Genomic DNA, 288,358 nt, shown 5'->3' on the forward strand with positions numbered 1-288,358 from the left:
AAAACAGTTCCTGTCTTGCTACCCATAATCTGTATGTTCCATCAGTGATTAAGGGACAGCAGTAGAGAAACCACAGAAACCATAAACATGGCTGTTTTCAGGAGCGACCAGTGCACACCACTTTATTCCTATCTTATCTCAGAAATCCCAAGCTATCTCTCTTAAAAGCACGAGGCACTTTTAAACATGGTACTCTTTGGAAATACCAAATACCATACTCTTATTTGGGAAAGCAATATAAACTTCAGCATTTCAAAACCACCAATGTCAACTTACCCATCATCCTATCCCTAGTCTCCACCACAGGAACTGGGATGCCCTTTGAAGTGTGCCCATGATGAACACAGAGCCTGACAAACATCAACATAGGCATGCGGAGAGGTTCCAGGAGCACAGGAGGGGGATGCAATCTGACCAGCCCAGGGATGTGACAGAGGTGGTTTCTCAAAGGAAAACGCCAGTTAAGGCGGGGAGGGAGATGGCAGATCTGGTCGCTGCTGGTTTCTCCCACACAAATCCTCCAATGGAACCTGGCCTAGGAAGTTCCCAGGGAGTGCTACTTGAGGAGAGAATAAAGAGATGGAATGAAAATACTGAACTGTAATATATAAGATGGGGATGGGGTGATGACTGTAACCTAGTCTTTCCATAGGACGATGGTAGAAATACTCATTTGAGAACGTCAGGCATTCATCTTAAAAACATTGAGAAAGCCACTGAAAATTCAGAACTAGAATGTAGAACATCTAAACCAGACAAGGAAAGAAAAAAATTAAAAGATTTCAATCAACCCATCAGCAGGAAGGGAGGGAAAAAAAATCAGCACGAAAAATGTGACCACTTAATAGGCATTAGTTTTCAGATTGGATGTTAACGACAAAACCACTACCACCAAACAGAACTTAACAGACTGGGTTTAATTGTAAATCTCTATTTACAGGACAGACAACTAAAACATCACATAGACTGAAAATAAAAAGACAAGATACACTGGGGCTTTGGATCCTATTAAGACAGTGAACTAGCGTATGCTACAGGTTCCCTTCCCCAAAAATCAACCCTAGAAAAACAACATCATCAACTGAGGCACCACTACCACAAATCAAATCAAACTGAAAACTCCCCACAAATCCTGTAAGAATCCCCAAAGATGCAGGTTATAAAGTGGGAGGGGAGGTAGGGCATCAGGGAGATGTCTGCTCTTGCTGGACATGGGACCGCCAGTCAAGTCACTGATGTCAGTGGGACACTATCAGGGCAGCCCAAAACTCTGCTGAGGAGAAAGAGGGGTGGGCTGGGCAGCTGCTCTTAGGTTTGAAATTCCAAGCCCTTATTCCCTCCAAAGCCTCAAGAGCTGGCAGAGGATGACTGGCAATTGTGCCTCCTCGCAGTGCTGCTTCCTACAGGTCTGAAGGTGAATCTTGGAACACTCCTGGTGGAGTGGTCAACAGCAATTGTGAGGGACCTGGAGGTCATGAACTTCCCTTCTTCAACTCACTGGGAGGGACAGGGTAGAGCCTGGCTTTGGCCTTTCACCAACAAATACTACAGAGAAGCTGGTGCTGTGAAGGAACATGAGCTCACAGGCTAAAATAACCAGATGCCACCTGAGGAGCCCAAGCCCCTGCCCCCAAAGACAGCAAACTGAACCAGAATTCAAAACAAACTGGGAAATGTTGGCAATCTGAAACAGGAACAAGGACCAAGCAGATTTTTTTTTTTTTTTTTTTAAGAGACGGAGTCTCACTCTGACACCCAGGCTGGAGTGCAATGGTGTGATCTCAGCTCACCACAACCTCTGCCTCCCAGGCTGGAGTGCAATGGTGTGATCTCAGCTCACCACAACCTCTGCCTCCCAGGTTCAAGAGATACTCCTGCCTCAGCCTCCTGAGTAGCTGGGATTACAGGTGCCCACCACCACACCTAGCTAATTTTTGTATTTTTAGTAGAGACGGGGTTTCACCATGTTGGCCATTCTGGTCTCAAACTCCTGACCTCAGGTGATCCACCCACTTCGGCCTCCCACAGTGCTGGGATTACAGGTGTCAGCCACCGCACCCGGCTCCAGATAGAAATATTAAGGGTAAAAAAACAAATAGGATAGGACAGATATATCTCACAACAAATCCATGAGGTGGGGCATCATACTGAGGGCCTCTGCCAAAACGAAGCAGGAAAATAAAAACGTGGGAACACCCCCCCAACACACATACAGAGCAGTCCAGGGACAGAGCAGAAGTGCCAAATCTGAATAATGGGAGTCGCAGAAGGAAAGAGAAAAAAAAATGGAGAAAATATTTGGAAAAATAATGAGAATACATTTCCCAGAATTAAAGAAAGATCAAAGGACTCATAGAATGATTAGTAAGAAAACTGTACAAACAGAAACATTGTAGTGAAAGACATTTAAGACCAATAAGAAAAGCAGAAATTCTGAAAGCTCTCAGAGAAATAGATCAAATCAGATGGACATCAGGCTTTTTGACAGTATCAGATGAAAAAAGAAAAGAAGTGCTAAAGGAGAAAACTTTGACCTCAAAATCTATAGTAAGACAAACTCACTAACTTGAGTGTAATAAAAAAATATTCTCAGGCGGCCGGGCAAGGTGTGTGACGCCTGTAATCACAGCACTTTGGGAGGCCGAGGCAAGAGGATTGCTTGAGGCCAGGAGTTCGAAACCAACCTGGTCAATATAGCGAGACCCCCCCATCTCTACAAAATAAACATTTTGAAAATTAACTCCATATGGTAGCACACGCCTGTAGTCCCAGCTACTCCGGAGGCTGAGGCAGGAGGACTGCTTGAGCCCAGGAGTTATAGAGGCTGCAGTGAGCCATGATTATGCCACTGAGCTCCAGCCTAGGTGACAGAGCAACACCTTGTCTCAAAAAAAAAAAATTCTCAGGGACACAAGGCTTCAGTAACTTTTTCACAAAAGGGCCCATTTAGAACATATTCTTGGAAGAAGTGGTCAAATATAGAAAAATTAATCTAGACATGGGAAGAGAGATGGGAAGTGATGGTGAGCAAATACCCTGGCAAAGTTTGTAGTCTGAAACAGGACTAACAAAAAGGAAAAAAAACCTGTAAGTATATAATAAAATAATTTACATAGTAAGTAAGAGTGGGCAAGACCAAAGGAACATAAAAGTCTAACAAAGTCTTACTAGGAGAAGATTTAGATGGTAAGTGAAAGAAACCAACAGGGGTAAACAAACATGATTAGTATTAAGAGTAATATGTTGGCCTGAGTGTTGTGGGTTATTGTTAAGCTGATTTACCATTGTCTCCCCCCACAACCACGCTCGACTAGCTTTGCATTTTGGCCTGGCGCAGTGGCTCAGGCTTGTAATCCCAGCACTTTGAAAGGATGAGGCAGGTGGATCACGATGTCAGGAGTTTGAGACCAGTGTGACCAATATGGTGAAACCCCGTCTCTACTAAAAATACAAAAATTATCCAGGCATGGTGGCATGCACCTGTAGTCCCAGCTACTTGGCAGGCTGAGGCAAGAGAATCTTTTGAACCCGGGAGGCGGAGGTTGCAGTGAGCTGAGACCGCACCATTGCACTCCAGCCTGGTGGACAGAGCGAGACTCTGTCTCAAATTAAAAAAAAAAAAAAAAAGTAATATCAATAAAAGTAGAAAGTATTACCTTTTTAAACAAGTAGAAGAAAATTTGTTACTCAGTGGGAAGCAAGGGGATAAACCGAAAAGTTCAGTAAACAGAAATTGTGAAAAAAAAAAAAAAAAAACCCACAAAACTAAACAGCAGAAATAAGTTCTATTAGCCGTAATTAAGTTTAAGGTGTTTACATATGAACTTAACACCAGACTCTGGCCTCTTCCTTCCAGTCGCCACTGCCCTCCCTGCATGGAGACAGTGGCCTGTGAGGAGGTGAAGGCCTCCTCAAACCATGGACACGTGCACGTGGTGAGGGGTCTCCTGGTAAGGCAGCCACCACCTAGCAGCAGGGTAAGAGGGGCAGTGGGTGGCTGGAATGGTTGGGAGGTTAATTACACTGTGCAAACAAGTTCCTCATTGAGAAAATAAGTACATATACTGAGGATAATGGGAGCCAGGTTTCACACTTTTTGAGAAAGGATTATGAATGTGGAAAGGGAGAGAAGGCTGCAAAGAATCCTGAGGTGTTGAACTGAAATTGGAAAAACTGGAATCAACTCACAGGTTTAAAGAAACAAACTACATACATACACACACGGATGTAGATGTATATAGTTATATGAATATGTGTTTATTGATTGGTTGCTCTACCCACTGAGAGGGCATAGAAGCAATTTTACCTTAGTAGCAGTGAGCACGCCAAGTGCTAAGGCATTATGGCTCTATAGAGAGATGACTGATTCCAAAAAAGTACCACAAAATCCTGGAATATCTTAAGTGAAAAAATGCTGAAAAACGGACAGGAACATGTCAGAAGGACATAAAAGCCAGCTAGAAGGGGCTTCCATTGGTCAAATATACGACAATTTGAGTATCAAAATAAATGAGCATCAGAATACAACCTACTGAATAAGATAGGAACCTAAGAGTCTATAATGACATATATAAATGAATAAAAAATAACAAAGACTCTCAATGTAAACATTTTTAAACAATCTAACAATTATAGGACAAAAAAGATGGGGGAAAAAACAGGCAAATATTAACCAAGAGAAACTGGGGGAGCAATATTTACAGTATCTGATAAAACAATTCAATGCAAAAAGGAAAAAAGGTGGGATATACAGATAAGAAAGAACAATGAAACCAAAAATGTAAATAGGATGAGTATTAGTATACCTCAAACACAGCCTGAAAACTGACAAGGCTGCTAGCAGGCAAAGGAGGATGGACAAACACTTGGGTTAAAAAAGGAAATGGGAAAACACTTTTAGACCGATGATCATATCATTATGTCTGAATCGGGAAACACACCTAAAGCAGTACTGAGATGAAAAAGTTGTAGATTTTAAATCATTTTCAGGAAACAAGAAAGAAAGATTAACAATGAATGAAGCAATCATTCAATCATTTAAAGAATGAACAACTGGAAAAGAAAAAACAAGAAAAGAGAAGGAAAGTATTAATAAAATTAGAAATACATGAAATAAGACTTAGCCAAATGCTGGTTCTTTGAAAAGGTTAAGAATGACCAGGAAAATGAGAAGATGCAAACACAATACAAAATTTAAAAAGGAAATAATTATGAACTATATGTTATAAACCTGAACATATAGATGAAAATGAGGAAGTTAAAATGCAAATTGGCAAGACATTAAAAACTTGAGTAGACCACTGGGCATTAAGTAAATAAAAATGGCAAAGACCTCCCCTTAGGGGACAAAACAAAACACCAGAATCAAGAGATAAATAAAATTAAGATTTGTGTGAAACACACACACACACACACACACACGAATTAGGTTGGCTAGCTAATAGTTTTTTTTTTTTTTTCTTTGAGACAGAGTCTCGCTCTGTCTCCCAGGCTGGAGTGCAGTGGCATAATCACGCCTCACTGCAAGCTCCGCCTCCTGGGTTCACGCCATTCTCCTGCCTCAGCCTCCTCGAGTAGCTGGGACTACAGGCGCCTGCCACCACGCCCGGCTAATTTTTGTATTTTTAGTTAAGATGGAGTTTCACCATGTTGGTCAGGCTGGTCTCCAACTCTTGACCTCGTGATCCGCCTGCCTCGGTCTCCCAATGTGCTGGGATTACAGGTGTGAGCCACCGTGGCCGGCCAAACTTATTTAAGAGTTTGTTGGCGGGGTGTGGTGGCTCCCGCCTGTAATCCCAGCACTTTGGGAGGCTGAGGCAGGAGGATTACCTGAGGTCAGGAGTTTGAGACCAGCCTGGCCGACATGGTTAAACCCGTCTGTACTAAACATACAAAATTAGCCAGGCATGGTGGCACATGCCTGTAGTCCCAGCTACTTGAAAGGCTGAGGCAGGAGCATCGCTTGAACCCGAGAGATGGAGGTTGCAGTGAGCAGAGATCGCGCCACTGCACTCCAGCCTGGGCAACAAGAGCGAAACTCCATCTCAAAACAAAACAAAAACAAAAACAAAACACAACAACAACAACAGTGTTTTCTCACCTTGCAATATTGATAACCTTTTTTGTTGTGATGAGAAGTTCCAGTTCCGTTTAGTGGTAATGTGACAGTGGCCATTACCGGTGTATTCGTTAGGATACTGGTTTGGCTACTTTAATGAAGAGGAAAAAAAAAGGCTTTAAATAAGATGAAAGTTCCTCTCTTATGTGAAGGTCTGAGCTAGTAGGCAGACCAGGAGAGACAGGTGGCTCTGTCCATGAGGTTAATATGCTTCTGGTATGCTGCCCTTTCCCACATGGACAAAACTGGTTTGCCATGACCACGTTCATGCTCCAGATCAGAGGAAAAAGGGAAAACAAGAGAGGAGCATGCATTTTCCTTTTAGGAGTGTAGCCTGGGAGATGTAAACTCACATCTGCTTCCATGCCACTGGTCAAAACTTCGTCCCATGGTCACTCCTAACTACAAGTTAGCCTGGAAAATACACTTTTTTACCAAGGGAGCCACTGCCTAGCTAAAACTTTTGGGGAAGGAGCAGTTCTGTTAATGAAGTGAAGCGTGGGGAGATTGCTGTTGTACCGTTGTCTTGTTCCTAAACTGATGACATATATAACCTACCAAGTAAAAGAAGTTTCATAGATTTAAGGTTTTTCTCCCAATTAAAAAATAAATTTATGACCTGGCATTCATATGCAAAGAAATATAAATAGGCCAGGTGCGGTGGCTCATGCCTGTAATCCCAGCACTTTGGGAGGCCGAGGCAGGCAGATCACCTGAGGTCAGGAGTTCGAGACCAGCCTGCCCAACATAGTGAAACCCCATCAAATACAAAAATTAGCCGGGCATGGTGGCGTGCACCTGTAGTCCCAGCTACTCAGGAGGCTGAGGCAGGAGAATCACTTGAACCCAGGAGGCAGAGGTTGCAGTGAGCCAAGATCGAGCCACTGCACTCCAGCCTAGGCAACAGAGCAAGACTCCATCTCAAAGAAAAAAAGAAATATTAGCCAGGCGTGGTGGTTCACACCTGTAATCCCAACACTTGGGAGGCTGAGGTGGGCAGATCACTTGAGGTCAGGAGTTTGAGAACAGCCTGGCCAACATGGCAAAACCCCGTCTCTACTAAAAATACAAAAATTAGCCAGGTGTGGTGGCATACACCTGTAATCCCAGCTACTTAGGAGGCTGAGGCAGAAGAATCGCTAGAACCCAGGAGGCGGAAGTTGTAGTGAGCCAAGATCGCACCGCTGCACTCCAGCCTGAGCAACAGTGAGACTGTGTCTCAAAACAAACAAAAAGAAATATAAAGAAAAAAACTAATAAACTCTATCATATGCTGTTCCTATATATACTGATATACATGCCCATTTCTTTCTTTTTTCTTTTTTTTTGAGACAGTCTCACTCTGTTGCCCTGGCTGGACAGTGTAGTGGCCTGATCTCGGCTCACTGCAACCTCCGCCTCCCAGGTTCAGGTGATTTTCCTGCATCAGCCTCTGGAGCAGCTGGGATTATAGGCACCTGCCACCACGCCCAGCTAATTTTTGTACTTTTAGTAGAGATGGGGTTTCACCATGTTGGCCAGGCTGGTCTCGAGCTCCTGACCTCAAGTGATCTGTCCATCTTGGCCTCCCGAAGTGCTGGGATCACAGGCATGAGCCATCGTGCCCAGCCCCATTTTTCAATATAGTGAAAATATCAATGGATTCTTGTGATGTTGATTACTATTGATATGCACATAAGCGCTAGTGAAGAATTTGTAATTTTGTTTGATTCAAATATGTAGAATTGGTTATATAAATAGAGTATTATGTTTTGCAGAAGCCAAAGTGCTGTACTTAGTAAAGATTCAGACTGTAGTGTGGGAATTAACATTTATTTAATGTGTTAGTACAGGCCAGGAAATTTGCATATAATAAAAAATATCTGACATTTGAAAGCCTACCATGTGCCAGGCACAACTTAATAAGGGAGTTATACCCACTTTATAGATAAGAAAACTGAGGCACAGAGAGGTTAATTTTTATTTACTTATTTTTTTATTTTTTTGAGACGGAGTCTCGCTCTGTCGCCCAGGCTGGAGTGCAGTGGCACAATCTCGGCTCACTGTAAGCTCCGCCTCCTGGGTTCACGCCATTCTCCTGCCTCAGCCTCCCGAGTAGCTGGGACTACAGGCGCCCGCCACCACGCCCGGCTAACTTTTGTATTTTTAGTAGAGACAGGGTTTCACCATGTTAGCCAGGATGGTCTCGATCTCCTGACCTCATGATCCTCCTGCCTCGACCTCCCAAAGTGCTGGGATTACAAGTGTGAGCCACCGTGCCCGGCCCAAGGTTAAGTAATTTACCTAAAGTTATACAACCAGTAAGTAGAAACACTAGGCTTCAACGCCTATGATCTCTCCACTACATAGCATTGCCTCTCAATCACTATTCTCTTCAATGATGATAGCACAGTATAATAACAGACAAGTGCGAGTCTAGAGGAGTTCAGGGTATGATTGCTTCTTTCCTAAAACTTCAACTCAGTACCCTAGGAGACTTCTTTGGAAAATTAAATTCTGAATTCATTGATAGAAATTCATTTTACATTAGATCTTTTGGGAAAACCTGTTTTATAAATTTAGGATTGCCACAAGGCAGGTAGGTAGAAAGTCGATACGGAATTTGAAAGTACAGCTGCATAATACCAAGACAACTCTGAAGTCGAAGGAAAATGCTATTTAGTCTTACATTCCTGTTTTAAACATGTATTTATACTTAAGAATGAACATATCCTTTATTCTAGTCTTACAATTTCATTAAAGTTGAACTGATGTAGGCTTTGTAAATCTCAAAAAAGTTTGCCTGAAATGATATGTATAAATGATCTCTGATATTTCTACCTGTTGGGACTTTGAATATAGTCAGTAAATTAGCTAAAAATGGGAACAAGTCTTTTGATGGAAAAAAGGAAATAAAAGAACTTGCAATGAAAGAATATGTTGACTGGACTACATAAAAAAAAATTTCGTTCTCGGAAACTGCTCTCTTTCTTTGTAATTTTACTAACTGCTGGGTCATACCAATAAGGTCAATCAGAAAAAGAGATTTCAAATTCTTTTAAGACGTAAAGAAGAAGAACTCACCCATCAAATACAAATATACTATTTTATTCTAAGGGAATATTTCTGTGGTTTCTGCAAGGGGAAAACCTAAAAGTGGTTAAAAACTGAAAAAGAACAAAAAGGATGATTTAGATGTTTTTGTTTGATGTTTTTTTCTCCCCTGGAAAAAAAAATGTAATTTTACACAATTTTCATAAAATTAAAAAAGCAATAATCAGACGCACATATCAACAGCTACACTTATGAGGAATGACCAATAATTAATATTTTCTCTTATGAATAAATTTAGGGTTCTGGGCAACTCTGTGGACTAACATGCAAATGAAATCCTGATACAGTCATTTATCTGGGTATTGGGTGTTCTCAGTAAAAGATACAGATTTTTTTTTTCTGGTATTTCATAACAATTTATCTACTATGCTAACAATATTTGCTTTTTCATACAACTACAGAAGGGGAAAATGTTAGTGTTTATACAAACCATAAAATTCGTATAGTGGGGACTATTACACTTGCTATTTCTGGATAGTTTATTGGCAGACTTATCAGACAATCCAATTATTTGTCCTCCATATCGAACAAGGTATGGAGTAAGAAGTTTTCCAGTCAGAAATGACAAACACAGATGGAATTAATCATACAGAATCGGGGTGGATTTACTTCTTTCATACAGTTCTTGGTAACAAAAATGAGATTTGTTACAGGCAGAGGGACAGAACCACCAAGTACACAATGTCAGAAGGCCTACTTTTTTCATTTTAGTTTTACTTAAATGCCTTTTATTTGTTAAAAAAGAAATACAACTGCCACCCCCACCTAAAAAAATGAGATACCCTGAAAAGTCTTTCAAGATTAAAATTTCTAAGAGGCTTTTTGACATCTCTCAGTTTTATCATAGCATCAAATTAACCTTAGCTAAAGAAGTTCTGCAATTGGCAAACGTCATAAAAGCTTTGATTCCAAATTTTGTGGGGAAGAAACTGAGAATGGAGATGAGGGAGATGGACTGATAGGCCACACACACCTATGACTTGCAATCCTCATAGAACTACTGAAACAGCTAGAGTTTGGAATAATGCTCTAAGACCTGCTTATGGATATGCAAGACAATGTCTTTGTATCCTCACCCCAGAATCCCTATTTTCAAGTTTCAAGGGCAACAAGGTCATCTTCCAAATGCTTTATATAGGAACCTAACTAGGACCTTTTCTATCATAATTCAGATAGCTAAGTAATACTGTATCTTTGTGGAATCACTCACAGGTTTGCCAGAGTAAGAAAAGAGACTATCCTTTTTGAAATGACAAGGGCCTCCAGAAACTGGTGCAAAAGACAAAATAAGAGGAACTGTTTGGGAAATAGGAAGGTAAAACAACGGGAGAAAAGCTGCCATTGGGGAAAAAAAATGAAAATAAAAGGAGAACCCCCATTTCTCTGTACCACAGCTCAGGCTGTGAGACAGCAGCAATAAGGGCCCACACCCAGAGAAGGGGCATTTTAGTGGGTTTCTACAAACATTTCAAGACACTTGGGGTCTGATAGGCTCCACAGATTTTCTGTGTGCATAATTAGTTTGTGGAATATCATCCCCTTTACCTTAGTTTACCCACATCCAGACCCACCGCTGAGAAGGCTTGATCCAGAAAATGAAAGGGACACATTACTGTTAACAGCAGTGAAGGTCATTTTCCCTGATGTGAGGGGCCCAAGGCAAAAGCTTCTGTCCTTCACATGATTGGCTTGGCAGTGAAAATCAAAATCAATCAAGACCACTTCACTATCTTTTTTAAAAAGTTGAGTATTTTTATTGGGTCTTCAAATCTGGGTCCCACAGTCCTCATTTGATGTCACTCTTAACTCTGTACTGATCTCTCCTCTGACTTTTACGGAGGGCTTGCCAAAGTAGCCTATTGCAGCCAAAGTTTCACTCCAAAGCTACCTCTCTAAGGTCTAAGGTTACTATGGTAAAGTTTTATACAACAGTTTTCCTTAAAAATATTCCATGATTTGTTACTCCCAAACAAAATAAGATTATGCACCACTCGGAGAAATTAGTCATTCTGAAGATGTCTAAGAACTATATCACTGCCAAAGAACATTTCTCGGTTCATATTCTTTCCTTCAATTTTCATTTGCACATCCACACTGTGGGGTTCACAAGTCATCTGTTTTCCATGATCTTATGGTCAAGTCAAGAGGACTTAGACTTATACATCATTTTCCAACAGCTGGATGCATTCACAGTTTGGTGCATACCAATATGTATGAAAATAAGAACCTCACTTCCGTTTTAATCTGATAATTCAACATCAGAGTCTTCAGATTTGGCTTTGGCAAGTTCTTCATGTACCTCCCTCACCATGAGAATACGTGTTAACATGGTGTCCAGGGTTCCAGGGTCTATCGGGAATGTGGAGTACCACATGGGGCTATTCGGGACACAGGAGCGCTCAGGTTGAAGGTAAAACACATCATTCCTTTGCTTCACACTTTCAGAACTATCCACAGGGGGAAAAAAAAAAGAGAAAAAAGAAAATTAGAAATCAGAGAGTATAGGAAATATGTACTATTCTTAAGTAAACTGAGGTTTTTGCCATTAAAAGTAAGGGCAAAAACTGCAATTATTTTTGCACCAACCTAATATGGCTGTCAACCTTTCTCCACTGTGACTCACAATGGGGAAAGCAATGTACCCACAGAGATAAATAGTTTACAGGGATATTTCCTCCCAGGAATCAACTGAAATCACAATGGATCGGAAGTGAGTATAAAGTTAATATAAGACAAAGTGTAAATCATAAACTTTAGTACTTCAAACATTATTAAGAGCAACAAAAAAGTCAACTCACATGTGACACTATGGCCAAGCACCACATATTGGAAGTGCCCAATATCCTGGAATGAACTCCAAGGGCACTCGATACACATTATCAAAGGGCAAATGCAGCTATTACATTTCTTTCAGGAAAAAAACGTGTTACAACTCTAAAATCATAAAGTTCCTCTAAGAAAAGGACTACTTAGAAAATTTCAATTCCTTAAAAATTGTTTTTCTATTATAGCTTTAGCAAAACAAAATTTCTTTTCTATACAAATAACAGAATAACTACAGATTAGATATCACATAAAGGTTGTACAACAGTTGTAAAGATCAAACAATAGCAGCGATTCTTGCTTTTGAAGACATTTTCATAAAATAATTATGAAGACAAGGTAATTTGTTTTGTGGTTCAAAATCCACATAGATAACGACAATGGGGAAAAATTCATGGTAAATCCTTGTCTAAAGCCACGGGCAAGCTACTTTTCTGATGTTCAAGCATCTGAAATCCAAAATATGTTAACTGCCTTCTGAGTGCACTACATTCAGTTCAGAGAAAGATTACCATTTTGACAGGTAAAACTCATAAAGTCGGACTGGGCATCTTAGTGGATTGTCAGTATTCTCTGCCATCTCCACCCCCACTGGAACCTCATCATCTTCATTTCGTTTCCTCTTGCCAACAGTCAGTTTATCTTGAGACAGGAAATAATAATCAAAGGATTATATTAGAAAAGTCTATTCTTTGAGTCTCAAGACGCCAATGAGCTTTGCTTCGCAGCCAGAACTTTGTCATTTCCTCCCTTTCACTCACTCACACTCATTCAACAAATACTGAGTGCCTATGAAGGTGCCAGACATTATTTTAAGTGCTGGATTCTATGGCATTAAACAAAGTCCCTATCCCATGAATTTTATGCTCCCCTGCTCACCAAAGTGGGGGCACCATGACAAAAAGTACGGCACTGGCACTGGAAAACGTCTCTATTCTGAGCCTGACTTTATTAATAAACTTCATTAGGCACAGGGTTCCTGAGACATATCAAGATAAAGCAGAAAGAAGGGTTCCACATGTTTTTCTCCTACAGTAGAGATCAAGACAGAAGTTGCCATCTCTTTTTTTTTTTTTTTGAGACGGAACTTTGCTCTTCTTGCCCAGGACGGAGTGCAATGGCGCAATCTCCGCTCACTGCAGCCTCCACCCAGGTTCAAGGATTCTCCTGCCTCAGCCTCCCAAGTAGCTGGGATTACAGGCGCCTGCCACCATGCCTAGCTAATTTTTTTGTATTTTTAGTAGAGACAGGTTTTCACCATGTTGGCCAGTCTGGTCTCAAACTCCTGACCTCAGGTGATCAGCCCACCTCGGCCTCCCAAAGTGCTGGGATTACAGGCATGAACCACCGTGCCCGGTCGCCATCTCTCTTTTAAGAGACAGGGTCTCACTCTGTTGCCCAGCCTGGAGCATGATGGTATGATCACAGCAGCCTTGAATCTCCACAGCCTTGAACTCCTGGGTTCAAGTGATCCTCTCGCCACAGCCTTTGGAGTAGCTGGGACTACAGGTACAAGCCACCGAACTCAGCAGAAGCTGTCATCTCTATGAGAATATTTCTACTGTGGGGCACTAGTACTGGGCATCTGCTCAAGTTTATTTGTTCGAATATTGTGAGAAATGGCATCTTTGTTGGGAAGAGAAATTATCAGCAGAGTTACTATTTGGTAAGAAAAGAACAAACCATTTTTCCCCAACAGTATTTTGCAGAGGCCAAGCATTATATAAGGAAGTCAGGGTGAAGATATGAAAAGTGGGCTATTTCTTTCCCACTTTTTCCATTCACTCCTCGAGAACACTAGATGGACCTAAGGAAAAAAGGTTTTCTTTCTTTTTTTTTTTTTTTTTGGGAGACAGGGTCTCACTCTGTTGCCCAGGCTAGAGTGCAGTGACTCCATCACAGCTCACTACAGCCTCAAACTCCTGGGGTCAAGCAATCCTCCCGCATGAGCCTCCCAAAATATTGGGATTACAAGCATGAGCCATTGCACTCAGCCTATATCTGCTCTTAACAACTGGTATAGGACTTTCCCCAGCTTCCTGCATTATTACTTTAACAAAACTCACCCATTTTCCATTTAGCAGCTAGCTAAATAGAAAGACTTTGCTAGTTACTCACTTAGAAAGCAAGCTGAATTCATTACTAATCATATCAAGCACCCAATCAGCAAACAGGGAAACATTATCCACCTGCCTTTCCCTCCCCCAGTTAATACCAACTGAGGCCAGGCATGGTGGTTCACGCCTGTAATCCCAGCACTTTGAGAGGCCGAGGCGGGTGGATCACCTGAGGTCAGGAGTTCGAGACCAGCTTGCCCAATATGGTGAAACCCCGTCTCTATTAAAAATACAAAAATTAGCCAGGCGTGGTAGCACATGCCTGTAGTCCCAGCTACTCGGGAGGCTGAGGCAGAAGAATTGCTTGAACCTGGGAGGCGAAGTCTGCAGTGAGCTGAGATCACACCACTGCACTCCAGCCTGGGTGACAGAGTGAGACTTCATCTCAAAATAAATAAATAAAAAAAAATCAATTGAGAGCACAAAGTGGGTTACATATATATAAAACTAAGCAAGCAGGACATAGACATTAGGTGAAAAAGATAATCTTAGTAAATGAACAATTCAGAAAAAAGTTTATACAAAGTTGAACATCACAAATACAGATTTTAGTTTCAGTGATTTAAATTCTCACGTTCAAAAAATGTATTTCACTCTTAGAAACTGATTTTGGGAAGTTCAGGACTTATGATTCTGTTCAAAAATAATAAATTTAATTTCTAATCCTATAATACCAAGATTAAGTTTTTGAACATTAAAAACAAACTTATTTAATAGGCTGTTTTTGAAATGCAAGACAATAAACCTTCTAATAAAATTGTCACTGCTATTATTCTATTGTGTACAAAAGCAGTATATTGTAGGTCAGCTTTTAAGTTCCTTCAGAATTTCACAATGTTAACTAAAAAGAGGGGCTCTGGTCAAAAAAAGATTTAGAAACAATGGACTAAAAGTTCTGCAGGTTTCGTTTAACTAGTGATTGACTCATCTGGTGCTAGTAAATCAGTGATTCTCAACCCTGTTTGTATTTTTTAGTTTCCTGAGAAGTTTTAAAATGCAGGCTATTTGAGCTCTTCCCAATTAAATCAAAATTTCTAATTTAAAAGCCAATGAAAGTATATTGAAGCACGTGATTCCTCTCACTTTGAGGCCAGCCTTTGACCACTCTCTGACAACAGAGAAAAATACTCGAATGTTAAAGGTGTACACTCTTCCACGTCTAGCATTTATAATTACCTTTCTGCAGTAACTCTCTATTTTAGTACTACTACTAAGACTTCAAAGAGAAATCTGATAAACAGTATCCCATACCTGGTTCTGACTCCTGCTTCTGTAAAGGTGGGAAGAACCTCAGATATGTCATCTTGGTACTGTACTTCAGAGTCCTGGTCCGTCTCATCACGTGGGCAAAGGAAAGCTTCAAGTGCTCAGTAACATTCTTTAGTTGGAAGTATTTGGTATTGAAGAAAAGGAGGGTGTTTAAAAGGACGATTGGTGAGTAAGCGCCCAGCTGTTTGCACTCCCACAAATGCTCTTCCTCAATGCGAGAGAACATGTAACCTAGACAGAAGAAGGGGTACAAGAAACAGTACTGAGCTCCTGCTAAAGTAGACTAAGTAATCTCTCAAATTCTAGGACAGGGAGATATAAAGAGAAAAACTGACTATTCCTCTTTCCCCTCTTCCTTATGCAGAAAACCAGAAAACGCACCACAAAGAAAAAGGCAGATGATTCCACTCAAGTAGACACCGTTCGTGGAGTCTCCTGAAACCGTTTTAATCTATTGATATTTTAGATTAGGGGTTAAGCTGTCTTTATAAAGGGCCAGAAAGTAAATATTTTGGGATGTGTAGGCCATATAGGCTCTGAACAACGCTGTTGCTGTAGAAACTAAGGAGCTGTAGAGAACACATAAACAGGCAGAGCTATATGCCAGTAAAATTTATTTATAGTCATATAATTTTCTTTTCTTTTCTTTTTTTTTTTTTTTTGAGACAGGGTCTTACTCTGTCGCCCAGGCTGGAGTGCAGTGGCACGATCAGGGCTCACTGCAGCCTCAAACTCCTGGGCTCAGGTGCTTCTCCCACCTCATCCTCCTGAGTAGCTGGGACTACAGGCACCACCGCCATGCCCAGCTAATTTTTTGTGTTTTTTGTAGAGACAGAGTTTCACCTTGTTGCCCAGGCTGATCTTGAACCCCTGGGCTCAAGTGATCCTCCTGCCTCAGCCTTCCAAAGTCACACCTGGGACTACAGGTGTGAGCCACCACACCCAGCCATGAATTTAATATAATTTTCACATGATGAAATAGGAATTCTTAAAAAAATTTCCCCAACTATTTAAAAATGTAAAAACAATTTTTAGCTCACAGACTGCAAAACAGGGAACAGGCCAGATTTGGCCCATGGACCATAGTTTGCAAACTCCTGTTGGAGATCATTAAGCTTACTGTTAAAGGTGCTCTGCAGCCCAACAGAAAGGTGCATATATTACTAAGCATAACATTGAACCTCTTCATTCACCTCAGCCTGAGACCTGGAGTGAATTATGGACTTGTCTGATGACATCTGGTCAAAGATAATTCAAGGACGAGGACTTAACTCTCTTAACAACAGTTCAGTATACATACAAACTACCAAAAAAGGTCCACTGTTAGCAGATATGATATGTGAAAGCTACACCAATGCTACCAGATCAAAAATGGTTTCTAAAAAGGTAAATGTAACTTCAAATTAGTTTATATTTTCTGCAATCAGTATCTATACATGTGCTATATGACTTGTACAGTTTTCCTAAAACAATCAACAATAAACCAAAGACCGTCTCCTCAGAAGTCCAAATATGGTATAAATCTGGACAGAAATAAAAATGAACAATTTTTTTAAAGATAACCAAAAAACTTAAGCAATTTAAGAAAGCACATCATGAAAACAATTAAAAAAAAAAATCACCCTACCATTAGGAAGTATTGTAGGTTCCCATATTTTCAAGAGTTTGGTAAGTTCAATCATAAATCTGGAATAGGGCTCAGTAAAAATGTTATCTATTCTACCATTTTCAAACAGGTACTACAAGAAAAAAAAGAAAATATACATGTTGATAAAAAGAAAACATGACTTCTTAAAAAATTATTGTAAGAAATACAGTTTACCCTTAATTTTTGCCCTTACAATTTTATAAACCATGTTCAACCTCTCAGTACTTTAGAGATAGTTGTTAAAACACTAGAATTCAAGCTAAAGCTCCTTTTCGTGTTAACACATTATCTTCAGCACTGACCTTGCAAGGTAAAGTTTTTGTACTTCGTTTTCAAACACGGATGGTACAGAAGAAGTATTATGAAGAACCCTTTACTTAGTTCCTAAAACTGACATACTAAAACTTGGTTCCAATGCACACATTCCAAATCATGTTTTTCCTGATTCATAATGTGTATCTGCAGATGTGCTCTTTTGTTTTTTACCCTAGATACAAGATCATTTCTTGCAATCACACAGTTAGCTAATGTCAGTTGGCCTGAGGAAACCCAAATTTAAAAACTATTTATTTGGAGCCTTCTAACTACAGCTCTCAACTCTGCCCCACAACCTAGCCCTCAAAAAAGTTCAAGTCTAATTATAGGACATTGAACTATGTTAATTATAACCATTAACAACCATATCATAGGCTAGAACAAAAAGAATACCTACAGTTTAAAAATGTATTGAGCCAGGAATGGTAATCCCAGTGCTTTGGGAGGCCAAGGTGAGAGGATCACTTGAGGTCAATAGTGCAAGACTAACCTGGGCAACACAGTGAGACCCATCTCTACAAAAAATTTAAAAACAAATAGCCAGGGGTGGTGGTGCATGCCTGTAGTTCTAACTGCTTGGGAGTCTGAGGCAGGAGGGTTGTTTGAACCTGGAAGTTTGAGACTGCAGCGAGCTATGATCATATCACTGCACTTCAGCCTGGGTAACAGAGCAAGACCCTGTCTCTTTTAAAAAGTACTGACGGCGCAGGTCAGATAAAATCAATTGAGACAGGGACACACCATGAGTAGTAACGGAATCCAAGGCAGCATGTAATTACGTGATAAAAGTATTTTGGTGTTTTTAAGGTTTAGTATTTTTAATTTATATTTCTGTGGCTATCTTGGTTTCTTGCATTTCTATGTATGATTTGGAGAAAATTATTTCCGTTTAAATTCATTCTGGCTAACAAAAATTACCACTTCAATAGGCATTTTTATGAGGCCTCCTCAAATGCAATTTATGAACTTATTGGCAGATTACAGTTTGTTGTTCAACAGTATTCTTCTTTTTCTTCTTTTAATATAGTCACTTTCAAGCTTAAAAATATATCTTCGTTATTGAAAAAGTTCAAAATAAAGAAAAAGTAGACTATTCAAACTCATTCAAACTCATCACACAAAGTCAACTACTATTCATATGCAAAAATATTTCCAATCTTTAAGAAATTCCATTATGCAGAAGTGAGTTTTGTACAGTTACAGAAATATATCAGTACTTATAACGCAACATACATGTTTTAAAAAAGTCTCTTCCCCCTTAACCAGGAACAAGACAAGAATGCCTATCCTTGCCATTCTTCGTCAACACTGTACCGCGAATCCTAGCAGAGCAGCCAGGCAAGAAAAATAAAGATAACGCATTCAAATAGGAAAGGAAGAAGTAAAATTATCTCTAGTTGCAGGTGACAGAATCCTATATATAGAAAATCCTAGAGAATACACAGAAAAATGAATTATTAGAGCTAATAAGTGAATCCAGCCAAGTTGCAGCATATAAGCAATACACAAAAATCAGTTGTATTTCAAGCTAGCAATGAACAATCCAAACAGGAAATTAAGAAAGTCCCGCCGGGTGCGGTGGCTCACGCCTGTAATCCCAGCACTTTGGGAGGCCGAGGCAGGCGGATCACAAGGTCATGAGATCGAGACCATCCTGGCTAACACAGTGTAACCCTATCTCTACTAAAAATACAAAAAAAATTAGCCGGGCATAGTGGCGGGCACCTGTAGTCCCAGCTACTCGGGAGGCTGAGGCAGGAGAACGGTGTGAACCTGGGAGGCGGAGCTTGCAGTGAGCCAAGATCAAGACTCCATCTCAAAAAAAAAAAAAAAAAAGAAAAAAGAAAAATGGATTAGAACTGAGAGTCCAAATTAAACCCATCTATATTTGGTCAAAAGATTTTCTACAACGGTATCAAGCCCATACAATGGGTAAAGAACAGTCTCTTCAACAAATGGTGCTGAGAGAACTGGATAACCACATACAAAAGAATGAAGGTAGACCTAGCTCATACCAGATACAAAAATTAACTCAAAATAAATGAACGACCTAAATATAAGAGCTAAAATCATAAAACTCTCTGAAGAAAAGAGGATTAAATCTTCATGCCCTTGAATGTGGCAGTAGATTCCTAGATGTAACACCAGGAGCACAGGCAATAAAAAGAAAAGAGACAGGAAAAGAAAAGGAAGAACAAAAAAGAAACTGAACTTCATTAAAATAAAAAAAATTTGGCCGGGCACAGTGGCTCATGCCAGTAAAGCCAGCACATTGGGAGGCCGAGGTGGGCGGATCACGAGGTCAGGAGATCCAAACCGTCCTGGCTAATATGGTGAAACCCCGTCTCTACTGGAAAAAAAAAAAAAAAAATGAGCCAGGCGTGGTGGCAGGCGCCTGTAGTCCCAGCTACTCGGGAGGCTGAGGCAGGAAAATGGCGTGAACCTGGGATGCGGAGCTTGCAGCGAGCCCAGATGGCGTCACTGCACTCCAGCCTGGGCGACAGAGCGAGACTCCATCTCAAAATAAATAAATTAATTAATAAACAGATAAATAAATAAATAAATATATATTTGTCATTCAAAGTACACTACATCAAGAGAGTCAAAAGAAAATCCAGAGAATGGGAGAAGATATTTGCAAATCACATATCTGATAAAAGTTTAATATCTAGAATATATATAGTTTCTACAACACAATGACAAAAAGACAATTCAATTAAAAATTAGGCAAAGGACTTGATATAGTTTAGATACTTGTGCCTTCCAAACCTCATGTGGAGATTTGATCCTTAATGTTGGCAGTGGGGCCCTGATCTCTCATGACTGGCTTGATGCTATTCTCCTAGTAATGAAGTTCTCCCTCTACTAGTTACTGAGAGATCTGATTGTTAAAAAGAGCCTGGCACCTCGTCCTCACTCTCTTGCCATGAGACGCCTGCTCCCCCTTCACCTTCTGCCATGATCATATGATGCCATGATTGGAAGCTGCCTGAAGCGCTCACCAGAAGCAGATGCTGGAGCCGTGTTTCTTGTACTGCAGAACCATAAGCCATGATTCTGCATGAGAATTTTTTTTTTTTTTTATGAGACAGAGTCTTGTTCCTGTCACCCAGGCTGAAGTGCAGCGGTGCGATCTTGGCTCACTGCAACCTCTGCCTCCTGGGTTCAAGCGATTCTCCTGCCTTAGCCTTCCGAGTAGCTGGGACTACAGGCATGTGCCACCACGCCCAGCTAATTTTTGTATTCTTAGTAGAGACAGGGTTTCACCATGTTGGCCAGGCTGGTCTCGAACTCCTGACCTCATGATCTGCCTGCCTCGGCCTCCCAAAGTGCTGGGATTACAGGTGTGAGCCACCGCACCCGGCCAAGAATTTCTTTATAAATTACCCAGCCTCAGGTACTCCCCTATGGCAATACAGACTAAGACAGGACTTAAATAGACATTTCTCCAAAGAAGGTATACACATGGTCAAAAAGTACACGAAAAGATTCCCAATGTCATTAGGAAAATGCAAATTAAAAACACAATGAGATATCATTTCATACCCACCAGGATGGTTGCTTAAAAAAAAAAAAGACAGAAATTAACAAATATTAGCAAGAATGTGGAGATACTGGAATCTTCATACACTGCTGTTGGAAATGTAAAATGGTGCTGCCACTTTGGAAAACAGTTCAGTAGTTCCTCAACAACTCAGTCATAGTTACAAGACTCAGCAATTCCACTCCTAAGCATATATGGCAAAAGAATTGAAAATAGGTGTTCAAACAAAAACCTATACGTGAATGTTCACAGCAGCGTATTCACAATCACCAAAAGGTGGAACCTCAAATGTCCATCAGTGGATGAATGGATAAACAACATGTGGTATATCCATATGATAGAATATTATTCAGCCATAAAAATGAATGCTATATTGATTCAGGCTAAAACATGGATAAACCTTGAAAACATAATGCTAAGGGAAAGAAACCAGACACAAAAGGCCACATAGTGTGTGAATCCACTGATACAAAATATCCAGAATAGGCAAGTCCAGAGAGACAGAAAGCAGATTTATAGTTGCCAGGGATGGGTGGAGGGAGTAATGGGGAGTGACTACTAAATGGGTTTGAGGTTTCCCTTTGGAGTCATAAAGTTACAGAATAGACAGTGGTGATGACTGCACATTAAGAATGTACTTATTAGTCCTACTGAATTGCAAACTTTAAAATGGTAAATTTTATGTTATGCATATTTTCCCATAACAATCACACTATATATATAATTCTGCAAGTTACTTTTTTTTTGTTTTTGCTCAGACAGGTTCTCACTCTGCCACCTAGGCTGGAGCTCCAATGGCTTACTGCAGCCTTAAACTCCTGGGCTCAGGTGATCCTCCTGCCTCCGTCTCCTGAGTAGCTGGGAGTGGAGGCATACACCACCATACCTGGCTAATTTTTTATTTTTTGTAGAGACAGTGTCTCCCTATGTTGTCCAGGCTGGTCTTGCATCACTGGCCTCAAGTGATACTCCCATCTCAGCCTCCCAAAGTGCTAGGAATACAGACGTGAGCCACCACATCTGGCCCTGCAGGTTACTTTTTAAAATATATGCCTCTAAGAATTTCCTAGGTCAATAAATACAGAAGCAAGCCATTCCTTTGTAAATAAATTTTTACAGTATTCCACAGTATGGACATATTATAGTTGACTGATCCACAAAGCTTGATTAACACTTGAGCGGTTTCCAATTCGTTGTTGTTAAAAACAATGTTCCAGTGAAAATACCAGTATATATCTGGGTGTGTACATGTGCATGTAATTTCTGTGGGGACATATTCTAGTCAATGGATTTGCTAGGTTGAAGAATCCATATGTTTAACTTGATACCTGTTGAATTCCAAGGCACAAGTATAAGATACTGTCTGGATCATATTTTTCACCATTTGGTCTCCGCACCTCTTGGATAAACTGGCATAAGCCCAAACTCAACTCAGCAAAAGTGCAGGACAGAATGTCTTCCTTCAGCTTGATAGAGCGGACTGTGGAAAGGTAGAAAACATCTGAAACATTAACTTTTAACAAACATAGTAGCATTGATTAACTGAATAAACATTGAACACTACTGTGCTCCAGGCACTGCGGTGCAGACTAGTGGGTATATGGATTAAAGACAGATTCTGATCTCAAGTCTACTTCAGTTAGGGAAATAAAGACCAGTGCATATGGTGCAATACGTGCTATGATAGAGGCTTTCTTTAAATGGCATTCTGTGAAAGCAAATGAGGGCTATCCAACAGGGAAGAGTCAGGTTAGATTCTGGGAAACGTGATACTGGAGCTAGACCTTAAAAGGTGAGGAAGAGTTAAACAGGTAGATAGGTAAAGAATTCCAATCTGAGGATACACAAAAAGGCTTCCCAAAGTAGAGTCCACAAAATACTAGTCTTATGTGAGAGCTGGAGAACACTGGGTTTCTAAGATTTGATATTCAGAAAACACAAGATACTATATTTGTCTCTGAAGAATTCACAGTGCTTAATGGTACATTAAAGGCTCTGAGCATATTTGCAAAAAAGAAAGCTATTCAACTTTCTTTTTCTTTTCTTTCTTTTTTTTTTTTTTTTTTGAGATGGAATTTCGCTTTTATTGCCCAGGCTGGAGTGCAATGGCACAATCTCGGCTCACTGCAGCCTCTGCCGGGTTCAAGCGATTCTCCTATCTCAGCCTCCTGAGTAGCTGGGAGTCAGCCGTGCACCACCATGCCCAGCTAATTTTGTATTTTTAGTAGAGACAGGGTTTCTCCATGTTGGTCAGGCTGGTCTCGAACTCCCAACCTCTGGTGATCCGCCCGCCTCGGCCTCCCAAAGTGCTGGGATTACAAGTATAAGCCACTACACCCGACCAGCTGTTTAACTTTCTTTAGCTGATATTTATTTGAATACAGAACACCTCAAATAATGAATAACACCCTCTTGCCTTGGAAATGCTAGAATACAGTATTCCCTTTGCTAGGTCACAGGTTGCAAAGGTTCAGGGGACTTGGGTGTATAGGACAAGGCAATAAGGGCAGGTGGGGGCAGATCATGATCAGCCTCATTTCTCATATTAAGATTTTGCAGACAATGAGCTGAATTAATTTTGAGCAGGGGAGTTATCCAATTTGATTTGTAGAGGTCCTACTACAACATGTTGATCCACATTGTGGGGCCAAGATTAAAACACCCTTTCTAGTCATTGCTCTTCTGCACTGAGATAAGATTACATACACATGGGCTCCTGTGAGTTGGTTTTAGTTAAAGCAAGCCGTATCTCATGAGAGCACAGACCATGTTTGACTTTTTCACCCTAGTACCTAGCTTCATACCTGGTATATAAGAGATATTCAGTAAGTATTTTCTCAATGAAAGAGTGGTAGAAATGGGTTGCCATCCCTGTAACAGCTGCATTTAGGCTTAGTAGTCTAAAGCAGTATTACCTCTCCATTTGCACTATTACCCTTCCCCGGCTTTTTTTTGTTTTATTTTTATTTTTTTAGAGACGGGGTCTCGCTCTGATGCTCAGGCTGGAGTGCAGTGGTGCAATCATAGCTCACTGCAGCCTCAGAACTCTTGGGCTTAGGAGATCCTCCTGATTCAGCCTTCTACAGTGCTGGGATTACAAGTATGAGCCACTGCACCCAGCAGGTTGCTCTTTTAACTTAAAACATGCTACTAGGCAGTTAATGGCCTAGTAAATCTCCACAACAGGAGTGTATTTACATAGCTTTGAAGCAGACAGATTACACTTGATCTATAGGAACTCAATGAGTTAGTCACTGCCCACAGCATCAACTAAGTGCTCCAATAAGGACAGTTACATGTGCCCCAAAACCAACAGGGTAGACTGGAGTGAAGCCAAGAGTGCATACAATCACCTAGGTTTAAGACAGAAAGAAGATATAGTTGGAAAGTGGAATAAAATCAAGTTACATGGATATACTCATCCATTCTGCCCCATCTCATTCCATAAAGATTGTGTAAGTATTTTACATAAAACACAAATTAAAAGCAAAAGATAAAGTGAAACAAAAATTTAGAATAGGGTGTCAAAAGTAGTGAAAAATGAAAACTCATGTGGGCCTTAAAATTATACACTGTTGCTTTATTTGAAATGTTCATGTAATACCAAATTTCCTGGCAGCTGAAGTGAAACCCACAAACATTGTCAGTTACATAGATCTCACTGTAAGGAAAAATTCCTACATTAGAAGCAAGGCTTTTCCAGGTATTTTTCTTTAAAAAAAAAAAATAATAATACTGGGCTCCACATGGATTACTATACAGACGCAGGGCTCAAGAAGACGTATTTTGAGGCACTTGCACAGTGTCAAAAATAAAACAAAATTCTGTATATTTGCATAATAAACTCAAGAGCAGAAGACATAACCTTACCCTTATAACAACCTCCTTAAAACGGGATAAGATTAATTTCTCTTTCTAACCTTAATGCTCTAAATTTTAAATAATTTTAAATATTCAATTTACAATTTTAAATCCGCAATAATAATATAAATAATTCATACCAACTGGAGAGAAACAAATTTTACCTCTACAGCCTGGCTCTGAGGATTCTTGAGAGAGTGCATGGTCTTGAGTACTTCCTAAGGGGTCAGAACGTGGGCTAGATGAGGCCTGTTCAACCCCTGACAAGGAGAGAAACATAAAAGAAAAGTTTAAATAAAATAAAAGTGCGGAAAAAATTAAGTAAAGCCCAAACCAAAGTTTTATGGGGTTTTTGACCTAAAATGTATCCCTTTTCAGTAGATTATCTGTATATTTCCCCCTACCTAAATCAAGATACAATTCATGCTGTGCACTTACCTCCACATTTTAGATCCCCCTGCTCTTCCTTGGCATTTTTCCACTGAACCCAGTTCTTCCAAGCATTTACCCCATACATGTATTTCAGTGTCATCCCGGACACTGAGCAGCCTTGAAAGGCTCCTTGAATAAGACTCCTGGGCTCCACAGCCACTATAGACTTCTTCCGTCCCTGTAAGAATTCCAAAATTTAACAGAACATAAAATTTAGTTTTGGATTTTTAAGAGTCAGGGTTCTCAAAGCTGGAAAGGGTATACATTTGTAGAATAAAGAATTTAGTTTTATATCCTAAAGATTCAGAGTTCTTAGAGCGAGAAAGGGCTTTAGAGATTATTTAATCCAATCCATATGAGGAAGGAAGAAAGAAAAAGTTTAAATGCAGAAGAGCACACTGTAATAATCACTAACATTTGGGTATTTACTATGTTCCAGATATAGACTCACCTGATGAGGTATGAATAACTATTATTACCACTCAGGTCTATTTAATGAAACATGTAAACAGATCATATTCTGTGCTATAAAACAAGCCTCAACAAATTATCTAACTACAATGAAATTAAAATAGAAACCAATGATGAATAGATGTCCAAAAAAATCCTCCAAAATCATAAATTAAACAGCTCTATGGGTCAAAGAAGAAAGGACACATGCAATCACAAAACATTTTGAACTTAAAGGAAAATGAAAATAAAATTTACCAAAATTTCTGTGATGGAACTAAAGCAGTACTTAAAGGGACATTTGTAGTATTAAAATGTTTCAATAAGAAAATTTTTAAAAAGTCTATAATCTATAACCTAAGCTTCTATATTAAGAAACTAGAAAAGGAAGGCCAAGTGCAATGGCCCATACCTGTAATGCCAGCACTCTGGGAGGCCTAAGTGGGCAGACTGAGCCCAGGAGTTCGAGATAAGCCTGGGCAACATGGCAAGACCCCGTCTCTACAAAAAATTAAAAAATTAGCCAGGCATGGTGGCATACATCTGTAGTCCCAGCTACTTGGGAGACTGAGGTTTAAGGATCACCTGAGCCCAGGAGGTTGAGGTTGCAGTGAGCCATGATTACGCCACTGCACTCCAGCCTGGGTGACTGAGTGGAGACCCTGTCTAAAAACAAACAAGCAAAAAACCAGAAAAGGAAATCCAAATTAAAACCCAGGCTGGGTGCAGTGGCTCACGCCTGTAATCCCAACACTTTGGGAGGCTGAGGCAGGTGGATCACTTGTGACTCTCATGCCAATAAATTAAACAACTTAGATGAAATGGACAAACTTCTTGAAAGATTAATTAAGCTTACTCTAGAAGAAACAGATAACCTAAACAGCCATAGAAACAGCATTTATAGCTTAAAACCCTCCCACAAAAACTCTATTCCCAGATGGATTAAATTCCATCATAGTTAAATTCTATCATAGTTAAAGAAATTATACAAATTCTATCACAGTTAAAGAAATTATACAAATAGAAGAAAAAGAAATATTAACTAATTTTATAATGTCACCATTACCCTGATACCAAAACCAGTCACAAAGTACAGATAAATATGTCTTGAACAGGGACACTCAAAACCTTCATAGGACCGGCCATGGCAGCTCACGCCTGTAATCCCAGCACTTTGGGAGGGCGAGGTGGGTGGATCACTTGAGGCCAGGAGTTCAAGACCAGCCTGGCCAACATGGTGACACCCCATCTCTACTAAAAATACAAAAATTAGCCAAGCATGGTGGTGGGCACCTGTAATCCCAGCTACTTGGGAGGCTGAGGCAGGAGAACTGCTTGAACCTGGGAGGTGGAGGTTACAGTGAGCCGAGATCGCGCCATTGCACTCGAGCCTGGGCAACAGAGTGAGACTGTCTCAAAACAGAACAACAACAAAAAACCTTCGCAGAATATTAGCAAACCAAATCCAGCAACACAAAAAAATAATAAATACAGAAAAAAGTAGGGTTTATCCCAGGAATGGAAGGTTAATCATTTGAAAAAATTAATGTATTTCACCATTTTAACAGACTTAAAAAAAGGAAAACCAGATAATCACCTCAAAAGATGCAAGAAATCCACCTGAGGAAGTTCAATACCCAATCATGATTTAAAAAACTTTCAGCAAATTAAAAGGAGAAGGGGAACTTCTTCAACCTGATAGAAACCACCTATGAGAAACCTACAGGTAACATCATACTTACTGTTGCAAGACTTTTTTCACCGTAAGGTTAGGAATAAGGCAAAAAGGTCTGCTCTCACTACTAATATTCAACATTGTACTGAAGATACTAGCTAGTTCAATAAAACAAGAAAAAGAAGGAAAGAAAATGCATTCAGATTACAAAGGAAAAAGTAAAACTGTCTTTATTCACAGATAATATGATTGTCTAGGTAGAAAATCCTAAGGATTTTAGTTGAGCAAAGTCACAGGACACAAAGTAAATACATGAAAATTACCTATATATTTTTTTATTTCTAAGATAAATATCATAGAAGAAAAAATTATCTATATTTCTATATACTAGTAAGGAACACAAAAAATGAAATTGTTTTTCTTTTTTTTTGAGACAGGGTCTCGCTCTGTCGCCCAGACTAGAGTGCAGTGGCATGATCAGGGCTTACTGCAGCCTCGACGCCCCCTAGGCTCAAGCAATTCTCCCAGCTCAGCCCTCCAAGTAGCTGGGACCACCAGCATGCGTCACCATGACCAGCTAATTTTTAAAATTTTTAGTAGAGATGGGGTCTCACTACATTGCCCAGGCTGGTCTCAAACTCCTGGGCTCAAGCAATCCTTCTGCCTTAGCCTCCCAAAGTACTAGGATTATAGGTGTGAGTCATTGTGCTCAGTGAAAAATGAAATTTAAAAATAATACAATTTACAACAGCATCAAAATATCTTAAATACTTATGAATTAAACTTAACAGAATATAATGAGGCTTGTAATGCAGACTATTCCATGTTTCCAAATTAGAAGACTCAACATTCCTAAAATGTCAATTCTCTCTCTCTGGATTCAGGACAGCCCCAACTGAAATTCTAGCAGCCTTTTTTTTTTTTTTTTTTTTTTTAAAGAAATTGACAAGTTGATTCCAAAATGTATACAGACGTGCAAATGACAAGTTTAAGAAGAACAAAGCTGGAAGATTTACACTCTTAATTTCCAGGCTCACTGTAAAATCACAGTAATCAGGACAGTTGGTACTGGTATAAAAATAGACATATAAGTCAATAGAACAGAACAGAGAGTTTCAGAAACAGACCGATAGATACATATATGACTGACTTTTAACAGAGTTGCCAGTGTAATTCAATGGGGAATGAATAGTCTTTTTCAAGGGCAGTGCTGGAACAACTGGATGTCCATATGCAAAAAATGAACCTTGACCCTTGCCTCAACTCATATATAAAAATTACCTCAAAATAGATCACAAACATAAAAGTTAAAACTATAAAACTCTAGAAGAAAATGTAAGAGAATGTCTTAGTTACTATGAGTTAGGCAAAAATTTTTAGATGAGGTATTAAAAAGCACAATCCATAAAATAATAAACTGATAAAAGGGACTTCCTCAAAATCAAAATCTGCTATTCATCATTAAGAAAATAAAAAGGAAGTAACAAAATAGGACCAAACGTTGATTTGATAAAGAAATTATGTCCACAGTAAAGAATACTTACAACTCAGCAAGATGACAACCAACCCAATAAAAAAATGAAAAAAATGTGCGAAAACTGTGAATAAACACTTTACCAAAGAAGACACATGAATGGCAAATACGTATATGAAAAGATGCTCAACATCATTAATCACTAGGGAAAAACAAATTAAAACCATAATGAGGTACCACTACACATTGACTAGAATGGCTAAAATTAAAAATCAACAATACCAAGTGTTAGCAAAGTCATGGAGCAGATGGAACTCTCATACATTGCTGGTGGGACTGCAAAATGGTACATCTCCTTTGGAAAACAGTCTGGCAGCTTTCTTACAAAGTTAAAAATACACATAAGCATGAAACCTAGCAATCTCATTCCTAGATCTTTTTCCTTAAGAGAAATGAAAACGTATGTTCACACAAAGATTGATACTAAGATGTTCATAACATTTTGAGTAAGTTTTATTCAAAATAGCCTCAATCTGGAAACAACCCAAATTTTTATCACCTGTTAAACAGCTGAACAAATTGTAGTTTGTCCATGTAATGAAATACTACTCAGAAATAAAAAGGAATCAACTACTGGGACATGAAATAACATGGATGAATCTCAAAAACATTATGCCAAGTAAAAGAACTTAAACACAGAAGACTACATATTATAGGATTCCATTCATGTGAAATTTCAGAAAAGGCAAAGCAGTGGCATTCTGCATCAACCTGTACAGTAGATCAGTGGTTGTCAGCAGCCAGAGGGGCTGACTGCAAAAGGTCATAGTGGAACTTCTTGCTAAGTGGAATTGTTCATGATTGTGGTGGTAATTACATAACATATACATTAGTTGAAGGCCATCAAAATGTACACTCAGAACTTAAAAATGTTTTAATATAATTATACAATAGGGCTAATTTTAAAAATAAAGCTATTATTCTTTCAACTTTGTATAGGAAAGCCCTGTCAATGTGAAAAACAGCCATGTGAACTTCACTATTTTACTATACTATAAAAATAGGGAACTGGCCGGGCGCAGTGGCTCACGCCTGTAATCCCAGCACTTTGGGAGGCTGAGGCGGGTGGACCACGAGGTCAGGAGATCGAGACCATCCTGGCTAACATGGTGAAACCCTGTCTCTACTAAAAAATACCAAAAAAAATTAGCCGAGCGTGGTGGCGGGCACCTGTAGTCCCAGCTACTTGGGAGGCTGAGGCAGGAGAATGGCGTGAACCCAGGAGGTGGAGCTTGCAGTGAGCCGAGATCACGCCACTGCACTCCAGCCTGGGCGACAGAGCGAAACTCCGTCTCAAAAAATAAAAAATAAAAAATAGTGAACTACTCAGTATTTTTTATTTTTATTTATTATTACTTTTTTTTTTTTTTGAGACAGTCTTGCTCTGTTACCCAGGCTGGAGTGTAGTGGCCTGATCTCAGCTCACTGCAAGCTCCACCTCCTGGGTTCAGGCCACTCTCCTGCCTCAGCCTCCCGAGTAGCTGGGACTACAGGCGCCCACCACCACACCTGGCTAATTTTGTTATATTTTTAGTAGAGACGGGGTTTCACCATGTTAGCCAGGATGGTCTCGATCTCCTGACCTTGTGATCCGCCTGCCTCGGCCTCCCAAAGTACTCAGTATTATAACATGTAAAAAGAGCTAAATTTAGAGGCTGTTCAAAAAGATAAAAGCATAAAAAATAACTATAAAAAGTTTTTTAAAGTAAACAAAGCAATATAAAAGAAAACCCTTAACTATAGAAACAAAAAAAGTTCCTACTGAAAGAAATGTAAATAAAATATATGGTTCTTGAATTCAAAAAACAAAAGTTGCAAAATAACATGTGGAACTACCTGACTCTGGCTGTTACAGAGTTTTGAAAGCAGCAGGAACTAAATAATGCTTGTAGAATGAAGGAAAGAAAAGTCTAGAAAAGTTAAGCTGCAGCTTACTCTTCGTCTGGGTTGGGGGAAGCCATCTCTGTGTCGTCGTCTTGTTCGGGAACGTGCCTGGATTCCCTGTCCTTTATTAAGTGGGTCAAAGGATTCTATAATAATCAGCAGAAAGGACAACATGAGGTAAATAACTCACAAATTTAAATAAAGACTTAGACTAGGAAAGAAATATCAGGTAATCATCACTATATTCATTACTTTGTTTGTGATAAAATAAGGATTCCACTTATAGACTTAAACCAAGGATATAGTGCATAAATGAAAACTTCATTAACAATCAGGAAAACCTCTTATATAGCTACTACGGGAAAGGTTAAAAAAATTTTAACCAAATTAACCACTTATAAGAACAATATGGTACGAATTAACACCTACAAAGCCAGGGTCTATTTGTGCTCTAGATTATGACCTCTAACACATTACACTGTTATTATCAATAACAATTGGCACTGCTTAATAGTGTCAATTCAGAGTTGTACCGATCTTTTAAAATAAAAAGCTTTCAGTGGACAGGTTGCTGTACACAAACCTGATGGAAAATCTGCTTCCAGGTCCTGTTCAGTTTCCCCTTTTGAGAACTGCTTCAATTCTGAATCAGCCTCTTGCACAGCATTTGACTTTAAGGCATAGTGATTCAGCTCTTCCTCCCAGCTATGTGGAGTAGATACTGCCTCTGATTCAAGATCACCACTGTATGTACTTCCTTGGTCTGAAATATATAGATAACAATTAAGCCCTCAAAATAAAATAGCCTCATCTTGACATGCTCGGAAAACTTCCTGAACCCCTAAATACCAAAAAATGAGATACGGCTGATGGACAATTACCTAGGTACACTCAAGAATGAGGTAACTTGTTCATCAGTCTCAAAGAACTGGATTCATATTTTTGGTAGGCACTTGAAAGCATTATCTCAATTAATTTTTAAAACAAACATTTGAGTGGCTTTTATTATTCTCACTACAAATTAGTACACTTCATATACATCTGATACCCCTTACAAATAGTTAAAATTACAAATATGAAATCCAAGGGTACTAATATTTTATAGGTTTCTATCACTAACAGAGGGTAGTATTTCTAAAAATCAAAACATATTTTCAACTACAAACCTTTTTCAAATATCTTGGTGTCTAGAAAGAGTTCCTGTTCAGAAGTTTGGGACTCTAAAGAAAAAGAAAAGCACATAAATAATTTATGTTTAGACAACAAATTATATCTCAAATGAAATGACTGCACTATATACATCAATCATACTACAAAGTTCTAAGTAAATAGATTTCATATGCAGAAAGAATGATTCATTAACAAAATTAGACATTAGGGAAAAATGCAGTTACACAGATTACCACTGTTAATGGGGATTCTGGTTAGTATCATGTGCTTTGGAGTCAGATGTATCTGGATTCAAGTTCTGGTTCCGCCACTTCTGGACTGCATAACCAAGGCAAGTCTAACATCCTACTTTCCAGATCAGATATTTGAGATACATAGTACCCCCTCCCCACCCCATAAGGCTGTCATGAAGATTGAATCAGGCAAGGCACACAATGCACTGAGCATAATGCCTAGAGTATGGCAAGCACACAAAACGTTAACTATTGTTTTTATCATGATTCCACACTAGTAGTATGAGATCTATCTATCAGTTATTTTGAGCCAAATGGTTTTCCATCCTAAGGTTCTATTTACCCTCTACCAGCATGCTGGTTATTATATAACAGGAATTCTTATGTGGGGACCATGGCTTTGATTACAGAGATGGAATTGGAAAATGATCATGAAATCTTGATTTCTAAGTTATTTTTCTGGAATCATAACTAAAAACTATTGAATACCAATACTTGGTTTTCCTTCATACAAACAATAAGAGCTTTCAGAAGCACTAAAAAGTGTAATCAACCCCACAGGCTTGGTATTCACAGACAATAAAGGTTTTAGAAACATCCTGTCTTATACTTAAAATTACTTGAGTCACCTGAAAATGTGTAAAATGTGTTTTTTCTTTCTTTACTTTTAAAGATTATACCAACCTCCCTGAGATAGAGTCTTCTCCTTCTCTTCATCTTCTGCAATCATTTCTGCCATCTCAAGGAGATCAGCTTCAAATGGATGTGTGGGAAGCTTTTCTTTAATGTCTTCAATACTCTCTGTGACTTTATCTTCACTATCCATTGAAGATGGAATAAGCATAGGGACAGGCATCTGAAAGACCAAGGATAGACTGAAGGCTTTCTTCGGCAACAGGTTTGTAGCCAAAAGTATGATTTGTGAGATGATTTAGGTATTAAAATAGTAAACAAATTTAAGGTATATTCATTGCTGATGATTAAAATAGTCTTGCTAGTTTGTTTTTATAAGACTAGAGCCATTTAAATAAAATTTCAATAAGTGCTTTGGACACTCAACCAATTATGTCTCTGAATCCTCTAAAAGAATAATTCTATAATACACTTGCATTTTGTTTTTGTTGTTTTTGCTTGTATTTCTCACAATTTTCTCATAACTGTTTCCTTTAAGGACTCAGTACCTGGGAAAAATAAATTTGTAATTAAAAAATACATTTTTCTTTAATCAGAAATGAGAATTATATAAATCACAGTACTCTTTTCACCCTTGCTAGAATCCAGGATTTCAACATACACCATTTCTGATCTTTTTCTATTTGAGTGGTCTTATTGTGCATGTAACTTTTTTAAAAAGCTACATCATAACCTTTTCTGAGAAGGAAGGGTACAAATAAAAGCAGTCATTTATATAATCCATGTTAAGTAATAATGGGAATATGATAACAGCCAATCAGAAGCAGGTATATTTTACCAACAAATGAAAACTTTCTTCACAGAACTATACAATTTTAATTGAGGAAAATGCATGCTATATTAGCTTTAATCTCTAAATGATTACTCACTGGAACTGGAATTCCAAATGGGACTGGAGCATATTGAGTATAAAGATGAAGAGGTACGGGAACAAACACTGGTACGGGAACTGGCACCACAATAATCTGGGGCTGACTTGGAGTGTCTTCTAACAATAACAACAACAAAATCACAAAAAGCAAAGAGGGTTAGAAATGCTTTCATAAGATTTCAAAATAAAAAAGCTTATGGAGGTTTATAGTTCAAAATAAGAGTAACCTACGACACTACAGGACTTCTTACAAAAGAGAAATAACTAAAGTAGCCAAAAAAAAAAATCTTGAGTATAGCACTGACAAAAAGTGGGTAACAAATATCAGTGATGTGAGGAGAAAATGAATGCAGGATATAATTTAGATGGATAAATCGAAAGGATTGAAACAGGGAACCTAGAAGACAGGCATGGAAAACCGCTTGCTAAAGAGGAGGCTGAATAGGGAGGGGCCATTTCCATCATGCTATAATGCACATTTCAAAATCATTTGTAGCTACTGAAGATTTTTTTAACACAAAGTAGTGATGAAAATGACATCAAAAAAGATTAATTTGGCAACAATTTCAGCACTGAATAAAAAATATATCAACTGTTAAAATAGGAGGCAATTATAATATGTAGAGCTAAGATGATGGGAGACTACTCTAGGTTATGATACCTACAAAAAAGAATAAATATATATAGCAGATGTTCTAAGTATTAAAAGGATGAAACAGAACTTGGAAAAAAACTTGGAGAAAGTAGCAAGATGGATGATTTATTCCATTATTTAACCAGACGGTCCCCAACTTAACAATGGTTCAATACAGGATTTTTCAACTTTATGATGGTGCAAAAACAAGTATATGCCATACTTCTGTATAGCACTGAATGAATTACATGGTATTCAAAACTTTATTATAAAATAAACTTTGTGTTAGATGACTTTGCCCAACTGTAGGCTAATGTAAATGTTCTGGGCATGTTTAAAATAGCCTAGGCCCAGTTATGATGATGTTCTGGAGGTTGGGCATATTAAATGCATTTCTGACTCATGATTTTTTTAACATATGATGGATACAACATTGTAAGTCAAGGAGCATACAGAGTCCTTTCTATGTGTCAGAGAATATGCTAGATAAGTGTAAAATCATTAATCTAGGAGAAAGGTAATACTAGGGACAGAAAGAGAAGAGCTAACAATTTGACTAGAGTTAGAAGTGGGAAAATAATATGGCATAAATTTTTTTTTTTAACAGATGGGGGTCCCACCCACCATGTTGCCCAGGCTGGTCTTGAACTCCTGGGCTCAAGTGATCCTCCCACCTCAGCTGTCCAAAGTGCTGGGAGTATAGGCATGAGGCACCACACTTGGCCAATAAACTTTACATAATACAGCGGACATTAAAAAATTGTTACTTGATTTAGAAACATCTGATAACCAAACTACATAATACTAAATAAACTGCTATTGATTAAAAAAAAAAAAAAAAAAAGAACTAAATCATTTAGAGCCTTGCTATTTTGGTGTGGTCCCTGGACCAGAAGCACTGACTTTACCTGGGAGTTTATAAGAAACGCAAAATCTCAGGCCTCACTGAATAAGAATCTACTTAGTAAAATTCCTGGATAATTCATGTGCATATTAATCTTTGAGAAGCAATGGATGACAGGATAGCCTTGCAGCTCTAGAAATCAAGAATTTCCTTCTAGTTTAAAAATTCTGGGACTTTTAAAATTTTTTTAGTAGAGATGGTCTCGCTATGTTGCCCGTGCTGGTCTTGAACTCTTGGGCTCAAGTGATCCTCCCACCTCAGCCTCCCAAACTGCTGGGATTACAGGTGTGAGCCACCGCAATCGGCCAAAATTCTAGGACTTTTGGATGGCAGCATGAGGAGCTACAAAGATCTATTCCTTAGTGAAACAAGCAAAGAAAGTGAAAACTATTTAAAAACAGCCATTTAAATTCTTGGGAAATTGTCCTAAAGGCATATACCAAATGAAGAAACATTTATTCAAGACAATCTGTTCAAATTTGGTAAGAACAGTGAAAGTCTGTGACATTTCAGCCATCACAGGCTTTATCCCCCCAGCTCAATTCAGCTCAGCTTGACAGAAACTCCACTATGGGTAGCTGTGGCCAATAAAAATGGGCTTCCCTCCACTCAGCTCCCAATCAAGTGTTACCGTATCTCATCAAGAAAGGGAGGCCACAAGCATTTCTCATCCGCTCCAACTGAAAGCTGAAGAGGCTAAATTCCTGGTGAGTACGGGCAAGAGGTCAGGGGCTTCCCTTCACCCAGTTTCCATCCACTGGATGGAGGCTCTACCCTAGGAAAAGCAGGCCAAGAACACTGGGATCCTGATCACCCTCACCCCAGCTCACTTGTAGGGCAGAAGTTCCATGCCAGGAGAGGCAAGCCAAGAAGGCCAGAGACTACCACCCTGCCCAGCATCCATACAGGTGGCTCAGAGATTCTGCCTAGGGGGAGAGGCAGTTCACAAAAAAAAAAAAAAAAAAAAAAAAAAAAAAAAAAAGAAAGCTCTGAAGCTCTCCTCAAAGGAACTGACTTCATTTGAAACAGTGTGGAGTAGCCAAGAGACTGTGGAGTAGTTCAAACCTAAGGTCACACTGGAAAACAATAGCACCTCCTAGAAGCCTGTCCATGTAATTCCAAACTTTATGCTTATTCTATAATATTACATTGTCATTAATAAGAGAATTAAATGACTTGCTCACAGTATGGTATCACTGATTAACTTCCTTCTCTTTGACCCAACTTGTTAAGCCTCAGATGCGGAAAATACCTAACTCACGGGGATGCTGTGAGAACTAAATTGGGCAATGTATACAAACAACCAAACACATCACCTAGGAAATAGCAGGTACTCAATGTAAGTAGATCCTACATTTCTTTCCCTTAAAAAATTAAGAAAGAAAGAAAGACCAAGGAACATACCTGTCTGGCATTCTTTGTTTTGGGTATGTGGTTTGCAAGAGGTGGCTTTAGTCTGTGTGATGGGTTTGCATAATAAAGCTTTGTTCTTCAAAAGCCTTGGAGGTTGGGAAGGTGGCAGTTTCAGGGCATCTGTTTGAGTACTTGCCTAGTAAAAAAACAAATTAGAAACCAAAAACATTTTTTAAAATCTCATCGTAATTATAAGAAATATTATAATATTAAAAGAAATGTCATATTGGAATTACATGGAGGACATAGCAAGTAAATATTCAACCAAATGTATAAGAAATACAATACTCCTAAAATATTAATAGTAATCAAGGAATGTTTTAATAACTATATATTACTCTGCATGTCTCTAATCACAATTTCTATTTACCAAGAAAAATGCTATTTCTATTGTAACACACTGCTGATCAATAACAATGCTGGCTAAGTTTAAAACCAGAATTCTTACTTCCTGATTAAGACACAGAGGACTTGAAAGATTCAAGATAACTAGGAATAACAGAATCACTTATGATCATTTAAGTAACTTGAATAAAGACAACGTGAAAGTTATCCCAGAAACCTGGAGAAACACCTTAGAAATGCCACTGTTCCAGTCAGAAGTTTTTCTCATTATTTATTTTCTTCTTTTAAGAGACAAAGCAGAAAATATTAATGGGTTAAAAAAAGAATTTTTTTTTTACAGTATAATCTGTAATGGGTCAGAGGGAGGATAAGCTACATTTTATAAATATTTTATTTACAATCTGAGTACATCACAAAACATCCAAAAGTCTTTCAGGCCTAAATCCTGTACAATTTACTTCAATTTTGTGTAATTAAAGAAAAACTTTCAGTAACTACGTAGCCAGCATTCAAAGATATTAAAGTACATAAAAGACCTATTTAAATAGCCAGAAAATCCTATTCCTGAACAAAGATTAAATGAGCTAATGAAATCTATTTCATATAATAAATAAAGAAGGAAGGCAAATTAGCTCACACATATTTATACTGTACGAAAATGAAAAATAAATACAGTGACAATACCAATAAAAGTAATAAAACTTACATCACCGATGATTTTCGCTGTTACTGTTGGAACTGCACCTTGATATAAATTAAAACATAAATTTAGGATCTTTACAATTATTTTAACATTAGCATTAAAAGCTGATTATCAGTACATAAACACAAACCCTCATACTAAGAACATGTGTTTTTTTAATTCAACGGAAGAAACTAGCAATTCTAAAGTATGAGATATGAAACTTGTGCAGCGAGCCACTATTCCTAATATGAATGTGTCAAATGTATGAAAATAATCCCTGATGAAAGGAAGTTAGAGGACCACTGCATTCAACCTAAATAGGCTAGATAAATGCTTTCCAATCAAGCCATACCTTGTAAGACACTGTTAGAATTCACTGTAGGCTGAGCAGCAGGGGCACTTGCCAATGATACTACATTGGCTATAACTGGAGTCGAATCTTTTCTCAGAGATGGGGGTCCTGCTGAAGCAGCTTGAACCATGGAAATATTTGCTGATTAAAATAAACAAAAATAAGGAAACCTCACGTGATTTATATGTACTTACACAGAAACCATTTCAAGGAAGTTAAACAATGTTTTCAGGTTTGAGTAATTTCTGTTGGAGCAAAAAGTCACTTTAGGATTAACTGGGTTTTGGTTTTCTTCTTCTTTTTTTTTTTTTTGAGACAGAGTCTCACTCTGCTGCCCAGGCTGGAGTGCAGTGGCACAATCTCAGCTCACAGCGACCTCCACCTCCCGGGTTCAAGCGATTCCCCTGCCTCAGCCTCCCAAGTAGCTGGGACTACAGGTGCGCAGCACCACACCCTGCTAATTTTTTGTATTTTAGTAGAGACGGGGTTCCACCATGTTGGCCAGGATGGTCTCAAACTCCTGACCTCGTGATCCGCCTGCCTCAGCCTCCCAAAGTGCTGGGATTACAGGCATGAGCCACCATACCCTGGTTTTCTACTTTTTAATTAGTAAAACTTGAAAGTTTTCTATTAACTTTATCTTTACATAAAGAGGCAACAAATAGTCTAACTTAAAAACCAACTTGAAAACCAACAATGCAAATCCTCAAACACACAATACCAATGAAGATCACAGGTTAGATTTAATGGACAATTCAGCCTAATGTTTTTCTTAAATCTTGCCTTTATATAGAAATAATTTTTTTTTAAGTTTTGGAGTAGGCTCTTGTAGATTTTGCTTTTATTTGTAAGGAGACTATACTTAAATTCTTTTAGCTTTCAGGATGATACTAGTGTTGTTTGTTTTTAAATAATAGATTTTCTGAGATAAAGTGGCCTAACTCTGCACATAGTGTGTAGTCCTGATAAGATAAGTAAGTCCTGACAAGGTAAGTAAGCAACAAAGAGGAAGGGGCACCAGGTGGGGGAGAACAATGAGTAATTACTCTGAGAGATGACCTCCTACAGGTAGCCCCAGGAGCACGGCTACATTCTGCAAGCAGCCCCCTCCAGCAGGACCACGTAAAACTTCCCTCAAGCCGCTGCGTCTTTGCAGACTTCCCCTTCTCTGCTGTGCTGCTCACTGCAACCTTGCAACATATTTTCACACTTTCTCCAATAAATCTGCCTTTACCTATGACTGTCTTGGTAAATTCCTTTACAGCCCGTGACACTGGCCCCAACTAGTCACGCCCACGACATATAGTTTTATTTTATTTTAATTTTTTAGAGGCAGGGTCTCACTATATCATCCAGCTGGGATTGCTGTGCTGTGGTCACCGCTCACTCCACCCCTGAACTCCTGGCCTGAAGCCGTCCTCCCACCTCAGCATTCCAAAGGCGGTGGGATTACAGGCATGAACCATCACATCTGGCCTGCACATGGTATATTTAAAAGGCCATGTGATTTCGACTTTATGTCTTTTGTTATAAGTAGTCTCAAAGGATTTTTTAAGGAAGCCAATTATACTCAATTACATACCATTAACTGTTATCCTTTCCCATAAATTTAAGTTCTTACAGAGTTTATTTGATTCAATATTCTCAAAGAAATCTATTTAATCAAAAACTCATTTTCACTCAGCTTTAATCTAAGGTGTCAGGCCTCTGAGCCCAAGCTAAGCCATCATATCCCCTCTGACCTGCAGGTACACATCCAGATGGCCGGTTCCTGCCTTAACTGATGACATTCCAACACAAAAGAGGTGAAAATGGCCTGTTCCTGCCTTAACTGATGACATTACCTTGTGAAATTCCTTTTCCTGGCTCATCCTGGCTCAAAAAGCTCCCCCACTGAGCACTTTGTGACCCCTACTCCTGCTCGCCAGAGAACAACCCCCCTTTTTCCTTTACCTACCCAAATCTTATAAAACGGCCCCAACCCATCTCCCTTCACTGACTCTTTTCAGACTCAGCCCGCCTGCACCCAGGTGAAATAAACAGCCTTGTTGCTCACACAAAGCTTGTTTGGTGGTCTCTTCACACGGACGACAGCGAAATAAGGTGTTCAACAAAAAAAAACTAAATGTTAATGATACAGAATACAAGGAAACTGAGGTTTCATGAAATTAATGACAACTGTTTACACAGTTCCTGATCTGTAAAAAAACAGTAGTTCCTAGTATTGACCAAAGACTCCATTCAGTACCTAAGGTTAATTTTACCTGCATTATTTTGTGAAGGCGGGTCACATACACTTTGCTGATTACAGAACATCAAGATACAAAGCAGGTTACAGAAATGTTTCATTTCCCCTCGCCATTTCAAGGACTCACTGAGTTTACCCTGTCGCTTACAAGCATCACATTTGGCCATCTAAAAAGAAGAAGGTAGTCAAGGAGTAAGAAACAAATTATCTGCGGTCTGACAAAATAAAAATAAGACACACATAACAAGTGACGAAATTAACTTAGAATTTAGATCACAAAATTAAAGTTTGTCTTTATCAATGATTATACACACACACACACACACACACACACACACACACACACACACACACATATATATATATATTTTTTGAGACAGAGCCTTGCTCTATCGCCCAGGCTGGAGTGCAGTGGCGCGATCTCAGCTCACTACAAGCTCCACCTCCTGGGTTCATGCAATTCTCCTGCCTCAGCCTCCCGAGTAGCTGGGACTACAGGCGCCCGCCACCACACCCGGCTAATTTTTTTGTATTTTTAGTAGAGACAGGGTTTCACCATGTTAGCCAGGATGGTCTCGATCTCCTGACCTCATGATCCACCCGCCTCGGCCTCCCAAAGTGCTGGGATTACAGGCGTGAGCCACCGCGCCCAGCTGATTTTATACTAATTTTTTTTTAAAAACACATGTAACATACAGACTTCACTCTATAGCAGTTAAAAAACAAAGTGAAATAAAAATAAGGCCTATCTTCCTCAGACTTCAAAAGACAAATTCACTTTATTTAAATAATAAGTGAATAAAATTATAAGTTTAAATATTTTAATGTCTTAAGACTGATATGTCTCCTACAGGAAATTAAAAACAAAAGAAAACTTCAATAACATTAAAGTCTTTCTAAATCTTGCTAGAAGGCATAAAACATTTAATACTTAAAAGTTTTAAATAATTTAATTGTCCTTTATGTGACATGAAATTTTAAAAGGGAATAATTTATGCCCTAGAATGAAAAACCCAGGAATGCGAATTCTATTTACCTGATAGAACAAAACTGTATATTTGGACATGCATTCTTCACAACAGAACTCTTCCACTTTCCCTCCTAAATTATTCTGTACCAATTTGGGAGATGTCTGTAAACAATAACTGCACATTTTACAGTGATTTCCCCAGCGTTTTGCCAAGTCATGTTTATAAAGCAATTTGCAACCTAAAAATCAGGAAAGATAAAATTAACATTAGGTAGAAGTATTAGTTTTCTGCAACTTTAAATGGCCTAGGACAGGCCCGGTGCAGTGGCTCACACCTGTAATCCCAACACTTTGGGAGGCTGGCAGGAGGAGTGCTTGAGCCCAGGAGTTTGAGACCAGCCTGGGCAACATAGCAAGACCCCATGTCATATAAAAACAAAAACCAAAAAAAAAAAAGAAAAATAAGTGGTCTAGGACAAAGTTTTCACACTTGGGTCCTGATCAGTTCATAGAGTATCTTGATTTTTTAGAGTATCTATACTAGTTTTTGTTTTGCTTTGTTTTTGTTTTTGTTTTAAATGATATAAGACAGGATAGGACAGAAGAGAAAATATTAAACTGCATCAATTTTATTTCATGAAACTTTTGGGGCTGGGCGTAGTGGCTCACACCTGTAATCCCAGTACTCTGGGAGGCCAAAGTGGGTGGATCACCTGAGGTCAGGAGTTGGAGACCAGCCTGGCCAACATGGTGAAGCCCTGTCTCTACTAAAAATACAAAAATTAGCCAGGTGTGGTGGCGGGTGTCTGTAGTCCCAGCTACTCGGGAGGTTGAGGCAGGAGAATCGCTTGAACCCAGGAGGCAGAGGTTGCAGTGAGCCAAGATCGCTCCATGGCATTCCAGCCTGGGTGACAGAGCAAGACTCTGTCTCAAAAAACAAAAACAAAAAAAACTTTTATTTAGGTATGTGAAAATATACTGGGTCACAGTGTAAATGTATTTCTTCTTTTGTGCTATCAAAAGGTTTGGAAGCCCTTGCTCTAGAAGGCTAATTAATACAGCTTTAGAGTAAAATAAAACATTATAAACATATAGAATAGTTATCTAAGGAAAACAATCCTCCACATATTAATTTGCATATTCAAGCCATTTATATTCAGAAATATAATGGCTGTTTAAGACAATAAAAGTATAAACTTAGAATGTTACCATAATTTAAGGCATCCCATTTAGAAATAAGTACACGAACTAGAAGCTCTTTGAGGTCCCGATCAACCTAATAATGGGGAACCTAAGGATGTTAAATGTTTTTCACATCATCTTCTTCTGCATTATACTTTGCAAATCTTTCACTTCATTTTAACAGCTACATAATATAAGAAAACTAGATCAAAAACGAATGAACTAAGTGTAAATGAATCGAAAAGGCATTTACGTTATACATAAACAATAAAACAGATTAACTTAGACAGTGAAAGCTTAAATCATCATCAACTGCTTTAAAACAACCAACATGCTCAGTAGGTAAGATAATCTTCTGTCTTTACCTTCACTACAGAATGACTTGTCAGCACCTGAGAACCGAACAGTCTCCTTTACAATTTTCTCAATTTTACAATATTCACACATTGCCATTACATTATTTATTTTCTTATATTCATCAGAACAATTCTTGCCACAGAACTGAAACATTTTGCCCTGCAAAGAAATAATCATTAAGTACTAATTAAACATTTGGTTTGTCTTATGGAACTCCTTATCTCCCTTACTTTCAAAACAAATGGTATGATTTTGAGAGATGCAAAGTTAAAAATAATTTTACAAATAGACCCACGTATACTCAAAATCTTATCATGAACATGCTATACTTTACCTTATAGTCAAGAAGTTCTGGTTTTGTGGCAAAAAGACGGTTACAGTGTTGACATTTGAGTTTCACAACACTTCGTGCAAACCCAACATGCTGGGACTGGGCAGCGAGACGCTGGAGACCAGCTGCAGCAGAGCTACTGATGGAGGTGGGAGAAACAGCAGATGTGCTACCTCCTCCGGCTGACACTGTGGAACCTGTGGGGATGCTTACAATGACTTGGCCCTGAGACAAGGGCACTACTGAAGAATTCATTCCAGTTGGTTTGTTGAATAAATTCTGGAAAAACAAAACAACAAAAAGTATCAATTTAATCTTTGTTAAAACAAAGAAGTATTGTGTGCCTACATATGCCAAGCACAGTTCTAGGCATGTAAGGTACATCTGTTAACAGGCAATGTTCCTGCCTCTGAGCAGCTTATAACAGAATGGGGGGAGTCTCACTTATGATGAAAAAATAAAATAACTTAACTAATAATCTTCCTCAAAAATAATATCCTCCCAATAGATAATATGGGTGATAAAAGTACCATTCAATTTTATAGAAGGCAGTTAAATTAAATTCCAAATACAGAATGAACTACAAATCCAAGTTTAATAGGAATGATATAGAAACTTACACAACCCAGGCCCTAGCAAACACCTAATAAATGTGCATTACTATAGTAGGTGATAGGTTTGAATTTGTGTCCCTGCCCAAATCTCATGTCCAGTCGTAATCCCCAATGTTGGGGGAGGAGCCTGGCAGGAAGTGACTGGATCATGGGGGTGGATTTCTCCCCTGCTGTTCTGGTGATAGTGAGTTCTCACTATCTGGTTGTTTAAAAGTGTAGCACCTCCCGCTTCTCTCTCCTCCTCTTGAGCCCATCATGTAAGACGTGCCGGCTTCCCCTTCGCCTTCCCCCATAATTGAAAGTTTCCTGAGGCCTCTCCAGCCATGCTACCTGTATAGCCTGTGGAACTGTGAGCCAATAAAACCTCTTTCTTTATAAATTACCCAGTCTAGGGTATTTCTTTAGAGGAGTGCAAGAACAGACTCATACAGTAGGTGACTCACTGACTGAAGAAGAGGAAGGTTCCTGAAGCCATACCTGGAAAGCTACCACACAGCTGTAGCTGCAGAAGTTGCGTATACTTCCATCTGACATGGCTAGGTGATACTGAGGAATTGCTGAGGTTTTACAACTGTTACACTGAACTTGTACACCTTAGCAAACCAAAATAAAAACCAATGAGTAATATGTACAAATGTACACAAAAGTATGAGAAACTAAATAATATTATACAATATAAGAAAATTCAAGAGCCAGGGTAAGTTGTAGGAACTGAAACTAAATCATGTTACATATAGACAAAAACTAACATAATACTGAAAATGTTTCTTTCCAATTTAAATTGGTCAAAGTCTACCCTGAAACTACCAGATAAATGAAACTTCAAAGAAATTAGGTGGGGAAAAAGAAAATATATTAAAGAAGCCATATGAAATTCTTTTGGTAAGGGGGAAATGCATAAATAGGTATGCAAGTAAATAAATAAGCAATCAAGGTAACAGGTGATATTTTACAACAAATATCTGAAATATGTTAAATGTGCCTTTAAAATCAACCAAAAAAAAACCATTAAAAACAAAGCAATAACCATTATTTTTCAACCATTACATTTCATAGTTTATGAAACCAATATTACCTGCAGAAGTAACCATTTTAACTCTGTAAGCAGATAAGCAATTAACAGAACAGAAAAGCTCTGTCTTCCCCAAGCTATTGGTATTTTCAATCATTTCTGCTGAGGATCTCAATGATTTGCAAAGCGCACACGGTGTAATTTTGGCTGATTTCTATTAAGAGAATAAAACAACATTCATTTTTAACAAATTCCTAGTAAAAGCATAATTCTTCGAAACGTTTATACTCAACACTTTTGAAATATTTGAAATCAGTGATTTTCAAACTTTTATGATTGTAATCCTCAATAGGAAGTTTCATGGTACACATGTACTTCTGAGATTTTGCATTTGTGTATGATGCATGTATGTAATAAAACTAAAAAGTTTTATAGAGGAATAAATATCATGATAACATGTAATGCACTTTGATATTTTCCAATCTATTCTATTTCATTGAAAAAGTAATGCGGCCAGGCGTAGTGGCTCACCCCTGTAATCCCAGCACATCGGGAGGCCGAGGTGGGTGGATCACCTGAGGTCAGGAGTTCAAGACCAGCAAGGTCAACATGGTGAAACCCTGCCTCTACAAAAATACAAAAAAAATTAGCCAGGCATAGTGGCAGGCGCCTGTAGTCCCAGCTATTCGGGAGGCTGAGGCAGGAGAATGGCGTGAACCAGGAGGCAGAGCTTGCAGCGAGCTGAGATCGTGCCACTGCACTCCAGCCTGGCGACAGAATGAGAAGATTCCACCTCAAAAAAAAAAAAAAAAAGAAAAAGAAAAAGAAAAAAATAATAATGCTGGTTATAACCTAGTAATTAATTTCAGGGTCTATTAATAGGTCATAACCATAGTTTTAAAAACATTAAATAACAGCAAGTTCATGCTTTTATACTATATCATCCTATAAATTGAAATAACCCCCTCCAAAGGTGCTTATAAATATGAATTTAAGGAAATTAGTAAACTTATTAGGCAACTTATTGGCAAATATTCTACCAATAATAATAAAAAAAATACTCCATAAGCGTAAAGTAAGAGCAAACCTGGGATATCATCACAGGTGTCCAAATACAAACAACCAGAGTCCGTTATCTTAAGTCTTCACCCAATTAGGGATTCAGCAGCAAATAATGCTAAGTATTATTAACATGTCACACATTCAGGATAATTTATAAAGTATGTCCAGCACCAATTAGGAGATTTTAAGAGCAATCTTCCTTCTTAAAGAATCAATTTGTAAAACTTGATATTAAAATAAATACACAGTAAAGTGAATATATGCCTGAATTTTGGAATGTCTTCTAAATCTCTAACCCCATTTCCCTCTCCTCCCTAATGAGGACTGTAAAAGCAAACCTCATTTGTAAGACCCAGATCAAGAGTTACCTCTGTGAAGCTTCTGCTGATAGTCTCATCTTTCCCTATCAAGCAGAGCTCACTATGCTACCTCTGTGGCCCACTGTACCCATAATACTTCCATCATAGCATCTCTATTTACTCATTTATACGTCTTGTCTTTCTCAGGAGACAGGCAGCCCCTCAAAACAGAAATTATATCTAATGTTTGTTGAATGAATTATATATAAGGAAGAAAGGAAGGTAGCAGAAATGACCATCTACAATGCCTCAGTTACATACTAGGCATTCTTTCATTCTTACTTTCTATAATCCTAAAAACATCCCAGTGACATAGGTGGTATCATAGTTATTTACAGACAGAAAAACTGGGACTCAGGGAGCTTAACCGCTTTCCCCAAGGTAAAATTGTATTTGAACATAAGGTCTAGAATTAAATCTAGATCTGCCTTACTTCTAAATTCCAGTTCTTTCTCTACCACAGCAGATATAATACATGAAAAATTTAATAGGTTTTGACTAAATTAAAAGTAAAGAATAAATTTAAAATTAAGATGTTTCATCCTATTTCTCCCTCTCTTGTGGACTATCACTCATCTTTCAATGGACTGAATCCAGGTAACTTTTAGTACCTGATACAGTATCAGGAAAAGAACAGTCTTTTGGAAAATGACAAAACAATGAAGATGTGGGGATTTTTTTTTCCTTTGAGAACAAAAATAAGGAATGAATAGTAAAACTTAGCCATTATAGTGTGTTTTCACATTAACAGGAAATAAATTGAAACATGCTTAAATTCCAAAATTACTACAAAGTTTTAAGAACAATTAACAAGAAAGTTCCTAATCAACACTATTAAATTCACCAATTTTGATAAACTGTACAAAAACTTACTATTCTAAGGAAAAGAATGATTAGCAAATGCACTTACATAAAAGACATTATAAAATTAAAAATATTAAAAGTACTTACCCCATAAATATATACACCTACTATGGACCCACAAAAATTAAAAATTAGAACTATATATATATATATAGCATTTACTATTCCTTTAGGTTTATCAATTTTAAAACTAATATTTGATCAAAATTCACTAATAAAATACAATCTAATACACACAAAACTACATAAAAGACATTTGTTATAGAGTTCATCCAGTTCATCCCGTGCACACCTCATCAATTCACAAATACATAATCCACATCTATTTCTTCCTATTTCATAAAGATAAGAAAAATCCTTTACTGTAACAATTAATGATATAATTTTGATTATCTGGTTTGCAATTTTAATTCTGTGAATCAGATTTCAACACTACATATGCAACTTGAACCTTTCCTTGTCAAATAAGAAGTATATATGCAAATCTCACATGCTGGAAAGATTAGAAGGCTATACACCAAAATGACAGGATTTGTTATCTGTGAGAGATACACTGCATTTCTTCGTGTTTTTTTTTAACTTTCAAAATATTGTTAAAGAATACAAATCACTTTTGAAATAAAAAAGCCATACTGGCCGGGCGTGGTGGCTCACACCTGTAATCCCAGCACAGGGATTGGGAGGCGGAGGCGGGTGGATCACTTGAGGTCAGGAGTTTGATACCAGCCTGGCCAGTATAGTGAAATCCCATCTCTACTAAAAATACAAAAAAATTAGCCAGGCCTGGTGGTGGGCGCCTGTAATCCTAGCTACTTGGGAGGCTGAGGCAGGAGAATCGCTTGAACCAGGGAGGTGGAGGTTGCAGTGAGCCGGGATCACACTCCAGCCTGGGAGACAGTGCAAGGCTCCATCTCAAAAAAAAAAAAAAGCCACACTCTAAAAACATGTATTTCAAATGCATAAACGTGTATAAACAAATGCATGAACAAAACTGCTACTTATAGAACTCTGTATGAATATTTAATGCACATTTATTCAACAAATACTATTTATGTATAAAGAATACCAGTTAAACAAATAGTAAACTCTCTCTATATGTATATATACATACATACATATTTACATATATACATATACATACATATATACATATATACGTATATATACGTGTGTGTGTGTGTGTGTGTATGTGTGTATATATACATTTTTTTTTTTTTTTTTTGAGACGGAGTTTCACTCTTGTTGCCCAGGCTGCAGTGCAATGGCACGATCTTGGCTCACTGCAACCTCCACCTCCCGAGTTCAAGCAATTCTCCTGCCTCAGCCTCCCGAGTAGCTGGGATTACAGGGATGTGCCACCACACCTGGCTAATTTTTATATTTTTAGTAGAGATGGGGTTTCTCCATGTTGGTCAGGCTGGTCTCGAATTCCCAACCTCAGGTGATCTGCCCGCCTCAGCCTCCCAAAGTGCTGGGATTACAGGTGTGAGCCATGGCACTTGGCCAGTAAACCCAATATTGCAAAACAACATTTTCATAAATAATTCTGACTAAAAATACAGATTACCTGAACTGAACAAAGACATCAAGATTAAATATGGTCATGTACCTGCTTGTATGCCGTGATACACGATGAACTACAAAACTTCTTAGACTGTCCCTCTATCTGAAGCATGTGGCATTGTCCCGACCCACTGTAACAGTAACCCCCACAGTTCTCACAACAGTTCATGGTGAGGTTGTTAGCAGAACGAAACTTAGAGAAGCAGGCATCACTGCAAAGTTTATGGACCACATTCTGGTAATTAACTTCATGTCGAATCTAGAAATTAAATAACAGCAACACAAAAACAAGGAGCAGAGAGCATCAAAAGCTGTTCTTTAAGCACAAACATATTAGACTCCTGACCCAATAAAGGAAAATGGTAACTTACAACAGCATTCTTCTGACACATGCTGCATTTGGTTGAAATACTATTTGTATTTATGGTAACAATAGGTTTTTTTTTCAGTTCATATGTTGACAAACATGACTGACTGCAAAAATCTTTACTAGTGGTGGTGTTTTCAAACTGGGCACTGATCACATCCTTTGGATTTAAAATGTCTCTAAAAATAAGAAAAAAATAACATAAGCCATGGTATAATTCATTTCTTTTTCCTTTCTGTGAGCTAAAATAACTAAATAAAACAGAGGCAATTATACTGTAGGGAAATAACACTGGAATTTAAGTTTAAAAACTTTAATTTTCTGGGAGACACTTAAAAATTGCTTTGATCCTTAAATTCTTTTCTATTAAGTGGAATTAACAGCACCTACTTCATAGAACTGTTATGAGAATTAGTATGTTTCAAAGACTAAAAGGAAAACATCAAATGATTAGCATTCATTATCTCTACAGGAGGGATTATACGAGATTTTTCTTTTCTTTTCTAGAATTATCTGTATTTTCAAAATATTCTTTAAAAAATACTGTATTACATTTAACATTGTCAAAAATTAGTATCTTTTAAAAGTAAACATACATTTTACACTACACAGTGCATATTCTAGCACAGTTATATAAAATATAACATTACCATATCTAAATAATTTAATTTCTAAGCACTAGTAACAAAGGCATTGAAGATTAAAACCCTAATGATTAAGGCTCCTTACCACTCCAACCCTAATCCCACCAAACCACTCACTCTATAGTAGTTTACCAGATAGTTCAAGTGGAAACCATATTAAAAACCAATTTTTCGGCCGGGCACAGTGGCTCATGCCTGTAATCCCAACGCTTTGGGAGGCTGAGGCCGGTGGATCACAAGGTCAGGAGATCGAGAGCATCCTGGCTAACACGGTGAAACCCCGTCTCTCTAAAAATACAAAAAATTAGCCAGGCGTGGCGGTATGCGCCTGTAGTCCCAGCTACTCAGGAGGTTGAGGCAGGAGGATGGCATGAACCCGGGAAGCGGAGCTTGCAGTAAGCCAAGATTGTGCCACTGCACTCCAGCATGGGCGACAGAGCGAGACTATGTCTCAAAAAAAATAAATAAATAAATAAATAAATAAAATAATAAAAACCAATTTTTCAAACTGGTGAAATTTTCTAATCAATGTCTCTCTCCCATGAGTATACATCCATATAATAGTTAATAAACTGCTTTATACTCATGTTTGTATCTTAAAGAGATTACACTAGTAGGATACTTTTAAAGAAAAGATTATAGGCATACCTTGTTTTATTGTGCTTCACAGATACTGCACTTTTTAACAAATAGAAGGCTTGTAGCAACCCTGCCTCACACAAGTCTATCAGTGCCATTTCTTAACAGCATTTGCCCACGTCATGTCTCTGTATTATATTTTGGTAGTTCTCCCAATATTTCAAACGTTTTTGCTATTATAATATCTGTTTTTCTATGATTAGTGAACACTGATGTTACTATTGTAATTGTTTTGGGGAGTAACCACAAACCACGTCAATGTAAGATAGCAAACTTAATTGAAAATTGTGTGTGTTCTGACTGCTCCATTGACCAGCCACTTCTGTATCTCTCCCACTCCTCAGGCTTTCCTATTCCCTGAGGCATAATAATATCGAAAGCAGGCCAATGAATAACCTCACAATGGCCTCTAAGTGCTCAACAAAAGTAAGAGTCCCACGTTTCTCACTATAAATCAAAAGCTAGAAATGATTACTCTTAGTGAGGAAGGCATGTGGAAAGCTAGGCCTCTTGCGCCAAACATTTAACCACATAGTAAATGCAAAGGAAAAGTTCTTGAAAGACTAAGAGGGCTACTCCAGTGAAGACATGAATGATAAGAAAGTGCAACAGTTGGCCGAGCGTGGCGGCTCACGCCTGTAATACCAGCACTTTGGAAGGCCGAGGCGGGCGGATCAACTGGGGTCAGGAGTTGGAGACGAGTCTAGTCAACATGGTGAAACCACGACTCTACTAAAAAATGCAAAACTTAGGCAGGGAGCAGTGGCTCATGCTTGTAATCCCAGCACTTTGGGAGGCCGAGGTGGGTGGGTCACAAGGTCAAGAGATCCAGACCATTCTGGCCAACATGGTGAAATCCCATCTCTATTAAAAATACAAAAATTAGCTGGGCGTGGTGGCGCGTGACTGTAGTCCGAGCTACTTGGGAGGCTGAGGCAGGAGAATTGCTTGAACCCGGGAGGCAGAGGCTGCAGTGACCTGAGATTACGCCACTGCACTCAAGCCTGGGTGATAGAGAGACACTCCGTCTCAAAACAACAACAACAGAAAAGAAAGCGCAAGTCTTACTGCTGATGTGGAGAGAAGTTACAGTGGTCTAGATAGAAGATCAAACCAGCCACAGCATTCCCTTAAGCCAAAGCCTAATCCAGAGCAAGGCCCTAATTCTCTTGAATTCTAGGAAGACTCAGGTAAAGAAGCTGCAGAAGTTTAGAGCTAGCAGAGGTTAGCTCATACGGTTTAACGAAAGAAGCTATCTCTGGAACATCAAAGTACAAGGTGAAGCAGCAAGTGCTGATGGAGAAGCAGTAGCAAGTTATCACGAACATCTAGCTAAGACAATTTATGATGGTGGCTACACTAAATAAGATTCTCAATGTAGAAGAAACAGTCTTCTATTGAAAAACGATGCCATCTAGGACTTTCACAGCCAGAGAGAAGTCAATGCCTGGCTTCAAAGCTTCAAAGGACAGGCTGACTGTCTTGTTAGGGGCTAACATAGCTGGTGACTTCAAGTAGAAGCCACCAGCTTCTACTTTTAACTTTCAAAAATCCCAGGACACTTAAAAGATTCCTTTCAAAATATTACTGCTCATTGACATCTAGTCACTGAAGAGTTCTGATGGAGATGTACAAGAGGTTAATGTTACTTTCATACCTGCTTACCCAATATCTATTCTGCAGCCTGTGGATCAAGGAGTAATTTCAACTTTTGCAACTCATTATTTAAGAAATACATTTCCTAAGGCTACAGCTGCCATAGATAGTGATTCCTATAACGGATCCGGCCAAAGGAAATTAAAAAGCTTCTGGAAAGGATTCACCATTCCAGAACATTCATGATTAATGAGAGGAAATCCAAATATCATCAATAGGAGCTTGGAAGTAGGTAACTTCAATCCTCACAGATGACTCTGTGGAGTTTGAGACTTCTGTGGAGGAAATAACTACAAATGTGGGAGAAATAGTAAGAGAACTAGAAGTGGAGCCTGAAGATGCGACTGAATTGCTGCAATCTCATGATAAAACTTGAACAGATAAGGAGTTGCTTCCAATGGATGAGCAAGGAAACTAATTTCTTGTCATGGAATTTACTCCTGGTGCAGATGCTGTGAACTTTGGTGAAATGACACCAAAGGATTTAAAGTATTACATAAACTTAGTTGATAAAGCAATGGTGGAGTCTGAGAGTACTGATTCCAATTTGGAAAGTTCTTCTCTGGGTAAAATGCTATCAAATATTATTGCATGCCACAAAGAAATATTTTGTGAAAGTAAGAGTCAACTGATGTGACAAACTTCATTGTTATCTTAAGAAATTGCCACAGCCACCAAAACCTTCAGCAATCATCACCCTGAATCAGCAGCCATCAACATTGAAACAAGACTGTCTATTAGTAATAAGATTATGACTCACTGAAGGCTCACATGATTGTTAGCATTTGTTAGCAATGCAGTATTTTTAATTTAAAAATGTACATTGGTTTTTAAAGATTTAATGCTATTGCACACAGACTACAGTATAAACACAACTTCAATATGAACTGGGAAGCCAAAAAATTAATATCACTCACTTTATTGAGATAATTGCTTTATTGAGCTATTTGCTTTATTGAGGTGGTCTGGAACCAAATCCTGAATATCTCTGAAGTATGGCTATACAAATCTCTCTGCTTCAGTAAAATAGTAGATATAATGGGAAATCATCATTAGGAGCACCTAATATTTTACTATAATACATAACTCCATACCTTGCCATCTTCCATACTTAGCAGCTCTAGACTGCTTTGCTTTTTGCACTTCCTGTTATTTTCAAAATTAGGTTTTAATGTATTTCATAGAGGGATATTTAGTGAGAAGGATATTTAGTGAGAAGTTACATTGAGCCAGACATTAACGAAACCCTGAGTCAAAATATGGTCCACATATGGGCCAGGCGCAGTGGCTCACACCTCTAATCCCAGCACTTTGGGAGGCTGAGGCGGGCAGATCACTTGAGGTCAGGAGTTTGAGACCAGCCTGGCCAACATGGCAAAACCCCGTCTCTACTATAAATACAAAAATTAGCCGGGCATGGTGGCATGCACCTGTAGTCCCAGCTACTCGGGAGGCTGAGGCAAGAGAATCGCTTGAACCTAGGAGGCGGAAGTTGCAGTGAGCCCAGATCGCACCACTGTACTTCAGCCTGGGCAACAGGGCAAGACTCCATCTCAAAAAAGAGAGGTATGTACTTAAGGAGCTCAGAGTTATTGTGACAAATAGACAAATATTTTATAAAATACTGTAACAGAAGCATTCTTAAAATACTATAGGCCGGGTGTGATGGCTCACGCCTGTAATCCCAGCACTTTGGGAGGCCGAGGTGGGCAGATCACCTGAGGTCAAGAGATCAAGACCATCCTGGCCAATACGGTGAAACCCCATCTCTACTAAAAATACAAAAAAACTAGCTGGGCATGGTGGCGTGTGCCTGTAGTCCCAGCTACTCGAGAGGCTGAGGCAGGAGAATCACTTCAACCTGGGAGGCAGAGGTTGCAGTGAGCCAAGATCACGCCACTGCATTCCAGCCTGGCAACAAAGTGAGACTCGGTCTCAAAAAAAAAAAAAAAAAAAGTATAAATAATTTTTGGAGAAGACACGAATAACGTGCCATAAAAATATAAATGAAGAAACTATTTCAGACTACATGTAACATGAAAGGCAACCCAAAGGGTGATATTTTAGCTGGACCTTAAATAGGAGTTTTCCAGAAAGTTAAGGAGATAAGAATTGGGAGCAGCATGGATCAAGGAAATGGAAGTATAAGATTAGGTATTTTTTCACTGCTCTCACTATGCTTAGAGTCCAATTAGATTACATCTTATTGTGGTAGTGGATTATATCTTATGACAGAATGAGAAGAAACAATCTCATTCAAGTTAGTGAAAATTCAGAAATGGTACAGACAATCTGGGTGTTACTTCTTTGAATATCATTATAACAAGAATCTGATCTAACAGTATTAACAAAATTATCCTCCAAATTACCTCTTTTCTGCAAAATATGAGATTTTTTTTTTTTTCAAAGATAGTGTCCTGCTGTGTCACCTAGGCTGAAGAGCAGGAGTGTGATCATAGCTCACTGCGGCCTCAAACTCCTGGACTCAAGAAATCCTCTCACCTCATCCTCCCAAGCAGCTGGGATTACAGGCATTTGGCACCACAGTTGGTTAATTTTTTAACTTTTTGTAGAGATGAGGTTTCACTGTGTTGCCCAGGCTGGTCTCGAAATCCTGGGCTCATGCAATCCTCCAATCTTGGCTTCCTAAAGTGCTGGGATTACAGGCATGAGCCACTGCTCCCGGCCAAGACAGATTTTTTAAAACAAATTATTAGGTCCCTATCATTACGGAAACCTAAAAATTAAATGGCAACCAAAATTTTTTCAGAGTTTAAGTTAAATTCAACAGGCTAAGAGATATGATTACCAAAAATTAAGAAAAATAAAATTTATTCTGAATAGCTAATGAGCTTCTTCTAACCTAAGTGCTGCTGTTATATTTCTACTGGTATACAACAGTAGCAGTAGTTATCAGAGAGGAAATTTTTTCCATCTCTGCCTGTTCAAATCAAATTGAAACCCTTCTTATAGGGAATGATTTCTAAATGAAACCTGTTTGACTACATAGACTATGTAGAGAAACAATGCATACGCCAAAATTAACCAGCTAGGTGACACAAGCAAATCTTTTACCTTCTTTGAATTTAGCTTCCTTATATTTTTGGTACATCCAACTCATCAATTTTACAATCAGATAAATCAGACTATACCAAACTGTTGTAATCACCGTGTAAATAAGAGGGGATAAAAAGGAAGGAAAGGTAGTGTTGAACAGGAGATTAAAGAGTAGTTCAGAAAGTAAAATGGAATATAAGGAAAAACAAGGTTGACAATGGTTGAAGACTGAAGCAAAAAGTAAGTATTATGTAAAATGAGAAGTAGGAGAAAAGTAAGAAAGAAAATGAAGAAGAAAATGCTAAGGAGATAAGTAAGGAGTACCTGAAAGAACAAAAAGGGGTGAATGAATAAAAAAAGGGTAAAAGACTAAGTGAATAAAAAGGTAGAACTATAAAGAGTCAAGTGATAACAGGTTGAAGAAATGGAAAATTTGGATAATGGATAAACCAAACATGAGAACAGAACATAATCTTAAAGAGCAATTGAATTACATAAGATCAAGACATAGATAAAATGACACATAGGTAGAAATGACCTGTCTCTAATAAAGCTTAGGCAAACACCAGAGACTGGAGGCCAAAGAAACATGATAAATCTAGATGAAAAGAGTAACATGTATGGACAATAGTAATAATTTTTTAAAACGAGAAAGAGGGCATATTTTAAAACTTACGTGTTTTCCATAGCCATTTTGAAAATAACTGATAAATCTTTAAAAAAAAAAAATCTATGACTGACTTTTTTTTTTTTTTGAGACGGAGATGTGGCTGACTTTTTTTAGGAGCTGGGGGGGACTAGGTCTCACTATGTTGCCCAGGCTGAGTCTCAGACTCCTGAGCTCAAGCAATCCTCCCACCTCAGCCTCCTGAGTAGGTGGGACTACAAGTGCATGCCACCATGCCCAGCCTATAGCTATGATTATAAAAGGATAAATATCACTGAAATTTTAAAGACTGTTGATCCCTAGAGTAAGAATTAAATAAAGAAACATGAATTTATTATGTGAAATGATTTCATGGCAAAATAAACAGAAAAAAAACTATAAAAATTAAAATCTTCAAACTGATTTAAGTCTTACAATCCCATGATGAGTGCCGGGCATGGTGGCTCATGCCTGTAATCCCAGCACTTTGGGAGGCCAAGGCGGGTGGGTCATCTGAGGTCGGGAGTTTGAGACCAGCCTGACCAACATGGAGAAACCCCATCTCTACTAAAAATACAAAAAAATTAGCTGGGCATAGTGGTGCATGCCTGTAATCCCAGCTACTTGGGAGGCTGAGGCAAGAGAATCACTTGAACCCCGGAGGTAGAGGTTGCAGTGAGCCAAGATCGTGCCATTGCACTCCAGCCTGGGCAACAAGAGCAAAACTCTTGTCTCAAAAAAAAAAAAAAAAAAAAGAATCCCATGATGAACATACTGGAATACAGAAATTAGAGACAGGATATATACCTAAGTACTCATTTTTAAAAGTACATTCTACAATTCAAGCAGTATAAAGTCTCTTTTTACTAAATAATTTTACTACATAAGTTATAACTATAAAGTAGTAAGTATAGCTTTTTTAGAAGTTAGGATCATTGGGCTGGGCGCGGTGGCTCACACCTGTAATCCTAGCACTTTGGGAGACTGAGGCAGGTGGATCACAAGGTCAGGAGATCGAGACCAACCTGGCTAACACAGTGAAACTCTGCCTCTACTAAACATATAAAAAAATTAGCCGTGCAGGGCCGGACGCGGTGGCTCACGCCTGTAATCCCAGCACTTTGGGAGGCTGAGGCGGGTGGATCAGGAGGTCAGGAGTTTGAGACCAGCCTGACCAACATGGTGAAACCCCATCTCTACTGAAAATACAAAAAAAAAAAAAAAAAATTAGCTGTGCATGGTGGCGGATGCCTGTAGTCCCAGCTACTCAGGAGGCTGAGGCAGGAGAATGGCGTTAACCTGGGAGGCAGAGCTTGCAGTGAGCCAAGACTGCGCCACTGCACTCCAGCCTGGGCGACAGAGCGGCGAGACTCAGTCTCAAAAAAAAAAAAGAAAAAAAAAAGTTAAGATCATTAATTCTCCCATTCAACAAATATTTATTAAGCATTTACTGTGCTGGGTATATTGAAGTAGATACACAAAGTTCCTACCCTTGTGGGGGGGGTGTGTGTGTGTGTGTGTGTATATATATATATATATATATATATATGCATATATATATTTATTTATACTGACATAAATTATATGTATTTACTATGTGTACAACATAATTTTCTTTCTTTTTTTTTTGAGATAGAGTCTCACTCTGTCATCCAGGCTGGAGTGCATTGGTGCAATCTTGGCTCACTGCAACCTCTACCTCCCAGGGTCAAGTGATTCTTGTGCCTCAGCCATCTGAGTAGCTGGGATTATGGGCATGTGCCACCAAGCCCAGCTAATTTTTGTATTTTTACCAGAGATGGAGGTTTCACCATGTTGGCCAGGCTGGTCTTGAACTCCTGGCCTCTAGTGATCCACCTGCCTTAGCCTCCCAAAGTGCTGGGATTACAGGCGCAAGCCACCACGCCCAGCCACAACATCATATTTTAAAGAACAGGCTGAGTATCCCTAATCCAGAAATCCAAAATGCTCCCAGTATCTGAAACTTTTTGAGCGCCAACATGATGTTTAAAGGAAATGCTCATTGGAGCATTAAATTTCAGATTTTCAGATTAGAAATGCTCAATCAGTTAGTAGATATAATGCAAATATCCCAAAACCTTTTTAAAAATCCAAAATCTGAAACACCTCTGGTCCCAAGCATTTAAGGTAAGAGACACTCAACCTGTGTGTGTATGTGTGTCTGTGTGTGTATACACATACACACTGTGCGATGCCTAAATCTAGCTAATTAATATATGCTTTCCTTGGTTACCATTTTTGTGGTGAGAACATTTTATATCTATTCTCACCATTTTTCAAGAATACAATGTATCATTAACTACAGTCACCATATTGTACAATAGATCTTCAATTCTTTCTAACTAAAAAATTTTGTATCCTTTAACCAACATTCCCTGACACCTTTCCCAACTACTTCCTCATGGTTTATGTTCTAATGAAATAAATTTTTAAAGAAATAAGCCAAAATCTATCACTCAAAATAGCCCTGGTATAATTATTATTCTAACAATGACAACATAACTCAAAGATATATTTTTTAAATTCCCTTTTATAAATTCCTTCACAAAAGGCATTGAAAGTCACAAAAGCACCAATCTTATATAATCAAATTTCATTTTTGAACAAAAATTGATATAAAATATCTTAATCTGCACTTTAATCAATATACATGGTTCTAAATGGCTTTTAGCCACATGTGAACAGTAAATAAGCACTCAGGAGATAAAAATTTGATAGCACAGAAGCTATTCAAAAGAATGTGTAATTAGCTTAAAAGATAGTCCCAAAACAAAAAGTTGCAGAAGTTTCTATTCTTCTTTTAAATAGCGGCAATTTTACAATAAAAATAGAAATTCCAAAGAAAACTGAAGTCTAATCTACATTTGTATATATAAGTTACAGTATATATTTAAGCTGCCTCAAATATAACCAAAATTTACCCTGTCGGTCATTTCAAAAAAAATGAAGCATAAACGATGTGCATATCAGTAACTTCCAGAAAAACTTCTAACCATATTTAAATTTCTTTTAAACATCTCTCATCTAACTGAACTAGGAGGAGGAGTATCTTTTTCTCCTCTCCGGGCAGACAAAGTGCAGCATCTGTGTGAGGAACTATAAACATTATCGCCTAAAGTAATAAATGAATCATGGTTTGAGTAGCCTGATTATAGAGTGTTTCAGAACAAGAGCATTATTCCTCTTTTTCTGACTTAAACTGTTTCTAACAATCATAAAATTAGTCAAAGTTATTGTGTATTCCTCAAATATATCAGGATGACCTTATTACAGTCATAAGATCATACCCCTTTTTTGTTATTAAACATTCCAATGGACACAATGTGGTAGTTCAGAGACATTGAGAAAATAAAAATATAGGCCAGGCGCGGTAGCTCACACCCGTAATCCCAGCACTTTGGGAGGCTGAGGCAGGCAGATCACGAGGTCAGGAGATCGAGACCATGCTGGCTAACACAGAGAAAGCCCGTCTCTACTAAAAAATAGAAAAAATTAGCTGGGCATGGTGGCGGGCACCTGTAGTCCCAGCTACTCAGGAGGCTGAGGCAGGAGAATGGCACGAACCCGGGAGGCGGAGCTTGCAGTGAGCCGAGATCACACCAATGCACTCCAGCCTGGGCAACAGAGCAAGACTCCGTCTCAAAATAAATAAATAAATAAATGTGTATACACACACACACACACACAGGAAGCCATTTAAGGTTAAGAAGAAAAGTATTAAAGAAATTCAAATTACATAACAGGAAATATAACTTAAAATATTTGTTGGATTTAAATATCTATTGCCTATAGTTATAAAATACTGCTGTAATACAATATCCCTAAATGTACACTTTTTGTTATATCAGGCACTTCAACTAACAAGGATGGGAGAGCTGGTTTCAAAAACAATACATAAAAGTAACATTATTGAAAGCTAAAAAACAAGCTGAGCACCTAGCACCTGGAAGACTGAAAAGCAACAACTGAAAGCAGACAGAAAATAATGTGGTATTTCTCAAAAAAAAAAAAAAGGAATAAATGTAGAATATCAAATGTAATACATGAGCTAAGAACAAAGTATGTTAAGAGAAAGGAAAGAAACAAAAAAGATAATTTAGAATTCTGCTATACTTTGAGCAACTTGAACAAGTTTTCTTGGTGAGAGGAGGCGGTGGGCGGGCAGGTGGAACTGTATATCCAGTGAGGCACAGTGTGGAGCAGAATAGCTGAGTAGACCCTTTCCTCTGATAAGCAGTTTGCCCCTTCTGGAGGATTTTTTTACAACCAGAACAGGAAACTCGAACAGCTGTGGCTGGAACTGAAGGAAGCATTTTATTCATGCCAGATGACGCCAGTGAGGGCTGAAAGCCAGTAGTCAACTGTGGAGCTTAAAAAAAAAAAAAAAAAAAAAAAAAATTGAAAGAAAAAAATGTTTTACTTTTTACCATGAATTTTAAGTAGACATTCTTTCTTTCTCTTCTAGAACTAGTCTTGAAACCCAACAGTAATTATGCAATATACAATTTAAAGGCATCCTAAGTGGGTAGAGAGAGCTGCCTGGTTTATTAATACAAGCAGAATTTCTTCTCATTCATATTGGTCAGAACATACACAATCCATTTATTCAGGTCTGTTTCTTACCAAGAGGGCTGCCACTGACTGAAAACACAGCACTAATTTTCAGTTCCCCCTCTTGAGTTTTTTGCTGTTGGCCATGACTATACTCCTTTAAAGAAGAAAAAAATAAATAAATACATAGAGAAAAGAATAAATACCTAAAGACATCCAGACATTCAAGACATTTTACTACCACTATATAGAGGTGGAAAATGTTTAAAACATTAATAAGAAATAATAAAGTACAAAACAGCAAGCAAACTATAATTAAATATAGGTAAAATACGTATATGCTAGGAGTGTAAGAGAAAAAAATGAAAGTATCTACTTAGTCTGTGACACTAAGTATTTATTATTTTTGAAAAATCTTTAATTTTATTTTTATTAAAGTATTATAAGTTACTGTTTATTATAAAAGTAATACACAATCACTATAGAAAATTTAGATAAATAAAAATAAGAAAAAAATCATATTTTAATCACCCCAAAACAATCACTGTTATTCTTTGGGTATATTTCTTTCCAGTCTTTTCCCCTCCTCAATGCAGAGGTTTTATTTCTTAATAAGTTGTAATTATATTAAATATACCATTCTTATAAACTGATTTTTTGCTCATTTGAATCATTTGAACGTTTGTATATTAGTATATATTACTCCAAAATTACTTCTAATGGCTAAATATACCAGTGTTTCTAAAACTGAAATCCAAGAATCCCTGAGGTCTACATAGTCTGAAAATTCTAAAAGAACGCTGTTTAAATTTTGTTTTTATTTCAATGATTTTTATGTGCATGTACACGTATTTTAAGTCATGAGTAACCACCATATAACTGAGTTCTACTACAACCTTTCAGTGCTGTTTGCTTTTTACAATTATACAATTGCATTCTAAAATCATTACATAATAGATTTAACTTTTATTTTAATATATTGTTTATCATATTGAAACATGCAAAAACTCTGCAAGATCACTTATTCTTGGAATTCTGGAGTATCTCAGATATATCTCCTTTTTTGTGATGGGGAGGTGTCGGCACATTACTCAAGTTTGAAAATACAAATATGTATTATTTAAGAAACATAACACATTACACAGAGATGTGACTGGGATGAGGTGAGTGAGGCACATGCCTCAGGTACAAAATTAAGGGGGCACCAAAAACCTCAGTAATGAAGATAATATTTTAACACAGTATTTTTAAAAATCAAATTTATGCAAGGTCCATGAAGAGCAAAATATCAAATTTTTAAATAAATGCCAAATCAGTATTACTGATTTTTTCCTTCTGCCTCTGGCTCCAATGGCCCCACATGGCACCAAGATTTTATAACCACAACACAATGTTGGTTCATTTAATGTTTCCGCATATTCAGCACAATCAGTAATGCCACGATGAATATCTCTGTGAATATTCATACTCCCATATTTAGGATTATCTCCTAAGAAAAGAATTCCTGAAGTGGAACTACTAGGTAAAAAGGTACATAGTAAAGGTTCTTGATACATAATGACATGTTGTTTTCCTCCCCAAAAAATGTTCTTAATTATATTTACTCCAGTAATTTATGAAAAAAACACCATTTAAAAGTATTTTCCCACTTTGTTTCAATTTGCAGCTATTTTTAATGTTCATTTACAAAAAGTGCATTATAATGGAACAGTATTAACTCTCAGTAGCATTTGTTATCAACATTTCCTCAATATGTACGTTAAGTTAAAATTTTATATATTTGTTTCCATTTTTGTGCCAAAAAAATCTGACAGTCTTTACCTTTGTGATTTCTTCTATCTCTTACAAAGTTTTATTTCCACATTAAAAGAATAAGAAAATAGTTTCATTTTTATAATAATACATTCATTTACTCCAGGGATCAGCAAACTTTATCTGTAAGGGACCAGATAGCAAATATTTTTGACTTTGCAGGCCATATGGTCTCTGTCCCAACTACTCAACTCTGCTCTGGTGGAGCAAAAGCACCCACATAATATGTAAATGAATGAATGTGGCAATGTTCAAATAAAACTTTATTTATGAAAGCAGTGGGTGGAAAAACAAAAAAAATGGGCGGGGCGGGGGGGGCTGGATTTGGCCCACCACTGATAATTTGCCAACCCCTGCCTTAGTCCATTTGGAATTTACTCATTTTGATGTATAATGAACATTTTTCTTTTTTGAGACAGAGTTTCACTCTGTCACCCAGGCTAGCTCAACCTCGGCTCACTGCAACCTCTGCCTCCTGCGTTCAAGTGATTCTCCTGCCTCAGCCTCCCCAGTAGCTGAGATTACAGGTGCCTGCCACCACACCCGGCTAATTTTTGTATTTTTAGTAGAGACGGGGTTTCAACATGTTGGCCAGGCTGGTCTTGAACTCCTGACCTCAAGTATCTACCTGCCTCAACCTCCCAAAGTGCTGGGATTACAGGCATAAGCCACCATGCCCACCTCTTTTTCTTTCTCTAAATAGTGAATTCCTTTCATTTGCCATTGATAAATATATCTAATTCTTAAAAAATAATGTCTGTTTTTGGGCTATCTCTTCTATATCATTTTCAGTCTGACTAATCTTATGATATCATGCTATCCTAACGAAATTAACTGTAGGATACTTATGGCCAGACGTGGTGGCTCACACCTGTAATCCAATCACCTTGGGAGGCCGAGGTGGGCGGATCACCTGAGGTTAGGAGTCTGAGACCAGCCTGGCCAACATGGTGAAACCCTGTCTCTACTAAAATTACAGAAATTAGTGGGGCGTGGTGGTGCACGCCTGTAATCCCAGCTACTCAGGAGGCTGAGGCAGGAGAATCACTTGAACCCAGGGCGGTGGGAGGGCAGAGGTTGCAGCGAGCCAATATTGCACCATTGCACTCCAGCCTGGGCAACAAGAGTGAAACTCCGTCTTTAAAAAAAAAAAAAAAAAAAAAAGAAATTAATTGTATGATGTTCAACCATTTAACAGCATTTGCCACATTCAACCTCTCCATCCATTTTTTAGAATATACGTGTAATAAGTGTGTGTATGTGCACGCCTATTATTCTTCTACAAAACTTCATAACCTAACCATTGATATTTTCATCAGAATTGCATCAAATCTAAATCTCAATTTTTTTTTTTTTTTTTTTTGAGATGGAGTTTCACTCTTATCCCACAAGCTGGGGCACGATGGTGCGATCTTGGCTCACTGCAACCTCCACCTCCCAGGCTCGAGTGATCCTCCTGTCTCAGTCTCCCGAGTAGCTGTGATTACAGGCATGCACCACCACGCCCGGCTAATTTCTGTAATTTTTGTATTTTTTAGTAGAGACAGGGTTTCACCATGTTGGCCAGGCTGGTCTTGAACTCCTGACCTCAAGTGATTCGCCCCCCCTTGGCCTCCCAAAGTGTTAGGATTACAGGCGTGAGCCACCGCACCTGGCCTTAAATCTTAATTTAAAAATAACTGACATCTTCATATTTCTTATATTTAAAAAGATGGTCTCTTCATTATTTCAAGTTGTATTTGATATAAGTACTTTTTAGTTGCTGCTGGGAATAGTGTATCTTTTTCATTATATCATCTAACTGGGAAGTTTATTTATAGAAGTATTGGTATAATTCAACTAGGTACTCCACTAAATTTTCATGAATTCTATTAATTCTTTCATAAATATTCTTAATAGCAAGTGATAATTTTATTTCCCTTTTTCCATTATTTTTTCTTCTAATTTCTTTAACATGGATTGAAGTAAAAATCCAACAAGAGTTAAATAATAACGATGACATCCGCAACTTGTATTCTTTTAGTAATATTAACAGAAGATTTCCATCATTTTACTTCAACTTCAATAACTGTTACTGATCTGAAGTAGTAGTTCCTTACTATGATCAAGAAAAAATCTATTCTAAGAAATGTCTGAATTACATGAGATGTCTTTTGGCATCTAATAAAGTGACTATTACAGATACCCTTATTTGACCTGCTGATGAAATATATGTATTAAAAGATTTTCTAACATCGACTAATCATGACATTCCTTCATTATATAGTGTATTAAAGAAAATTTCCTTAAATATTTTTATTTTAATCTCAGAAAACTCCAGAAACAACCAATACTCATTGGCATACATTAACGGTCTCCAGTCAGCTCTCTTAGTCTCTGTGATGGCTATTGCAAACTTCTGCTGGATTCCTTTAGCCTTGAGTACATATTATTTATGTAATATAGTAAAATAGTATACATCTTAAGTACTGTTTGTATGGTCCACAATGCCTTCAAGGCACAATCATGTTTGGTTTATGTTTGTATCCTCCCATGATCACTAATTTTACAAGTATTTGATAAACAAATCAATGAGTAGCCAAATACTAATAAATATTTTCTGAAAAGTAAATATCTAATTGGTAACCCAAAAGCTTTCAGAAGCAGAAAAACACATGCCAAAACACAAAAAAATTCCTTTACCAATACCTTTAGCTTCTTAGTTTACTACAAATGAAGATCAATATTAATATCCCATGAAAGTATTTTAGAAATGAATAACACAGTTTCTATTGCCAAATTAACTCAATATGGCTAAAACAGCCCCAACATTTGAATTACTACATTTTCTTTCCAAAACTGTGTGAATCACTATTATGACGACAATTAGTTCATTTGCTTTCCCATTTTAATTGAGTTCTTTCAATGAGAGACTACACATTAGCTCGTCCTCTATTATTATGAACAAGAAGAAAAAGAAATCATGACTTTAATGTAGTATTTACTGAATGTACAGTTTTTAGACCCTATGGAAAAGGCAAAAGAGGAAAATGAGGTCTCTGGCTCTCTTTAAAGTATCTATTTTGAAACCTTCCCTAGGTATTTTTTAAATTAAACAACTTTTATTTACAGAAAGATTGGTAGACTAAAAAAAAAAAAAAAAAAAAAGACTTTGATTATGACCCCAGATTGGCTCCTTCCTGGCCATGAGGGCTTGAGTAACTAAATCTCTATATCTCTCAGCTCTCTCACCTATAAATGTTAACATCCTCTACTCTGGCCATCTTATACAGGGTTGTTAGGCGAATTAAGCAACACAGTACGTGTAAAAGCATCTGTAACTGTAAAAATACTACAGAAAACATTATAGAAACATGCAATAGAATTAGAATGAAGAAATGAAACTGTGAGACCCAATGACATTATGCCAGTAATAGAGGCAGGAGGACAGACAATGACTGGCAAATCCAGAATATCATAACTGAAGAAATAACCAAGAGCAAATGGGTAGAGGAAGTTAAATACATACACACACATTTCAGCACCTTGTTTATATAGTAAAGTAAAGAAATAAGGACCAAGATGAATTGTGTAAAAAAGAGAATTAGGAAGTGAGCTAAAAGCAAAACTACCTAAATTAAGCACAAAGAAAAGCCAAAGGAAGTTTTGAAAAGGTGCCATAAACTAAAGCTATGATTTTATTGAACCATGAAAGAAGTTACTGGTAACTGACGGTCGAAAGTAAACACTGACCACAACTGTAAAATCTATCAGTATTTTATGAGAGGCTAATAGTACTTTTTTGAGACTAATAACATAATACACTAGAGTTCTCTTTTCCAGTCCATGGGAAATGAATAAAAGTAATAAATTATGCAATATTGAAAGGCAATACTCTTCTAAAAGAAGGAGGGAAGGTGGAGATGGGTGTGGAAAAGACAAGAAAAAGAAAAGAAGGAAAGAATCACATATCTAGTTTATAACATGAGAGCTGCTCTGGGGGATTTCTAGAAGAATTATCAAAGGTCTGATCCTATAGGACTGGTATTGCTGACAACAAAAAGGACTCCTCAGGGAAAACCTAGCTCTATTCACTCACATACTACAAGTCCCTTATTGTGGGGTCAGGGTAAAGAATGCTTTTGGATCTTATGCCCAGGAACTACTCACATTACTGCTTAATTCTCAAGTCCAATCAATCAGGGAGTAAGCCTTTGGGGAAGTTCTTCCCATAATCATGATGAAACTTCATATTCATATTCAGTATTTGATAACACATTTTATAATTCTGAATAAGTATATAAAAATTTAAGTGTTTCTATCTGTTCCATCCTATTTATATTCTCCAGCCACTGGAACCTCTGATTGTTCTGAAAACAACAATACTAATAACCTTCTCAGTGTTCTCTACCCCTATTGTATTTGGTTTATGCTCTAAGTGCCTTTTTGTCCCAAGGAAGTGTCACATGGTTCAAATACAAAAGAAAGAGATGATTTTGGTACCCTGCCAGCATGCCCACATTGGGGCAGGAGAAGAGATACAAGATCTGCCCTTCATATAGACATGGCTGTAGTCTTCTGAAGCATGTACTGCCACATGAACTTTCCCCAGGTGTTGGGACATCTATTTATCCCTAATTCAGATATCTAAGATCCCCATTACCTGCTTCTATAAACATGCTTTTATTTACCTTCTATTTAAATAGAATAGAAAAATCTATTTATATTCCTTCTACTTTCTTCTTTGTAGCAAGTATACTCATATCCATCCAACTCCTATAGCTTTATCACTACCCTAACACATCCAACTTCCACTGAACGTCATGGAATTCATGCTAACTGGGCATCAATTTGACTCAGTGACTCACATGAATCACCAACCTCTGCAATCTCCTATTCTTCCATCTGCTTACTCTAATACAATGGTTCTCAATAGATCATTTTTTGTTAAAATTGGCAAGGGAGGAGGCTGCTACTGGCATGTAGTAGGTAGAGGCCACAAATGCTTACTAAATGTCCTGCAATGCACAGGACATTTCTTCACAACAAAGAATTATCTGGTCCAAAATGTCAATGCTGTGGAGTTTGAGAAATCCTGTCCAAAAACATCTAAATGAAAAATGCACTTGACCAGGCACGGTGGCTCATGTCTGTAAACCCAACACTTTGGAAGGCCATAGCAGGAGGATCGCTTGAGCACAGAAGTTAGAGACAAGCTTGTGCAAGTTACTTTACCAAAAAAAAAGTCTCACTCTGTCATCCAAGCCGGAGGGCAGTGGCGCAATCTCAGCTCACTGCAACCTCCACCTCCTGGTTCAAGTGATTCTCCTTCCTCAGCCTCCGAAGTAGCTGGAATTACAGGCACCCGCCACCATGCCTGGCTAATTTTTTGTATTTTTAGTAGAGATGGGATTTCACCAGGTTGGCCAGGGTGGTCTGGAACTCCTGACCTCAAGTGATCTGCTGGCTTCAGCCTGCAAAGTGCTGGGATGACAGGCGTGAGCCATCACATCTGGCCCCTCTACAAATTTTTTTTTTAATTCGCCAGTGTGGTGGTACACGCCTGTGGTCCCAGCTACTCAAGAGGCTGAGCTGGGAGGTTCACTTGAGCCTGGGAGGTTGAGGCTGCAGTGAGCAGTGATTGCACCACTGCATTCCAGCCTGGGCAAGAGAGCAAGACCTTGTCTCAAAAAAAAAAAGAGAAAAAACAAAAAGAAAAGAAAAAGAAAGCACTTCCACAGAAGTCTGACAGTCTCAAACCTTCTAATATAAACAGAAAGATAGGAAAATATAAGCTTCCCCCAGATTAAATGTCATTTCAGAAAAAGAGCCAATTCATTCATACCATCTTTACAAAACACAGATACCCTCAAATAATTGCTGCTATTGCATATTTGTCCCTTGGACCCCTTCTTGCACTTCAAAATGATTGCAGCATCTGATATAACTTTTTTCTTCTATTCCAACAACAGCAACATCATTAAGTGCATGGATAGCTTAGCTGACTTCAGGACCTCACAGTTTTAAGATCTCTATGATTTTATCTCCAGAGCAACCCTGAAATAGCAGAGCTCTACCTTCACTCTTATTACTCACAGATCTCAAACTTGGAATCATGTATCATTCATCAAAGCCTCCTTTACCTTCTATCCACTAATCCAATGAACTGGTTCTTCAATCAATTAACCCTTCCAAAGATGATCTGTCCATTAACCCCTCCTGAAAAATATTTAAATCCATATATAGCCTGTACTTCATTAGCATTAACTGCAAAAGGCTTACTATCCTACATAAACTTGCTTGCACCACAAACTTATAAACTACCATAAATCTTCAACCATATCTGCTGTATAGTTCTCAAAGCCTTGCGCTAAAATGCATTGCAAAAATCACAGTGGTATTAAGAAACAAAGATGATTAAAAGCCTTAATTACTACTCAGGAAAAGTTTCATATAGCTCGTTAATGCCTTATATGGTAATTCAAATCGCCTCAACCTTCTTTAAGAGTTTCCTTTCACCCTGTCAACAAACTATTTCACTTCTTAAGCACTTCCTCTCTCAAATGAATAATTCAATGTGTGGAACAAAAAGAAGGGGGGAAAAAAGGTGAAATGTTTACTTGAGCATTGTCAGGTTCATCTTTTATTTTGTCTAGTAGTCCCTGCTGTGGTGCCATTGCTTTGTCATACTCATCATCCAAAGGTTCTTCTTTAATTCTAATATTTGATGCAAAGGAATTCCCCAGTTCCGAACCAATGGATTCTTTATTGGCAAATGGGTAGCTGGAATCCTAAAACACAATATAAAGGATTAATAAATATTCAGATTTTAAAATGATTCCTCTTCAGGTTTAACACCCAAAGAAAAGCTCATTGGAAATGAAGAACTCTATGGACATTCATTAGCTTTTGGATCTTATGCCTACGCCTAAAAGTAATTGTGTTATATGTCCAAATACCAAATACAAATAAAGACCCTAAGATTTGAGGCTTTTTAGAATGTCTCCGATGATGACCTTAAACAAATATTAAGCAAATTAAAAAAAAAATCAGTGCTCTACCTAATACATTGTTAGAATTTAGAAAGTGACATAAAGAAAACTTTGACACTTGTCACAGTTACAGCAATCTACATACACACTGAAAACTTACCCTAAAGTTTGTTTCTGGGGTTTGTGGTAAATGGGTATGTAATGTTTCTTCAACTTGATTAGCTATTGAAAGGAAAAAAAAAACAAACAAACACATGTATATGAATAACAAATCTTACAAAGAGTGACCTAAAAAGCTATCATTTGATAATCACCTCTCTTTTCCAACAAAGATGCTCGTTAGAGTGAACTGGGTCCCAAAAACACCCAAAAGGTATTTTCACTCAAAGTTCTGCACAATCTGGCCCCACCTAGCTTTTAGCCTTACCCTACATTTTTTCCTTGCTCAAACCTAAAAAAAAAAAAAAAAAAAAAATTATTTTTGCTCTGAAAATTGCTTGCCTTTGTTCTCCCCCATTTCTACTTATTCTATTCCAAGTCCCCTCTGTCTATCCTAATCTTTATACAGTTTTCCAGACTCAGCTCAGTTAAAAATTCACCTCTCCTCTATAAAACCTTCCCTGTTCACTAAGTTAAAAATCATCTCTCTTCTAAGAATCCCTAAAACACAGTTTCAGTTATTTGAAAGACATCTTTTTGAACTGCCTTATGACAAACTCTTCTACCACTGTCTTTAACTGTAAATTAAATCTTACGCTATTCAGCTGGACATTGGCACTTCTACGGCCTGACTTGTCTTGTCCATTCTACTACTAGACATTATGTTCCTTGAGAAACATGACTCTCATACCCCAAGAAGGGATATTGGAAATATATACTGAATTATAGAGAAAAATATAGTATATCCTTGCACAGACTTGTACATACTCAAAAGCTGTCTTTTTAACAATACTGGTTTGTTCTTTCTACCATACATTTCCTAGCATTGTTAGAAGAAATACAAGGACTGGTATAGAATACTTGCTTTCCTTCACAGCTATTGAACATTTATTGAAGAATTACTATTTTACTACACCAGGTTAGGCCCCAAGAATACAAAGATGAGTAAGATACAATCTGGCCCTCAACTCCTACACTAGTAGGTAAGGTAAAACAAATATAGAACTATAATACTGTGTGATAAGTACTATAAATAATGAGGCATGAAAATGCTGTGGAAATATAGATAAGGAAACCATTCTTGATGTAGAGCAGTTAGAATGATGACAGAGTAGAAGAGGTTTATGAGTTAGGCATTGTTGGATAAGAAGTACTTTCACAAGCAAATATACAGAGAGAAAATGACATGCAGGCAAATGGAATAGCAGGAGGAAAGGAAGGCATAGAAGGAAATATGTGATATATTCAAGAATGTTAACTAAAGCTAAAGTATAGGGTACACTGGGCAAAGAGGCTCAGGAGGAACCTCAAGAAACTTCTAAAACATAAATTAGAAATGTTTGGTTTTTTTTATTTAAAAAAACTCCCTTTCAGATAGAGGTGAGAGTTAATAAACAAAAAATTAAATTAAAATTAAAAAAATAAAATAACTCCCTAATTTGGACTAAGTGGTGAGACAGCAGTTTGAATTAGTGCTTACAGCACAAAGAAGTTAAATCCAACTTCAGGTTCCAATGTTCAACCAAAGAAAATGAACAGGTGATTCAAGTATCTTGCCTTTCTCATCAAAACATTGCAACCAGGGGAGGGAGAAATGAGGTTTAGAGCTATTTTCAACCATTTATACCATTACCAAAAGTTACTGGGAGAAATTCAGTCACTCTGCAAAGAACAAGGACAAAAGAAAAATGACAAGCTTACAATGAATTTAACCGTTCATACTTCACTTAACATCAAAAGTAATAAAAGCTATATATTATGATCGGTAATTTTTAATTGTGTTTTATGGTTCTAAGTCCAACAATTATTACCTGCTTTATCAAAAAAACTGCTTTTCAACCTTGAATCCAAATCTTTATGGGGTTTATCCAACCGCTTTTCACGTTCATAAGTTAGGTCTCTATTTTTCTCCTTTCCAGAAAATGTCTCTTTGCTGTTTTCTCTTACTAGACTAAAATCTTTCCGTATTGATTTAAAGACAGAAACCTGATCAAATTGTTTAGGAAAGTCTTTTTTTAACTTATTTTGAATTTGTATTTCATTCTCATTGTCTGATTCATGCTGTGTGACTCTTCTCTCTACTTCCAAGCTATCATCAGTATGAATTGAAGAAACAAGATTGTCCTTTGAACTAAAATCCTGTTCATCCTCATTGTCACTACCAACGACTGGAATTCCTGCAAGATCCCCAGAGTTCAAAAAATAATCATCTTCATCCAGCAATGAATTTTCAGATCCTGTTTGATTCGGCATTCCATAAGACATGCTGTCAAGGGTAGGAGTTAAGTTGTGGTCTGTATCTTCAGACATTTCTGTATCCATGATACCACCACCTTAAAAAGTAAAATACTGTTTAGACAAATGATAGTGCTAAAGATGACCACAATGATAAGGTCAGTCTGGTATTTAACCAAATAAATATTTTTTCAAACAAAATACAGATATTACCATAGTATTCATTTAACACTTTGATATAGGTGTGACAGATACAACTATTCCTATCTGACAGTTAAGGAAACAAGGAGCCAAAACTTGAGAAACTACTTTAGGTTAGAAAAGAAAGCTACGTGATATAGAGAAAAGAGCACCAACTTCAGAATCAGACATATCTGTGTTGAAATCAAAGCATGATCCTGAAAATCTATGTAATCCTAAAAAGTAAACTCTCAGAGTCTATCTATACAACAGCATAATACTCACCTTGGAGATAAATTTGTGGTGAGGATTAGTGATAGTATGTACAAAAGACCTACTAACACAATGACTGACAAATAGAAGGGAATATAAAATGGTAATTATAATTATTATGGCGATTATTCAGGGAAAACTGAGATTAGCACTCAGGTCTTTGGTCTGAGTCCCATTTTCTCTGCACTAACACTAATAAACACTGACGGCAGTTAATACTTACACATAAAAATAAATTTTATCCAACCTAGAATAAAAGACTATTTACTGTTTAAAACTACTAATATATACTAATCTCTCCCATTCCAAAACAAAACAAAGCAATGCCCTCATTCATGCCCTAACCCTACAATGCCCTCATTCATCTTCCCTTCACAAACTTGAAGGAAAAAAATTCTACCTAGTTTGCTTCTACTTCATCTCTATCATTAACCCTTTGAGCTTAATACAATCAGCTCCCAACTTTCCACTGGAACTTTTCTCATTAACATCATCAATGATCTCCTAATGGTCAAAGCAAATTGACTTTTTTCAATTCCTAAATGGCATATCCCTCATGGATAAAATTCCTTTGGATTCTTTGGTACTCTTATTTCTTACTTTCCTTAATTGCCTTATAATTTATTTTATACTCCTCTTCTTCTGTTCACATGGCTTCAATGTTAGTTTTTCTGCAAGATTCCCGTTCTCTTTACTTTTACACTCAGACTGAGCTATTTTGTTCACCTCCATAACACTTACCTTTGCTACTGACTTCCTAAGCACTTAAGCTTAGACCTTTCTTATAAGATTTCGGATGTCTATATTCAACTAGCTCCTACATGTTCTCCAACTTAGCATCTCTAAAATCAAAACTCATCATGTTCCCTCCCATTCCAAGCATATGCTTCTTATATTTCCCTCAGATGGTTAACAGATTCACCAAACCAGCAGTTGCTCAAGATTTCCCCCTGGACAAATTCTGTCAACTTTATTACTTATCTCTCTCAAATCCATCTTTTCCACTCAGCACCTAGTTCTAATACTCCACGTCTCCTCCTGGATTCTACAATACCTTCAAAGGTATACTAATTCAGTCCACATGGATACTCAGGAAGCAACCATACCCTTATAAACTCTATGCCCAAACCACATTTAATTGATACATCAGCAAACAAACTGGAACTGATAAAAATAGAGTGAGGCGAAGACTAAAAATATTAGTGGCACTGGCATCCTTGCTCTTATTTGTTCCTGAAGCCCAGTTACATCCTTCATGTGGCTGGTTCTTCAACCCTTCTCTGGATTATGGAATCCAATAAATTCCTTTTGTTAAGTTGATTTGAGTTGGATTATCTGTAATCAGGTCCCAACTGATACAGAACCCAAAGGAAAGCTTTCCTGGGCCAGGCACAGTGGCTCACACCTATAATCTTAGCACTTTGGGAGGCTGAGGCCAGAGGATTGTTTGAGGCCAGGAGTTCAAGACCAGCCTGGGCAACATAGCAAAAGCCCATCTCTACAAAAAAAAATTTTGTTTTAATCAGCCAGGTGTAGTGGTACACACATGCAGTCCTAGCTACTCAGGAGGCTGAGGAAGGAGGATCACTTGAACTCAAGAGTTTGAGGCTGCAGCAAGCTATAATTGTGCTACTGCACTCCAGCCTGGGTGATGTGACAGGGCAACCCCGTTTCTTTCTTTTTTTTTTTTCTGAGCTTTGCTCAAGTTGCTCTCTTCCATAATGACACCAGAATTACCTTTCCAAAATGTAAATCATTTCACATTACATCCTCCCTTGAGATTCTTCAATAGCTCCCCACTGCTTGAAGTATTCATTCATTCAGTACATATTTATTAGGAAACCACTCTGTGGTAGGTATTGCACTAGGTTCTAGGGATAAAATGATGAAAGAGATAGCTATGACTCTTCCTCCTCACAGAGCTAGAAAAAATAAACAGAAAATTAGAAACAGTATGAGGGTAAATAATGATTTGAGTCCATAATGTCAAAGGGAAGGAGAGAAAAGCTTGTTTCTATCATAAGAACATTTGCTAATAAACGTAGAGGCAATAATATAATTGGAAAAATTGTCTATACTTTCTAAAATAATCAATTGAGACAACAGATAGTAAAACAGATGCTAAAATCTTAGGAGATGTATGCTGAAGAACTTACAGGTGAGCCATCTCAACGTTTCATCATTAGTAGCTGACCACATAGCATGTGCTCTGTAATTTTTCATAAATGAAAAATTAGGCGTTTTATGTAGTCAGAACAATGAGTTCTATAGTGCATGAGAAGTCAATACTAAGAAGTAATATTGTAAGCAACTTTCCATATCACTACATTTACTTATTTATTTAGTTAGTTGGTTCATTTTTTGAGACAGGATCTGGCTCTGTCACCCAGGCTGGCGTGCAGTGGCATGATCTCAGCTTATTACAACCTCCGCCTCCAGGACTCAAGCAATCCTCCTACCTCAGCCTCTCAAGTGGCTGAGATTACAGGCGCATGCCGCCACATCTGGCTAATCTTTGTATTTTTTGTAGAGACCCAGTTTGGTCTTGAACTCCTGAGCTCAAGCAATCCGCCCACCTCAGCCTGCCAAACTGCTGGGATTACAGGCATGAGCCACTGCACCCAGCCCCTTATCATTACATTTAAATCCAGGATATAGTATTTGAAGAAAAGGGTAGTCATATGGAAAAATGAGATCCCTAACTCACATCAAAAAATTTTACAGATGTATCTAAGTTTTAGGCATAAAGAAATAAAACAGTAATATTAAATAAACTATGGAAGAATTATTTTAGTAATATTAAAGAAACTATGGAAGAATTATTTTTGAGTCGCAGAGACAAGCCTTTCTAATAATGACCAAAAAAATCCAGAATAAAAGATCAATTATAAATAAAAATATAACAGATCAAATGTGACTTTAAAAATGGCTAGAGATGAGAAAACACAAACCAAATCAAAAAGATAAAAAGATAAACTGATTTAAAAGGTTTTATTTCATATCACAAAGGGTAATTTCCTTAAAAGATAAAGATAGGACCTATAGTTCAGTAAAGATACAGACAAATAACCAAATACACATATAAAAGCAAAGGGCTCAAACAAATATTTCAGAGAGAGCAAAATACTAAGGTTCAACAAGAGAAATGCAAACTAATAAAATGAGATATCACATTCACACAGCAGGTTGGTAATGACAAAAAGTTTTGATAAAAGTCTTGCAGATGGCTGGGTGCGGTGGCTCACGCCTGTAATCCCAGCACTTTGGGAGGCCAAGGTGGGTGGATCACGAGGTCAGGAGATTGAGACCATCCTGGCTAACACGGTGAAACCCTGTCTCTACTTAAAAAAAAAAAAAAAAAAGAAGCCAGGCGTGGTGACGGGCACCTGTAGTCCCAGCTACTCGGGAGGCTGACGCAGGAGAATGGCATGAACCTGGAAGGTGGAGCTTGCAGTGAGCTGAGATTGCGCCACTGCACTCCAGCCTGGGCGACAGTTAGACTCTGTCTCAAAAATAAAAAATAAATAAAAATAAAAAATAAAGTCTTGCAGCTATATTATAGGCCAAAATTGGGAAACTATGGCCCAAGACTAAAATATATACAAAGAAAAGTTTTTGAAAGAGACCACATGTAGGCTGCAAAGTCCAAAATATTTACCATCTGGCCCTTAACAGAAAAACGTTTGCCAACCCCTGCAGTCAAATACTGCTGGTAGGAATGCAAACTGGTATAAAACTAATAAAGAGCAATTAGGCAATGTTTTTGATACTTTGAATACACAGAACTCTTGACCCAACAATTCAACTTTTTTTTTTTTTTTTTTTAAAGACAAAGTTTCACTCTGTCGCCCAGGCTGGAATGCAGTGGTGCCATCCTGGCTCACTGCAACCTCTGCCTCCCAGGTTCAAGCGATTCTCCTGCCTCAGCCTCCTGAGTAGCTGGGATTACAGGCACCTGCCACCACACCCGGCTAATTTTTGTATTTTTAGTAGAGACAAGGTTTCACCATGTTGGCCAGGCTGGTCTCAAAACTCCTGACCTCAGGTGATCCACCCGCCTTGGCCTCCCAAAGTGCTGGGATTACAGGCGTTTGACACCACGCCCAGCCCAACAATTCAACTTTTACAAATTCATCCTGCAGATATAATCTCACAAGAGAGTGATGAAAAAGAACATTTATAGCAGAAAAAGACTGAAAACAGCATATGTGTTCATCAGTGAGGCTAACTTAATTATAATACATACCTCTAATGGAATATTATATAGCTGTTAAAGAGAATGAGGCAGCTTTATGAATTCCCAAGATCTGTTAAGTGAAAAAAATTTTTTAAATCTTTGAAATGCACTGGAGATTTACAGTTTTCTCAGAGATGCCAATTTCTTTTTTTTTCTTTCTTTCTTTTTTTGAGACAGAATCTTGCTGTCACCCAGACTGGAGTGCAGTGGCATGACCATGGCTCATTGCAGTCTCAGCCTCCTGGGCTCAGGTGATCCTCCCATCTCAGCCTCCCAAATAGCTGAGACCACAGATGTATGTCACCACATCCAGCTAATTTTTTTTAAATTTTTTGTGGAGATGGGAGTTTCACCACATTGCCCAGGCTGGTCTCAAACTCCTGGGCTCAAGCACTCTTCCTGTCTTGGCCTCCCAAAGTTCTGGGACTGCATGAGCCACTGCACCTGGCCTCAGAGATGTCAATTTCTAACAAAGCAACTGATGTGAATTAGCAATTTTGGTACTTACACAATAAATCTGTAGGCTGCATAAAATCTTATGCAACTAAAATGTAAGTACTAGTTACATTACTTAACTGAATCAGAATTCTTCTCATCCTTGTGATCCATATAACCAAATAAAAGAAAGTTTCTGTTTCTCAGAGCTTATAACAAGAGAACAAAACAGAACACTACGATCTCAGCAGCTGAAACACCTGAAAGCACAAATTTCTCATGGAAGATTTCTGGCTTTTAGACACTGTGAGTATGTTTGGCGTATGTGAGGAAAAGCAAGGATGGTATGGCTGGAATTGCATGTATGAGAGGAAGAGTGATTAAAAAATGAGAAAAGAGAAATAAACAGAATGGATCTATTAGGAAATTGCAAGCAACAGGAAAAAACTGCAATGTATGTAAGTGTAAAAGGAAGTCGTTAGAAGACTCTACAGACAAATTAACATAATTTATGTTTTACAAGGATCATACATTCTACATATAGCTTCTGTGTACTATGAAGTGTTCAATGTTATACGGAGCAGAAGAAGAATGGAAGCAGGAAGACCACTTAGGACCACTTAGGAAGCTACAATAACTCAAGGAAAAACTGGTAGTTAAACCCAAGGTAATAATAATGGTGGATGTGAAGAACAGTAGTCAGGTGTGGATATATTTTGAAGGTAGAGGCATTGCCTGATACGTATATGAGATGCTGGGTATGAAAGGAGTCAAGAATAACACAACAGGGTGTCATTTCTTGAGATAGGAACACTAAGGGAGGACCACACTGAAAGAGGGAGAATGAATAATTTGGTTTTGGGATGGTAGATTTTGAAATCCTTCTTAAATCTTCAAATGGAAATATCAAGAAGACAGTTGGATATATTAGCCTGTAGTTAAGAGAAGACTGGCCAAGAAATGAGACATAAATTTGGGACTCATCAATGAAGAGATGGTACTTAAAATTCATGAAACTAGGTAAGATCACCTAGTGAGTTTATTTACTACAGATGGAAGACAGCTGAGAGTCCTGACATACTTCAGTATTTAGAAATCTGGTCAAAATGAAGGAGTCAGAAAAAGACACTAAGAAGGAACAGCTAATAGAGTAGGAGAAAAATGAGGAGACTGGTGTCATAGAAGCTAAAGAAGAAAATAGGAGGGAGTGCCTTAACCATAATGAATGCTGCTGAGATGACTGATAAAATGAAGACTGAGAACTTAACTTCTAACTTGACAACAGCTACATCAGTGGGAAAATGAGTGTACAAGTCAGAGTGGAGTGATCCCAATAGAGATTGAGAGGAGATAACTTGAGAATCCTAGTATAAAATAATTCTTCAGAGGAACTGAAGGAACAGAGATAACTATTCAGAGGCCCTTAATAGAGGTTTTTGTTTTTTGGACTTCGGCTGTGTGTGTGTGTGTGTGTGTGTGTGTGTGTGTGTGTGTGTGCGCGCGCGCGCGCGCGCGCGCGCATGCGCTAATTTTTAAATTATTAGTAGAGACAAGGTCTTGCTCTGTTGCCCAGTCTGGTCTTGAACTCCTGGACTCAAGCGATCCTCCCACCTCAGCCTCCCAAAATGCTGGAATTATAGGTGCAAGTCACTGTACCCAGCCTATTTACTTGTGGTTTTTTATAAGAATTTTTTTTAAGATTGAGAATATTACAGCTTTGTAGTATGCTTACAAGAAAGCTCTAATAAAGAGCAGTGAGTTCAGGAGGAAAATCTTTGTGTAATAGAGACTGTGATCAGTAAAATGCAAACAGACTTAGATTTTGCACAAGGAGAATAAAGTTATTTTAAGTAATTTAAGAACAATATTTGTTTTATAATGAAAGCAAATTTCATACTTCGAGGTAAAGTCAACCGCCATTCTTTGTCCCTCTTAGTCACTGCTTTAGCAGTATACTGATAATTCTATGCTATATCCAAGAATCATTTCAAGGTATAACCACCAACTAAGGAATTCAACTATCATATAAATAAATATTGTGAAATATTCTAACATATTCCTCCTGCACATTTTTGTTTTTTGTTTCTTTGGTTTTTGTTTTTTGTTGTTGTTGTTGCTATCCATCAGTTTATTGTCTTTATCTGAAAAATCCTCATAGAAAATTGTTTGGTTTAGCTCTCAGCAGCCTGCTCCTGAGCTCTGAGGGAGTTTGCCTTCTTTTGAGTTACCCGATCTTTCTTCTGAGCAAGGGATATTTTGGGATGGTTCCACCTCTTCTTTTTTGTTTCTTGGGCTTCTTTTCATAGACTGGATTCTCTCGTATAGCAGCATGAGCTTTCTTATACATCTCCTCCATCATGTCTGGAGTTACGCTGTTCTTTATGTATTGAGAGAACTGTTTCTTGTAAGCATCTTCATCTTCTTTCATTAAGTAGTGCATGTAATCTGCAACTTTCTGGCCCATGATGTGCTTCCGGTGTACTTCTGCATTAAATTCCTTGCTTTCAGAATCATAACCAGGGAATCGTTTGGTACTGTGAGGGACAGACAAGCCTCCATCCACAGCGCCCTTCAGGGTACCCAAAACTTTATTGCCAGTGGTAGTTCTGGCAAGGTCTGCTTCCAAATAGCAGGTAAAGGCACGTGGCTGACCATGATTGCCTTCCACATTGTATTCACCACCAGTCACCTCCACTTGGCATTCACAGATCTTGTCCATGCCAAACCTATTGAGAAGGCTGCAGGCCAGCAGCAGGCCAGTACAATGCGCTGCAGCATAATTTGTCAGGCCAACCTTCAAACCATATTTTGGCAGTTCATATGCATATGCTGCGCAGACTATCATATCCCCCTCTATAAGGGCATAAGCAATCTGACAAATGATATCTCTGTTTGTTACACGAATTATCATCCTGTATTTGTGTGTTTTGTATTTATTTTTATCCTGTATCACCAAGCGTTTCCAAGCATAGTAATCAGTTTTACCCTCTCGTCATCTTCTAAATTTCACTTGGTATCTCTTAAAGCAGGCCTTATTCTTAACAACTTTAACAAACCCCATCCTGCAGAAGAGAGATCTTTGTCTGCAGCTGGACAGAGACCTACAGGCCCAGCAGTGCTGGGAGTGGGAAGGGCACATTTTTGTTTTTAATCAAAGCATAATTTTCAGAAATAAACTAGTATTAATAGTAATTTCGGCCAGGTGTGGTGGCTCACGCCTGTAATCTCAGCATCTTGGGAGGGTGGGGTGGGCGGATTACCTGAGGTCAGGAGTTCGAGACCAGCCTAGCCAACATGGCAAAACCCCACTTACTAAAAATAGAAAAATTAGCTGGGCGTGGTGGCACATGCCTTTAATCCCAGCTACTAGGGAGGCTGAGGTAGGAGAATCACTTGAACCTGGGAGGTAGAGGTTGCAGTGAGCCGAGATTGTGCCATTGCACTCCAGCCTGGGCAACAGAGCAAGACTCCGTCTCAAAAAAAAAAAAGTAATTTCAACTTTAGAAATCATGGTTCTCTAACAATTCCCTGAGATTGCTACTTTTTTTTTTTTTTTTTTTTCAAGATGGAGTCAGGAAGATCACTTGAGCCCAGGAGTTTCAGATCAGCTTGGGCAACACAGCAAGACCTCGTCTCTACAAATAAAATTAAAAAACAAGCCAGGCATGGTGGCACACACCTGTAGTCCCAGCTACTCAAGAGGCTGAGGCAGGAGGATCACTTGAGCCTAGGAGTTGAAGGCTGCAGTGAGTTATGACTGTGCCACTGAACCCAGCCTGGGTGACAGAGAGAGACTCTGTCTTTAAAATATATATATATATATATAAAATGAAAAACAAACAAAAATTAAATTATATAAATTAAAAAATGAAGAACAAAAACAAGGTGATTGTGATTTGTTTTAAATAAAAGCTTAAGTTAGCACTTTGTTTTGTCACAGAAACTTTTTTTTTTTTTTTTAAAGACAGAGTCTGGCTCTGTCTCCCAGGCTGGAGTGCAGTGGTATGATCTCAGCTCACTGCAACTTCCACTGCCCGGGTTCAAGCAATTCTCCTGCCTCAGCCTCCCAAGCAGCTGGGATTACAGGTGCCCACCACCACGCCTGGCTGGTTTTTTTGTATTTTTAGTAGAGACGAGGTTTCACCATGTTGGCCAGGCTGGTTTCGAACTCCTGACCTTAAGTGACCCACCTGCCTCAGCCTCCCAAAGTGCTAGGATTACAGGCATGAGCCACCGCGCTCGGCCGCTGTCACATAAACATTTCTAAGAGATGATCTGACTATTACTGCTATTCAATAAAATATAATTTCCTAAATAATAAAAACCCTTTATAAGATCACAATGTAATTCAACAGTCAAAGCCAAAAATCATTAAAAATGAAACACAATTGCCTTAAACATTTATTTTTACTTGAGACATACAAAAGCACATTTACCAATCATTTAATATCAGCCAAGATTTTGATAATGGCTATACTAATATGTCTTTCTTAACTAAACCACAGGCCGGACACCAGAGCTCACGCCTGTAATCCCAGCACTTAGGGAGGCTGAAGCAGGCAGATCACTTGAGGTCAGGAGTTCGAGATAAGCCTGGCCAACAGGGCAAAACCCCATCTCTACTAAAAATACAAAAATTTGCCAGGTGCATGCCTGTAATCCCAGCCACTCAGGAAGCTGAGGCACGAGAATCGCTTGAACCCAGGAGGTGGAGGTTGCAGTGAGCTAAGATCACACCACTGAACTCCAGCCCAGGTGACAGAGGGAGACTCCATCTCAAAAAAAATGAAATAAAAATAAATAAATCACAACCATATAGGCCATCTTCATGATTGCAATCTGAGTTTCTTTAAAATGGAGGGAGAAAGTAAAGACACTTGCACATCCATGTTTTTACTGACTTGCTTAGTTTTTCTAAAGCACTCAAATTTTCACAGAAACAAGTTTACTTTTCAAAGTAACATTTCACTAGTGTAAAAAAATGTACATGTTAACTTATATAATTACAATGGCAAGTATTAATAAAGTTTGGGAACAAACACAATAAATCTTGGTAAGCATGCTGAACTGTGTGGCTGTGTGGCTCCTCAACAGCCACTCTAGTTTTCTCCTTTAGAGACAGACCGTGATTCTTATCAGAGCACATTTACAATAGAAAAATGGTTAATTCTTATGTATGATCCTAAACTGAAAAAGAATCATAGTTATCAATATGGCAATAGCCAAAAGAAAACTCTGCATGAGAACGAGATAATAACTACAATGTAATAATTTAGTCTTCTTTCAAGTTGCAGGGATGGGCACATTAAGGAACCAGTATTTTTTTAATGGGCTAGAACAGAAAGCGAAGTGTATCATATAGAATGACAATAAGTAACGCTACAAGAAATGTTTGTGTACACACAGAAATACACATGTATATGTCTCAATGTAAAATATATTTCTAACAGTGTTTCAAAATTTTTTTTAAAGTTTGAAACCAGTGGAATATTTAGATCAATCTGATTTTATAGCTTACCAAAAGGTGATAAATATTTACACTTGATACATTTCTGATAGAAATGAGTTTGATTTTTACCAATTTTAATAGTTAACTTACGCACTAAGGCTTTAAAAATTATGACTTTGAAGTACAGTATAAACCATTTTATAAAACAAATCATTGTTTTTCAATATGAGAACAAGTACAACAGACTTTACTTTTTAGAATGATCCCTGTTATTTCTAGTGTTCTGGCAACAATGATCAAGAAGATTAGAGGTAAACTGATAAAACATTCAGCAATTACCTAAAAACTGTCAAAAGTCTATTAAAACTGAAGCACATCACTGTAATAAACTATCATCTCACTGAGTAAAATTTTCATATCTTATTACATGTCAGTATTTCAAAGAGCATATTACTTTTTTAAGCAGAATAACATAATAAGCAAAATAATAAATACAAAAGTCATTTTTGCCAATAATTGCAGAAGCACAATACCACAGAGATATGGGGAGACGGTACCAATGACCCAACTATACCCCAATCTTTAGGCCCATAAGCATTCCTACTATTCTTCCTTCTAATTCCAAAATTTCTGTAACATAGTTCTGTTACTTATAAAACAAAAATCTGTATTTTCATCTTCTCTCTTCACTTGTCACAGCAGATTTAGCTGATATCCCTTTCCATTCAGATAAACAAGAATCTGTTCAAGCCCCAAACCTAATTTTTAACGCTACCCCTTATAATCCAGGGAAAAAAAAGAAAGCAATGTTAAAATAATCCTTTATTAAGGGCTTTATAACTGTAGAGACAGAGTAACTTGTACTTTTTTTCCCTCAATGGCATCAGTAAATTTATAACAACTTCATTTTTTTACTCTCATAAGTTCATTAACAGAATAAACCACTTTTACTAGAGCTCATACTATCTGCAAAAATGGTCAATGGAGATTTTTTTGAAAATAAAAATAGAAGGCTGGGTGCAGTGGCTCACGCCTGTAATCTCAGCACTTTGGGAGGCCGAGGCCGGTGGATCACCTGAGGTCAGGAGTTCGAGACCAGCTTGGCCAACATGGTGAAACCCTGTCTCTACTAAAAATACAAGTAATTAGCCAGGTGTGGTGGCGTGCGCCTGTAATCCCAGCTACTCGGGAGGCTGAGGCAGGAGAACTGCCTGAACCCGGGAGGTAGAGGTTGCAGTGAGCCAAGACAGTGCCATTGCACTCCAGCCTGGGTGACAAGAGCCAAAACTCCATCTCAAAATAAATACATATATATAGAAGAAGTCCTACTTAAACAATTTTATCCAGGGCCTATTTCTGGATGGCTCTAAGCTAAGAATGATTTTACATTTTTAAAAGGTTGTAAAAAGAAGAATAGGGACAATGCAAAAAGTCGTATTTGTTGACCACAGCCAAGAAAGCTTAAATATTTACTGTTTGGCCCTCTAGGAAAAAGGTTTGCTAACACTACATCTATAGAAATGTTGCTATGTGTAGTTCACACAGTACAACTGGCATTATGGTAGAGAAATAATATTGAGTTAAATAGGCTTAGAAAGCTACTTAGGGAAATTATCTATAGAACTATTTCTTTCTCTTTTTTTTTCCTTTTTTTTTTTTTTTTGAGATGGAGTCTCGCTTTGTGACCCAGGCTGGAGTACAGTGGCATGATCTTGGCTCACTACAACCTCCGCCTCCTAGGTTCAAGTGATTCTCCTGCCTCAGCTCCCTCAGTAGCTGGGATTACAGGCGTACGCCATCACTCCCAGCTAATTTTTGTGTTTGTAGTACAGGCAGGGTTTCACCATATTGGCCAAGCTGGTCTCGAACTCCTGACCTCAGGTGATCTACCCGCCTCAGCCTCCCAAAGTGCTGGGATTACAGGTGTGAGCCACAACATCTCACCTCTATAGAACTATTTCTGAGTTAAGTTCAAAATCATACAGAAATTGTAAGTTAGGCACTAGTTAAAATATTGATCATAAAACATTCCACTTCCAGCCACCATGGTGCAGTACTGGTTCCAAAATAACCCTCCTGCATAGCAGCCTCATCCACAATAGCTAAAAGGTAGAAGAAACCCAAGTGTCCAACTATAGATAAACAGATAAAATGTGGTATATACATACAATGGAATAGTATTCAGCCTTAAAAAGAAAGCAATTCTGACACATACTACAAAATGGATGAACTTTGCAGACATTATGCTAAGTAAAATCAGTCCAAATAAAGATAAACACTGCATGATTCCACTCACATAACATACAGAATAACTGAATTCATAAAGACAAAGTAGAAGGGTGACTGCCACAGGCTGAAAGAAGAGAGAAATTTCGAGTTGGGAAATTGGGTGTACAGTTTCAGTTTCGCAAAATTAAAAGCATTCTACAGACTGATTGCACAACAATGTAAACAGTTAATGCTACTGAACTGTACACTTAAAAATGGTGAAGATGGTAAATTTCATTTTATGTATATTTTACTACAATTAAAGTTTTAAAAGATATTTTTAAAGAAGTAATATGGGGAGGCTGGGTACAGTGGCTCATGGTTGTAATCCCAGCACTTTGGGAGGCCAAGGCAGGCGGACTGATTGAGCCTAGGAATTCAAGGCCAGCCTGGGCAGCATGGTGAAACCCCATCTCTACAAAACATAGAAAAATTAGCCGGTGAAGTGGCATGCACCAGTAATCCTCAGGAAGCTGAGGCCGGAGAATTGCTTGAGCCCGGGAGACGGAGATGGCAGTGAGTCGAGATCGCACCATTGCCCTCTAGAGCCTGGGCAACAGGAGTAAAACCCTGTCTTTAAAAAAAAAAGTAATACGGGGAGTGGTGGAGGATACACATTACCAATATCAGGAATGAAATAAGGGACTACAGATTTTATAGAAATTAAAAATAAACTAAGAAAATATTATAAACAACTGGAGGTCCATACAGTTTAAAATATTATTAACTTGATGGCAATACATAAGAATGATTAACAACTTTACAAAAATAAATGGCAGTTTAGCTTTGTGATATGCAATACAGTAGCCACTTGACACTTGTGACTATTTAAACTTAATTCTAATTAAATTACACTTGATCTTAGCCAAGAGGCCCAGAAGCAATAAATTTAGTCAAACTAAAACTTCAGTTCTGCACCCATCACATTTCAAGTGCTCAACAGTCACAGGTGCCAGTGGCTACCATACTTTAACTGTGTACAAGAACATTTCCATGATGATGCAGATTCTGACTGTGCAGATAGAGAAATAGCTCAAAAGGTGAAAATTACCAAAACTGACATGGAAGAAATAGAAAATCTGAATAGCCCCAGGCCCAGATGTCTCCACTAGTGAATTGAGTAAATAAAACACTTAAGAAATAATAACCCATCTTATATGAACTCTTTAAGCAAATATGAGAAAGGAACATTTCCTAATTTTATATGGCCAATATTGCCCTGGGACCAAAACCAGGAAAACACATTACATGAAAAATACATGCCAGTATCTTTCACAAACATAGCTGCTTAAAATATTAGCATAAATACTTAAAATATTGGCAAATTGAATATAGAAACATATAAAACAAATAATATATCATAGGTAAGATTTATCCCATAAATACAAAGTGAGTTTAATATTTTAAAATTCATCTTCATATTAACACATTAAAGGAAAAAATAACATGGTCATCTAAGCAGAGAAAAAGCAACTGACAAAATTTAATACTCATTCATGAAAATATCTTTCAGTAAACTAAAAAGAGAAAAGAAGGTCTTTGATCTGAGAGAGGGCATCTATAAAAAAAAAATCAACATCTCATGACCTACTTAACAGTTTAAGACTGAATACTTTCCCCCTAAGTTGAAAAAAACAGTTAAAAATCTCTCCTCTCACCACTTCTACTCAATACTGTAATAAAGATCCTAGCGGCTGGGCGCAGGGGCTTACACCTGTAATCCCAGCACTTAGGGAGGTCGAGGCAGGTGGATCACTTGAGGCCAGGAGTTCAAGATCAGCCTGGCCAACATGGAGAAACCCCATCTCTACTAAAAATATAAAAATCAGTCAGGCATGGTGGCACACGCCTGTAATTCCAGCTACTCAGGAGGCTGAGGCACGAGAATCGCTTGAACCCAGGAGGTAGAGGTTGCAGTGAGCCCAGATAGCGCCACTGCACTCCAGCCTGGGCAACAGAGCAAGAATGTCTCAAAAAAAAAAGGAAAAAAGAAATATTCCACGCTTATGAAAAGACTATATATACTTAAGGTGTTAATTTTCCCCCAAATTAATCTAGAGATTTAATGTAACTCCAAAGTCTCTGTGGATTATTCTAGAAATTTACACATTGACTCTAAAATGTATGTGTAACTACAAGAGACATGAAAAGCCAAAACAATTTTTCTTTTTTTTTTTTGAGACAGAGTCTCGCTCTGTCGCCCAGGCTGGAGTGCAGTGGCGTGATCTCAGCTCACTGCAACCTCCGCCTCCCGGGTGCAAGCAATTGTCTGCCTCAGCCTCCCAAGTAGCTGGGATTACAGGTGCCCGTCACCGTGCAAAGCTAATTTTTGTATTTTTAGTAGAGACGGGGTTTCACCATGCTGGCCAGGCTGGTCTTGAACTCCTGACTTTGTGATCCACCCGCCTTGGCCTCCCAAAATGCTGGGATTACAGGCGTGAGCCACCGCGCCTGGCCATGCCAAAACAATTAAAAAAAAAAAAAAAACAGAACTGGATGACTTATACTAATATTTAAAGTCTGAAATTATTTCAAAGTGAAAAGTTCAAGTTCAAATGCTTTTAAAATATAATAAATTTTATTATCTAGAAGTTATAACTCAACAAAATACATTTAATTTTTTAAAAACTTCATTTATAATTGCCTAATTTGAAATATCTATGGATATAACAAAATAGGTGCAAGATCTACACTTGGAAAACAACAAAACATTGTTAAGTAAAATTAAAGAAGACCTAAATAAACTAAAAGACACATCATGCTCATGAACTGAAAGATTTATTACTATTTAGATGTCAATTCTCCCTAAACTGATCTACAGACCCAAGACAACCCCAATAGCAACTCCAGTAAGCTTTTTGGTAGAAACTGACAATCTGCTTCTAAAATGTATATGGAAATGTAGAAGATCTAAGGTAGCAAAACAACTTTGAAAAATAATGACTTAGAACATCTGATTATTTATTTATTTACTTATTTATATATTTATTTTTGAGACGGAGTCTCACTCTGTCACCCAGGCTGGAGTGCAGTGGCGCAATCTCGATTCACTGCAACCTCCGCCTCCTGGGTTCAAGTGATTCTCCGGCCTCAGTCTCCCAGGTAGTTGGGACTACAGGTGCGTGCCACCACACCCGGCTAATTTTTTTGTATTTTTAGTAGAGACGGGGTTTCACTGTATTAGCCAGGATGGTCTTGATCTCCCGACCTTGTGATCTGCCCGCCTCGGCTTCCCAAAGTGCTGGGATTACAGGCATGTGCCACCACGCTCGGCCTATTTATTTTTTTTGAAACGGAGTTTTGCTCTTGTTGCCCAGGCTGGAGTGCAATGGCCTGGTCTCGACTCACTGCAACCTCCGCCTCCTGGGTTCAAGCTATTCTCCTGTCTCAGCCTCCCAAATAGCTGGGATTTCAGGTGTCTGCCACCACGCCTGGCTAATTTTTGTATTTTTAGTAGAGATGGGGTTTCACCATGTTGGCCAGGCTGGTCTCAAACTCCTGACCTCAGGCAATCCGCCCGCCTTGGCCTCCCAAAGTGCTGGGATTACAGGTGTCAGCCACTGTGCCCAGCCAAACTTCTGATTTAATAAAGCTAAATTAACCAAGACAGTGTGATATTGGCCTAAGGATAAACATACGGATTTGTGGAATAGAAAAGTCCAAAAATAGACTCAAAAACATTGGTCAAATGACTTCCCACAAAAGTGCCAAGGTAAATCAATCCAAAAAAAAAAAATCTTCAATAAATGTTACTGATACAACTGGACATCCATATACAAAAAGATTTATTTTACACTACATACAGAAACTTGAAATGGATCATCAACTTAAGCATAAAAGCTAAGCCTAAACTATAAGGTTTCTAGAAAAAAAGCAAGTACAAATTTTCATGATCTTATGATGGATTTCTTAGAACACAGCATAGACCATAAAAATATAATAAAATTGGGCTTCATCAATATTAAAAATTTGTGCTTTTCAAAGGACACCAACAATACGACAAAAGGCAATCCAAAGAACAGATGAATGCATAGATGGATGGATGGATGGATATGGAGAGAGAAATACAGATGTAGACTGATGGAGACAGACACAGAGATAGCCCCATCTGTTTCTATCAGTCTATCTATTGAGACTTGTATCCAAACTAGTATACATAAAGAATCCTGGGCCAGGCTCAGGATTCTCATGCCTGTAGTCCCAGTGATTTGGGAGGCTGAGGCAGGCAGGTCGCTTGAGGCCTGGAGTTTGCTACCAGCCTGGGCAGCATGGTGATACCCCATCTCTACGAAAGAGTACAAAAAGAAAAAAAAAGGAGCTGGGCATGGTGGCATGTGCCTATGGTCCCAGCTACTTAGGAGGCTGAGGTGGGAGGATCACCTGAGCCCAGAAAATTGAGGTTGCAGTGAGCCATGATCACACCACTGCACTCCATCCTGGGCAACTGACTGAGACCCTGTCTCAACAACAACAACAACAACAAAAAGGATCCTTACAACTTCATAAAAAGAAGACAAACAAATTTTAAGATGGACAAAAATTCAAACACACACTTCACAAAACAACATTTAGGAAAGGCCAATAAGTACTCTGAAAAATGCTCAACACCATTGCTTACCAGGGAAATGCATTGAGATGCTACTTTCCATCCCCCACAAAACGCTTACAGTTCAAAAGACAGGGACAACTTAAATGAAATGGAGGCCAAGAGCAGTGTAATCCCAGAACTTTGGGAGGCCAAGGCAGGAGGATTGCTTGAACCCAGGAGTTCGAGACCAGCCTAGGCAACAGAGAAAGACCTTCTCTCTACAAAAAATAAAAATAAAAAAAATTGCCAGGAATGGTGGCACATGCCTGTGGTCCCAGCTACAGGGGAGGGTGAGGTGGGAGGCTCACTTAAGCATGAGAGGTGGGGGCTGCGGTGAGCTGAGGTCGCGCCACTGCACTCCTGAAACAGAGCGAGACCCTGTCTAAAAATAACAACAACAAAAATGAAATGAACAAATGCCTTGAAAAATACAACCTACCAAAAACAGACACAAGATGAAACATAAAATTCTTTAAATGCTGTATCTATTAAAGAAAGTGAATTCAGAATTTTAAACCATCACACCAAGAAATATCTAGGTCCAGATGATTTCAGTGATTAATTGTATAAAAATTTAATGAAGCTATAACTCTAATCTTAACACAAACTCTGTCAGGAAAATATTAGCAAACTGAATCTAGCAATATATAAATACGAATATTATTCAGCCATTCCTCAAGGTAGAATGGGAATATATATTTTTTAATGTAATAAAGCCTAAGCCTATTTGACAGAAACCAACTACAATCAGCCCCCAATGACAAAATACTACAAATTAACTACTTTACTTAGAATCAAGAATTAGTCAAAAGTCACTACTACTTTAATATTTAATGAAGTCCTATAAATTTTAGCAAAACACCAAAATTATATAATGTGAAGAAGCTGGAAAAAAGGAATAAAATAGTTTTAGATGATATGGCTTTATGAATGCATAACTACAGACTCAAATTTATTTTAAAAGCCTACTAGATTTAACAAGGGAATTAAGTAACACCCTGACTATTCTTGCAATAAGAATCTAGAAATGAAAAAAGTTTTTCAATATAAAAAATAAAAATTTTTACATTTGTCAAAGTACTAAAGAACAACTCATACAAGAAAAAGCACAATAAATATTACTTGAAAATAAAATGTTAGTGAATGGCATAAAATAAGATCTGTAGGCTAAGATTTGGGCTTATTGTTCTTATTGTATGTAAGAACAAATACATAATAAAAATATTGATTCTGCCCAAAAGTAATATATGTACATGTATGCATTTTCAATTAGAAGTCCAACAAAATATTTTTGGAAAGTATATAAAATCATGTTAAAATTTAGTGGCTTAATGGAAAGCAAAAATTACAAAAAATAAAACTGAGACAGTGGCTTGACCCAGCAGATAAATGTCTATACCACAAAGCCAATAAATACACAGTAATTTAAAAATACTCCTTCAAATAAATATACAAATAATAAAAATCAATATGGCATCAATATAAAAATAAATATATTAATAGAATGTAATAGAAATTCCAAAAATAGATCCCAATATACATAGAACTTTAAATATACCTCAGTGGTGCTAATTCAGTTCAGTGATAAAAAGATTATGGTGGCACAATAGGCTACTCATCTAAGGAATAAAAGTGGACCCCAACCTTGCCCTACATCCAATTAAATAAAACTTAAATGCTAAAATATAAAATAAAGAGCTTGCATGATAATCCTTTATAGCAGGGGTACCCAAACTCCAGGCCACAGACCAGTACCAGTCCATGGCCTGTTAGGAACTGGGCCTCACAGCAGGAGGTCAGCATCCCACAAGCAAGCAAAGCTTCATCTGTATTTACAGCCACTCCCCATCGCTTGAATTACCGCCTGAGCTGTGCCTCCTGTCAGATCAGCAGCAGCATTAAATTCTCATAGGAGAGCAGCATTAAATTCTCATAGGAGCGCAAACCCTATTGTGAACTATGCATGTGAGGGATCTAGGTTGCCTGCCCATTATGAGAATCTAATGTCTGATGATCTGTCACTTATCTCCCATCACTCCCAGATAGGACCATCTAGTTGCAGGAAAACAAGACCAGGGTTCCCACTGATTCTACATTATAATGTGCTGTATAATTATTTTCATTATATATCACAATCTAATAATAATAGAAATAAAGTGCACAATAAATGTAATGTGCTTGAATCATCCCAAAACCATCCTGCCTCTCCCCCTGACGCCTGGGTCCATGGAAAAGCTATCTTCCACAAAACTGGTCCCTGGTGCCAAAACAGGTTGGGGACTGCTACTTTACAGAGTAAATTATAAAACTGTATTCAAAGACATTGAAGATTTAAACAAATACAAAGACATACCAAGTTCATGGATAGAAAGACACAATGCCACTTCTCTCTCAGTTGATCTACACATTCATGATAATTCAATAAAATTCCCAAAAAATTTTTGTTATTTGATTTTGTTCTGTCAGAAACTTCCCAAGATATTTCTAATGTAAACAGGGGCAAGAATAGGCAAAACATTCCTGAAGAAAAATTTTCAGGGACGTGTCCCATCAGATTATTAAGAATTATTACACAGCTCATTCATTAGAACACCTTGGTACTGTCACAGGAATAAACAAACAAACAGTCCAAGAAAACATTAACTGAGAATGTGGGGAAATGCCTACAGATGTAGTTATAGAGTAACTTTGCAGCTTACTGGAGAAAGGAGGTAGTATTTGATAGATGCTGGTGAGTAAGGTAATTTATTAGCCTTATAATAGTAAATAAAATTAGTTCCCTACTCCACACCATATAAAAAATTAGTGTAGGGTAATTCAAAAGCTACATGTGAAAGGCAAAATCAATAAAGATTTTAGGAAATAATATACAGTCATCCCTCCATATCCATGGGGCACTAGTTCTAAGACACCCCTCCCAACCATGCTCAAAACCCACAGATGCTCAAGTCTCTTATATAAAATGGAATAGTATTTGCACATAATCTATACACATCCTCCCATATACTTTAATTCATCTCTAGGTTACTTATAGAACTTAGTATTATGGGCTCATGCCTGTAATCCCAGCACTTTGGGAGGCCGAGGCAGGTGGATCACCTGAGGTCAGGAGTTTTGAGACCATCCTGGCCAGTGTGGTGAAACCCCATCTCTACTGAAAATACAAAAATCAACTGGGTGTGGTGGCAGGTGCCTATAATCCCAGCTACTCAGGAGGCTGAGGCAGGAGAACTGCTTGAACCCAGGAGGCGGAGGTAGCAGTGAGCAAAGATCGCGCCACTGCACTCCAGCTTGGGTGACAAGAGTGAAACGCCATCTTAAAAAAAAAAAGAATATAATGTTAATGCTATGTAAATAGTTGTTATATTGTATTGTTTAGGGAATAATGACAAGAAAAAGAAGCCTTTATATGTTCAGAACAAATGCAATCATCAATATTTTTTTCCAAATATTTTTGATCCATGATTGGTTGAATCTGCAGATGCAGAACCCATGGATACAGAGGGCAAACTGTAATTGCTCTTCCTGATCTCAGCCCAGGAAATTTTTCCTAAATAAAATGGGGGTTAAAATATAAACCATAAAGGAAAAGACTGATAAATTTATTATCGTTCAACTACATTAAAATCAATTAACTTCTGCATATGCAAAGATTTTATGAAGACATAAGAGATGAATGAGAAGTTTATTCGCACCATCTATAACTGGTAAGTTTATTGTTCAGAACATTTAGAGAATGCCTACAATTCAATAAGAAAAAAACTAATAGCAAGTGGGTAATAGATTTAATGTAACAGGCATTTCACAAAAAAAATTAAAAATACCCAATAAACGTGAAAAAATGTTCAACTAATCATTAACAAGGAAATGCAAATTAAAGACAAAATGAAGTTCATGTTATGTCCCCCTTACTGACAAAGATTAAAAGTCTAATAAATCCAGTGTTGGCCAGATGTGAGGTGACCACAACTTTAATTAACCAGTAACAGAAATGTAAATGGATAAAACTAGTCTTTCCTTGGTATTACTGGGGCTTTGGTTCCAGGACATTCCCCTACCCCACAGATACCAAAACCTGAGCATATTCAAGGCCTACAGCTGGCATGAGACTGCTGATATGAAAAAAAGTCAGCCCTCTGTATAAGCGGGTTTCACATCCCTCACATACTGCATTTTCTATCCATGCTTGGTTGCAGGATCCACTGATACAGAGGGCCAACTGTATTTACTAAATAAAATCCAAAATCCATGCATAAGTGGACCCGTACAGTTCAAGCCCATGTTGTTCAAGGATCAACTGCACAAAAGAAACTAAGTTTTGCGTTTCTAGCAAAGTTGAGAATGTACACCCGCCTAGGCCTGAGCAATCACCTCCTCAAATATACCCTACAGCAGGGGTAGGTAAACTATGCCTGCATGTCAAATCCAAGAGACCTACCTTCTGTTTCTGTATAGCCCAAGAGCTAAGAATGATTTTCACATGTTTTAATAGTTTAAAAAACAATCAAAAGAACATTCCCTGACACATGAAAAATTACATTAAATTCAAATTTCAGAGTCCCTAAAGTTTTGTCAGAAACACAATAATCCATTTATGTACTATCTATATTGTTTTTATTTTATTTTATTTTTGAGATGGAGTCTCGCTCTGTCACCCAGGCTGGAGTGCAGTTGTGCAATCCTGGCTCACTGCAACCTCCACCTCCTGGGTTCAAAGGATTCTCCTGCCTCAGCCTCCCAAGTAGCTGGGATTGCAGGTGCCTGCCACCACGCCCAGCTGATTTCTGTATTTTTAGTAGAGATGGGGTTTCGCCACGTTAGCCAGGCTGGTCTCCTGACCTCAGGTGATCCACCCGCCTCAGCCTCCCAAAGTGCTGGGATTACAGGTGTGAGCCACCATACCCGGCCTTATCTGTATTGTTTTTATGCTACAAAGGCAGAGCTGAACTGCTGCAACAGAGACAGTATGACCTACAAAGTCTAAAATGTTTACTATCTGGCCCTTTAGAGAAAAAGTTTGCCGATCTCTGCCCTAGAGACCTACCATAAGAAACACATCTTATACTGAATTGCATACATATTAATTTCTTATATGTTATCAAGAAACAATGCAAGAATAATCATAAAGGATAAATTTGCAATAGAAAAACTAGAAACATCAAGAAATCTATAGACAACACGATGGATTTACTATATACATATATATATGAGTTGGAGTCTTGCTCTGTTGCTCAGGCTAGAATGCAGTGGTGCAATCTTGGCTCACTGTAACCTCCATCTCCCAGGTTCAAGCGATTCCCCTGCCTCAGTTTCCCAAGTAGCTGGGACTACAGGTGTGCAACATCACATCCAGCTAATTTTGTATTTTTTTTAGGGGAGATGGAGTTTCACCATGTTGGCCAGGCTGGTCTCGAACTCCTGACCTCAAGTGATCTGCCCATCTCAGCTTCCCGAAGTGCTGGGATTACAGGTGTGAGCCACCGTGCCCGGCCCAGAAAGAGGTTTAATTGACTCATAGTTCAGCATGGCTGGGGAGGCCTCAGTAAACTTACAATTATGACAGAAGGGGAAGCTGGCATGTCTTACATGGTAGCAGGCAAGAGCACGAAGAGCACATGAAAACTACCATTTATAAAACCATGATACCTCATGAGAATTCACTCGCTGTCACAAGAACAACATGGGGGGAACTGCCCCTATAATCCAATCACTTCCCTTTTGTAGAGACATGAGGACTACAGGTCACTCCCTTGAATGTGGGGATTACAATTCGAGATGAGATTTGGGTGGGAACACAGAGCCAAACCATATCATGTATTATATAAACAACTGAATATGATTCAGCCTTAAAAATGAAGGTAATTGGCTGCGCGTGGTGGCTCATGCCTGTAATCCTGGCATTTTGGAAGGCTGGGGTGGGCAGATCACCTGAGGTCAGGAGTTTGAGACCAGCCTGACCAATGTGGTACAGTCCTGTCTCTACTAAAAATACAAAATTATACCAAAAATACAAAATTAGCCAGGGATGGTGGCACACGCCTGTAATCCTAGATACTCGGGAGGCTGAGGCAGGAGAATCGCTTGAACCTGGGAGGTGGAGGTTGCAGTGAGCCAAGATCCCACCACTGCACTGGAGCCTGGGCAACAAGAGTGAAACTCTGTATCAAAAAAAAAAAAAAGGTAATTGTGACTCATGTTACAACATGTGTCAGAATGTTCAACATGGTACCACAAGGTTCAACATGATGAACCTTGAGGATACACTAAAGTATCATTTTTACCTTAAAAATGAATGCAATTCTAACACATGCTACAACATGTATCAGAATGTTCAACATGGTACAAGAAGGTTCAACATGGTTCCACAAGGTACAACATGATGAACCTTGAGGATATGCTAACGTACACACAGTTACTACCATAGTCAAACTCTTAGAAGATAAAACTTCTAAGGTTGCCAGGGGATGAAGAGGGGGTGATGAGGACTTATTGATCAATGGGTACAGAGTTTCAGTTTTGCAGGATGAAAAAGTTCCAGAGATCTGTTGCACAACAATGTGAATATACTTAACACTACTGAACTGCACACTTAAAAATGGCTTAGGTGGTAAATTTTATGGGGTTTTTTTTGTTTTTTTTTTTGAGACGGAATCTCACTCTCTCGCCCAGGCTCACTGCAAGCTCCGCCTCCCAGGTTCACGCCATTCTCCTGTCTCAGCCTCCCGAGTAGCTGGGACTACAGGTGCCTGCCATCACGTCCGGCTAATTTTTTATATTTTTAGTAGAGACAAAGTTTCACCGTGTTAGCCAGGATGGTCTCGATCTCCTGACCTCGTGATCCGCCCACCTTGACCTCCCAAAGTGCTGGGATTACTGCACCCCGCCCAGAATTTTATGTTTTTTCCACAATTTAAAATAGTTATATATTTATATAATGAATTATCATGCATTGGTGACAAACAAATAAACAAGAAACGCATACAACAATGCAGTAAAATCTCAGAAATACACAATGAGGGCCAGGCATGGTGGCTCACACCCGTGATCCCAGCATTTGCGAGGCAGAGGCGGACGGATCAAGAGTCCTGGTCAGGAGTTTGAGATCAGCCTTGCCAGCATGGTGAAACCTCGTCTCTACTAAAAATATAAAAATTAGCTAAGTATGGTGGTGGGTGCCTATAGTCCCAGCTACTCGGGATGCTGAGGCAGGAGAATCACTTGAACCCGGGAAGCAGAGATCGCAGTGAGCCGAGATCGCGTCACTGCACTCCAGCCTGGGTGACACAGCGAGACTCTGTCTGGGAAAAAAAAAAAATGCAATAGGGAATAAAAGCAAGTGGTAACACACAGCATGATTCAAAAACAATACAAAGCTCAAAACCAAGCAAAACTACAAATATTCAATAATTGTGGTAAAGGAAAAGCAAGAAAATAAACACAAAATTCAGGATGATGGCTACCTTTTTGGAGAGGTGGCTACTTGTATGAGACTGGGAAATTGGCATCAAGAGCACGAAAATATACATTTTTAAAAGCTAAGTGGTTAAGGGTTTTCATAAAATATATCTTACATTGTAAGTGTATTTTGTGTTTAATAATTTATAAAAAGTTTTCGAAGTATTCCGAGAAATAACCAAGGAGTGAGAAAAACTTTCTTAAACAAGACTGAAAACCCAGATGTCATAAACGATACCAAAATGTTTAAGTGTCAAAAACATTTATTTAGCTCAAGATGACACAAAAAGGGAGTCAAATGAGGGAAATCAGAACTCCTGCCCCCATCAAAAGAACTTTACATTATGCATTCTCAAAGTTAAAAATCCTGAATGAATACAGTGATTGTCTATTATGTATATCTGAATCTTCTTTCAGATGTATGCTTTACTGTGCTTACTGTGACTCACCATAACAGCTATTATTAAAATATAAAACAAGCTTACAACTTGCTATGAAGAAAAAGTAAACTTTTTTTAAAGGGCGAAAGATATTCATTCTTCAACAAATATTTATTACTAGACAATACAGAGAAAGCCAGTCTAAATGTTAAACTTATTAAAAGCTGCTCAAATTCTACAGGAGTTGAGAACATGCAAATTAAAGTTAAGGCTGTGATATTTTACATCCATCAGACTGGGAAATATTAAGAAGAGCTATAATATATACTAATGGATGAGGGAAGGTGTTCTTACTACACTGCTGGTGGAAATGCGAGGTATTAAAGTGCTTTTTTATTTTTTAGAAAGAAGGTCTCTTTCTGTCACCCAGGCTGGCGTGCAGTGGCATAATCATAGTTCACTGTAGCCTTGAACTCCCGGGCTCAAGCAATTTTCCCACCTCAGCCTCTCAAGTAGCTGGGACTACAGGCATGTGCCCCCAGGCCCAACTAATTTTTTCTGTATTTTCTGTAGAGATGGAGTTTCGCCATGTTGCCCAGGCTGGTCTCGAACTCCTGGGTTCAAGCGATCCGCCCACCTCAGTCTCCCGAAGTGGTGGGATTACAGCATGCTTTTTTTTTTTTTAAATCACAGAATCCTTACTCTTTGGAATCTAACCACATATATAAAATGACCAACTTACAAAAACATACATTAAAGGACTTTTAATGTATCATTGTTCATTGTGGCAGAAAAAAACCTTAAACGACATAAATGCCTAAAAACAAAGCAGAAGGTGACTTATTGTGCATTAAAATCACAGAATAGAGAGCTATTCCAGTTGAGGTGAAGGGGTTTTATGAAGTACTCAAGACAGAGAGAAGTGAGGAGGAGAAAAGTATGTATATGATCCCATTTTTGTTAAATAAGAAAAACTCAAAATCCTGACATACATGTATTTGTGTATGTTTATGTATATAATGATGTTATGAGCACTGAAAAACATGGAAGGCTACCTACAAAGCTGTTGACACAAGTTATGAGAGGGGATAGGAACAATGATACGGGAAGGTGAGGCCAAGCCAACAGAAAAGCCAAAATGTTACTCTTAAAAAATCATATATGGGCCAGGCGCAGTAGCTGACACTTGTAATCCCAGACCTTTGGGAGGCCAAGATAGGCAGATCAACTTGAGACCAGGAGCTTGAGACCAGCTTGGCCAACATGGTGAAACCCCGTCTCTATTAAAAATACAAAAAATTAGCCGGGCGTGGTGGCGCACCTGTAGTCCCAGCTACCTGGGAGGCTGAGGAACAGGAATTGCTTGAGCCCAGGAGGCGGAAGCTACAGTGAGCTTAGATCGCACCACTGCACTCCAACCTGGGCAACAGAGCAAGACTCTGTCTCAAAAAAAAAAAAAAAAAAAAAAAATCATGTATGATCAGATTCATGCAATTTACATATATGTATTACTGGAAATAGTTAATGCCATGAAGATCCGAACACAGACCTATAGGATAAAATTTTTAAAGCTATTTTATGGCTTAGAATATTTTTTAACAGGGTATTTTATATGCTGTGACAGCAGATTTTATTTTACAAAAATGGCTGCAACAGTATCTTCCATCCATGTGCTTTTCTATAACGTGACCTTCACCCTCCCTCCTCCTATTAAGATGTGGGGTCTATAGCTTCTGAATCTGGGCAAGCTTGTGAACTGCCTGGTGGAAGGGATGCCAAATAACTTTTGAAGCTAGGTCAGAAAAGATGATGCACCAGCATGGGCAACATAGCCAAGACCCATTTCTACAAAAAAAATATACAAATCAGGCGAGTGCAGAGGTGCAGGCCTATAGTTCTAGCTACCTGGGAGGTTGAGGCAGGAGGATCACTTGAGCCCAGGAGTTCGAGGTCAGAGTGAATTATGATAGTCACTACACTACAGCCTGGGTGACAGGATGAGAGCCTGTCTGGAGAAAAATAATAATAATAATATAACTTATGCCTTATTCGCTGAATTATTATTTTGCTTGGATCCCTGAGCCACCATAAAAGTGAGAAGACCTTAAGGCTGCCACACTATGAGGAAGGCAAGGTAACAGACTACGTACAGGTGCTCAAGTCAGCAGTCACAGTCTTTGAGTCCTGTTAGGCAAGGCACCAAACATGAGTGAACAAACTTTCAGATTATTCCAACATCAAGCCATTCAGTCAACTTCAGCCTCCAAATCTTCTCAGTCAAGACCAAAGACATTGTGAGAAAAAAAAAAAAAAACATCCCCAGTATATCCTTTCTGAACACCTGAGCCATTGAATCCTTGAGCTTAATAAAAGTGTTTTACACCATTAGTTATGGGGTGATTTGTTAAGTAGCACATACCAGCAATCAGAATGCAAATTCAGAATATATCTTACATAATTTAGAAGGCTCTGGAAAACTACATTAACTGACTTAAAAAGTGACACTAGTGATTAACAATGTCAAATTTCTAGAGTCTGCATAAAATTCACAAAACAACTATAAGAAAACCAGTATTTTCTAAATCAATACTATTTAACATAAGGAGATTTTAAATATGTATATAATTTAATAAATGATTAATAGACATCTATTTCACCCACATGGCTATTAGTAAATGTATTCTAGATAACAAAATTCTATTTTTTTCTCTTATCTTTTCACTGGGAAATGGGTCAGAACCCTGTATTTGGAATCATCTTATATTCAAACATTTACAACATACTTTTACCACCCTCTTATCCTACTGATCAACCTAAACTAAAATTCACATAGAACTTATATCTCCTTTTTAGTGTCAGAGTTTCCTTGATACCACAATTTTATTTATTTATTTATTTATTTTCGAGATGGAGTCTTTTTCTGTTTCTCAGGATGCCAGAGTATGGTGGCACGATCTTGGCTCACTGCAACCTCCGCTTCCAGGGTTCAAGTGATTCTCCTGCCTCAGCCTCCTAAATAGCTGGGATTACAGGTGCCCGCCACCACATCCAGTGAATTTTTTGTATTTTTAGTAGCAACAGGGTTTCACCATGTTGGCTAGGATGGTCTCGAACTCCTGACCTCAAGCGATCCACCCACCTCGGCCTCCCAAAGTGCTGGGATTACAGGCGTGAGCCACTGCGCCTGACTGACACCACAATTTTACTGATAACAATGCTGAAACTGCTGTAAGTTATTGGCAAAAACATAAACCTTTTACCAATACAGAGATAAAACAAAAATCAGTTTAGTTCAGTTTATTCATTTGAAAATTGTATACTAATCACTGATCAGTTTGTTTAATTCAAGAAGAACCTATACCTTTATTTAAGGAGAACTAAAAAATTATTGAGAACTGTGAGGTGTTTTTCAATTAACACCATCTCAATTCTCTACCCATGTTTATATCCCTAAAGAAGACTTTTAGGCTTTGATTTCAACATTTTCATAAAGAAAGTATTCCTTTACAATGTTTGAAGGATCCAAATAATACTTAGCAAAAGACCATGTAAACAAAAATTTTTAAGTAGTTTTTTTTTAAAAAAAGACTCAAATTATCAGTTTTATTTTTTGTTTGTTCCATTTAGAAAAATTTTAATTATATCAGTTCTTTTAAAAATTGAACTGCATTGATAAGGCAGATACATTATAATTCAGACACAAACTGATGCTGATGCTCCACAAGCAGCCACAAAAACTTCAGTCATGGTTAATATACCTAAAACTGTTTCTGAATTACTTTATAAATTACTCCACTATTTCATCGAATAATAATTATTCTTCAAAACCTGTGATACAAGTGAACTAGGGTGAGGTACAGAAACAGGTAATGAAAGATTTGAAAGCAGGGTCTTAGTAGCTAGGTAAATCAACATTCAAATCCTGATTCCATCACTTAAAAGTGAAATGATGTCTCTAAGCCTTAGTTTGCTCCTTAGTGAAACAGAAACAGTTGTAGTACCTTTGAAAAAAGGTTGTTGCAGCAGACACTATGTACACAATAACAATTCTCTCCCTTTTCCTTACTAAGAGAGCCTCAATTTTATTCTTGACAACAATGGGCTCAGGTAAAGGATTACTATTCCCAGCTTTCTTTGAAGGTAGGATGGCGAATGAGATATAAACCTAAGTACACAGGTAGAGTTTCCAGGAAAGTTCTTCAAGAAGCTGATTCTGTTCAGAAGTGTGCCTTTTGCTCTCCTTCCTCCCTACTCCAGGCTCAAGATACAGCAGCCATCCTAGAACACCACGCTACCTTGAAAATGGAAGTCACACACTAGGGATAAAATCCAGATAGCTGGAAGAGCTTTCTTAATAACCACAGAGTCATATTATCATCTGGGCTTCTTTTATATGAGAAATAAACTCCTTTTCTTTCCTCATTCCTTCCTTATCGTTCCTCCCTCCCTCCCTTCTTCCCTTCCTTCCTTTTATATTTTGAGACAGGGTCTTTCTCTGCAGCTCAGGCTGGAGTGCAATGGCACCATCAGCTCACCGTAACCTCAAATTCTTGGACTCAATCAATCCTCCTGACTCAATCTCCCAAGCAGCTGGGACTACAGGCATGCACCACCACATTCAACTATTTTATGTATTTTTTGCAGAGACAGGGTCTTGCTATGTGCCCAGGCTGGTTTTGAACTCCTGGGTTCATGCAATCCTCTTGCTTCAGCCTCCCAAAGTACTGGAATTACAGGTGTGAGCCACCATGCCCGGCCAAGAAATAAAGTTCTATTGTGTTTCTATTATATATAGTTAAACCTAATATCCTAATTAATATAATTATTATTGGAATTTTTAAAGGGTAGGGCGTGGTGACTCATGCTGGTAATCCTAGCAGTTTGGGAGGCAGTGGGAGAAGGACTGCTTGAACCCAGGAGTTTGAAGCCAGTCTCAGCAACATAGCAAGACCCTGCCTCAGTTAAACCAGAAAAAGGGAGAATTTTTAAAAGATAATACATGCAAACTTTTTCACAAGTAAACTAGTACACTGAAAGTAGTCAAAATAATAAGAATAATTTTTAGAATCCAAATAACTGTACTTCATGAACAAATCGGCAATGCTCTTACTTTTCCCCTAAAACTGTCAAGTCTGTTATGTTCAATAAACTTATTCTATCAATAAGAAAAGTAACCATTGCTGAGTGACCAGTTGGTTATCTTAGAGCCATTTAATGAATAAAAATCCTTGACTTAAGGAAGCAACTATCTGAATATATTAAATAAAAACAATCTCCCTATTTTATTTCAACTTCTTTAAAACTTCACATAAACTAGTAATGGTTGAGGGAACATGAATTAAGATCATCTACAGAATCAGTCATTTCCTCTAACACACCATGTATCTTTAAAAATCCACATCACAAATTCTCCTGACACAGGAGAACAAACTTGAAGAACTGTACCTTCTCTTCTCACTTGCATAAAATGTTGAAGTCTTCTTTTAAATCCCTTTCACTGAAGATATTGTACTTTGGAAAGTCAATTCAGATTTTTCATGTTTAAACTAGATTTCTCAATGTCTTCACAAACGGGGTTAGCCTCTGCTAATTTATGTGTGCCAATAATTAGTAAATACTATATTTTGCTGACAGTGATAGGATTATACCACAGTAGGGCAGAATTTGATCTACAAAACAAATATTTGAGGTCCCATATCCCGGTGGTCTTGGGCAATGAGTAGATGGTAGATCTAGCAGGGTAGGTCTGGTAGGTCTAGTGCTACACCAGACATTTTGAGACACTTCCCTGAGATACAGTTAATCTTTTTTTCTAGACATGAATCCCAAGACAAAATGGGAGGGCTAGGATGATCATCTTTGGTATCGGAGCTTTCCAGAATATCATCTGTGTAGCTGTCTGCCCTTATCTCTCCTGGATAGGGGTCTATGTTCCTGAATTCCCCTCACAGAGAGAGGCCAGTATTCCTTCCAAGCTAGTCACTTCTCTGCCTCCAGGGCTTTCAACATCCTTTTAATTTAAACTACCAGAAAAGGGGAGATAAAGGGTAACCTTTATTGCACCATTTGCAACTAACATTTGGTATAAAACTTTCTGGTTGGCTGGGTGTGGTGGCTCACTCCTGTAATCCCAGCACTTTGGGAGGCCAAGGCAGGAGGATTGTTTGAGGCCAGGTGTTTAAGACCTGATTGGAAAACATAATAAGACCTAATCTCTACCAAAAAATAAAAAATTAAAAAATTAGCCAGGCATGGTGATCACATCTATAGTCCCAGCTACTCAGATGCTGAGATGGGAGGATCACTTGACCCCAGGAGTTCAAGGTTGTAGTGAGCTATGATCATGCCACTGCATTCCAGCCTAGGCAACTGCAAGACCCTGTCTCTAAAATAAAAACTAAAATACAGAATAAAACATTCTGCTTGTAAATCTAGAGCCTAATAATGTTTAAGGAAGGAGAGCAGAGAAACACCATGTACCAGAAACATAAACCCCAAATGTTGGGTGTAGAACTCCAAGTACAGTAGCCCGGCTACAGGTTTAATACAGATTCCTATTGCCTCTTTAAGAATGTTTTTACTGCAACAACTTTAACAATCCATCAGATTAAAACCTTCATTAGAAAGGTATATGATTCATTTCTAATACCAATATACACACTTGAGCAAAGGCATATCATCCAAAATAGGTATTCGAACATTATTTGGCAAAAGTGAGTAGTGACAGAGGCATGCCTTCCAAGAGGTATGTTTTACTGTCTGGCCTGGTTTCCCTGACCACAGATAATTGGTTCAAAGATGAACATGAGATTCAAGCTGGCCCAATCATAATCTTTCTCCAAACAACTTGAAATTTAGAATGGATATACAGAAAGACTAAAAATCGTGGGAATATAACTGCTTTCTGGCAGCACTTGTAGAGAACAGACATGATCTCCTTTTGCTGAGTACCCTGCAGGAAATTCATTTTATCTTATATTTTATGAAATATCCTAGTATATATCTAAAATGATTCTTCTGGATAAGCTAGCTAAATTCTATTTTTGATTGCCTAAAACAAAAAAGACACACAATAACTAAATCCACTGAAGATCAGGAGATATAGTTACCTCTCAATATCAAATAACATAAAGTCAGATGGTAGTCTAAAAATATTATCATTCTAAAATATTAAACTAATTACAAAGAGAAAGAAAGTACAGATCCTACTGGTAGAAGTAAATTTTTTTTTTAAAAGTACATTCCCTTAATTCAAGAACTCTAGTTGACAAAATTTATCTTTCATAAAAAAGCACAAAAATATCCTTTGATAATTAATCAATTCTATTCTTGGAATTTATTCTACAGAATGCTTCAACAAGTATACAAAGATGTGTATGGGAATACATATTCAATGTTCTTAATAATAATGCAAAATTGAAAATAAATTACACATGTATAAAAGAAGCTAGTTAAATTATAGTACAGCAGGTCCTCTAATAACATTTCATTCAATGTTATTTTGCTGTAGCACTGAAGAGAGAAACAAAGGCCAGGCGCTGTGGCTCACGCCTGTAATCCCAGGACTTTGGGAGGCCAAGGCAGGTGGATCACTTGAGGTCAGGAGTTTGAGAACAGCCTGGCCAACATGGTAAAACCCCATCTCTACCAAAAATATAAAAAATTAGCTAGGAGTGGTGACGTGTGCCTGTAGTCCCAGTGACTCAGGAGGCTGACACAGGAGAATCACTTGAACCTGTGAGGCAGAGGTTGCAGTGAGCCTAGATCATGCCACTTCACTCAAGCCTGGGTGACAAAGCAAGGCTCCATCTCAAAAAAAGAGAGAAAAAAAATGACTCCAAGCCAGGGCTATTATTTATGTGGAGTTTGTATATTCTCTCCATGTCTGCATGAGTTTTCTCCAGATGTTCTAGACTCCTCCCACATCCCAAAGATGTGCACATTAGGTTAATTAGCGTGTCTAAATTGTCCCAGTCTGAGTGAGCATGGGTGTGTGTGTGTGAAGCACGCTGTGATGGGATGGCATCCTGTCCAGGACTGGTTCCTGCCTTGTGCCCTGAGGCTGCCAGGATAGGCTTCGGCCACCCATGACCCTGAATTGGAATAAGGGGATTGGAAAATGAACGAATGAATACAAATTATTGTAATAAAATTCATAAAATATATAATCAGCACAGAAAAGTACATAAATGATGCACTCAGTGAGCCCATCATGTTTATTATTGTTTGTTTCTGAACTGCATGGTGGTAGGAGGTGCTCTTGACAATGTTTGCTTTGCAAACATTTATTCCTTAAGTTAACCAACCACCACTACAAGCACCATCACTCGCTGATTCACCAAAAACTGGGTAAATAATTATCTTACTTGTTTTTATTAATCTTTCTTGTATGCATGTATAGCTCACATTTATTTCAATGTTTAATATTAGAAGTGTTTCAGATCTTTATTTAGAAGTTTGATGGTGTTTTTGTGACTAAAAATATGCCACAGGAACTTAACTCTTACTTCTATCAATTTAAACTTATAGTAAAATTGGTTTCATTATATGTCATTTCACCTAAAGTCACAATTTCCAAGAACATATCAACAACATTTAGTGAGAACTTATTATACAGCCATACAATAAAATACTGAGTAGCCATTAAAAAGGGTGCAACAGAACTATATCCATTGACACAGAAAGATGTCTACGCAGTTGAATGAAAAAAAGCAAGAACGGTATCTATGATTCCTACACACATATATAAATCTCCATACACCATGTATAGATATATACACTCATAGAAAAAAGTCTGGAAAGATATATATGTTAAACTTTTAAAACTGGTTATCTTTGGAGAATGGTAATGACAAAGGCTTTTACTTTCTATTTTATTCATTTCTGTATTGTAAAATTGAATGTATTACTTTTATAATCATAAAAAACAAATTATTTCTAAAAATACGATAACACAAAAAGAATTTTAAAAGAAAATAAAAGACCTTAAACCAAGTAGAAACCCTTAATAGTGGTAAGTATAATCTTCCATATAGATATGAAGTATGGCTATATTTTAATATGATAACTACGAGAATAAAATATTTATTGAAAAAAAGAATAAGATTCTTACAATTCAGATTAACCTGCTAAAAGAACAGTATGTGATGAGATCTAGACTAAATCAGATTGAACCATCACATAAATCAGCCGTAACTAAACACTGTAATAGTTAAATACCACATCTAGATTAACATTCATTTTCTATCTAAAGACATGATTGTTTTTTCTCAAATGGTACTTACAGTTCTCTACAATTTCATCAAAAACTGCACCACTTTTTTGTTCAAACTGGAAAAGCAAAAAAGGAAAGAGAAAAGTAACATTACCATCATATCTTCTATCATACATTCTTTTGGTATCCCTCCCTATTCCCCAAGGAGCTGTAATTTTCAACCCAAATGACAAGTGCACAATATAAACAAAAACATTGCCAAATAGAGTAAAATAAAATTTAGGATGAACCAAAGTAGTTCTCAGACCAAAGCCCCAAACCAAAAACTAAGAGATAAATCACATCCTCTCACTATAAACAACTACTTATTTTTTAATCATTCATGTCACAAAAGAGATGATCATATATATTTTAATAACAGTAAACACAGCTAACACTTCATAAGAACTTACTAACACCAAGAACTGACTATGTAAAACTTCCCATCAAAACTGAACAGAAAAATTAACAGCTTTTGCTCTTAAGCTAAAGCCAGAAACATGCTGCTCTTAAATTGAAAGTGAGGCCTGTTATAGGGATGGTTCCTACTGAGTACGTTAGTGCCTAAGACAGAAGTAGAGCCATGTCAGAGGTAATTTCAGATCTTTAAACACACAGGGAAAAGAAAGCAAAGCACCGGTAACTCCACCAAAGAACTAAAGAAAATGGCACACTTCACTCTGAGTCTCTGAAGGCCTCCTTACTTTGGAGGTTCCTGCTTCCCTGCCTGTTACTCATCAATGAGACAAGAACACAAGAAATGCTGCTTCTTCATAAACCTTGCCTACTGTAAGAAGCCAGAATCAGCCACCCCATTCAAGGGAGAGACTTTTAAGGAAAAAAGAACTACCTAGCTACCTACATAACTGTAGAGGAAACACAACAGCTAGCTATAGTAATCAGTAGTATCTGATATTCATAAATATGAAGAGAAAATAAAAGATCCCAGGTTTCCAAAAGAAACCTATGTGGAAGAGAAAGTTCAAGGTAAACAAACAGAACCACTACTCCAGAAGGAAACAAGTAACTTATAAAAAAGCAACTTCTTGGCTGGGCCCAGTGGCTCACACCTGTAATCCCAGCACTTTGGGAGGCTGAGGTGGGCGGATCACAAGGTCAGGAGATCGAGACCATCCTGGCCAACATGGTGAAACCTCATCTCTAGACAAAAAGTTGGAAAAGATAATTTATGTGACATGGAGGATTGAAGCACTAAGTCTAACAGCAATATCAAAGGTACCCCCAAAGAAGAAAATAATGGTGAAAGGGATAACAGAAAAAAATTTCCCTGAACTGAAGATATAAATACCATATCTGAGATTGAATGGGCCCACTAAATACCAAAGAAATAACAAAAAAAAAGGATACATCCTGGTAAAAATATATCAGAATTCCAAAGAAAACAAAAGGAGCAATTTTTTTAAATGATAGTGCAGGTAATTTATAAACACATTTAACTTGAAATTCAACTATGTAAACATTGGAAAGTAAAGGAAAGCAAACAAATAGTGAAGGTCACTCCACCTACCATTCCAGTCAATGAGCTAGGCTCTAGAATGAAAGGGAAATGGGAAATGAAAAATGTCACTCTGGGCCAGGTGTGGTGACTCACGCCTGTAATCCCAGCACTTTGGGAGGCCGAGACGGGTGGATCATGAGGTCAGGAAATCGAGACCATCCTGGCTAATTATGGTGAAACCCCGTCTCTACTAAAAATACAAAAAAATTAGCCGGACATGGTGGTGGGCGCCTGTAGTCCCAGCTACTCAGGAGGCTGAGGCAGGAGAATGAGGAGAATGGCGTGAACCTGGGAGACGGAGCTTGCAGTGAGCCAAGATCGTGCCACTGCACTCCAGCCTGGGCAACAGAGTGAGACTCCGTCTCAAAAAAAAAAAAAAAAAAAAAAAAACAAAGAAAAATGTCACTCTGTAAGCCAAAGAATCAAAGCATCTGCCTACACTGAGAGGAATCCCATTGTTTAATAACAGTTTGTTTTTGAACAATACTGTCCCAAGGCCCGATGCTATTATTCCTTCTCATCTTATACAATATTTCTCATGATTCTCTATCCCCCTAGAGCTACTGCTCATTTTTCTCTTCCCCTTGACAGCAGAACTCTTCAAAGGAGTCGTCTAGCCAGGTGCAGTGGCTCACACCTGTAATCCCAGCACTCTGGGAGGCCGAGGTGGGCGGATCACCTGAGGTCAGGAGTTCAAGACCAGCCTGGCCAACATGGCAAAAACCCATCTCTACTGAAAATACAAAAATTAGCTGGGCGTGGTGGCGGGCACCTGTAATCCCAGCTACTTGGGAGGCTGTGAGGCAGGAGAATCACTTGAACTCAGGAGGTGGAAGTTGCAGTGAGCCGAGATTGTCCCACTGCACTCCAGCCTAGGGGACAAAGCATGATTCCGTCTCAAAAACAAAAACAAAAACAAAACAAAAAAGCCAGGCGTGGTGACTCATGCCTGTAATCCTAGCACTTTGGGAGGCTGAGACAGGTGGATCGCAAGGTCAGGAGTTCAAGACCAGCCTGGCCAACATGGTGAAACCCCATCTCTACTAAAGATACAAAAAAATTAGCCGGGCATGGTGGCACACACCTGTAATCCCAGCTACTTGGGAGGCTGAGGCAGAAGAATCGCTTGAACCTGGGAGGCGGAGGTTACAGTGAGCCGAGATCACGTCATTGCACTCCAGCCTGGGCAACAGGGCAAGACTACATCTAAAAACCAAAACCAAAACAAAAACAAAGTTGTCTATACATGCTGCCTACGACACCTGTCTCTTGAACCCACTTCAGTAAGGCTTCTGCCTGCACTATTTCTACTGAAACTTTTCTCGTCAAGGTCATAAGCGACCTCCACACTGCTAAACCCAATGATCTATTCTCACTCCTAAAGGAAAAAAGAGAACTAGAAGATGACAACCATTTAAGGTGAAAAAATTTGGATCACAATCACTACTTCACATCAACATTAATCCCAGATAAGTTAAAAATAAACTGAAAAAAAATAAAAGCCCTAGAAGATAGAAAAGTCTTTTAACCAGAAAAAGAAATCTTCATGAAAAAGATTTTAAAGTTTGACTATATTTCTAAAAAATTGTTTGGAAAAGCTTAAAGGTAATATGAATGAAAAAGTTGTAGTAGTAGTATAATAATGGTTAATATTCTATGTATAAAGCAATCTTGAACTCAATTAAAGAGTACTATCCCAATAGAAAGTGATCAAAGAACATAAACAAGCACTAAACATTCAATCTTACCCAAAATCAAAATTGAGATACCATTTTCTCTCAGACTGGTAAAGATACAAAATGAAGAGAGACATAGAAATGTCCCTGTTTTTAAAAAACCCAATAGTATATCTTGGAAAATTATACAGAGATCTACTTCATTCTTTCCAGTGGCTGCATAGTCTCTTATTATATTACACTGATGAACATTTTAAGGTTGCCTCCTGCTTTTTTTTTTTTTAATGTAATATTGCAGTTGTCATCTGTATACATACTATATGGCTTAGGTATGTGAGTATATCTGTAGGATCAATTTCTAGAAGTGGGATCACTAGGTTAAAAAAGATCACTAGGTTAAAAAAATTAAATATTTAATTTTTTTTAATTTAATTCCTTCCAACTAAGCTTCATGAGTTGCTGGGATTACAGGAACACACCACCATGCCCAGTTTATGACACTTTTTTTCCAAGTACTTTATATGATTTAATCCAATTTAATCTCCCAAAAATCTCATAAGGTAGGTACTGTTAACACCTCTATTTTATAGGTGAAGAAATGGAGGTACTGAGAGGTTAAGGGGAAGGACACACACACACACACACACAGCTCTGAAAGTCTCCCAAGAAAAATGTCCAAACTTCTGTGGATATATAAGACTCTCCAAAATCTAGCCCTAATTTCCTCTACAGCTTTATCTTTTCCTGCCTTCACATTCCCATTACATCCCCATCCTGTAAGCAAATGCTCCAGCCATTATAAATAACCTATAGCTGCTCACCCAACCTTTCAGGTAGTTTCAAGCATCTGGGCCATTGTGCACAGTGCTTAAGCTTTTCCAGTCTTAATTCAATAGTAAACATATACTCAGCTTCAAGCTAAAGCTGCAACTCCTCTATGGTACGATAATCTCACACACAACCCACACACACCCAACTTCCCGAACAAAGTAGAATTCACAGCTCTTTCCTAGTGATACTACGACCAATGTGACTATGTAACAACTATAATAACTTTACTCCCAAGTTGGGAATGCTATAAAGAATCAAGTACCCATACAGGTTTCTGAAGCTGTATGAGGTCATATCCCATTCTTTTTGTAGACCAACCTGCTGACAGATAACAGGGGTTATACAAACCTTGAGTTTTAATCCAACTTTGGAGACTAAACACAAAATCAATAAAAAGGAGCGCTTTATATAAAGACCTTTAGAATAATGTTAAAAATTAAAAACAAAAAACAATCTAGTTAGTTTCTTTCAATAGAACCTAAATGAAATCAAGATTATATAAAGGATTAGAAATCCTACACTTCTCAAAGCCAGGGCAGGCAAAAGTGCACCCTGAAGAAAAAAACAAACAAAAGATTATTTTTCTCCTATAACAGTCTCGCAACACAGAACATTTCAGTGACCAGATATGTGGGACTTTTTCATCACACACCAAATATCTAGCAGACACCAACTGTGTGTCCTATAATTCACTTCAATTCTGACACTATCTACCTGGAATTAAGAGTAAGATCCCACAGTTTGAAGGCTCAGTCCAACAAGGCTGCCTCCCACTTCAGATACCAATCACAAGCCCCAGGCTGTGACCTGACCTTGTAACTGGCCAGCTATATAACTTGGGGTGTGCACAACCCCCACCTCAGGTTCAATTAATTTGCTAAAGCAGCTCATGTATCTCAGGGGAACACATTTACTGGTTTATTATAAAGGATACTACAAAGGATACAGGTGAACAACCTGATGAAAGAGATGCATAGGATGATACATGCTGGGGAGAGGCATGGAGTTCCCGCATCTTCTCTGGGCATGCCACCTTTCCAGCACCTCTGTGTGGTTCAGCAATCCGGAAGTTTTCTGAACCTTGCCTTTGGGGTTTTTATGGAGGCTTCATTATGCAGCCATGATTGAGTAAATCATTGGCACTGCTGCTCAACTCGATGTTTAGCCCTCTAGTCATGTCTTGGTATTTTTGGTGACCAGCCCCATGCTGAAGCTATGGAAAGGCCTGGCCCTAAGCCCAAGTCACTCATTAGTACACAATCCACACTTATCACTTCAGAGATTCCAACAGTTTTACGAGCTGTGTGCCAGAAACCTGGGGCAGAAACCAAATATGTATTTCCTATTATATCACAGTATCACACTAGCCCAAAGAGATTTTTATTTGTTCTGTATTTAGTAGCCTAGCACCTACAACACTGCCTAAAATATAACAAAAACTCAGTCTTTGCTAAATAAAAGAATCATTTCTATTAGTTAATAAGCAGTTTGAAACTTGTTTATTTAAAAAACTTAACCATAGAGTGTACTTTAAATTCTCCAAAACTCCCAAAGTTTCCACCGAAGTTTCAAATAATTTGTATACTTTCAACAGACCACTCCAAATCAAATGTCCAATCCTATTCCTATTCCTTCAACCGCCACAATGAGTAATGTTAGTCTTTCCCTGTTGCTACTCTGATTTGGATGTCCCTTAGTTTTTCAAATGTATTAATCCTGATGATTTTTACAATCATTTTTTTCAAGTTTCTCAATGTGAGAAATTTGTTTTGGAAAAATTTTTTTGAGACGGGTCTTGCTCTGTTGCCCAGGCTGGAATGCAGTAACATGATCATGGCTCACTGCAGCCTCAAACTCCTGAGCTCAAGGGATCCTCCCACCTCAACTCCCAAGTAGCTGGAACTAGAGGTGTGCACAACCACGCCCAGCTAATTTTTTTAAATTTTCTGTAGAGACTGGGTATTGCTATATTGCCCAGGCTGGTCTTGAACTCCTGGCCTCGTGATCTTCTCACCTCAGCCTCCCAAAGTGCTGGGAATGCAAGCATGAGCCACCACACCCAGCGATATTATATTTTTTATACAGGCAGCTACCACGCAGAAATATAAAAACGACTATGCAAGCTGAAACCATGCAAAGCAATCTTAATGATCAAAGAGAAAAATTAAAATTGTTCCATGATCTTTTTTTGTCAAAACACTTGAAACGTTAAAAACTCTGTCAGTTTGGCCAGGCACGGTGGCTCACACCTGTAATCCCAGCATTTTGGGAGGCCGAGGCGGGCTGATCACCTGAGGTCGGGAGTTCAAGACCAGCCTGACCAACATGGAGAAACCCCGTCTCTACTAAAAATACAAAATTAGCTGGCCATGGTGGCCCATGCCTGTAATTCCAGCTACTCAGGAGGCAGGAGAATCACTTGAACCCGGGAGGCGGAGGTTGTGGTGAGCCAACATCATGCCACTGCACTCCACCCTGGGCAACAAGAGCGAAACTCCGTCTCAAAAACAAAAACAAAAACACTGTGTCAGTTTAAATGTGTAGGGAAATGAAAAAATATTGTATAACTAATATTTGCTTACTACGTTATAATTTAAAATGTGAGAATCAAAGGGTTTTATTTATTTGTAAAAAATCTACCAGGAGTATGGCTGGGCACAGTGGTACATGCCTGTAATCCCAGCACTTTGGTATGCCAAGGCAGGTGGATGACTTGAGGTCAGGAGTTCAAGACCGGCCAGGCCAAGATGGTAAAACCCTGTCTCTACTAAAAATACAAAAATTAGCCAGGTGTGGTGGCACATGCCTGTAATCCCAGCTATTTGGGAGGCTGAGGCAGAAGAATCACTTGAACCTGGGAGACGGAGGTTGCAGTGAGCCGAGATTATGCCACTGTACTCCAGCCTGGGTGACAGAGCGAGACTTCGCCTCAAATTAAAAAACAAAAAAACAAAAAACCCTACCAGGAGTAGACAGTGCCTGCCTTTGTCTTTTCCTATGTAACTTGTGATACAGAATAAGCAACTTTTCCATGCCTTAACAAATTGTCAGCCGGGCACAGTGGCTCACCCCTATAATCCCAGCATTTTGGGAGGCCAAGGTGGGTGGATCACCTGAGGTCAAGAGTTCAAGACTAGCCTGGCCAACATGGTGAAACCCTGTCTCTACTAAAAATACAAAAATTAGCCAGGCATGGTGGCACGTGCCTGTAGTCACAGCTACTCGGGAGGCTGAGGCAGGAGAATCACTTGAACCCGGGAGGCAGAGGTTGCAGTGAGCCAAGGTAGCGCAACCGTACTCCAGCCTGGGCGATAGAGTGAGACTCCGTCTCAAAAAAAAAAAAAAAAAAAAAAATTGCCATAATCCCTTCTAAATTTGAATTGGCTTCCAAAATTATACCCTTTGCTCTTTCAATCTTTTGAGTATCTCAACGAGTTGTGTTACTGTGAAATTTGTACCAGTATTACTTCCACTACGACATTCGTCTTTTTGTTACAACATTTTCCTCATTGATGTCTTAAGTTTGTCTTCACTGAATTCTTCAGGTGACATATCTACACACTCCCCTTTATGGCCACTTGGAGATCCTATGTCTTTCATTGCATAAGTTAATGATGGGCTGCATTCCAAAAAAGACCTATCCCATCAACATGTTAAATAGCTGATGATCACAATTACCTGCCTTAAGTAATCTCTGGAATCTGGGCACAAATTTCACAGCAGCATCCCTATCTGTTCTAGCATCTTTACCAGAAAACTTATCAACAATCCATGACCATTCTGAAATGATCAAACCAGCCTTTACTGGCAACAAGAAGTCCTTCGGTTGGCTTGTAATTAGTTTTCTTTCAGTGCAACAACTAACTTCAATGATTCAGCCTGAATGCTAGCCAAATTGACTAGGGTCTGTTCTTAATACAATTTATTTAAATTACGTGATAAAGCTATCTATCTATCTATCTATCTATCTATCTATCTATCTATCTATCTATTTATTTATTTTTTGAGACAGAGTTTCGCTCTTGTTGCCCAGGCTGGAGGGCAATGGCGCAATCTCAGCTTACTGCAGCCTCCACCTCCCGGGTTCAAGGGATTCTCTTGGCTCAGCCTCCTGAGTAGTTGGGATTACAGGTTCCGCCTTCACACCTGGCTAATTTTTTGTGTTTTTAGCAGAGACAGGGTTTCACCATGTTGGTCAAGCTGGTCTCGAACTCCAGACCTCAGGCGATCCACCTGCCTCGGGCCTCCCAAAGTGCTGGGATTACAGGCGTGAGCCACCACGCCTGGCTGAAGCACTGTAACTTTTTTTTTTTTTTTTGAGATGAAGTCTCGCTCTTGTCCCCCAGGCTGGAGTGCAATGGCATGATCTCGGCTCACTGCAACCTCCACCTCCCAGGTTCAAGTGATTCTCCTGCCTCAGCCTCCCAAGTAGCTGGGATTACAGGCGCCTGCCACCATGCCCGGCTAATTTTTGTATTTTCAGTAGAGACAGGGTTTCACCATGTTGGCCAGGCTGGTCACAAACTCCTGACCTCAGGTGATCCGCCCGCCTCAGCCTCCCAAAGTGCTGGGATTACAGGCGTGAGCCACCGATTGAATTTTTTCAATATAGTTCATACTGTAACTACATGCAGGCCTAGCTCTTGTCCTATCTTCACTTGCCTGTCACCGTTTTTGAATCATCTAATCACATCTAATTTTTCAGTTCCTGTGTTATCACTTTTGATTCCTTTTCTGAACTTTCATCTTTTTTTGCAAATTCTCTCCTCTTGAGTATCCATTTTCATAAAATGTCACATAAGTTTATAATTGGGAGACAAGGATGCAACACAACTACACACTCTGCTGTCTGTGTATAAACTAAATAATAGATGCAGAGTGAAAAACTCCAACACAGACTCTGAAAGAAGTGATGTGATTAGTCACTGTTCGTGACAGACATCTGCTAATTACATAGTGATTTGTTAACACAAGAGCTAGCACTGAAGTTTATACTTTATGCAATTGCTCACAGTTAACACACTATGGTAAATGAAATATGAACTGTGTTGTTAGAGAACTGGCATTTAAACCTTGGCAACTGAAATTCAAGCATATCAGAACAAAATAAAAGTGAGGACTAACTTACTATTACACATTTGCTACCAAATACACAGTAGGTCTTGAGAAAGACCACTAATTTCAATACTGTAATATTCTAGTCACTGTTCTGCTACTAACAAACAAAGCTTAAGGGAGAAACTTCACCCCTCTGGGACTCGATTTCTTCAACCCATATAATGAATATATAATAAAGTTGGGCTACATAATCCTAAAAAACTCTTTCCAAACGTTCAAATTTAATGCTCACAATTCACTCTCAAGCTAGGCGTAAACTAAAAACTCGAATTAGTATTATATAATGGACACTGAATACTTGTTAAGAAAACTATAAAAAGTAGGTCTAATTCTCTCTACATAAAGTATTTCTTTTTAATTAAATGACTTTTAAAAAATAATAATAATAATTTTTTCTTTTCCCCCAGACAGGGACTCACTCTGTCACCCAGGCCAGGGTGCAGTGGCATGATCTTTGCTCACCACAGCCTTGAACTCCTGGGCACCAGCAATCCTTCCGTCTCAGCCTCCTGAGTAGTTGGAATTACAGGTACATCCAGTGAATTTTTTTCTTTATTTTTTTGTAGAGACAGGGTCTCACTGTTGCCAATTCTGGTCCCAAACCCCCAGGCTAAAGCGATCCTCCCAACTCAGCCTCCCAAAGTGCTAGGGTTACAGGGGTGAGCCTGACTTTTTAAGACATTAACAATTCTTCCTTTAAAAAAGAAGCAAATACATCTTCTTTTTGCATTTTTATTCATTTCAAAATTTATGTAAAGTTACTTAAACAAAATGATTAGTTCCCAGAAATTACACTGACATAAACTAAAAACAGGCTTGGTTTCTCCATCAAAAAAAGACTGGCTAACTGTCAACTTGCTGTAGGTACACTTATTGTCTGTAATACACATTTCATGTGCTGGTAGTAATTTTTTTTAGTAGAACTTTTTTTAAAGGTTATATAAAATAAAAACCAAAGTTCTACGTAGAAGCAATGGAGTTAAGTTGCATTTTACAACTCAAATTGTATAAAATAAAGCAACTGAATTACTTTCAAGTTCAGAAAAAAACTTAACAAGCCAGCTACTAAAAATGTTCTATTGAAGTTTTGCAAAACGTATCTTTTGAGTGTTAAATTTACATTATATATTTTAATGAAAAAACTTCTGTTTGAATAGCTACAATAACCTGATAAACATAAAATAGTCAAAATATATCACTGAATATAGAGAATAGAGCCCATTACTGAGAAAATAGCTTTAAAAAAAAAGGCCATCACCTTAAAATTACTTTTGGTTTTTTTGTTTTTGTTTTTTTGTTTTTTTGAGATGGAGTCTTGCTCTTGTCACCCATGGAGTACAATGGCGTGATCTCAGCTCACTGCAACCTCTGCCTCCTGGGTTAAAGCAATTCTCCTGCCTCAGCCTCCCAAGTAGCTGGGATTACAGATGCGCACCACCACATCTGTAATCTATTTTTTTTTTTGAGGGAAAAGAAAAATAAACTATAGTTTTTGTCATTAAGTTTACTAGTCCAAAATAATGTATAGAATTGGTTACCAAGTTGGAAGAATCAGGAATATTTATGATAAAATCATGGCATTCCTCAAAGAAACTATTTTCAGTGCTTCCTAAAGTCTATAGCAAACATGATGTAAATCATAAAACTTATAACTAAAACAACAAATAAAAGTTTTCTCAATTATTTAAGGTAAAAATAAAAACCTTGGACTGCTTCTCTTCAATCAGTGATACCTAAAGTTAAACAGAGGTGTGAGTTTTCAGGAACTAAGAGTATGTGAATGACCTCTAGTCAGCAAATGGTTGCTAGGCTCTATTTTAAATTTAGGCCCAGTTAGCCACTTGGGATCCAACTTGAAAGACTAGCCCTTTCAGGCTCACATTTTTTCACACAGATCATATTATATACACCTTTAAAATATAATATACATTTTTAACATAAATTTTTAAAATAAAAATTCCAATAATAAAGGCTTCATTTTAGCCAATACACACAACCTTTACAATCTCCCAACCTCTAAGACTGTCACTGCAAATAAAAGTGACAGAGGCCAGGTGAGGTGGCTCACACCTGTAATCTCAGCACTTTGGGAGGCCGAGCTGGGTGGATCACCTGAGCTCAGGAGTTCGAGACCAACCTGGGCAACCTGGTGAAAACCCACCTTTACTAAAATACAAAAAATTAGCCGGGTGTGGGGGCGCCCGCCTGCAGTCCCAGCTACTCGGGAGGCTGAGGCACAAGAATCATTTGAGCCCAGGAGGTGGAGGTTGCAGTGGGCTGAGATCGTGCTACTACACTCCAGCTTGGGCTACAGAGTGAGACTCTGTCTCAAAAAAAAAAAAAAAAAAAAAGAAAAAGAAAAAGTGACAGATAAAAGTTTACCTTTAAAATACTTAAGATAGGCTGGGTGCAATGGCTCACGCCTGTAATCCCAACACTTTAGGAGGCCAAGGCAGGGAGATCACTTGAGGTCAGGAGTTTGAGACCTGCCTGGCCAACATGGTGAAACCCTGTATCTAATAATAATAAAAATGTTAGCCGGGGCCGGTCACAGTGGCTCATGCCTGTAATCCCAGCACTTTGGGAGGCTGAGGCGGGTGGATCACCTGAGGTCAGGAGTTCCAGACCAGTCTGGGCAACATGGTGATACCCTGCCTCTACTAAAAACACAAAAATTAGCCAGCTGTGGTGGCACTCGCCTCTAGTCCCAGCTACTCGGGAGGCTGGGGCAGGAGAATCACTTGAACTCGGGAGGCAGACGTTACAGTGAGCTAAGATCGTGCCACTGCACTCCAATCCGGGTGACAGAGCGAGACTCCGTCTCCAAAAACAATAATAATAATAAAAGAAATTAGCCAGGTATGGTGGCAAACACCTGTAATCCCAGCTACTTGGAAAGCTGAGGCACAAGAATCACTTGAACCCGGGAGGCGGAGGTTGCAGTCAGCCAAGATTGTGCCACTGCATTCCAGCCTGGGCAACAGAGTGAGACTCTGTCTCAAAAAAGGAAGGAAGGGAGGGAGGGTGGGAAAGAAGGGAAAGAAAGAAAGAAAAGAAAGAAGGGAAAGAAGAGAAAGAAAGAAGGGAAGAAAAAGAAAAGAAAGAAAAAAAGACATTTGCTTGCCACATAATTTAAACAATAAAAAAAGTACTTTAAAATCCCACTGCAGGGAAATGGTTAATTTATTAAGACAGATTATACACGAAATTCTACGCAGACTTTAAAAAGAATAAGGTAGAGGGTTCTGGAGACGGATGGTGTTAATAGTAGCACAACAATGCGAATGTACTTAATGCCACTGATACACCTAAAAATGGTTAAATGGAAGATTTTATGTTATGTATATTTTATCAAAATAAAGATATAAAAAGGTATATTATTTATGGCATCAGAGTTCCAGAAGCAGAGGAGAAAGACTGCAGAGCAGAAAAAAATATCTGAAGAAATAATGGCTGGAAACTTCCCAAATTTGATGAAAGACAGATAGATATCTGCAGATTCAAGAAGCTAAGCAAACGTCAAACAGGAAAACCCAAAGATATATACACCAAGACACTCATAATCAAACTGCCAAAACCTAAACAACAACAACAACAACAAAAATCTTTGAACAGTCAGAAACAAACAACACATTACTTATAACTACAGACTTTCCATCAGAAACCACGGATGCCAAAAGAAAGAAAAACAGGCAGGGTATGGTGGCTCATGACTGTAATGCCAGCACTTTGGGAGGCCAAGATGGGAGGATCGCTTGAGCCCAAAGTTTGAGGCTGCAGTGAGCTAGGATCACCACTGCACTCCAGCCTGGGTGACAGAGCGAGACCTCGTCTCAAAAAAAAAAAGGAAAAAGAAAAAGAAAGGCTCTTCATACAAAAGTGAAATATCAGAAGAAAATGTAGAAAATTGAGAATGAAGAGCAACAGAAATAATAAATATCTGAATAAATATAACTATTTCTATATATAGACTATTGCTTTATTTTTCACTTATTTAACCTATGTTTAACAGTGGAGCGTAAAAAATATTATACGGTTTTCAATATATACATATATGGAAAGTACAACATAAAAGGGAGAGTAAAACAGCCCTCCAAATTCATTGTCTAGATCTCACTTGAAGTGACTTTTTTTTTGAGACACAGTCTCCCTCTGTCACCCAGACTGTACCCTAGTACAGTGGTACGCTCATGGCTCAGTGCTGGGATTACAGAATGAGCCACCACGCCAGGTCTGAAATGATAAAATACTGATTCTATGAAGCCAGTCCCAAAACATTATATACTACAGTAGTTCATTTATGACTTTTTTTTTTTTTTTGAGACAGAGTTTTGCTCTTGTTGCCGAGGCTGAAGTGCAATGGCATGATATCGGCTCACTGAAACCTCCGCCTCCTGAGTTCAAGCGATTCTCATGCCTCAGCCTCTTGAGTAGCTGGGATTACAGGTGCATGCCACCATGCCTAGCTAATTTTTTTGTGTTTTTAGTAGAGACGGGGTTTCACCACGTTGTCCAGGCTGGTTTCAAACTCCTGACCTCAGGTGATCCGCCTGCCTCAGTCTCCCAAAGTGCTGGGATTACAGGCGTGAGCCACAATGCCTGGCCTTCTCACTTACGACATTCTCAAAAACACAAAACTATAGCAACAGATAACACTACAGTGGCAGCCAGTGGCTAAAGGTGAATAGAGGCTATGACTATAAAAGAAAGCACCCCAAAAATGGGGTGATAGAAGCGTATCCTGTTTGCGGTGGTGTTTATAAGAATCTATGTGTGTGTTTAAAATTCAATCAACTATGCACCAAATGTCAAAAAAGGAATTTTATAGATTTTCATACTCGTGTGAATTAGAAAAAGAAAAAAGAGGCCGAACGCGGTGGCTCACACCTGTAATCCTAGCACTTTGGGAGGCCGAGGCAGACAGATCACCTGAGGTCAGGAGCTCGAGACCAACCTGGCCAACATGGTAAAACCTTGTCTCTACTAAAAATACAAAATTAGCTGCGCGTGATGGCGCATGCCTGTAATCCCAGCTACTCGGGAGGCTGAAGCAGGAGAATCACTTGAATCTGGGAGGTAGAGGTTGCAGTGAGCTGAGATTGTGACATTGTACTCCAGCCTGGGCAATAAGAGCAAAACTCCATCTCAAAAAAAAAAAAGAAAGAAAAGAAAAAAGGAATTTTAGCATACATTCATTTAAAAAATAAAATACATATGTATGCAACATAAATTTATGTATAATTGTAAATAAATAGTGAGTAGTAAAATTACAAGAGATTTTTATCTTTTCTGTATACCTTTTTATTTTTATTTACTTATTTTCACTTGTATCAAAAATTACTATCAAACTCCATTCACTGGATCAGAGACCCTTGTAATATTAGTGAAAAACTTGCCCCTCATGTTGCACACTACCTACACTTGTGAGCTTATACCTTTTAAAATCTTTCAAATCATCTACAACAATGCTGCCTTTATAATAAAAGTAAGACATTCAAAGATAACCACAAAATGGTTGGACAAGGTGGCTCACGCCTGTAATCCCAACACTTTGGGAGGCCGAGGCAGGTAGATCACTTGAAGTCAGGAATTCGAGACCAGCCTGGCCAACATGGTGAAACCCCATCTCTACTAAAAAAAATAAACAAACATTAGCCAGGCATGGTGGTGGGTGCCTTAATCTCAGCTACTGGGGAGGCCTGAGGCAGGAGAATCGCTTGAACCTGGGAGGCGGAGGTAGCAGTGAGCCGAGATCGCGCCATTGCACTCTAGACCTTGGGCGACAAGAGTGAAACTCCATCTCAAAAAAAAAAAAACACAACACAAAAAAACCCCACAAAATACTTAAGTTTCTTTAAGAAGATGTCCCTTAAATATAGTTCTGTCATAGAATTATTTGAAAAATAAATAAATCAGAATACTCTAAAGTAGTTTTTTTTTGTGGTTTTTTTTTTTAAGACAGAGTCTTACTCTGTCGGCCAGGCTGGACTACAATGGTGCGATCATAGCTCACTGTAGCCTCAAGCTCCTGGGCTCAAGCAATCACCATAAAGTATTTTGAGATTGCAAATATAAAGTGTAATTACAAAGGCAGACAACTGCCTTCCCCAACCTATCCCTAAAAATTTACTAACAAAACAATTACAAGGTTTTTAAAGAGAGAGATGAGACAGGATAACCTAGTTTCTTATGTGTAATCTCCCCTTTCAGAATATATAATCATTATACACATATAAATGATCAGTACAAAGCCAAATATTAGACCAAATTATTCTGACTAAATTCTTTATTGCTCAATTACCTAAAACTATTTTATCCTTTCCTTACAAGTCTAAGGAACAAATCTAAGGCAATGCCCAGCACAATTTAAAGGACAAATATGTGGTTGTTGAATACATAATGCAAACATAAAGCTATTCTTAAAATTTAAGAAAAACATTTCGGTCTATGTCAAAGAAATAAGCTAAATTTACAAAAATGCATTCAAAGAATAAAGTTTATTTAAATAACTCATTTTCATAAAGATCCCCAAACTTGTACCATGTATAACCAAAATTATAAAATTAATATTATAAAATGTCAACAATTAAGTCATCTTGTTTCATTTCTCAGATTCAATGAGGTTGGCATCCATATTTAGTCAGGAAGGCATCTGTGCTATAGAACCTCTCTCAAACCCATCCACCATTTCTCCCCAAATTCACATACCATTCTAACATGTCTTCCATTTTCTGTCATTCACACCACTTTTCCTCCTTCAAACAAGGCTGTCTGCTCTAATCGTTCAACTTGCTATGTCAATTATTTGGTATTATTGTTTTGCATGAATCTTCCAAAAGCAAAAAATTTCCTTTTATCATCCACTTTCTTTTGTTTTCTGAGACAGGGTCTCACTCTGTCACCCAGGCTGGAGTGCAGTGGCATGATCTCGGCTCACTGCAACCTCCACCCCCCAGGTTCAAGCAAACCTCCACCTCAGCCTCCTGAGTAGCTGGGACTACAGGCATGCGCCACCATGCCCAGCTAATTTTTGTATTTTTGGTAGAGACAGGGTTTCGCCATGTTGCCCAGGATGGTCTCGAACTGCTGAGCTCAAGTGATTTCATCCCTCTTGGCCTCCGAAAGAGCTGGGATTACAGGCATGAACCACCACACCCATCTTATCATCCACTCTTAACTACGAAAACTCACTTTGATTCTAGTACTTCAAGCGGAACACTAAAGTAGACTAGTTCAGGCGACTAGGGTTCTAGACCAGCTCAACCACCAAATTATGAGAGATTGGCCCTAAAAGTCTGAAATTTCTCAATGAATGAACTCCTATTTCTCAAGCACCTAGCACGGGATAGACAGTTTGTATATACCATTGTATTTCATTTGTGTGGGACACAGTAGGTGTACTCTGTACATATTATTAAGTGAATAAACTACCTTAAAATTAAGTACTATGGTCAGGTGCAGTGGCTCATGCCTGTAATCCCAGAACTTTGGGAGGCTGAGGCAGGTGGATCACTTGAGGTCAGGAGTACAAGACCAGCCTGGCCAACATGGCAAAACCCCATTTCTACTAAAAATACAAAAATTAGCCAGGTGTGATGACACATGCCTGTAATCCCAGCTACACAGGAGGCTGAGGCAGGATAATTGCTTGAACCTAGGAGGTGGAGGTTGCAGTGAGCTGAGATTGAGCCACTGCACTCCAGCCTGGGTGATATCGAGATTCCATCTCAAAAAAATTAAAAAATTAGCCGGGTGTGGTGGCAGGCGCCTGTAATCCCAGCTACTTGGGAGGCTGAGGCAGATGAATCACTTGAACCCGGGAGGTGGAGGTTGCAGTGAGCCGAGATTGCACCATTGCACTCCAGCCTGGGGGACAGAAGCAAGACTTCGTCTCAAAAAATAGTAATAGCCAGGTACGGTGGCTCACGCCTGTAATCCCAGCACTTTGGGAGGCCGAGACAGGCGGATCACGAGGTCAGGAGATCGAGACCGTCCTGGCGAACACGGTGAAACCCTGTCTCTACTAAAAACATAAAAAATTAGCCGGGCGTGGTGGCGGGCACCTGTAGTCCCAGCTACTTGGGAGGCTGAGGCAGGAGAATGGCGTGAACCCGGGAGGCAGAGCTTGCAGTGAGCCGAGATCGTGCCACTGCACTCCAGCCTGGGCGACAGAGCAAGACTCTGTCTCAAAAAAAAAAAAATAATAATAATAATGATAATTTAAAAATTTTTTTAAACGAAATTTTTTTTTAAAGTACTGCATGTGTTTGCAGATACACAGAAAAACATCATTTACCTTCTAAGGGCATTGTTTGTCCAAGGGTACCCATGTGATGTCACAGCCAGACACTGTACCAAGGTACAGGGGTTTTTGCACTGCATTCATACCCTGAAAGCTTTCTAAACTGCACAGCACTAAAACCTAAACCTACCAAGTTTTCACTACCAATGCAGTGTTTTCTCCCCTTACTCTAATGTGGACTTTTATGTTCAAATTCAGTTAGTCTCTCTATCATGCCTACTAAATGATACTACTAAGAATTCAAAAGATGAAAGTAATTTTAAAGATAATTTAGTATTAACAGAGATCTCTCATTTTAGAGATGAGGAAAAAGAAATCACCCAAGGACATTCAGAAAGTTAACATGCCCAGTTCAGTCAGTTAGCCAACGGTAATTTATTGCATATTTGTCTACTACAAATCAGGCACAAACAGTGCTGGTCTGCATTAAAACTATGTTAAAACAGATCTGAAAATGAAGCATTTCTGTACTTTTCACAGTTTATCAGGAAATGTAGATATTACACAAACAATTACATAGTTAGATGAATGGTATCATGGGGAAGAAGAAAATGCTATGAAATGTATTTAGCAGTGACTTAACCTAGTCTACAAATTTAAAAGGCATCCATTAGATTAGAAGGATGAAAAAGCATTTGCTATAGGAAAAGGTAAGAAAGTTTTAGTGGAGGAGGTCCACAACAGAAGAAATGGAGTATAGGTGTAAAAGAAACAAGACATAAAACTAAATATATAATCACAACCATATATGCCCAACCTTGAATGATTTTGAACTTTATCATATGGTTACTGGAAAGCCACTGAAAAATTTTAAGTAGAGCCATAATGTGATTAAAGAATTTAAAAGATCACTCTGGAACATCTTATTGTGTTAAAAAGTAAGTAAAGACCAAAAAACTAATGGATATTTTTAAAAAATAAAATGAAACAAAACAAAAAGAAGGTAGGTTAGAGGGGCTCCCACAGGCTGAATATGGGATAATTTGAGTATCAAAATGAATACTGGTAACAATGGATCATGACACACTGATTAAAGAATTCATGAGACCTTACTGATACTTAAAAATAAACAAGCATTCATAGAAGGAAAATATAACACAAGGCCCTAAAATATGGTGGAGAAAAAGGAAGGGAGAGAGATAAATGAAATATACTATTCTACAGGTTCTATAAATGATATAATTTTTAAAGATAATAACTTAAAAGATGCATGCTGTAATCTTTACAATAACCTCTAAATACAAAGGAATACATCTAAATACTCAAAATAGAACAGTGAAAAAATGCAATCTACCTACAATAAGGCAAGAATAAAGAACAAATGGCATCAATAAGACACAAATAAGAAGACAGAAGACTTAAATCCAACTATGTAATTACTACATTAAGTCTAAAAGGAATAAACACAACAATTACAAACTGTCGGACTGCAGAAAAAGGCAAAACCCACATATAGACACAGACTGAAAGTCAAAGGGTGGGGAGGGTAACACATGTCAATCCAAACACTAAGCATAAAAAAAACCTGATATTAAATATAACCACATTAATCTCAGATATAGGAGGCCTAAAGAGAAAGTATGCACCCAGCACAATGGCTCACACCTGTAATCCCAACACTTTGGGAGGCAAAGGAAGGAGGATCACTTGAGGCCTGGAGTTGGAGACCAGCCTGGGCAACAAAGCAAGAAAAATCCCATCTCCACAAAAAATAAGAAAACTCAGCTAGGCACAGTGGTGTGTACCTGTAGTTCCAGCTACTTGGGAGGCTGAGATGGGAGGACTGCTGGAGCCCAGGAGTTCGAGGCGGCAGTAAGTTATGATTATGCCACTGCACTCCAGCCTGGGTGATGAGCAAGACACTGTCTCTAAAAAAAAAGAAGAGAAAACATGACAAGAATAGAGTCACTCAGCCAAGCATGGTGGCCCAAGTCTGTAATCTCAACACTTTGGGAGGCTGAGAGATCACTTGAGAAAAAAAATCTTAAAAAAAACAGAAAGAAAAAAGAATAGAGTCACTAAATATGATCATCAACAAGACATAACTCTATATGTGAAGCAACTAACAATACAACTTCAAAATACATGAAGCAAAAAACAGAACTAAAGGGATAAGTAAAATCTCCAACTGTGGCTGCAGATTTATAGTTCTGTCAGTTAGAACAAGACAAAAAAACAAGTAAGACACAGAAGATTTTTACAGCCCTACCAACCAACTTGACCCAAGTGATATTTATAGAAACACTACACCTAATAACTTGGTATGCACTTTTTAAAGTTTACTTGTGGGCTGGGCGCAGTCACTCACGCCTGTAATCCCAGCACTTTGGGAGGCCAAGGCAGATGGATCACGAGGTCAGGAAATCGAGACCATCCTGGCCAACATGGTGAAACCCCGTCTCTACTAAAAATACAAAAATTAGCTGGTCGTAGTAGCGCATGCCTGTAATACCAGCTACTTAGGAGGCTGAGGCAGGAGAATCGCTTGAACCAGGCAGTCAAAAGATGCAGTGAGCCGAGATCGCGCCACAGCACTCCAGCCTGGGGACAGAGCAAGACTCTGTCTAAAAAATAATAAAAAATAAATAAAGTTTACTTGTGGGGGCACCAAGATACACTATATGCTGGACCATAAAAAAAGAGCATTGATAGAAATCAAATAATTGAGGCTGGGAGTGGTGGCTCACACGTGTAATCCTATCACTTTGGAAGGCCAAGGTGGGAAGATTGCTTGAGGCCAGAAGCTGGAGACCAGCCTGGGAAACATGGTGAAACCCCATATCTAAAAAAAAAAATACAAAAAAAAAAATTAGCCAGGCATTGTGGCACACGCTATAGTCACAGCTACTCTTAAGAGGCTGAGGTGGGAGGATGATTTGAGCCCAGGAGGCAGAGGTTGCAGTAAGCTAAGATCGAGCCATTGCACCCCAGCCTGGACGACAGAGCCAGATCCCGTCTCAAAGAAAAAAAAAAAAAAGAAAAAAAATCAAATAACTGAAATAATAGAAAATACATTCTCTGACCTCAGTGGTATTAAATTTGAAATCACTATAAAACAAGATAATTACAATATCAAAAATTAGAAATTAAGCATACTTCTAAAGAAACTATGGCCGGGCGCGGTGGCTCACGCCTGTACTCCCAGCACTTTGGGAGACCAAGGCGGGCAGATCACTAGGTCAGGAGTTCGAGACCAGCCTGGCCAACATAGTGAAACCCCATCTCTACTAAAAATACAAAAAATTAGCCGAGTGTGCTGGTATGCACCGGTAATCCCAGCTACTCAGGAAGCTGTGGCAGGAGAATCGCATGAACATGGGAGGCGCAGGTTGCAGTGAGCTAAGATCATGGCATTGCACTCCAGCCCAGGTGACAGCGCGAAACTCCGTTTCAAAAAAAAAAAAAGAAACTGTATGGTAATGTAAGTAGAAAAATAAATCAGAGAAAACTCAGTAAATATTTTGAACTGAATGATATATAAACACAACTTACTAAGAGTTTGGGGATGCACTTAAAGCAGGGCTTAGAAATGTCTATAGCTTTAAACCATAAGCTATCGATATAACTTAAAGAAGGATGCCAAATCAAGAAGCTAGGAAAAGAAAGCAAAGTAAACCCTAAATAAGTGGAAAGAAGGAAATAATAAAGATAAAAGCAAACATCAATCAAATAATGATAAAAGCAAAAATAAATTAAATAGAAAATAAAGAACAGCATAAAAATCAGTGAAACCAAAAATGAGTTCTATCAAAAGATCAATATAGGCTGGGCGCCGTGGCTCATGCATGTATCACTTGAGGTCAGGAGTTTGAGACCAGCCTGGCCAACATGGCAAAGCCCTGTCTCTACTAAAAATCCAAACATTAGATCGGTGTGATGGTGCGTGCCTATAGTTGCAGCCACTTGGGAGGGTGAGGCAGGAGAATCGCTTGAACCCAGACGGCGGAGGTTGCAGTGAGCCGATATTGTGCCACTGTACTCCAGCCTGGGTGACTCCGTCTCAAAAAAAAAAAAAAAAAAAAAAAAAAAAAACACAAATTGCCAATATCAGGAATGAAAGAGGGATCACCACTACAAATCTACAGACATTACAAGGAAAATAAAGAAATACTATAAGCAATTTTTTCTCTTTTTTTTTTTTTTTGAGACAAGGTATCCCTCTGTCACCAGGCTGGAGTGCAATGGTACCATGACAGCTCATTGCAGCCTCGACCTCCCAAGTTCAACTGATCCTCCCACCTCAGCCTCCAGAGTAGCTGGCACTACAGGCAATCACCACACCTAACTAATTTTTGGATTTTTTGCAAAGACAAGGTTTTTTTGTTTTTTGTTTTTGCCAGGTTTCCCAGGTTGGACTCGAACTCCTAGACTCAAGTGATCCTCCCACCTCAACCTCTGGTGGAGCTAGGAATATAGGTGTGGTCACTATGCCCTGGATAATTTTTTTTTTTTTTTTGGAGACAGTGTTTCCATGTATTGCTCAGGCTGGTCTCAAACTCCTGGCCTCAAGCAATCCTCCCACCTCCAGCCTCCAGAGTAGCTGAGATTACAGGCATGAGTCACCACATCAGGCTCTCTTTTTAAAAACAGCTCTTTAAAATGCAAAAGCCAGACTGGGTGCAGTAGCTCACACCTGTAATCCCAGCACTTTAGGAGGTCAAGGCTGGAGGATCACATAAGCCCAGAAGTTTGAGACCAACTTAGCAACATAGTAAGATCCCATCTCTACAAAAAATAGTCAAATTAGGCTGGGCGCTGAGGCTCACAACTGTAATCCCAGCATTTTGGAAGGCCGAGGAGGGCGGATCATGAGGTCAGGAGATCGAGACCATCCTGGCTAACATGGTGAAACCCTGTCTCTACTAAAAATACAAAAAATTAGCGGGGCATTGTGGCAGGCACCCGTAGTTCCAGCTACTCGGGAGGCTGAGGCAGGAGAATGGCATGAAACCGGGAGGCGGAGCTTGCAGTGAGCTGAGATCGCACCACTGCACTCCAGCCTGCGCAACAGAGCGAGACTCCATCTCAAAAAAAAAAAAAAAAAAAAAGTCAAATTAGCCAGTCCGCTGGCACAGGCCTGTAGTCCCAGCTTCTCCAGAGGCTGAGGCAGGAGGATCTATTGAGCCCAGGGGTCAAGGCAGCAGTGAGCTGTGATGGTGCCACTGCACCCCAGCCTGAGTAACATAGCAAGGCCCTGTATCAAAAAAAAAAAAAAAAAAGCAAGAGCCGTTTTTAGCTTGTGGATAATACAAAAATAGGCTACCGACTAGAATTTGGCCTGTGAGCTACAGCTTGCTGACCCTTGTTCTAGAGACTGCGCTCAGACAACAAAAATGAATGGAACAGGATTTCAACTTTTCGGCTATTATGAAGTAACAGAGAGTGGATTTACCTTCCTGCCTTAAACAACTAAAAGGTCAGACAAAATTATGAAGTAAGTTTTCATAATTTGGCATTGGAGAACAAGCAGAATAGAACAGTAAGCTCTGAGAGAAGAGAAACAAACGAGGTGAGTCCTATCATTGCCCCAGCTTACCGTCTGGAGAGTTTCCAGGCCACACAGCATACAGAGTGAACCTAAATGGAGCCTGGCAATCTCCCGAAGTTGAGGAAACAGGGTTCAGAGTTAGCAGACATCAAAGAGGCCAGAATACTAAAAAGGAGAGAGATACACTGAGGAAGCCAGAATACTAAAAAGGAGAGAGATACACTGAGAAGTCCAGAGATCTGCAGAGTACTCTCCTCTAGTCTTCAGCTAAGTATCAAGCTGCACAAGTAAGAGAAGAAACCATGGAGGCCAGTGAAACAGTCACCAGAAAAAAGCGGGCAGAACAATTCCTAGAGTTTATACAGGGCCTGAAATGGTTCATGTTCCATCAACCAGAAGGAAAAGACAAGACTTTTTTTTTTTTTTGAGACACCCTCTCACTCTGTCACCCAGGCTGGAGTGCAGTGGCATGACCTTGGCTCACTGCAGCCTCCACCTCCTAGGTTCAAGCGATCCTCCTGCCTCAGTCTCCTGACTAGCTGGGACTACAGGCACCCGCCACCATGCCAGACTAATTTTGTACTTTTAGTAGAGACGAGGTTTCACCATGTTGGCCAGGCTGGTCTTGAACTCCTGACCTTAAGTGATCCGCCCGCCTTGGCCTCCCAAAGTGCTGGGATTACAGGTGTGAGCCACCGCACTCAGCCCAGAAGGAAAAGACCTTCTAACACATGGGGTATCACATGGGGCATCAAATATTCAATAGTATAATAAAAAGTCAGCAGTAGGATAAAATTAGCTTTTGCCAAGAAGCTATTCTGGTGCCACCACGTAACAAAGATTAAAAGTAAGCCTCAAAAAGATTTGTTTATCTTATTATTTTTTTAAGGCAGGGATACAGGGTACCAAAAATATCTGTTTCTAGTAACTTTACTGTATCCCAGAACAAAGCTTGAGAACAGTTAAGGGAATTTTTTTTTTAAGTCCTGCACCCAACTAGGTAGAGGCCACAATGTCTAGCATTCAATCAAAAGCTATCAAGCATGCAAAGAAGCAAGAACAGCCAATTTATAATGAGAAAGGTTAATCAACAGAAACAGATCCAGAAATTATACAAATGATAAAACTAGTAGACCATTAAAAGAACTATTATAAATATATTCCATGTATTCAAGAAGGTAAAGGTGAAAGCATGAATATACTAAGGGGACACACAGATATATATAAAAAGTACCCAAACTGAACTTAGAGATGAAAAACCCAATGTCTAAGATGAAAATTACACAGAATGGAACTAACAGAAAATTATACACTGCAGAAGATTGGTGAATTAGAACATACAGCAAAAGAAACAGTCCAAAATAAAAAGAGAAAAAAGGCTAAAGAAAATTAGTGAGCTATGGAACAACATCTAGTGATATAATATACATATAACTGGAGTCAATAAATACGCTAGGGAGAAGACAAAAAGATTTTGAAAATATAATGGCCAAAACTTCCCAATTTTATGAAAACTGTATACTCACAGAATCAGAATGCTCAATGAACCCTGTGCAGAAGTTTGAAATAAACCATACCAAGGCATAATCAAATTCCTGATAAAAAGTGATAGAGAATTCTTAAATGCAGCTAGGGGGAAAATGGTATTACATCCAAAGGAACAAAAATAATAACAGTAGACTCATAAAAGCAATGCTGAGGCAGGAAAATAGAATCTGGAGGCAGGGAACCTAAGGCCAATTCACACTGACTTCCCAGAGCTAAATCAAAAGGAAAACCCCAAATCTCCACACCTAAGTAACAGAAGGGCTGGAGGCTACTCCCTTTGCAAACCCCACTCTTTTTCTATGTGGCAGATGGAAAATTGAAAGAATCTCTGTTGCCGGGCATAGTGGCTCATGCCTGTAATCCCAGCACTTTGGGAGGCCAAGGTGGGTGGATCACGAGGTCAGGAGATCGAGACCATCCTGGCGAACACTGTGAAAACCCGTCTCTACTAAAAATACAAAAAAAAATAGCCAGGCGTGGTGGCAGGCGCCTGTAGTCCCAGCTACTCTGTAGGCTGAGGCAGGAGAATGGCATGAACCCAGGGCACGGAGCTTGCAGTGAGCCGAGATGGCACCATTGCACTCCAGCCTGGGCAACAGAGCAAGACTCTGTCTCATAAAAAAAAAAAAAGAAAAGAAAAGAAAAGAAAGAAAGAAAGAAAGAATCTCTGTTGGTTGCTTTCTGCAACCAATCAGATGTTTGCATAAGAGTGTAACTTTGTAACTTCACTTTAGCCTTTGATTGGTTGCTTTCTGCAACTTACCAGGCAACTATTCAGACTGATTCCTGGCTAAGTCTTTGTTGGCACAGAAGTATAACTTTGTAACTTCACTTTAGCCTTTGATTGGTTGCTTTCCACAACCAGAGGTTTGCACAGGGTATAACTTTTGTAACTTAACTTCAGCCTCTCATTGGGGGCCACATTTACAAAGGGTGTACACCAAGTAACCAATGAGAAACCTCTAAAGAGGATTTAAACCCCAGAAAATTCTGTAATGGCACCCTTGAGCCCCTATGCTCCAACCGGCTCCCACACTGTGAAGTTTACTTTCATTGTCAATAATCTCTGCTTTTTTTTTGCTTCATTCTTTTCCCGCTGTGTTTGTGTTTTGTCCAATTCTTTGTTCAAGACGCCAAGAACCTGAACACCTTCCATTGGTAACAATGCAATCCAGAAGGTATAGGAGCAACATCTTTAAAGTACTGAAAGTAAAGGAAAATGTCAATCTAGAATTCAAAATCCTGCAAAAATATCTCTCAAAACTACACCAGGTGTGGTGGTGCATACCTGTAATCCCAGCTACTCAAGAGACTGGGGCAGGAGGATCACCTGAGCTCAAGAATTTGAGTTCAGCCTGGGCCACATGGCAAGACTCTGTTTCTTAAAAACAAACAAACAAACAAACAAAAAACTTTCAAAACTGAAGGCAAAATAAATACTTGTTCAGAAACAGAGAATTCATCACTACCAGACCAGTACTACAAGAGGTATTAAAGGGAAGTCCTTCAGCAGAAGGAAAATGACACCATATGAAAATAAGCGTCTACCCTAAGTAAAGAGTATGGCAATGTAACTATGTGGGTTCTCACCAGTTATAAATGGATTGCCTCTCAACTCCAAACCCACTCTTCTCTGCCCTGCTTTACATAATGGAGATGGACCCTGCAAAACTTTCTCCTTTGCCAGCTGGCACAATGTTAACCTTTGTCAGTAGATGGCACTGGAGGAATACTCTAGAAGGAAGGGGCTTCTCTCCCTGTTAACACTGTTCTCTAGCCGGCTTGCTCCAGTGGAGGTGTTGTGCAGGACTCCAAATGGCCCTCCCAGAGACCAACTCCCCAGCAAGTCTCAGTGACACAGGCACACACGCATGAGTAGTTTCCTGACAAGTTTTGTCAGCACTCCAGAGAGCACCTACCCTGCAAGTTTCAGCAGCACCCCTATGGGAGACAGACTTCCCAGAGAATTTTGCCAGTGTCCCAGCTATCTTCTTAGCCAGATTCAGCAAGGGGCTTCCTAGTGACTTTTTTTTGAGACACAGTATCCTCTGTTGCCCAGGCTGGAGTGCAGTGGTACAAACACAGTGAGTGCACTGCAGCCTTGATCTCCTGGGCTCAAGCAATCCTTCCACCTCAGCCTCTCAAGTAGCTGGGACCATAGGTTCACACCAGTATGTCCAGCTAATATTTTTATTTTTCGTAGAGATGAGGGACTCACCATCCTACTGACTTTTATTGGCACCCCATGGGGGCATTTTTTAATTGCCAGCAAAAGCCTGCCCCACCTCAGATGTTTCCAGCATCCAGTGGGCCACATCTTCTCCAACAAGATCTGAATCTCAGCCTTGAAGCTGGTGGGCTGGCCATCATCCAGATTTATTCCATCCTTGTTAACTTTGCCTCAGACCTAGAGGTAGTGGCCGCTCCCTCTACTGTTATTCTGTATCTTTAGCATTCTCTTTAAGCCTTAGAGTTAATTCCCCATTAATGGTAAATAATTCTTTATGTTAAACTTTCCATATTCAAATTACTGTGTGGTTTCTGTCCTCTGATACAGGACTGGTAGTGGCAGTGGTCATAGGAGACAGGCACACAAAAATGGGATTCAGAATTGGTTTTCGTTGTGTCCTTAGGCTTGAGTATAGGGCTCAAGCAGGAACTAGTTTGGTAATAATCCCACATATGCAGGGGCATCACAGTTAATCAGGCTATCACCTGTGGTTGGTGATGATGAAATGCCAACTAAAGCAAGTACCTTGGGAACCCAAATGGCTGTTGCACTTAACTAGTAAAGCAGTAATGATGGCTACAAAGTCTGTTATGTGAGATGAATTCTCTAAGTGCTCTTCTGCATTTCTGATGAAAATAACAAGTTCAGGTCCATTAAGTCAGCTTAAGTCACAGTCAGAGAAAGAGAGACCTTTCAAGATAACCTTAAAAATATATATACAATTTTTTTTTTTTTTTTTTTTGTGACAAGCACCCAGGCTGGAGTGCAGTGGCGTGACCTCGGCTCACTGCAACCTCAGCTCACAGCAACCTCTGCCTCCCAGGCTCAAACCATCCTCCCATCTCACCCTCAGGTGTAAGCCAAAATGCCTGGCTCATTTTTGTATTAATAATCTTAATTCTTATATAACCACAGGTTGATATTGCTGAAAATCAAATGCAAAATTTAATTGTGCAAACTGAATTACAAAATTAGTTGAATTCAGTCTCGCCAAGTTTATTGTGTGAGAGTAAGAGCAGACAGAACGAGACTCCATCTCCAAAAAAAAAAAAAAAAGAAAGAAAGAAAGAAAAAGTAAGAGCAGGCTGGGCGCGGTGCCTCACGCTTGTAATCCCAGCACTTTGAAAGGCCAGGGCAAGTGGGTCACCTGAGGTCAGGAGTTCAAGACCAGCCTGACCAACATGGTGAAACTCCGTCTCTACTAAAAATGCAAACGTTAGCAGGGTGTGGTGGCGCATGCCTGTAATCCTAGCTACTCAGGAGGCTGAGGCAGGAGAATCGCCTAAACCCGGGAGATGGAGGTTGCAGTGAGCCAAGATGGCGTCACTGCACTCCAGCCTGGGCAATAAGAGCGAAAATCCCATCTCAAAAAAAAAAAAGAGAAAGAAAGAAAGAAAAAGAAAAGTTAAGAACAATTACTGGGAAATAATGGGACCCTGAAACTTCAAATGGGAATATCTGGTTGGATCAGAATGAAACTGACAATTTCAAACTTCCACCTGCCCTCTGTATCTAAAAAGAATAGCCTTCTTTTGCTGGAAAATCATGTGATATCCTCATGTGCAACAGATGCCCTACAGGAGGACGTTCATTCTCCTCAAAACCAACCACAGCTAACCCCGTCATCACTACAGCCATAACTAGGGTCAAATCTCAGCATGTTGTAGGGGGACAGGTACACACAATGGAAACAGTTTTACAGGCCAAAAAATTCCAAGATTTTGCTAATATATAAAAGCAGAAATCTGAGGGACATGTGAAAACAGAGTCTCAAGATATTACACTAAGGTGGTTAGAATTTACTGATACGAGGTGCACGTAATACAGATTCTGAATTGAATATGTTAGCTTGTGTAGATGGAGGTATCTCTAGTGGCTTCTCTGGTTGTTGACTGAAACTTAGATTCAACAATAGCCTACATTTAATAAGAGTGAGACAGTAGATTTCCCTGGCATTATCTGGAAGAGGGAATCCTGAAGTGGACTCATCCTCTGCAACCTGCACACCTACCACCCAACTACATTTCCTGAGAAGGCCCAGGGGTCATTCTGTTAGTAAGGGGAACACTCATATCTTTGAAAAGTCCTGTGGCTGTTCTCCTTTGTAGGTCAGGGATAACCGCAGAAAATGCCACACTGAGATGGGCTCCTTGACTTCACCAAGGATAATGGGATACCAAAGTAGCAGAGGCCAAATGGCACTATTTAACCCCAAAGATAAGGACAGCAGGGACATACCGGTAATCAGAATGTTTTGGCCAGCAGGGATCTTTGGCAGTGGCTAATTGATCACGATGTTCCTAGGAATGAAATAGATGGGCAGTTTAATCTATATAACAGAAAAATGGCTAAATCTGGTGGCCAAAACCCAACTTGACTTATCACAGTGCAAGTCATGGGCATTTTCCCAGTTTCCAAAGTTAGTCAATTCATAGGCCCAGCCAGACTCTTGACTGAGGACAGACTGGGTCCTCTTGAGGAAGGACTCTGCATCATTACTGCAAGTATATACCATAAATCTTCCTCCAAGTCTTCCCCAAAGGAATTTATGTACCCATTTAGCAGAGTTGTGGTTCTTAACCAGAGCAATTTTGCTCCCCAAATCTAGAAAATCTGACAATGTCTGGAGGCAGTTTTGGTTGTCAGAACTTGGGGGTGCTGTTGAAATCTAGTAGATAGAAACGAGGGATGCTGAAACGTCCTACAATGTACAGAACAGCCCCCACAACAAATTATCTGACCTTAAAAGGCCCTACATTATCTATAACCTGTTATTCCCCTGATCTCATCTCCTGTTATTCACCACCTTGCTCACTCATGTTCAGCTACTGCATCTATGCTGCCTCTTTGATGTTCACAAAACATATACAACACTCTCCTGCCTCATAATCTTTGCCCTTGCGTTCCTTCTACCTGGAATGTTCCTCCTATCAGATACCCATATGACTTCTCATTTCTTTCAGATCTTTGCTTAACTGCCACTGTTCAGAATTGCAATACCCTCTCCACCGAAGTACACTGTATCTCTATTGTCTGCTTTATCTTCCTCTATAGAAATGTTTTATTTAAAATGTTGTACATTAATTATTTGTTTAGCAGTTATTCCCACCCCATCCCTGGAATGTAAACTCCATAGAGCAGAGATTTTCTCCATTTTATTCATTACTGTATCCTCCGTACCTACAATGGTTCCTCATGCATAATAGGCACTCAAACACTTGTTGAATGAAAGCATGAATGGTGACTGGAATAGAAATTAGGGATGTGAAGCACAGTGGAATCTAAAATGACTCAAGTGGTTATCTATTGTTTTTATCTGTTCAATACCTTGTTCTGAAAAGTCAGTTCTCTGATATTTCAAAGACATTTACCTTTTTCAAAATGTGACAATGTTTTCAATGTAGTCAAATCTCATTCTTTTGAATTAATTTTTTTTGTTTACGCTTGGAAAGCGTACCATCCCAAGATATTTACCTACATTTTCTTTCAGTACTTTAATAGTTTCATTTTCTTATATTCATATATTGAATTCAAATAGGATATGTATTGGCATTTGGAATAAGAAAAAGATCTAACTTTTTCCCCAAAATGGCCAATAGACCATCCAAACATGAATGATCTATATACTCTACTGTTATATAGACATGAATCTGTTTATTTGTAACAATTCAGCATTCCCATACCAGTATCATATTTAAGACCCTACTATAGAACAAGGTTCTATATTCCCCTACTGGCCCCTGCCTTCATAATTCTTCTAATTCAAGATTGTCTTGCCTTTCACATATTATTCTGCCCTATCTATCATCAAATAGAATAATTTTTTAAACCCTTACTGGGATACTTAATGGAATAATATTAATTTTAATTAATTTTATGGAACACATACTTTTATAATATTGAGTTTTTCCATCCAGGAACATGATATACCACTCTATTTTTTTCCAAGTCCCAGAGTTTTCACACATTCTATGAAAAGATCATATAAAGAAGCAAGAAAGTTATTAAGATATGCCATAGTCAATTTCAAGAGAAAAGACTGAATGAAAGAATAATTTGAACAAACATTTTTATTCCTTTTTTTTTTTTTTTTGAGACAGTGTCTCACTCTGTCACCCAGGCTGGAGTGCAGTGGCGCAATCTTGGTTCACTGCAACCTCTGCCTCCTGGGTTCAAGCGATTCTCCTGCCTCAGCCTCCCAAGTAGCTGGGACTGCAGGCGCGTGCCACCACGCCCAGCTAATTTTTTGTGTTTTTAGTAGAGACGGGGTTTCACTGTATTAGCCAGGATGGTCTCGATCTCCTGACCTCATGCTCCCAAAGTGCTGGGATTACAGGTGTGAGCCACTGTGCCTGGCCTGATTCTTAAATAATTCAAGTGTTCCACAGAATGGAAGGCTAAAAAAGAGTATGTTTATTCCCACTTCCTAGCATCGACCTCCGGGGCTCCCATGACACTACCCTTGACTTCTACTCTTTCTCCTTGGCTTCGAGAAATTACCACCTAGTATATGCTAGGTATTTCATGTGCGCTAAACCTATCGAAACCTACTGAAACAGAATTAGACACTATCTGTATTTCCATTTAATCCATTTAAAAAAAAAACCCCACAGCCGGGCGCAGGGGCTCACGCCTGTAATCTTAGAACTTTGGGAGGCCGAGGCAGGTGGATCACCTGAGGTCAGTTCAACATCAGCCTGACCAACATGGCGAAACCCCTCATCTCTACTAACAATACAAATATTAGCCAGGTGTGGTGGCGCATTGCCTGTAATCTCAGCTACTCAGGAGGCAGAGGCAGTAGAATCGCTTGAACCCGGGAGGCACAGGTTGCAGTGAGCCAAGATCCTGCCACTACACTCCAGCCTCGGTGACAGAGTGAGACTCCATCTCAAAAACAAAAACAAAAACCATGTTAATGGCATGGTATGGTGGTTCACACCTGTAGTCCTAGCACTTCGGGAGGCTGAGGCAGCAGGATCATTTGAGCCCAGGACTTTGAGACCAGCCTAAGTAACATAGGAAGACCCTGTCTGTACAACAAATAGAAAAAAAAATTAGCCAAGCATGGTGGCAGGTACCTATAGTCCCAGCTACTCAGGAGGCTGAGGTGGGAGGGTTGCTTGAGCCTAGGGGTTAGAGGCTGTAGAAAGTCATGATCATGCCACCATACTCCAGCCTGGGTGACAGAGCAGGAACCTGTCTCAAAAAAAAAAAAAAAAAAAAAAAAAATGTTAATGGTATCACAGACACAATTCTATTATGGTAGCAGTACCTACTCTACAATACTTCACCTTCTCCCTCATGTTCTACTTCAGAAGGTCTAGAATAGATAGGGCCTGGGCATTTTCATACTGTAAAGGCGGGAAGGCGGTGGGGAAATGGGGGAACTCCCCTGGGGGTTCTGAAGCACATTATTAATTAAAAACAACTAAATCGCAGGGCGCGGTGGCTCACGCCTGTAATCCCAGCACTTTGGGAGGCCGAGGCGAGTGGATCACCTGATGTTAGGAGTTAGAGGTCAGCCTGGCTAACGTGGTGAAACCCCGTCCCTACTAAAAATACAAAAAAATTAGCCAGGCATGGTGGCAGGTGCCTGTTATCCCAGCTATTCAGGAGGGTGAGGCAGGAGAATTGCTTGAATCCAGGAGGCCGAGGTTGTAGCGGCCTGAGATCATGCCATTGCACTCCAGGCTGGGCAACAGAGTGAGACTCTGTCTCAAAAAAAACAACTAAACCGCTGCACGACGTGGCATATGCCCATAGCCCCAGCTACTCAGGAGGCTGAGGCAGGAGGATCACTTGAGCCCAGGAGTTCTGGGCTATAGTGTGCTAGCTATACCAATTGGGTGTCTGCACAATGGTAGACATCAATACGGTAACCTCCCAAGTGCAGGAGACCACCAGGTTACCTAAGGAGGAGTGAACTGGCTCAGGTCAGAAACGGAGCAGTTCAAAACTCCCAAGCTGATCAGTAGTGGGGTCGCGCCTGTGAATAGCTACTGCGTTCCAGCCTGGGCAACATACCAACACCCTGTGTCTAAAACTAAAACAAAAACACAAGACTGAACCAAGATATGCTTTCTCTTAGGTCTTCTGATGCTATCTATCTGCTGATTTCTAGAAAATTAAATTTGTGTGTCTGAATGTCTGTGTGTATATTCACTTGTCTCAATCTCTATCTTGGGCTTCAGTTCCCAACTAACTTTAGAATAGTCTTTACTTGCAAGACTCAAATAAAAACACTATGGTATCAAAGCGGGAATGTGGTGCAAAAAGGGCCTGCTAAATAGTAACAATCATGGCCGGGCACAGTGGCTCACGCCTGTAATCCCAGCACTTTGGGAGGCCAAGTGGATCACCTGAGGTCAGGAGTTCAAGACCAGCCTGGCCAACACATGGTGAAACCCTGTATCTACTAAAAATACAAAAACTAGACAGGCGCGGTGGCAGGCACCTGTAATCCCAGTTACTTGGCAGGCTGAGGCAGGAGAATCGCTTGAACTCAGGAGGCATAAGTTGCAGTGAGCTGAGATCGCACCATTGCACTCCAGCAGGGGTGACAAGAGTGAAACTCTGTCTCAAAAAAAAAAAAGTAACAATCACTACCACTACTATTATTGCTAATAACTGTAGCTATGTCTGGAGACAAAAGGGAAAAGAAAGAAAAAGCTGGTTCTTGAAGGAAGAGCAGGTAGAAAGACATCTGGAGACAGAAAAAAATAAAATGCTAAAAGGCACAGAAGTTAGATATGACACAAAAAGCATAATCCATAAAAGAAAAAAATTGATAAAGTAGACTTAATCAAAATAAAAAATTTCTGCTCTTTGAAAAACACTTAAGAAAATGAAGCTGATGTGGGAGGGTCACTTCAGGCCAGAAATATGAGACCAGCCTAGGCAACAAAGCAAGACCCGGCACCCTATTTCTGCAAAAAAAAGAAAGTGAAAACAAGCCACAAACTGGGGGGCATATTTTCAAAACATTAATAAAGGATGTGTATCCAAAATATATAAAGAACTCTCAAAACACAATATAAGAAGACATACAGCATTTATATGATCCAGTAATCCTACTCCTTGTACCCAAGAAAAATGAAAACATGTTTATATAAAAACCCATAAACAAGAAATTCAGGCTGAATTTTTCTGTTAAAAAGAAAACATTACTGAAGACATTACTCAGTGAAGAATCACACCTGAAATTACCTTTAGAATCAGGACTAGAAAATGTTGTTTCTTGGCAGATGCAGTATGTTCTCTCCATTTAATAATGGAACATACTTAACTAATCATATTTTCTGATCAATCACATCAGAATTATCTGTATTTTCCTTTGTCATGGCCCTTATTTCTTTTACTCATACATCTTTTTGTAAACTGCCTCAAATTCATTGTGGAAAGAGTTAAATTTGAAAAACTATATGCATGAAGAAATTAGGCCCAATATAATAAGCCTCTTCCTTTTATTAAGTCTTTCTGGGAATGAAATATCTTGCTTTAAATTTTCTTTCTAATAGCAAATCGTTAAAGGTAGTGTCTTCTTGTTAAAAATACAGTATATATTTGGCCAGGTGTGGTGGCTGCAATCCCAGCACTTTGGGAGGCAGAGGCAGGTGGATCGCTTGAGCCCAGGAGTTCGAGACCAGCCTGGACAACAGGGAGAAATCCCATCTCTACTAAAAACAGAAAAATTTGAGAGGCATGGTAGTGCATGCCTGTAGTCCCAACTACTCGGACACTGAGGTGGGATGATCACCTGAGCCCAGGATGCAGAGGATGATCACCTAAGCCCAGGATACAATGAGCTGAGATTGTACCAGACCACTGCATCCAGCCTGGGCCACAGAGAGAGACCCTGACTCAAAAAAAAAAGTATATATATATATTTTTTGTTTGTTTGTTTGTCTGTTTTGGTTTGGTTTTTTTGAGACGGAGTCTCGATCTGTCACCCAGGCTGGAGTGCAATGGCGCGGTCTCGGCTCACTGCAAGCTCCGCCTCCCAGGTTCACGCCATTCTCCTGCCTCAGCCTCCTGAGTAGCTGGGACTATAGGCACCCGCCACCACGCCCGGCTAATTTTTTTGTATTTTTAGCAGAGACGGGGTTTCACCGTGTTAGCCAGGATGGTCTCAATCTCCTGACCTCGTGATCCGCCTGCCTCGGCCTCCCAAAGTGCTGGGATTACAGGCGTGAACCACAGCACCCGTCCAAAAAAAAAAGTATGTTTTAAAAAAACCTATAGGCAAATGTTTATAGTGATTTTATTCATAATCACCAAAAACTAGAAACGACATAAATATCTTTCAACTGATGAATAACCAAACTCAGTATATCCATACAGTGAACTATCAGCAAGACACATGCAACATGGATAAATCTCAAACACATAATGCTAAGTAAAAAAAGCCAAACTCAAAGGCTACACACTGTAAAGTATGATTGACATGATCTTCTGAAAAGGGAAAACTACAGAATAGAAAACAGATTGAGTGGCTGCTAGAGGCAGAGGAAGGGGAAATGTTGGCTATAAAGGGGCATAAAAGAATCTAGGGGGTGATGAAAATGTACTGCATCTTGATTATAGTGCTAATTTTACCACTATATGCGTATGTCAAACCTTACAGAACTGTACAATGAAAGGATGAATTTTACTCTGTATAAATTTTACTGCAATAAACCTTATTTCAAAAATATTTATCACATGCCTGAACCAGTAATTTAATTTCTAGAGAACTAGAGCTACAGACAGAAACTACATATAATGCTATTTGGTTTAGCTTCTTTTTTAAAAATAACAGCTTTACTGAGATATAATTCAAATGCCACATAACTCATCAATTTAAATTGCACAATTCAATTGTGCTTAGTATATTCAGAGCAGTACAATCATTACCACAATCAATTCTAGAATATTTTCATCCACCCAGGCATGGTGGCTCATTCCTATAATCCCAACACACTTTGGAAGGCCGAGGCAGGAAGATTGTTTGAGGCCAGGAGTTCAAGACCAGCCTGGGCAACATAGCAAGACCCCAATCTCTACAAAAAATGAAAAATGAGCCAGGCATGGTGGCATGCGCCTGTAGTCCTAGCTACTGGAGAGGCAGGAGGATCCCTTGAGCTCAGGAGTTCAAAGCTGCAGTGAGCTATGATTGCACCACTGCACCCCAGCCTGGGTGACAGAGCCAGATCCTGTCTCTAAAAAAATAAAAACTAAGTAAGTAAATAAAATCAGGAAACAGAACTGTACATGTGATGTTAACCATGTAAAAACACATACCTGCAAAGAAATATCCTAGAAAGAAATATGCTAAGCATAAGTACAATTAGTAGTTATGGCTGAATAAAATATGATTTTTAAAAAGACAAGAAAACTGGAAAGTCAGTCCAGGAGAGATGGCTCACGCCTGTAATCCCAGCATTTTGGGAGGCCAAGGCGGGTGGATCACTTGAGGTCAGGAGTTCAAGGCCAGCCTGGCCAACATGGAGAAACCCTGTCTCTACTAAAAATACAAAAATTAGCTGGGCGTGGTAGTGCGCATCTGTAATCTCAGCTACTTCAGAGGCTGAGGTGGGAGAATCACTTGAGCCCGGAAGCCAGGGGCTGCAGTGAGTTGAGATCGCACCACCGCACTCCAGCCTAGGTGACAGAGTGAGACTCCATCTGAAAGAAAAGAAAAGAAAAGAAAGAAAAGAAAAGAAAAGAAAGAAAACTGGCAAGTCAATCACTATGATATATTGTCATAATTTATATAAGTGAATGGTATGAAAAGCAGCTATTATACATAGAATACAACAATCTAAAAAGGTCTTTAGGATATATGGTAAAAGTATCTGGACCAGTGGTATTCAACCAGGGGCAATTTTGTTCCCCAGAAGACACTGGCAATGTCTGGAGATATTTTTAGTTACCACAACTAGTGGGGCAGTGCTACTGACATCTTAGTTGATAGTGGGTTAAGTATGCAGCTGAATATCCCACAATGCACAAGACAATACCCCACAACAAAAAATTACCTGGTCCATAATGCCAACAGTGCCAATGTTGAGAACCCCTGATTCAGACTACACTGTAGGTGTTAAGTAATCACCAATTTTTAAATCAGTGGAGTGATCTAAAGTAAGGAAATAATAGCTTCCTCCTTCATCCCGACCACTGTGTATTCTTTCCCCAGTTTTCCTATCTCAATTAATGGTGCCACCAACTATCTAGCACTAACCCTGCTACCTAGGGGTTAGTGGTCTTCTTTATTTCACTACATTTATCGACAAGTCCTATTGACTGTACCTCCAAAATATATCCCAACCAATTCTCATCATCTACACCCTACTCCAATGATTACTTTCATACCTGAATTATACCAATAGCTTCCTAACTGACCCTCTGTTTCCCATCTTGCTCCCTGAAGTTCATCTCATACACAGGAGCCAAAAGAATCTTTTTAAGAGATCATACTCTTTAGATCATACAAAAAAACCAACATGCTCAGAGAATTATCTATTCTTCCTACCGCAATCACTATCATATTATCTTATGCTGTCCTGTTTTCTTCACTACCTAAAATTATTTTCTCTATTTCTTTTTTATTTTCTATCTTACCCCCACCACTAGCACAAAGCTTAACTTCCTTATTATTCTTTGTCCAGCACTTGGAACCACGTCTGACACATGTCCTAAATATTTGTTCAATGAATGAATCTCTCCTATACTAATGGTCTATTTGTTCTACTGGAGACAGAGTAACAATAAATCTGAGCAGGAAGGAGACTGAATCTCCTAAAGTGAACTGATATTCCCAATGTTAGTCAGCCAGGACACAAATTATAGGTCATGAAATAAGGTCTTTGGAAGAAAGGACAAAAATAAGTTAATTCCCCCAGATTTCAACCTGCTTCTGAGTTTCAAAGAAAAGATGCCCTCTGCTCACCATGAGACAACTGAAAGCTCAGCAAGTAGATGCTGCCTATTTCTCCTAGATCAGCCACACATAATACATACATAAATACATACATATTTGTTCTGCAATTCCCTATTATACTAAGCTTTTAATAAAGTCTGTTTTGAAATAATCACAGCCTGGTCTCAGCTGTGCTGGGTGGAATTAGGCAAAGATTCTGTCGCCACAGAGGTTGGGGGCACGAGCAGGGCCTCTACCAAAGCTAGCGTGACAGTAGCAAAGACATTCAGAAAGAAACTCTCCCACAAAGAAAAAGTAAATTTCTGATAGGAGTCAGAGCTGTAAGGCAAGCTGCCTTTCGCCACAGGAAAAAACTCTGACCAATAACCACCTTAGAGAACTGGAATAATAAGGGAGCCAACTTGTTACCTCAGAGATAAACATGTTTTCATTTTAGAAGACAAATTTGTCTCCAATGTGTAAAAATGAATGGGGTAGAGGAAACAGTAAAGAAGGGAGTGCGAAAAGAAGAGTTGTAAAAGCAAGGAAACTCAAAAGACAAAACATGCAAAATGAGTACCAGAACTAAGGTGGTGGCAGTAGAAAATCAAAAATGTTTTTAAAATCATACCTGATGTAGTATTAACAAGACTTAGCAATTAAAACTAAACAGTAAGGGAAAGGGAAGAAACAAAAGATGACTCATAGATTTCTAACTTGGGTGACTAGAAGCCAGTAACTATAGAGATAATATGTGAAGAATAACAGACTGGGGCTGCAGAGGGCTATGATCTTGCCACTGCATTCCATCCAGGGCAACATAGCAAGACTGTCTCTAAAATAAAAATAAAAATAGGCCGGGAGTGGTGGCTCACGTCTGTAATCCTAGCATTTTGGGAGGCCAAGGCTGGCAGATCGCGAGGTCAGGAGTTTGAGACCAGCCTGACCAACATGGTGAAACCCCGTCTCTACTAAAAATACAAAAATTAGCCAGGCGTGGTGGCGCATGCCTGTAATCCCAGCTACATGGGAGGCTAAGGCAGGAGAATCGCTTGAACCCAGGAGATGGAGGTTGCAGTGAGCCGAGATTGCGTCACTGCATTCCAGCCTGGGTGACAGAGCGAGACTCCGTCCCCCAAAAAATAAAATAAAATAAAAATAAAAATAAAATAAATAAATAGGAAAAATAACAAGTTGAGAAGGGGAGGGCACTAGGTGTGTGAGCAAGTAATTGGCAGGGAAGAAGGAAGGAGTTCAGTTGTAGACATAGTGAATTTGCAGTATTTGTGTGACAGCAAAAACACAAGATTTTTAGTTTTAAAGACAAAAACAGAAGCGAAGAAGTAAAATGGAAATCACATAATGTACTTAATGGGTAGATCCTAAAACTACTACTATAAGCCAGTGGCTGATGCCTGTAATCCCAGCACTTTGGGAGGCCAAGGAAGGAGGATCACTTGAGGCCAGGAGTTCAAGGCCAGCCTGGGTAATATAGCAAGACCTCATCTCTTAAAAAATATTAAGTAAAAAAAAAAAAAAAAATTAAGTAAAACCACTACTGTAGAAGAGATTGCCCAAGAAAATACAAGCTGAGGGAATAACACTTATTGAGCATGCAAAAAGAGCAATTCAAGAGGAGAACTATGAGAATGCCATCTCATAAAACAAGGAAAAAGTCGAGGAAGGAAGGGCAACAGAAATAAGAAAGGTCAAATAAAGATCTAAGAAAAGTCAAATAAAATAATCTCTGAAAAGCATCCATTAGATTTGGTGATTATTAGATCATTTCAGTGTTCCTAAAGAGAAGAATTTCAGTGCCAAAACAGAAAGATAAGCTAGGGCCAGGCAGGGTGGTTCATACCTATAATCTTTGGGAGGCAGAGGTGGAGGACTGCTTGAGTCCAGGAGTTCAAGACCAGCCTGGACAACATATGGAGACCCTGTCTCTACAAAAAAAAAAAAAAAAAAAAATTATTTAAATAGCCAGGCACAAGAGTATTGTCTGTGGTCCTAGCTGCTCAGGTGGGTGAGGTGGGAGGATCGCTTGAGCCCAGGAGGTCAAGCCTTCAGTGAGCCGTGATCATGCCACTGCATTCCAACCTGGGCAACAGAGTTAAGATCCTGTCTCTTAAAAAAAAAAAAAAAAATAGGCAGACAGAGGCAGGCAGGCTCAGGAGTGAATGGGAAATAAGCAACTTATACCATCTCATAAAGATTCTAACTTCAAAAAGTTTGTCTGAGTTCAGGCTGTGGTCTCCAGATACCACCTTCCACTGAAAGGTACTGAGGCTTCTTGCAAAACAAGTTAATTCCAGGTCTGAAGTAGCATATGTATAGATGAGCCTGGTTCTATTTTTTTGGCGGACGGGGAGGAATCTTTCAAGGACTATTGGAGTTAAGTCAAAGGGATACAGGTGTTTCAGTATTTTTTTTTTCTTCTTGACTCTAATGTAAATGAAATTGTTTTCTTAAAATTTCCTTTGGGATTGTTCATTTAGAGTGTATATAAATACAACTGATTTTTGTGTGTTGATGCCATATCCTGCAACTTTGCTGAATTTCTTACTAACTTGCACAGTTTTGTTTTTGGCGTAACTTTAAGGGTATTCTACATATAAGATCATGTCATCTTTAAATAGAGATAGTTTTACTTCTTCCTTTCCAATTTGAATGCTTTTCATTTCCTTTTTCTTGCTTAACTTCTGGCTAGAACTTCTAATACTACACCGAATAGACATGGTGAAAGAAGGCATCCTCATCTTGTTCCTGATCTGAGGATAAAATCTCTCAGTCTTTCACCACTGAATATGATGTAAGCAATGATTTTTCATGGGTAGCCTTTATCATGTTGAGGAAATTCCCCTCTTTTCCTAGTTTATTAAAGTGCTTTTACAAAGGAAAGGATGTTAGCTTTTCTTTAATACTTTCTCTGCATCAACTGAGATGATTTAGTCATTCCTCAGTATCTGTGGGGGACTGGACCCTGGACCCCCCAAAGATACCAAAATCCTTGAATGCTCAAGTCCCTTATATATAGTATTTGCATATAACCTACACACATCCTCCTATACAATTTAAATCATCTCTAGATTACTTATAACACCTAATACAATGCAAATACTATGCAAACAGTTGTTATACTCTATTTTTAAATGTTGTATTTTTTTTCCTCTGGTCCTTGATTAAGGAATAAATTTGTATTACCTTTTATTTTTTTTTCCAAATATTTTTGATCTGCAGTTGGTTGAATCTGCAGATGTGGAACTCATAGATACAAAGGACAGACTGTAGTGAGTTCTTTTTTTTCTTCATTCTACTAATGTGGTAGATTATACTGATTGATACTTGAGAAAAATTTAACCAAGGAAGCACAAGACTTGTACACTAAAAGACCTGTACAAAACATTGCTGAAAGAAATAAAAGAAGACCAAAATAAATGGAAAGACATCCCATGTTCACAGACTGGAAGACTTAACATTGTTAAGATGACAGTAACTACCCTTGATCCACAAATTCAATCTTGATCCCTGTCAAAATCCTAATAACTCTTTTTTCAGAAATAGGAAAAAACCACCCTCAATTTCACGTGAAATTTCAACACACCCCAAATAGCCAAAACAATCTTGAAAAAAAAACTTGAGGACTCCTACTTCCTAATTTCAAACCTACTACAAAGCTACAGTAATCAAAACAGTGTAGTACTGACACAAGAACAGGCATATAGACAAATAGAACAGAACTGAAAGTCTAGAAATAAACTCTTGCATTTGTCGTTGTTATGGTCTGAATGTTTGTATCCCTCCTCCCCAGATTCATATGTTGAAGCCTTAACCCCCCATGTAATAATACTTGGAGAGGGGGACTTTAAAAGGTAATCAGCTAGATGAGGTAGTGAGAGTGGAGCTCTCATGATGTGATTAATGCCCTTCTAAGAAGAAACACCAGAAAGCTTACTCTCTCTCTCACCTCACAAACACTAAGAAATCACATGAGCACAGAGCAAGGTAGTGGCTATCTACAAGCCAAGAGAAAAGGCCTGAAAATAAAACCTACCTGTGGGCACTTTGATCTTGGACTTCCCAGCCTCCTGAAATGTAAGAAATAAATTTGTTGTTTAAGCCACCCAGACTATGATACTGTGTTACGACAGCCCAAACTGACTGATACGATGGTCAACTGACTTTCAACAAGGTTTCCAGGACCACTCAATGGGGAAAGAACAGGCTCTTCAACAAAAGGTGCTATGAAACCTGGATATTCATATACAAAAGATTGAAACTGGACACTTACTTTGTACCATAAACAAAAATTAACTCAAGATGGATTAAAGACCTAAATTAAAGACCTAAACACTAAAACTCTTAGAAGAAAACATAGGGAAAAATCTACATGAACTTAGATCTAGCAATAGCATCTTAAATATGATACCAAAAGCATAAGCTACAAAAGAAAAACACAAATTGGATTTCATTAAAATTTAAAACTTTTGTGCATCAAGGCCACTATCGTGAGGGTGAAAAGACAATCTACAGAATGGGAAAAAAATATTTGTAAATTATTTATGTGTAAGAGTTTAATATTTAGAATATAAAAACAATTCCTAAAACTCAACAACAAAAAAGACAAGCAACCCAATTAAAAAAATGCACAAAGGACTTAAATAACATTTCTCCAGAGAACATATACAAAAGGCCAATAAACACATGAAAAAATGTTCAGCATCATTAGTCACTGGAAAAATTCAAATCCAAGCCACAATAAGATACCACTTCAAGGCCGGGTGCAGTGCCTCACACCTGTAATCCCAGCACTTTGGGAGGCCGAGGCGGGTGGCTCACGAGGTCAGGAGATCAAGACTATCCTGGCTAACATGGTGAAACCTGTCTCTACTAAAAATACAAAAAAATTGGCCGGGTGTGGTGGTGGGCGCCTGTAGTCCCAGGTATTCGGGAGGCTGAGGCAGGAGAATGGCATAAACCCAGGAGGTGGAGCTTGCAGTGAGCTGAGATTGCGCCACTGCACTCCAGCCTGGGCGACTGAGCAAGACTCCGTCTCAAAAAAAAAAAAAAAAAAAAGATACCACTTCACACCCACTAGGACAGTTATTAACCAAAAATGAAAGACTTTGAAAGGCCGAGGTAGGTAGATCGCTTGAGGTCAGGAGTTCAAGACTAGTCTGGCCAACACAGTGAAACCCCATCTCTACTAAAAGTACAAAAAAAGAAAAAAAATTAGCCAGGCATGATGGCACACACCTGTAATCCCAGCTACTTGGGAGGCTGAGGCAGAAGAATCACCTGAACCCAGAAGGTGAAGGGTGGAGGTTACAGTGAGGTGAGATGGCACCACTGCACTCCGGCCTGGGCAACAGAGTAACACTCTGTCTCAAAAAAAAACACACACACACACAGAAAACAACAAGTATTGGTGAGGATGCAGAAAAGCTGGAATCCTCATGCATTGCTGGTGCAAATGGAAAATGCTATAGCCCCCGTGCAAAAGGTTCCTCAAAAAGATAAACATAGGCTGGGCATGGTGGCTCACACCTGTAATCCCAGCACTTTGAGATGCCAAGGCAGGTGCATCGCTTGAGCTCAGGAGTTCAAGACCAGCCTTGGTAACATGGCCAAACCCCGTCTCTATAAGAAAAACTAAAATTAGCTGGGCATAGTGTTGCACATCTGTAGTCCCAGCTACTTGTGGGGCTGAGGTGGGAGGACAGCTTAAACCAGGGAGGTAGAGGCTGCAGTGACCCATGATCACACCACTGCACTCCAGCCTGGACAACAAAGTGAGACCCTGTCTCAAAAAATGAATAAATAAATAAATAAATAAGGATAAACAGAATTCCTATATAACCCAGCAAATCCATTCCTAGGTACATACCTGTACTAGTCTGTTTAGTCTTGCTGTAACAGAATACCTGAGGTTGAGTAACTTATAAAGAAAAGAGGTTTATGTAGCTCACAATTCTGGTGGCTGGGAAGTCCAAAAGCATAGCACTGGTGTCTGCTTAGCTTTTGGTGAGGGTTATGTGCTGCACCACAGCATGGAAAAGCAAAAAGGCAAGGGGGCAAAGAGACATACAAAAGGTGGAACCTTGCTTGTAACAACTCATTAGGGCAGTGTCCCCACTATCCAAACACCTCCCACTAGGGCCCACCTCCTAATACTGCCATATTGGGCATCAAATTTCAACATGAATTTTAAAAGACATTCATTAAAACCATCACAATACCAGAAGGAAGTGAAAGCAAGGACTCAAACAAATACTTATATACCAATGTTTATAGCAACATTACTCACAATAGCCAAAAGGTGTCTATTGATGGATGAATGGATAAATAAAATGTATATGCACACAATGGAATATTTTGCAGCCATAAAAAGGAATGAGAGGTTCTGATACATACTATAACTGGATGAACCTTGAAAATATGCTAAGTGAAATAAGTCAGACACCAAAGGATAAATATTGTATGAGTCCACTTACATGAAATATCTAGAATAGGCAACTTCATAGACACAGAAAGTAATTTAAAGTTTACCAGAGGCTGGGGCGAGGGACCATGCAGGGTTACTGCATAACATGTAGAGTTTCTACTGTGGGTGAAATGAATAATGGTAATCATTGTACAATATTGTTTATGTACTTAATGCCACTGAATTATACACTTAAAGTTGTTAAAATGGTAAATGTTATATTATATATATATATATTTATTATATGATTTGCTTTTTGAGAAGTTATAATTGCACAAAATTAAGGGGGTACACAGTGGTGTTTTGATACACACGTATGTATACAGTGTGGAATGACTGAATCAAGCAAATTAGCATATCCATCACCTTAAATACTTATTTACACCACCTGACTACAACTTTCTACTCTTGGACTAATATCTTCCTGTCCCTCCCTTCCATCCCCCATGCTCTGGTAACTATAATTCTACTCTCTGCTTCTATGAATTCTATTGTTTTAGATTCCACATTAAGTGACAAGATGCAGTTTCTGTCTTCCTGTGCCTGGCTTACTGCACTTTGTTATGTACATTTTAACACATTTTTTTAAACTTAGGGTAATTTTTTTTTTTTTTTTTTTTTGAGATGGAGTCTCGCTCTGTCACCCAGGCTGGAGTGCAGTGGCACAATCTTGGCTCACTGCAACCTCCGCCTCCTGGGTTCAAGTGATTCTCCTTCCTCAGCCTCCCGAGTAGCTGGGATTACAGGCATGTGCCACCACGCCTGGCTAATTTTTTGTATTTTTAGTAGAGACAGGGTTTCACTGTGTTAGCCAGGATGGTCTCGATCTCCTGACCTCGTGTTCCGCCCGCACTGGCCTCTCAGTGTGCTGGGATTACATGCGTGAGCCATCGCACCCGACCGGTGATTTTTTAAATATAAAAAAATCAATTTTAAAAAAGGATCGAGGTGCCGACCTTGAAGACCATGTTGTGGGTTAAATTGTGGTCCCCAAGAGAGATGTCCACGCAGATCCTCAGAATATGACTTCATGTGGAATAAAGTTCTTTGCTGGTGTAGTTAATGTAAGGGTCTTGAAATGAGATCATCCTGAATTAGAGTGGGCCCTAAATCCAGTGAAGAGTGTCCTTAGAAGAGACAGAAATGAAGACAAGAGAGACAAAGAGATAATGCCATGTAAAGACAGAGGCAAAAACTGGAGTAATCTACCACAAATCAAGGAACACATGAGACCACCAGAGGCTCAAAGAGAGGAGGAAGAATTCTTCCCTAAAGGCTTCAGAGAAAGCATGGCCTTGCCAACATCCTGATTTCAAACTTTTAGCCTCCAGAACTGTGAGATGATAAATTTCTTTAATTTTAAACCACCAAGTTTGTGGTAATTTCTTATGGCAAACCTAGGAAACTAATTCAGATTTTAGTACATGGAAGTGGAGTGCTGCTTTAATATCTAAAAATGTGAAGGTGGGCCAGGCATGATGGCTTATGCCTGTAGTCCCAACACTTTGGGAGGCCAAGGTGTGAGGACTGCTTGAGCTCATGAGTTCGAGATCAGCCTGTGCAACATGGTAAAACACCATCTCTATTAAAAAACTTTTAAACAAAGAAAGAAGAGAGAGAGTGGGAGAGAGAGAGAGAGAGAGAGAAAGAAAGAGAGAAAGAAAGAGAAAGAAAGGGAAAGGAAGAGAAAGGAAGGGACGGAAGGAAGGGAAGGGAAGGGAAGGGGGGAAAGGAGGAAGGGAGGAAGGAAGAAAGAGAGAAAGAGAGAGAGACAAAGAAAGAAAAGAAAGTAACAAAAAGAAAGAAAGAGAAAAAGAGAGAGAAAAGAAAAAAATGTAAAGGTGGCTTTGAAATTGGGTAATGGGCTGAAAGAGTTTTGAGATGCATGATTTTAAAAAAGTACAGACTGCCTTAAAGACATGGTGGTAGAAATACTGATGTCAAAGGCAATTCTGGTTAGGGTTTAGAAGGATGTGATGAGCAACTAAGAGAAAGCTTCTGTAGTCTTAGAGAATACATACACAGAATTGTGAACATTTTGGTTCATATCAATATTTTGGTTAAGGATGCTTCTGTTGCTGTCTCAGAAGTAAATAAAGAATATGTGACCGGGAACTGGAAGAAAGGTGAGCTATGTTATAAAGTGGCTGAACTATGTTCTACTGTGGGATAGAAAGGAGAATCTGGAAGCCATGAACTTGAATATTTAGCCTAGGAGATTCCCAAGCAAAGTGCTGAAGGTACAGCTTGGTTCCTCCTTGGTATTTATAGTAAAATACAAGAAGAAAGAGATAAATTGAAGAAGGAACTTTAAGCAAAAGGAAACAACGATTAACTGGGAGGTTCTCAGATTATTCAGAATACAAAGGATGCAGAAATTAGGAAATTCACTGTTAGAAAAGTGTGTTCTAGAGAGCAGGCCACGTGGCTGGACAACCATATGCTGAAGGTAATAGCAGTGTGACTCATGGATCCAATCAATCATCTCAACAGAAACGAGGAATGGAGATGGGGTTATCAGTAAGGAGCTGTGAAGAATCCTCTCGTCTAATGATATGGACCCCCTTGATATGTAAGGAGACTGACAAGGTTTTAAAGAATAACATACCAACAAAAATGCTGTCAGCCTGTACTGAAAGGAACAGAGATGGGACAAAATTTTTTAAAGTGTCTTACTTCTGGGATTTTATAGGCAAGAAATGGGCTAATACAGTTACTCAACTACAAACATGTGCAACCCTTCAGGGAAAAGTAAAAATGACTGAAGGCAAGCAGCATAGTGGGGGTTTGGGGGAGGGGAGAAACAGGCCCACACCAGCTGCAGACAGAGCCTCCATGGGCCCAGAGGGCAGAGGATCAAGCCACAGAGGATTATTCTCAGGCCCTGAAACCTAGAGAAATTTGTCCTGCTGAGTTTTGAACTTGCTTGAAACCGGTGATCCTTTATTCTTTCCATTTTCTTCCTTTTGAATGGGAATGTCTATCTTAACAGCTGTCTCATCCTCTCATCACTGTATTTTGGAAGCAGATAAGTTGTTTTCCAGTTTCACAGGTCCACAGATGGAGAATTTTATCCCAAATGAATCATGCCGAGTCCATACTCTTACCTAATTTAGATGATTTAAGACAATGAGATTTCAAATTTTTGAGGTTATAATATTTGGAGATTTTGGACTTAAGAGTTCATGCTGTAGCTGGGCACGGTGGCTCATGCCTGTAATCCCAGCACTTTGGGAGGCCGAGGCGGGCAGATCACGAGGTCAGGAGATGGAGCCCATCCTAACATAGTGAAACCCCGTCTCCACTAAAAATACAAAAAATTAGCCAGGCATGGCGGCACGCTCCTGTAGTCCCAGCTACTTGGGAGACTGAGGCAGGAAAATGGCTTGAACCCAGGAGGCAGAGGTTGCAGTGAGCCAAGATTCTGCCACTACACTCCAGCCTGGGCGAGAGAGTGAAACTCCGTCTAAAAAAAAAAAACAGAGTTCATGCTGTAATAGGTCGAGACTTTTGAGGATGTTGGGATGAGGTGAATTTATTTTGCATATGGGATGTAAATGAAGTTTTAGGGGTCAAAAAAAGAACTGTAGTGTATTAAACTGTGGCTCCCAAAAGTTATGTCCATCCAGAACCACAGTATGTGAGCAGACTAGATCTTTGGAGAGGTAATTACGGTAAGGATCTTGAGCTGAGAACATCCAGGAATAAGGTAGACCCTAAGAGACAGAAAAGAAGATGCAGAAAGAAGACCAAGGGAAGATGAAGGCAAAGACAGGAGTTTTGCCGCCACAAGTCAAGGAATACCAACCAAGCCACAAGAAGATAGAAGAGACAAGCAAAGATTCTTCCCTAGAGCCTTGATTTTGGACTTCTAGCCTCCAAAACTGTGAGATAATTTCTGATGTTTTAAGCTACCAAGTATGTAGCAGTTTTTTGGCAGCCTTAGGAAACTAATTTAAGAGACCACCAATCATCAAAGATACAACAAATTGAACACCAAAAATAATGACTATGATAAATTAGAATGTATCACATATGGTAAAACTCGTGAGTTCCTAATGATACTCCCTCCCAAACCTCACCTTTGGGAGTTGTGAGGGCGGGCATCAATTCATTTTTCTGAAAATTACTGATAAAGGGGAAAAAAAAAAAGCATTTATCCTGCTTTTTCTTTACAAACCGTATTACAAGGTAACCAAATAATTGATGAGGGAATTCTTTATGAAAGAATTCCAGTTAATAAATACAAAAGAAATGACCAAAAAAAATCACTCTTCTAATGAAATAATGGATATAGGCAAGAATTATCATTAAGTGAAAAGTTAAAAATAAATTACATTTGGATCCCACTGACAGAACCTAAACCAAATGATCCATTTAGTATCACTAAAAGTAGAACCACCACTTATGTTACCTCCTAGAACGATCCAACAAGAATTCACAGCCCCATCTAATGGAATGACTATAAATCCTAATTTGTCTAGAACAATTCCAGTTTAAACTATTCCTTCTGTGTAATCATTATAGCACCCCCTTTCATTCTCAAAATTGTCTAATTGCAAATAAATTATATAACCACTCTTTATAAATATTTCTTGCCAAAGAAACTGAACCTAAACTCATCAAGCTCTACCAACTAGGGCTCTCAATCTTGGCTACAGACTGAAATCACTTGGTAAATTTTTTAAAATATTGATGATGACATTTTACCTCATGGGCTCTGATTAATTTATCGGAGATGTGGCCTAGGGATCAGGATAACTAAAAGCTCTCCAGATAATTCTAAAGTTTTAGCCAAAGTTCAGAACCACTGCTCTGTATTTAATTTGTGGGAAATATGAGGGGTAAAGGAACATGTTAAATACCATAACAAGGATTCAATCAGCCAAATCCGAAATGTGGAAAATTATCCTGGAACAATAACCTATTTTTTCCAACAAATAAATAGCATGGGAAAGGAGCACAGGGGGTATGAGTTAAGAAAGGGGATTACTGGCTGGGTGCAGTGGCTCATGCCTATAATCCCAGCACTTTGGGAGGCGGAGGTGGGTGGATCACTTGAAATCAGGAGCTTGAGACCAGCTTGGCCAACATGGCAAAACCCTGTCGCTACTAAAAACACAAAATAAGCCAAGGCTGGTGGTGCATGCCTATAATCCCAGCTACTCGGGAGGCTGAAGCAGGAAAATCGCTTGAACCCAGGAAACGGACGATGCAGTGAGCCAAGATCACGCCACTGCACTCCAGCCTGGGCAACAAGGGCAAAACTCCATTTCAAAAAGAAAAAAAAAGGTGGGGGGAGGTGATTAAGGTTAAGAAAAACTTAAGAAACATATAAACTAAATGAAATGTGTAACTCTTAGTTGGATGATTTAAACAAATCAAGTGTAAAAAGACACTTAAAGAATAAGAGAAGTCTGAACACAGACTGGATTAAGGAACTCTTTTGTTAGGTGTAACAGTATTGTGGTTGTGCTTGTTAAAAATTCTTATCTGTTAGAAATACACACGGAAGTATTTGTAGATTAAATGATGTGATGTGTGTTATTTCTTTGAAATTATTTCAACTATGAAAAAAAGGAAGGAAGGAGGAAGGAAAGGAGGGAAGAAAGAAGGGAGGGAGGGAGGGAAGGAGGGAGGGAGGGAGGGACAGAAATGAGTAGTTAGATGAGACAGGAATGGTAGATTAATTTTTGGCTTATAAATGTATAATATGCATGTCAGTATTAAAATACATCTGTAAGACATATTGGGAAGTGTAAAGAAAGAAAAACACATATGATTCTTGATATGTGCTGGGTTCTCAAAGAACTGACAGTGCTGGGTTCTATATGCTGGATAGACCAAAACAAAACAAAAAAAAGGACTATCTTTGGTCAAAGGCAGCTAATTAAAGCTTCTAGGAGGCCAGAAAGATGATATGAATGAAATTAAAATAACAATATAAATATTTCCTAAGTACAAGAAAGTGGGTATAGGTATGAGAAGGTTGGATAAGAACTATTACTACCCCAAAATTGCTAAATTCCAGAGATTATACCATAAACTGACTTTGAAAAACCCATGCTCCTGCTAATGGCTAAGCCACATAAAAGTGTCATTTTTTTTTTTTAAGTCAAATGGTCAAGTATTAGCAATTTTGTTCGGTTGAATACAGTACATTTATACAATACTTGCCTTTCTCCTTTGCTAAAGTAAGTACATACAGTTAGCTCATAGTAAAATAATCAGAATTTTTAAGGGAAATATCACTTTTCTTTAAATAGTGGCTGTTCTCCTAATACAGAATTCAAAAATACCTCTTAAGTATCCATAGAAACTGCAATTTTATATTTATCTACTTACATATTCTTTAGTAAGAAAACCTTTCTGGCAAGGCGCGGTGGCTCACGCCTGTAATCCCAGCACTTTGGGAGGCTGAGGTGGGCAGATCATGAGGTCACGAGTTCAAGACCAGCCTGGCCAACATGGTGAAACCCTGTCTAAAAATTAGCTGGGCATTGTGGTGCATGCCTGTAATCCTAGCTACTCGGGGGACTGAGGCAGGAGAATTGCTTGAACCCAGGAGGTGGAGGTTGTAGTGAGCTGAGATCGCGCCACTGTACTCCAGCCTAGGCGACAGAGCAAGACTCTGTCTCAAAAAAAAGAAAAAAAGAAAAAGAAAAAAGAAAATCTTTCCATTGTCAAAAAAAGTACAAACATAATCTTTAAAGTAAATCACAGCTTCAAAATATTTAGTGTATATTTTCTAAAAAATAAATGTGAGCTGTGAATACATATTTTAAGATGATCTCAAACAAAAATGTATTTCTTAGGGAACAAGTTAACTTAATGATTCCTGAGAAGTAACTTACATCAACTTTGTTTGAATGTAATTCAAATTATTCTAACATCCATATATTCCAGATAAAGAATTATGTTCTTTATTTTACAAATGAGAATATAAACACTAACCATAATATTTCTGGATAAACAAAAGTTCTAACCTATATGATCGAACAGGACCAGTTCAAGTAATAATTGATCCTGATTTAGCCATCATATCTCCAGCAAATCTCTCTGTGCCTTAATTTCCTAATTTATAAAATGGGACAATAATTGTGGTTGAAAAATACATCACATGTAAAATACTTAGAAAAATGACTGGCACTTAAGGGTTTATAAATACCAAGTATTATCATTATTTATAGATGTCTCTGCTTATTACAAGATGGGAAGAACCAGCGTGTGAAAACAACTCAGAATCATTCTCAGTATTAGAATGGCCTCTCCTTTTTTTTTTTTTTTTTAAAAAACACAGTGTCTCTCTTGCTCTGTCACCCAGGCTAAAGTGCAGTAGCACAATCATAGTTCAATGCAATCTCGAAATCCTAGGCTCAAGCAATCCTCCAAGCAATCCTCCCACCTCAGCCTCGTGAGTAGACGAGGCTACTAAACCTCGGGTAATTTTTTTAATTTATTGTAGAGATGGGGTCTTGCTATGTTGCCCAGGATGGTCTCAAACTCCTGGCCTCATGCCATCCTCCTTCCTCGGCCTCCCAAAGTGCTAGGATTACAAGCATGAACCACTGTACCCAGCCACAAGCATTATTATTTACAGATGCCTCTGTGTGTTACAAGATGGGAAGCAGTGTGAAAACAATGCAGAATCACTGTATTTGAATGGCCTCTTCAAATGGTCTCTAAACAGAGTCAATACTTTCTTAAAGTAAATTATTCACATTGCATACATATAAATCGCAAATATTGTAATGATATGTACCGCCATGTTTTTAAGTAATACATTTAGCAAAAAGACAGAAAAGAGAAAAAGTTAATTAAGGAATTAAGAGGGATCAATCTTTTGCAATTATTTTATTATAAAATATTAAAATAACAGAAATTCAAAAGAAAACTTCTCCATATCCCATCACATCATGAAGTCAATGCTTTCATTTGTTCATATTTTCTACTGTCTATATGTGTGTTCAATTTTCACAGATTTATATATTAATAGATAACATTTTATAGTCTACATTTTCACTTAGCATTATACCATGAATACTTTTTCCACTTTGTGAAATTTGCACCCTTATACTCTCTTTCGTTTCTCCTCCCTACCCACTGAAGGTAATCAATGGTAATATCTTGAACTGTGTCCTCCACAATTTTCTCTAAGTTCATACATATACAAGCATATACAGACACAAACGCGGGGAGGCAAGAAAGGTCGTTTTGTTTTGTTTTTCACAAAAAATGGAAGCATACTATTTATACATATGCTTTCTCTCTTTTTTAAGCATACCAGATATATACATCTCAAATTTAATACACACAGAATTTTAAGTATGAAAATGAATACAATTTACTAGACCGGGTAATATTTACATTTACAAAAGTTATTATTTTGTATGTAAACTTTGAAAAGACAAGGATTTTACAACAAAATATGGCCGCCCAATTTAGTTAGACCTCATACTTCATAACATACTGGTTATTATAATAGCCATGCATAAGTAATTCAATCATTTATAATAAGCCTACCTAATGAGTCTTAAAAGCTATTTGAGAAAACAAAAATTTTATCATCTAAAAAAATTAAATAATATGCCAACTTTAAAGTGTGTGTGTGAGTATGTATTTGTGTGGGTGTGATGCTTGCTGTAACGCCTTCATGTATAGGCACTAGGATATGAACTTAATTCTCTCTATACTAGAGATGATAGATGAATATAGCGCTGATCCACCCACATACTCAGCTCCCCCGTGTTCACAAATTGAGAGACTAGCATTCCAGCATATTCTGAATACAAGTGTTCCAACTGCCCACAAATATAAAAACAAGACATCAGGCAGGCCTACCTAGAATTTAAGGTTGTTAACCCAATGGTCTTAAAATGCAGTCACCGGCTGGGTGTGGTGGCTCACACCTGTAATCCTAGCACTTTGGGAGGCCGAGGCGGGTGGATCACGAGGTCAGGAGATCGAGACCATCCTGGCTAACATGGTGAAACCCCGTCTCTACTAAAAATACAGAAACAAAAAATTAGCCGGGCATGGTGGTGGGAGCCTGTAGTCCCAGCTACTCGGGAGGCTGAGGCGAAGGAATGGCGTGAACCCGGGAGGCGGAGCTTGCAGTGAGCTGAGATAGCGCCACTGCACTCCAGCATGGGCGACAGAGCAAGACTCCATCTCAAAAACAACAACAAAAAATGCAGTCACCTGCCCATCTAACCATAATCCAGAACAATCAGAAGATCCCTAAATCTGGATCCATAGGAGAGAACTCTGGGGAGTAAAGGACGCTATGAAAGATTTACAGAGCCCCTCAAAATTACAAAGCAGAGAACTTGGTACTCAACCCATAGAGCCTCTGCTGTACTAGGTAAGCTATTCTTACAAAAATAAGTCAGCAAGTCTTTTGAGTTCCTATTGTGTAGAGGTCACAAGATGTCCAGACGCAAAAAGCAATGAAATAGATACTATGTTAAAGGAGTTCACAATTTATCAAGAGAGCCAGCATATATTATCCTAAATGACCCTAAGTAACAAAGCACAATGCCTAGCATGTAGCTTATGAAATAGCACAGGTGCTTAGCAACTTTTTTGTGACATGATTACAAAGGTCAAAAGCAGTAAGCATCATTAAGTACAATACCATGTCATCAATGCAATTTCAGATTGAATAGCCTAAAGTTACTATCTAAGTCTATGTGGATAGTTTGTTTCAACTCCCTCAAGGCAGTCAATTTCCAAAGACATGGTACTGCATAGTCCCCATTAATCGGCTTGGAGTATACATATGGAATCCACATGTAATTTGGCACACACCAAAAAAAAGTGGAAAAAAGTACTTATACCATTTAAGACAATCATACCGAATATTCTAATGAAATATCAAAAACAAAATGAATTATGGATCAAAAAATATTATTTATGTATTATTTTTACTTTTTCTAGAGAGGGGGTTTCCCTCTGTCACCCAGGCTGGAGAGCAGTGGCAATATCATAGCTCACTGCAACCTCCAACTCCTGGGCTCAAGCAATGCTCCCACCTCAACCTCTGAATAGCGAGGACTAGAAGCATGTGCCACCACACCATTAATTCCAAAAATTAATGAATGTAATTTTCCTCTGTGATGAAACTGGCAAAATAATGGGGGAAACCTATACAAGTGCTGCGTATGTTATAGGTTGTTAAAAATAAAATTAACTTTTGGGCCAGGCCCGGTAGCTCACACCTGTAATCCCAGCACTTTGGGAAGCCAAGGTGTGCTGATCACCAGAGGTCAGGAGTTCGAGATCAGCCTGGCCAACATGGCAAAATCCCATCTTTACTAAAAATACAAAAATTAGCCAGGCATGGTGGTGCTTGCCTGTAATCCCAGCTACTTGGGAGGCTGAAGCAGGAGAATTAATTGAACCCGGGAGGCGGAGGTTGCAATGAGCCGAGATTGCACCACCACACTTTAGCCTGGGCAACAGAGCAAGACTCTGTCTCAAAAATAATAATAATAATAAAGTTTTTACTGCTACCAGTATGGTTTTTTTTTTCCAGCATTCCTTTAGCAGAAGATTCACAAGACCAGTAACATCTTTTAAGTGTACGACAAGAGGTAGAATATATTTAAAATCTAGTTGAATTTGTTGTCAACGCACATCGATGTTTTCTAGAATATCCTAGAACATCCTAGTACAGAAGGTGAATGACAACATTCACAGCAACTGGATGCAGAAATCTCCCTGAATTAACGTTACATATCTTAAGTAATTTACCCTGTATATTTTCATTGGTGGACTATATGCCATATGCCTTCATCCAAGCACAGTTAAGGATCTAGTTCAAAACTGAACACAACTTGAAAATTTTAAAATTTCAAAACACATGCATTCCATACACAACATTTATACTTACAAAACTATTTGGACATACCATCATACAGCTTAACTTGCTCTATGACTAATTATTGCATTAGGTGAATCCAACATTTCGTAAACTTATCAATGGTAAAAATTTATTGTTCAAAACACTACGATGAAATGCATTAAAATAACATGACTGATGAACAGAAAGAGGGATAGAGGGGTAAATATATGATAAAACAAGTGGAATGCAATTTTTTTTTTGGAGGGGGTTTTGAGACAGTGTCTCCCTCTGTCACCTAGGCTAGAGTGCAGTAGCACGATCTCGGCTCACTGCTACCACCGCCTCCCTGCTACCACTGCCTCCCAGGTTCAAGCGATTCCCCTGCCTCAGCCTCCCGAATAGCTGGGATTACAGGCACCCGCCACCACGCCGGGTTAATTTTTTGTATTTTTAGTAGAGACGGGGTTTCACCATGTTGGCCAGGCTGGTCTCGAACTCCTGGCCTCAAGTGATCCTGCCGCCTCGGCCTCCCAAAGTGCTGGGATTACAGGCGTGAGCCACTGTGCATGTCCGGAATGCAATGTTAACAGTAGGATCTAGGCGGTTGGGTGTATGACTGCTCCCCGTAAGTTTTATAATATTGCCGGATAGTTCAAAATATTTTCCTAATAAATTGTTGGAAAAAATAATACTTGACACTTCTTTGGTCATTTACAATTTAAGCTTTTAAGGAGAGAAACACAGATTAAAGAAACTCCTCTGTGGCATCCCACACAGGCACTATAGTTGGGACAAACCTGGATTCAAATCCTACCTCAACCTTGCAACTAGCTGTGTGATCTAAGTAAATTACTTAAGCCCTCAACACCTAAATTTCCTCATCTGCAAATAGGTTCTAGGAGGAGTTACTATGAAGTTAAATTCTTCACATAAAGGTCTTAGCTCAGTGCCAGGCACACAGTAAGCACTCAAAACATCAGCTGTAGCATCATTACGAGATTACTAATTTTACGCTAAGCTGAAAGGGCATTCTTCATAAAGTAGTAATTTTTTGCCCTTTTGCTAATTGATCGTTTCTGAAACCATTCCCAAAAGGAAGACTCCTAAAAGGAAACTTACTTCTTATCATGCTAAGCGGGGAGGAAGTAAAAGAAAAGTGAGGGATATTGCTCAATCGATAGTACAGTATTGTTCGCCATCTGAAAAAAACCACTCAGAATTAAATAAGGAAAGTTTCCAGACAAACTTTAAAAGGTATTCAAACAACTCCTATGTAGAATTGGCTTCACCTCTGCAGGTTGATTGGGTACATCCCTGTTATGAGAAAACTTGTCGTATTCTTCCAAGTCCCTAATTGCGAGTAAGAGGCTAGGCTAGAACATGACATTCATAGTAGCCAAAATCTTTCTCCTAAATCAGGACATGCCAACGATCCCACTTCTTCACAGGTAAGACCACCACCCCGACTTTGGTCTAGATAACGGCTATGGGGGGAGGGGAAAGGAGGCAGGAAAATGAATTCGCGATGGTGTTACTGAAGAACCCTCCGGTTATTTCTCCTGAGACCCCTCCACGACTTATTCCCGCCACCACCACCCCCACCTGACCTCTCCCCAGTTAAACTTCCAGACTCTGATGTACTAAAGATGCACTAAAGATGCACTTAAGAATCTGACACCTCCCCTCCCTGGGCCTAGATATCCCACCCCAGTGCTGGGGAAGGTCGGGGGGGAGGAAGGCAAACAACGGCCCCCTCCCCTCCCCCCCACCCAGCACCAAATCTTTGTCCCACCTGCCAAGGGACCGCTCGCCAGCGCGCTCCGGACCCAAGGCTGCCTCAGACCTGCCCGCAACCTTGTCCTAACTGGGCCTCGGCGACCCCTCCACGAACCTGAGTATGGCCCATTCCCGGCCCCGGGCCGCGCCCCGCCCCCCGCCGCCCGAGTTCTGCCTCACCTCACCTACCCTCTTTCGGGGGCCGGACTCCACCTCTCTCTCCGCCATGTTGGGCCCCGCTCGGAACCGCTGCGGCTCCCCGCGCGGTGGCGGCGGTACCTCTCGGCCCCCCGGCCCCCGCCCACACTGCAGGCACGGCCGCCTCGCGGCAGCTTCCCCGGACCCGGCCGGGCCTTGCGCCGAGAGTGGGGAGGGGGCGGATGCCGCGCGCCGGGCCGCAGCTTCTGAGATCCCACGGGTCCGCGCGTGGGCGGGAGGGCCTGCCCGGGGACGGGGTGGGGGCCGGGACTCGGGGGGTTAATGGCCTCCAAGGGGCCCCGTGAGTAGGATTATTTTCTCTCAGAGAAATTCCTCCGCCTGCGGTTTCTTAAAGGGATCACCAAATCAGCCCCTTGCGCGCGCCCCTGATGCGCAGGCGCACCCTAAGTCCCTCCTTCCTTTCCCACCAAGCCCCCGGTCCTGAGCGTGCGCGGTAAGTGGCCATGGGTAGGCCAAATCCTGCAAGTCTCTTTGCTGCCAGCAGCTGCTCCCACCACTCAACTATGGCCGCTCCCTTAAAGGGACCATGACGCAGGGATGAAGGAGAAATGAAAGAAATTACTGGAAAGACAATCTGGAGAATTGGGTGCAATGTCAGTGAAGGGTTCCACATCACCATCTTACACCTGACTACAGTGGTACCATTAAAGAGGGAAAGTCATGGTAAGCTGAAGTTCTCAGTGGACCTCTGAACATGAAGAATCCCAAACCAATGAGGGAACAAGACAGTCATCTCAAGGAAAACCAACTTTCCTCCCTTTCGACTGCCTGTTCTGAAGCACAAGGCATAGAATATCAAGAGCCAACTCCTATAACCTCACCTTAAAATCAAAGCTTTTGGTGATTTTGAAGATTGAACCAACAACTGGAAATAATTTCTTCAATAGTAATTTATCCTTAGAACATCAAAATGGAGAAGGATCTTAGGGAACCATTTACTCCAGTGCTCCCAATGATAAAATTGCAGCCTGATCATGGGAAGGAATTTGTCCCAATGTAACTAATGGCTGGTGTGGAGTTGGAATCAAGATTACAGTCTCAGTCCTCCAGGCTGTCTTCAGGCGAGAGATAAATTTGGTTTAATTTGATATCCCTAGAAGATTAAAAATTGAAGTTTCATGGTATTTGGAGAATATCATAATTCTCTTGTGAAGATGTAATGATTTGCAGATGATGGGTGTCCTCATTCACCTCTATTGAAGGAGCTTGACAATCTGCCTTAAAGGATAAGCATCTTATTTCTAAGCAGGAAACCAGGAAGTAGATTTGGGTCTATCTTGTTCCAAAACTGGGTCCTAAGCTGAAAATCGCTGAAAAAAATGAGGGCTTCATTCATTCCTCTTCTGTTCATTCTAGTTCCCACAAGCGTTGGGTGGAGAAAAAATTAAGTTTATAATGATAGTTCAGGGACAGTGGGGAGACATATAGTAAGAAATACAAAGAAGATGCCTCCTGAAGGTCATTTCCCATGACAAGACATATTCAAGTGGGAATGATAGCTCCTGAAGTCACAGGATAATGAGATGTAACTTCTGTTTTCTGTTTTATTTAGCACTTGGTAGCTATTCTGAAACAGATGTTTTCTAATCTGTAATATTTTGCTGAAAACTGTTGGTGAAATTGCTGGAAGTTTCCATACTGGCCTTGCTTATGCCTTTAGCACTGTCTTTAATTTCACTCCTCAGTAGGAGAGAAGAAAGAAGGACAAAGAAATATGTTCATTTCAGCCAGAATTTTAAAAACATGTTCCCTTTAGTTCCATGTCCAGGACAAGAAAGAAAAGAGGAGCCAAGAAAAGATAATTCCAGGGAATGTGGCTACATAAAACTTGTAGTGGTTTCCACCTGTTTTATTGGCAGTGGAATACTCCCTTCTAATAAAATCTGGTGGTTTAAAATGTGGAGCTGCTAAGTTGGGAGTGTAAGTGGGGAACCCACTAGTCTATTCACCCAGCTTCACCCTTGCACTCTCTCTCCTTTCATGCCCCCTCCCATCATTACAGAAATGTTGAGTTTCTCAGATCACAGTTTAAACTTATTAGTTTAGTCTAACTCCACATTTTCAAGATGGAGCCTCTGAGGCTTAGAGAAGATATGATTTGCTTGAGATCACACACAGGATTAGTAACAGTATCAAGACTGAAACAGACATCTTGATCCTCAGGGCTCTGTCCTACACAGACTGTTTCTGGAGGTATTAGCAATGTGTTAGGTCTCGAATAATAGGTGGGATTTGTGCATTTCAGATAATATACAAGCATAACATGAATGTTCAGGGCAGTCATCCATATGGAGGAATAAGACAAGAGAAAACCATTTAGTGAGCACTGAAAAGTTAATCATAATTTTATAGAAGGATTCACAGAGCTTAAGTGACTAGTCCAAGATCATTCAGCACAGAGGCCAAGTCAGAATTCAAAGCCTTGTTCTTTCTGACTTATTTGAAATATCGTAAAGTAGACATTGTAAATTGGTGGCCTTGTGACCAAATCTGTCCCACAGAAATGCATTTGATTTGTATTGTGTATAGCTATATGATCTTGGTCAAGGTAATTGTCCTGTGCCTCACTTTCCTTATCTGTAAAATGGGACACCAAGAGGATTAAATTAGTTAACATCTCTAAATCTCCTAGAACACTGTTGGTTCCTAATACCATATGAGTATCATTATTATTATTATTATTATTATTTTTGAGACAGAGTCTCACTCTGTCATTGAGCTAGAGTGCAGTGGCGCGATCTGGGCTCACTGCAAGCTCCGCCTCCTGGGTTCACACCATTCTTCTGCCTCAGCCTCCCGAGTAGCTGGAACTACAGGCACCCGCCACCATGCCTGGCTAATTTTTTGTATTTTTTTTTTTTAGTAGAGACGGGGTTTCGCTGTGTTAGCCAGGAGGGTCTTGATCCCCTGACCTTGTGATCCGCCTGCCTCGGCCTCCCAAAGTGCTGGGATTACAGGCGTGAGCCACCGCGCCCGGCCATTATCTTTTTTTTTAAAAAAAAGTTAAATCATATATCAACATTTTAAATGGGATATTTCACCTACAAGTTCAGTGCTCTGACTTGTCTCAAAAAAAAAAAAAAAACTAGACTATAATGGGGCTAGTATCTTGCAAATATCAAACAGATTTCTTTTAACTTTCTTAAGTCATCTTCTGTCATAGACTCTTGCTTGAAATGTAGCCTTGAGACTTATTTTCCCAATCAGGAGAGAACAGAATGGAGAGAAAAAGAATTTGCTAAATTTTCTTAGTTCCATTTAACCTATGAAGCTCAGCACATAATAATTTCATAGAGTTTTTACATACTCCACAGGAAATGCCTTCCACCCAAATATCCTTCCATCCAGGACAGCTAAGCCATGAGGCTGCGTATAGGGAAATAAAAGAAAAGTCTGACTCTTTTAATAAAAGGGTAGAGAGAAGAAGAACAAAGAGAGAAGTAAGAGAGGCATCATTGAGAGACATGTGCTCCTGTCTTCCCATTCCAGCTCTTCAAGGCAGAGAGGATTCTTACTCTGCTCCTGTTTAAGATTCCAAGTAGAGATGACTTGCAGACTATGCCCATACCAACAAGCAGACAGCCACATATGAGCAAAAGTCATGCCCTGATGTAGTTGGGAAAAAAGAGCAGGTCTGCATTTAGCTCCTCAGAGTGTCTCTCAGCCAGAGATGAATCCAGGTTTTACAGATCTTGAAGCTTACGTGATGGGGGTAGAGGGAGAGTTTTTTTGTTTGTTTGTTTTGTTTTGTTTTGTTTTGTTTTTAAGAAAAAGAACACAGAATTACATACACAAAATTAGGTACAGGGTTTTGGGCGGAGCTCTGCAAGTGAGTGGTCCTTAGCTCCTGCGAGAGAAGATATCCAGAAGTTCCCACATACCCTGTAGAAGAATAAGGAAAGTAGCCAAGAATGCTGGCTGGCAAGTATAGGAGGAAGTAGCTCTGTAAATTACACTGGGCCAGGAACAAAAAGTAGTAACAGCCAGACCTCAGGAAGAGCTGTGTGGTTTGCCTTCAGGCTCTGAGCAAACTTAGCGAGGCCAGGCTACAAAACATTCCACTCTCTTAACAACAGGCTGTAGAGCATCCTGAGAGGTCAGGGACTCCGAATAGATTCAAGGTCTCAGGCTTCCCCAAAGTCATAATGCCTCATAGATGCAGACGTTATTTTAGATACTCACTCAGAGGGAGAGGGCAGCCACAGGAAAGATACAGTGTTTCTTTCCAAAAGAAATTATTAACTAACAGAATTCTAACCATTAGATTCAAATATGTTTTAAACTACATTGGACATTTAGGTAGATCCATTCAGAAAATGTTAGGAAGAAAGTAAAACAAGTGGGATGAAAAATAACTGTAGTGGGGCTACTTTAGATATGTTAGTCAGTGAATATTTTCCGAGGAGGTGACTTTGTTTTTCTTTTTCTTTTCTTTTGGATACAGGGTTTTGGCTGGGCACGGTGGGTCATGCCTGTAATCCCAGCACTTTGGGAGCCAAGGCAGGTGGATCACTTGAAGTCAGGAGTTCCAGACCAGCCTGGCCAACGTGGTGAAACCCTGTCTCTACTAAAAATACAAAATTTAGCTGGGCATGGTGGCACATGCCTGTAATCCCAGCTACTCGGGAGGCTGAGGCAGGAGAATTGCTTGAACCCAGGAGACAGAGGTTGTAGTGAGCCAAGATCGTGCCACTGCACTCCAGTCTGGGCGACAAAGTGAGACTCTGTATCAAAAAAAAAAAAAAAAGAGGCAGGATCTTGCTCTGTCATCCAGGCTGGAGTGCAGTGTCACCTTCATAGCTCACTGGAGCCTCAAACTCCTGGGCTCAAGTGATTCTTCTACCTCGGCCTCCCAAAGTGCTGAGATTACAGCTGTGAGCCATCGCACCTGGCTAGGAGGTGACATTTGAACTAAAACTTAAATCATGAACTCATGACTGAGAACCATCTGTGCAAATGTCTGGGTCAGAGCATTCCAGTCAAAGGGAGCAGGAAGTGTAAAACCCCTTGGCAGGAACAAACTTGAAGTGTTCAAGAAAAGCAAGGTGCCGATGTTACTAGAACCAAGTGAGATGGGGCAGAAGATGAAGTCAGAGAAGCAGACAAAGACAAATTATGAAGATCCTTGGAGGCCATGGTAAGGATTTGTAATTTTCTGTGTATGATGTAAAGCCATTGAAGTCTTTGGAAAAAAAAAAATGATGTGAACCCTCTGGATACCATGTGCATTGCAGAATGAGCCATAAAGGAGCAAGGGTGGATGTAAGTTACGAGGCTTTGTGGCAGTCCAGGTAAGAGAACAATGACTTAGCCTAGGGCATTGGCATTGGAGATAGTAAAAATTAGATTCAGGATATATGTATTTTGAAGGTGTAGCCCACAGAATTGCTGCTAATGAATTGGGCGCTGGGAGTGAAAGAAAAAGTGATTTAGGGATGATTCTTAGCTTTTTAGCCTGAATAGATAGGTTAATGCTGTTGCCCATTATTTGAAATGGAGAAGAAGAGAGCAGATGTGAGAAAGTGGGCAGAGAAGGAAGGAAGATGTCTTGGACATGATAAATTTGAGATGCCTCTAGACATCCAAGTGGAAATGTTGAATAGCAGTTAGATATTCAAATCTGAAGCTTAGGAGAGATAACAGGGCTAGAGATAGAAATATGAGAGTCATTGGTATAAGCCATAGACTTGATAGAGTTACCAAGAGCACGTATATTGAAATGAATCCGGAGGCACCCCAATATTTACAGCTCAGAAGGAGGAAGAGAATCAGCCAAGTAGCAGGAAAGTCAGGAGAATTTGTGGTCTCAGTAACCAAATAAAGAGTGTTTTGGGAGAGGCTCAATTACTACTTTTTCAGATGTCACTGAGAGGACAAGTAAGATGAGGCCCAAGAATTGATGATACGATTGAAAGATCTTTAGTGATCTGGACTAGAATTATTTCAGTGGATTTGTTTAAACATAAGCACGATTGGAGTGGCTGGAAGAGAGAACAAGAGATGAAGACATAGAAACAGTGAATGTGAACAATTCTTTCAAGAAGTTTCACTTTGAAAAAGATTAGAGAAATAGAGTGCTATTGGAGAGGAATGTGGCCCAAGAAATCTTTTTTTAAAAGATGGGAATCACTAATGCACATTAAAAATAGTAAACCATGACCAAATACATTGGAAAGGTCAAATAAATGACATGGGCCAGGCGCAGTGGCTCATGCCTGTAATCCCAGCACTTTGGGAGGCTGAGGAGGGTGGATCATCTGAGGTCAGGAGTTCGAGACCAGCCTGGCCAACATGGTGAAACCCTGTCTCTACTAAAAATACAAAAATTAGCTGGGCATGGTGGCAGGCATCTGTAATCCCAGCTACTTGAACTCGGGAGGCTGAGGCAGGAGAATCGCTTGAACCTGGGAGACAGAGGTTGCAGTGAACTGAGATTGCACCATTGCACCCCAGCCTGGGCGACAAGAGCAAAACTCCATCTCAAAAATAAATAAATAAATAAATAAATAAAATAAAATAAAATAAAATAAAGGACATGGCCTCCAAAACCTCTGCCTCCAAGCTGAGACAAACCATGGACATGAGGGTGAGACAGTAGAGAAGAGCCAGGAAGTAGATAACCAGGCAGGTCAAAAAGAAATCACGCATCCTGGGGTAAATCCAACTCTAGAAGTCAGTTCTCCATCTGGTATTTAGTCCCTGGGACATGCATTCTTTAGAATTATCATAATTATTGTTTTTTTCTGCAAAGGAAGCTAAATATCAGTTCATTGATTGATTATTTATTTATTTATATTAGAGACAGGGTCTTGTTCTGTTGCCCAGGCTGGAGTATGGTGGTGTGATCATGGCTCACTATAACCTCAAACTCTTGGGCTAAAGGGATCCTCCCACCTCAGCATCCTAAGTAGCTAGGGCTACAGGCCTGTGCCACCACTCCAGGTTAATTTTTAAAATATTTTTTAGAGATGGGGTCTCTCTATGTTGTCCAAGCTGGTCTTGAACTCCTGGCCTCAAGCAGTCCTCCCACCTTTACCTCCCAAAGTGCTGGGCATGAGCCACTGCGCCCAGCCAGTAAATTCAGTGTACTTCTTCTATAAACCTTGTTCTTCAAGTTCTACTGGATGAGATACAATTCAGTACTAACCAGGATATATTAAAGATGAGCACATTGAAGCTGGGCGTGGCAGCATGTGCTTGTATCCCAGCTTCTTGGGAGGCTGTAGTGAATTATGATTGTTCCTGTGGATAGCCAGTGCACTCCAGTCTCCTGGGCAAATAGTGAGATCCTGTCCAAAAAAAAGAACGAGAAGGAGAAAAAGGAGGAAGAAGGAGAAGAGGAAGAAGAGGAGGAAGGAGGAAGAAGGAGGAGGAGAAGGAGAAGGAAGAGAGAAGGAGGAGGAGGAGGAAGAGAGAAGGAGAAGGAGGAGGAAGAGAGAAGGAGGAGGAGGAGGAAGAGAGAAGGAGAAGGAGGAGGAAGAGAGAAGGAGGAGGAGGAGGAAGAGGGAAAGAAAGAAAGAAAAGAAGGAAAGAAAGAGAAAGAAAGAGAAAGAGAAAAGATGAAAGATGAGCACAGTTAATGCTGGTGAGTTAGATATTTTGCATGGCAGAAAGAAAAGGTAAAGAACGTAGCCTGGCAAGTAACAGTATTGTAACCCAGCTGAATAATCATGAGTGGTTTTCAGCTCCTAAAATAATGACAATAATAACAGCAACATTGCTTTCAGTAATGCAGAAATTATTTTCAAAAGTAAAGTTTTAAAAAGTTTTATATTAAAAATCATTCCCGCCAGCTGGGTGCAGTGGCTCATGCCTGTAATCCCAGCACTTTGGGAGGCCGAGGCAGGCGGATCGCCTGAGGCCAGGCGTTGGAGACCAGCCTGACCATATGATAAAACCCCATCTCTACTAAAAATACAAAAACTAACCTGGCATGGTGGCATGCGCCTGTGGTCACAGTTACTCGGGAGGCTGAGACAGGAGAATCGCTTGATCCTGGGAGGCGGAGGTGAGCCGAGATCACACCATTGCACTCCAGCCTGGGCAACAAGAGCAAAACTCCATCTCAAAAAAAAAGAAAAAAAAAAATTCACCCCCCCACAAAGAAAGAAAAACAGAATATGCACTTTTAAAATTTTATTTATTTACTTTTTTTAGAGAGAGACCAAGTCTTGCTCTCTTGCCCGGCTGGAGTGCAGTGGCACAATCTCGGTTCACTGCAACCTCCACCTCCCGGGTTCAAGCAGTTCCCCTGCCTCAGCTTCCCAAGGAGCTGGGACTACAGGTGCACACCACCACGCCCAGCACATTTTGTATTTTTTTAAGCAGAGATGGGATTTCACTATATGTTGGCTAGGCTGGTATTGAACTCCTGACCTCAGGTGATCCACCAGCCTCGGCCTCCCAAAGTGCTGGGATTACAGGTGTGAGCCACTGTGAGGGGCCCAGAATATGCACTTTAAAATTCTGGAAAGATACAAAAAAAAACAGTAGTTACATATTTGTAACTTCTGCTACATAGGTAGTAGTACCTACATATGTCATAGTAGTAGTTACATATGTAACTTCTACTACAGAAGTAGTACGTTACATATGTAACTTCTACTACAGAAGTAGTACGTTACATATGTAACTTCTACTACAGAAGTAGTACGTTACATATGTAACTTCTACTACAGAAGTAGTACGTTACATATGTAACTTCTACTACAGAAGTAGTACGTTACATATGTAACTTCTACTACAGAAGTAGTACGTTACATATGTAACTTCTACTACAGAAGTAGTACGTTACATATGTAACTTCTACTACAGAAGTAGTACGTTACATATGTAACTTCTACTACAGAAGTAGTACGTTACATATGTAACTTCTACTACAGAAGTAGTACGTTACATATGTAACTTCTACTACAGAAGTAGTACGTTACATATGTAACTTCTACTACAGAAGTAGTACGTTACATATGTAACTTCTACTACAGAAGTAGTACGTTACATATGTAACTTCTACTACAGAAGTAGTACGTTACATATGTAACTTCTACTACAGAAGTAGTACGTTACATATGTAACTTCTACTACAGAAGTAGTACGTTACATATGTAACTTCTACTACAGAAGTAGTACGTTACATATGTAACTTCTACTACAGAAGTAGTACGTTACTTCTACTACATATGTAGTAGTTACAAATGTAACTACTACAATTTGTAACTTCCAGGATAAAGGAAGATTGAGGGAATAACCTTCCTTCTATACGTTTTTAGTTTTTGAATTATGCAAATATATTACTTATTTTTCAAATCAAATAACTTTTAAACTAGTTCCCTCAGAATTCTGATTAAAATAGTAAAGAGCTGAAATAAATGAAAAAATAATGTTATCATCAATAAAATATCCAGCATACATTAAACAACAGGATTGGAACAAGTGTTACTTATCATGCTTTCTGTATGAACAGCAATTTATTGCTTACAAGGTATTTTCACACACATTTTCATCTTGCCTGTTAGAGAACATTTTATCCACATTATTTTACAGGATTGGACACAGACTCTCATAGGTTAAGTGACCATAGGTTGTCACCAAGGCCACATAGCTAATAAGAGGAGGAACCTGATAGATGTTTAGGCTGTCTGACTCCAAGTTTAGACAATTTCAGGACAAAGGTTACAAATGCAAATACTTACCCCAGAACCAAGGTTGCAAATGTAAATGCTTACAGGAGCTAGCAAGCAGCATAAATGAGTAAAAAACCCCAAGTGGAATAGCAGAAAGCTCATGCCCTCTCTGGCGGGGCAGCCACTACTTATTCCAGGATATTCTTCCCAAGAGGGAATGCCAGCCCAGCCTTGTCAGATCTTCACATTGCTAACTCAGAAATTGGACTGTATTTGAAATTTCCCAATTTATTTATTTTATTTTATTTTATTTTATTTTTTAAGGCAGAGTCTTGTTCTGTTGCCTGGGCTGGAGTGCAGTGATATGATCTTGGCTCACTGCAACCTCCACCTCCTGGGTTCAAGCGATTCTCCTGCCTCAGCCTCCCTAGTAGCTGGGATTATAGGCGCATGCCACCACGCCTGGCTAATTTTTTTTTATTTTTAGTAGATATGGGGTTTCACCGTGTTGGCCAGGCTGGTCTCGAACTCCTGAACTCAAGTGATCTGCCTGCCTCAGCCTCCCAAAGTGCTGGATTACAGGCTTGAGCCACCAGCTGGCCTAAGCTTACATTTCAGTCATGTTAAGAATATTCACTTTGTTGGGCATTCACTCTCCAGAACTTTTTTATCTTGCAAAACTGAACCTCAATACCCAATAAACAATAATTCTATTTTCCCTCCCCCCAGCCCCTGGCCATCAACATTCTTTGTTTCTATGAATTTGACTAGTCTAAATACCTCATATAAATAAATCATACAATATTTGTCCTTTTGTGACAGGTTTGTTTCACTTAGCATAAAGTCTTCAAGGTTCATCCAGTTGCAACATGTGTCAGAATTTCCTTCCTTTTTAAGGCTGAATGATATTACATTGCATGTATATACCACATTTGTTTATCCATTCATCCATCAATGGACACTTGAGTTGTCTGCCTATTGGTTATTGTGAATAATGCTGCTATGAACATGAGTGTGCAAACATCTCGTTGAGACCCTGCTTTCAATTATTTTGGATATGTACTCAGAACCCAATTTTTAAAAAATAGCTTTACTGAGCTATAACTTACATACCATACAAGTCACCCATTTAACATGTATGATTCAGTGGGTATTTGTTTGTTTGTTTGTTTTTCGAGATGGAGTCTCTCTCTGTTGCCCAGGCTGGAATGCAGTGGTGCAGTCTCGGCTCACTGCAACCTCCACCTCCTGGGTTCAAGTGATTCTTCTGCCTCAGCCTCCTGAGTAGCTGGGATTATAGGCGCACACCACCACACCCAGCTAATTTGTATATTTTTAGTAGAGACAGGATTTCACTATGTTGGCCAGGCTGGCCTCGAACCCCTTCCTCAGGCGATCTGCCCGCCTCAGCCTCCCAAAGTGCTGGGATTACGGGTGTGAGCTACCACAGTCACCACAGTCACTTTTAGAATATTTTCATCACCTCAAAAAAATACACTTATAGCTATTGCTCTCCTGTCTCCGTGGCCCCTGCTCCCCCTGCATTCCTAAGCAACCTCTAATCTACTTCCTGTCTCTATAGATTTCCCTATTCTAGACATTTCACACTAATGGACTCATACAATATGTGATTTTTCATGACTGACTTCTTTCACTTAGGATACTGTTTTCAAGGTTCAGCCATGTTGTAACATGTATCAGTACTTCATTTCCTTTTTCTTTTTTTGGTGAGGGGGACCTAGTCTCACTCTGTCACCAGGCTGGAGTGCAGTGGTGCCATCTCAGCTCACTGCAACCCGCCTCCCGGGTTCAAGTGATTCTCCTGCCTCAGCCTCCCAAGTAGCTGAGACTACAGGCACGTGCCACCATGCCCAGCTAATTTTTGTATTTTTTAGTAGAGACGGAGTTTCACCATGTTGGCCAGAGTGGTCTTGATCTCCTGACCTCGTGATCTGCCCACCCTCGGCCTCCCAAAGTGCTGGGATTACAGGCGTGAGCCACCACACCTGACCTTCATTTCCTTTTATGGCTGAGTAATATTCCATTGTATGGATATAGCATGGAATTTCTCAGTTTTTGAGTGCTGTCAATTAAGTAAAATAGTTTTAAACTTTCCATATAAGCCAACAATAAATATCTGCAATGCCCCCAATTTGCAACCTTTACATAAACTTCAAATTAATATCTCCTAACAGCGTTGTACAAAATAAAAAAACAGCAATAAGGGAAGGTATGCAGGCAAACATTGGAAGAAAAAAATATTTAAAACCAATAGCAGCACAGGTCAAGCCAGGTCAACACAATCAGTTCCCTTTGTGGCCTCACAGGAACAGCAGTGGTAGCCTAGAGACACAGCAAGCTCCAGCTCCTAGGATGAAAATGGGAAGTAACATGGAAAAGAGTGTTAATTTTCTCCCAGACACAGTGGTCTGTCCTATTCAGTTTCGATCACTCTATCTTGGGCATCTTCATGTATGAACAAACCTAAAGTGACCACTTCCTAGAGTGAGGCCAACGGCGTCATTTTATAGTTTGTGAAAACCTTAAAGCAGATTTAACAAGTTTGCAGCTGGACAATATATCTACAAAAAATATAAAAATTAGCTGGTGTGGGGGCACACGCCTGTAGTACCAGCTACTTGGAGGCTGAGGCAGAAGAATCAATTGATCCTGGAAGGTTGAGGCTGCAGTGAGCTGTCATCATGCCACTGTACTCTGGCCTGGGAGACAGAGACTCTGTCTCAAATAATAATAATTAAATAAATAAATAATAAAGAATTTGTGGGTATGCTGGTTTTCATGGTAAGTTCATGTCTCTTGGAAACACTCAATTGGTCCAAGGAGCTAAGTCCTTTTTTCTTTTTCTGCTACCTCTCACCAGGTGCCCACAGGCAAACCTTATAGAAGGGGAATGTGAGGGTTAATTTTATGTGTCAACCTGTCTGGGCCATAGTGCTCGGATATTTGGTCAAACATTATTCTGAATGTTTCTGTGAGAGTATTTTTTGGATGAGCTTAATTAACATTTAAGTAAGTGGACTTTGGGCTGGGGGTGGTGGCTCACACCTTTAATCCCAGCACTTTGAGAAGCTGAGGTGGGTGGATCACCTGAGGCCAGAAGTTCAAGACCAGCCTGGCCAACATGGTGAAACCCCATCTCTACTAAAAATACAAAAATTAGCCAGGTGTAATGGCACACACCTGTATGTAATACCAGCTACTTGGGAGGCTGAGGCATGAGAATCGCTTGAAGCAGGGAGACAGAGGTTGCAGTGAGCCAAGATCACACAACTGCACTCTAGCTTGGGCAATAGAGTGAGACTCTGTCTCAATCAATCAATCAATGGACTTTGAATAAATTAGATTGCTCTCCATAATGTTTGTGGGCTGGCCTCATCCGATCAGTTGAAGGCCTTAATAGAACAAAGACTGACTGCCTCATCACCCCCCATCCCTGAGCAAGAAGGAATTCTCCCAGCAGATGGCCTTTGGTCTTAAATTGCAACATTGGCTCTTCCCTGGGTCTCCATCCTGCCAACCCACTCTGAAGATTTTGGACTTGCCAACCTCCATAATAGTATGAGCCAATTCCTTAAAATAAATCTCTCTATATGTTTGCACATTCTCTTGGTTCTGTTTCTCTGAAGAACCCTGACTAACACATATAATGAGCACCCAGCAATTACTTTTCCAAAGAAAGGAAGGGGCACTAACATTTTTGAGCACCTACTGTGTGCCAAGCATTTTATTTTTTTCTAATTACTGATAACTTATACATTTTATTATTACAAAGGGTATCACATGTTTCTCAAAGAAAATATACAACACAACAAATAAAAGAGGAAGAAAATTAAAAGACAATGTATTTCCATTGCTCAAAGTAGATGACTTCTTGTGGAAGCCAAAGCAATTCCATCTTGGATGCTAATCCTTCATGTTGACTTCTGATTAACCCTTGTTCCTAGAAGGCCTCTAAGATTTCCAATTTATCTATAGTTTCTTGGGTAACAGCACGTACTTACCATAAATCCTACCCCTTAGGTCAAAGCAATCTTGATTGTATCATACTTCAGTTGTCCTACATGTCCTTCCTGAATCACATATACCCCTTCCTTATGATATAAACGTATTACCTGATGGTCTACCCGTAGTAGTATTAATCATTTTATTCCCCACTATACTATTTCCAACTTCTAATCATCTAATCAGTAACCGATTGATTTCCATTCAACAATGATTAGTTCAACTTACATTAAAACAAGTAATAATTACCCATACCATGAGCCCTAGGTCTGAGGGGTAATGGTGAGGATCCACCATCTTGTCTTGTCAGTGCCTGAGACACAGACGTGGCTTCTATTCCTAAGTATCTATGAAATGTTTCTTTCCAGGCTGGGTGCAGTGCCTCACACCTATAATCCCAGCACTTGAGCAGCCAAAGAGGGAGGATTGCTTGAGCCCAGGAATTTGAGGCTACAGTGAGCTATGATTGCACCACTGCACTCCAGCCTGGGCAACAGAGTGAGACCCTATTTCTTTTGAAAAAGAAATAGATAAATAAATAAATGTTTCTGTCTAAAAAAACTGGATTTGTCAGCCTCTTTCTTTGGCCTCTTAGCTTCCTTGGACCTTGGGGGTAGGTTTGCATAGGCCTGCCCACTGCAAAACACTGCTGGTAAATTTTTTGTGCTTTTTATAAATTTCATATTTAATCTCTCCCTTTTCTCCACTTAATGCCGCAAAACATATTGCCTGATGATAAAGATTAATGTACAGCATTTTTGATAGCATTACATATTCCATTGTGTGGCTAAACTATATACATATATATTTTTTTGTTTTGTTTTGTTTTGTTTTTTGAGATGGAGTCTCTCTCTCTCACCCAGGCTGGAGTGCAATGGCACCGTCTTGGCTCACTGCAACCTCCACCTCCCAGGTTCAAGCGATTCTCCTGCCTCAGCCTCCTGAGTAGCTGGGACTACAGGCACCCGCCATCACACCGGGCTAATTTTTGTATTTTTAGTAGAGACGGGGTTTCACTATGTTGCCCAGGCTGGTCTCAAACTCCTGACCTCGTGATCCACCTTCCTCGGCCTCCCAAAGCTCTGGGATTACAGGCATGAGCCACCATGTCTGGCATATATATATACATATATATATATATATATATATACATATATATATATATATATATATATATATATATATATTTAACCAGACTCTTTTTGTGGGACATTTAGGTGGTTTCCAGTTTCTTGCTGTGATAACGTTACAATAAATGTACTTGTACCCAATATAAGCAACGTTACAGTAAATTTCCTTGTACACAGACTTTTGCAAATTTCTAAATATTTCCTTAGGATAAATTTCTAGAAGTAGAATTGCTGAGTCAAAGATTGTAGCTTTTGATACATGTTGCCAGATTGCCTTCCAAAAAGATACCAATTTACACTTTCATTAGCAGTGTCTGCTTCCTGCAGGCTTCCATTGCTGGGTACTGTAGTTTTAAAATATAATTAAAATATAATTTACACACAGAATAGGGCACAAATCACAAGTGTATGGCTTAATGGAATTTTTTTTTTTTTTGAGACAGAGTCTCGCTCTGTCGCCCAGGCTGAAGTGCATGAAGAAACAGAAAATCTGAAGTGCAGTGGCGCGATCTCTGCTCACTGCAACCTCTGCCTCCCGGGTTCAAGCGATTCTCCTGCCTCAGCCTCCCGAGTAGCTGGGACTACAGGCACCCGCCACCATGCCCGGCTAATTTTTGTATTTTTAGTAGAGATAGGGTTTTACCATATTGGCCAGGCTGGTCTCAAACTCCTGACCTTGCTATCCACCCACCTCGGCCTCCCAAAGTGCTGGGATTACAGGTGTGAGCCACAGCAGCCAGATGCTTAATGGATTTTTTTAAACTGTGGTGAAATATACATAACATAAAACTTACCATTCAACTATTTTTTTTTTTTGAGATGCGGTCTCGCTGTCGCCCAGGTTGGAGTGCAGTGGCGAGATCTCGGCTCACTGCAGGTTCCGCCCCCCGCGGGTTAACACCATTCTCCTGCCTCAGCCTCCCGAATAGCTGGGACTACAGGCGCCCGCCTCCTCGCCCGGCTAATTTTTTGTATTTTTAGCAGAGACGGGGTTTCACCGTGTTAGCCAGGATGGTCTCCATCTCCTGACCTCGTGATCCACCCGCCTCGGCCTCCCAAAGTGCTAGGATTACAGGCGTGAGCCACCGCGCCCGGCCGTTCAACTATTTTTAAGTATACAGTTCAGTGGCATTAAGTACATTCATATTGTTGTGCAACCGTCACCACCCATCTTCATAACTCTCTTCATCTTGCAAAACAGAAATTCTCTACCCAGTAAACAATAACTCCCCATTGGTCAATTAATTTTTAAAACACGAAACCCGTCCCCAGGTTAATAAATAAAATATTAGCAACATCCCAGAAGCCGCCTTCCAGTAACTATACGCACCCACAAGAGGGTGACTTCTTTTGGAGTCTCGCTCTGTCGCCCAGGCTGGAGTGCAATGGCGCTATCTCAGCTCGTTGCAACCTCTGCCTCCTGGGCTCAAGCGATTCTCCTGCCTCAGCCTCCCCAGTAGCTGGGATTACAGGCACGTGCCACCACTCCTGGCTAATTTTTGTATTTTAAGTAGAGATGGGGTTTCACCATGTTGGCCAGGCTGGTCTTGAACTCCTGACCTAGGTAATCTGCCCACCTTGGCCTCAAAACATGCTGGGATTACAGGCATGAGCCACCGTGCCCAGTCCTTAGAGGGTAACTTCTAACTGGGGCTTTTTCTAACTATGACAATTTGATAGAATAATAGTATCTTACTGTTCTGTTCATTTCTTTATTTTAGTTGAAGCTATGAACCTGGTAAATAAATAAATAATTTTTAAAATAAAGTTTAAAAAACTATTTTAATAGGAACAACTCCTTAAACTATGACCATGACCATTTGCATTCTTTGTTAGGAATTGTAGCTCATTATCTTATTTAATCTTCACACTAACCTAATGAGAGAATCAAAAAACCAAGAGTTACTTCTTCAAAAACATCAATGAAAGTGACAAACCTTTAGCTAAATTGACTAAGAAAAAAAGGACAAGACTCAAATAACTAAAATCAATAATAAAAGCAGGGCACTACTAGCAATTTTGCAAAAGTAAAAAGAATTATGAGAGAATTATGAACAATTGTATGCCAAAAACTTGCATAACCTAGAGGAAATGGACAAATTCCCAGAAATATACAACCTACCAAGAATGAATCATGAAGAAATAGAAAATCTGAACAGCCATATAACTAGTTAAAAAAAAAAAAAAAAGAATCAATCATCAAAAACCTCCCAACAAAGGAAATCCCAGGACTAGTTAGATGCCTTCCCTGGTGAATTCCACCAAACATTTTTTTTTTTCTGTTTATCACTACTTACTTGCTTTTGATTAATTCCATCAAGTGTTTACAGAAGAATTAACACCAGTCCTGCTCAAACTCTTCTAAAAAATTGGAGAGAAGGGTATACTTCCTAACTCATTCTATGAGCCAGTGTTACTCTGATACCAAAACTAGACAGAGGTACAAGAAAACCACAGCTATATATCCCTTATGAATATTGATGCCAACATCTCAACAAAATAATGGCAAGCCAAATTCAGCAGCATATTAAAAGGATTATACATCATGACTATATTAGTCAGAGTTCTCCAGATATATATGAGGAAGAGAGAAAATGGATTTATTAGGGGAATTGATTCATGTGATTATGAAAGCTTAGAAGTCCACAACAGGCTGTCTGCAAGCTGGAGACCCTGGGATGCCAGAGTGTGGTTCAGTCCAAGTTCTAAAGCCCCAAAATCAGGGAAGCCAGTGGTATTATTCTTATCCAAGGCCAAAGACCTGAGAACGCAGGGGGCCATTAGTGTAAGTTCTGGAATCCCAAGGCTGGACAGCCTGGAGTTCTGATATCCAAGGGCAGGAGAAGGAGAGTGTCCCAGCTCCAGAAAGTATATTTCTCGGCCGGGCGCGGTGGCTCACGCCTGTAATCCCAGCACTTTGGGAGGCCGAGGCGGGCGGATCACGAGGTCAGGAGATGGAGACCATCCTGGCTAACACGGTGAAACTCCGTCTCTACTAAAAATACAAAAAAATTAGCCGGGCGTGGTGGCGGGCGCCTATAGTCCCAGCTACTCGGGAGGCTGAGGCGGGAGAATGGCTTGAACCCGAGAGGCGGAGCTTGCAGTGAGCCGAGATCGCGCCACTGCACTTCAGTCTGGGCGACAGAGAGAGACTCCATCTCAAAAAATAAATAAATAAATAAATAAATAAAAGTAAAAAAAATAAAAATAAAAAAGACAGTATATTTCTCTTCTTTTTTGTTGTATCTAGATCCCCAGCTGATTAGATGGTACCTGTCTACATTGAGATTGCTTCTTTCCCACTCAGTCCACTGACTTACATGACAATCTCATTTGGAAACACCCTTACAGACACACCTAGAAATAATCTTTTACCAGCTCGCTTGCTTGCTTGCTTGCTTTTCTTTCTCTTTCTTCTCTTTCTTTCTTTTCCTTTTTTCTTCCTTTTCCTTCCTTCCTTCCTTCCTTTTTCTTTCTTTCTTTTTGAGACAGGGTCTCCCTATGTTCCTCAGACTAGAGTCCAGTAGTTATTCATAGGCACAATCATAGCATACTATAGCCTTAAACTCTTGAACTCAAGCAATCCTCCTGCCTCAGCCTCCCAATTAGCTAGAATCACAGGTGCATGCCACAATGCCTTTTTGCCAAAAGTTGATACCTAAAATAAACCATTATAATGAGCAAGTGGGATTTATTCCTGGAATGCAAGAATAGCTCAACATATGAAAATAAATCAGGCCAGGTATAGTGGCTCACGCCTGTAATACCAACACTTTGGGAGGCTGAGGTGGAAGGATTGCTTGAGCCCAGAAGTATGAGGCTGCAGTGAGCCATGACTGTGCCACTGCAATCCAGCCTGGGAGACAGAGCGAGACCCTGTTTCAAAGAAACAAAACAAAACAGAACAAAACAAAAAAAAAGAAAAGAAAATCAATCAACGTAGTATACCACATCAACAGAATGAAGGAGGAAAAAAAAGCATAATTATTTCAATGACACACACAAAAAAAGAAAATCAAGAATCATTTTATAATTTTTTTTTTTTGAGACAGGGTCTCACTCTGTCACCCAGGCTGGAGTACAGTGCAGTGACATGATCTTGCCTTACTGCAACCTCTGCCTCCCAGGCTAAAACAATCTCCCACATCAGCCTCCCAAGAGGCTGGGATTACAGGCATGTGCCACCATGCTGGCTAATTTTTGTATTTTTTGTAGAGGTGGGGTTTCACCATGTTGCCCAGGCTGGTCTTAAACTCTTGAGCTTAAGTGATCCACTCACCTTGGCCTCCCAAAGTGCTGGGATTACAAGCATGAGCCAATGAGCCTGGCCCATTTTATAAAATTTAACACTTTTTTTGTGATAAAAACACTCAACAAGCCAGGAATAGAAGGAAATTACCTCAATACAATAAAGGGCATATATGAAAACCCACAGCCAACATAATACTCACTGGTGAAAGACTAAAATCTTTTCCTCTAAAATCAGGAACAAAACAAAGATGCCTGCTTTTACCACTTACATGTAGCAATGGAAGTCCTAGCTAGAGCAATTGAGCAAGAAAAATAAATAAAAGACTTCCAAATTGAAAACAAAGAAGTAAAATTAGCTTTGTTTGCAGATGACATGATCTCAGATATACAGAACCCTAAAGATTCCACAAAAAAATTGTTAAAACTCATAAGTGAATTCAGCAAAGTCGAAGGATGCAAAATCAACACATAAAAATCAGTTTTGTTACTATACACTAAAAATGAATAATCCAAAAAATAAATTAAGAAAACAATTTCACTTAAAATAGTATCAAACTCCTGACCTTCTGATCTGCCCACCTGGCCAATGTGGTGAAACCCCATCTCTACTAAAAATACAAAAATTAGCCGGGTGTGGTGGCAGGTGCCTGTAGACCCAGCTATTCAGGAGGCTGAGGCAGAAGAATAGCTTGAACCTGGGAGGCGGAGGTTGCAGTGAGCCAAGATTGTGCCACTGCACTCCAGCCTGTGTGACAGAGACAGACTCTGTCTCAAATAAATAAATAAATAAATAAAAATAAAATAAAGTAGCATCAAAAATAATAAAATACTTAAATATAAACTTAACCAAGGAGGCAGGAGACTTGCACATTGAAAATTACAAAAGGTTGCTGAAAGAAATTAAAGAAAACACAAACAACATCCTGTACTCATGGATTGAAAGATTTAATTTTGTTAAGATGACAATACTACCCAAAGTCATATACAAATTCAGTGCACTCCCTATCAAAACCCCAATGACTGTTTTATAGAAATAAAAAAATTATCCTAAAATTCATATGGAATTTCAAGAGACCCTGAATAGCCAAAACGATCTTTAAAAGAAGAACAAAACTGCAGAATTGGAGTTTTCATACTTTCTGATTTCAAAACTTGTTACAAGCCATTGTAATCAAAAGAGTGTGGTATTGGCATAAAGACAGACAGGCAGACCAACGAAATGGAATATAGAGGTCAGGCATAAACCCTTACATATATGGTTAAATGATTTTCAACAAGAGCGTCAAGATCATTCAATATGGGAAAGGACAGTCTTTTCAACAAATGCTATTGGAAAATCTGGATATCCACAGGGCAAAAGAATGAAGCTGGGCTGGGCACAGTGGCTCACACCTGTAATTCCAGCACTTCGGAGGCACTTTGGGAGGCTGAGGCGTGCGGATCACGAGGTCAAGAGATGGAGACCATCCTGGCCAACATGGTGAAACCCTGTATCTACTAAAAATACAAAAATTAGCTGGGTGTGGTGGCGCGCGCCCGTAGTCCCAGCTAGGCAGGAGAATTGCTTGAACCCAGGAGGCAGAGGTTGCAGTGAGCCCAGATGGCGCCCCTGTACTCCAGCCTGGGCGACAGAGAGAGAGACTCCGTCTCAAAAAAAAAAAAAAAAAAAAAAAAAGAATGAAGCTGGATCCTTATCTTACACTATACAGAAACATTAACTCAAAATGAATGAAAGACCTAAACATAAGAGCTAAAACAATAAAACTCTTTATATATATATATATATATATTTTTTTTTTTTTTCTTCCTTTCTTTTTTTTTTTTTTATTTGAAAGAGTCTCGCTCTGTCGCCCAGACTGGAGTGCAGTGGCGCGATCTCGGCTCACTGCAAGCTCCGCCTCCCGGGTTCACGCCATTCTCTTGCCTCAGCCTCCTGAGTAGCTGGAACTACAGGCGCCCGCCACCACGCCCGGCTAATTTTTTTGTATTTTTAGTAGAGACGGGGTTTCACCGTGTTAGCCAGGATGGTCTTGATCTGACCTTGTGATCCGCCCTCCTCGGTCTCCCAAAGTACTGAGATTACAGGCGTGAGCCACCGCACCCGGCCACGATAAAACTCTTAAAAGAAAAAATAAGGGCAACAGCTTCAAAACATTGGTTTGCCAATGATTTCGTAGATATGACACCAAAGCACAGACAACAAAATCAAAAATAGTTAAGTTGAACTTCATCATAATTAAGTCTTTTGACCAGGCATGGTGGCCTGATGCCTGTAACCCCAGCACTTTCAGAAGCCAAGGTGGGAGGATCACTTGAGGCCATGAGTTTAAGACCAGCCTGGGCAACATAGTGAGATGGACCCCCAACCCATCTCTACAAAAAAAAAAAAAAAAAAAAAAAAATTAAATAGGCAGGCATGGTGGTTCACACTATAATCCCAGCACTTCGGGAGGGCAAGGAAGGTATTTCACTTGAGCTCAGGAGTTTGAGACCAGCCTTTGCAACATGGTGGAACCTCATCTCTACAAAAAATACGAAAATTAGCTGGGTGTGATGACATGTGCCTGTAGTCCCAGCTACCGGGGAGGCTGAGGTAGGAGGATTGCTTGAGCTCAGGAGTCAGAGATTGTGGTGAGCAGAGATTGCATTACTGCGCTCCAGCCTGGGCGACAGAGCAAGGCCCTGTCTCTGAAAAACATAATTAATTAATTACAACTTTTGTGCATCAAAGAATGTTATTAACAGAAAAAAAAGGCAGCCCACAGGATAGGAGAAAATATTTGTAAATTGTATATTTTGGTAAATAATTACTATCCAAAATATATAAAGAATATATTAAAATATAGTAACAACTTTCTTTGTTGTTGTTCAACTACAAAAAATGAACAATTAAAAAATGAGCAAATGGGGCCGGGCACGGTGGCTCACGCCTGTAATCCCAGCGCTTTGGGAGGCCAAGACGGGTGGATCATGAGGTCAGGAGTTCAAGACCAGCCTGGCCAAGATGGTGAAACCCCATCTCTACTAAAAATATGAAAAAATTAGCCGACCCTAGTGGCGTGTGCCTGTAATCCCAATTACTTGGGAGGCTGAGGCAGGAGAATAGCTTGAACTCGGGGGGTGGAGGTTGCAGTAAGCTGAGATCGTGCCACTGCACTCCAGCCTGGGTAACAGAGTGAGACTCCATCTCAAAAAAAAAAAAAAAAAGAGCAAATGAGGCCCAGCACAGTGACTCACATCTATAATCCCAACATTTTGGGAGGCCAAGGCAGGTAGATCACTTGAGGTCAGGAGTTCAAGACCAGCCTGGCAAATATGGTGAAACTTCATCTCTACTAAAAATACAAAAATTAGCCGGGCATCGTGGCACGTGCTTGTAATCCCAGCTACTCTACTCGGGAGGCTGAGGCAGGAGAATTGCTGGAACCCAGGAGGCAGAGGTTGTAGTGAGCAGAGATCGAGCCACAGCACTCCAGCCTTGGTAACAGAGACTCTGCCTCAAAAAAGTAAAAAATTTAAAAGTTAAAAATGAGCAAATGGGTCTGGTGAGGTGGCTCATGCCTGTAATCCCAGCACTTTGAAAGGCCAAGGCGGGAGGATCACCTGAGGTCAGGAGTTCAAGACCAGCCTGGTCAACATGATGAAACCCCATCTCCACTAAAAATACAAATATTAGCCAGGCATGGTGGCACACGCCTGTAATCCCAGCTACTCGGGAGCCTGAGACAGGAGAATCGCCTGAACCCGGGAGGTGGAGGTTGCATTGAGCCAAGATCACACCACTGCACTCCAGCCTGGGCAACCAGAGGGAGACTCTGTATCAAAAAAAAAAAAAAAAAAAGCAAATGACTTAAACAGACATTTATCCCAAGATATACAATTAGCGAATAAACATAGGAAAAGATGCTCATCATCTTTTTTCCTCCTAATTAGTAGGGAAATGTAAATCAAACCACTATGAGATACCACTTTACAGCCATTAAGATGGCAATTATCACACACACAAACACAGAGAGAGAGAGAGAGAGAAAATAAGTGTTAGCAAGGATGTGAAGAAATTGGAATCCTCGAGCATTGTTGGTGGGAATGTAAAATGGTACAGCCACTACGGAAAATGGTATGGACAGTCATAAAAAAATTATACACAGAATTACTGTATAATGCAGTATATCCACTTCTGGGTATACATCCAAAAGAAATGAAAGCAGGGACCTGAACAGATATGTGTACACCCATGTCCACAGCAGCATTATTCACAATAGCCAAAAGGTGAAAGCAATCCAAGTGTCTACCAGTGGACGAATAGACAAAATGTGATATATACATACAGCGGAATATTTAGCCTTAAAAATAAAAAGGAAATTTTGGGTTGGGCGCAGTGGGTCATGCCTGTAATCCCAGCACTTTGGGAGGCAGAGGTGGGTGGATCACGACGTGGTCAGGAGTTTGAGACCAGCCTGGCCAAAATGGTGAAACCCCGTCTCTACTAAAAATAAAAAAATTAGCTGCGCATGGTGTCATGTGCCTGTAATCCCAGCTACTCGGGAGGCTGAAGCAGGAGAATTGCTTCAACTGGGACCCAGGAGGCAGAGGTTGCAGTGAGCCGAGATCATGCCATTGCACTCCAGCCTGGGCAACAACAGTGAAACTCTGTCTAAAAAAAAAAAAGAAAAAGAAAAAGAAAAGGAAATTTTAACACATTACAACATGAATGAACCTTGAAGATAGTAAGTTAAGTGAAATAAGCCAGTCACAAAATGACAAATATTTTAGAATTCCATTTATATGAGGTTCCTAGTTTAGTTAATTTCATAGAGACAGGAAGTAGAATGGTGGTTGCCAGGGGCTAGGGATGAGGATTTAATATTTAATGGGTACAAAGTTTCAGTTGGAAAGAGGAAAAAGTTCTGGAAATGGATGGTGATGCTGGTTGCACAACAATGTAAATGTACTTAATGCTACAGAACTGTATACTTAAATATGGTTATAAGGGAAAATTTTATGTTTTTTTTTTTTTTTTTTTTTTTGAGACAGAGTCTCACTCTGTCGCCCAGGCCGGAGTGCAATGGTGCGATCTCAGCTTACTGCAATCTCCACTTCCCAGGTTCAAGCGATTCTCCTGTCTCATCCTCACGAGTAGCTGAGATTACAGGCACATGCAGCCACACCTGGCTAATTTCTTGTATTTTAGTAGATACGGGGTTTCACCCTATTGCCCAGGCTGGTCTTGAACTCCTGAGCTCAGGCAATCCACCCACCTTGGCCTCCCAAAGTGCTGGGATTACAGGTGTGAGCCACCGCACCTGGCCTAAATTTTGTTAAATATATTTTGTCACAGTAAAAAAAAGACCCAGTGAGGTAAATAACTTTCCCATTTTATAGATGAAAAATTTAAGGCCTGTGTACATGACTTTACACAGCTAGTAACTAGAAATATCAAAATCTAAGGCTTTTAACACGAGTGTTTTAACACCAATGTTCTTTGTTCTTTGTACTGTATTAGAGTTTTTTTAAAGTATAATTTAGATACAGTGGAATGCATAGATCTAAAGAGTACAATTTAAAGATTTTTGATAAATCAATATACCAGTGTCACCACCAACTCAATTAAGATAAAAGATATTTCCATGAACCAAGAGAGCATCCTCATATCCTCTTCCACTCGATCTCCATCCCCTATTGACAAACATCCTGATTTCTATCACCATAGATGAGTTTTACCCATTCTTCAACTTCATACAAAAAGAATCATTCAGGATGTACTATTTTCTCTCTGACTCCTTTGGCTCAGCAAAATGTGTTTGATATTCATCCACATTGTTGCTTGGATTAGTAATTCATTTTTTGATTGGTGAATAATATACTATTTTGTGACTCTCCCACAATTTGTTTATTCTTTATCGAATTGATGGATATTTAGGTTGTTTCCAGTTGTTGGCTATTATGAATAAAGTGACTATGAACATTTTTGCAGAAGTCTTTGTAGGAATACATTTTCATTTCTCTTCTCTTGTGACTTGGTTCAGCCAATGGGACAGTAGCAAACTTGATGCAAGCAGTTTTGAAAAATTACCCAAGTGTTTTTTCTTCCTCTTTTTAAACCTTGCCACTATCATGAGAACAAACACAGACTAGCCTGCTGGAAGATGAGAGATCATGTGGAATGGAGCCAAGTCAACCCAGCTGAGGCCATCCTAGACTAGCCAGCTGCCAGTCAACCCTGTAGCTGCTTGCAGATTCATTACAAAGTCCAGGTGAGATTAGCTTAGCCCAGCTCAGATCAACAGAATTACCCAGGTAACCCATGAAGTCATGACAAATAACAAATGGTGGATCCTTTAAGTCATTGGGTTTTGGGATGGTTTGTTATACAGCATTATCGTGGCAATAGATAATTTATACACACACACACACACATATATATAAATTTTTTTTCTTTTTTTTTTGAGACAGAGTCTCTGTCACCCAGGCTGGAGTGCAGTGGTGCCATCTCGGCTCACTGCAATCTCCGCCTCCTGGCTTCAAGTGATTCTCCTGCCTCAGTCTCCTGAGTACCTGGGATTACGGGTGTGTGACACGATGTCCAGCTAATTTTTGTATTTTTAGTATTGATGGGGTTTCACCATGTTGGCCAGGCTGGTCTTGAACTCCTGACCACAAGTGATCTGCCCACCTCGGTCTCCCAAAGTGCTAGGATTACAGGCGTGAGCCACTGTGCCTGGCCACATGTATCATTTTTCTATGCATGCATAACAAATTACCTGAAATCAAGATATCAGCCAGGCCTGTGATCTCATCTTAGGTTTGGGTCCTCTTCCAAGTTCACTGGTTATTGATAGAATTTAATTTGTTGCAGTTGTAGGACTGAGCACCTCAGCACTTACCAGCCACACATCATTCCTTGCCACGTGGCCCTCTCTACAGGGTGGCAGTTTGTTTTATTTTATTTTATTTTTGAGATGGTGTCTCTCTTTTGCCCAGGCTGGAGTGCAGCAGTACAATCTCGGCTCACTGCAACCTCTGCCCCCTTGGGTCAAGCAATTCTCCTGCCTCAGCCTCCCTAGAGAGTGGCAGTTTGTTTCCTCAAGGCCAAGAGTGAGCATCTCTGGCACTTCAAATTTTTCTGACTTCTGTCTGACTCTGACCTCTAGACTCCTCTTTTAAAGAATCAGCTGATTAGGTCACGCCTACCCAGGATAATCTTCCTTTTGAATAAGTTAAGCCAACTGGTTAGGGGCCTTATTATACCTCCAAAATCTCCCCACTTTTTCCATAAGAGGTAAACTAATCACAAAAAGATATCCCATAATAATCACAGGTCCCACCCATATTTATGGGGAGGAGACTTTACAGGATGTGTACACCAAAAAATGGAAATCTTGGGGGCCATCTTAGAATTCTGCCTACCTCAATGTCCCAAACCAAAATACATAATCAATTTTTAAAGAGAAAGAAATACATTTATTGTGCCAGGACAGTGGCTCATGCCTGTAATCCCAGCACTTTGGGAGGTAGAAGTTAGAGGATCGCTTGAGCCCAGGAGTTGGAGACCAGTCTGGGCAATATAGCAGGACCCTGTCTCTAGAAAAAAAATAAAAATTAGCCAGATATGGTGGCACACACCTAAGGTGCTAGCTACTTGGGAGGCTGAAGTGAGAGGATCACTTGAACCCAGGAGTTCAAGGCTGCAGTGAGCTCTGATGGCACCACTACCCTCCAGCCTGGGTGACAGAGCAAGACTCTGTCTCTAAAAAAGAAAGAGAGAGGAAAGAAATATATTTGTTGAGCACTGAAGATAAATTTATATAATATACAGTGTGCCATATAAGATATCATGTTAACCTTCAAATAAGCAGCTATTTGAAGGTTAGTATCATCTGTGCATAACATGTAATTCAATTAGCTCTATTAAACTGACCATAGGAAGACTTGATTATGGAAAGTAGGGGGTGAAGAAATGTGAAGGGAGTTATTCTGTGGAAGGTACATCCTTTTGTGGGGGGGGTCCATTTTCACTAACTTTTTTTTTTTTTTTTTTTTTTTATTCAGAGTCTCGCTCTGTCACCCAGGCTGGAGTGCAGTGGTGCAATCTTGGCTCACTGCAAGCTCTGCCTCCTGGTTTCAGGCCATTCTCCTGCCTCAGTCTCCCGAGTAGCTGGGACTACAGGCGCCTGCCAACACGCCCGGCTAATTTTTTGTATTTTTTAGTAGAGATGGAGTTTCACCGTGTTAGCCAGGATGGTCTCGATCTCCTGACCTTGTGATCCGCCTGCCTCGGCCTCCCAATGTGCTGGGATTACAGGCGTGAGCCACCACGCCCGGCCCATTTTCACTAATTTTAAAATCTTTTAAGGGCTCATGGTTGTCTTGCCCTTAAACTGCACTTAAAAATAAATTTATTACACAGAAAAACTCCTCAAGAGCAAAATAAAGTCTAAATACAAAAGTGTCTTAAGAAATGGAAATGACATGCATGTAAAATTGACTGAAGAGTCATAGAAGATAGTATCTCCTCATTTCTCTCACTTGGCATATATAAGCAAAACAAAACATTTTGTGTTTATCCAAACATAAAGCACAATTTAAACTTGTTCATATGATATTCTCTGACTAAAATCTGCAGCAGCAAGTAGTGAATGTATCTTTGCCTGTACTGAAATATCACTTCTGGCTGGGCACAGAGGCTGATGCCAATAATCTCAGCATTTTGGGAGGTAGACATGGGAGGATTCCTTGAAGCCAGTCTGGGCAACAAACCAAGACCCCTGACGCTACAAAAAAAAGAAAAAAGAAAAAGAAATATTACTTCTTATAGCATATATTTAGTGCATTTTTAAGTGAAAAAGTAATAACACTAGGGGAAAAATCAATTACTGACTGAAAGGTGAAATAATTTTTCAAGAGCCATTACGGCAAAAAGTCATAAACTGAATGGTCATTATGTGAGTTAAGTCTATATGCCATGGCCAGGCGCGATGGCCCACACCTGTAATCACAGCACTTTGGGAGGCTGAGGCGGGCAGATCAGGAGGTCAAGAGATCAAGACCATCCTGGCCAACATGTTGAAATCCCGTCTCTACTAAAAATACAAAAATTAGCTGGGCATGGTGGCACATGCCTGTAGTCCCAGCTACTCGGGAGGATGGGAGGCTGAGGTAGGAGAATCGCTTGAACCTGGGAGGCAGAGGTTGCAGTGAGCCGAGATCATGCCACTCATGCCACTGCACTCCAGCCTGGCGACAGAGCAAGACTCCATTTAAAAAAAAAAAAGTCTATATTCCTCTCTCATTAATTACAGATCCGAAGTTTTTAAAATTTTTTTTATTTTTATTTATTTATTTATTTTTGAGACAGAGTCTCCTTCTGTTGCCCAGACTGGAGTGCAGTGGTGCGATCTCGGTTCACTGCAACCTCTGCCTCCCAGGTTAAGCGATTCTCATGCCTTAGTCTCCCAAGTAGCTGGGATTACAGGCATGCGTCACTATGCCCGCTAATTTTTTTGTATTTTTAGTAGAGGCAAGGTTTTGCCACGTTGGCCAGGCTGGTCTTGAACTCCCGCCCCCAAGTGATCCACGAGTCAGCCTCTCAAATTTTTGGGATTACAGGTGTGAGCCACTGTGCCCGGCCCAGATCCAAAGTTCTTAATGTAAATTTACTGATCTGACATGTCCCATGTCCAATCAATACAACCATTTAGTGGCTGTTTACTAAGCAATCGTGTATCTGCCCAAGCTTTAGATACATGATTTAATTCAAACCTTATTACTAAATACTGAGGATGAAATTGAGATTTAGAAAGGCGAAGTAACTTGCTAAGGTCATAAAGCTGGAAATGAACAGAGTCGGGAATTGAACCCAAGTCTGTTCCACTCCAAATCCTGTTTCCACAGCCTCCACTTCTGCCAGTCTAAAATCAGTTTGGAGGCCAAGGCAGGTGGATCACTTGAGGTTAGGAGTTCGAGACCAGCCTGGCCAACATGGTGAAACCCCATCTCTACTAAATTCAAAAATTAGACAGGCGTCATGGTGCATGCATGTAATCCCAGCTACTCGGGAGGCTGAGGCAGGAGAATTGCTTGAACCCAGGAGGCAGATGTTGCAGTGAGCTGAAATTGCAGCACTGCACTCCAGCCTGGGTAACAGAGAGAGACTCCGTCTTGATGAAAAACAACAGCAACAAAAAGATCAGCTTCCATTAAAGTCCAGCCTCTGCCACTTACATAGCTGTTCAACCTTGTACAAGTTTCTTAACATCTATGAGGCTATTTTGTCATCTGTAAAATGGGGATAGTAATTCCTACCTCATAAGACTGTTTTGTTTGCTTGTTTGTTCGTTCGTTTATTTCTTTTTGTATGAATTAAAGAGACAGGCTGCTTACGGTGGCTCACACCTGTAATCCCAGCACTTTGGGATTATAATACAAATATATGCACATAGCAGGAGGATTACTTGAGCCCAGAAGCTGGAGACCAGCCTGGGCAACATGACAAGACCCTGTCTCTAAAAAAAAAAAAAAAATTAGCTGGATTTGGTGGCACTTGCCTGCAGTCCCAGCTACTTGGGAGGCTGAAGCAGGAGGATCACCTGAGCCCAGGAGGTAGAGGCTGCAGTGAGCTGTGATTATCCCACTGCACTCCACTCTGGGCAACAGAGCGAGACCCTGTCTCAAAAATAAGTAAATGAAAAGAGACTATGTTTGTGAAAATATGTTTAGCAGCATTTCCTAAATTATAGATGCAGCCTCCATAAATGGTAGGAGAATTTGGGTCTGAAACTCCTAATGTCTTTTCCCCCTCCCACCACCACAAATAAACCTGCTTCTGTCTTTGTTTTTCTTTCATGGTTATGGCATCTTAAGCCACTCTATCTGGAAAATTAAATCATGATTAAGTTCTCTTTTTCTTTTCTTTGAACCCTGTCACCACCCACACCTTCAAAATCAAATTCATTATCAAGACCAAGTAATTCTGCCTTGCATGTCTTTCATACCTGTTTCCAGCAGTTTTTTCACTGCATCTGCCAACGCTAAGAGCCTCATCAATGGTCATTGGAACTATTTGTGTCTTAATTATTTAAGTTAAAACATTTAATAATAATACATACACGTGATGTGAAAATTTTAAGGATACAAAAGGTTATACAGTGAAAGGTAAGTCTCCCATTACTGTCTCCCAGGAATCTAGTTCTCCTCTCCACAGGCAGCCACCGTTAAGAGTTGCTTGTATATCTTACCAGAAGCTACACATCTAACACACACACACACACACACACACACACACACACTTACATACAATTTTCCCTTTTTTTTTTTTAAGACGGAGTCTCGCTCTGTCGCCCAGGCTGGAGTGTAGTGGCTCGATCTCTGCTCACCGCAAGCTCCGCCTCCCAGGTTCACGCCATCCTCCCGAATAGCTGGGACTACAGGCGCCTGCCACCACGCCCAGCTAATTTTTTTTTGTTGTTGTTGTATTTTTAGTAGAGACGGTGTTTCACCGTGTTAGCCAGGATGGTCTCGATCTCCTGACCTCGTGATCCGCCCGCTTCGGGCTCCCAAAGTGCTGGGATTACAGGCGTCAGCCACCGCGCCCGGCCCACACACACAATTTTTCATAGATGATAACATATAATGCATATTGTTTTCAACCTTGTTTTTTTCACCAACAATATATATGTATATTTTTGGAGACAAGGTCTTGTTCTGTTGCCCAAGCTAGAATGTAGTGGTGCGATCACAGCGCACTGAAGCCTCGACCTCCCAGGCTCAAGCAATCCTTCCACCTCAGCCTTCCAAGTAGCTAGGACCACAGGCATGCACCACCACACCCGGCTTTTTTTTTTTTTTTAGAGAATCTGGGTCTCACTATGTTACCCAGGCTAGTCTGAAACTGCAGGACCCTAGCTATCCTCCTACCTTAGCTTCACAAAGTACTGGGATTACAATCATAAGCCACATGCCTGGCCCCAGTAACAATATCTTCTGAAGATAATTCTATATTAGTACCCATAAAACTGATTCATTCTTTTCAGGGGCTTCCTATTATACCACTTATGCATTATCATTATTTATTTAAACATCCTCTATGGACCTTTAGAATGCCTCCATTTTTTGCAACCGACATTCATATATATATATAATGTAATTCTGAACAATTTGTATTATAAATTTCTAAAAATGGAATTTCTGATTCAACATACATGTACATTTTAACTACTATAGATACTAATGTTTTGTAAAGGTATATACCTATACCAGCTATGCATGAAAGTGACTGTTTCTCTGCACCTTCACTGACAAAATTTATTACCAGACTTCTTGAGTATTGCCAATCATCAATTAGGTGAAAAATGGTTCTTCTTGTAGTTTTGAGTATTCTTAAAGTTTCTACCAAGTTGAAACCTTTTGCCTCTACTTTACATTGAAATTGTAGAATGTTCGTTAGAATTATTTCAATGGCTTCCTCACTGGTCTCTCTGCCTCCACTTTTGTTTGTTTGTTTGTTTGTTTACCTTTCAGCCTTTCTGTATACCACCTTTAGAATTATTTTTTTCAAAAAACCAAACGGTTCTCAGTATGTGGCACCTGGTCTCTAAATCACTGGTTTTCAAGCTGTTTTGTATCAGGACTCCTTAGTACTCTTAAAAACTTTGGAGCTGGCTGGGCACGGTGGCTCTTGCCTGTAATCCCAGCACTTTGGGAAGCCAAGGTGAGTGGATCACCTGAGGTCAGGAATTTGAGACCAGCCTGGCCAACATGGTGAAACCCGTCTGTACTAAAAATACAAAAATTAGCCGGACGTGGTGGCAGGTGCCTGTAATCCCAGCAATTTGGGAGGCTGAGGCAGGAGAATCACTTGAACCCAGGGGGCAGAGGTTGCAGTGAGCAGAGATTGTACCACTTCACTCCAGCCTGGGCAAAAAAGTGAAACTCCACCTAAAAAACAAACAAACAAACAAACAAACAATCAAGCAAACAAAAAAAACCGTAGAGCTTTACAATCAAACAAGAGAAAGAAATAAGAAATAAAGGACATACAAATTGGAAAGGAAGAAGTTAAATTATCCTTGTTTGCAGATGTTATGATCTTATATTTGGAAGATCCCAAACACTACACCAAAAAAACTGTTAGAACTGATAAACAAATTCAGTAAAGTTTCAGGATACAAAATCAACATACAAAAAATCAGTAGCATTTCTTTTCTTTTGCTTTTTTTTTTTTTTTGAGATGGAGTCTTGCTCTGTCGTCCAGGCTGGAGTGCAATGGCCTGGTCTCGGCTCACTGCAACCTCTGCCTCCTGGAAAGAGAATCACTTGAACCCCGGAGGTGGAGGTTGCAGTGAGCAGAGATCCCGCCAGTGTACTCCAGCCTGGGCGACAGAGCAAGACTCTGTCTCAAAATAAATGTATAAATAAATAAACAACTGGACTCATGGAGATAGAGAATAGAATGATGCTTACTAGAGGCTGGAAAGGGTAATCGTGGGGTGAGGATGGGGAGGGAGATGACTAATGAGTACAAAGAAATAGAAAGAATGAATAAGATCCAGTATTCAATAGCACAATAGAGCGACTAGTCAATAATAATTTAATTGTACATTTAAAAATAACTTAAAGAATATAACTGTAGGCCAGGCGCAGTGGCTCACACCTGTAACCCCAGCACTTTGGGAGGCTGAGGCGGGCAGGTCACCTGAGGTCGGGAGCTCAAGACCAGCCTGACCAACATGGAGAAACCCCATCTCTACTAAAAATACAAAAAAAAAATTAGCGGGGTGTGTTGGCGCATGCCTGTAATCCCAGCTACTCGGGAGGCTCAGGCAGGAGAATCGCTTGAACCAGGGAGGCAGATGTTGCAGTGAGTTGAGATTGTGCCATTGCACTCCAGCCCAGGCAACAAGAGCAAAACTCCGTCTCAAAAAAAAAAATCTATCTATCTATCTACATATACATATAATTGTATTGTTTGTAAAACAAAGGATAAAGGCTGAGATTAATGGATACCTCATTTACCTTGATGTGATTATTACACATTGTATGTCTGTATCAAAATATCTCCCATATACCCCATAAATATATACACCTACTATGTACCCACAAAAATTAAAAATTAAAAAACAAAAAACTGTAGCACTTTTGTTTATGCATATTTACCATATTTGAAATTAAAACTGAGAAAGTTTAAAAATGTTTATTACTTCAGTTAAAATTATAGCAATAAACCCATTGTATGTTTATATAACTAACATACTACATGAAAAATAATTATATTTTCTAAAATAACAATTAGTGAAAAAAATGGCATGTTTTACTTTTTTTGTTGTTTTTTTTTTGAGATGGAGTCTGACTCTGTCACCAGGTCGGAGTGCAGTGGCTGATTCTCCTGCCTCAGGTTCAAGCAGTTCTCCTGCCTCAGCCTCCTGAGTAGCTGGGATTACAGGTGGCCACCACCAAGCCCAGCTAATTTTTGTATTTTCAATAGAGATGAGGTTTTGCCATGTTGGCCAGGCTGGTCTCAAACTCCTGACCTCAGGTGATCTGCCTGCCTCGGCCTCCCAAAGCGCTGGGATTACTGGCGTGAGCCACCGTGCCCAGCCATGTTTTGTGAAGTTCTTTCATGTCTCGCTTAATAGAAAAGAGCTGGATTCTCATATCTTCTGCTTTCAGTCTATTGAGATATGCTGTTTTGGTTGAAGCATATGAAGAAAATCTGGTCTCATGCAGATATGTTATTGGAAAAGGGAAGAGTATTTTAAAAGTCTTTTTAAAAATAATTGTGAATATTTTTCTTTGGTATTATACCATAATCAACAAATTGTAGTTTCCTTCTGTTTTTTTTAATAGGATCTCACTCTGTCACCCAGGCTGGAGTGCAGTGGCATGATCTCGGCTCTCTGCAACTTCCACCTCCTGGATTCAAGCTATTCTTTTGCCTCAGCCTCCTGAGTAACTGGAATTACAGGTGCGTGCCACCATGCCTGGCTAATTTTTTATATTTTTAGTAGAGACAGGGTTTCAGGTTTCATCATGTTGGTCAGGCTAGTCTTTTTATTTTATTTTATTTTTTGAGACAGAGTTTCACTCTTGTTGCCTAGGCTGGAGTGCAATGGTGTGATCTCAGCTCACTGCAACATCCGCTTGCCAGGTTCAAGTGATTCTCCTATCTCAGCCTCCCGTGTAGCTGGGATTCCAGTCATCCACCACCATGCCTGGCTAAGTTTTTGTATTTTTAGCACAGACAGGGTTTCACCATGTTGGTCAGGTTGGTCTCGAACCCCTGACCTCAGGTGATCCACCCGCCTCAGCCTCCCAAAGTGCTGGGATTACAGGCATGAGCTATTGTGCCCAGCCAGCCAGGCTGGTCTTGAACTCCTGACCTCAAGTGATCCACCTGCCTCGGCCTCCTAAAGTGTTGGGATTAGAGGAGTGAGCCACCGTGCCTGGCCAACAAATTGTAGTTTCTTAAAGGGTAGTTTCAATGTGGAATCTGAAACCACACCAATGAATTTTTGGTATTCTGTTACATCAAAATCCCTCAGTCTGTCTTGTAACGAGTGACTGTTCTACCCATGAATAATTTTGTAACACCATGCATTTGGAAAATATTGATTCACGAAGTTAAGCCAATCTTTCAAATAAAAGATTTCATTCATTAATATCATTATAAACATTAAAAAATCCCATTCATAATATCACAACCAATCTTATAATAAAAACCTTCAGTATTGCAAAGTTGTCAAGCTCAAGATGGCAAATACAACTTTTCCAAAATTCTCATTTTATGTGAAAGCTTGGATTTATTATTGGCAGTGAATACTATCAGTTGTTTTCCATGAATTAATGGTCTCACTTCACTCACTTTGGAGAAAAATGCCAAATACCCGTCTGTATAACCATAGTTTATCTGTCAGTCATTCTTCCAAGCAAAAATGGCATTTTATGAAAAAAAGGGCCCAGCAAGGTGGCTCATGCTTGTAATCCCAGAACTTTGGGAGGCCAAGGCCAGTGGATCACCCGAGGTTAGGAGTTTGAGACCAGCCTGGCCAACATGGTGAAACCCCGTCTCTACTAAAAATACAAAAATTAGCTGGGCATGGTAGTGGGAGCCTGTAATCCCAGCTACTTGGGAGGCTGAGGCTGGAGACTCTCCTGAACCCCGGAGGCAGAGGTTACAGTGACCGGAGATCGCGTCATTGCACTCCAGCCTGGGTGACAAGAGTGAAACTCCGTCTCAAAAAAAAAAAAAAAGAAAAGAAAAGAAAAAAAAAGGAGCTATTCTGTTCCTAGAACTAGATCCAATCCCACAAGTGCTTTTCCTTAAAGTAGTTATTATGCTTGGATGTACAGCAAAAGTGCTTTATTAAGAAGACATGTCTTGGCCAGGCATGGTGGCTCACGCCTATAATCCCAGCACTTTGGGAAGCCAAGGCAGGTGAATCACCTGAGGTCAGGAGTTTGAGACAGGCCTGGCCAACATGGTGAAACCCCGTTTCTACTGAAAATACAAAAATTAGTTGAGCGTGGTGGTGCATGCCTGTAGTCCCAGCTACTCAGGAGGCTGAGGCAGGAGAATTGCTTGAATCTGGGAGGCGGAGGTTGCAGTCAACCAGGATTGAGCCACTGCACTCCAGCCTGGGTGACAGAGTGAAACTCAGTCTCAAAAAAAAAAAAAAAAAAAAAAAAAAGACATGCCTTGAGGGTTGTGATTTGATAAAATTAAAATTAATAATTTTTACTACTTCACCAAGAACATTTGTTTTACTGTGTCAGTAAAGGTGTCGGTAAAGAGTGTAATGAGGGCCGGGCGCGGCACATGCCTGTAATCCCAGCACTTTGGGAGGCCAAGGCGGGCAGATCACAAGGTCAGGAGATCGAGAGCATCCTGGCTAACAGGGTGAAACCTCGTCTCTACTAAAATACAAAAATTAGCCAGGGGTGGTGGCGGGCGCCTGTAGTCCCAGCTACTCGGGCGGCTGAGGCAGGAGAATGGTGTGAACCCAGGAGGCGGAGCTTGTAGTGAGCCGAGATCACGTGCCACTGCACTGCAGCCTAGGCGACAGAGCGAGACTCCATCTCAAAAAAAAAAAGAGTGCAATGAGTACAAGGTCAGCCTGATGCCACTGTGTTAAGGTCCAGCAGATAAACCTGCCATTGATTTGCAGCATCAATGCAAATGTCAGCCCAGTTAAAAAGGCTAATAACAGAATAGAAAATGGTGTACCTGCTATGGAAAACAGTATGGTGGTTCCTCCAAAAATTAAAAACGAAAATACTGTATGATCCAGCAATCCCACTACTGAGTATATACTCAAAGAAATTGAAAGCAGGATCTTAAAGAGATATACGCATACCCATGTTCATAGCAGCATTATTTACAATAGCCAAGAAGTGGAAGCAATCCAAATGTTCATCACAGATAAATGGGTAAACAAAATGTGGTGTATATATATGCAATGGAATATTACTCAGACTTTAAAAAGAAGGAATTTTTTTTCTTTCTTTCTTTTTTTTTTTTTTTAAACAGAGTCTCGCTCTGTCACCCAGGATAGAGTGCAGTGGTGCCATCTTGGCTGATAGCAACCTCTGCTTCCCAGGTTCCAGTGATTCTCCTGCTTCAGCCTCCCAAGTAGCTGAGACTACAGGCACCTGCCACCACGTCCTGCTAATTTTTGTGTTTTTAGTAGAGACAGGGTTTCGCCATGTTGGCCAGGCTGGCCTCGAACTCCTGGCCTCAGGTTATCCACCCGCCTCGGCCTCCCAAAGTGCTGGGATTACAGGCATGAGCCACTGTGTCTGGCCTAAAAAGGAAATTCTGACACATGCTACAACATGGATGAATCTTGAGGACATTATGCTAAGTGAAATAAGCCAGTTACAAAAAGACAGCTTCTATATGATTCCAATTATATGAGATTTTTTAAAAAAGTTTATCAATCTCAAATAAACTATATATCTGTATATGCTGTATATCCAAGCATAATAAAAAACGTCTGTAATCCTAGCACTTTAAGAAGCCTCGGCGGGTGGATTGCTTGAGGTCAGGAGTTCGAGACCAGCCTGACCCACATGGTGAAACCCCATCTCTACTAAAAATACAAAAACTTGCCAGTTGTGGTGGCAGGCACCTGTAATCTCAGCTACTTGGGAGGCAGAGGCAGAAGAATCACTTGAACTTGGGAGGCAGAGGTTGCAGTGAGCCAAGATCACATCACTGTACTCCAGTCTGGGCAACAATGTAAGAGTCTCTCTCAAAACAAAACAAAACAAAACAAAACACAAATGTAGCAAGGAAGCCCCAAACCAGAATAGGTTCAGAAAGGCTCCCTTTAAAAGATGTCCAAAGTAGTTAAATACCCAGAAAGATAAAGTAGGACTGTGGCTGCCAGAGGCTTGCAGACGGGGAAAATGAAGAGTTGTTTAATGGGTATAGATTTTCAGTTTTGGAAGATGAAAAAAGTTCTAGAGATCTGTTACGCAATAATGTGAATATACTTGACACTACTGAATTATACATTTAAAAATGTACAAAGGTAGGCTGGATGCAGTGGTGCATATATCATTATAGACATTTAAAAGTCTTATTCATTAATATCACAATCAACCTTATTAATATAATAAAAACATTCAGTATCACAAAGCTGTCAACCTCATGATGGCAAATACAACTTTTCCAAACTTCTAATTTTATGTGAAAGCTTGGATTTATTATTGGCAACAAATACTGTCTGTAGTCCCAGCTACGCGGGAGGCTGAGGCAGGAAGATCACTTGAGGCCAGAAGTTTGGAGCTGTAGTGCACTATGATCATGCCTGTGATTAGCCACTGTACCCTAGCTTAGTAAACATAGCAAGACCCCATCTCTAAAAAAATAAATAAATAAAATTTAAAAATTTTCAATGTACAAAGATGGTACATTTTGTTATTTTTATCACAATTTTTAAAGGCAAATAATGTAGTATAACTATTATCATCATTACTGTAAGAATAGTTTTGACCTCATGAACCCTCTGAAAATGTCTCAAGGATTCTCCAGAATCCGGAATCCTTGAGAATCATTGCTCTAAACCAGGCATTGACATAATATTTTTGCCCTCATTTCTGCTTATATATTTCCTGCATTCAGAAACAAGTCCACACTCCACAACATGGCCTTCAAGACCATTCATGATCTGGCGGTATTACCCCTTTTTGTTCTGCCTTCTCTGTGTTCTAACCACAATGACATTTGTTGTACTCCGCACACAAAATACACTTTCACACTTCTATGATTTTGCTCAAGCCACATTCTGGGAACCCCTTTTCATTCCGTTAAAATCCTGCTTGTTGGGCCAGGCGCAGTGGCTCACACCTATAATTTCAGCACTTTGGGAGGCCGAGACAGGCGGATCACCTGAGGTCAGGAGTTCAAGATCAGCCCGGCCAACATGGTGAAACCCCGTCTCTACTAAAAATACAAAAATTAGCGAGGCGTGATGGTGGGCGCCTGAATCGCTTGATCTCAGGAGGCGAAGGTTGCAGTGAGCTGAGATGGCGCCACTGCACACCAGCCTGGGTGACAGAACAAAACTCTGTCTCAAAAAACAAAACAAAAAAAATCCTACTTGTCCTTTAGGATTCAGCACAAACACCTGTCCCTCACCAAGTCAGGATAAAATTTCCCTTTCTGTAGGCTCTCTGGGCATTTTATTTGTCCCTTTACCTTTCTACTTATTTTCTTTGTTCTCTATTTAGTCATTTGTGTGTCTGTCTTTTCACTAGATTGTAAAAATTCCCAGGGTGATTTTTACAGGAAACAGGTAACCTGTTTCCCTTGCTGCATACTTAGCACAGTGCCTCCTTGGGTGAGCTGGGCAAGTTAGCTGTTCTCCTAACTTCTGTTTCCTCATCTGTAAAGTAGGAACAACGACACCCATCTTGTAAGTTCCTGGGAAGATTCAGTAAGATCATATCTGTTGATGTCTAGCCTAGTTCCAGGCACATTGTAGGACTGAGGTGGGAGAATAGGGTCTGGAGACAGGAAGCCTAAGGCCAACCCATGGTTGCCTTCTTGGAAGTGGATTAAGAGGAAAACCCCACCTTTCCACAACAAAGTAATGAGGGACCAAAGGTCCCCTACTTTCTGAACCTCTCCTCCCCTACATCCTGAACAGGAATGTCTGTAATTGGTCTATTCTGAAACCTTCATTTGCATATATATCACAGGCAGGATGCCTCTGATTGGTCCTGGGCAGAAGTCTTCATTTGTGTAGGATATAACCCATACAAATCAGAGGTCTCTAAAGGGTACTTAGGGGTGTTACCATGCTCTTTTAATTCAATAAAAATCCCAAGGAACATTACAATCAGGGCTCTTGCTCCAGTGGTCTCCAACTCTGTGGAGTGTACTTTCACTTCAATAAATCTGTGCTTTCATTGCTTCATTCTTTTGCTGCTTTGTTTGTGCATTTTGTTCCATTCTTTGTTCAATGTGCTAAGAACCTGGACAACTGGCAGTCAAGACTTTCTATCCAGTAGGAGGACCACAATAAATGGGAAAGCCTTCCCTTCCCTTAGTACGTATTTAGTGAACAGATTTGAATAGGGAAGCATTATAAAATACAACAAGGGGATTTAGACAAATCTCAGAATGGTTATTAATAAACAATACTAGTATTATGATGTCCTAACAGTTGTTGCTACCAATACTTGGAGAAAATTTGTTACAAGGGAAATCTAGTCTTTTCTCCATAGCCTTCTGACTTTATCATCCAGGTTTGATCTCATGAGCCTTTTCATACTCCCCCAGGGAACCCTACCACTCAAAAGTTAGTAGAATAGGCCGGGCACAATGGCTCACACCTGTAATCCCAGGACTTTGGGAGGCTGAGGTGGCAGATCACGAGGTCAGGAGTTTGAGACCAGCCTGGCCAACATGATGAAACCCCATCTCTACTAAAAATACAAAAATTAGCCAGGTGTGGTGGCAGGTGCCTTTAGTCCCAGCTACTTGGGAGGCTGAGGCAGGAGAATCGCTTAAGCCCGGGAGGTGGAGATTGCAGTGAGCCAAGATCGTGCCACTGAACTCCAGCCCAGGGAACAGAGTGAGATTCCAACTCAAAAAAAAAAAAAAAAAAAAAAAGTTAGAATGATCTTTTAGGCTGTAAGTGCAAGTCAGACAAAATCTATGAGATATTCAAAATTAAGTGAGGTATCAAATATTCAAAGGAATTGTTTCACTCTGGTAATATGTAAGAATGCAAGATTCTAAGATTCCTCTAAGTTCCAGTCTTTAAAACTCAAAACATTTTAAATGGAAGATACTAATATATTATAGGACCTCATCAAATTAAATGGTTTTAAGAATTTGAAAAAAAAGACATGTACACATCTGAAGAACCAAAGAAATGCAAAATCAATTAATTAATTAACATGACAAGAATGTGAGAAAAAGATAAATTAGGAAATGGGTATATTTGATGTGGGCTGTGGTATCATTGTGTTATAACTCCACTTGATGTTACTGATTCATCAACATAATTTTTTTTTTTTTTGAGACAGAGTCTCGCTCTGTCACCCAGGCTGGAGTGCAGTGGCTCAATCCTGGCTCACTGAAACCTCTGCCTCCCAGGTTCACTCCATTCTGCTGCCTCAGCCTCCCAAGTAGGTGGGACCACAGGCACCCGCCACCACACCCGGCTAATTTTTTAATTTTAGTAGAGACAGGGTTTCACCATGTTAGCCAGGATGGTCCTGATCTCCTGACCTCGTGATCTACCCACTTCAACCTCCCAAGGTGCTAGGACTACAGGCATGAGCCATGATATAATAATTTTAAAGAGTTTTCAGTATGTCTTTGGTCATTCGTAATCTCAATCAATGTTTCCTTTTCTAGTCTACATCTTGAAACTCTGGAAAGTTTTATAATGTAATATAGAAAAGTTTAAGGGAATCAAGCCATATTATTAATATTTCTGTGTCAAGAAATTTGTAAACAATTGACATTTTATATACTTTTTTTAAGATAAATTGTTTCCAGATTGAAAGAGCCTACCAATGGGCCCAGCATATGAATTTTAAAAGCCTGGAATCACAGTGAGACCCCATCTCTACAGCCTAAGGCACGTCATCTAAAAATTTCAAACTGCAAGATATTAAAAAAAAAAATCCCTCAAAGTCTCCAGAGAAAAAACAGATGACATTCTGAAAGCAGAATGTAACATTGAAAGCTGAAAGACAATCGAACAAACCTTTTCAAACACTGAGGGGGAAAAACAGGCTGATCAATCTAATTTTCTTCAACTAGCCATAATATTAAGTGTGAGAATAGAATTAAGACATTTTCTTTCTTTTTCTTTTCTTTTCTTTTCTTTTTTTTTTTTAGTCAAGGTCTCACTCTGATGCCCAGGCTGGAGTGCAGTGGAGTGCAGTGCAGTGGATCTTGACTCATCACAACCTCCACCTCCTGGGCTCAAGTGATCCTCCCACCTCAACCTCCTCAGTAGCTGGGACTACAGGTATGCACCACTATAACTGGCAATTTATTTATTTATTTATTTATTTATTTATTATTATTTTTTTTTTGGTAGAGACACGGTTTTGCCATTTTGCCCAGGCTGGTCTTGAACTCCTGAGCTCATGTTCCACCTGCTTTGGCTTCCCAAAGTGCTGGGATTACAGGTGTGAGCCCCTGCACCTGGCCAAAACATTTCCATTTTATAAAGATTCGGTAGATTTACCTTAGAAACTCTCTTCAATAGAGAAGCAACTGGGAGATGTGCTGCAGTAAAATAAGGGAATAATCCTACAAAGAGAATGAAATAAGATCAAGGAAGCGGAAGACACAACACAAGAAAATGGTGAAAAGAAGTCCAGTGGTAACATCTTGTTGCAGACCTAGACATCTAGCTCTTACTGCAGAATGTAGTAGTAGCGGGCTATGGAACAGCAATGTCGGTGGGGGGCAGGGAAATGGAATTGATTTGATCAGTTGAAAAATAGTATTGATAGGCCATACAGTGTATCGTGGAACACATAAGGAAAGCTGATCGTATGAATAAGGGAAACTAAGCAAATTTAAAAGTGAAGCAATACCTGTAGGAAAATACAACAGGACAAAAACTAAATTGCATAGAATACTCATTGGCATAGAAGTAAATAATGCTTATGAAACCATAATAATGCAAATATTGATTACTGATTCAATGAACAATTGTGATACTGGGAGAATGAAAAGAGGAAGAGGGAGTGGTGGGTATTAGGAGCTAAATTATCACTTACCTTAAGAAGTCAATGAATAATGTCTGAAGTTTAGAAATCATGGCTGGGAAGCGATGGCTCATGCCTACAATGTTAGCACTTTGGGAGGCCAAGGCTGGAGGATCTCATGAGGTCAGGAGTTCAAGACCAGCCTGGGCAAAATAGTGAGATCCATTCCCCCCTCCACTCCCCAATCTCTACACAAAAATTTAAAAATTAGCTGGGCATGATGGTGTGTACCTATAGTTCCAGCTACTCAGGAGGCTGAAGAGGGAGAATTGCTTGAGCCCAAGAGGTTGAGGCTGCAGTGAGCCAGGATTACACCATGGTATTCCATCCAGCATGGATGACAGAATAAGGTCCTGTTTCTAAAAAGAAGAACAGGCTGGGACTTTGGGAGGCCAAGGCAGGCAGATCACCTGAGGTCAGGAGTTCGAGAACAGCCTGGCCAACATGGTGAAATCCCATCTCTACTACAAATACAAAATTAGCCAGGCGTGGTGGGGCATGCCTGTAATTCCAGGTACTTGGGAGGCTGAGGCAGGAAAATCACTTGAACCCAGGAGGTGGAGATAGTAGTGAGCTGAGATTGCGCCACTTCACTCCAGCCTGGCCAACAAGAGCGAAACTCCATCTCATAAATAAATAAATAAATAAATAAATAAATAAATAAAGGCCAGGCGCAGTGGCTCACACCTGTAATCCCTGCACTTTGGGAGGCCAAGGCAGGTGGATCACCTGAGGTCAAGAGTTTGAGACCAGCCTGGCCAACATGGTGAAACCCTGTCTCTATTAAAAATACAAAACATAATTAGCTTGGTATGGTGGCAGGTGCCTGTGATCCCAGCTACTCAGGAGACTGAGGCAGGAAAATCACTTGAACCTGGGAGGTGGAGGTTGCCCTGAGCTGAGATTGTGCCACCGCACTCCAGCCTGGGCAACAGAGTGAGACTCCATCTCAAAAAAAATAATAATAATTTAAAATAAATAAAAATAAAAGAAGAAGAGGAATAAAAAATAGTGTATCAGTATATGATTAAGAGATATGAAAGTAGATTTCAGAAAAAATATATAGGTAATATAGTTGACATCCTGGGAAGTGAAGCTAGTGGGCAGGGACTGGTAGGAAAAGGGTCACTGGGTTTCTTGATAATTCTACTTATATTAATTTATATATTAGTTTTATGTAATATTTAAAATTGTTTATATTTATATTTATATTTATTTATTTATTTTGAGACTGAGTCTTGCTCTATCTCCCAGGCTGGACAGTGTAGTGGTGCAATCTTGGCTCACTTCAACCTCTGCCTCCTGGGATCAAGCGATTCTCCTACCTCAGCCTCCCAAGTAGCTGGGATTACAGGTGCCCGCCACCATGTCCAGCTAATTTTCATATTTTTAGTAAAGATGGAGTGTTACCATGTAGACCAGGCTGGTCTCAAACTCCTGACCTCAAGTGATCTGCCTGCCTCAGCCTCCCACAGTGCTGGGATTACAGGTGTGAGCCACTGTGCTGGGCCAATATATTTATATTTTATTTTATTATTTATTTATTTATTTGAGACAGAGTCTCGCTCTGTCACCAGGCTGGAGTGCAGTGGCGTGATCTTGGCTCACTGCAACCTCTGCCTCCCGAGTTCAAATAATTCTCCTGCCTCAGCCTCCCGAGTAGCTGGGACTGCGGGCATGCGCCACCACGCCCAGCTAATTTTTGCATTTTTAGTAGAGATAGGGTTTCACCACATTGGCTGGGATGGTCTCAATCTCTTGACCTCGTGATCTGCCTGCCTCGGCCTCCCAAAGTGCTGGGATTACAGGCATGTGCCACCACGCCTGGACTATATTTTAAAAATTGAAAATGATGCTACAATAAACATCAATGTATGTACATCATCGTGCTCATTCTGATTATGTCCTTACAATAAATTCCAAGAAATGGAATTTCCGGGTCAGGACACATACATATGTTAAAGGCTTTTGATACAAGTTACAGAAATAACTCTCCAGCAGAAAAATAACTCCTCTCGGCAGAGAAGTAGCCTGGCCTGTCATCTCCCAACCAGATTGTCAATAGCTCCAAAGCTAAATTAACAGATTATTCTCCTTGGCTTTCTGACTCATTCCTCTGCCTTTTATTAGAAACCAGAATTTTGAACTGGGAAGGTTGTCTGGTCAAACAAGAAGCCTGGGTGAGAAATACTATTTTGGCTACGCTACTGCCTGTCTATATGGTTTTGAACACCTCTCTTCCTTTCTCTGGCCTCAGTTTTATCATGTCTAAAGTGAGGTGCGTGGACCAGATTATTACTTCTCAACGTTTTTACTACCCCTCTCTTGAACACCGTGTTTTTATCTATTAAACAAAATGCATTTACTAAGAAATTATTTATTCTCCTTCCTGGTATGTATTACTCATATAAGATGACAGTTGACCAGGCGCAGTGGCTCACGCCTGTCATCCCAGCCCTTTGGGAGGCCAAGGCAGGTGGATCTCTTGAGGCCAGTAGTTCAAGACCAGCCTGGCCAAAATGGTGAAATCCTGTCTCTACTAAAAACATAAAAATTAGCCAAGTGTGGTGGCAGGCGCCTATAATTCCAGCTACTTAGGAGGATGAGGCAGGAGAATCACTTGAGCCCAGGAGGCGAGGTTGCAGTGAGCCGGGGTCGTGCCACTGCACTCCGGCCTGGGCAACAGAGGGAGACTCTGTCTCAAAAAAAAAAAAAAAAGATAACAGTCTATGAGAACTTCTGGATAGCAGGGGAGAGACACCCCTTGCAACCTAACTGAATTAATAAATTTAAGCCAAAAGAATATTATTTTCCAGCTTGCACAGCCTGACTGTAGCAAATAATGTAAACTATGTTAGCTCCCTTTGCTGCTTGTAGATTCCCCAGGGTGAATGGGATGAGATAACTGTCTCAGATTCAGTAATCAATTTTCTCTACCTATGCCCCACCATCATCAGAGTTTATTCTGTCAAGACTGCTGCCCAGGCCAGGTGCTATGGCTCACACCTGTAATCCCAGCACTTTGGGAGGCCGAGGCGGGAGGATTGCTGGAGCCCAGGAGGTCGAGACCAGCCTAGGCTGTAGCCAGACTCCATCGCTACATTTAAAAAGAATTTTTTTTTAATTAAAAAGAAAAGAGACTGCTGTCTAGATAAATCAGTTAAACAACTGGCCTTGTACATATTTATGGAAGCTAGCCTACAGCAAAGGCCAGTGAAGCAAAGATTAGCACCAAGGCTGGGCATGATGACTCTAGCCTGTAATCCCAGCTACTCAAGGAAGTGGGTGGAGGAGGGTTTTGAGGCAAGAGGATGGCTTGAGCTTGGTAGGTCGAGGCTACAGTGAGCTGAGATGGTGCTACTGCACTCCAGCCTGGACTGTCGTTAAAAAAAAAAAAAAAAAAAAAAAAAAAAAAATTAGCACCAAGCCCTGTAAGGAGAGAAGGAGGGAAGGAGGATTTATTTTGAAGTTAATGGAGCTTAAGTTTCAGGGCCCCTCACTTGCAGGGCCTCCTCTGAGAGATGGGTGTTGCTAGGAGTTGTAGTCTGCTCTAGATAAGGAGAGGAAGCGGTTTGCAATCAAGAAGAATTTCTGCATAAGCATTTCCGAAAAATTGCCTGGAATATCTCAGAAAAGAGGGATCTGAATCTCTGTCTTCAATAATTTGTGTTGATGTCTTTTCTCATTCCAAACAAATATTCACATGCATACTTAATACTGTAGTCATAATTTTGTATTCTTTTTCTTGGAAAGGGCCTGAGGAATTGCAAAAGCTCAGGCCCTACAAAACCTGGATCCACTCCAAATAGAGAAATGCATCTCCTCCCAGCAAGATAAAAGCTAAAGATCTGGCTTATTCACTGGTAGCAGAAGAGAAACAGTTTTACTGCCTCTCCATCTTTGACCAGCGTATGTGGACAAATATCCTCCAGGCCAGGCCTGTAACGTGAGAGCACATGTGTAACCAACAATTCCAGTGTAGTCCCAGATTATTGCAGCTACCTCTCTGGGGACACTGATAGTCCATGCGAATGACCAGCTATTCAGATAATTTCTCAAAACTAATCTCTTCTTAACCATTGCTTTCAAATCTTTTTCCAACAGTCTTTTGCCCTCCCTTGTAATACATTTCAAAAGCAATGTGTTTGCTTTCCTATGCCTGGCACATTTGAAAGCATGCAATAAATAATTGTTAAATGAATAATTTAGGAGAATGGATCCTAGCCTTTCTGGTTCCCAGCCTCTGACAAGAGTGTGAATAAGCTGTAAAATTACAAAAATATGGGCAGTCGTAGGAAGTAGGATGACAGCTTTTCTTTTCTGTTTATTCACTAAAGCAGCGATTTGCAAGCTTAGTGTGTTTTAGAAAGTCATATTTAAAGTCCAGATTCACAGGCCCTGCCCCCAGAGGTCAGATTCGGTAGTCTAGGAAGGGATTCAGGAAGCCACATTTTTGTTAATGAACACTGGTGATTCTGATTGTAGGCCACTTTTTGAGAAACACTGAAAAAAATGACTGGGTCTGTCTGGGTACAGAATTTACTGATCTCACCAAAAGCAGTGGCTCACACCTGTAATCCCAGCACTTTGGGAAGCTAAAGCGAGCAAATTGCCTGAGCTCAGGAATTTGAGACCAGCCTGAGCAACTTGGCAAAACCCTGTCTCTACAAAGAAATACAAAACTTAGCTGGGCATGGTGGTACACGCCTGTAGTCCCAACTATTTGGGGGGCTGAGGCAGGAGAATCACTAGAGCCCAGGAGGTGGAGGCTGCCATGAGCCAAGATCTTTCCACTGCACTCCAGCCTGGGTGACAGAGCGAGACCCCATCTGAAAAAAAAAAAAAAAAAAAAAAAAAGAATTTACTGATCTCTTGCAACCATTCTGTCTGGGGGTGGTTCTAGAAGTTTGGTCCCTTGAGATTGTAGCAATCCTTAATTTCTTTTATGTACATAAATGTTAACAGCTGCTATAGTGGAAACAATACAGGTTTGAGAAATCAGACAGATCTGGGTTCAAATTGTTTAATCTCTCTGAGCCTCAATTAATGTGCAAAATAGGCATAATAATGCCACCATAATTATTGTGAGAATTAAATACACTGACATGTGAAAGTCTTGTGTACAATGCTAGTGCATACAGGCCTTCCATACAAAGCTGTTCAGTAAAAGCTCATTTTTTACCTCATTCTTTTGCCTGAATGATATGAAAGATGAAGGAATTTCCCCCAAGAACCATGGAATTCTCCCATTTAGACATTCACTTCCTAGGCTTCAGTCTTTAATTCTTGTTAAAATGTATATGGCTCTGAAATTAGTAACCAGACATCCCATTGTTATTTATATCTTAGTTAAATGCAGTTGCTGAGTTGTTTTGGGAAAGCAAAGGCAAGAAGAAGGCTTGGGGGGTGAGCAGCCTATGGTGGGAAAAGAGAGAGGGAAGAGGTTGAGGGAGAGGAGAAGGATGTAGGGGAAAAACTGTAGGCACTCTTTTCAAATGTTTATAGTCTCATGTGGGGCCAGGAAGCCTGCTGTGAACAATGATTTTCAGCCTATGCTCCTAGTGGCCATGTGAGGAAACACAAGGGGTCTGTTGGTGGGGAGGACGTTTTAGTGAAGAGGTGCTGAAAATGTTAGCAATTTTTGTGGCCAGGTGTGGTGGCTCACGCCTGTAATCCCAGCATTTTGGGAGGCCATGGTGAGCGGATCACTTGAGGTCAGGAGTTTGAGACCAGCCTGGCCAACATGGTGAAACCTGATCTCTACTAAAAATACAAAAAATTAGCAGGGCGTGGTGGCACATGCCTGTAATCCCAGATACTATGGGGGCTCAGGCAAGAGAATTGCTTGAACCCAGGAGGTGGAGGTTACAGTGATCCTGGATCCTGCCACTGCACTGCAACCCAGGGGGCAGAGTGAGACTCCATCTCAAAAAACAAACCATTTTTTTGTAAGGGAAGGTATTTCTTTGGAAAAATATCTTGGTAAAATCCTCTTGGAGTGAAGGCGAAACCTTAAGGGCATGACTGTGGCTAAACTACTTTGAGTTGAAGAGTTTAGTTTTTCTCCTGAGTGGAAGGGTAATGGAGAGTGGGGTTGGAAAATGAAAGGTGAAAATGGCATGAAGGTGGTGACTCTATGGAGTGAAAATTATTGGTGTAAAATCCTTAGCAGTGGGCAGCCAGATGACATTAGAAAGGAATGTCTGGCCGGGCGTGGTGGCTCACGCTTGTAATCCCAACACTTTGGGAGGGCGAGGTGGGTGGATCACCTGAGGTCAGGAGTTTGAGACCAGCCTGGCCAACATGGTGAAGCCTCGTCTCTACTAAAAATACAAAAATTAGCCGGGCGTGGTAGCGGCCACCTGTAATCCCAGCTACTCTGGAGGCCGAGGCAGGAGAATTGCTTGAACCCAGGAAGTGGAGGTTGCAGTGAGCTGAGATTGCACCACTGCACTCCAGCCTGGGCAACAAGAGTGAAATTCTGTCTCAAAAAAAAAAAAAAAGAAAAAAAGAAAAGAAAAGAAAGAAAGGAATGTCTGGTGTTCACATTGACATTTTTGATAGTAATATGGAGGTAATAGTTAATAGCCACTAGAGTGTGAGATTTCTGGGTTTTCCATGTCCATCTTTCATGGCTGGATAATTGCAATCCAGCTTTGGCAGAGATTGTTGACTGGCTCCCCCAAAGGCAGCCTCCTCTTCCTTGATAGTTATAGAAATTGTTATTATTATTATTATTTTGAGATGGAGTCTTGCAGTGTTGCCCAGGCTGGAGTGCAGTGGCACGATCTCTGCTCACTGCAAGCTCTGCCTCCTGGGTTCACGCCATTCTCGCCTCAGTCTCCCCAGTAGCTGGCACTGCAGGCGCCCGCCAACGCGCCCAGCTAATTTTTTGTACTTTTTTGGTAGAGACGGGGTTTCACCGTGTTAGCCAGGATGGTCTCGATCTCCTGACCTCGTGATCTGCCCACCTCGGCCTCCCAAAGTGCTGGGATTACAGGCGTGAGCCACCGCGCCTGGCCGATAGCTATAGAAATTTTAGCTGTGCATAGAGCTGCCTAGTAAAAGACCACATTTTTCGGTCTTCCTTGTAACTAGACGTGGCCATGTGACTAGGTTCTGGCCAATGGAATATGAGCAGGATGAGTGAAATGTCCAACTTCCAGGTGTGTCTTTAGAAGCAAAGAGTATGTCCTCCCTTTCGCAGTGGATGTGCATGTGATGGCAGGTGCTAGAGTACCTATACCTATGCAACCACGGAAACTTCCATAATAGCTAGGGAAGCTACTTGCTGAGGAACACAGAACTATAGGATAGAAGAAACCTGGACCTCTTACTAATCGTGTGAAGCAGATTGCCCAACCAGGCCCCAACTGCTTTGTCCAGACCTTTTGTTTTTTTCTTTTTTTGTTGTTATTTTATGTATTTATTTATTTATTTTATTATTATTATTATTTTTTTTTTGAGACAGAGTCTCGCTCTGTTGCCCAGGTTGGAGTGCAGCGGCGCGATCTCGGCTCACTGCAAGCTCCGCCTTCTGGGTTCACGCCATTCTCCTGCCTCAGCCTCCTGAGTAGCTGGGACTACAGGTGCCCTCCACTACGCCCGGCTAATTTTTTATATTTTTAGTAGAGACGGGGTTTCACCGTGTTAGCCAGGATGGTCTTGATCTCCTGACCTCGTGATCCACCCGCCTCGGCCTCCCAAAGTGCTGGGATTACAGGCGTGAGCCACCGTGCCTGGCTGTTGTTATTTTAGAGACAGGGTCTTGCTCTGTCCCCAGACTGGAGTGCAATGGTGCAATCACAAGTTACGGTAATCTTGAACACCTGGGCTCAAGAGATCCTCCCACTGCAGCCACCCAAATAGCTGGAATTACAGGCACATGCCACCACGCCCCATTAATTTTTTAAAATTTTTAAATTTTTTGTAGACATGGGGGGTCCCACTATGTTGCCCAGGGTGGTTTTGAACTCCTGGCCTCAGGTGATCCTCCTGCCTCAGCCTCCCTAAACACTTGAATTACAGGTGTGAGCCAATGGAACTGGCCTGTCTAGACTCTTTTTAGAGAAAGAACTTCTATCATGTTTGAAATTTGGTTTTGTTTCTTTTTGTTATTGCAGTCAAACTTCCAACCTAAGCTAATATATAAGAAAATGCACTGGATTTGTTCTTGAGCAGAACTTTAAAAAGCACACATTTATTTCTTCATTATAAAAATAACCTGGCCGGGCGTGGTGGCTCATGCCTATAATCCTAGGGCTTTGGGAAGCAAAGGTGGGTGGATCACCTAAGGTCAGGAGTTCTAGACCAGCCTGGCCAATGTGGCAAAACCCCATCCCTACCACAAATACAAAAATTAGCCGGGTGTGGTGGTGGGCGCCTATAATCCCAGCTATTCCAGAGGCTGAGGCAGAAGAATGTCTTGAACCCAGGGGGAGGAGGTTGCAGTGAGCCGAGATCACGCCACTTCACTCTAGCCTGGGTGAAAGAGCGAGACTCCGGAAAAAATAAATAAATAAATAAATAAATAAGTAAACAAACAAACAAACAAACCTACCAACAATACTCTTGATATGATGTGATGAGCATGGTACCTGATTTCTGTGGTCTTCTTCCCCAAAACCCATAACTCCAGTCTGATCATGAGAAAAACATCAGATAAGTCCAAATTGAGGTTTATCCTACAAAATACCTGGCCAGTGCTCCTCAAAACTATGAAAGTCATCAAAAAGAAGGAAGCCCAAGAAACTCACAACCAACGGGAGCTTAAGGAGACAGGACAACTAAATGTAATGTGGTGTCCTCTGAGGGATTCTGGAACAGTAGAAGGACATTAGATAAAAACCAAAGAAATCTGAATAAAGTGTGGACTTTTATTTATTTAATAATAAAATTCAATAATTTTATTGATTTTTATTACGTCAAAAATGATTCAGGCCCAGCACTTTGGGAGACCAAGGCAGGTGGATCTCTTGAGGTCAGGAGTTCGAGACCAGCCTGGCCAACATGGTGAACCCCATCTCTACTAAAAATACAAAAAATTAGCTAGGCATGGTGGCAAGTGCCTGTAATCCCAGGTTCTCAGGAGGCTGAGGTAGGAGAATCGCTTGAACCTGGGAGGCAGAGGTTGCAGTGAGCCAAGATCGCATCACTGCACTCCAGCCTGGGCGACAGAGTGAGACTCCATCTCAAAAAAAAAATAATAATAATGATTCAATAATAATTTAATATTGGCTCATCAATTATGACAAAAGATGTTAACAGTAGGGAAAATTGGGTATGAGGTATAAGGGAACTCTGTTCTATGTTTGCAACTTCTCTTTAATCTAAATTTCTTCTAAAATAAAAAATTTATTGAAAAAATAGGCTGGGTGTGGTGCCTCACGCCTGTAATCTCATCACTTTGGGAGGCTGAGGCAGGCAGATTGCTTGAGGCCAGGAGTTGGAGACCAGCCTGGCCAACATAGCAAAACCCTGTCTCTACTAAAAATACAAAAATTGGCTGGGTGCAATGGGTCACGCCTATAATCCCAGCACTTTGGGAGGCCGAGGCGGGCGGATCACCTAAGGTCACAAGTTCGAGATCAGCCTGGCCAACTTGGTGAAAACGTGTCTCCATTAAAAATACAAAAATTGGCCTGGCATAGTGGTGGGCGCCTGTAATCCCAGCTACTTGGGGAGGCTGAGGCAGGAGAATCACTTGAACCCAGGAAGTGGAGGTTGTAGTGACCTGAGATCATGACGCTGCACTCCAGCCTAGGTGACAAGAGCGAGACTCCATCTTACAAAAAAAAAAAAAAAATTAGCTGGGCATGGTGGCGCATACCTGTAATCCCAGCTTCTTGGGAGGCTGAGATACGAGAACTGCTTGAACCCGGGGGGGTGGAGGTAGTAGTAACCCAAGATCACACCACTGCACTCCAGTGTGAGTGACAGAGCAAGAGAAAAGGAGAAGAAAAGAGAAGAGAAGAGAAAAGAGAAAGAGGCGGGGCGCGGTGGCTCATGTCTGTAATCCCAGCACTTTGGGAGGCCGAGGCGGGTGGATCACTTGAGGACAGGAGTTCAAGCCTGGCCTGGCCAACATGGCGAAACCCCATCTCTACTAAACATACAAAATTAGCCGGGCGTGGTGGCGCGTGCCTGTAATCCTAGCTTCTCAGGAGGCTGAGGCAGGAGAATCGCTTGAACCAGGGAGTCGGAGGTTGCAGTGAGCTGAGATCATGCCACAGCACTCAAGCCTGGTGACAGAGTGAGACTCCATTTCAAAAAAGAAAGAAAGAGAGAGAGAGAAGGAAGGGAGAGAGAAAGAAAGAAAGAAAGAAAGAAAGAAAGAAAGAAAGAAAGAAAGAAAGAAAGAAAGAAAATATTACACTTTGAATTTTTTGTTTGTTTTTTGTTTTGTTTTGTTTTGTTTTGTTTTGAGACAGAGTCTTGCTCTGTCACCCAGGCTGGAGCGCAGTGGTGCGATCTCGGCTCACTGCAAGCTCCGCCTCCTGGGTTCACGCCATTCTCCTGCCTCAGCCTCCGGAGTAGCTGGGACTACAGGCGCCCGCCACTACGCCCAGCTAACCTTTTGTATTTTTAGTAGAGACGGTATTTCACCGTGTTAGCCAGGATGGTCTCGATCTCCTGACCTCATGATCCACCCGCCTCGGCCACCCAAAGTGCTGGGATTACAGGCATGAGCCACCGCGCCTGGCCACACTTTGAAAATTTTAGAATACAAATTGAAATGAAAAAAAAAATCACCCCAAACACCATAATTCAGCAATTTGCTATATCTGCGTGTGTGCTTTGAATGAAAACTACCATACTGTATATACAATTTCTGTCTTATATTACTTAAAATTTATCCTTAAGCATTTTTACACACATTCATTTCCTAGCTTTTCAAGAGGACCTGAAATCAATGACATATAATAGCAATTAATACAGTTGGTTTCCAAAAGGAACAGAGCCCCCTAGAGAAATGACCGATTCCAGAGTTGGGACAGAATGAGCCTGTGGATATTGTGTGCCAGACAGTAAATAGTGCTCAAAGAATGACGGCATAAGTCAAGAGGACACATGAGTCAGCTCGAACAGGCTCCACTGGCCAAATCTGGGACAACTTGAGAATCAACATCAATAGAAAGTGTAATGAAAAATAACACATTAAATAAAATAAGAAAGCAATTGTACCAGTTTACTCTTCCCTACACTCTTGCCAATACTAGATATTAGCAATAGTTTACTTTTTGCTAATCTAAAGGGTAAAAAGTAGTATCTTACTATTGTTATGGTTTTAGGAATTGCTATTTATTAAGCAGGAAAATTTATTGACCACATGTGTTTCTTCTTCAGTGAATTTTTGACTCCTATTACTTGCCAAATATTTCAACTGGGTTATTTGTAATTTTCTTATTAATATGTGAAAATTCATACACATTATGAAGACTACCTTTTTGTTTGCCATGTGTTTCTTTCAGGGGCAACTATAATGTAATGGTCAAGAGTATGAACCCTGGAACCAGACTGGATGAGTTCAAAACTGGGCTCCACCACTTAATAGCTATATGATCTCTAGCAAAAGATTTAATCTTTTTTTTTTTTTTGGAGCCGAAGTTTCACTCTCCTCACCCAAGCTGGAATGCAATGGTGCAATCTCGGCTCACTGCAACCTCTGCCTCCCAGGTTCAAGTGATTCTCCTATCTCAGCCTCCCAAGTAGCTGGGATTACACGCACCCACCACCATGCCTGGATAATTTTCATATTTTTAGTAGAGACGGGGGTTTCACCATGTTGGCCAGGCTGGTCTTGAACTCCTGACCCTGTGATCCACCCGCCTCGGCCTCCCAAAGTGCTGGGATTACAGGCATGAGCCACCACACCTGGCCAAAGTATTTAATCTTGTTGTGCCTCCATTTACTATCTATAAAAGGCAGATAATCATAATGCTTGCATCATAAGATCACTAGGATGCTTAAATGAGTTAAGACATGTAAATTGCTTAGAACAGAAATTGGCATGTATAAAGTGATAAATAATTGCTGGTTATTATGTTATTACTCTTCAGATAGAATGTCTAAAAAAAATTTTTTTTTGATTTGAAACAGAGTTTCGCTCTTGTTGCCCAGGCTGGAGAGCAATGACGCCATCTTGGCTTACTGCAACCTCTGCCTCCTGGTTCAAGTGATTCTCGTGCCTCAGCCTTCCAAGTAGCTGAGATTACAGGCGCCTGCCACCATGTCCAGCTAATTTTTGTATTTTTAGTAGAGACGGGGTTTCACCATGTTGGCCAGGCTGGTCTGAACTCCTGACCTCAGGTGATCCACCTGCCTCGGCCTCCCAAAGTGCTGGGATTACAGGTGTAAGCCACCGTGCCTGGCCCTACATTTTTTATGTAGTCAGATCTAGTGATCTTTTTCTTCATGGCTTCTTGATCTTCTTTTTTGTTAAGGAAGGTTTTATGAACCCCAAGAATAGAAAAATAAATGTTTCCTAATATCTCCTTCTAGCATTTGCATAGTTTGTTTTCTATGTTAGTATCTATAACAATATGCCAGGCATTCTGTTGGTTGCAGGGGATAGAAAGATGAGCAGGACAGAGGGGCCTGTTCTTGCCCCTCCTGGAGCTTACATTGTAGTGGGGTAACAGACAAAAAAACAAGAAACCTGGCGCAGTGGCTCACACTTGTAATCCCAGTACTTTGAGAGGCCAGGGTGGGCAGTTTATCTGAGGTCAGGAGTTCGAGACCAGCCTGGCCAACATGGTGAAAACCCATCTCTACCAAAAATACAAAAGTTAGCCGGGCGTGGTGGTAGGCACCTGTAATCCTAGCTACTTAGGAGGCTGAGGCAGGAGAATCCCTTGAATCCAGGAGGTGGAGGTTGCAGCGAGCCGAGATTGTGCCACTGCACTCCAGCCTGGGTGACAGAGTGAGACTCTATCTCAAAAAACAAAAACAAAAGCAAACAAACAAACAAAAAAACACAAGAAAACAATCAGTAAAATGATAAATTCAGTAAGTGCCATGAAACAAAAACATTATAAACTTCTCTATATATTTATAATCTGTTACCTCCTCCCAAGAAAAGTCTCTCCCCAATCTAATGTAGGGAAAACAAATACAAAAGAAAAAAGGGAGAAGGCAATAAAGCTGTCCCAGCCACTTTTGGTACAGTTGTATTCCTTTTCCTCCATTTTCTGTGGCCTGGGTATTATCTCCATGGTTCTGTGGCATTGTAGAGCTTTCCTGTAACCTTTTGACTGTGTCCTTGCCATTGTGCCCTTAACATACCTCTTAGGACTTAAAGGCTTTGGTGTGGAGCAAGAAGTGACAGCTGGCCTCTGCAAGAAGGATGAAGGCTGAAGAAAGGCCTGGACTGGCTCAAAGGGGATATCGGTGACTTCCAGAGTAACAACTACCGTAACGTGTTTGAGACAAGGGCAAAATTTCAAGGCATTTGAGCTCGTCTTTAGTTGTGCTTGTGGACACTGCCAACCCTTCTAACCTCTGAATCAGTCCTTGTTCTCCTTCTTGAGGCCTGCTCTTCCTTCATTCAACTCTGCAGACATTCTCATTTCCACGAGTTGAAATATTTTCAAATCTAGAAATTGAGCCACTACTGTTTCACCAAAAAAGTTCTGACCACATGGGTTCATTTAGCCTCTTTCACTGATGAGAGGTACTTTACCCTTGTAAGATTAAGCATTCAGGTGACCAGATCGGAGAGTGGGATAAGGTTGCAATAGGGTTTAAATAGACTGGGAATGGCCAGGCACGGTGGCTCATGCCTGTAATCCCAGCAATTTGGGAGGCCAAGGCAGGTGGATCACCTCAGGTCAGGAGTTTGAGACCAGCCTGGCCAACATGGCAAAACCCTATCTCTACTAAAATTACAAAAATTGGCTAGGCGTGGTGGCACACACCTGTAATCCCAGCTACTTGGGAGGCTAAGGCAGGAGAATTGCTTGAACCCTGGGGGCGGAGGTGGCAGTGAGCTGAGATCATGCCACTTCACTCCAGCCTGGGCAACGGAGCGAAACTCAGTCTCAATAAATAAAATAGACCGGGAATGATGGCTTCTCAGAATGTACTGGGGTGGGCGACAGAGTGAAACTCTGTCTCAATAAATAAAATAGACTGGGAATGATGGCTTCTCAGAATGATCTGGGATGTAAGTTCCAGTTGCCATCTATTTACTGGTGTTCAAATCTACATTCCAGTAAAACAATAGCATGCATTTTTCCAGTATGTTTTATGTGCTATCTGCTGTTCTATGTGCTTTAAACAGTCATCTAATCTTCCTGATGATAAAGGTAAATATTATCAGTATTCTTGCATTTCATATTGAAGAAACTGAAGCCCTGAGAGGTTAAGAGATTTAACAAAGCCAGGCTGGGTATGGTGGCTCAGGCCTGCAATCCCAGCACTTTGGGAGGCTGAGCGGGGAGGATTGCTTGAGGTGGGAGGATTGCTTGAGGCCAGGAGTTTGAGACCAGCCATAACAAGGCCTCATCTCTACAAAACATTTTGAAATTAGCCGGGTGTGGTGATGCATACCTGTAGTCCTAACTACTTGGAAAGCTGAGTAAGGATGATCCCTTGAACCCAGGAGTTTGAGACTACAGTGAGCTATAATCGCACCACTGCACTCCAGCCTGGGTGACAGAGTGAAAGACCTTGTCTCTAAAAAACACAAAAGAAACACACACACACACACACACACACACACACACACACAGAGAGAGAGAGAGAGAGAGAGAGAGAACAACAACAAAAAGGGAGACTTAACAAAACATTTACAACTAGTTAGTAAGCGGCAGACCCAGGATTCAACACCTAGACAATCTAGAGTCTACGCACCACTTTTTTTTTTTTTTGAGACAGCATTTCACTCTGTTGCCATGCTGGAATGCAGTGATGATGTGATCATAGCTCACTGCAGCCTTGACCTCCTGGGCTCAAGTGATCCTCCCAACTCAGCCTCTCAAGAGTAGCTAGGACTACATGTGTGCACCACCATGCTCGGCTAATCTTTAAAATTTTTGTAGAGACAGGATCTTGCTATGTTTCCCAGGCTGATCTTGAACTCTTGGGCTCAAGCAATCCCCTAGCCTCAGCCTCCCAAAGCACTGGGATTACAGACATGTGCCATCTTGCCTGGCCTTAGAGTCTCTGTCCTTCTTAATAGCTACACTACATTGCCTCTCAAGAGTAAATTTGTTTCTATTGCCTGAAATGTTTTTTGTTATTTATTTATTTTTTCTTTCATGACCAAGAAACTGGTTTCAGACATCTGGAGGTAGGCAATTCCTTGAGAATGCTGAGAGCATGAGAAAATAGCATAGGGGAATTTTCTTACAGAGTTGGATAAGAGATCCCAAGAAAAGAGGTGGGAGGTGCTAAAGTTTTAGAAATAAGGGTTTTGAGCTTTTTTCAGAATCAAGGATTTCAGACTTGTGAGGCTGAGGTAATTTTCTGAAAAAAACTTGTTAACTCGGGGGAGACAGAGGGAGTAAAAGAGGCCATTCTCCCCGGAGTAGGCAACAGTGGGAAGGCATTTGGAAAGAAGGCAGTGGCCGGTGGTGGACGGGTGCTGAAATGATGGCCCAAAGGGGTTGCTGCGGGATTTAATCCAGTGTTATGAATATGCTGTTCATAGTTTTGGCCATTAACTCCAGATAATGGAGGCCAGCTGCAGAGAAGAGAGGACGCAGGCTGTTTAACTTTGTGCAGTGGATTACCGGGCTGCTGCAGAAGCATCAGATCCTCACTCCCAGGAGGGCTCTGAAGAGGCAGCAGGCACGTGGCTCGCGGTCTAAATTCAGCACGCTGTACAAAGGCAGTGGGGGAGGGCTGCAAGGTGGGCGATGCCGGACTGCGGAGGAGGTACTGGCAACCAAAGAATCTGGCTTACATCGGCGTTCGTAGGAAAATCTCTCCACTTACCCTTCTGGTTTCTTTCTCCTTCTCATCATCTTTCACTCTCTGCCTCAGATGTGTGTCTGTTTAAAAGACAGTCTCCTCTGTCAGACTCAGTCCTTGCTGTCAGCCATCCGCCAGGCCTGGTGAATCCTGAGTCCTGTTTCCAGGCTTGGTCTTGTTGGGGTGGCTCATAAGAAGCTCCGGGGGGAGGAGGAGGATGCACTTAGCAGGGTCTATTGGTGTCCACATAGAGGACTGGGAAAAAATGCAGCTGCCTGGGGTGGGGGATTGGCCCCAGGCCTCCCTGATGACTCCCTCCCTGGGCCCTCCCTCCTGTGAGTGGCATTCCTTGAATGAACTCCAAGGAGAATGTATTTACATCCGTGAGGTCAGACTATCAGAGAGGGCTTCATTAAGCACAGGAATAAAACACACGACTTTTCCTTCAACTAATGCACCATTGCTTAGCCAAAGACATCAGAGTACTTTACATTGACCTCATGTATTCTGACTCCATGAGAATTTTACAAGTGAAGGAAACTCAGGCTCCAGATTTGTGTTTCCATCTCTTTTGCTTATTAGAAAGGAACACATTTACTGAGCACCTAAAATTGGCCAGGTCCTGGGGATACATGTTTTCTTATTCTGTCCTTGTTAATCCTCACAACAATGCCACAAGGGAGTCATGATTGCCCCCGTTTTTAGGTGACGAAACTCTGAGAGAAGCAACTTACTACAGTTACACAGCTATATTGATGAGGCTGGGATTCAAATCCAGGCCTATAAAGATTCTAAAATGCAGCCAGGTGTGGTGGGTCACACCTGTCATCCCAGCACTTTGGGAGGCTGAGGCTGGTGGATCGCTTGAGCTCAGGAGTTTGAGATCAGCCTAGGCAACATGGTGAAACCCTGTCTCTACAAAAAATACAAAACTTAGCTGGACATGGTGGCATGCACCTGTAGTCCCAGCTACTCAGGAGGCTGAGATTGCAGCGAGCCAAGATTGCACCATTGCACTCCAGCCTGGGCCACAGAGTGAGACTCCGTCTCAAAAAAAAAAAAAAAAAAAAAGTCGCCAGAAAAGAAAATAAAAAAGACTCTAAAATGCACACTTTTTTCAACATACTTCACTTTATTTAACAGTCATGAAACATTCATCAAGCACCTAAGATATGAATTCACAGATGAAAAACATGATCCCGGGCTGAGCATGGTGGCTCACGCCTGTAATCCCAGCACTTTGGGAGGCTGAGATGGGTGGATCTCTTGAGGTCAGTAGTTCGAGACCAGCCTGACCAACATGGTGAAACCTCATCTCTACTAAAAATACAAAAATTAGCCAGGTGCAGTAGCAGGCATCTGTAATCCCAGCTACTCGGGAGGCTGAAGCAGGAAATCGCTTGAACCCGAGAGGCAGAGGTTGCAGTGAGCCAAGATGGTGCCACTGCACTCCAGCCTGGGCAACAGAGCGAGACTCCATCTCAAAAAAAAAAAAAAAAAGATAAACGTGATCTCTGCCTTCAAAGAACTCACAACCATGTGGAGGAAACACACAAGTAAGCAGACAATTGAAACAGAATGTAGAGTGGTAAGTATAGTGACAAACAAAGAACAGGAGATTTAGGAGCCCAAAGGAGAAATGATGGACTCTGCCCAAGGAAGTCCCAGGAAGGCGGCCTTTAATCAATCCATGCCCACTGCATTCCTGGTCACATGAGCATGGAGGTGCTGAAGAAAAAATAGCTGACATTTCTTGGCGGGCATTTTACTAAATATGCATTATTTCACTTAATCCTCACAACCTTGATCCTGAATAGGGCAATGAAGGATGGCAAAGGGATTTATAGGCATGCCCCCTGTGTTAGTAAGGTGCTCATGGAGCCCAAGGTAGGTTATTCAATAATAATGAGAGCCTTGAAGAGTGGCAGTAAGCCTGGAGCTAAGGCCTCAGTCTGGGCCTGTCTGGGGGGAAGCAGGTGAGACGAGGCTCTTTTACTGCATTTACTGCAGTGCCAGTGTCCAACCTGGCTTCCACCACAGTGTCTTATCCCCTTTGTGGTCTGAAGAATATTGAAAGCTAATCCTGCTTGCCCCAAACACTCCCCTGCAGTGCACAGAATGCCTGCCAAAAACCAACCAGACTAGGTGATTTTGCCTGCTTGGCCCTGACCTTCCAGATTGTTTCCTTGTCTTCTCAGGAAATATCACTCATGCCATGCTTCCATTGTGTTCTTCTCTGCTTAAGCAGGTGAGATTATATCTGTCTATCTATCTATCTATATAACATGTATTATTATATATTATATATTATACATATATACATATATATTATACATATATAATACATATATTTTTATATATAATATGTGTATTTTTATGTTTTATATAGTCTCACCTGCTTAAGCAGAGAAGAACCCAACGGAAGCATGGCATAAGTGATATATATATGTATTGTGTGTGTATATATATATATATATATATATATATATTTTTTTTTTTTTTTTTTTTTTTTTTTTTTTTTTGAGATGGAGTCTTGCTCTGTCACCCAGGCAGGAGTGCAGTGGCATGATCTCAGCTCATTGCAACCTCCGCCTCCTGGGTTCAAGCGATTCTCCCACCTCAGCCTCCTGAGTAGCTGGGATTACAGGCACTCACCATCATGCCCGGCTAATTTGTGTATTTTTATAGAGACGGGGTTTCACCATGTTGGCCAGGATGGTCTTGAACTCCTGACATCAGGTGATCCACCTGCCTCGGGCTCCCAAAGTGCTGGGATTACAGGCGCCTGCCACCATGCCCAGCTAATTACAAGTTTATTTTATTTTATTTTATCTTATTTATTTATTTGGCACAGAGTCTCACTCTGTTGCCCAGGCTGGAGTGCAGTGGCATGATCTTGGCTCACTGCAACCTCTGCCTCCCGGGTTCAAGCAATTCTCCTGCCTCAGCCTTCCGAATAGCTGGGACTACAGGCGTGAGGCACCACACCCGGCCAAAAGTTTATTTTATTTTCTTATTTTATTTTATTTTCTTATTTTATTTTATTTACAAGCATGAGCCACCACACCCAACCAAAATAATTTATTTTAGATTAGTATATAGTTAAAGGCAACATTATACAGTTGTATTTATAAAGCTTTTTTCTTTTCTTTGCCAGACGTGGTGGTTCATGCCTGTTATCCTAGCACTTTGGGAGGCCGAGGCGGTCAGATTGCCCGAGCTCAGGAGCTCGAGACCAGCCTGGGCAACATGGTGAAACCCTGTATCTACTAAAATGCAAAAAAAAAAAAAAAAATTAGCCAAATGTGGTGGTGTGTGCCTGTAGTCCCAGCTACTCAGGAGGCTGAGGCAGGAGAATTGCTTGAACCCAGGAGGCAGAGATTGCAGTGAGCTGAGATGGGGCCACTGCACTCCAGCTTGGCAACAGAGCGAGACTCCGTCTCAAAAAAACAAAAACAAAAACAAAAATACTTCTTTTTTTATTAGTTATTTTTTTTTTGAGACAGAGTCTTGCTCTGTCGCCCAAGCTGGAGTGCAGTGGCGTGATCTTGGCTCACTGCAAGCTCCGCCTCCCTGGTTCATGCCATTCTCCTGCTTCAGCCTCCCAAGTAGCTGGAACTACAGGTGCCCGCCACCACACCTGGCTAATTTTTTGTGTGTTTTTAGTAGAGACGGGGTTTCACCATGTTAGCCAGGATGGTCTCGATCTCCTGACCTCATGATCCGCCCACCTTGGCTTCCCAAAGTGCTGGTATTACAGGCATGAGCCACGGCACCTGGCCTTTTTTTTTTTTTTGAACTAGAGTTTTGCTTTATCACCCAGGCTGGAGTGCAGTGGTGCCATCTCAGCTCACTGCAACTTCCACCTCCCGGGATCAAGCAGTTCTTTTGCCTCAGCCTCCCAAGTCGCTGGGATTACAGGCATGCAACACCGCGCCTGGCTAACTCTTGTATTTTTAGTAGAGACGGGGTTTCACCATGTTGGCCAGAATGGTCTTGAACTCCTGACCTCAGTTAATCTGCCCACCTCAGCCTTCCAAAGTGCTAGGATTACAGACGCAAGCCACTGTGCCTGGCCTGTATTTATAAATCTTTAATAACACTCATAAACTGTAATTTTTTACACTTGCCCATTTAATTAGTGATACGTTTAATTTCAATAAATCATGTAGCAAAAACATCTATATATATATATTTGTGTGTATGTATATATATATGTGTGTATGTGTGTGTGTGTGTGTGTGTGTGTGTATTTTGAGACAGGGTCTCACTGTGTTACCCAGGCTGGAGTGCAGTGGTGTGATCTTGGCTCACTGCAGCCTCGACCTCTTGGGGTCATGTTGATATGGACCAGAGGCAGGGAAATACTGGGTAGAAGAGGGTGGTTCCCCGCAAAAGCCCCACCCACAAGCCTGGGGCTGCAGCCCTAAATAAGAGCTTTACATCTCTCTTTTCCCACCCAAACGTTGCTTTTTCCAAAACCACCCTGGCTTGCCATGCCCACCATCCTGTATGCATACAAACCCCAAACTCCACTGGCAAAGGAGCAGAGTAGCATGGCAGAGAAGGAGAGAAGAGAAGAAGCATCTGAATGTTGAAGAGACAGCTGGACTATCAGAAAGGAGGTCAGCTGGGGATGGCCGAACTCCAGGGGAAGATTATTTTCCCACTCCACACCCTTTCTAGCTCCCTGTCCCACTGACAGCCACCTCTATCACTCAATGAAACCTCCACATTCACCATCCTTCAAGTCCATGTGGCCAGATTCTTCTTGGGCACCAGAAAAGGACCTGGGTACCAAGAAGGAAAGGTGTAAAAGGCTGTCACCCTGACTCTCCACTGAGCTGGTTAACACTTAGCTGTCTGCAGACAGAAACTGCTAAAAGAGCATTAATTGTAGCATACCCTTAGATGCTACCATGGAGATGGAGCCCAAAAGCTCTCGTCAGAGCCCCAGCACCCACTTGCCTGCATGCTCCCCCTCCCACAAAGGGTTTCAGGATGGCAGCCGAGTAAGTGAGCCACACTCCTGTTGCAAGTCCTGTGAAGTGGCCCAGCGGGCTCTCCTGTCTTAAAGCAAGCCTCCCACCTCAGCCTCCCCAGTAGCTGGGACTACAGGCACATGCCATGACTCTCGGTTACATTTTGTATTTTTTGTAGAGATAGGGGTTTCGCCATGTTGCCCAGGTTGGTCTTGAACTGGCTTCAAGCGATCCACCTGCTTCAGCCTCCCAAAGTGCTAGGATTACAGGCATGAGCCACCACACATGACCTACAAAAAATATTATTTTTCCATCAATCCATTTAAAAGTGGTATGTGGCCCAAGCATGGTGGCTCACGCCTGTAATCCCAGCACTTTGGGAGACCAAGGCGGGTGGATCACCTGAGGTCAGGAATTTGAGCCCAGCCTGGCCAACATGGTGAAACGCTGTCTCTACTAAAAATACAAAAAATCAGCAGGGCATGGTGGCACACGCCTGTAGTTCCAGCTACTCAGGAGACTGAGGCAGGAGAATCGCTTGAACCTGGCAGGCAGAGGTTGTAATGAGCCATGATCTGTCACCCAGGCTGGAGTACAGTGGCACGATCTCAGCTCACTGCAATCTCTGCCTCCTGGGTTCAAGAGATTTTCCTGCCTCAGCCTCCTGAATAGTTGGGATTACAGGCCTGTGCCACATACCCAGCTAATTTTTGTATTTTTAGTAGAGATGGGGTTTCGCCATGTTGAACAGGCTGGTCTGCAACTCCTGACCTCAGGTGATCCGCCCACCTCAGCCTCCCAAAGTGCTGGTATTACAGGCATGAGCCACTGCGCCCAGCCTCATATGTTGAAATTTAAACAGATCAAGAAATGAGCCCAGAGTGAAATAAATAAATAAATAAATAAATAAATAAATAAAAATAAGTTTTTATTAATTTATTTTTTTGAGATAGAGTCTCGCTCTGTTCCCCAGGCTGGAGTGCAGTGGCTGGATCTCAGCTCACTGTAACCTCTGCCTCCCAGGTTCAAACAATTCTCCTGCCTCAGCCTCCCAAGTAGCTGTGATTACAGGCGTGCACCACCACACCTGGCTGTTTTTTTAAATTTTTAGTAGAGACGAGGTTTCACCATGTTGGCCAGGCTGGTCTTGGACTCCTGACCTCAAGTGATCCACCTCCCAAAATGCTGGGATTACAGGCATGAGCCACCACGCCTGGCCAATAAAAAGAAATTTAAACAGATATAACTATACATCAAAAAGATAATTCATAATTGGGTATTTGGGATTCTTCCATTTTATTTGTTAATGAATTCTTGCATTTTATTTTTTTAATCAATTACTGTATTTACAATGTATTTATAATTAGTGGACTTAAGAGAACATATTTTGTTTGTAAGAGATAGACACATTTTGGGGCTACTATTTGTATGCACTTTCCAAATAACATTTGTGAGCATAGGTAATCTTTATCCCCCCATAAATGAATAAGAAGTCCAACTGGATATAGTTATCCCTATGGACAGGATAACTTGCTGTTTAAAAGTCTGGATATGGACTATGCAGGTGTAAATCTTGGTTCTATCACTTCATAACTATGTGACTCTCGGTGACTTAATCCCTTATCTTAAAAAAAGGGGGTGAAATAAGAAAACTAAATAATTATGGGGTTGTGAAAATTAAATGAGTTAATGCACGTAAAGCCCACACACGTAAAATCCATTTTAGAAAATCTAGAAATTGCAGAAAAATAGGAAACCAGAAATCATCCAACCTTAGTAACTTAATGGACAGTGGCTAATCCCAATGGTGCTTTTGTACAAATTAGAAAAACTGGCCCTTCCTCAAGATACTTGACTGCTATCAGCCAGAAAGCTGTCTTAGTTGGGGGGGGGGGGGGCACTATTTATTAATTATGCTGGGATATCAAACATAAACTAAGATTGTCTTAAGCAAAAGAAGACCTTGCCTCTGGATGACAGTGTAGGATGTTTTTGATTTAATGCTATTAGTAATCATGTGGAGATGAACAAATTTATACATAAAATTTTTTCTGTATTTAGAATTTAGGCTAGATTCCAGCACCTGGCAGGCACACAGAGGGTATTTGTTAAATAAATGAATGAATGAAAGCGGGGAGGATGTAGAGAGGGAGGGAGAGGGGGAGGGAAAAGGAGAGAGAGAGGGAGAAAATGAATTTGCCAAATTATTTTCCAAAAGAATTATATCAGTAGTGGTTGTTTAAATTTGTGTTAACTTAGATGAAAAATAGTCTCTCATTTTTATTTCTAGTTCTGTAATTATCATCAGAGGATGAATATTTTCCACGTGTTAGTTCATTTATTTTGGCTATTAATTGGGATCTTGATTATTTTTCTTATAAAATTGTACACATCCTTTACATAGGAAAGATAGTAACCACTTATTATAATTTTTTCTTGCAATTATTTTTTCAATTTAACTTTTAATTTTTATTATCGTCTTAGTTTTTAACCTGGTGGTTTCTAATCTTCATGCAGGGAAATTTACTAATATTTTGTTTTGTGATTTATTCTATCAGAGTAAATCTTAAAAATTGCCCTTCCTGACAAAGATCTGATATTCACTTCTATTTTCTTCTCATTCTTTCTGGGTTTGTTTAAAAAATACACATATTTCTTTTATCCATCTAGAATCAGTTTGATTATATATATATATACATATATAGCAAATTAAATACTCTAATACCATTTGTTGAATATTTCTTTCCTTTCTCATTAATTTCTGAAGTACACTTATGGTAAAAATTTATACCTACCTCTGAGCTATCTTCCTCCATTTGATGATTCTTTAAATCCATTTTTTTTTTAACCTTTAAAATCAGTTCAAGTGGTAAACTTAGGGGCAGTTGAAAATAAATGCCTTCAAGACTAAAGTAACTGTGTGGAAAAAACCTGGAAAGACATTTAGTTCAGCGTGGGGGTGACAGGTGATGAATATGGGGTCGCTCATCATGACTAAGGAAGACCTCTCCCCATCCCCCAACACAATAAAGAAATAAATTAGATGGAGAAATAATGAAATAAATAAAGGTACTACAAACAGAGCAGGTTTTCCCTAAATAAAGGAAGGCAGTAACAGAGGAAGACACTGCAGTTAATCCAATGTTTCTCTCATTAAGAGAGGCAATCTAGATACTGATTAGATCTACTGGAAAATTTACCCAGGTATTGAAATCAACCCTTCCAAACGGTTCTTTGCTTGGAGGCTCAATAACAATGGAGTAATGGAGTGTATGCCGCTATTTGCTTTCCAAGGAGATGGAGGAAGTGGCACAGCCACTGAGACACCTAGTGGTGAGGGTTTTACTGCACGGTTAGAGTTTGCCAGTTGGGCTCATCTAAGAGCCACTTCCTTGTGGGAGGCAGTGTGCATTTGAGGAGCTTAGATGTCCTTCTTTTAGCTCTCCTTTTCTGCCCCCAGAAAAATAATTTGAGCTCTCTATTGTGTGCATGAAGCCTCAGAGACAAGCGCTGATAGATTTGAAAACTGAATAGCCTCTTCAAAGTTGGAAGAGAGAACTACGAAGCTAAATTAACACCTGCTGACCAACATGGTTTCTCAAGCCCTGGGGGACAGCTGAAGATGTAAATTTAGTCAATTGAATTAATATTCATTAGAGAGCAGCAGCATGTTTCATCAAGCATATTATTTCCATCCCCTACCCTTCTAGGCCTTATAAATACTCAAACAAGAGGATAATTATAATTTTCATTTTATTGTAATTATAGTGTTTGAACTGTAAGTTCACCCACATTCAGAGTATTACAAGGTAAAGATTGTTCTACATATTATTCAGGCATGATAATTTACCACAGATGTGAACTACAGAGTTGTGTTTAATATCTGAAATTTGTCATTTATGTTGAGGACATTCTTCAATGGTTCAGAAAAGGAAAGATTAATGGGCTCATTCACTTATTCATTTGTTCAAATATAGAGTATCACAGCACTAGGCCCTGAGGATTTGGTGCTTAAAAGAGAATCTCAGTCATTGTCCTCATGATCTTACAGGCTAAAGTGTACAATTTTGCAAGTCTCTATAATAAAGTGGGATGAATACTATAGGAGTGAAAGTACAGGATGCTAATGAAATGCAGCAACTTGGTCCTTGGGGTCACAGAAGGCCTCCAGAGAAGGGCAAGTGTAAGTCAAGTCCTGAAAGATGGATAAGAGCTAACCATAAAGGAGGGAGACGGTGACCAGGAAGATACTATTTCAGGTGAGAACGTGAGAAGTTAAAAGAACTAAAGGCAGTCAGTGTGACTACAGCAAAGAATTCAGGAGTCAGGGATGAGGCTGGGGAGGAATGCGATGGCCAGGGAATGGAGGGACATCATAGGAGTTAAAGAGGTTGTTTTTTCTTCTAAGGGCAATAGGAAGACAATAAGGAGTTTAAAAGAGGGGAACTGAAGCATCAGATTTGCCTTTAAAAATGATAATTTGCTTGCTGCCTGGAAAATAGGAAGGAGGAAGGCAATTGGGATGACCAGTCAGAAAGCTTTTGCAGAAGTCTAGGTGAGAAATCATGTTACATTGTTAGTTTCCAGTGTGTATCCTGGATGTAACAAAACAACGTTAGCTTGGCTGGGCATAGTGACCTGTGCCTGTAGACTCAGGAGGCTGAGGTGGGAGGATCACTTGAGCACAGAAGTTTGAGACCAGCCTGGGCAACATAATGAGACTCCACCTCTCAAGAAATAAAAAAGAGAGAGAAAGAATAATGTTACCTTGGATTACAGTAATGGTGGTTTTTTAATCTGAAAGATGAGAAAATAATACTATAAATCTCAGACTTGTAGTAAGAATTCAATATTAAGGCCGAGTACAGTGGCTCACGGCTATAATCCCAGCACTTTGGGAGGCCAAGGCGGGTGGATCACCTGATGTCAGGAGTTCGAGACCAGCCTGGCCAACATGATGAAACCCCGTCTCTACTAAAAATACAAAAATTAGGTGGGCCTGGTGGTAGGTACCTGTAGTCCCAGGTACTTGGGAGGCTGAGGCAGGAGAATTGCTTGAACCCAGGAGGCGGAGGTTGCGGTGAGCCAAGATCGCAATACTGCACTCCAGCCTGGGCGACAGAGCAAGACTCCATCTCAACAAAACAAAACAATACCAAAAATGAAAACACAATTCAATATTAAGTATTTACTACATTGTATGGCATAAACTAAATGATCAGTTGATTTTGGCTATTTTGATACTGGCTATTATTTGAAGTAGATATTACTCGCAGTATTAAATAATTACTCTTTTGGTACACATACCAAACTTTTAACTTTTATTTAGAGACAGAATCTTGCTCTGTCACCCAGGATAGAGTTTAGTGGCACCATCACAACTCACTGCAACCTCCAACTTCTGGGTCCTGGCTTCAAGAGATCCCTCCACTTCAGTCTCCCAAGTAGCTAGGACTACAGGCACCTGCCACCACGCCCAGATAACTTTTCTTCTTATTACTTTTTTAGATATGGGGTCTTGCTATGTTGCCCAGGCTGGTCTCAAACTCCTGGCCTGAAGTGGTCCTCCTGTCTCAGCCTTTTGAATAGCTGGGATTACAGGCTCAAACCAGTGCACCTGGCTTTACTGAGCACTTAGAAAGTACTAAACACTTCACACGATCCTCACAATGTCCCCAAAAAGCAAGTGTGTCAGAAAAGTGAAAGATCTTGGGACAATACCCTGCTGAGATGGAAACAGCCTGTTCTTCACCATTATGCTTTTATTTATTCATTCACTCAACAAATGTTTATTTCTGTGCTAGTGTCTGTTTTAGGTGCCAGTGATACAGCCTTAAAGAACTCAGAGTTTCAGTCCAACAGAGGAGACAGATAATGGACAAATGAAGAAATAGGCTGCATGCGGTGGCTCATGCCTGTAATTCCAGCTCTTTGGGAGGCTGAGGCTGGCAGGTCACTTAAGGTCAGGAGTTTGAGATCAGCCTGGCCAACATGGTGAAACCCCATTTCCACTAAAAATACAAAAATTAGCTGGGTGTGTGAGCCAAGATCGTGGCACTGCACTCCAGCCTGGGTGACACAGTGAGAATCTGTCTCAAAAAAAAAAAAGAAATAAACAAGAAAACACAAGTTGTGAAGACAGCTATAACGTATATTACATACAGGATGTTGTAACAGAGAGGAGGAGCCTACTTTGGATGTGATCATGAGCACAGAAGACTTCTTTGAGGTGATTTTCAAGCTCAGATAGAAGGATGAAGAGATCATTCCATAAAGCAGCGAAGGAAAAAAAAAAGATTAAGAAGAGATATCTGTGCAAAGAGCCGGGGCGGGGCGAGTGGGGAGAACACTGCAGGCTGAGTAAAGAGCAAGTGCAAATGTCCTGAGGCAAAACATACAGGTAAAGTAACTTGATAAATCTTAAGAATAGCTAGCGCCGGTGGCTCACGCCTGTAATCCCAGCACTTTGGGAGGCCGAGGCAGGCGGATCACAAGGTCAGGAGATCAAGACCATCCTGGCTAACGCGGTGAAACCCCGTTTCTACTAAAAATACAAAAAATTAGCCGGGCGTGCTGGTGGGTACCTGTAGTCCCAGCTACTCGTGAGGCTGAGGCAGGAGAATGGCGTGAACCCAGGAGGCGGATCTTGCAGTGAACCGAGGTCGTGCCACTGCACTCCAGCCTGGGCAACAGAGTGAGACTCCATCTCAGAAAAAAAAAAAAACACAAAAGAATAGCTAGGGCTTAGTGCAAATAGAGTAGGGAACTAGGGAGATAAGACTGGGAAGGCAGGCAGGGGTCAGACCAAGTCAGGACGTGTAGACCTTGCTAAGGTATTTGGATTTTATTCTAACAACAATGGGAAGCCATTGAGGGCCTTTAAATAGGGGAAACAAATGACATTATTTGATTTTTTTTTTTTTGAGTGAGCTGAGATCGCTCTATTGCACTCCAGCCTAGGTGACAGAGTGAGACTCCATCTCAAAAAGAAAAAATAAATAGATAAATAAACAAATAACACTCTAGCTGCCATGTGAAGAATGGATCAGAAGACCGAAATATTAGTGGTTGCAGGACTTTACGTGAGACATAGAGATGGAGAAGATTAGGATGTAGTGGTAGAGGGGGAGGATTCAAGATATACTTTGGAGGTAGAACCAATCTTTGGATTTTCATAAAGAGGACCAATTCTAGGTTTTTGTTTTGAACAACCAGGTGGTACTATTTACTATGCTGGGAGAGTTTGAGGGAAGGAATAGGTTCAGTTGATAAAATCAACAGCTCCAAGTTGGACATATTAAATCTGATATATTGGTCAGACGTAGTGGCTCATGCCTGTATTCCCAACACTTTGGGAGGGTGAGGTGGGAGGATCACTTGAGGTCAGGAGTTCGAGACCAGGAGCTCAATTACAGGCTCAAACCAGTGCACCTGGCTTTACTGAGCACTTAGAAAGTACTAAACATTTCACACAATCCTTACAATGTCCCCAAAAAGCAAGTGTGTCAGAAAAGTGAAAGATCTTGGAACAATACCCTGCTCAGATGGAAACAGCCTGTTCTTCACCATTATGCTTTTATTTATTCATTCACTCAACAAATGTTTATTATCTCTGTGCTAGTATCTGTTTTAGGTGCCAGTGATACAGCCTTAAAGAACTCAGAGTTTCAGTCCAACAGAGGAGACAGACAATAGACAAGTCAAGAAACAGGCTGCGTGCTGTGGCTCATGCCTGTAATTCCAGCACTTTGGGAGGCTGTTCGAGGTCAGGAGTTTGAGACCAGCCTAGCCGACACGGCAAAAACCCGTCTCTATTAAAAAAAAAAAAAAAATTAGCGTGGTGCCACGTGCCTGTAGTCCCAGCTACTCGGGAGGCTGAGGCAGGAGAATCACTTGAACCCATGAGGTGGAGGTTTCAGTGAGCGGAGATCACGCCACTGCATTCCAGCCTGGGCGACAGGGCGAGACTCCGTCTCAAAAAGATAAATAAATAAATCTGATACATCAACTAAGTAGTCTCCAGGCGGCTATGTCTAATAAACAGCTGGATATCTCAGAACTGGGTCCTTTTTTTTTTTTTTTTTTTGAGACGGAATCTCGCTCTGTCGCCCAGGCTGGAGTGCAGTGGCGCGATCTCGGCTCTGCAAGCTCCGCCTCCCAGGTTCACGTCATTCTTCTGCCTCAGCCTCCCAAGTAGCTGGGACTACAAGCGCCCGCCATCACGTCCGGCTAAGTTTTTGTATTTTTAGTAGAGACACGGTTTCACCGTGTTAGCCAGGATGGTCTCGATCTCCTGACCTCGTGATCCGCCCGCCTCGGCCTCCCAAAGTATTGGGATTACAGGCGTGAGCCACTGCGCCCGGCGAGAACTGAGTCCTAAAATATTTCAATGTTTGGAGGTCCTACAAGGAGGAAATGGGATGATCAGTGAGGCAGGAAGAGAAAAATCCTGAGTGTGGTGTCACAGAATGCCAGTGAAGAAAAAGTGCTTCAAAAAAGACAGATTACTATATATGTGGAATGCTGCTAACAGGTAAAAAAAGATGACTATAGATAAGTGTTTACTGGATTTGGCAACATGGAAATCATTGGTATCCTCCCCAACAGTTTAGGAGGAGTAGAGTGGACAGACTGGGGTGGATTGAAGAGGAAAGAGAAGTGAGGAAATGGAGACTGTGAGTGTAGACAACTTGTTTTAAAAGTGTTGTTACAAACATGGCCAGGTGCGGTGGCTCACACCCATAATCCTAGCACTTCAGGAGGCTTAGGCGGGTGGATCACTTGAGGCCAGGAGTTTGAGACCAGCCAGGCCAACATAGCAAAACCCTGTCTCTGTTAAAAATACAAAAAAAAAATTAGCTGGGTGTGGTGGCACATGCCTGTAATCCCAGCTACTCAGGAGGCTGAAGTAGGAGAATCGCTTGAACCCAAAAGGCAGAAGTTGCAGTGAGCCAAGATCGGCCACCGCACTCCAGCCTGGGGTATAGAGCAAGGCTCCGTCTCAAAAAAAAAAAAAAAAAAAAAAAAAAAAGCCAGGCGTGGTGGCTTATGCCTGTAATCCCAGCACTTTGGGAGGCTGAGGTAGGTGGATCATGAGGTCAGGAGTTTGAGACCAGCCTGGCCATACGATGAAACCCTATTTCTACTAAAAATACAAAAATTAGCCAGGCATGGTGGCACGTGCCTGTGGTCCCATCTATTCAGGAGGCTGAGGCAGGAGAATCACTTGAACCCAGGAGGCGGAGGTTGCAGTGAGGCAAGCTGATGCCACTGCACTCCAGCCAGGATTTTTTGAGACGGAGTAAGACTCCGTCTCAAAAAAAAAAAAAAAAAAGTTTTGTTACAAAAAGGAGCAAAGATGAGATAGGATAAAAGAAATGGGATGGTGATGATTCAATAGAAGTAATTGATAAAGAAAAATTCTGGTGAAGGCTTGTGGAGATGGGATCCATAGCACAAGAAGAGGATTTGCTTTTTTTTTTTTTTTTAAATAGTGCCAGTCAAGTGGGAATGGAGAAGGAACAAATAAATCTGTAACTGGTTGTGATCAATTAGTTGTAAACACCGCCGCACTCAGACCAGCCATGGGTTTGCCCTTTGATAAGGGCAAAGACACATTTTTTGTGGTATCAGGGACAAAGATTAAAAAAGACAAGGCAAATTTAAGTAGGCTCATGGCTTTTCCAGTTGGGTTGGAAAGTTCCTCTCCGATGACTGTTATATTCTCAAAGAAATATGAGGAGAGGGGCAGGGCATGGTGGCTCACATCCGTAATCCTAGCACTTTGGGAGGCTGAGGCGGGTGGATCATCTGAGGTCAGGATTTCAAGACCAGCCTGGCCAATATGGTGAAACCCCCGCCTCTATTAAAAATAAAAAAATTAGCTGGGCATGATGGCACGTGCCTGTAGTCCCAGCTACTCGGGAGGCTGAGGCAGCAGAATAGCTTGAACCTGGGAGGCGGAGGTTGCAGTGAGCCGAGATCGCACCGCTGCACTGCAGCCTGGGTGACAGAGCGAGACTCCATCTCAAAAAAAAAAAAAAAAAAAAAAAAATAATGAAAGGAATCATGAGGTTACTGTGTTATGTGAGACAGAAAGAAAAGGGATGATCAGTAAGAGGCATGCTTGAACTAAAGATTTCAGAGATAGTGCAGTTACTGGTAATAACAATCAGGAGTGAGTGTGATGAGGGGAGGATGGGAGACTGGATGGTGATACAGGGTAGAAGAAAATACTAATGGAGGAGGTAAGGAACTGAGCATTAGGGTGTTGGGTGGGTCATCTGCCTGGATCTTTTTTTGGTTTTTATGAGACGGAGTCTCACTCTGTGCCCAGGCTGGAGTGCAATGGTGTGATCTCGGCTCACTGCAATCTCTGCCTCCTGGGTTCAAGCGATTCTCCTGCCTCGGCCTCCCGAGTAGCTGGGATTACAGGTGCATGCCACCACGCCCTGCTAATTTTTGTATCTTTACTAGAGAGGGGTGTTTGTCCTGTTGGACAGGCTGGTCTCGAACTCCTGACCTCAAGTGACCCTCCCGCCTCAGCCTTGGGTCCCAAAGTGTTGGGATTACAGCCGTGAGCCACCGCACCCGGTCCCGCCTGGATCTTGAATGAAGAGAGTTAGACGCAGAAAAGAAGATAATAAGCTATGAGCTAATGTTGAGGGAGGAATGATTCCGCAAAAGGTCTGTGGACCTCAAAGAAACTGGAGATTGTGAAATACAGGCTGGGCGTGGTTGCTCACTCCCATAATCCCAGCACTTTCGGAGGCCTAGGTGGGTGGATCACTTGAGGTCAGGAGTTTGAAACCAGCCTGGCCAACATGGCAAAACCCTGTCTCTACTAAAAATACAAAAATTGGCTGGGTGTGGTGGCTCGCGCCTGTGGTCCCAGCTACTTGTAAGGCTGAGGCAGGAGAATCACTTGAACCTGGGAGGCAGAGGTTGCAGTGAGCTGAGATAGTGCCACTGCTCTCCAGCCTGGGCAACAGAGCGAGACTCTGTGTCAAAAAAAATAAGACTCTGTGTCAAAGAAAATAAGAGAAAAATAATTGATGCATCTGACTGGTTAATACCCTATAGACATTGTAACATTGTAATTTTTTTTTTTTTTTTTTTTTTTTTTGAGACAGTCTGGCACTTGTCGCCCAGGCTGGAGTGCAATAGCGCGATCTCGGCTCACTGCAACCTCCGCCTCCTGGGCTCAAGCAATTCTCCTGCCTCAGCCTCCCAGGTGGCTGGGATTATAGGTGTGCACTATTAAGCTCAGCAAATTTTTTTTTTTTTTTTTTTGAGACTGAGTCTTGCTCTGTCGCCCAGGCTGCAGTGCAGTGGCGCAATCTCGGCTCACTGCAACCTCTGCCTCCCGGGTTCAAGCAATTCTCCTGCCTCAGCCTCCCAAGTAGCTGGGACTACAGGCGTGCACCACCACGCCCAGTTAATTTTTGTATTTTTAGTAGAGACGGGGTTTCACCATATTGGCCAGGCTGGTATCGGATTCCTGACCTCGTGATCCACCCACCTCGGCTCCCAAAGTAAGTGCTGGGATTACAGGCGTCAGCCACCGCACCCAGCCAAATTTTTGTATTTTTTAGTAAAGACGGGGTTTCGCCATGTTGGCCAGGCTGGTCTAGAACTCCTGACCTCAGGTGATCTGCCCGACTCGGTGTCCCAAAGTGCTAGGATTACAGGCGTGAGCCACAGTGCCCAGCCTAACATTGTAATTTTTAAAAAGTACCTTAGTCTGTTCGTAAAGTGTTGAGTGGAATATTTACATTCCTCCTGTGATTGGTGTTTGTAAACGTGTATATATATACACATACACACAAGGGCTCTTTTTGAACAAAGCGCGCACCCACAGAAGCCTATTGAAAAGTTTATGCTGCTACAATAAATCTGTATTCCTATGAGGTTCCATAATGAAATCAGTTAAGACTGCGTGTGTTTGAAATCGGTAAGATTTTACTTCTCTACTTTCATTGAGTTGGCACGAGGTAGGGTAGACAGCAGGCACTCAATTTCTGATTTTGAATCGGAAAACATCTGTTTTTCTGGGCAAGGATATCAATAGATTGCTCCTAGGGACAATCAAGAAAGAAAAGAGACCTCCAACGCTTCTCTGCAGGAGCGGATAGAGCCCTGGTTATTTGCTCGCAAGTGAAAATTGCCCTGGCATACCCATTCAAATTTCTCCTAGCAAATCATAGTGGCCTACAGCCAACGCCTTCTTCGCTCACTGGCCAACTGGAAACTTCAGTCCCTCCATGCCTCCCGCCTCTCACCCAGGGGCCAATAGGAAAGATCAGAGGTTCGCAACTTAGTGTCATCAGGCATAGTAATTGCAATTGGCTATTGGAGCTGTCGATCGTGGAGTAGGCGGGGCCGTGCCAGCTGGCCTATATAAGACGAGGACAAAGGCGGCGCGCCGCCTGTGTCATCCGCCATTTTGTGAGAAGCAAGGTGGCCTCCACGTTTCCTGAGCGTCTTCTTCGCTTTTGCCTCGACCGCCCCTTGACCACAGACATGTCTCGGGATCGGTTCCGGAGTCGTGGCGGTGGCGGTGGCGGCTTCCACAGGCGTGGAGGAGGCGGCGGCCGCGGCGGCCTCCACGACTTCCGTTCTCCGCCGCCCGGCATGGGCCTCAATCAGAATCGCGGCCCCATGGGTCCTGGCCCGGGCCAGAGCGGCCCTAAGCCTCCGATCCCGCCACCGCCTCCACACCAACAGCAGCAACAGCCACCACCGCAGCAGCCACCGCCGCAGCAGCCGCCACCGCATCAGCCGCCGCCGCATCCACAGCCGCATCAGCAGCAGCAGCCGCCGCCACCGCCGCAGGACTCTTCCAAGCCCGTCGTTGCTCAGGGACCCGGCCCCGCTCCCGGAGTAGGCAGCGCACCGCCAGCCTCCAGCTCGGCCCCGCCCGCCACTCCACCAACCTCGGGGGCCCCGCCAGGGTCTGGGCCAGGCCCGACGCCGACCCCGCCGCCTGCAGTCACCTCGGCCCCTCCCGGGGCGCCGCCACCCACCCCGCCAAGCAGCGGGGTCCCTACCACACCTCCTCAGGCCGGAGGCCCGCCGCCTCCGCCCGCGGCAGTCCCGGGCCCGGGTCCAGGGCCTAAGCAGGGCCCAGGTCCGGGTGGTCCCAAAGGCGGCAAAATGCCTGGCGGGCCGAAGCCAGGTGGCGGCCCGGGCCTAAGCACTCCTGGCGGCCACCCCAAGCCGCCTCATCGAGGCGGCGGGGAGCCCCGCGGGGGCCGCCAGCACCACCCGCCCTACCACCAGCAGCATCACCAGGGGCCTCCGCCCGGCGGGCCCGGCGGCCGCAGCGAGGAGAAGATCTCGGACTCGGAGGTGAGTGTTTATGGGAGCGACGCGTCGGCTCCCCTAAGATGGCGGCGGCCCCCTCCTCGCCCCCGCCCCCGCGCTGGGCTTCCATTTTGTCGGCTGCCGGAAGGGGCGCTTGCGCGCGCCGCCGCGGGGGCGGGGCGGCCTGCGGGGCCGTCGGTCGGCGTGGGATTGGCCGCTGCCGCGCCTTGCTCTCCCGGCGGGCGGAAGGCTAGGGGAGGTTTCCTTTCGGAAGGAAGCGCGGGGTCGCGGTGGTCGGCCCTGCAGAAGGTAGCCTGTCCCTGGGACTGGCGTAATGCAGAGCATGCGGCGTAGGTTTGGAGAGAACCGGGAAGTTCCATAAAAGCGCAGGCGCAGATCGTGTAGGTTACAGTGGCATTTGGACTTGAGTTATTTTCGTATTTTAATTTTCATACTATTGAGATTTTTTTAGGGACACTCAACATATGTGGCTGACAGTTGCTGATGGACGTCTACTCTTCGGGGAAGTGTGTCTATTCTCGAACATTCTGGATGATGGGGCTCCTTTTTCAATGTTAAGATAGTGCTCATGTTAGAAATCTCACATAGTAAAACCTTGATTGTGACCAAACGGAACAGAAAGGCAACTGATAGGTTTCAGATAAGCAAATACTGTCTTGGGGATTTTCACTTGCAGAGGTCTCCGGTGTTTGAAAACTTCTTTCCTTTTTCATTAGGGGTTTAAAGCCAATTTGTCTCTCTTGAGGAGGCCTGGAGAGAAAACTTACACACAGCGATGTCGGTTGTTTGTTGGGAATCTACCTGCTGATATCACGGAGGATGAATTCAAAAGACTATTTGCTAAATATGGAGAACCAGGAGAAGTTTTTATCAACAAAGGCAAAGGATTCGGATTTATTAAGCTTGTGAGTGTAATTGTTTGATTTTACGTAGAATTAAAAAGGGTGGGAGATTTTTTTTGTCACTACAAACGCTGAAGGCTTGGTTTTTAAACTGGGGAGGATAAATTGATCTTTTAGATTTTTCACCATTCTTACAGGAAAAATGTTTGCGGTATAATGCATAATTGTTGCTACCTAAGAGAAAAGAGGGGTGGGGTGGGTAAACTAAGTGGTGTTAGTGGGTGCTGCCTAAAGGTAATGCTCGAACTGAGCTGAAGGAAGAAAGGGAGTAGGAAGTAGGCTTATGACAATTTTAAGAGTAGACAACCAATTTTGAGGTCATTAACATGAGTGTCTCTGATACACAGGAATCTAGAGCTTTGGCTGAAATTGCCAAAGCCGAACTCGATGATACACCCATGAGAGGTAGACAGCTTCGAGTTCGCTTTGCTACACATGCTGCTGCCCTTTCTGTTCGTAATCTTTCACCTTATGTTTCCAATGAACTGTTGGAAGAAGCCTTTAGCCAATTTGGTCCTATTGAAAGGGCTGTTGTAATAGTGGATGATCGTGGAAGATCTACAGGGAAAGGCATTGTTGAATTTGCTTCTAAGCCAGCAGCAAGAAAGGCATTTGAACGATGCAGTGAAGGTGTTTTCTTACTGACGACGTAAGTTGTTTTGTTTATTCTAATAATTTCTATCAACTTATATGAGATGGTGGCAATAAAACTGGAACAAAGCTAAGATGGAACCATTTTTGTTATTAGAACTCCTCGTCCAGTCATTGTGGAACCACTTGAACAACTAGATGATGAAGATGGTCTTCCTGAAAAACTTGCCCAGAAGAATCCAATGTATCAAAAGTAAGATTGATTAAACTTTTTTGGCAGTTTTTAATTCAAGTGTAAAGGTTAAATTTATTTTAGTGATTTTCCAATTTTGCTTAAAATATGCAAAATTATTTGATGTGGATATGCTTATTAGTAAAAAATCTCAGGCTGAGGAAGATTTGAAGCTGTTATTCAGATAGCTGTTTGTTTCTAAGGTGGATACATTCACATGCAGTCCTGTTTTGTCCCTGCAATAATGGCATAAAGTCACGTGTGTGACTGAGTCTCACTCTGTTGCCCAGGCCAGAGTGCAGTGGCATGACCTCAGCTCTCTGCAACCTCTGCCTCCCAGGTTCAAGCGATTCTCCTGCCTCAGCCTCCCAGGTAGCTGGGATTACAGGCATGTGCCACCATGCCTGGCTCGTTTTCTATTTTTAGTAGAGATGGTCTTTCACCATGTTGACTAGGCTGGTCTCGAACTCCTGACCTCAGGTGAGTCGCCCACCTCGGCCTCTCAAAGTGCTGGGATACAGGCATGACGCACTGTGCCTGGCTGAAGTACATTTTTTTTTTTTTTTTTTTGAGCTGGAGTTTCGCTGTTGTTTCCCAGGCTGGAGTGCAGTGGTGTGATCTCAGCTCACTGCAATCTTTGCCTCCCGGGTTCAAGTGATTCTCCTGCCTCAGGGCTCCAGAATAGCTGGGATTACAGGTGCCTGCCACCATGCCCAGCTAATTTTTTGTATCTTTAGTGGAGATGGGGTTTCATCATGTTGGCCAGATGGGTCTTAAACTCATGACCTCAGGTGATCCACCTGCCTTGGCCTCCCAAAGTGCAGGGATTACAGGGGTGAGCCACCGCGCGTGGCCTACAGTACATTTTTATGGGTGGAAAAAATAAGCCTCGGTAAGGAATTTGGCTAGAGGAAAACAATTAGAAAACGAGGAAGGTAGGATTTATCTCCAGTGCCTGTATTCTTTTACTGAGTGTTCTGAGTATTTTTGCTGTGAAGATATTTTTAGATGAATCAGGATAATTTTTGCCTTTTGTACTCTTTACAAGAAATAGAACAGGAAAAAGACCAGTACTAGGGCAAGTATTTTCTGGTATGCGTTCACAAATCGGTTCATGTTAAAATTTTGTGTATTGTTAGGGAGAGAGAAACCCCTCCTCGTTTTGCCCAGCATGGCACCTTTGAGTACGAATATTCTCAGCGATGGAAGTCTTTGGATGAAATGGAAAAACAGCAAAGGGAACAAGTTGAAAAAAACATGAAAGATGCAAAAGACAAATTGGAAAGTGAAATGGAAGATGCCTATCATGAACATCAGGCAAATCTTTTGCGCCAAGGTAAAAAGATCTGTGCGTGAACATCACTGCTAAGGTCAATTGTTTTTCACCTTATTAGAACCTTGTTAATGTGAATCCAAATATTTTCCAATGTTCAGATCTGATGAGACGACAGGAAGAATTAAGACGCATGGAAGAACTTCACAATCAAGAAATGCAGAAACGTAAAGAAATGCAATTGAGGTAAAATTGTGTTTAAGGTTTAAGCCTTCATTTTTTTTTTTTCTTTGAAACGTATCATTCTGTTGCCCGGGCTGGAGTGCAGTGGTGCAGTCTCAGCTCACCACAACCTCCGCTTCCTGGGTTCAAGCGATTCTCTTGCCTCAGCCTCCCAATTAGCGGGGATTACAGGCATGCGCCATGACACCTGGCTAATTCTTCCTGTGTTTGTAGTAGATAACGGGGTTTTGCCATGTTGGCCAGGCTGGCCTTGAACTCCTGGGCTCAAGTGATCCACCTGTCTGCCTCCCGAAGTGCTAGGATTACAGGCATGAGCCACCACGCTTGGCCATTTTTTTTCTTCCTTTTTTGAGATGGGCCCAGGCTGAAGTGCAGTGGCATGATCATAGCTCACTGCAGCCTCAAACTCCTCAGCTCAAGCAATCCTCCTGAGTAGCTGGGACTAGAGGCACAGGCCACCACCCCCAGCTAATTTTTAAATTTATTTTGTATTTGTGGAGATGGAGTCTTCCTATATTGCCTAGGCTGGTGTCAAACTCCTGGCCTCCTAAAGTACTGAGATTACAGGCATGAACTACCAACCCTGGCCTTAATCCTTGACTTCTGCACTAACATTTATATTCTGACATTTAGGGAAAAGATGTACTTAGTTTTTCAGGTCAGTCAGGCAAAATACAAAGGTTAAATATTATGTCAGTGTTGGTTTAACACTTAAAATTGAATACAGTGTAAGATTATCCTTAATAAAGCCTATATTATTTGCCAGAATGTCTTTAGTACTATGCCCCTAGGCTCACTCTAAGCCCTTGTTTTAGCGCTAACCTAGTTCTTAGGTCAACTGCTAGGTTTCTTCACATTGAATTCTAAAAGATGTGGATAACACTTCATTGAATTCTAAAAGATGTGGATAACACTTCAGTTATGTACCTGATGGGTATTTCTAGGCAAGAGGAGGAACGACGTAGAAGAGAGGAAGAGATGATGATTCGTCAACGTGAGATGGAAGAACAAATGAGGCGCCAAAGAGAGGAAAGTTACAGCCGAATGGGCTACATGGATCCAGTAAGTCAGCCTTTACTGCCTTCCAATTGGAGTTGTCTATAGAACTTGCAGGTACCTAGAAGGAATTACAGGAAATTTTAATATCAAATTACAGTTATTTTCTGCTTTTTTTCTAACCAAGTATATTATGTTTGATTTCCTTGTATGGGTCAGAGGATTTAATTGAATAGGAAGTTTTTTTGTGATTTGTTTCTTGGTTGTTTTGTTTTGTTTTTTTGTTTGTTTGGTTTTTTTTTTTGGAGAGAGTTTTGCTCTTGTCACCCAGGCTGGAGTGCAGTGGCTTGATCTTGGCTCACTGCAGCATCTGCCTTCTGGGTTCAAGTGAGTCTCCTGCCTCAGCCTCTTGAGTAGGTGGGATTACAAGTGCCTGCCACCACGCTCGGCTAATTTTTGTATTTTTAGTAGAAATGGCGTTTCGCCTTGTTGGCCAGGCTGGTCTTGAACTCCTGACCTCAGGTGATCTGCCTGCCTCGGCCTTCCAAAGTGCTGGGATTACAGGCGTGAGCCACTGCTCCCGGCCTTGAATAGGAAGTTTTGTAGGTCTTTGGATAATTGAGTCTAACTTAGTTTTCAGAGTATTGATTTCAAAAATAATTCACATGATGAACTTTTGAACTTTACCATGTTTTTTATTTAACTCTTGAAAATTTCTCAGTTCTTAAGAATGCTTGCTGTGGGTATAGTGCAGGTATATTGAAAGGAATTTTTTTCTTGCAGAGGGAAAGAGACATGCGAATGGGTGGCGGAGGAGCAATGAACATGGGAGGTAAGTGTGAAATTTAAATTAATGATATAAGTAGAGAGTGGTGTCCTGGTGGAGTTGTAACCACTATTTTTGTTTTCTAGATCCCTATGGTTCAGGAGGCCAGAAATTTCCACCTCTAGGTGGTGGTGGTGGCATAGGTTATGAAGCTAATCCTGGCGTTCCACCAGCAACCATGAGTGGTTCCATGATGGGAAGTGACATGGTAATGTATCCTGTGGGACGTAGTACCAAGGAAATTCTCATTTTCACGACTTAGGTGTGTTTGTTTTGTTTTGTTTTGTTTTTTTAAGTAGGTGACTGGACCTCTTTTAGTTTCCCCTACCAATTTCATACGTAAATATGTAATATTGAGGAATACTTTGGCAACATAGAAAAACTCGGTGTGTGGTAACCTAAACAGATAACGGTTGCCAACAAGGAGTCAATGCTGTTAGTAGTATGTGGAATTACCTTTGGCAATAAGTAGATTTAGGTGCTTTTGAACTCTAGTGCATGGCAAATCCAAATTCTAGATGCTAGATAATGTATCTGATTATTCTACATCCAAGTGAGAATAATCAAATGGCAAACTGTCATTCTTTAAGCTGGTATTTGCCATAAGTAGGAATCAGACTTGTAGTTTGAAGCTTTAGGCACGTTTTAGTGATGTGTAGGACTTTGACCTATATTTGGTGTGGCTTCTATCCTATGAAAAGGGAATTGAGTGTTTTGACTCGTCGTTTCCCACCTGTTGGGCCTGTCTGTAGGTATACCTTCTAAAATCAACTGACATCTCCATTTTGCTACAGAGTAGCAAAAATCAACAATTTTTAAGCATACTAATGGTGTGCATTTGATCTGAACCTTCTTGATGCTATCATGTTTCAGCTGTGAATATAGCCTGTCAGATGCTTAGAACAATCAGTTGAACTGGTATGAGTGGCTGCATTAGGGCTTTACAAATCGTTAGGACTGAATTTTGGTGGGTTTAGAGAGTGCATTTTTACAGCTGAGTTGAATGTGATGAGTTCACTACAGGCTTTTGGCAAAGGAGGGGAGCTGCAGTGAGTAGCTCATAAGATTCATTTTATAAATAGAAACATAAGGATTTAGTATAAGGCCTCACCTGTTTGTAATCTACCTAAGACTTGGGAATAAAAGTTAGAATTATAAATGGCTGGTTGGGTAAAATGTAATACTATGGGCTTTCTTTAGATTTTTCAGAGTATGTGGGTAACATTTTGGTTTATATTCTTCCTAAAGACATTGTTAGGTAATGTGTAAAATCTAATTTGACCTTAATGTTCTCACAATTAAAGGTTTATATTCTAGATAACAGGTAGCTGATAGCTCCTGGGTTCTCAGCTGGTGTAATTAACATAATTATGAAAGCCCCAAATTTTTCTTTTTTTTAAGTTCTTAGAGGTAGAACACAGAACAATGAGCCAAAAACCCTGTAATTTATAAGATTTTGAAAAACAAAGGATAAAGGTTTAGTCATTTTGAGTAGCTCAATAGTGTTTTGTTTAAAAAAATGTTGAAATTGTGTATAGGAACAGTTAAACCCTGATGCCCTTTTAGTTTTTTATTTGGAGTAATACTCTTAGTAACTGGTCTATTATAAATGGAATGAGAAAAAGTGTAGGCTGCTGTGTTTGCATACCTGAGGGGTCTGCTATTTAGGCACATATGTTTCTATTGAAAACTTCTATCTCCAGAATTACCTAAAACTAGATGGGAATAGTGAAGTCACTCACTGCTTTATTGCAGTTACTTTAGCTTGGTGTTTCACTGTTTGGGAAGTATCTAAAACATGGAATTACAGCAAAGTGTCTGCACTTTTCAAAGACCTAAGGGAAAAGATGGACTGATGAAGGTGGGTGGGGTTTGTTCATTTAGTTTGCAACAATATAGAATAGTACTGAGAACGTAATTGTCTCTGGTTATATAGTGATGGCTCGGAAGGTAGTGTGCCTGTGAGAATTTGGCAACATAAGTTTTTTTGATCAAGTTACTGTGCCGGTTAAGTGACTAAATCTATAGTCTTTTATGCTTTTTCTTTTTGTAGTCTGGTAGCATTTTATTAAAACTTTCAACCTTTTAAGATTTCTGCAACTTAGCAGATGTGTCTTAAGATCTTGAAAAGCACAAGGTTTCTTAAGCAGCACATGCCACTAACTGGTGAGTAGGTCTTTGTCACTTCATTGAGTGAATTGAATCTCTGGTTGGGCTTGTTAGGCTTACTTGGAAATTAAATTTCCTGTTCAGACGTTGAAAGTGAGAGTTTGCAAGTTTTTCAGTGGGTTAATCTGATGTGAAATTTCTTAGAACTCATTTTGGAATGGATTTTCACATCTGCACTAATTCTTAAATTTTTTAGCACTACAGGGAAGATCTGTTCTTTGAAACAGGTGTATGAGAATGGCTCAAGTGGGAACATACCACAAGGCATGTATTACCGTAAACTAATTTTCAAATTACCCTTTTTTCCTTTCTATGTTCCCGGTACCTGTGGATCGACTCATTGGTGATTGTATCGACGAACGTTGACTACGGAACCTTCTAAAATATTTACTTAACACACATGGACATCAACTACTTATAATGAACTGTTAATTACTGTTCCAATAGCGTACTGAGCGCTTTGGGCAGGGAGGTGCGGGGCCTGTGGGTGGACAGGGTCCTAGAGGAATGGGGCCTGGAACTCCAGCAGGATATGGTAGAGGGAGAGAAGAGTACGAAGGCCCAAACAAAAAACCCCGATTTTAGATGTGATATTTAGGCTTTCATTCCAGTTTGTTTTGTTTTTTGTTTAGATACCAATCTTTTAAATTCTTGCATTTTAGTAAGAAAGCTATCTTTTTATGGATGTTAGCAGTTTATTGACCTAATATTTGTAAATGGTCTGTTTGGGCAGGTAAAATTATGTAATGCAGTGTTTGGAACAGGAGAATTTTTTTTTTCCTTTTTATTTCTTTATTTTTTCTTTTTTACTGTATAATGTCCCTCAAGTTATGGCAGTGTACCTTGTGCCACTGAATTTCCAAAGTGTACCAATTTTTTTTTTTTTACTGTGCTTCAAATAAATAGAAAAATAGTTATAATATTGATCTTCAACTTTGCCATTCATGCTTCTATGCACATTAGGCTAGGTATTCCACATTGAAAGCATGAGAGTGTCTAGGCCTTTGAATGGCATATGCCATTTCTGGGAAATGTATCTGGAGGCTAAGTATTGCTTTCTACAAATAATTGCCCCCTTTGTTTTAAAAAGAAGAAATGCATATTGAAGTAGTTTGATGATTTGTTTGGCATATAGGAAGCACGCTGGTGCTAAGTATTTTTTAAATGGTTATGTAAGCAAAGCTGAACTGTAAATCTTCAGGAATATGTATTAAGATTGTGGAATGGGTGTAAGACAATTGGTAGGGGGTGAAAGTGGGTTTGATTAAATGGATCTTTTATGGCCCTATGATCTATCCTTTACTTGAAAGCTTTTGAAAAGTGGAAAGATCATTTTGTTGCATTTCCCCATTTCTTGTTTTTAAAAGACCAACAAATCTCAAGCCCTATAAATGGCTTGTATTGAACTTTTACATTTGAATTAAAGATGTTAAACATGAAGTCTTTTCATGTATTCAACTGATTTATAAAGATGGGGTGTAGTCTAAAAAACAAAACTTGAACGTAAGAAGGTTTAGTAACTGGGCCGGGCGCGGTGGCTCACGCCTGTAATCCCAGCACTTTGGGAGGCTGAGGTGGGCAAATCATGAGATCAGGAGTTCAAGACCAGCCTGGCCAACATGGTGAAACCCCGTCTCTACTAAAAATACAAAAAATTAGCTGGGCGTGGTGGCAGGTGCCTGTAATCCCAGCTACTCGGGAGGCTGAGCCAGGAGAATTGCTTGAACCTGGAGGTGGAGGTTGCGGTGAGCTGAGACTGCCACTGCACTCCAGCCTGGACAACAGAGCGAGACTCTGTCTCAAAAAAAAAAAAAAAAGGTTTAGTACTGAAGTAGGTTTAGTTATATATACATTTGTACTCTGTAACTTTTACATCTCCTTGTGCTACTTCTGTTGGGCAAAATCTATAGGACTATAAAAATCTATTGGTTCTCTTCTAAGAGCTAGTGGTGATTGTTAACAAATAGGGTTGCAGATAATCATTCTTATTGTAAATTTAACTTGTTTTCACATAGTTTCCTTTTCATGTAGCACTAAATCTGGAGAAAGTTGCTCATGCTACACAGTACAAATATCCCTTCCTCCCACCATAAAGGCTTGGAATGTTTCCATGGTGTTGTCAGTTAATTGTCAACTTCATTGAACCCCCTTCCATTAGAACAAGAGACTTTGACTATTAAAGTAGATTGTTTATTGTTGCCTGTTAGTATAATGGGAGCCTGATTTCCCAGTGTAAATATGTTAGAGGAACAGCTTCCTAACAGTAGGTAAAGTAATTGAATGGTTTGGCTTTGTTCTGAGTTATGTTCCATTCAAATCTGTACATTATAGAATTCTTACTATGGAATGTGTCTTCCTCCTTTTCACCTCTGTTCTTGGTGCTAATTGGCAAAAGAAAAATTCTAAGTCAAACCTTTATTAACATGCTGAAGTTTAGTATTGTGCCTGTGTACAAAAGGAGACCTATTGTTGGAACAATCTGAGCACTTTCTGCATAGGAAACAGGATAATGCTGAAAGTAAATACTAGTGTATAAAAGCATCTCACCAAATTCTGGTTGTATGACTGACAGGTACGTGGTGTGCTAAGGGAGAGAATCTCATTAGAAAGTAATGCTCATTATATCATTCACCAGCACACTCGGAAATATGAGTAGTTTTACCATGATTATATCAGTGAGGAAGTTTTGTCCCCAAACAGGTTATTAATTGGTGATACATAAGAGATTTTCTGTACGGAAACAAGGGTCTTGATTAGAAAGGAATCCATTACAGTTTGGTTGAATTATATAGTAGGGACTCTACTAAAGACAAGAAAATAAGGGGTGTTCATGGGACACCCAAAGAGGGTGAACTTTGAATGTGTGTGGGTGGGGGCTGGTCGGGAAATGGGAAAATCTGCCTATAAAATTAATGTTTCAGTTTATTTTTCAGATTACATGCCTTTCTTTATAAGGGATGCTGGCACAGACCCCCTAAAATAAGCTTTTGGTAGTACTGTACCTTTGAAGAGTGGTGAAGGATGCTAATGGATAATCTCCTGAAAGTTGTGGCTTTTGATACCCTTACTGTGGACTGTAGAGTTGCTAAACGTTGTTTAGCAAATAATGTTGCTTAGTTTCAAATGACATTTGACTTTCATCACTGAAACAGCAATGTACTCAGGGTTGTAAGCTTACTCAAATAGACTTTCAATAAGTCTTCAATGTATATATGATAGTTTTTAGCCTAATGTGAATTTAAATAATCTTAATAGTTTCCTAAAAGTCGATCTGAAACTTGGGGTGGGAAAGGGGAGGTAGCAATTTTGAAGTATTTTAGCCATTTTTTTCATTTAAAGAAACCACTTGTCCCCATTTCCTCTTCTCCACTTTCTCATAATTTTGTTTTAAGAGGAACACTGGTTGTTTTTTATACTTCTCCTAATCTTTAAAAACTGCATATTGTTAAGACCCCAGTGTATTTAATAGGTATTTTATAAGCATAGCCCATTGGCTCATGTTAGTGAAACCATAATCCTCTTTGCTTAGAACATTAATTAAACTCATAAGAAGTACTACAAACCCCACCACTCTTTATAGATGTATTGTACCACTAATATAAACAGCTAAAAAATGGGGAAATTGTAATGTTACGCCTGTGCAATTTTTAAGTGGCATATTATGGCAGATTAAAATTTAGATACTTGGCTTTTCTTGGGCAAGCCACTAAGTTGTGGCGGAATGTTTTGTGGTGTTCTTGGACTGCAATTATGCACTATTAAAGTAGTGGCCTGCTACATAACTGCATTTAGCCAGCATTTCTGCAGTGCGTAACTGTGAGGAACGTAGTACCGCAAATGGCAATGGACATTAGGACCCGGATGTAGTATTCCTGCTTGCTCCAAGATTCTCATTGCCGACTGCATACAGGTAGGTAACAAGCAATATAATCTAACTTGGTGACTTGTATGTACTTTTATTCCGTGGGCATTCTGGCATCACATTTCTGACAATGAAATTACAGTGCAGCACCTAACACTTGTATGGTAAAGCTAGCTTACATCAAAACTGTGTGGGTGTGGGGTTAGAGCTGTAATTTGTCAGGCAGAATTCAGTGCTGTTGCAGTTCTCAGATAAAAAGTGCAAACTTGATTCTTTGGTATATCTGACTCAGTTGTGTGGTTTCCTTTAGTTGCATTGTAACTGAAGATAACATGGAACACATCAGTGGTGTGGGGGAGAGGGAACTAAACTATACTTGGGAACTAGGGTGCTTTTAGCACCTTGAAATGGACCGTATAGCATGTGATAATTAGTCTTTATTGTAGCAAACTGACCTGCCCATAGATCGGCAATATCAGTAATTTCATTATGCAATCTTGGTAATTCTACAAGTTGAGTTGAACTAAAAGTACAGGTTTTTTTGTAATGCGATTTAAAATTTTTAAAAACATGGGCTTCATGAAAACACCATTGTTACTAACTTGGGCTTAGATGGGAATCTAATGTGAATAGTTCAAGTTATGGGACTTGTCTAAATATGTCTATACTCTAAACCTGGGGGAAGGTGGTGTGGAACATTGACTTGACTACAGTCGAATACATGTTGGGAATCATTCCCAATCATAAGACATCGTCGTTTCTGTAGGATGACTGCATATGTTCAGAGTAGCTTTTTGAATTTGGTTCCCTTAGCTTTAGGGATGTGATGTTATAGTCCAAAATGTTTACAAGAAAACCTAAGTCTTCAAAAGCACAACTTTTGTTGCTTAGGACTTTGCATCAACTGTTGTTCCAGACCTCACTTCAACTTTTTGGTCTCTGAACTGGTTTTAGCTAGCATGCATGAGAGACAGTTTTCATGTATAATGTTTCTGCTCTGTAACTGGAAAGTGGTTTACTTTGCATAAATGCTGATGAAAACTTCATGACTATGAGACTTTTCTTCTGTGTATCAAGAAAAAGCTTGCTCGTTGGCAAGCAATTCACAAGGTGGGGACAGACTTGTACTTGAACATGTAGTCCATTCAAGCAAACAACTTTGGACTCTACTGATAGATGAAAGAGCAAATGATGACTAGTTTAGCCTCTGCATATCAGCAATATAATGCAGATCAAGTATAATGCTCAGTATTAGTGACATGAGTATCACTAAATTACATAGAACCCTGATGGGGTTTCCTGTGTCGTAATCCATTAAATCGGTGGCCAGTGCTTGCTGCCGTGGTTTAGTGATTGGGTGTTAGAAATAAAAACTCAGGTCTATTTCTTAACAGTCAGTAACAATTTTTAGAGAATGTACTTGGTATATAATATATGGACTTCAGGAACTTTTATTGGGGTGGGGGGTTAATTTTGCCTTACCCTGTTCACTTTCAGATGATTAGGCTTTTGCACTTTAGAATGAGAAACTTGTGACGTTAGTGTGTTCTTACTAGCTTTAATTTGTATGTAGCAATGAATTGTGAATCTTAGTGCAGTGGGTTTTTTTAAAAAACTCAAAGCTGGGAATTAAGTGGTTTCAGTAATAATGCTATACCGAGGTGCTTGCATTGTATTTCATAATTTTGTTACAAACCAAAATTATTTTTAATGAGAACAGTCTTGGGTTCAGAGGTGTGATGCCAGAATGTATTTTCGTACTGTTAGGCCCTTGGAACAGATACCGGTGCTTTCTGAAAGATGAAAGAAATGCAATGGGTGCTCTTCATGCAAGGTTGCAAACCTACCAAGAATGCATAATAGTCTCACTTTTCCCCAATAAAGAGATGCGTGTGACTAGTTTTGGACTTTTAACCTTAATGGGGGTTGCATGTCTCCTATTGTTAATCATTTTCAGCTGCAGTGACATGATCCACAGTCCTGCATTTACTGCCTTTCACTTAATGATTTTGGACAGGTTTTAGAGAGCCAGGATGTTGGTCTGGGCCTTTATTTGGTTTTGGCTTTAGCTGATAATGTTTTAGTGATGTCAGCTAGTGCAGTTCTCAAATGGCTGCCTATTAGGAAAAGAATTCAGAGGATTTGACTGCTCCTAATCATCTGTCATTGCTGCTAGATAATGATTGGCAATTTTTAAGACTCAACTGGAAATCTCAACAGTTGCTGGTAAACCATTAACCATAAAAACGTTGCTTTTGAACACCAGTGCTGAAAAAAATTTTTTTTTTTTTTTTTTTTGAGAGCGAAAAGGGCTTGGACGTAAGATAGGACAATGTGGAGAATGGGGGGAAGAATGCAAAACGATATAGTATCCCTTATGGATGGTACATGTGCAACAGGGAACTCTTACTTCATATACCCTTTGCAGTAATCATTCAGGGAGGAAGAAAAACCTGGAACTTGAATGAAGGCTGATCTTTGTTTTGTGCACTGTGGCCCTGCCAGGCATATAGTGAAGGTGAATGTCTTCTCCCTCAGAAAAAAATTGGTTCCTTGCTGTCCCAGTAAGGCATAGCTTTTCCAGCCCTAACTTTAAAACTCAGTGAGGACTTAGATGGGAAAGAATGAGGTAAATACAGAGGATTGCAGGACAACAACTACAGCGTTGTGTACTGTGGGAAGGGGAGTTGGGCACTCTTGGAGGACTCCTGCTGAAGGTGGTCAGCCCGCCTGACAATGGAAGACATACTTGAATGGGGAGCAGGGTATGTGCTTTCATATGAAAAAAGAGCTGATGTTAAAACTCATTTGGTGAGGTCAACGTTGTCACATACCTTCACATAAGGGATAGTATATTTTGGATTGCAGTCAAACTTGTGCTCAGACTGGTGAAACTGAGAGTTAGGCTTTTACATTTTAAAGAAAATACAGTTTTCATTCTAATTCAGGTGTCTACTTATTTTATGTAAGAATAATTTTAGATCTCCCCCCCACCATGAAGTTTCTTCCTATTTTTTTATGCTGTAACTTACCCCAATCTTTATCTCTGAATTTTACTCTTTAAATTTTGAAGTTGACTAGCATTTTCAAACCTTTATTTTATACCCTTGTCTTTTATATTAACTTTTTCTTATTATTCTTTAGGTAAGAATGATTGATGTTGGCTGATATTGGAGTGCTTGCTCACATGAAGTAAGTTTCCTTTAGAAATCTTAACCCCTACAGGCTTTTGAGTTTGATTTAAATAATTTCATTTAGATATGTGGGGTGAAACTTCGATATTTGGGATGTTTACCGTTTCTAAGATAATATCCCTTTATTTTTGTTTGGAAATTAGGGATGTATGTGAGAAAGCAAGTGAGACACATTATAAAAATGTCAAACAATAGAATTTAAAAAAAGTGGATGGTTATATAACAGTCATAGAAGAACAGAAAAGAAAGCTTGACTTAATAAGGGGAAAGGCCATATTCTCAATATTCAATTTTAGACTCCATCTAAAACTCCATGATTCTTTTTTTACTTAAGAAAATGTAGGAGAAGGTCAGGCATGGTGGCTTTACACCTATATTCCTAGCACTTTGGGAGGCAGAAGTGGGAGGATTGCTTGAGCCCAGCCTGGGCAAAATAGTGAGACCATGTCTCTACAGAAAAAAATATAGCCAGGTGTTGTGTGTGCCTGTGGTCCCAGCTCCCTTGGAGGCTGAGGTGGGAGGGATCGCTTGATCCTGGGAGGTTGAGGCTGCAGTGAGCAAGTTACATTTTTTGTTACAGGTGGATAGATACTTCTCAAGACATCACACAGCGTGAGTCAATCAAGGAGGGAAGCCACAAGCAGACTGACAACGTTTCTAGGTAAGTTAAATGATTCTTAGTCTGTTAAACTGTCTTCAGAAAGGCCCTTGGGTGGTACAAAAATAGCAATACTAGTGTGGGAACCATTAATTTTTTATTTTTTGAGATGGAGTTTCGCTCCTTTTGCCCAGGCTGTAGTGCAGTGGCGTGATTTTGGCTCACTGCAACCTCCACCTCCTGGGTTCAAGCGATTCTCCTGCCTCAGCCTTCCAAGTAGCTGGGATTACAGGCATGTTCTGCCACGCCCGGCTCATTTTGTATTTTTAGTAGAGACAGGGTTTGACCATGTTGGTCAGGCTGGTCTCAAACTTCTGACCTCAGGTGATCTGTCCACCTTGGCCTCCCAAAGTGCTGGGATTACAGGCTTGAGCCACTCCGCCCTGCCTATTAATTACAATTAATGCCATGTTCTTTCATTAAAAGATTTTTTTTTATTTTGAGACGGAGTCTCGCTCTGTCGCCCAGGCTGGAGCAGTGGTGCGCAGTCTTGGCTCACCGCAAGCTCCGCCTCCTGGGTTCACGCCATTCTCCTGCCTCAGCCTTCCGAGTAGCTGGGATTGCAGGCGCCCGCCACACCCGCCCGGCTGATTTTTTTTTGTATTTTTTAGTAGAGACGGGGTTTCACCATGTTAGCCAGGGTGGTCTTGATCTCCTGACCCTGTGATCCGCCCTCCTTGGCCTCCCAAAGTGCTGGGATTGCAGGCGTGAGCCACCGCGCCAGGCCGATTAATAAGATTTCTTTGGTATTAGTTCACTTGACAGTTATATAATGTTATGTTTGAGAATTTGGTAACTCTGATTCTTGTATCCTTTGGAGTAATCATACCCTTTAATTAGCAGGATCAGGTGAGCTGTGTCCAGAAAACCAACAAGAAGGAGTGGAAGGAGGAATGAACGTTTCATTCTCGTTAATAAAGGCATTATCCTAATTATCCTTTGGTTTTGTTTTTGCTTTTTTAGTACTCTTTTATTTTCTAGAATTTACCTGACTTCAACATATTCAAAGTGACAAAAAAAAAAAAAAAAAAAAAAAGATGGTCTGTATTACAGACACAGAACCCCAGATTAAGTATAATTCAGGATCCTATTGTGACTTGGCGGTGCTGCTTTCAGTCTCAGTTACTGATCAATTTTTATGGTCCATTTTAGATATTTGCCTTCACTGTAATTTTTATTTCTAAAATTAGCATGTTAGTTAGCAATTACTACCTACATCTTGATTGGATTTCAGACATAGCATTTTGTATTTCCAACTTCTGTATGTACGAATTATAAGATGATGGTTATGAGATAGTCACATCGCTTCACAAGCAAGTATAGTCAACAATATAATAATATCCCCTTATCTGCAACCATGGTTAACCACAATCTCAGAGTTATTAATTTTTAAACTGTGTGCTTTTCTGAGAGGCATCCTGTCCTTCCCACCTTGGGCAGGATACTGGTGGGAATGTTGGATACTGCATATCCATTCTGTATATGCTATTTGCCATCCAAAAAGGCCATGTAGGCTAGGCTAGGCTTTGGTACCATTTGTGATTTTGGGCATCAACTGCGGGGGGGGGGGGGGGGGGCGGGTCTCGGAATGTTATCTCCTCAGACAAGGGAGGACTCTACTGTGTTTTTGATTGGTCTGAGTAATAACGAAGGGCTGTCAATTTCTCAAAGTCAAAATTTGATAATGGAGTGTGATCTGGGTAATTTTTGAGAATATCTAAATGTAAGGAAAAATCTGGAACTGACTTAAAAGCTCCTAGTAAAAATTGTACACAAATTATCTGTCCCCTTCACTCTTGGAGCCCTTATACTAAAACTTGCCAAGCTGTTAGACTCGCACACTATTTATTATTATTACTATTTTTTGAGACTGAGTCTCTTGCCCAGACTGGAGCGTGGTGGCACCATCTCAAAACGTTGAATGCAACCTAGGTTTCACCACGTTGGCCAGGCTGGTTTCAAACTCCTGACCTCAGGTGAACCGCCCACCTCGGCCTTCCAAAAGTGCTGGGATTACAGGTGTGAGCCACCACGCCCGGCATCACACAAACATTCCAGTTTTACAGTATGTTTTGCCAAAGCAAGCGCTCACTAAAGCATTGGTTCAGGACGAGATCTGAGGCTCATGCTTAAAGGTAATTTGTGTTGCTGTGTTTGCCTGTGGACTTTAATTTGGGGCCTCATTACTAATATTGCAGGATTTCAGAAAGTTAATTATTTTGCTTCAATTGAGCAGAAAAAAATTCAGGTTTGCTTGAGATTATTTGAAATAGCCACAAAGAAAGGGTTAAGGTACATCATCTACTCAACCCGTGAAATTTTTTTTCTTTTTTTTTTTGAGGTGGAGTCTCGCTCTGTCGCCCAGGCTAGAGTGCAGTGGTGCATTCTCGGCTCACTGCAAGCTCTGCCTCCCGGGTTCATGGCATTCTCCTGCCTCAGCCTCCCAAGTAGCTGGGACTATAGGCGCCTGCCAGCACACCTGGCTAATTTTTTTGTATTTTTAGTAGAGACTAAAAATGTTAGCCAGGATGGTGTTGATCTCTTGACATTGTGATCCACCCGCCTCGCCCTCCCAAAGTGCTGGGATTACAGATGTGAGCCACCGCACCGGCCAATATGAAATTTGTTTTGAGAAGTTGTGTACAGTTACTCCCAGGAATGAGACCAAGATCTGGTCAATTTTTTTCATACTGTGTTTTTTAAATAATCAGGTCAGCTTACACCCAAATCAAGAATCTTCTTGGAGTCATTGTTTTGGCTCAATTCTGTTAATAACTTGGTTTTCCCTCTTGTGGATCTGAAGCCTTGTGGATCTCAAGGCAAAAAATATAAAGTGTATTATAGTGGTTAGGGGTATGTGAGGTCATACTACCAGAATTAATACATTATTTCTGCAATTTGCCTGGCTGCATTATCTTGTAAGTTTGTTTAGTTGTAGTTTGCTCATCTGCAAAACACCTTTTTCATAGGGTCATTGAGATAGAAAATGATGCAAAAACATTTAGCAGTGCTTAAGATGCAAAAGGAGCACATGGTATTTTCAAGTCTCTACCAGTGATAAGGTTCACAGGCAAAAAGGATATTTCCCTTAGTATACCATGTAATCATAAGAGCCTGATTAGCAGTTTTTGATAGCAGGGAGAAAATTTAACTTGCAGATCATGTAGTCCATAGGGAACAATTAGAAAGAGCCTAGTACTGAAAGGAATGGAAGTCCCAAGGAGAGGCCATCTGTTGCAAGTGTACTTAACCTCAAATGATAAGTAGAATTAAGTACAAGAATTGCTGCATAGCAGGGTTGTTGATTAGTTGGTATGTTAAGTACTTGACACAATACCTGACTCAGGTGTTCTAAAACAATAAGGGTGGAGAAGCCTAGAACTTAAACATGGCAAAGTCCACATTTTAACAAAATAGTGGGCACATAATGTTTTGTATCTAAAACAGGTTTAGTTCTAAACAGACTTGAAGAAACATAGCACTATTGAAATAACTAAAGGATTCAGAGGTAAAGAAATTGTGGAAAGAAGACACATAATTGGGGAAATACTCCATAATAACATTGTTAACATGGTAATACTTCACTAACTAGGCTGCAGATTCAGCATAATCCTAGCCAATTTCTTGAAATTGATAAACTGATTGTAAAATTCACATAGAATATTGTAAGAGACCCAGAATAGCCAAAACAATCTTGGAAACAAATCTTGAACAAAGTCGAATTCACACTTCTGATTTCAAAACTTAGTACAAAGCAATGGTAATCAAGGCTGTTGTACTAGCACAAGCATAGACGTAGAGTAATAGAATTGAGTCCAGAAATAAACGCTCATGCATATGGCCAGCTGATTTTCAACAAGGGTACCGAAATCATCCGATAGAGAAATAATGGTCTTTTCAACAAGTGGTGCTGGGAAACTAGGTAGCCACATGTAAAAAAAGTTAGACCACACCTCACACCATATACAAAAATTAAAAAATGGATTGAAGCCCTAAATGTGAGAACAAAAACTAAATATTTGCAAATCATGCAGCTGATAAGGGATTTGTATGTAGAATATGTAAAGAATTCTTAGGACTGGCTGGGCATGGTGGCTCATACCTATAATCCCAGCTGAGGCAGGAGGATCACTTGAGGCCAGGAATTCAAGACCATCCTGCACAGCATGGCAAGACCCTGACTCTACAAAAAATTTAAGGTGGGTGTGGTGGCACCTGCCTGTATTCCCAGCTATTCAGGAGGCTGAGGTGGGAGGATCACTTGAGCCCAGAAGGCTGAGGCTGCAGTGAGCTGTAATGGCACCACTGCACTCCAGCCTGGGTGACAGAGCAAGACCCTGTCTCAAAAAAATGAAAAAAATAAGAATATTTAATAAACACACAAGACATAGGCACTGATGCCTGTAATCCCAGCACTTTTGAGAGGCCAAGGCAGGCAGATCACTTGAGGCCAGGAGTTCAAGACCAGCCTGGCTAACATAGTGAAACCCTGACTCTACTAAAAATACAAAAACTTAGCCAGGTGTGGTGGCTGGTACCTGTAATCCCAGCTACTCAGGAGGCTGAGACAGGAGAATCAGTTGAACCCAGGAGGTGGAGGTTGTAGTGCACTCCAGCCTGGGCGACAGAGCAAGACTCCATCTCGAAAAAAGCAAGGTGAATAGATATTTCTCAAGGAAAATTAATAAGTGGCTAATAAGCTCCTGAAAAGATGCTAGACATTATTAGTCATTAGGGAAATCCAATCAAAACCCTTTACACTCATTAGGCTAGAATCAAGGCCAGGCTTGGTGGCTCACGCTTGTAAAACCAGCACTTTGGGAGGCCAAGGCGGGTGGGTCACTTGAGGTCAGGAGTTTGAGACCAGCCTGGCCAACATGGCGAAACTCCGTCTCTACTGAAAGTACAAAATTAGCCAGGTGTGGTGGCGCATGCCTGTACTCTCAGCTACTTGGGAGGCTGGGGCAGGAGAATCATTTGAACCTGGGAGGTGGAGTTTGCAGTGAGCCGAGATCGCGCCACTGCACTCCAGCCTGGGTGGCAGAGTGAGACTCCGTCTTGGGCGGGGGAGGCGGGGGGCAGAAATGGGAACCCTCATACATCACTGGTGGAAATGTAAACTGGTGCAGCCATGTTGGAAAACAGTCCCGCAATTCGGCAAATAAACATCAGAGTCACCAAGTGACCCAGCAATTCCAATGCCCAAGAGAAACGAAAACATTTGCTCAATAACTTGTATGCAGATGTTTATACCAGCATTAATAATAGCCAAAAGGGCCAGGTTTGGTGGCTCACATCGGTAATCCTAGTACTTTGGGAGGCCAAGGCGGGAGAGTTGCTTGAACCCCAGAGTTTGGGAGTAGCTAGCCTGGGCAGCATGGTGAAACCCCATCTCTACAAAAAATACAAAAATTAGCCAGGCATGGTGGCACTGTGCCAGAACACCTGAGCCCAGGAAGTCGAGGCTGTGGTGAGCTGTGATTGTGCCACCTCATTCCAGCCTAGGTGGCAGAGTGAGACCCTGTCTCAATAACTAAAAGGTAGAAACAACGCAAATGTCCATCAACTGATGAATGGATAAGCAAAATGTAGTATATCTGTACAAAAGAATATTATTAATCCATAACAAGGAATGAAGTACTGATAACATGCCACAACATGAGTAAAGCTTGAAAACATGCTAAGTGAAAGAAGCCAGTCACAAAAGACCACATATTGTATTCACATGAAATGGCCAGAACATGGAAATCTACAGAGACAAAGTAGATTAGAGGAAGTGGCCGAGAGAGTGATGGGGAATAATAGGTGCATCATAGCTGAATGATGCAGGGTTTCTTTTTGAGGTAATGAAAATATTCTAGGCCAGGCACAGTGGCTCACGCCTGTAATCCCAACACTTTGGGAAACTGAGGTGGGTGGATCACCTGAGGTCAGGAGTTCAAGACCAGCCTGGCCAACGTGGTGAAACCCCATCTCTACTAAAAATACAAAAATTAGCCGGGTGCATGCCTATAATCCCAGCTACTAGGAGGCTGAAGCATGAGAATCACTTGAACCCAGGAGGTTGAGGTTGTAGTGAGCCAAGATGGAGCCACTACACTCCAGCCTGGGCAAGAGAGTGAGACTCCATCTCAAAAAAATAAAATAAAATATTCTAAAATTGAGTGGTGATGGATGCACATATCTGTGAATACACTGAAAACCATTGAATTGTATAAATGGATCAACTGTTAGATGTGTGAATTATATTTAAATAAAGCTTTATTGAAAAAAGACTTTTGGAGTGGTGTAAGAAGAGGCCTTGGCTGGGCGTGGTGGCTCATGCCTGTAATCCCAACACTTTGGGAGGCTGAGGTGCGCAGATCACCTGAGGTCAGGAGTTCGAGACCAGCCTGGCCAACATGGTAAAACCCCATCTCTACTAAAAATACAAAAAAATTAGCAGGTGTGGTGGCACACGCCTGTAATTTCAGCTGCTTACGAGGCTGAGGCAGGAGAATCACTTGAACCTGGGAGGTGGAGGTTACAGTGAGCCAAGATCGTGCCACTGCCCTCCAGTCTGGGCAACAGAGTGAGACTCCATCTTAAAAAAAAAAAAGTCTTGTAGGCACGGGTGAGATCATAAAAAGCCTTGTAGGCCATGCTAAATATTTTGAACTTTATCTGAAGAGCAGTGGGAATCCTTGAACAAGAGGCACTGAGAGCACCTGGATTATTAAAATCACTTCCTCACTGGTTTTACCCCCTACTGTGCTGTAGTCTGTTTCTTAGCACTACCTCTAGTTCAGTTATCTATTGCTTCCTAACACGCTACCCCTAAACTCAATGGCTTTAGACAACAACTCATTATGGTTTTCAGGGTTGGCTGGGCTTGGCCAGGCAGCTCCAGGTCAGAGGGAGGCCAGGTCTGAAGTCTTCTGAAGGCTATTGGTGTCCAAGTCCAAGATGGCTACTTCTCTTACATGTCTGACAACTCTGCTGAGATGATTGGAACACTTACATCCTTTCTTTTTCCTTTAAGTGATTAGATGTGTCTCAATTCCTAAAGGAAAAGGGACTGGTGATTGTTTTTCGGAACAGTGAGGAAGGTGCCTTCGGACAGGGTTCTACCCTGAGGCTGTGGCATGGAGAGGGAAAAGACACATGAATGACAGATTCTGTGGTAGTGATCACAATGGATTGGAAAGCCGACTTGCATCAAGAGAAAAGAGGAGCAAAGGAAGCCAGTCTGTGTCTGAGAAAAGGGCTTTGGACTGAGCAGTAAAAAAATATTTGTGTGATGACTTCTCCCTTGGCAAGACCTAAAGAAGAAGAAGAATTGCATCTGAGAATTTATCAATATTTTATCTTATGTCTTAGGTACTCTCCATTTACCTATTGGTTTGGAACCAGGAGTTTCTTTTCATCAAATATTAAGACAAAATAAAAACCTTTGGCTGGTGAATTTAACAAAACGGTGGTAGTACCACAAGGACTACTGGAAAAAACTAAAGATGATCCTGACGATATACACCCAGTTTATTTTGTTTTCTTATTTTCTGTTTCAAACTTTTTTTTTATTTTTTGAGACAGGGGTCTCACTCTGTTGCCCAGGCTGCAGTGCAGTGGCACAATCACAGCTCACTGCAGCCTCGACTTCCCCAGCTCAAGTGATCTTCCTGCCTTAGTCCCCCAAGTAGCTGGACCCACAGGCATGCACCACCATGCCTGGCTAATTTTTTTATTTTGTAGAGATGGGCCTCACTATGCTGCCCAGGCTGGTCTCGAACTCCTGGGCTCAAGTTATCCTCCTGCCTCAGCCTCCCAAAGTGTTGGGATTACAGGTGGGAGCCACCACACCTGGCCCTTTTACTTTTTATTTTTATTTTTTTGAGACCGAATCTTGCTCTGTTGCCCAGGCTGGAGTGCAGTGGTACGATCTCGGCTCACTGCAACCTCTGCCTCCCAGGTTCAAGTGATTCTCCTGCCTCAGCCTCCGGAGTAGCTGGGACTACAGGCGTGTGTCACCATGCCCGGCTAATTTTTGTAATTTTAGTAGAGACAGGGTTTCACCATATTGGTCAGGCTGGTCTCAAACTCCTGACCTCAGGTGATCCACCTGCCTTGGCCTCCCAAAGTGCTGGAAGTACAGGTGTGAGCCACCACAGGCGGCCTCCTTTTATATTTCTTAAAAGTCTTTAACTTCAGCATTTTTTGTATCTACCAGCACAGTTTGAATTCAGTGTCTCAGTTTATATAACCCCAATGGACTTTACCAGTATCCCTTATCCCAGTCTTCCTGCCTTTTCTCTCTCTGTTGACAAATAAAAATTATATATATTTATAGCATACAACATGATGTTTTGAAATATGTATACATTGTGGAATGGCAAATTGAGCTAATTAGCATATGCATCACCTCACATACTTATCATTTATTTGTATGAGAACAATTAACATTCATCCTCTTAGCAATCTGCAAGTATGCAATACATTGTTATCAACTGTAGTCACCATGGTGTACAATAGTAGAACTCTTGAATGTATTCCTCTTAACTGAAATTTTGTTGTCTCCCCAATCTTCCTTCTCACCCTCCATCCCCTGGTAACCACCATTATACTCTCTGCTTCTATGAGTTTGACTTTTTTAGATTCCACATATGAATGAGATCATGAGACATTTGTATTTCTGTGCCTAGCTTATTTCGCCCAGGTAATGTCCTCCAAGTTCATCTGTGTTATCAAAGATGACAGAATTTCCTTCTTTTAAAGGCTGAATAATACTCCACTGTGTATGTATCTTACATTTTCTTTATCTGTTCATCCATCAATGGACACTTGGATTGATTCCATAGCTGCCTTCACTCCTGCACCTTTTGCTCATGACATAGTTTCCTTCCTAAAACACTCACCTGATCATTTCTCTTCGGCTTGGAATCACTTTCTCTTGTACAACAAAGTTCAAACTCCTTATCAGGTCACACAAATCTGGTTCTTTCTTTAGTTCATCTTGCATTATGCCATTAAAACTATGCTCTATGTAAACCAAACTCTCTCTTTTTTTTGAGACAGAGTCTCGCTCTGTCACCCGGGCTGGAGTGCAGTGGTGCGATCTCGGCTCACTGTAACCTCCGCCTCCCAGGTTCAAGAGATTCTTTTGCATCAGCCTCCCGAGTAGCTTGGACTATAGGCATGGGCCACCACATCTAGCTAATTTTTGTATTTTTAGTAAAACGGGGTGTCACCATATTGGCCAGCCTGGTTTCAAACTCCTGACCTGGTGTTCCGCCCACCTCAGCCTCCCAAAGTGCTGGGATTATAGGCGTGAGCCACCGCGCCCGGCCCAAACTCTCTATTTCCCTGAGTGTATCTTGGGTTTTCTTCCTCTTTGCCTCTGTACATATTGCTCCAGCTTCACCCTTCATTTGTCAGACTGGCAAAAGCCAACTTTTATATATATATTATTTTCTAGGGTACTTTTGTTATAGCAAATGCCAACTTTTTTCTTTTTTTAAATTGTAAATTGACAACTTGTATAGACTTATGAGTTCTGTGAAGAGGGTGTTGTGTAGGGAAAACATTTATGGGGTACAAAATGCTGTTACAATTTATGAATGCAATGTGAAATAATTAAATCAAGCTAGTTAACATATCCGTCACCTCAAATACTAAACATTTTTTTGTGGCAAGAACACTTGAAATTTACTTAGCAATTTTGAAATTTTCAAAACTCTATTATTAACTATATTCACCAGGCTGTGCAATAGAACGCATAAAAAGAGAAAACATTCTCTCTGTTTGAAATTGTATACCCTTTGGGCCAGGCACGGTGGCTCATGCCTGTAATCCCAGCACTTTGGGAAGCTGAGGTGGGTGGATCACTTGAGGTCACGAGTTCAAGACCAGCCTGGCCAACATGGTGAAATCCCATCTCTGCTAAAAGTACAAACACACAAAAAAAATTAGCTGGGTGTGGTGATGCATGCCTGTATAATGCCTGTAGTCCCAGCTACTAGGGAGGCTGAGGCAGGAGAATCACTTGAACCTGTGAGGTGGAGATTGCAGTGAGCCAAGATCGTGCCACTGCACTCCAGCCTGGATGACAGAGCAAGACTCTCTCTCAAAAAGAAAGAAAGAAACAAACAAAAAACCCAAGAAATTGTATACCCTTTGACCATCACCTCCCCATTTCCCCCATCCTCCAGCTTCTGTCACTACTGTTCTACTCTCTGCTTCTATAAGTTCATTTTTTAAATTCCACATATAAATGAGAACATGTGGTATTTGTCTTTCTGGGCCTGACTTATTTCACTGAGCATAATGTTCTCCAATTCCATCAATGTCGTCACAAATGTCAGAATTTCTCTTTTTTTTCTTTTTCTTTTTTTTTGTTTGAGATACAGTCTCACTCTGTTGCCCAGGCTGGAGTGCAGTGGCGTGATCTTCGCCCTCTGAAACTTCTGCCTCCTGGGTTCAAGCGATTCTCCTGCCTTAGCCTCTGAATAGCTGGGATTACAGGCGTGCACCACCATGCCTGGCTAATTTTTGTACTTTTTTTTTTTTTTTGAGATGGAGTCTCGCTGTGTCTCCCAGGCTGGAGTGCAGTGGTACGCGATCTCGGCTCACTGCAAGTTCTGCCTCCCGCGTTCATGCCATTCTCCTGCCTCAGCCTCCCAAGTAGCTGGGACTACAGGCGCCTGCCACCACATCCAGCTAATTTTTTTTGTATTTTTAGTAGACATGGGGTTTCACCGTGTTAGCCAGGATGGTCTCAATCTCCTGACCTTGTGATCCGCCTGCCTCGGCCACCCAAAGTGCTGGGATTACAGGCGTGAGCCACCGCGCCTGGCCTAATTTTTGTACTTTTAGTAAAGACGGGGTTTCACCATGTTGCCCAGGCTGGTCTCAAAGTCCTGACCTTAAGTGATCTGCCCACTTTGGCCTCCCAAAGCGTTGGAATTACAGGCACGAGCCACTGCACCCAGCCACAATTTCCTTTTTCTTTCTTGGAGACAGAGTCTTGCTCTGTCATCCAGGCTGGAGAGCAGTGGTGTGATCTTGGTTCACTGCAACCTCCACCTCACAGGTTCAAGCCATTCTCCTGTCTAAGCCTCCCGAGTAGCTGGGACTACAGGCGCACACCACCATGCCCAGCTAATTTTTTGTATTTTAGTAGAAACAGGGTTTCACTGTGTTGCCCAGGCTGGTCTCAAACTCCTGAGCTCAGGCAATCCACCCACCTTGGCCTCCCAAAGCACTAGGATTACAGGAGTAAGCCACCGTGCCTGGCCCAGAATTTTCTTTTTTTCTTTTTTTTTTTTTTTTTGAGATGGAGTCTCACTCTGTCACCCAGGCTGGAGTGCAGTGGTGCGATCTCAGCTCACTGCAACATCCACCTCCCAGGTTCACACCATTCTCCTGCCTCAGCTTCCCGAGTATCTGGAACTACAGGTGCCCACCACCACGCCTGGCTAATTTTTTGTATTTTTAGTAGAGACAGGGTTTTAACTGTGTTAGCCAGGATGGTCTTGATCTCCTGACCTCGTGATCCACCCACCTCGGCCTCCCAAAGTGCTGGGATTACAGGCATGAGCCACTGCACCCGGCCCAGAATTTCCCTTTTTTTAAAGGTTGAATAGTATTCCATTATGTATATGCACTATAATTTTTTTAATCCATTCATCTGTTGATGGGCAGAGCTTGAATCCATAACTTGGCTACTACAAATAGTGCTGCAATGAACACAGGAGTGCAGATATCCCTTTAACAAACCGATTTCAAGTCTTTTGCATTAACACCCAGAAGTGGGATTTCTGGATCATATGATAATTCTATTTTTAGTTTGGATTTTTTTTTTAAATCTCCAGACTGTTTTCCTTTTTTTTTTTTGAGATGGAATCTCGCTCTGTTGCCAGGCTGGAGTGCAATGGCGTGATCTCGGCTCACTGCAACCTCTGACTCCCTGGTTCAAGCAATTCTCCTGCCTCAGCCTCCCAAGTAGCTGGGATTACAGGCACACCCAACTAATTTTTGTATTTTTAGTAGAGACGGGGTTTCACCATGTTGGCTGGGATGGTCTCGATCTCCTGACCTCTTGATCTGCCCACTGCAGCCTCCAAAAGTGCTAGGATTACAGGCATGATCACTGTATGAGATGATATCTCATTGTGGCTTTAATTTGCATTTCTCTAATGATTAGTGATGCTGAGCATTTTTTTATTATCTGTTAGCCATTTGCATGTCTTCTTTTGAGAAATGTTTTTATCACTGGAATGCAAGGATGGTTCAACATATGCAAATCAATAAATGTGACATGCCACTTAAATAGAATGAAAGATAAATACCATGTAGTCATCTCATTAGATGCCAAAAAGTGGCAAATACCAACTTTTAAGATACTCACAGTTTTCTTTTTCTTTTCTTTTTTATTTGACAGAGTCTCGCTTTGTTGCCGAGGCTGGAGTGCAATGGCTTAATCTCAGTTCACTGCAACCTCTGCCTCTCAGGCTCAAGCCATCCTCCCACCTCAGTCCCCCAAGTAGCTGGGACCACAGGGGCACACCACCACACCCAGCTATTTTTTTTTTGTATTTTCAGTAGAGACAAGGGTCTCTCCGTGTTGCCTAGGCTGGTCTCAAACTCCTGCACTCCAGGGATCCACCCACCATGGCTTCCAGCAGTGCTGAGATTATAGGCTTGAGCCACCATGCCCGGCCTCTTTGTTTTTTGTTGTTCTTTTTTTTTTTTTTTTTTAATTTTAAAAATTTTAATTTTTCCATAAATTATTGGGGGTACAGGTGGTATTTAGTTACATGAGTAAGTTCTTTAGTGGTGATTTGTGAGATTTTGGTGCACCCATCACCCGAGCAGTATACACTGTAGCCTATTTGTAGTCTTTTATCCGTCACCAACCTCCCACCATCCCTTGCCCCCTCCCACTTGTTTTTTGTTTTTTTGATGTTCTTTCTAATTTTTACCTGCTTAAGGGGTGCACACACACACACACACACACACACACAGATACACACAAATAGAAATGATTATTCGTTTTTAAATTTTAAGAGATGGGGCTAGATTCCAACTCCTGGGCTTAAGCAGTCCTCCCACCTCAGCCTCCCAAGTACAAGTAGCTAGGACAACAGAGCTTGGCCTCACTGCACCTGGCTGATTATTCTGTTTTGTGCTGTTCATTGTTAACCAGTCATTCTCTACTGGATTTATTTTTACTTTTTTTTTTTTTTAAACCAGGTCGTGCTCTTGTCCCCCAGGCTGGAGTGCAATGGTGCGATCTCAGCTCACTGCAACCTCCACCTCCCAGATTCAAGCGATTCTCCTGCCTCGGCCCCCCAAGTAGCTGTGATTACAGGCTCCTGCCACCACACCCGGCTAATTTTTGTATTTTTAGTTGAGACAGGGTTTCACCATGTTGGTCAGGCTGGTCTTGAACTCCTGACCTCAGGTGATCCACCCACCTCAGCCTCCCAAAGAGCTGGGATTACAGGCGTGAGCCACCGTGCCTGGCCTTATTTTTATTTTTCTTTAAAAAATATATTTATATTTTAAAATCCATTTATTATAGTTATATTAATATTACTATATTATGTTTATAAAACTAAACACATATTGTATTCTTTTTTCTTTTTTGACTTAGAACTTTAACTTTTTTTTTTTTAATTTTTTTTTCAAGAGGGAGTCTTGCTCTGTTGCCCAGGCTGGAGTGCAGTGGCATGATCTTGGCTCACTGCAACCTCTGCCTCCTGGGTTCAAGTGATTCTCCTGCCTCAGCCTCCCTAGTAGCTAGGATTAGAGGTGCATGCCACCACGGCCAGCTAATTTTTGTATTTTTAGTAGAGACGGGATTTTGCCATGTTGGCCACTCTGGTCTTGAAATCCTGACCTCAAATGATCCTCCCACCTCAGCCTCCCAAAGTGCTGGGATTATAGGTGTGAGCCACCGTGCCCGACCTTTTTTTTTTTTTTTCTCCTATTAGCTGATTTTTTCTACTGCTATGGTTCACATTTTCCTGCTCCTTGACATGTCTAATAATTTTTGACTACATGCTGGACATTGTGAATATCATGTTGTCGAATGTCTTACTTTTAAGAGTAATTAGTTTTGTTTTGGCAGGCAATTAGATTTGATAGAGCAAGTCTGGAGTGACCTTTTCTCTAGGCCTAATTCTAGTATTTCCACTGGATGCCTTAGGTGTGTAACAAGGTTCTTCTATTCAGAATAGTCAGAATGTGAATGTCTCCCCAGCCTTTGTAAGCTCTAGGAATTGTTCAACATAAAACTCTCTAGTTGTTGTTCCTTTTTCAATAGTTGTTTTTTCTCTGACCTTGTGGAGTCTTGTTCTATACATGCACAATTTAGTATTCTGCCAATAACTCCAAATAAATTTTATTCAGATTCTTTTTCTGTATAGCTCCCTTCTTTTTAGTATTTTGTTCCACGAGTTCCAGCTGCTTCAGCCTTATCAAACTCCAATCTCTGGCTGGGCTCAGTGGCTCATGCCTGTAATCCCAGCACTTTGGGAGGCCGAGGTGGGTGGATCACCTGAGGTCAGGAATTTGAAACCAGTCTGACCAACATGGTGAAACTCCGTCTCTACTAAATATACAAAAATTAGCCAAGTGTGCTGGCACGTGCCTGTAATCCTAGTTACACAGGAGGCTGAGGCAGGAGAATCACTTGAACCTGGAAGGTGTAGGTTGCAGTGAGCTGAGATTGTGCTGCTACTGCAGTCCAGCCTGGGCAACTGGAGACTCTGTCTAAAAAAAAAAAAAAAAAAAAAAAACTCTGAACTCTGTCTCCTCAATGCAGCAAGAACTCCACGCTCTTGTTTGGGTCCTCTTCTCTACACCATGGATCAGATAAAGCTTCCAGGCAGATAGCATGTGACAATCATGAGTTTCACTTTCACCCAGGCTGGAGTGCAGAGGTGCTTGCCTCATTTACTACCCTTTTTTCAAGAATCACAATCCTGTATAGCCTATTTTGCAATGTGTTATGGACTGAATTGTGTCCCCCAAAAATCCAATTGAAGTCTTAACCCCTAGTGTATCTCAGAATGTGACTATATTTGTAGATAGGGCCTTTCAAGAAATAATTAAGGTAAAATGAAGGCATACGGGTGAGGCCTTACTCCATTACGGCTAATGTCTTTATGAGAAAAGGAAGAGTCACCATGGATGAGTGGACCACATGAGGACCAGGAAAGGACACAGCAAGTAGACTGCCCTCTGCAAGCCAAGGAGAAAGACCTCAGAAGAAATTAAACCTGCCAACACTGCCATCTTGATCTTCTACCCTCAAGAACTGTGAGAAAATACACTCCTGGCTTTTTTTTTTTTTTTTTTTTTTCCTGAAATGGAGTCTCATTCTTTCGCCTAGGCTGGAGTGCAGTGGCACAATCTCAGCTCACTGCAACCTCTGCCTCCCAGGTTCAAGCGATTTCTCCTGCCTCAGACTCCTGAGTAGCTGGGATTACAGGCACCTGCCACCATGCCCGGCTAATTTTTGTATTTTTAGTAGAGACAGGGTTTCACCATGTTGGCCAGGCTGGTCTCGAACTCCTGACCTCAAGTGATCTGACTCCTCCTCGGCCTCCCAAAGTGCTGGGATTACAGGCGTGAGCCACTGCACCCGGCCTATTTCTGTTTTTGTTTTGTTTTGTTTTGTTTTGAGACGGAGTCTCGCTCTGTCGCCCAGGCTGGAGTGCAGTGGCATGATCTCGGCTCACTGCAAGCTCCGCCTCCCAGGTTCACGCCATTCTCCTGCCTCAGCCTCCTGAGTAGGTGGGACTACAGGCGCCCATCACCACGCCCGCCTAATATTTTGTATTTTTAGTAGAGACGGGGTTTTACCATGTTAGCCAGGATGGCCTCGATCTCCTGACCTTGTGATCCACCCGCCTCAGCCTCCCAAAGTGCTGGGATTACAGGTGTGAGCCACCGCGCCTGGCCCCTATTTCTGTTTTTTAAGCCACTAGTCTGGTATTTTGTTATGGCAGCTCTAGCAAACACATATACCATGTATGAACAGCAGTTGTTTTGTATACTTCATGCAGTTTTCTAGTTGTTTACAGCACTAAGGGAAATCTGGTACCAGTTTTCTGTCTGAGCTGGAAGCTGAATACAACAGATTTGTTTTAACAGAGACAGAACAAGTTGGAAAAAGTTATAAATAGTCACACGAATTTCCATTTTACACAGGAAAACGTAATGAACATTTTAAAAAACAGCTTAAATGAAGTAATTGATATACAATAAACTGCACATATTTGAAGTACAAACTTGATAAAGTTTGACATATGTATACACCAATAAGATCATTACCACTGTCAATCTAAATAATAAAGAGAAAGAGGCTCTCTAAAAGAAAAAGAGATTTATTCAGGAGTTACGCATTGCAATGGGAATATGTGTGCCACAGTAAACTATGTATATGTATTGAATAGGTAAAGAAAGACAAAGGTTTTGGCTGGATGCGGTGGCTCATGCCTGTAATCCCAGCACTTTGGGAGACTGAAGTGGGTGGATTACATGAGGCCAGGAGTTCGAGACTAGCCTGGTCAACATGGCGAAAACCTGTCTCTACTAAAAATACAAAAATTAGCCAGGGATGGTGGTGCATGTCTGTAATCCCAGCTACTGGGGAGACTGAGGCGGGAGAATCAAACCCAGGAGGCAGAGGTTGCAGTGAGCTGAGATCACACCACTGCACTCCAGCCTGGGTGACAGAGCAAGACTCTGTCTCAAAAAAAAAAAAAAAAGAAAAGAAAAAGAAAAAAGACAGAGGAGAAAGGTTTTCAAAGGAAAAAATGAAGAGGATTACATCATTGTTTTGAAATGATATCCTTGGCTATAAAAATCCTTAACAAGGGTGTTGCCTGGCTGAGGTTGGACAGGCAGTTGCTTGGTAGATGTCTTTGCAGATGAATTTTTTGTGTAAGTTTGTGATGGCTTTTTTGCAAGGTTGTGTTTTTTCAAGGGTCTTTTGTGATAGCTTCCGTTATCAGACATACAAGCCTTCCCTGGCTCTATTTTTTTTTTTTTAAACACTAGTGACTCCTAGTGTTAAATCTCAATTCTAACAACTTTCACATTACAATCAAGATAAAATGGCTGCCACCCCCAAAAGTTTCCTTGTGTCCCTTAGTAATCCTTGACTCCTGTACCTATACATCCCTCCTTTGCCTCTACCAATCTACAGGCAACCACTGATCTGCTTACTCACCACTGTAGGTTAGTTTCCATTTTCCAGAATTTTATATGAATAGAATCTTTGACATGTGTTTTGTGTGTGTGTATGTGTGTGTGTGTGTGTGTGATGGAGTCTCCCTCTGTTGCCCAGGCTGGAATGCAATGGCGCGATCTCAGCTCACTGCAACCTCTGCCTCCCGGGTTCAAGCAATTCTCTGCCTCAGCCTCCCGAGTAGCTGGGATTACAGACACCAGCCACCACGCCCAGCTAATTTTTGTATTTTTAATAGAGATGGGATTTCACCATCTTGGCCAGGCTGATCTTGAACTCCTGACCTCATGATCCACCCACCTTGGCCTCCCAAAGTGTTGGGATTACAAGCATGAGCCGCTGCACCCGGCCCCTTTTTTTTATTTGGCTTCTTTCACTCAGCATTATTTTGAGAGTCATACACATTGTTAGGTGTATCAATAGTTTGTTGGGTTCTTTTCTGAGACAAGTCTCACTCTATTACCCAGGCTGAGTGCAGTGGCATGATCACAGCTCACTGCAGCCTCGACCTCCCAGGCTCAGGTGATCCTCCCACCTCAGCCTCCCAAGTAGCTGGGACCGCAGGTGCTCACTACCATATCTGGCAAATTTTAAAAAAATTTTTGCAGGCCAGGTGTGGTGGTTCACCCCTGTAATCCCAGCCTGTGGGAGGCCGAGGCAGGGCCGATCACAAGGCCAGGAGTTCGAGACCATCCTGGCCAACATAGTGAAACTCTGTCTCTACTAAAAATACAAAAAAAACAAAAAAATTAGCCAGGAATGGTGGTGCGCGCCTGTAGTCCCAGCTACTTGGGAGGCTGAGGCAGGCGAATTGCTTGAACCCAGGAGGCAGAGGTTGCAGTGAGCTGAAATCACATCACTGCACTCCAGCCTGGGCAATGAGTGTGTCTCAAAAAAAAAAAATTTTTTTTTTTTTTTTTTTTTTTTTTTTTTAGCAGAGATGAGGTCTTCCTATGTTGCCCAGGCTGGTCTGGAACTCCTGAGCTCAAGCAATCTTCCTGCCTCAGCCTCCCAAAGTTCTAGGATTACAGGTGTGAACCACCATGCCTATCAGTAGTTTGTTTCTTTATTTCTTTTCTTTTTCTTTTCCTTGTTTTTTTTTTTTTTTTTTTTTGAGATGGAGTCTCCCTCTGTCACCCAGGCTGGAGTGCAGTGGCGCAATCTCAGCTCGCTGCAATCTCTGCCTCCCGGGTTCAAACGATTCTCCTGTCTCAGCCTCCCGAGTAGCTGGGATTACAGGAGCCCACCACCACACCCGGCTAATTTTTGTTTCTTTAGTAGGGACAGCATTTCACCATGTTGCCCAGGCTAGTCTCACAGTCTTGGCCTCAAGTGACCCACCCGCCTCAGTCTCCTAAAGAAATACCTAGTTTTTGTATCTACGCAATGCAATGTATTCTAATAATTTTCTTTCTTTCTTTTTTTTTTTTTTGAGACCGAGTCTCACCCTGTCACCCAGGCTGGAGTGCAGTGGTGTGATCTGAGCTCACTGTAACCTCCGCCTCCTGGGTTCAAGTGATTCTCGTGCCTCGGCCTCCCAAGTAGCTGGGATTACAGGCGCCTGCCACCACACCAGGCTAATTTTTGGTATTTTTAGTAGAGATGGGCTTTCACCATGTTGTTCAGGCTGGTCTCAAACTCCTGACCTCAAGTGATCCACCTGTCTCAGTCTCCCAAAGTGCAGGGATTATAGGTGTGAGCCATCATGCCCGGCGCTATTTTTAAATTTTAAATTTGGCAATGTCCAAAATTTAAACACTGGTTATAATATTCAACATAATATTAAATTTCAATACTGAAAAGCTCTATAAAAGAAAGAAACTATACTTAATAGTCACGTTCTATCTAATGCTGTTTTTTCTCCTAGTGAGAATAAAGCTGTTTTAAAGCTCTGACCGTAGCTCTTGAAGTTTCTGGTTCTTATTGTTGATCTCTGCTCACTGCAACCACAACCTCCCGGGGCAAGCAATTCTCCTACGTCATCCTCCCAAGTAGCTCGGACTACAGAGGTGTGCACCGCCACCTCTGGCTAACTTCTGTTTTTTTAGTAGAGATGGGGTTTCACCATGTTGCCCGGGCTGGTCTTGAATTCCTGAGCTCAAGTGACCTGCCCTCCTGGGTCTCCCAAAGTGCTCATGCTCCCAAAGGCATGAGCCACCGCGCCTGGCCTTAATTGTAAAATTACCTTTCATTAGGCACACTGCTTATTACAGGACTGGACTTTTCAGCTCTTCCATACTGTGGATTACTGAGCAAATTTCATCTAGCAGGTCACCACCTTCTACCAAGAAAATTTGCCCAAGCTGCTCAGAGTGAAACAGAATTCCAAAGTCTGTGACCTATTTCTTTATTTCTGTGTATGTAGTTCTTAGAGCATTAGGTGTAATTTTCTACATTTCCATATTCCTGAATTAATGTCACTTTATAGAATAATATGTTACTTCTGCTTTCAAACTTCTTAGATTTCCTCATAAAGACCTTTTAATTGTGGAGTTTATAGATTCTAAAATTCTAGAAGCTTCAATTTTCTTCAAGGCTAAATAATGTGACTAGCTACTTGAAAGAACATCTGAAGGCCAGGTATGGTGGCTCACGCCTGTAATCCCAGCACTTTGGGAGGCTGAGGTGGACAGATCACAAGGTCAGGAGTTCGAGACCAGCCTGGCCAATATGGTGAAACCCCGTCTCTAGTCAGGAGATGGAGACCATCCTGGCTAACACGGTGAAACCCCGTCTCTACTAAAAATACAAAAAAAAAAAAAAAAAATTAGCTGGGCATGGTGGCACATGCCTGTAATCCCAGCTACTTGGGAGGCTGAGGCCAGATAATAGCTTGAACCTGGGAGATGGAGGTTGCAGTGAGCTGAGATGGTGCCACTTCACTGTAGCCTGGGTGATGGAGGGAGATTCCGTCTCAAAAAAATATATATAGTATAGAAGATTCTAGTATGCCTCATTCCTGTAGACAACTACTATTTAAATATCATTCATTATTTAACAAAGACCAGACCAGGTCGTTTTCAAAGCCTCAAGAAAAAGAAAGTTACCGTTTTTTTTTTTTTTTTTTTTTTTTTTTGAGACAGAGTTTTGCTCGTCTCCCAGGCTAGAGTGCAGCTGCACGATCTCAGCTCACTGTAGCCTCTGCCTCCCGGGTTAAAGCGATTCTCGTGCTTCAACCTCCCAAGTAGCTGGGACTACAATCGTGCACCACCACACCTGGCAAATTAGTTTGTATTTTTAGTAGAGAGGGGATTTCACCCTGTTGGCAGGCTGGTCTTGAACTCCTGACCTCAGGTGATCCATCTGCCTCAGCCTCCCAAAGTGCTGGGATTACAGGCATGAGCCACTGCGCCTGGCCAGAAAGTTAATATTATAATACTATGTGGGAAGTTATTTCTATTTTATTATTTTATTATATTTATTTTAGAGATGGGGTCTCACTCTGTCGCCCAGGCTGGAGTGCAGTGGCATGACCATGGCTCATTGCAGCCTCAACCTCCCAGGCTCAGGTGATCCTCCCATCTCAGCCTCCCGGGTAGCTGGAACCACAGGTGTGTGCTACCATGCCTAGCTAATTTTTCATTTTGTTTTGTAGAGACAGGGTCTTGCCATGTTGGTCAGGCTGGTCTCTAACACTTGGGCTCAAGCAATCCTCCCACCTTGGCTTCCCAAAGTGCCGGGATGACAGGCCTGAGCCACGGCACCCAGTTGCTGTTTCTTCTGAAAAAAAAAAAAAAAAAGAACTTTACGTGTGCCAGGTGTGTAGATTGATTTTTCCAAAACCCCTGGCCATGATTACCTTAGAGACTTTTATTGCTGTCTCCTGTAGGTAAGGACAATTTGATGCGGTAATGTCTTAACTAGAGTCACACATTGAATTGGTGAAGAGGATCCATGAGCTCTGCTCATGCTGAGATGTTTGAAGATCTGGTGTAGTTTGGGTCTTTAGTATCCTATGGTAGACTCTAGAAATTCTAAGAATAGCATATGTATTCAGGGGTTAATAAATAGGAATTGTTTTTAAATGTTCTTGATCAGAACAAGAAAATAACAGTTTATTTCACCCCTCAATAAACCTATCCAATAATTTTTTTTTCTCTACTTGCTTGGTTGTATAAGGTTTCATATATTTAATATTGGCATTAAATATGGAGTATTTTAGTACAACTAGATATAAAAGTGGTTTCCCCCTACTTTTTTAAAGAAAATTAAATATGGTTTTGTTCTTAAATATGCTGGAAACATCTTACTTATAATAACATTTTATTTTGTTTCAGTCTCAAGAAATTGAACAGATAGGAGAAATTTTTAAAAAGATTTTTGATGTGTTTTTTTTGTTTGAGATGGAGTCTCGCTCTGTCACCCAGGCTGTAGTGCAGTGGTGAGATCTCGGCTCACTGCAACCTCCACCTCCCAGGTTCAAACAATTCTCCCTGCCTCAGCCTCCCGAGTAGCTGGGATTACAGGCGCCTGCCACCATGCCTGGGTAATTTTTGTATTTTTTAGTAGAGATGGAGTTTTGCCATGTTGACCAGGCTGGTCTTGAACTCTCGACATCAGGTGATCTTCCTGCCTCGGCCTCCCAAAGTGCTGGGATTACAGGCATGAGCTGCCAAGCCTGGCCGATGTGCTTCTTTCATAGTATTTAAGAATTATGATTAGTCTTAAAAGTACTTAGCTTGATTTCCTTATCCAGGAACCTACTTTTCTCTCAGACTAGCCACTTTGGTCAGTCTCCTTTTTCTGTTTTGTACCAGTAAAATTTTTGTACCCTTTGATTTGCTTTTGCCTTCAGAGCCTATGATTAATTCTGTAAGAATATCCTGAGTGATGAGGAAACTTTGCCCTTTGAGGTAAAGTTACCTGGAATCTTCTCTGATGAATAAAATACATAATTGAATTGTTACCACGTGACAAATACTGTGCTAGGCACTTGATATGCATTATCTAAATTTATCTCTGCGGCCGGGCGCGGTGGCTCACGCCTGTAATCCCAGCACTTTGGGAGGCCGAGGCAGGTGGATCACCTGAGGTCAGGAGTTTGAGACCAGCATGGCCAACATGGCGAAACCCCCTTTCTACTGAAAATACAAAAAGTAGCCGGTGTGATGGTGGGTGCCTGTAGTCTCAGCTACTCGGGAGGCTGAGGCACAAGAATCGCTTGAACCCAGGAGGCAGAGGTTGCAGCGAACCGAGATTGCGCCACTGCACTCCAACCTGGTGACAGAGCGAGACTCCATCTCAAAAAAAAAAAAAAAAAAAAAAAAAAAAAGTTGCTCAGGCTCAAAGTACAAAATGATGGAAATGAGATTTGAACCAGTGTGGAATGACTCCAGAACCCTTGCTTTTAATCACTTTTACAGTCTTGCTCCATCCACTTAAGAGGCTCACTTGAGTGCAGCTTTGATCTCTGTGTGGAAATTCTCATGTACTTATCATCATCCCACATCAAACAAAGGCTATGAGAGTATCTCTTTTCCTGCTTCGGGGGTACTGCTTGCCATTTGGGGGCACAGCTTGTAAGTGTGGGGGGAATTAATATCCCTGGGGAATTCTCAGTGGGAATTGGTGGATAAATGCCCCAACCTCCCTGCTCTTCAGCAGGACGGTCCAAAGTACTGTCTACATGGTTCCTTAGAGAGCCCCTATAAGATCGACCCCCAGTTGTTCTTTGCATGGTGACCACTTCAGTAACACCCTTTATTGGATTTTTTCCCCTTTCTTATTTCAATCATATTCTCCACTCCTTCACTTCCACTTTCTGGGGTCACTTCCCAAATAAACAACCACAACCATGTCTTTATCTCAGGCTCTGCCTTTAGGGAAAAAATATCTAAGAAATCTATGAATTCTGCCTCTAAGAAATGAGACTTAAAAAGTAATTGAACATGAATATAAAAACAAGAATATGGAACAAGATGTTCTATATATAGATGTTCTTATATTGCTTGTCAGTTGTTCTTGAAATATTATATCTGAGCCTCTATAGAATTCCTAGTGTCTGTGAGTCACTAATTCTACCAACATTTATTGAGGGATATGTGATACACAATAAAATGCATATATTTAAACTGTATAATTTGATACTTTTTAGTTTTTTTATTTTTTTAGAGACAGGGTCTCACTTTATCACCCAAGTTGGAGTGCAGTGGTGCAAAGATAGCTCACTGCTGCCTTGACTTCCTAGGCCTGAGAGATCCTCCTGGCTCAGCCTCTTGAGTAGCTGGGACTATAGGCCTGTGCCACTACGCATGGCTGATTTTTTTTTTTTGAGACAAAGTCTCACTTTGTTGCCCAAGCTGGAGTGCAGTGGTGTGATCTTGGTTCACCACAACCTCTGCCTCCCGGGTTCAAGCGATTCTCCTGCTTCAGCCTCCTGAGTAGCTGGGACTACAGGCACACACCACTATGCCTGGCTAATTTTTATATTTATTTATTTATTTAGTTAGTTCTTGAGACGGATTCTCGCTCTGTTGCCCAGGCTGGAGTGCAGTGGCACGATCTCGGCTCACGGCATGCTCCGCCTCCTGGGTTCACTCAATTCTTCTGCCTCAGCCTCCCGAGTAGCTGGGACTACAGGCGCACACCACCAGGCTTGGCTAATTTTTTTGTATTTTTAGTAGAGACAGGGTTTCACCATGTCAGCCAGGATGGTCTCGATCTCCTGACCTCGTGAGCCACCCGCCTTGGCCTCCCAAAGTGCTGGGATTACAGGCACCCAGCCCATGAGCCACGGCACCCAGCCCATGCCTGGATAATCTTTATAGTTTTAGTACAGATGGGGTCTCATCATGTTGACCAGGTTGGTCTCGAACTGCTGACCTCAAATGATCTGCCCACCTTGGCCTCCCAAAATGCTGGGATTACAGGCATGAGCCATCGCGCCCGGCTTATATGGCTGATTAAAAAAATTTTTTTTTTGTGGAGATGGGGGTCTCCCTATGTTGCCCAGGCTGGTCTCAAACTTCTGGCTTCAAGTGATTCTCCCACCTACAGCCTCCCAAATCACTGGGATTGCAGACATGAGGCACTGCACCTGGCCATCCGCAGAGTTTTTAACTCTTGGCCACATGGAGCCTCCAGGGATTTGTTAATTAAGTTTAAAGTGTCCCTACTACTACTGCCTTCAGCTGCAGGCTTCTCATCCTGGGCTTCTGCCCCCAGTAGGCTGTGTTTTTCTGTATCGGCTCATTTGTCTCTCCAGTTTGGGGGGGCAACAATTTGTCCTGTGACCTCAATTTTCTTATGGCTTTAAGAAGAGTTATTGCTTTTCAGTTTTTTCAGCTTTTTCTTGTGGTGAGGAAAGAAATGATGACTTTGTAGGGGAACCAGAGATCACCTCCAGCACCTCTTTAGCTATTATGTGGGCTCTTTGGCTGGATCTGGAAACCAAATTGATACCAGACAGATTAACAAGATAAAAGCATACAGATTGTATTGGTTTTACATGTGCATGGGGATCTTCACAAGACGGTGAAGTCTGAACAAGTGGTCAAAGCAAGATGCAAGATGCGTTTATACTTTTTTTTTTTTAAGACAGAGTCTCACTCTGTTGCCCAGGCTGGAGGGCAGTGGACCGATCTCGGCTCACTGCAACCTCTGTCTCCCAGTTCATGCAATTCTCCTGCCTTAGCCTCCCAAGTAGCTGGGACTACAGGCGGCCATCACCACGCCTGGCTAATTTTTGTACTTTAAGTGGAGACGCGGTTTCACCATGTTGGCCAGGCTGGTCTCGAGCTCCTGACCTCAAGTGATCTTCCCGCCTCGGCCTCCCAAAGTGCTGGGATTACAGGCATGAGCCACCGTGCCTGGCTGTGTTTATACATTTTAGACAAAGGATGATGAATTTGAGAAGAAATGACAGGACAAAGCAAATCTGGCGAGGGGCAGTAAATTTCTAGGGGAGTCATTAGGCGATGTAGGGGAGGGTGTAAAACTAATAGAAGACAAGAGTTACTTGGTTAAGTATGTTTATTCAGGTCCATGGCAGCCCCCCCCCAGTGTGTCTCTGATAATGAGGGCTATTTTCTCACCCTGGTGTGGGGAGGGTACTCCTCCTAGAGGAATCCTTATGGCTTGCTGCCTGCTGGAAGGCACAGGTTAGCTAGTTTTTCCCGAAACTACAATTTCGCCAACATTTTGTTTTGTTTTTGTTTTCAGACAGTCTCCCTCTGTCGCCCAGGCTGGAGTGTAGTGGTTTAATCTTGGCTCACTGCAACCTCCACCTCCCTGGGTTCAAGCAATTCTCGTGCCTCAGCCACCCAAGCAGCTGGGATTATAGGTGCCACCATGCCCAGCTAAATTTTGTACTTTTTGCAGAGTCAGGGTTTCACCATGTTGGCCAGGCTGGTCTCGAACCCCTGGCCTCAAGCCATCAGCCCACTTCTGCCTCCCAAAGTGTTGGGATTGCAGATGTGAGCCACCACTTCTGGCCTCACCAATGTTTTCAGCTAGAAATAATCAATATACCAATCCAGCATCTTTTGGGATGGCACGTCCTTCACTCCTTCAACATCAAGGTCTTTAAATTTGTACCAAATGTCCAGGTATCTGCAGAGGGCCTCCCTCAAATACTCAGCAGAGTGCTGATCAGTGCATGTGTGAGAGAAACTTCCTGAAGCTGAGATAAAACCATTAGAATGGATTGGAGAACAGTGCCTGGCACTCATACACGGCTGGGAATAGTGCCTGTTCTCACCAGCTAGACTAGAAAAACTCGTAATTCACCAGGCACTGGGAAAATACTCAGGTAGGGCTTGCTTCGTCTAATTAGCCCCAGCTTGAGCCCTACTTCAGACCTGCTGGACAAATGACAAAAGTAGTAACAAAAATGATCAAACTGTTTCCACATAAGTTAACTGAATCCCAGAACAAAGAACAAGAAGTTGCATAAGAATAGAAAATATTGGGCCAGGCACGGTGGCTCACACCTGTAATCCCAGCATTTTGGGAGGCCAAGGCAGGTGGACCACCTGAGGTCAGGAATTTGAGACCAGCCTGGCTAACATGGTGAAACCCTGTCTCTACTAAAAATACAAGATTAGCTGGGTGTGGTGATGCGCACTTGAAGTTCCAGCCATTCAGGAGGCTGAGCCAGGAGAATTGCTTGAACCCAGGAGGTGGAGTCTGTAGTGAGCCAATATCGCACCACTGCACTCCAGCCTGGGCAAGATGGAGCAAGACTCCATCTAAAAAAAAAATCAAGTAAGCAACAAGGTAAAATTCATTTCTACCATTCAATTAATGATTGTCAGACATGCAAAGTAAGAGGGAAACATGACCCATTTTGAAAAAAAATAATCAAAACTAATCCTGAACTGACACAGATGTTAGAATTAGTAGACAAATCGTTCAAAAGAATTATTACCCAATGTTCATCAAAGCATTAATCACAATAACCAAAGGGCAACAACCGAAGTGTCTATCAACTGATGAATGAATAAACAAAATGTGGTATATCCATATGATGGAATATTATTCAGCCATGAAAAGAAATTAAGTTTTGATATAGGATGAACTTTGAAAAAACTATATGAAATGAAATAAGCAGGCACAAAAGAACAAATATTGGAGGCCGGGCGCTTTGGCTCATGCCTGTAATCCCACCACTTTGGGAGGCCGAGGCGGGCAGATCACAAGGTCAGGAGATTGAGACCATCCTGGCCAACATGGTGAAACCCCGTCTCTACTAAAAATATGAAAAATTAGTTGGGTGTGGTGGCGGGCGCCTGTAGTCCCAGTTTCTCAGGAGGCTGAGGCAGGAAAATCATTTGAACCTGGGAGGCAGAGGTTGCAGTGAGCCAAGATTGTGCCAGTGCGCTCCAACCTGGGCGACAGAGCGAGACTGGGGGGAAAAAGAAAAGAACAAATATTGGTCTAGGAATGGTGGCTCACGCTTGTAACCTCTGCACTTTGGGAGGCCGAGATGGGCGGCCAAGGTGGGCGGATCACCTGAGGTCAGGAGTTTGAGACCAGCCTGGGCAACACGGTGAAACCCCGTCACTACTAAAAATACCAAAAAAAAAAAAAAAAAAATTAGCCAGGCATGGTGGTGGGTGCCTGTAATCCAAGCTACTTGGGAGGCTGAGGTGGAGAATCACTTGAACTCAGGAGGCAGAGGTTGCAGTGAGCTGAGATCACACCACTGCACTCCAGCCTGGGCAACAGTGAGACTCCTCTCAAAAAAAAAAAAAAAAAAAAAAAAAAAAAAATATATATATATATATATATATATATATAGTATAGGCTGGGTGTGGTGGCTCACGCCTGTAATCCCAGCACTTTTGGAGGCTGAGGCAGGCAGATCACGAAGTCAGGAGTTTGACACCAGCCTGGCCAACATGGTGAAACCCGGTCTCTACTAAAAATACAAAAATTAGCAGGCATGGTGGTGCATGCCTGTAATCCCAGCTACTGGGGAAGCTGAGGCAGGAGAATCTCTTGAGCCTGGGAGGCAGAGGTTGCAGTGACAGAGCAGGACTCTGTCTCAAAAAAATATACATATTGTATGACTCCACTTACATGAGATCTCTCGGACAGACTAAGGGAGGAGACCACCCCTCATATTGTCTTATGCCCAATTTCTGTCTCCAAAGAAAGAAAAAGTAAAAACTAAAATGCAGAAATGAAATCCACAAGCAGACAGCCGGGTGCCACACCCTGGGCCTGGTAGTTAAAGATCAACCTCTGACCTAATCGGTTATGTTATCTATAGATTACAAAGATTGTATAGAGAAGCACTGTGAAAATCCCTATCCTGGCCGGGTGCGGTGGCTCGTGCCTGTAATCCCAGCACTTTGGGAGGCCAAGGCGGGTGGATCACAAGGTCAGGAGTTCGAGACCAGTCTGGCCACCATGGTGAAACCCTGTCTCTAATAAAAATATAAAAAGCATTAGTCACGCATGGTGGTGGGCGCCTGCAGTCCCAGCTACTCGGGAGGCTGAGGCAGGAAAATTGCTTGAACCCAGCAGGCAGAGGTTGCAGTGAGCTGAGATCACGCCACTGCACTCCAGCCTGGGTGACAGAGTGAGACTCCATCTCAAAAAAAAAAAAAAAAAAAAAAAAAAATCCCTATCCTCTTTTGTTCCGATCTAATTACCGGTGCATGCAGCCCCCAATCACGTACCCCCTGCTTGCTCAATCAATCACTACCCTCTCATGTGCACCCCCTTAGAGTTGTGAGCTCTTAAAAGGGATTGCTCACTAGGGGAGCTTGGCTCTTGAGACAGGAGTCTTGCCGATGCCCCCGGCCGAATAAACTCCTTTTTTTTTTTTTTTTTTTGAGACAGAGTCTCGCTCTGTCGCCCAGGCTGGGGTGCAGTGGCGCGATCTCTGCTCACTGCAAGCTCTGCCTCCCGGGTTCACGCCATTCTCCTGCCTCAGCCTCCTGAGTAGCTGGGACTACAGGCGCCTGCCACCACGCCCGGCTAATTTTTTTGTATTTTTAGTAGAGATGGGGTTTCACCCTGTTAGCCAGGATGGTCTCGATCTCCTGACCTCGTGATCCACCTGCCTCAGCCTCCCAAAGTGCTGGGATTACAGGCGTAAGCCACCGCACCCCACAACCCCTTCCTTCTTTAACTTGGTGTCTGAGGAGTTTTGTCTGGGCTCGTCCTGCTACATTTCTTGGTTCCCTGACCCAGAAGCGAGGTGATTGGTGGATGGTCAAGGCAGCTCCTTAGGCAGCTTCTTAGGCAGCTTAAGCCTGCCCTGTGGAACATCCTTGCGGGGGACTCCGACCAGACCAGCCCAAGCGACGTGGATCCTGAGAGCGTTCCTGGGTAGGCATTTGCCCTGGTGGGACGCCTCGCCAGAGCAATGTGTGGCAGGTCCCCGTGGGGGATCAACGCAGTGGCTGAACACCAGGAAGGAATGGGCACTTGGAGTCTGGACATCTAAAACTTGGTAAGACTAGTCTTTGAAACTTGCCCACTCCATTTGAGTGGAAGTGTGGCCTGATCACCCACGGTGTGCGTGTACCGGCACTTTGGTTTTTGTTTCTGACTTGACTTGGATTGCTTGATACTTTGGTTTTGGTTTTGACCTGGCTTGGATTTCTGGATACTCTGATTTTGGTTTGGTGCAAACTGTAAAAGTGTGTGTGTGCTCTTTTTACCCGTTGTTTTGTGGTGTGCGTGTGGTGTGAGCGTGGTGTTTTGTCTTGAAGAAGATAGGTCAGGCACAAATAAGCCCACCCTATTAGAAACTATGTTGAAACATTTCAAAAAAGAATTTAAAGGAGACTATGGAGTACTATGACACTAGGAAAACTTAAAACTTTGTGTAAGATAGACTGGCTAGCATTAGAGGTAGGTTGGCCATTAGAAAGAAGCCTGGACAGGTCCCTTGTTTCAAAGGTATGGCACAAGGTAACCTGTAAGCCAGGGAACCCAGACCAGCTCCCGTACATAGACGCTTGGTTACAGCTGGTTTTAGACCCCCCACCCCCAACACACAGTGGTTGAGAGAACAGCAGCATAAGTGGCTGGCAGAGGCAAGGAAAGACCAGCAGAGAGAGAAAAAGGAAAGAGAGAGGACAAGAGGCAAAGAGAGAGAGGAAGAGACAGACAAAGAGGGAGTCAAGGAGAGAGAGAAAGAAAGAAAGGCAGAGAGAGAGAAAAAGAGAGGCAAAAGGAAAGTCAAAGAGAGACAAAGTCAAAGAGAGAGAGAGAGAGAGATAGAAGTAGTTTTAAAAAAAAGTGTACCTTATTCCTTTAAAAGCCAAGGTAAATTTAAAACCTATAATTGATAATTGAAGGTATTCTCCATAACACTATAACACTCCAATACCACTTTGTTATCAGTGTAAACAAGGGCATATCCCAAAAGCACTGAGGCCTTCCTATCAAAAATCCTTAACCTGGTAACCCACGGATGGCCCAGAAGCATTCAATCTGTAGCAGCAACTGCTTTGCTAACAACAACAAAAAATTAAAAAAAATAACCTTTAGAGGAAACCTCACTGTGAGCATACCTCACCAGTTCAGAAGTATCCTTGCCGAGCACGGTGGCTCACGCCTATAATCCCAGCACTTTGGGAGGCTGAGGCGGGTGGATCATGAGGTCAGGAGTTCGGGACCAGCCTGGCCAAGATGGTGAAACCCCATCGCTACTAAAAATACAAAAATTAGCCAGGCATGGTGGCGCACGCCTGTAGTCCCAGCTACTTGGGAGGCTGGGGCAGGAGAATCGTTGAACTCAGGAGGCAGAGGTTGCGGTGAGCCAAGATCATTCCATTGCACTCCAGCCTGGGCAACAAGAGCAAAACTTCATCTAAAAAAAAAAAAAAAGAAGTATCCTAAGGAAAAAAAAAAAAGAAAGAAAGAAAAAAAGGGGGGGGGGCGGAATTTATATAAAAAGAGTATTATATGGTAGATTCTTGTCCTGAAATAAGTTAACTGGTTGTTTAAAGAAAGAAATATTTGTAATAAGTCAGAAAGTTGAGGCATGTCGAAGAATTGTCTGTGAAAGTCATGAAAGAGAAAAATGTTATAAAAAAGAATTTATGCAAAAAATGTTGTATAATTTAAAAGTAACTAGGCCTCCTGAATGTAAAACTATTTAAAAAAAAACAGTTTATGTGCAAGGTGTATAAGAAAAGTAAAATATACCTTTGGTAAAAGGATTATAAGGAAGCATAAGAATGTACATTTTTACCTACATTAAAAAAAGAAAATTACTGTTTTGAAGGTTTAAACATGTTTTAAAATGTTAATTGTAAAGAAAACTCTGTGTGTAAACATATTAGCTAAAGTTAAAGAAGTATCATCCAGTTTTTCTGTGAACTGGACATTAAAGTAAAAGCATAACAGGTTTATCTTAAAGCACCAACCTGCTCTTTAGCAAAAATTATAAGGAAGGAGACCACTACTACTCCTGCTGCCCTCCTCTCCCCACCTTGCCTAGTTCACAAGACAGGAAGAGAGAAAAAGCAAAAAGCTGGAAAAAAACAAAAGTAAGATAAATAGCCAGACAACCTTGGAACCACCACCCGACCCTAGGAGTTAAAAAAAGTAATAATAACATCAACCCGTGACCTAAACTACTTGTGTTATCTGTAAATTCCAGACACTGTATGAAAAAAAGCATTGTAAAACTTTTTGTTCTGTTAGATGATGCATGTAGCCCCCACGCTTGCTTGATGTATCACGACCCTTTCACGTGGACCCCTTAAAGTTGTAAGCCTTTAAAAAGGCCAAGAATTTCTTTTTCGGGGAGCTCAGCTCTTAAGACGCAAGTCTGCTGATGCTCCCGGCCAAATAAAAACCTCTTCCTTCTTTAATCCAGTGTCTGAGGAGTTTTGTCTGCGGCTTGTCCTGTTACATTTCTTGGTTCCCTGACCAGGAAGCGAGGTGATTAAGGGATGGTCCAGGCAGCCCCTTAGTTAGCTTATGCCTGCCCTGTAGAGCATCCCTGCAGGGGACTCTGGCCAGCTTGAGCAACACGGATCCTAAGAGCGCTCCCGGGTAGGCATTTGCCCCGGTTGAACACCTCACCAGAGCAGCGCACAGCAGGCCCCCGCGGAGGATCAACGCAGTGGCTGAACACCGGGAAGGAACTGGCACTTTAAGTCTGGACATCTGAAACTTGGTAAGACTGGTCTTTGGAACTTGCCACTCCACTTGAGTGGAAGTGTGGCCTGATCACCCATGGCGTGCCTGTACCGGCACATTGGTTTTTGTTTTTGACTTGACTTGAATTGCTTGATACTTTGGTTTTAGTTTTGATTTTGACTTGACTTGAATTGCTTGATAAACAGACGTGCCTTTATTGGCACTTTGGTTTTGGTTCTGATTTTGACTTGGCTTAAATTGCTTGATGAACAGGTGTGCCTTTAACAACACTTTGGTTTTAGTTTTCATTTTGATTTAGTGTGAATTAGACGAGTGAGTGACCTTTTACCCTTTCCTTCTTGTAGTGTGAATGTTGTTTTGTCTCAAGAGAAAAATAGGTCAGACACAAAGTAAGCCTACTCCACTAAGAACTGTGTTAAAAAAAATTTTCAAAAAGAAAAATAAAAGGAAAGTCATCAAATCATCAAAACTTATTCCATTAAAATGCAGGTTACAGAACCTTAAGAAGGGTTTTGCAGGAGATTATAGAGTTAAGTTAACCCCTAGAGGCTAAGAACTCTGTGTAAATTAGAATTGCCCTCTTTTGGTGTTGGATGGCCCACCGAAGGAACTACAGACAGGGAACAATTGGCCATGTATTTAAGGTGGTGACAGGGGTTGGAGGACAGCCAGTATACCTAGATCAAATTACTTTATATTGACTCATGGTTAAATATAATATAGAAAAAATTGGCATAAATTTAGCCCTGTTTAACAGCTTATTGCAAAAAAAGCCAAAAGTAAAAGTAAGAGCAGCTTCGCCAGCAGACATGGAGTTAAAAAGGGAGTCCCAGAAACAGCAACAGAAGCCAGTTTTGCAGGAGCTGCCAGAGATAATAGAAATTCTTTCTCCATATGTCCCAGCCTATCCCCCTTTACCGAGGCCTACAGCCCCCTCAGAAATGAGATTCAGGAGCTAACATGCCCCAGGTCTCACCTCGAAGGGGAGGATCGGAGCCTCGAGAGGCCGAGGAAGGAAGTCAAGATAGTCAAGTGGGCCCTCTCAGATCTGGTCTTGCTCGAGCTATGCAAATGCCTCTCAGGGAGACGCGAGGACCTGTCTATTATAATGACCAGGCCCACATCTGGGGGGGCAACAGACTTTCATCTATCAGCCCTTTTCAACCATTGATCTACTAAACTGGAAATACCCTGAACCCTCCACCTTGCTCCTGGCAGCTAGAGCCCTGTCGAGCATAACTGTGTAGAGGTGTTGGACTCAAGTTTACTCTAGCAGACCTGACCTCCAGGACCAGCCTTGGGCATCAGTAAACTGGGAGCTATACGTGGACGGGAACAGCTTCATCAACCCACAAGGAGAGAGATGTGCAGAATATGCGGTGGTAACCCTGGACACTGTCGTTAAGCTGAGCTGATTGCTTTAATTCAGTCCTTAGAACTCAGTGAAGGTAAGACTGTAAACATTTACACTGAGTCTCGGTATGCCTGTTTAACCCTCTAAGTGCATGAAAAATTATATTAAAAAAAGAGCCTGTTACTCTAGGAAAAAGGGGAAAAAAACCCAGAGAATGCAACTCAGCTTCAGCGTTTGCAGAGGTACTGAGAAGCACTTCTGCAGAGGCTAAAAGTTGGTAGAAAAAAGCAAGTAATATAAAAAAGATTTCAGAAATTTTTCAAGGAGCTGACAAGAGCCTAAGTCAGTTTTATAAGAGACTCTATAAAGCATTCTGGCTTTACACCCCATTTAACCCTGAGGCTGCTGAAAATCAGTATATAGTGAATACTTCATTTGTAAAGCAAGCCCAGGGTAACATCAAGCAGAAGCTGCAGGCATGAATAACACCTAGTCTATAAAAGTGGCCACCAAGGTGTATGTTAACTGTGACCAAGGAATAAAACTAGGAAAGAGCAAAAGAAAAAAAAAAAAGACTGAGAGTAAGTGTGAAAAAGAGAATCAGAAGGAAACGAGAGAGACAGACCGCAGTGCGCAGGGGCAGGGCCCGTGCTGTTGCCTGGCCCCACCAGCTGGCCGTAGGAGTAGGAGAACTCAGAAAGAAAAAAAAAAACAAAGACTTAAGAAAAAAAGCCAATCTGTTAGCAACAGCTCTTATAAAAAGAAAAATTAGCAATGTGAGAGGATGTGGACGTGGATGTAGACGTGAAAGAAGTCAAGTTAGGCAAGGATTCAAGAGCCGGACAAGGCTAGAGAGGGATTAATGTGCGAGATGCAAAAAGAAAGGACACTAAAACGGTAAATGTTCAAAAGGCAATAA

The 288,358-nt window shown here is 40.6% G+C and overlaps 2 protein-coding genes, 1 non-coding gene and 1 pseudogene across 31 annotated transcripts; 1 reads left to right on the plus strand and 3 right to left on the minus strand.

The window, feature by feature from the left end:
- Positions 1-9,184: 9,184 nt before the first annotated feature.
- On the minus strand, positions 9,185-163,233 carry ZMYM4 (zinc finger MYM-type containing 4). Of its 24 annotated transcripts, none has more exons than XM_063782862.1 (34): positions 162,809-162,922; positions 137,695-137,812; positions 136,503-136,582; positions 134,852-134,913; positions 125,093-125,215; positions 105,933-105,978; positions 70,960-71,481; positions 69,150-69,211; positions 68,618-68,788; positions 60,279-60,363; positions 59,769-60,024; positions 48,997-49,171; positions 48,672-48,884; positions 44,841-44,991; positions 44,243-44,358; positions 43,155-43,430; positions 42,829-42,979; positions 41,348-41,520; positions 40,328-40,478; positions 38,064-38,204; positions 37,733-37,770; positions 36,673-36,817; positions 33,729-33,847; positions 32,851-33,022; positions 31,930-31,983; positions 31,347-31,526; positions 30,815-30,909; positions 25,227-25,398; positions 24,953-25,048; positions 22,256-22,407; positions 17,048-17,159; positions 15,403-15,651; positions 12,547-12,676; positions 9,185-11,658 (listed from the first exon to the last, which is right to left on the minus strand). In XM_063782862.1, exons 7-34 carry the CDS (start codon positions 71,468-71,470, stop codon positions 11,451-11,453), a joined length of 4,554 nt encoding a protein of 1,517 aa, XP_063638932.1. In that variant the 5' UTR covers positions 71,471-71,481; positions 105,933-105,978; positions 125,093-125,215; positions 134,852-134,913; positions 136,503-136,582; positions 137,695-137,812; positions 162,809-162,922; the 3' UTR covers positions 9,185-11,450. The 24 variants fall into 24 exon arrangements, 23 of the variants coding, with proteins under 23 accessions (XP_063638932.1, XP_063638953.1, XP_063638945.1 ...); XM_063782883.1 differs by lacking the exons at positions 125,093-125,215; positions 162,809-162,922 and adding exons at positions 70,629-70,810; positions 73,574-73,758; XM_063782875.1 differs by lacking the exons at positions 125,093-125,215; positions 137,695-137,812 and adding an exon at positions 73,574-73,758 and having other exon boundaries at positions 162,809-162,968.
- Positions 78,639-79,643, minus strand: LOC101057861 (large ribosomal subunit protein uL18-like; annotated as a pseudogene).
- LOC112207249 (small nucleolar RNA SNORA62/SNORA6 family) lies at positions 120,369-120,520 on the minus strand. The gene has a single exon (XR_002941700.1). It is a non-coding gene; the product is annotated as a small nucleolar RNA SNORA62/SNORA6 family (small nucleolar RNA).
- Positions 163,234-237,955: 74,722 nt separating the features above from the next.
- SFPQ (splicing factor proline and glutamine rich) lies at positions 237,956-261,385 on the plus strand. Of its 6 annotated transcripts, none has more exons than XM_009453086.5 (13): positions 237,956-239,353; positions 240,046-240,234; positions 240,579-240,880; positions 240,980-241,075; positions 242,194-242,390; positions 242,489-242,573; positions 243,515-243,632; positions 244,350-244,398; positions 244,479-244,600; positions 247,009-250,471; positions 253,568-253,615; positions 254,198-254,278; positions 255,116-255,210. In XM_009453086.5, the coding sequence occupies exons 1-10, from the start codon at positions 238,526-238,528 to the stop codon at positions 247,144-247,146; spliced, it is 2,124 nt and encodes a 707-aa protein (XP_009451361.1). In that variant the 5' UTR covers positions 237,956-238,525; the 3' UTR covers positions 247,147-250,471; positions 253,568-253,615; positions 254,198-254,278; positions 255,116-255,210. The 6 variants fall into 6 exon arrangements, with proteins under 6 accessions (XP_009451361.1, XP_063651281.1, XP_063651381.1 ...); XM_063795211.1 differs by having other exon boundaries at positions 255,119-255,210; XM_063795311.1 differs by lacking the exons at positions 247,009-250,471; positions 255,116-255,210 and adding an exon at positions 261,297-261,385.
- Positions 261,386-288,358: the final 26,973 nt, after the last annotated feature.

This window comes from Pan troglodytes, chromosome 1 (assembly GCF_028858775.2).
Source record: "Pan troglodytes isolate AG18354 chromosome 1, NHGRI_mPanTro3-v2.0_pri, whole genome shotgun sequence".
In the NCBI taxonomy this organism is placed as follows: Eukaryota; Metazoa; Chordata; class Mammalia; order Primates; family Hominidae; genus Pan; species Pan troglodytes.

Excerpts from the sequence above, each read along its gene's own strand:
- ZMYM4 (XM_009453500.5), bottom strand. The coding sequence starts at position 162,847 with ATGGCGGAGAGAGAGGTGGAGTCCGGCCCCCGAAAGAGGGTAGGTGAG. Across the intron at positions 44,992-48,671 it reads GTATCACGGCATACAAGCAG|AAATCAGCCAAAATTACACC; the intron begins GTACATGACCAT and ends TTCTCTTAATAG. Across the intron at positions 41,521-42,828 it reads CAAGTCATTCTGTAGTGAAG|GTTGCAAATTGCTTTATAAA; the intron begins GTAAAGACAGAA and ends CCTGATTTTTAG.
- SFPQ (XM_009453086.5), top strand. The coding sequence starts at position 238,526 with ATGTCTCGGGATCGGTTCCGGAGTCGTGGCGGTGGCGGTGGCGGCTTC. Across the intron at positions 239,354-240,045 it reads AGAAGATCTCGGACTCGGAG|GGGTTTAAAGCCAATTTGTC; the intron begins GTGAGTGTTTAT and ends CTTTTTCATTAG. Across the intron at positions 242,574-243,514 it reads CGTAAAGAAATGCAATTGAG|GCAAGAGGAGGAACGACGTA; the intron begins GTAAAATTGTGT and ends GGGTATTTCTAG.